The 288,358-nt window shown below is 36.9% G+C and overlaps 1 protein-coding gene across 1 annotated transcript; it reads left to right on the forward strand.

Moving 5' to 3' along the window:
* Positions 1–17,892: 17,892 nt before the first annotated feature.
* Positions 17,893–170,820, forward strand: LOC131065428 (ultraviolet-B receptor UVR8). The gene is made up of 5 exons (XM_059218406.1): positions 17,893–18,201; positions 18,272–18,472; positions 73,551–73,586; positions 73,730–73,857; positions 169,157–170,820. Exons 1-5 carry the CDS (start codon positions 18,138–18,140, stop codon positions 170,567–170,569), a joined length of 1,842 nt encoding a protein of 613 aa, XP_059074389.1. The 5' UTR covers positions 17,893–18,137; the 3' UTR covers positions 170,570–170,820.
* The last annotated feature ends 117,538 nt before the right edge of the window (positions 170,821–288,358 follow it).

Genomic DNA, 288,358 nt, shown 5'->3' on the forward strand with positions numbered 1-288,358 from the left:
GGACTCTTTTGACTAATCCATTGGGTTGGTCAATGCTTGTCTTGAATCTGGAAGTATGAAATGTGCTTGTATTAAGCTTATGATCTAGCTTAGTGTTGTTAACTTGAAGGACTTGTATGGTAGATGTTTAATGCTTATTATGTAGAGGATTGAATGAGTATCACCCTTCATCCTCTTTCTCTCTATAAATTAAAATGCTTGTTATAAGTGTATTTATCTCTTATGTAAGTTTTCTAATTGCGAGAGAAAGGTTGTGACTTCTTGAACCCTTGTGTGAGCCTAATGATTCTTCTGTGCATTTAGATAATAAGAGGGTTATGGGTTTAAAAGATCATGATGGTTATTGGGATAAAATTGTATGTTTTCATAAAGAATTCTCCATGTGTGTTGTAAGAGTAACATAATGGAATTTCTATCTTAGGTGATGTGTGATTTTGTATGAATAGTTGTTATGTGAGACTGCCTTGTTTTGTAACAAGATGTATGAAAGGGAACATGTTATAGTGGTTAAGAGTGTGTTGATGTGTTCCATGAAAGATTTCCTTATGTGTTTCATAATACCGATTCAATTGAGGACCTATTGGAACAATGCTACATTGAACTTGCTTTTGGATATATATAATTGACTTAGTATGAATACAAAGTGCAAATGAAAAGCTTGTTTGATGTGCATGCATTGATATGTATTATTTAGTTGATAGTTCCCCATTTACCTTCTTATCGTAATTTGATTTTTCGATGATAGGTTGCAGATTATGATATGTTTTGTATTAATTAAGAGTAGTGAGTGTTCGCAAGAGGTTTTGCATGAACGAAAAGATTGTCTGTCTTGATTTCTCTTTTTGGAAAATTAGGACATTTTGTTGCAACCATAATATTTGGAGATGTCATGTTAGGCTCAATTGGCATTCTCCTAAAACGGTAGTGATATGAAAACCGTACTATTAAGATGATAGGCTTATAGTGAGAAATTTTAGCATGATTGTGTGATCTTGTTAATGTTGTGCATACGTATGAAATAGTTTGACTATCAAACTCTCTTTCCCATTCTCTTTATCTAGATTATAAGATTTTTAGAAATGCTACTAGAGAATGCATTGATTTAAATAGAATGTTTATAAAGCATATGAAATTGTATTTTTGCATTTTGGCTTCATTTTGAAAGATGGAAGTCTTAAGCTTTAGAAAGGAAATTTGCATGGTTAGTAATGTGAATATGAATGCTTAGTGGAATTAGTGAAAGCTATAGGAATGACGTTACTTCCTTATGTAATTTTGAATTGTACTTATATCTTGAAATAAATTTTATTCAGTTATTCATGTGGGAAGCATAATGAAGACCTTCCTTTAGTAGATGATAGTGTTACTGAAAAGTACTCCTCGTAAATGTGAATAAACCACTACTGGTGCTTTCGTTGTGTATTGTAAGAACTAGTGCTTGCTATATGTGCCCATGGGATGGTGAAGTAATCAACCATGGAGGATATGCTTACTTATGAGTATGGAAAACCATATTGTTTATGTGATGTTGCTTATTTGTTACCCTACTTGAGTACCAAACCTCAGGTTGTTCGTAATTCAATATGTTAAGGGGTAGTATTAGAAGTCATTGTTCCTTGAATAGTATGGATCAACGTATGAGTAATGATGGCGTGAAGCGACTTTAGCTTCTCTATTTCGAGGAAAAATATAGTTATATAATGAAACTGTATTAAAGGTGTACTCAATACTTTCCCTTTTTGATGAACCAATTTATAAGGTTTATGTGTGCCAACCTATTCCTCTCTTTTATTTGAGCATATTGATGGCAGTTCTTGAGCATGTTGATGGTGTATCTTGGAGGATCTTTTATCCTTGTCTTCATGAAAGGTATGTTATTTCCACATGAGCTGCCAGTTAGCAGGTGTTGGTAGACATGTGGGTAGATCTTAGCCATGTGTACCGCTGGTTTACGACGAGTATCCTGAGAGGTACATCGCTATGCGGGATGTGACCCGCGTGTTCCTTTTCTGTGAGGTACACTACCATGCGGGATACGTCCATTGTGTGCCTTCTCCACTTGGAGTATTTCCATGCTACGTGATGACGTGATGCAGGGTGATGTCGAGGTGCACACTGCCATGCCGTGTGGATGTGTGACTAGGCCACACCACATGATGAGCTACTATAATAGCTAGACGATTGTTCTGTCCTTCCTTGTTGGTAGCTAGATGCTAGTCACATAGTGATATTATGTGCAATTATGATATTCTTATTTATTTCTTTGTGGACCAACAATTTATTCTATTTTGACTTTGAAGGTTTAGCCACGATCCTGCGATCTTTTACTTACTTGATATGGTGTTGCAAATTCTAGAATTTTCTTGCCTTACTATTGGAATTGATGAGTTATTATCTTTATTTGTTTGTATTTGGTGGCTAAATTGGTTTATCCTTATTGTTTTTGTATGTTGGTCTTGTGTTGAAATGTGAATTCCTCTCCAAGGACGTATGAGACGGTCTTGGTTGAGTGTATACAAGGAAGTAGACGTAGGGAACCTTGAGGATGGGGGTATGTGAGGCTGTGATACAGCTAGGATCCACTACCTACCTATGTGTGGTGACTATCTCTTGGAGGCTAACCACCTTACGCAACAAGGGATGTTCACTAGGGTCTTGTATGGAAGGTAGCACCGGTATGGTGTGCCCTAGCACCATCAAGCCCTTGAGTGAGATATTGGATATTTGTGATCATGTTAATTATTCTGAGATCGGGCATAGAGATTATGATCGTGCATGTTATCTATGACTGAGCATTAGACATGCTCACATGTGGCCTTTTGAGTTGTACATTCCAGTTATGTGGATGGTTATTATGTGTAATCATGGAGTAAAATGTGTTATCTTGTCACTATGTTATGGGACATAGTCATTGGAAAGGTTTTTATATGCCTGGCAAGTGTAAACAATTGTGTTATATAGGTTACTCTTATTTCATGAAAGTTAACTTGGTTGTAGAATTTGAAATTTGAAGCTAGTTCTATGTGATAAAATTTTATGAAGAGGATGGATTGGTAAAAGAAATTGATCATGGGCATATTTTCTTGTTGTATTTGGTAGATGAGTATGGTAATTGTAGGTTACCTCTTATTATGCTTTAGTTTGGTGTGATTAAAGGAAGAAAATTCTTGTTTCTCTGCTATGATTATAGATAGTTCCTAAAATATTATAAGAAATGTATGGATTTAGATGTATCTTACCGATGGATAATGGCATTCGTAGAGGATTTAGCAATACTATTTCAATTATTGTGAAAAGATTCATATGTGCAAATTGATATTTGTTAAATGAGTTTCAGGGCTAATGCGTGTTGCATGTTATTCCTTCTACCCTTGCGACTTCTAGGAGTAAGTCAAAACCTAGGGGGAGGATGTAGTACCCCTGCCCTAATCAGATTTTAAATTCTGGTTTGACCTTGGTTGATTTACCATGATGAAATGTTATAGTCAGATATTATGATTATTGTGCATACCTGTAAATGTAGTTTTCGCATCGATTCTTATGTAACTTTATTTGTTCTCCCGATTCATGTTATTAATATCGGGCTAAGACTTTCATTATATATATATATATATATATATATATATATATATATATATATATATATATATATATATATATATATATATATATATATATATATATATATATATATATATATATATATATATATATATATATTGCAGGTACAGTATCACATAGGTACGAGGTTCATCTCCACCTAGATTCACAGGTTTGAGTGTACCTCTTTGGCCTTTAGAGATTGGGTTAGGTGGTTGTAAGACCCTCATTTTATCCTAGTTGTTCTCAAGTGGGCGTCATCAATCGTTCGTCAGTTTCCCCTTTGGTTGGGTATGCAGGTTGTGTATCTGGTTGGCTTTCTTGGGTTGCATGTTTTGCGTGTGGTAAAGATTGAGTATTTAATCCTAAGTATTTAATTTGATTAAATGTGTTCTCTTACGCATTAGTAAATTAAGGGACTAAATTAAATAGGACCCCTTTTTGTGTGATTAATCATTAATTAGAATTGCTCAATTCTTGTTTGTAGCAAGTTCGATTAAATGGTTATTTTAAATGATGAATTAATTAAGTTTGTGCATTTTGAAAGGAAAGGTTAAATTGTATTCGAAAATAGAAATAATTTACCCTCTTTGGCATTTTGAAATAAAAATGTTAGTTTTAATTAAGTTAAGAAAAGCAAGTCTTTGCATATTTGAATTGTTGGGAAAAATGATTTTTCATTTTATTTGAGAAAAAGTATTTTAAATCCAAAAATATGAATTTTTTGTCAAAACATTTCCATTTAACCTAAGTTTGGAAAATATTTTTGGGAGAGAGTTATTTTTGGGAATGAAAATTTTGGGCATTTGGGGAAAAATGATTTTCTTGAGCTTGCAGGTTGGGCTCTTCATCAGATCTTTCTAGGATTGCTAAATAAGGTAGGATTCTTGTTTATCTCTTTGGTTTCTTTGCTAAATAAAGATTGTATTGATGAAGAGTTGTAGTTTAATCTCAAATTCAAACCCTCCTTGCCTTCTTTCCCAACCTCCAGATTAGATTTTGGTCGCTCAAATTGGTTTTTTAAAACCAAATATTGGGGTTGTTTGTTCATGATATAATTTTGTTAAAACTTCAATGAATGTCTTCAGAATCAAGTTTCAAATGGGGAAATTAGTTGTTTTGGGCAAGATTGGTTGAATTGATTGGATAAATTTGTGTAAATCAATCTTATTTTGCCAAATATGGTGTTTGGTTGGTAAAATCTACCTTTTCTGGGTCTAGTTATTCTGAAAATGTAAATATTTTGAATACCATGGGTATTTTGGAAATTATTTTTGGGCTCAGTATATGACTGTGTATTAATTGGGGTTTTTTTCTATTAAAGAAATTAATTAAAAAAATAAAATATTAAACTACCCCCCTCCCCCCCACGTGGCAGGAAAACCCCACCACGTTGGATGGCAGCAGGGCTACCAAAGGTACCGACTGCTACCATTTGGTAGTAGCGCTACCCAAGGTAGCGGTCTGCTACCCTATGGTAGCAGCGCTACCAATGACAGCGATCTACTACCATTTGGTAGCAGCATTACCAATGGTAGTGTCTACTACCATGCTTCCCTTGGGGAGAAAGGGGAGGGGGGTGCGGGAGGGTAGGCACGTGGGTGTCCACATGGGTCTACCCATTAATAATTGCTATTTTGTTTTTTAACCAAAAATAAATAAAAAATATATACTAATGTTTATATTTTAAAGTAAAGTTTTTAAATATTATTTAATTCATGTTTATTAAATAATATTTGGTTATTAGTTTATTATTAATTAATATTTATTAACAAATATACATTAATTGATATTCAATTTCTAATATATATATATATATATATACTAGTTGATATTTTAGTTTGTATATTTTAAATATATGCAAGGAAATATTTTGTTAATTTGGGAAATGATTATCTATTCTAGTTTCTTTAAAAGGGTATAATCCCATATTTTGAACAGTATATCTTGATTTTGGAAAAAAAAAAGTTTAGATAAATTGTTTCGTTCAAGTATGGAATAATGATTTTATTTTGGAAATTAAATATCAAATTTTGGTTAATTAATATATATTTAATTATATTTCTATATGTTTGTGCATATAATTACAATTATATTAATGTGATTTTGGTTGAAAACTCATGATGAAATATTTATATTATTTTATGATGCAAAATGAATTTTAGTGAGTTAGTAAACCATGAGCAACATGTACCTAGACAAGGTAGACAAATTGCAATCTAATTAGATCTATTAGAAAAATGACTCGATTATAGTGTTTAAACGATATGGAGGAAGATTGTCATTTCCGATTTATGCCTAATAATGTTTAATATTTTGTATTCGCATTTGATTAAGAAATGGAAAGTCCTTGATTGTGATTGTTGGATATTGTCGTATGTTTATTTTGGAATCTGCTTATGTCCTTGATCTCGAGTTTGGATTGTTTTCATGTGATGGTTTGGTATCTGGTCTGTCTTTTATGCGAGTATTGAAATGTTGGTATGCGGTTGACCATAGCTGGTCATGTCCCTAGTTAGAGTATCGTAAGTCACTGCACCTCGTATGAAGACTTGTTTGACCAAGTGGGTATTCCTACCATATTGAACTTTGTATGCTTGTCTTAGTGTATTCCTTGGTTTAGGAGTTCGTTTGATTATGGTCTAGTGTCATGTGGGAAAGTGGCTTTCAAATGGGGGTCATGCCCAAAGTGGTTGTAGGGTAACCCATCGAAAGTGTGTCTAAATAAGTGATTATATAATAGCACATTAGAGAGTTTAGTTAATGAAAACACTAAGTAAGATAATTGTGCCTCACGCATGGGATGAAGGCTAGTACAAACTCGACATGCAGTGAGAAGGCCTGAAATGGCAAACCAACAACCTTGTCTTCATGAAATGATGTGTTGGATCCACATGGGACTTGGATGGGCTAGAGGTTCGGGAAAGGTTGCCAAGGTAACCCAGTAGATGGGGCCGAAACCTATGGAGGCCTACCATGGTAACCATACCAATTTATGTGATGACACTTGTCCCTTATGTTCGCTAGTGTGTAGTTTGTGTTGTCTTTGATAGGAGCATTGTTGTGGACTCATATCTAGTTGTTTATGCCCTTGCAAGAACCTGATATTCATGTTAGACCATGGGTTGCTTATGATGGGTTGCGAGGATTTAGTTTCGTTGGTGCTCCAGCTGTTCTTTTATATTTGGTTCTTATCATGTTCAGTTGGATCATTTTCCTTTTCTGGGATCATTCATGTATCTATTGGACCGATGTGTTCGTATGTATTATTGGTTTATGTACGCCTTGATGGCAGGAAGTAAAAGATGTGAACCTTATGTATTCTTCACCCTATATTTTTATCAGAGGGGTCTTGCAGTTGAGCAGACCCGAAGATGTAGCCCACTAGGGGTGAACTCTGATATCATTTCGGTGTTATGTGGTGTTTGTGTTTTTCTATTTCCTTTTCATTTAGCATGTATGGATGGCAATATGGTTAAAATGTATAATGTGGTTTAGATGATGTTAATCTTAAATGCACGTATGTAGTTATATTATAAAATGCAATAATATGGATCATGAAGAATGTAGGTTAGTATAATAGAAAAGTATTCATTAGTTTATAATGCAATTTAAGTACGTAAGGAAATTAGATGCATGTCATATGTTTTAAATGTAAGATTGATCGAAATGTATGGTGAAATTTGTAATGGATGAACTTATCATGTTATCTACAATTTTAACTTACCGAATAAATTTATCCTTGTTTAAAGTATTATCATGTCATTAAGTTAATCAACTTAATTGGATTAATTAGCATGAGTTGATTTAAGTGTTGAATCAAGTAATCACGTTGAGAAACTCTTTAGGTGTTAGTTAAGTCTTTCGTTATGTAATCTGAGCTTAATGATAATTCAATGTATCATTATTCTATTTTAACTTTTTTTTAAAAATATTTGCACTATATTCTTATGTTTTAGCTTTATCCCTTCGGGGTTTCCTAGCAGGGCATTACATTCCATACGGGACAAGCCACACTATGTGTAGCTGATCCTATACTTTGTGGAAATGAATTGATGCATAGAACTATCCTATAACTTGCAAAATGACCTAGTTGATTAATGTTTGCTAGAGTAAAGTATTGAAAAATACATTAGGGAGATCATCAAATTAGTGTTCTCCTAGGTCAACTCCCTTGATTAGACCAACTTTATAGTTGTGGATGGATATCAAATACAACATTCTCAATAATTGAGGCGTCTTAGATGATTTTGATGTAGATTATGGTTATGTTTAGTACTCCAAGGATGAATGTATCTAGAGAAGTTCAAATTTATGCTATTGATTTCTTCTTGATAATTATCATAAATTTTTTCATTGAATTCCTTTAAATATCAAGAGACAATAATAATCATATAAATGTGTACCAAGAGGACTCGTAATGGCTAATGAAATATGAGAGTTGATAACATTTGAATTTTAAATTTTAAAAATGATCTTGAGTATTGTGGGACTAACTAAGAACATGAAGTAAATCTCTAGATAAAAGATGAGCTTATGAATATAAGTGCAATAATAAAAATAATAAATGATGAATATATAGAAATATATATAAACAAAGCAAGGCATTTTGTTTGATTCCTACCAATGATATTTTAATGCATTAGCTGGTCTAAATCAATGTTAGAATAAGTAATTTGCAAATATTACTAACAAAATGAAAATTTATAAAATCATTTGACAACTTAGAGATCAAATTATCGAACCCCTTTCAATTTTTTTGTTTTTAATTATGTTCAAAGTTAAGATGAAATAACCTAATTAACAAATGCTACAACTATGTTGTAGATAATCAAAGAGAAGCTTTGCCAAATGAGGAGGAAACTCTAAATGAGAATCGAAGCTTGAAGTATGATGTATTTAATCATTACATTTGAGTGTGAATGTGCTTAACTTTAAATTGATGAGAAGTGTTAGAATTTGCTCAAATATAACATTTCTTGAATAACCTATGAAACAAATCAATATACAATTTAATTATTCATTATCCTTTATTAAATATTACTTTTCTTATTGTTGTTTTTTAAATTTTTTTTTTGAATTTTCATGATTCCTCATTCTTATGTCTTTGAAACTAATTGATGTAAATTTTATTTAATTTATTATTAATATTTTAATACGAATATCTCATATTTCCTCTATTTCATCTTTTCAATAATTATGAATATCCATAGAAACTAAAATTGACTTAATATCAATGAATTTTTTTTGCATTCATAATGTTGGCCCACCACCCTTTAAATATAAAGTAATGTTTTTATAATGTGGAAAAATGAATAAAATAAAAATGTGACCCTACACTATTCATAATTTATAGTCAAAATGAATAGTGTTAAAACATTCCATCAATAGTATTGACGATTGTTTTTGACACACCCGCCAACAGTCAAGTAGCCAATGTGAACACTCACCACCTCTCTTAAAAAGCAATGAGTTTAGGAAAACTCACTACTCCAAGGTCTCTATAGTCGGGTCACGACGGTGATGGGCAGCTCAGTTATTTATGTGGTTGTACTTGTTAAGGGGCCTGTTGGTTGAAACTAAGTCACGCTGATCGTTAATGGCTCAACTTCTTCTTTTTGTATTTTTATGATTTAAGATTCTCTGGAAATAAAAAATTGCGAAGAGTAAGGGAACAAGAAAACAACAATAAAACTATTTCAATAACAACTTAACAAACTACTCAATTAGCTCCTTGCAATCCAAGAAATTATCAAATATTATTCAAATTAGCATTCAACAATGGACCTCCAGTAAACCTGCAAAATCATCAATTTCATAGACTTATGGAAATAAAATCATCAACAATATCTCCTACCACAATAATTCTCATATACCACTCACATGCGCAATATGATTCATAAAGCAATAAATAGAAGATCAGACCATATTGCTAATTCCAAATAACAGACATTACCAGATTACACAAAACATTTTCATAGAATATAGATGTAGATCAGGCAATCTACAAGCTGCTTCTTGTATTAATCTCAATGAATGTGTAACAAAAATAACTCTAATTCTTAATAATGTACAAAATACTCTAAAAATCTCTAAGTGGGCCACAAATCATCAATTTGGGGACCCTTACAAATGAATCCAAATTCTCAATTTATAGAAAATTTCTGCCCTATTATCTAATAAATAAATCTAACCTAAATTAAGAACTCAAACTAGGAGTCGCAGTTAACTTGGAAGTTTATGCCTTAATACTCCAATTAACTACTACGAAATGGAGGTTGCATGAGCTCTACGAAGACCATGCTGGGTGAGCCAAGATTTTGTAGTCGTGCATAATTTTGCTCAAAACTGAAACGTGAGTTGGAGCTGCAACTGAAAATATAAAATTGGGAGTCATGCAAAAGGCCTCCTATCTTTAGTAGCTATGTGTTCATCTTTCACTTTTTAATAAAAGATTATAATTATCAATAATGCATGCAACAACTTGAATAGGAGGATCAACTACATGTTTAATTCTAAATTTGTATTTCCTCAAAACCTTCTTTGCATGCTTCTTTCCTTTCTCTAACTCCACTACTGTCTCTGCCACCTCTTGACATTGGGTAATCAGGTACGTATATCTGTGCGTGAGAGCGACATCAAACTGAGCCGGAGGTCCCAAATGTTGGACCTCATATGCATCCCACTGATTCAAAACTTTCTCTTCCTCCATTATCCTAGTGCTAGTTAAGCCTAACCCAAAAGCTCCGAGCATATGCTTCACAAAATTCTCTTATTTCAAAATTTCTCTAGGAGAGGGACTCGGATCTCTGCCATATCCTTCACATACTGCTGAAGCATTTTGACCTTCAGTTCCAAAATGTATGCGTAAGATTGTAGGATCTTGCAGTTGTCTCCACCTAAGAGATCCTCCTCCATTATTACCTCTTCCCCTAGATGTAGAACTTTATTCAAAATTTAAAATTGCTTATTAAAAATGCTTAGCTTTTGTTCCCATTGCATAGAACAAGAAGCTAATGCTCCGCCTATCTATACTCCCTCTCAGTATATCCCCATGGTATCCTGTAAAAATAATCTAATTTTCATTGCATTTATTTGGGCCCATGATTTAGTTGCAGCGGCTACCCGTCTCACCTCCACTAATGCCTTCACTTCTCCCTCTGGCAGTGATGAGGTTGACGGTAGGTCATTAGCCCTGCAAGAGTCTAAAGGTTTTCTCATTTCTAATAAAAATTTCTTGTATTGCCCCAGCTGTTCTTTAAGCTCCATGTTGGAGGTATGCTCCTTCTCCACGCGCCCCCTAACAACACTAGTGGCTAGTTCTAGAGTGTCTAGCTCTCCCCACTTTGTTTGTTTACCCAAATTCACTTGGGATACTTTATATTTAGGAGAAGCTTGACCTTCAGCCTGGAATGGAACTGCCACATCTGCAACCATTTCACTAGAACCTGTTCTTGATAAGTGATGTACAATTTTCGGCTTCTTAACCTTTGGGGGCTCCTCCGTGATTACCTGTTGCAATGTCACCTTAGGGAGGTCTGCATTTCTCTTCTTCTTGAAAGTAAATTTGAGCCACTATGGTATGTCTTGATCTTTGTCACCTTGATGTGACACTATGTTAGCCGTTACAATATGCACCTCTGCTTGTTCCTCTGCTTCATCCCTCTCTTTTGAATCTGTTTGTTCAAGATCATGAGGTGAAGTGACTTGACGGGCCAGATTTGTTTGGAGAGCAAAATTAGTATTCAGTTGTTGTTTCTTTTGCAACTCTCCTAACTTATCGCTAATTGCTTCATTGAATGTTATCTCCTCATCTGCTTCTGCCTTTGTTCCACCTTGCTCGACAATTATGTCTTTAAAGAAGTCTTCTTCGTCTTGAGGAGTTAAGACTAATCTTTCGTTTAGCAAATCTTCTACTTCATCTTGTTCTTTCTCCTCTCCAAGTGGCCAATGTTACTCAGGTTGATCCTATTCTTGATCTGAATCTGATTCTACATTTCTAATAATCACCTCTTCAGTGTTGGACCTGAATCCTTGTATCCTCGGCTGCCCTATGGTTACATTAACTGATGGTGGTGCAGGGGCGTTAGTAACTGGAACATTCATCGTAGCTGTTGGAGGAGGTTGAGCGGGCACATCTTCATTTATTTCTATTCCTTCCTATTGCTCCTGAGTGCCCTCTCCTGCAACCTGCCCTATAGCTATCCTTGGTGGAAGGACTTTGGCTAGTGGTACTGCTCCTAATCCATCTATCACTCTGAGGTCTGCCACCTTCTTTAACAACTCAGACTCCCTCATCTTCTCACTAAGATTTCTCATTAGATCATCATTGCTATCTTGGGGTCCCACTTCTTCATCAGTGTCAGTAGATGTATTCTTTCTTGAGTTTGATCTCATCTTCCGAGCATAATCCTTATAACCCCTTGACTAAGGTACCCTTGAGGTAGACTCCTTTTGTTTTCCCTTTGAGGCACTCTGCCTGTCCCTTTGACTTAGCCATTCTTTGGTCCTATTGATGACCACTTGGAAAATCTTTTCTATATTCATGTCCTCATTTGTGAACCAACTTATTGGGGAGAGGGTCTTCTTATCAATTTCTAACCCTTTGTAAGCAGCATCAAGCAGGTCTCCATCGTCCCTGAGGTCTTTAGGGAGATTGGTCTCGATTTCAAAATCTCTTATCTGTGGTACTGATAACCTGTTATAATTTTTCTCTTACTTCAAAACTGTCCTGGAGGTTAGCCCAAAAATCCTCCAGTCTAGGCTTGTGTCTCTCATATGCCTTAGGCATAGCTTGCTTGAGCTTCCCGTAGGGATCATAGAATTCCTTAGCATAATCAAACTCTTTTAGGTTCAAATCCTATAGCTCTAGCTCTACCAACTTCGCCACCTGTATCTTAGAGCATGAGAAGTATCCAATAGATACTGAAAAATCAATGCCTATTTTCTGTTTAGACGACAAGAGAAATTGGAGGCCTAATAATTGCCTGACATATTCTAACAAAATTATCCTATCATTACAATACCTAGGAAGCAGCATTGGGTTCCCTGTGAATACATTGACCCTGATGTAAGTGGAGCATGGGTTTTGGATAAACCAACACACCCACTCTCAGATAATAGCCATAACCTCTAGGCTAATCTGGTATCTTGTATCTCCTGTTAGTTTAATTATCACTGGAAAAATGAAGGCATCATTGATTCTTTTGAAATGAGCGTTTGCATTCACTAGGGGAAGTTGGGAATAATATTCCCATACCTTCTTTTGTCCTTCTTTATCCCCTAATTGACCCTCCACCTATAAGCCTGGGAATTTTCCAGCTCTCATGGCCACCCTGATGACATAAGATGTGAAGAATAATTTCTTAGTCTGGTGGACCTCCTTCATTTGTTTGCAGATGTTGTCTGAGAGGATTTGAGGCCAATCAAAATATTTCTTTCCCACTAGTCATGAACTGAAACATCCACGAATGAAAGTGTTTACAATCAGGCTTGCCAAAGGCCTTGCTTAGCATGATAATTAGGTCTCTTTGGGGCTCCTTGAAGTCTTCTCTCAAGATCTTTCTTGCCGTAAGACCTGTTTTCCTCTCTTCCTCCAACCAGTTCTCATTCATGTGCCTTTTGTGCACTGTAACTTTGTCATTCCATACCTTTAAGGCCTCCTCTTCAGTTGGGAGGAATATCTCATCTCTGGTTGGGATACCAAACACAAATCCCAACATGTCAAGGGACAAATCTATGATTGTTTTTCCCTCTGCGTCAGTGCACTTTCTAGTGTTAGGCATCGATTGTGGAAAGATGGTTGCCTCTACTAGGCATGATCTTTTAATACTCCTGTGTGGGGCCTCCAATCTTGGCTTATCCAGCTGTGTTTTGATATCCTCAATTTTGATATGGCCAATTTCAGTGTTAGTGACCCATTTGACTTGATCGTCCAACTTTGAGGCGTAGACCTGTCCTTGATAGTGGTATTTCATGGTCGCTGGAAGTCGATCAATATCCTTGCCTCTTTTGCTAGAAGATGAGTCCATCTAACTGCTTGAATCTGCAAGAAGAGAGCAAGTTTCAGTTCCTTATCTAAAATATTAAAAATTCATTCACTTTGGGACTTCGGGGTTCCAGAGTCCCGGGGTAGGAAGTTTTCCTTTTAAAACAGGGTTCAGAACTCCGGGGTTTCGAGCTAGGTACACATGGATGAAGTCTGGAACTCCGAGGTTTTGGGGCTTCGAGGTAGGTAGATAACAAATTGTTCTGGAACTCTGGGGTTTCAAGGTAGGAAACCTAGGCTCATTTCGGGACTCCGGGGTCTTGAGCTAAATAAAAGATACTCAATAGGACTTTTTAGAAAGAGTAATAAAAAATGGGGAACCTCAGAACTTTGGGATTCCGGGGTTCCGAGCTAAGTGGTAGCACGTCCTCTTAACAAAGGATAATCCAGAACTCCAAGGTTTTGAGTAGGGTTAAGCAATCAACCTGGAACTCTGGGGGTCTGGGGTAGGAAGAAGCAAATAACCCACAACTCCGAGGGTCCAGGGTAGGAAACTTAGGGCACACAGGAACAAGCAAGAAAACAAAAAGAAGAAGACAAACAAAACCTGCGAAAGAAGAAAAAAGAAGATCTAACCTAAAAATGACAAAGAGGGCAAGAAAAATCATCGACCTAGTGAAATGAAATGCCCAACAACGCAAGGAAGCTCGGAGGTTCAGAAGCTCGCAGTTGGGAGGAAAGGAAGCAAGAGCTCTGAAGGTGGAATGCACAAATGAGCTTCAAAAAGCTCACTATTCATATTTATACCCCCCTTCTCCCCAAACTCGTCTGTACAAATGCTTTAAACAGGACCTCAGGACTCTGGGGTCTCGAGGTTCTAAGCTCGACGATAAAAACACAAAACAATACACTTCACCTCGAGACTTCGGGGTTTCGGGGTGAAGAAAAGAAAAGAAAGAACACAAGGATGAACCTCGAGACTTCGGGGTTCCGGGGTTGAGAAAACACAACACACCTCAGGACTCCGGGACCCCGGAGTTCCGAGGTAAAGAACTCAAAAACACACCTCGGGACTCCGGAGTTCCGAGGTAAAGAACACAAAGACATAAGACAAAGAGACCAACCTTGGGACTCTGAAGGTCCAGGGTTAATCAAGAAAAGAAACAAAAGGAAAGAGGCCTCGGGACTCCGGGACTTCGGGGTTCCGAGGTAAAAGAAACAAAAACCAAAAGAACAAAGCAACACAAAGAAAAAACATGGGACCCATATTTCAACACAAGGAAACTAATGGGGGATATATATGTAGGGCATAACAAATAGTATAACTTATTATGAACCCAATAGATTACATCATACTAAAAAAATATTCACGATTATTATCCAATAGATTGACAAATAAAGTAACTTTGATATTTTGAAATGAATTTGAAAAAAAATCATTAGAATATCTAATCAAACTATTTCAACTCTACTCTCATTGGATTATTTGTTATCGATTAATAAAATAAAATAGATGTATTTTTTAATTGACAATTGAGTACTAAAAAATAGTAGGTTATAATTGAGTACAAATAGCCTAGTTATGAGCAGCCAAAACAAAAAGATAAACAACCCATTGCAAATGGTTTATAGGTTATAATTGAACATACATAACCTTAAAAAGTGTCATGTCAATTTGAAAGGCTCTCACAAGAGGTGAGATATTAAAAATATTGTCATTCTCCCTAACCACCTCTAGGTCAATATCATCAAGACATATATCTTTCTTTTTGAGACCCATATCTTCTAGGAGATCTTCAAATTGGTAACTTTTGTTTTATATTTCTCTTAAAACTGGATATGCTATTTAAAAAATTGTCATGTAGTTGTTTCCATCATTTGGTCAGTATTTAGCAAATTATCTCTAATATTTTGATGTTTGCTTGTCTTTCCTCCATAATTTCTAAGAACTTATCTTTATAAATTTCAATCATCATATTACCTACATCACAACATGGCAAATAATGAGTCTTCTAGAAGACTTTCTAAGGTGTCTCCTCTCGCGTAAAAATCTATCCTCATTTTCTCAAGTGCTACATGAGCCAAAGAATCTTAGTGGTTAAGAAAAACCCAAAAGAGTTATACTTACTACTAAGCACTTCTATATAGACAAATAGATTTGCACACAAAAATACTCTCTTTTATCCCAACCCTTAAGACCAATTAAAAATAAGGTTCAAACACTTATATCAAACTCATAATTAAAATATAATAATCAACTATATTATATACAAAAAATAAAATTCCTCCCAATAGGGCTTGACTTCAAACAATTCATGTCCATAATCAACCTTTTAAGAACCTAGAGCCATTTAAAACAAGTTTTGATAGGTTCACGAAGTTTAGACCAACAACAACTAAAGATTTTGCCCCATTGATTAGGACGAAGCTCAAGATTTCAATTCCAATTCACATGATCAATAACCTCATATGAATTGGTTAATACTTTGTAGAATATTTTGGTATTAATATTCAAGAAAGAAGATCAATCCCTCTTCAATAAATTATCATAAAATGTAGGGAAACTAGACATTGATTGGGAAGTTTATATTACCAACAAGATTTTTTAAGCACAAAATAAGTTTTTTCTTCTTTTCACAGTGGGATAGTCAAACTTCTTGCCAGGCTCTTGCCACCATCTCAAGTGTGCCCCATCAAGAATGTCCTAGAAATTATTCACTCCTTTACTACTCTTCAATTTAGCAAAGCATCCTTGCAACATAATAATATTTTTATTTTTCCATTGGAGATTCCATCATATAGACCTAAAAATATAGATCTTATTATTCTCTTTACTATAAGCACTCCAACTTTTACTTCAACTTCTTACAAGTTCTCAATCTTTCCTAATATTTCTAAACACATTAGAGGTAAAGGAAGTAACATAAAACCTACCAAAGAGATATCATGAGGATGCCACCCTTTCCAATGCCATTGAATATTACTTTTAATAAGGATATTTTGAGGCTCATCCACAATTAAGGTTTTAGCTATCTACTTTGGTGCAAGAGAAACTCCATGGGTCTTCAAATCCTTTAAACCAAGCCCCCCTTGTTTTTCATCCATACAACACCATTGCCATTAACTGCATTTCTCTTATTATTACCTTTCCCACTTGACTAGAGGAAGTTTCTAATGATCTTCATAATATCATTTATCTGATAAATGCTAAAGAAATAAACATTAACACATTAGATACTATAAGAGGATAATTTTTTTTTTAAACTTGAAATTTGCTTGACATTGACAAATAGTGTCTTTTGCATTTGGAGATATTTTTCCCTATTTCCTCATAATTCCAATTCCACACATCTTTAAGGGAAGGACTAATAGAGAAGGGTATACCGATGTATCTAGTCTATTTATTAGGATCCCCTTGCACATAAGGTTGTGCTTATGAAACCACTTAAGAGGATTAGCTACCAATTGAGCAAAGTAGATTTACACTAAGATATCTTAGCACCAAATGCCATACAAAAAACTTTAAGCCTATTCATCACTTTATCAAAATTGTTCTCTTCCAACTCCACAAAAAGAGTTGTACCATTTGAAAATTGAATGTTCAAAAAGTTATCATTATTTGGAAGAATAAACCCTTTGACCTTTTCTCCAACATTACTTGTTCTAAAAAATAGTACATGTCATAACAAACAATCATAACTAGTGTATGAATAAATGGACAACCTTATTAAATTGATCTTTCCACCCTTCACTAGGACAACCTTGCCTAATTGATCTTTCCAAGAAGAAGGATTGTGTATGAGACCCATTAATATCAATTTGTGTAGAGGCAACTTTAAATAAGACTTTTATCATACTACTCAAATTAGGGAAGAATCGAAAGACCTCTAAAATCATATTAATGAATGACCATTCAAACCTATAATAAGCTTTAAAATATAAATAAATACAATAAAGTTAAATGTATAAAAATATAAATAAATATGTATAACAAAAAAATATATTTTGTATATTCCTATGTTCTCAATTATTTCTTCATAATGATGAAAAATCTTTACACAATCTATTCAAAGAAACAATTACAAATTACTTACTATTTACAAATTTTTCATTATAGATTAAAAAATAATAAAGATTAATAGTATTCTCAAATTTGTTAGTTTATTTTTTATTAATAATTAGTCATAGAATAGCCCTGGCCAATAGTTCTAGGTCTATGGCGAGAACTAAATATGATATCATTGAAAAGATATACCATCAAGGCATTTATCAAAAGCAAACACAAAACTAAATGGGGAACTAAATGGGGAACTAAATGGGGAAATTAACATGGGTGCGCGAATGCCACATTACAAAAGGATTCAGTCATATCAAAGATGTATTCTGGAAGCCGAGCAAAGATGTCCAAATAATGAGAAGGGATGAAACAAAAAGTATTCGGCGAGGGAGTTCGAGCGTAACGCGTGGTTGCCTGGTGGGAGTATTTACAGATGGAATTGTAGAAGCCGTTATTTAAGTTCCACGAGCGAGGAGTGAGGCGGTGTTGAAGATGGAGCTCGCTATGAAAGTTGTGCATATTGCAGCTGGAGAATGCCACAACTTGCTTTTAACAGGTAACTATAAAAATCCATTGATTACAGTATTTAAAATACGGTTTATATTGATATTAATATTTGGTGGCAGACGATGGACGCATTTATGCATGGGGGAAAGGTATGTTTGGGCGCTTAGGGACTGGGGAAGATAGAGATGAGCTTCTACCTGCCAACATTCCAATAAAGATGTATCGATATGGAGATCAATCGGGCAACGCTAGCGTTGTTTCTGATGATGTCAAGATTGTGGGGATTGCAGCAGGGGCATACCACAACCTTGCTTTGTCCGGTACTACTACTTTCATTCATTGCTTCATCAATTTATCCTGGAAATTCTTTAGCCTTGAATTTCATATGCTAGCAATGTGAATGCCGGTTTATTCGCATATATATTCTTCACGGACATATCAGAATATCAATTTAATAAGGTTGCCGGTTTATGAGCATCGACGGCTGGAAACACTTCCAGAATAACGACATGGTCTTCACGGACATATCAGAATATTTCTGCTTGTGCTGTTGACTGTAAAATTTATGCATAAATGTTGCCAGGGCTAATATTTTGTCCTACTCCTAAGTGATACGATTCCTTGAAAGCTGAACTGTGTATGAATACTCACAGCTGGAAACAACTCTCAGAATAACAACAGGGTATTCATGGCATATCAGACTATCCATGCTGTGCTATTGATTGTAAAATCTATGTTTTCATGTTCCCTTGAAAGCTACCCACGTCTGTAAGCAACACTTGGAACAGTACCATGCTATTCATGGACAGATATACCAGAACATCCATGCTTGTGCTATTGATCGTAAAATCTATGTATATACATGTTTGTCAGGGCTTATACTTTGTGCTGAATGATCTGATTTCCTGAAAGCTGAACTCTGCATGAGCCCCACGGCTGCAAATAATGTTCGGAATAATAATGTGGCATTCATGGACAGATACATCAAAATGCAGACAAAAAGAGGTTTATTCATGTGAAAAGTGTTCTTTGGATCTCTATTAGGAATTCCTGGGATGACAGCGAACAATGAATCCTATCTGTATGACCATGGCACAAGCATTTCTAAATTTCTATAGCTGAATTCTCCTACATTGTTGGAACTTTTTACCACCCCAAGGTCTGTACTTGAACTATAATGCATAAAATAGTGAATATTCAAGAACCCAGACGCATATGTACATCAGCCAGTAATGGAGGAAACCCCATCAGTGACAACTCAGCTGAAGTGCATATAGAGCCAGATCCTTGCCAGATTGCACGGCTAGATCCATTTATTTGTAGTCTGTACTTCTTAAGTGTGCAAGCTCCATTAATGGAGTCATCTATGAGATAACAACAAAACGAAATGCATGCACAAAAGTAACACACATAAAATGGGAAGTTTCTCTATTCATGTAGGTCTACCCATTTCATCAAGCGTTCCTTGCCCAGATGGGTTCGAACCCCCCATTTTTATCAGAAGACAGCCATTTACAACTAGCTTGTTCAAGACTCCATCTTTTACAATCCCATGCTAAGCCCATCCTACACATACAAGTAAGATCCCTCAACAAAGAGCCCCAAACCTCTCCATATAGGCGTATTCCCAAGTGAGGATGCATTCTCTAAGTGACATGTATACTCATATCATCACATGCGATTTGTCTTTTAGGGACACTCATCCTTGTTTGCATCTATTAATATGTTACATCAACTTACTTTTTATATTACAAAATGAAGTTACCAACCCATCCTAATACGTTAACATGTTAACCCATGAGAACCCCATATATTACACATACTGGTATAATTTTAATTATAATATCAACATTTACCCCACACTTGGTGAACGTTCCATCCACAGAATATCTGTCATTTTCCTCAACACTGCCATCGTCCCCAGCACTTGCGGGTTATCTGACATTGGATTTTTGTGCATGTTCCATGTACTTTGCATGCGAACTACTCATGTGATCCTGCCTACTAACATTTGGAACAATGCTGATCTCAATGGTTGCCATCCATCTATGGTCTATGTTCAAATCATGAAAGATCAAATGAACCATCCAAACGACTTTATGGTGTAAATTCCATCTTTCCAGTGTATATGGGTAATCAGCGACTGTCCCTGCCAAGCCTATAAGGATAAACATTGAAAAGGAAGCTCACTTGGTATGGCACTCAATGCAAAATTTGTCCATCTGTTTATCTTAGGTGTACCATAGATATATTCTTCATGCAACTCTACAATGTCCACACAAGCATCCATTACGTACAAATTCAGCCCAAGTCAAATGCCTATACATACACAACCAGCTAATCAATGGCACCAGCATTCTTTCAACCTCCCCTTGACCATTTTCGTGTTCTTTCTTCATTTGTTGACCTCCCCTTCTCCATCTCTTGCCAAAATTGACCAAGTTGAACTACCACAAACATAAACAACTCCCTTGCCATAGCAATTATGGCATCTTGTTGTTCCCACTTGTGTTGTCTCCACAAAAATTTTCTGTGATGAACCCTTGCTGGTTCAATTCTTCAATCTGCTGTAATTTATTAATTTTTTTGTGTTTTTGATTATTAGAGATGGTCTTTCAGAGATAGACAGAAGTTGCAGAAGGGGTTTCTTTAATTTTCAATACAATACATATTGAAAGAATACATTAAATTAATCAGCTGAATTAATAAATTGGAGAATTTAGAAGCATACCCATAGGTCCTTAGCCAATTTATTGAAATTAAAAGATTCAAACCAGCAACTTACAAAGTTCTGATTTTTATTCTGAAAACAATTCAGATCTGCTCTTATTTAATAACAAGACACCCAAATAGTGAGAAGATGGCGCCAATAAATGAGCAAGCTGTGTGTTTGGGAAAAGAGGCTTCCAAACCATAGGAAATTATCAGCAATAACAACATATAGAAAACCTACAACAAATCTGCCTTGTAAGAAGCCAAATCTGCCCCAATTTGATTCAATTTGACTTCTGAATGAAGCCAACCAAGCTGCAACAATTTGATTGATTTTTCACAATCTCAAAGCTATTGGATTCTAAAGAATGCACACTCTCCAAAACAGGTCCATACCCTAGCCGCCATAGCCAACTGCTCAGAAGAAATGTCAAATGCTCAATATCAATTAATGAGGTCTAATTTCATCTTGACTGCCTAAATACCCAAAAGGTACGATTTTTGGCAATTAGGTTTTTAAAAATCATAACTTGCTTTGAGGGTTCCCAACTTAACCCTAAAAGGGACGCCCAAGTTTAGGAGATATTAAATTTTCAGTTAAATAAATTTAAGTGATGCACTTTATGATTTTATTTTAATATTTCATTAAAACATTAATTGCCTGCGAGAACCACTTAAAAATTCATATTTCCCTTGTTATTGCTCAGAAACTGAATCTGTCAGAAGCTGGGGCCATAGTTCACCATGCCAGTGAAAATAGGACCATGTCTATTTTTAGCATTTTTTCCCTAAAAAAAAGGAAATCCTCATAAGATGTCAGAAACTGATGAAACGAAGACCAAAACTGAACTCAACACTGAACTAGAACAAATAGACTGACTACCCCTCAAGATACTGCATCATTGACCCCCTTATCCATACCCTGTTAGCCTACAAGGGTCCAAAAATAGGCTAACTCCTCAAACCACTGTCCCTGACTAGGATGGGGACATTACAGTCCGCCCTCCCAGAATTTGCTTGTCCTCAAGCAAACTCAATGCTGGATGCTGTAAAATAGTATCACTCTCCCAAGTAGCATCCTCTATCGGCAGATCCTTTCATTTAATAAAAAATTCCCTGATGACACTTCTCCGCAAATGATGCTCTCTGAACTTCAGAATGGCCTCAGGTACTAGCACTAACTTCCCCTCGTCATCCAGGGGTGGTAAAACTGCAAAAGGAACTATATGTTGTCCCAATGCTTTCTTAAGGCATGACACATGGAACACATTATGAACCTTACTATCTGCTGGTAAATCTAACTCATAAGCCACCTGACCAACTCGCCTAGTAATTCTGAAAGGACCATAATAACGTGGCTTGAGTTTCTCTGAGTCCTTCCTAAGAGAGGACTGTCTATAGGGCTATAGCATCAGGTACACCATATCCCCAATCTCAAAAGATCGCTCAACCCTCCTCTGATCACCATATTGCTTTTGCTGATTCTTAGCCTTCTGAATATTATCACGAAGTGCTCTCATAATATCTTGGTTGTCCTCTAACAGATTCCCAACACTCGGTACTCTGCAATCGCTCATCAATAAATCTAGAAAACTAGGAGCATCATATCCATACAAAGCTCTGAAAGGTGTCATCTGAATAGTCATGTGGTGAATGGAATTATAACAATACTCGCACAATTGTAACCACTTCATCCAAGCCTTCTGCTGCCCTGAAATGTAGTTCCGTAGGTATCCTTCCACCCATTTGTTGACAATCTCTGTCTGTCCATCAATCTGGGGGTGGTAACTGGTACTCGCAATGAGTTGTGTCCCGCAAAGTCTGAATAACTCCTGCCAGAAGTGACCCATGAACCTGTTGTCCTTATCACTGACAATACCCGAGGTAAACCATGCAATCTGAATACCTCACGAAAGAAAAGATCAGCCACCTGTGCAGCTGAATAAGTAGTCGTGATCGGGAAGAAATGTGTATACTTAGTGAACCGATCAACTACCACATAAATGCCGTCTCTCCCTTTCGGCAAGCCCCTAATAAAGTCCATAGAAACAAATTCCCACTTCCTGTCAGGAATAGGAAGTGGCTGAAGTAACCCTGCAGGAAAGTTGTGCTCCTGCTTGTTCTGTTGGTAGACAAAACACTCTTTGACGTACTGAAGAACATCAGACTTGAGACCCTTCTAAGAGAATCTCTCCCATACCTGCCTATAGGTCTTAAAGTAACTGGGATGTCCAGCCATAGGTGAATCATGGAAAGTCCTCAATACTATGTGCTTCACCTCAGAATCTAGGACTAGAAATATCCTCTCTTTGTAAATGATGAGGTCATTCACAAGAGAGTACTTGCTGTCCTGTACTGTCCCATCAATAATACTAGAGGCCCATGGATTCTTGGCATACTCTGCTATAATCAAGTGTTTCCAATCTTCGGAAACAACTATCATGGAGCTCAAATGGGAACAACGCGATAAAGCACGGATATGTCAAAATCATAAGACTGTAACTTGCTGACTCACTTCTGTTGACGCTCATTTAGATCCCGTTGGCCAAGGAAATGCTTTAAGCTATTATGATCAGTTTTGACACAAAACTTGCTGCCAACTAAATACTGCCTGAACTTAGCCATTGCATGCATGATAGCCAACATTTCCTTATCATAAATACTATAGCTCCTCTCAGAACCCCTAAGCTTCCTGCTCTCGAAAGCTATAGGATGACGATCCTACATAATTACTGCACCAATACCCTCTCCACATGCATCACAATGAAGCTCAAAAGGTTTGGTAAAATCTGGTAACGCAAGAACTGGACATGCAGTCATCAATTGCTTGAATTTCTCAAAACACTCCTGTGCTAGAGGTGTCCAAACAAATGCACCCTTGTTTGTCAAATCAGTAAGTGGTGCGGCATGCCATGAGAAATCACTAACAAACCGACGGTAGAAGGCACATAAACCAACAAATCCCCTAAGCCGAGTCAAGGTCTCAGGCGTAGGCCAATTACAATGGCACGAACCTTATCCAGCTCCATGTGAACTCCCTCTTTGTTGATTATGTTACCCAAATACAAAAGTTCTGCCATTCCCAATGCACACTTGGACTCCTTGGCGTAAAATGACTCCCTGTCAAGTATGCCTAAAACAGTATCCAAGTGAACCAGGTGCTCCTCCCAAGTCCTACTGTTAACCAAAATGTCATCAAAGAAAACCAGAACAAATCTCCTCAACTGAGATTGGAAGACCCTATCCATAGTGGACTAAAAAGTAGCTGGTGCGTTGGTTAACCCAAAAGGCATAACCAAAAACTCATAGTGTCCACAATGACATCTGAATGCAGTCTTCTCAATATCTTGCACCGTGACACTAATCTGATGATAACCTGTCCTCAAGTCAATCTTAGAGAAAGACCAAGCTCCGTGAAGCTCATCTAACAACTCATCGATGTGAGTGATGGGATACCTGTTCTTTATTGTCTTCTATTCAGCATACGATAGTCAATGCACATTCTAAGTGTGCCATCTTTCTTCTTCACCAAAACAACTGATGAAGCGAAAGGAGACTTACTCGGCCTTATGTGTCCCATTACTAGAAGTTCTTTGATGGTTTTCTCAATTTCATCTTTCAACCGCTTGGGGTGCCGGTAAGGTGTAATCATGATAGGTTTGGTGCCCTCTTCAAGCTCAATAATGTGCTCTATGCCTCAATCAGGAGGCCTACCAGGAGGTATGTCACTAAACACCTTTGTATGCTTGACTCTAAGCTCCTGAATATCTGAATGGTAAGGTGTTTTATGCTGCTCCTCATAAGTAGGCATTAGTTTACACTCTACTGCCCAATCCACCATGTCATGTCTGATAAGTCTCTCCATTCTTTAAAGAGTGATTAATTTTAAGATGCTGGCCTTGATAGTTTTAAGAACATGATTAATCCCACCAACCTTGAATTTCATCTCCATATCTCTAAGGTTGAGTGTAAATTCACCTATTGCATGAAGCCATGTTATGCCAAGGACCACATCCATGTTTCCCATGTTAACCACACAAAAATCAGCTTTGAATTCATAATGATTGAGTTTCATGGGTAAGTCTGAAATCATTCTATCACAAGTCAGCACATTACCATCAACAACTTTACCCTTATGCCTTCAAACTCTTGAGTTTGAATCCCACACTTCTCCACCAACCGTGCATCTATGAAATTATGAGTTGCACCTGTATCAAGTAGAGAAATGACTCTTTGACCAGCCAAGAGTCCACGCAACCTAAAAGAACCTTCTCCTTGCATGCTAGACATGTGAGCTTCCCATAGATCAAATTCTCCTTCATTTTCAACTCCCTTCTCTGAATTTCCAGTCTCTGAGTCATCTTGATCAGCTTGCTGGTCTGTGTTATCAGTGTTGTCCTCATTTTTGTTTTAAAAAATGAAGGACCATTACATGAAATTTTTGTGAAAAAATGAAAATTTTACTCTATGGCATGCTTCTCGAGGCAGAATTTCGACTAATCCTTGCATTGGCTTAATTCTCAATCCATCCTCGAACCACGTTTCAAATTTCGTCGCATTCTGGATTTGTTTGCTATGTCTTTCCTTCAATTTCGGATTTTTTCTCCTTGAATGCAGGTGGGAAATTTCTCTTGAATTGCAAGTTTTAATGATTTCCATTGTTTTGGTCTTTGTAGGGAAATTTTTGGCTAATTACAAGTGCACTTTATTGAAAAATAAGAACTTGTAATTTGCTTTTTATTTCCCCCTTGATGCACAACTTTTTGATGCTTTTTGCTACCTCTAAACTCCGCCCTATGACTTGTGGAGTGAGGAAAGAAGATATGGGGGTCTTACCTAAACTCCGCCCTATCCATGAGACCCTCTAAAGTCCGCCATGAGGAGATGCCATAGAAGTCCGCTCTAGGAGAAGGTAGTTCAAACTCCGCCTTGGTGGAAGTAACACCAAAGTCTGCCCTATCCAAGGAGATGATAGAGAGCTTCTAAAAGTCCGCCATGCTGGTTGAAGACCAGCAAAAGTCCGCCATGTCGAGGCAGATAGAACTCTGTCCTAGGCCTTCAAAGGTTGTAAAAGATGTCTTAAAACTCCGCCATGCAAAGGAAGAGCATTAAAGAAGATCTTCAAAACTCTGCTCTAGGCCATGTGAAGGCCTTCTCAAACTCCGCCATGCCTTGGAGAGGTAAGGAAAGTCGCCCAAGTTTGAGGAAGATGAAGGTAAGCCTCCAAAAGTCCGCCTACACATGAAAGTCAAACAAAATCAATAAGAATGCAAGTGATGTCATGAAAATCCTCCAAGATTTCGAACTTAGAGACCAAAATAGAAAGTTCTTTGGAAGAGAATATTTGAAGATTGATAAGGATTTCGAACTTAAATCGAAAATGGAAAGTTTTTAAAAGAGAATATTGGAAGATTAATAAATATTTCGAACTTATAGCCAAATTGAAAACTTTTGGAAGATATTTTCTTCAAACTTGGAAACATGACAACACTTTCCTAAAGAGTGAAGTTAGAATTGGAAGATTTTAAGTGTTTCTAATTGAGGATTTAACTTTATTGACAAATACTTCGTTGTAAACCTCATTTCTACACCAAGAAGTTCGAAGTTACTAAGGAGAGCATAGTAAAGTATTTTGAGTTTGAAGATCATCTGGAGAAAGTTTTGGATAGTGCTGGAAGTTGGATAAACTTTTTGACAAAAGTTTCACAGATTTTTGAGAAAGACAACCAGCATAAGGAAGAATTATTGAATCTCTCCTGAGTTTTGAGTATTTTTTTGAGAAATTTCCAGCCTTACTTCCATTTATTCAAAGGTGAAATTAAATTCATGATGCAGATCTATGAATTTTTTGAGTATTTTCCAGAATTTGAGAAATAATTTTTAGTTAATTTATTCGAATTTCTAGGGAAAGAAAATCATTTTTTGGCTAAGTATAAAAAGTTTTTCGAAGTTATAACACTTGGTGTCGATTTTGATCACAACCATCCTTGAGATGGAGAATTTACATGTGAAAATCCCATTCTCATGGCTAAGTATGAAAATGAAATAAAATAAAATCTCCAAACACTTAGCCATTCACAGCCTCGATTTTCTTTAATCCAAGATAGATTTTTTTTAACTTATTTTCCTTTGGTTTTATAGGTTGCAAGAGGAAATAGAAGCGAGATCATCATAGAGATCGCAGTTGGAATTTCAAGCCAAACAGAGGATTGAGGACAAGTTCACGGGCAGGGTTCATCCGGGCGTGAAGATAGCCAAAATTTGGCTAAGTATGGGAAATGTTTCATAGAGAAAATTCCAATTTCCTCAATTATGATGAAGGCAGGGAGAAATCCTTCTCCAAATTTCAGAGTATTGAGAGGGAGGACATGATCACAGGGAATGTCTGAACAACTTGATCCCATCATTTCATATTTGCAAGAGGTTATCTAGAGCATTTACCATCCTCCCGTTCAACATGAATTGGCAGCTGAAGGCAGGATCATCACAGAAAACACAAATGGAGTTTCAAGCCAAATTCAGAATTGAAGACAGGACCACGAGCAAGGTTCGTCCGAGCATAGAGAGGGCCAAAATTTGGCTAAGTATGAGAAATACTTCACGAATGGATTTCTTCTCCAAATTCGAGGCACTTGAAAGAATCTCAAGGCATCAAGAAAGAAAAGTTCTTAGACTTGGTAAAAATATGGAAAAGTTAAATAAATTTCCAACTTCTTGAAGGATTTCATTTCCTGAAGAAATTAAAAAAGACAAGCTCCCAAGCAGAATCAAATGGTGACAAGAAGGAAGCAAATTTCCATACTTAGACAATTTTTTGAGAGAAATTGGAGAATTCAAGGAAGACATCCAGCACGTTGAGGTGGTGCCTCGTCATCTTCCAACCAATCAGATTGTTCTAAGTCAGCATGTCCAGGTTTGATGAACCTGACTTATCCAGAAGCTTCTTGAAGGGCACACTTCACAATGCAACAACCTTCTATTTTCATTGATGGTTCATATTTAGCAAGAAGGACAAGTGTCCCAAATGTAATTTTCTCATTGGTCAGGGGTAGTTAGTTTTGAGAAACCCTAATTAGGGTTTGTAGCTTTCAATCTGGGCCCTTGATCATTGTTTGATGTCGGCTGTTCATTTATTTTTGAAAAACTATATAAGGTTGCCTCCTCTCATTTGGAGAGTGTGAGGTTTTTGATGTATTGTTGCTTAAGGTCATTTCCAGATAATATATTGCATGTGCGCTGCTTTTTAACCTCTATTATTTGAATGATTTGCATGGTTTCAATTGCCTCAACACTTAGTTAGAATTAATTTAGATTTTCTTTCATTGTTGTTAATTTGAATGAAGGATTTGATAAGTGTCAATTGATGGCGTATCTGTGCTCATACTTTTGGTAAATGGATGATTTCCATTTTACCGTGCAAAGTTAGTCTGAGCCCATCCCCTGTGCATCCCAACATCTCGATCATAAGCACAACCCATTGAAGATTGCACCGGCCTTGTGTAGTTGTCCCTAGTGTGGCGAAGCAAGGTTTGGTTTCTCGAGAGCACCCAGTTGATACCGTCTCCAGAATTCGTAGGATTAGATTAGCCTTCCTAAACCCTATCCCTTTTCTCTTTCTTTTGAAAGTCTAAATCCTAGAAAATCCAAAAAAAAAAATGAAGAGCCTAAAATTGCTAAATCTATCTAAGTCCAGTAGTTCAAGATATTTGTTAAACGTAAGTCCCCCTTGAAATTTCAGCATACACTACCCAAGAAGCTATTCCACTAAAGTCGCTTGTTCGCACATATAGACCTTGGAATCAGTAGTGATTTTTTAGGAGAGGATAGAATACCTTCGGGTATCCTATCCTAATGTTTGGTAGATGATAAAATAGACACCAACAAGACCCTCAAAGATGATATTCACTCTCAAGACTTCACTGACTTCCTCAAACTCAGACCAGTCATCATCTAGCAACAAGAGCAAAATTTGATCTAAGGAAGACCTTCAAAGAGACCCTGACCTGGAGCATCCACTGACTCATCCTAGCTCAAGCAGAGCCTGCTATCTTAATGATCCCTCTGACAACTCCTCAAATGCAAAGGTTAATAGACAAGAACCTAAAAGACCAAGAAAACAAACCCCAGAAAGCGAAAAAGTAGGGGTCCCCATTTGCAATAGGGCGATGTGTGAATACGTCACAATGGATACCTAGGAAGCTTGTATGGTTCAGATCTGAATCCCTGGATCCTTAGGTATGTGAAGGTGGGAAACTCTACGTACCACGATCCATATTGTTCAACTAATTCCGTTGCCACCTTGGACAACCTCTTGTGGATTTCGCTTTGCAACTTCCTTGTAATATACATGGTGAAAACGTCATTCACCCTCTTGTAGTCTTCAATTCTATGCATATCAAGTTGTGGATAACATTCATAACTTCTATACGTCCTGGTCCATTTCCGACTTCGCCTTTGCATATCAATCCCTTGTATGTGACAAATCTTGCAAGTATGTAGACAAGGTAGGAAGTCATGTTGAATGTAGTCTTATCCACATTCCTCAATTGAAAATCCATATTGTCACTGATTGTTGTTCCTTTCTTACAATCTTGGATAAAGTAGAACATCCATCCTCTGAACAAGGCACCCTATGACATCCCCATCACTTGGTTGAGTAGGAATATCAAGTCCCTATATTCATCTTTGAAATTTGTACTCATGAGTGTCTTTGGTGCCTTGGAATGACGAGGCCTTGGCTCAATCATCCACTCCTTGTTCACAATAGTCTTGCATGCATCCGTCTTCAATTTATATTTTGCTTCATATTCATCTTTTGTTCTTTCTTTCATATTTGCATTGCAAGGAATTCCAAACACTTTTGTAATTGCATCTTTAATGAGGTAGGCAATGGTTATCCCTTTGGGAGTCTGGATCATCTTGGAAATTGGATCATAATGCCTTGCGTATTCCAGAACAAGCTCGTTGCACTGTATGGATTGAAGAAACCTAGTGGCGTGATATATGCCACTCCTTATGATGTTGGCTGAAAGGGGATTGGTTCTTCGTTCCGAACATCGTTTGCCGCATCTGCTCCATATTCAGGAACTCCATTCTTGTATCTGTGATTCCTTTCCATCGGGAGGACAATTGGGAATCCAGATAGAACTCCTCTTGAAATATCTTTAGCTGCTCCTTCCGAGCTCCAATCCCGGTTTTAGACATGGTACCTGTACGAAACTCAATGTCAATAACTTGGAAAATTATCCGATTTTCAGAATTGAATAAGTTCTTGATTTTTATGATCTAGACAAATTTAGGGATTAGAATCAAGAATTTTATCCACATCCATCACAAATTCTGAAAATAGAATGGAAATTGGAAAACCCTTAGAAAACCTTCATTTTAAGACTCATATGAGGTTTGATATAAAAATTAAGTCTGACACTTTGTAGACTCAAAATATTATCAAAATTAGGGTTGAAGGAGTATACCAAAGATCAAATTTCACTTGGCAAAGGTGAACAAAGCTCTGATTTTCAGTTTTCAAAGTCTGAAGACACCTCAACAATGGCTGCCCAAAGTCTGAAGACAAGCTGCAACATTCATAAATCAGTCACTGAGCGAGGTTGCAGACATGTAAAATGTTCATATTTGATGAGTTTTACCCTCCCAAAGTGAAAATGGTCAAATCTGGGCAAGGACAAGTGGTTGGTAAAAATAAATAAGTCTGAAGATAGGTCTGAAAATGGAGTTTCAGACTTGCACCAGCAATGGCACACTCAAAAAATGGCCCCAAATCTCTCCAAAAATGATCTCCTATCAAGATCGCCCAAGTATGGAGGGATGGAAATGAAGATCCAAGTCTGAAGACAACCTTGTAAAGTTATTTCAATTTTAATTAAAGAACAAGTTATGAACAATGAATGCTATATATGGATATGAGGAATTATGTCAATGTCTAATAATTCTGATTTTTATCTGCAGGTCTGAAGGAGAGAGATCATTTAATATTTTCTATGTCTTCTCCAAATGAATTCAATTGGCATATATATCATTTAGGCAACCGATCAATGGGTGCATTGATCGGTCATGCCTTCTGCAGGTCTGAAGGAGAGAGATCATTTAATATTTTCTATGTCTTCTCCAAATGAATTCAATTGGCATATATATCATTTAGGCAACCGGTCAATTGGTGTATTGACCGGTCATGCCTTTTAGGCATGACCGATCAATGCACCCATTGATCGGTGCCTTTACAATTATACCATTAACACAATGCTGATTATCGGTTCAAAAACCCCCGATAGCATATTGTAATATCATAATATAATGACTGATCAATTTAATGAATCGGTTCATATAAACACCGATGATTCAAAGTGCACGATGAATATAATCCAACCGGTGCATTTGTTAACCAATGTTAATGCCAAATGGAGCGGTGTATTCATTAAACCCGATAACAAATATGCTCGATATAATTAAGCCCGATAACTTATAGCATTTAATATGCTATTGGGTTAATACCCCGATAGCATATTAATGCCAATTAACAATTGACATTAATATGCTATCGGGTTGTTAGCCCGATAGCATAATGATAAGCAATGTTTGTACAATCCGATAATCATATGCAATATAAATCAGACATGAAGCATGTAGATAAATAACAGAACAAGGAAGGTTAGGAAGATCTTATCTTGCATAAGCTACCATGCATTAACACTCCCTCTTAGCTTTGGAAGATAGATAAGGCAACCTGCATCACATTTCCTTTTCATAACTAAGATAATGTCAGTTAGCAAAAATCATTTATACATGAGAAGTACCATCAAGACATATGATACAAAATAGAAGAACATCACTTGAGCATGTGACATAAAGTATTATTTTAACATGTGATAAAAGTAAGAGAATCATCACCTGATCATGTGAGAAATCACCAAAACATGTGATCTGTAAGATTCATCAAGATATCACCTAACACATGATATCAGTATTGCCTAACACGCAATACTTAAGGATAAGTCTATGAGAAAGGTTAGTTTCTCATCATATCCAAGTTGTGATAAGTGCAATAACATTTATAAATGTTTATCACAACATAGTCATGGCACATCCATGACTTACCAGAGATCCAACATGATCAATGGTTGAGATATCACCTACACGTAATATCAGTATTGCCTAACACGCAATACAAGGATAACCATATGAGAAGTGCTTAAGTTCTCATCATATCCGAGTTGTGATAATGCAATAACATTTGTACAAATGTTGTATCACAACATAGTCATGGCACATCCATGACTTACCAGTGATCCAACATGATTACTGGTTTGACTATCATAAGATCGTCACCTTATGATGTCTACATACAAGTGTTCAGTATCTGAGAGATCGTCACCTCTTAGATATGAACACAGGTGGCAAGAAGCCAAGAGATAGTCCAAACATGACAAAGAAGTTTACACCTTAAACATCTTAAATATATGTAAGTATAGATTACAAAGCAGATTAACTTTCTATCATACCTAAACCCTTTCTGAAGTGATCAACCTTCACTCTGGAAAGAGGTTTGGTCAGAATATCTGCAGTCTGATCTCCTGTACACACATATTCTAACTTTATCATATTCCTGTCAACCATATCTCGTACATAGTGATATGGAATCTCAATATGTTTGGACCTGTCATGAAATACTGGATTTACAGAGAGTTTTATACAGCTTTGATTATCACACTGAATGACTGTAGGTTTCATAGGTTCTCCAAATAATCCCACGAGCAATTTCCTTAGCCATACTGCTTCTCGGGCAGCCATTGAAGCTGCAATATATTCAGCCTCTGTGGAACTCTGAGCTACTGAAGATTGTTTTCTGCTGATCCAGGATATCATGGCTGACCCTAAACTGAAGCAGCACCCTGAAGTGCTCTTTCTGTCAGTCACACTGCTAGCCCAATCTGAATCTGTAAATCCATGTAGATCTATGTCAACCTTTTCATATTTAAGACCAAGCTTTAGGGTACCTTGTAGATATCTCATTATATGCTTTACTGCAACCAGGTGTATCTCCTTAGGTTCACACATGAACTGACTTAAGGCATTAAACAGCATAGGAGATATCTGGCCTTGTATTTACTAGATACATCAGGGACCCAATCATCTGCCTGTATTGAGTGGGTTCAGTAGGTCTTGATTCTGCTGCTGCTTCTTTAAGTTTATGGAAGTTGGTTTCCATAGGAGAGGTCATGGGTCTGCAGTTTAGCATTCCAAATCTTGTCAATATGTCCAAGGTGTACTTCCCTTGGTTCAGTACAATATTATCAGAATTCTGCCATACTTCCAATCCTAGGAAGTAATGAAGAAGCCCCAAGTCTTTCATATCAAATTCTGTGGATAGATCTTTCTTGCATTGATCTATTAGGTGATCATCTCCTGTAATTAATAAGTCATCAACATATAAAATTAATATTAACATATCACCTTTATTTCTTTTGAGGTAGAGATTAGGATCTGCATCATTCTTAGAGAAACCCAGCTTTGAGAGATAGGTGTCAATTCTTTCATACCAAACTCTGGGAGCCTATTTGAGCCCATAAAGAGCTTTCTTGAGTCTACACACATGAGACTTTGCATCATGAATTTCAAACCCTTCAGGTTGCTCTAAGTAGACTTCTTCCACGATCTCGCCATTTAGGAATGCTGTCTTAACATCCATCTGATGTACCTTCCACCCCTTTGCTGCTGCAATGGCTAGGACAGCTCTTACTGATGTGTACCTGGCAACAGGTGCAAATGTTTCTTCGTAATCTATTCCTTCCTTCTGTGAGAACCCTCTAGCTACAAATCTGGCTTTGTGTTTTTCAATACTGCCATCTGCAGCATGCTTGATTTTAAACAACCATTTAGAAGACACGACAGACTTCTTGGTTGGCCTAGGAACAATCTCCCAAACATCATTCTTCATAATGGACTGATATTCTTCAGTCATGGCATCTATCCATACTTGATGTTTGAGTGCATCTGAAACATTGTCAGGTTCAGCTTTAGAGAGATCATTCATAAGTGTAACATAGTTGATGAATTTATTAGGCCTCTTGCTTTCCCTGAAGGTTCCTGAAGGAGCAACGAACTTCTGAGCTTCTGCTATAGTTTTGGTGGCCCATAGTGGTCTTTTCTTGCGATTATCTATAGGTGGGTCTTGTGTTTCACTTATAGTTTCCACAAGATACTCCCTCTGAAGCTTACGAGTAGGTTCTTCTTCTAGGTTATGAGTAGGATTATGAATTTCAGGTTCTATTGTATTTTGGGCCCTTTTGAAGGCTAAATCTTCTTCGAAGATTACATCCCTACTGAGTTCAATATTTCTCTGCCCTTGTACATAGATTCTATAGGCTTTAGAAGTTTCACTGTATCCTACAAGTATTCCCCTTTTTCCAGAGGGTTCTAGTTTTAGTCTTTTCTCTTTAGGTACATGAATATAGATTGGACACCCAAATATCCTAAGATATCTGATATCTGGTTTTGTCTTGGTAAAGACTTCCTCAGGAGTTTTATCTTCAAGGTGTGAATGAGGACATCTATTTTGTATGTACACAGCAGTGTTAGTTGCTTCTGCCCAAAGGTTCAAGTTTAGATTTTGATCTAGTATCATGGCTTTGGCAGCTTCTACTATGGTCCTATTTTTCCTTTCAGCTACTCCATTTTGTTGTGGATTATAAGGTATTGTCAACTCCCTCTTAATCCCAGAATTTTTACAAAAGTCTTTAAATAGTCCTGATGTGTATTCCCCCCCATTGTCAGTTCTTAAGGTTTTAATTTTGTTTTCAGAGAGATTTTCTGTTAATGTTTTAAACTCTTTAAACCTACTTAGGATCTCTTCTGATTCTTTACATTTCAGAAAGTAGATCCACGTCTTCCTAGAGTAGTCATCAACAAAAATTACATAGTACAAAAATCCCCCTAGCAAGGGTACGGACATAGGTCCACATATATCAGAATGAATTAACTCCAAAACTTTGCTAGTTTTCCTAGTACTATTCTGAAATGCATTTTTGGTATTTTTACCTAAGGCACACCCTTTGCATGCCTCTGAATGATATTGCTTCAACTTAGGTAGACTTGTGACAAGGTTTCCCATGGTTGACAAAGCTCTATAATTCAGATGGCCTAATCTCCTGTGCCATACTTCATTTGCATTAGTTGCTTCATGGATCAATGCTAGATTGGGCTCTGTACATAGCTCATACAAATAGCCTTGTTTTCGACCAATGACCTTAGCGTCTTTGATGGAGGATCTCTTTGGCCAAGCCAACACCTTGTTTTCCATGAAGGTCACTCTGTATCCTTGATCTTCTAGTGCTGATATGGAGATTAGATTTCTTTTGATGCCTGGAACATATAGTACTTCTTCAAGTCGTAGTGACATGCCTGTCTTCAGTTTGATGGTGCAGGTTCCAATTCCTCTGACTGGATGTGAAGAATCGTCTCCGATGGTTACTTCCTCATCATCTTTCTCTATCATGGAGTCTAGTATTTCTCTAAAGCCGGTGATGTGTCTGGATGAACCACTGTTGATCACCCATGAGTTAGATTTGTTTGAAGCATGGCTTGTAAGTGCTGAGTAGAGGACATAGTTCTCGGAGTCATTTTCTCTTCTAGATTTCCTCACTTTTGCAAATGTGGCTTGCTTCCCTTTCTCCGGACAGTTTGCAACATAGTGTCCGAATTTGTCACACCTATAACATTGAACATGTGATAGGTCTTTCTTAGAAGTGTTCTTGCCTTGTTTAGCTTTTCTTTTCCTGAATTGCTTCTTTTTGTGCTTCTTATTGATGTTTGTATTTAGGACTTGCAAGTCTTCATCTATATTCTTCTGTTTTATTCCTACCTTGTTCAATTGGGATTCTTCTTGTAGACAGTCATCTCTTAGTCTTTCAAACTTAGGATATTTGGACCTAGCACTGATGCCTTGGATGAATGTGTTCCATCCACTAGGCAATCCATCTAGAGCAATGAGTGTTAACTCTTTGCTTTGGATGTCGTATCCAAGGGAAGCTAGGTCATCTCTCAGGCTTGATATCCTCATGAAGTAGGAGTTAATTGTCTCCCCTTTGTTCATACTGATATGGTTGATCTCTCGTTTTAATGCCAGAGTACGACTTGCATTTGATATCTCAAATGTCCTTTCAAGTGCCTTGAACATTTTATAAGCCGTCTCTTGCTTTCTAATGATGGGCATTATATTATTTCTTACCCCATCCACTATTATTTTAATAGCCTTATCATTTCCCTCTATCCATGTGGATTTCTCGGTTTCATCTTCTGGTTGTGCACTTTCAGTTTGGACATATGAATCAACTTTGTTTTCTTTTAAAATCATTTTGATTCTAAACTTCCAAGCTGAAAAATCTTCTCTACCTCCGAGTCTATCTTCGAATCTGATAGCGTTGGCCATTATGGGAATGTGATGTAGTTTGTAACTTAGTCCTTGAATTTTATCAAAATTGAATAGCCTTAGGTTCGATTACCTTGGCTCTAATACCATGTAAAGTTATTTCAATTTTAATTAAAGAACAAGTTATGAACTATGAATGCTATATATGGATATGAGGAATTATGTCAATGTCTAATAATTCTGATTTTTATCTGCAAGTCTGAAGGAGAGAGATCATTTAATATTTTCTCTGTCTTATCCAAATGAATTCAATTGGCATATATATCATTTAGGCAACCGGTCAATTGGTGTATTGACCGGTCATGCCTTTTAGGCATGACCGATCAATGCACCCATTGATCGGTGCCTTTACAATTATACCATTAACACAATGTTGATTATCGGTTCAAAAACCCCCGATAGCATATTGTAATATCATAATATAATGACTGATCAATTTAATGAATCGGTTCATATAAACACCGATGATTCAAAGTGCATGATGAATATAATCCAACCGGTGCATTTGTTAACCAATGTTAATGCCAAATGGAGCGGTGTATTCATTAAACCCGATAACAAATATGCTCGATATAATTAAGCCTGATAACTTATAGCATTTAATATGCTATTGGGTTAATACCCTGATAGCATATTAATGCCAACTAACAATTGACATTAATATGCTATCGGGCTGTTAGCCCGATAGCATAATGATAAGCAATGTTTGTACAATCCGATAATCATATGCAATATAAATCAGACATGAAGCATGTAGATAAATAACAGAACAAGGAAGGTTAGGAAGATTTTATCTTGCATAAGCTACCATGCATTAACAAACCTGAAAATGAAGCTCCAGACCTGCAACAACAATGGTGAACTATGAAAAGTGTCTCCAAACTACTCCAAAATGGTCTCCCAATGAAATCGCCTAAGTGGGAGTTGGCTGGGAGTGAAAAGTTAAATCTAGAAGTGCACACTTTAGCCAACAATGGTGCCCACGTAAGCTCCAATAATGATGAAAAACTCAGGTCTGAGTGTAATGGCAGCCCCTTAGCATTGATGAAACTCAGAAATGTCACCAAATATCGCCTCCAAAGTGAAGCAATCAACCTCAGAACAAAATCGCAGCCTCCCCAAGGTTGGTACCACTTCACCAAAATCGCCCAATGTGGCTAGATCAGTCACTTAGCTTGCTGTAATCTCCTCTTTAATGGCAGCGCTTGGGTGTAGTTGGGCAAAATCGCCCTCTAACTTGCAACTCCAACTCACAAATGGTGCCCAATGGACACTTAACCAAAATTGCCTAGCTGGGAAAACTCTCCAATGAGCCACTAAAATGCCTTCAATCAATCACATCAACAAATATAATAATATTATATTGTTGGCTGGGATCCTTTTAAACATGTTTTTACCTTGATATTTCACCACACAAGCAATGTGGGATAAAAAACATTGCCTTTATAGCTTGCCCAGGAAAATCGATTTGCCTCTAGAAAAATATTAATTATTAAATGATCATTGCAAATCATTAAATAATTGTTTTTTGATAATTAAATTTGGGCGCACTTGCATCAAATTTATTTCATTTTCACCAAATTTGGCCACTTGGGGAAAATCGCCCCATATCTGGATAAAATTCCAGATGAAAAATCATCAAAAAACGCCTTTAAAGCTCTCTGGGGGAAACAATGACCTCCTTTGGGATAAAATTCTGGATCAAAAATCATCATAACTCGTCAAAAACATCACTGGGGGAAAATTGATTCCCATCTGGACTCCAAGAATCACTTCATTTTTCTCATTAAGTCCGAAAATTCTCTCTTGGGGAAAATCGATCCTCATCTGGATGATTATCCAGATCAAAAATTCATCAAAAATCACACTCGGGGGAATTTGCCACACATTAGGACAATTATCCACACAAAAATCCATCAAATTTGATCATAAATTGACCTGGGGAAAATCGCCTTTCATCTAGATAAGAAATTTCATCTGGATCAAATTCATCTGCTTTCCAGGGGAAAAACGTGGATCATCAAGAATATTTCCAACACAGTCAAAATTTTAGCTTCCTGGTGGAAAATCGCCCTCCATCAGGATTTTGAGTGGGGGAGAATCATGGGTCATCGGAAATTTGGGGGAAAAGCACTCCTGATCAGGATTTTTTACCCTTAGACAACTAAAACATGGATTTCTGTCAGGAATTTAATGATTTTCTCACTCAAACATCTGACCATGTTAAATTTCACCATTATGCATCAGGACGTAGCCAAATTTATGAAAATTTGAGCAAGAAAATAGGGATTCCATTGGGATAAAGTGCAATTTTGACATGAATTACCTTCTAGGAGCAAGAAAATAAGCCCTAAAGGACCTCTTAACACTTAGGCACAAAAATATCTCTAACTTGGACACATTAAACTCAAATCATGCTCAAAAGTCTACACTTGGACAAAATTAGGATCACCTAGACATTTGACATTTTATATGCACTTGATCCTATTCAAAACTAAAAAAAATACCCTAGTAGCACTTAGGCACGATCACACTTTAAAACCTGAGACTCGGACACCTGGAAGCTCAAAAATTGCCATCTACTGCCAAAATCCTAAACTAACAAGACGCGAAAAGCAAGAAAGATGGGGTCCCCGTTTGTAATGGGGCAATGTGTGAAAAGGTCACAACATGGTATAACTCTACCAAGCCTTTACAATGTACCACTTGGGGTTCAATGCATAGGCAACCATTTGCAAGAGAGTGTTGAGTTACTCCCATCTTCGATGAATGATTGCTTGAATGTGCTCATTGTAGAATGCTAATGTTGAGTCTTTCTCTTGCACGACAACCCTCGTTTGGTCAAGCATAGTATCAATGCACTCATACACCTCTCCAAGGCTAGGTGCATTGGCATTTCCATATCTAATAACATGGAAAACTGGAGTAATGATGGGGACTATATATTTTGCGTCATCCCCAAAACATCACTCTTTAGTACATCCTTTACCCTCTTCCCCTCCTCTGTCTTAGACACGTGCCACCGATTCCATTATGTTGTCATAACCATTAGTTGCAATGCCTCTTGCAACTCAAGCATTCTCTCCAAGAGAATGAAATAGGATGCATATATAGTCTAAACAAGTTTCAAGAATTCCTTCTTAGAGAAGCTCCTAAAGAGTGCATGCAAAGTGTGGTAGTTGTAGATAAACATTTGCACATCTCTAACATCACTGACCACTTCTTTGATCCAATCAATCTTTTCCATGGCCTTGAGTGCATTATTCATGGCATGCACACAATAAGGAGTCCACCAAATATGTCTATAAGCTACCTCAATTAATTTCCTTGCAACTTTGCATACATGGGCCACATTTGCCACTATTAGACCACATTTTGTGGCGTAACCTCCTCAATAACATTCTTGAGGATTTGAAACTTAAAATTGACATCTTTGCAATGTCCTAAACCAAGCTTGAAAAACTCGGATTTTGCAATAACTCGGCAAGGCCAAAAAATTTTAAAAACTCGGGACTCGCCAAAACTCGGCGAAAAACTCGGCAAAACTCGGCAACTTTATCGAACATTTGAAAATACATTTTTTTTTAATGTATAATTCAAAAACACACATTTACACCAAATTTGTATAACATATATGATTTCCATGATATATAAATCAAATTTTTTTGGTAATACATAGCAACAAATGCAAGTATCATAGCATAAACCAAAAACCAAGTGCAACATATGAATAAGAGTTCAATACATATCAACGTATCATAGTGACAGACTCATAGAGTTATAGAGTCATAGACCACAAAACAAGAACCTCTGAAATTCTGATTACATATCAAGTTCAAAGTTTGGTATCAATGAAAATAAGAAATCATAAATTGCGTCTACGACTAAAGCTCAAAACAGATTGTGGCCGTTGGGTGGGTGGTGCTGAAGTAGTGGCAACATCCTCAACACTAACAGGTGCCTCTGTTGCATGATCAACCTCCTGCTCCTCCTCACGTGCTGCCACTTCCGCATCCCATTCCTCTCCTGCCCTCTCCAACTCACTCAGCTGCTCATTAGTAAGGAATGGATCCAAATCATTATCAACATCATCAGGAGAAGCAACCCATTCTGCTGCATATGGATCAATGTCATCCAAGTCAAGTGCTTCATGTGAATCTTGCCCTAGCACCTTCTTCTCATGTAATCGAATGTTGTACCGCACATAGACAAGATCATTCAAGCATTGTTGAGTCAACCTATTGCGCTTTTTTGTGTGGATGTTCTCAAAAACACTCCAGTTGCGCTCACAACCAAAAGCACTACAAGGCTGTGATAATATGCGGATGGCAAGCTTTTGAAGATTAGGCGTTGTGGCAACATAATCTTCCCACCACAAATCTGCAAGGATACAAAATGTGATTTATAACTTGTAAAGATTTCAATAATTTTAAAGAGAGAAATAAATGGTAAAAATTAAACATATGTTTTTTTTACCTGGTCGTAAGGTGGCTCTCCTACGTTTGCAATCAGGTGAAGAAAACAATTCCCCTAAGGCCTTCTTATAACTCTGCAACTCATCAAGTATCAGGTCTCGAAGGATCTCATCATCAACTAATCTTCGAATGCATGTGTCAAGGCCAATTCTAATCTCTGCATCTGCTCTGAAACTCGGAGAGTAAAAAAACTTGGGATTCAAGAAGTAGGCAGCAGCATGAATATGTTGGTGGAGTTGATGGTTCCATCTCCGATCAATTATGCGCCATATGGGTTCATACTTGGTCTTGTTTGACCCATACAAGTGTTGAATCGCCTCTTTGGCCTTATCCATGGCCTCATATAGATACCCCATGGAGTTATGATCCCCATCCACTATTCGTAGCACCCTCACCAACGGTTCCGACACCTAGATATAAAAAATCTAACAAAATCAGCAGATTGAAATATTAGAAAATTAAATAATAAATCATCAATTAAAGTTTCAAAACTTACATTGATGATCTCCTCCACTATCTTGGCAAAATTAGTATCAAAAATGGCAATCACAACCTTCTTTGCTTCAGGCTTTGTAGCATAAGGACTCCCCAACCATCTTTCACTCACGAACATCCGCTTCAGGTTGGGCAATGTAGCAAGTATGCTCTGCAAGGTGAGGAAATTGGTAGCAAAGCGTGTGACCCCCGATCGCACAAGATCCTTACCTTCAGTGTGCTCTCTCATAAGATTCAGGACCCATGTGTGATTGTAGATGTATTTGGTGATATTCCTTCCATCTTCAACCACTTTCTTTACCCAACTTAGTTTCCCTATGTCCTCAAGGAGCAAGTCAAGACAATGGGCAGCACAAGGGCTCCAAAATAATGTCGGATGTCTAGCCATTAGAAGTCTGCTGGCTGCCACATATGCAGCTGCATTATCAGTCACAACTTGGATGACATTCTGCACTCCCACATCCATCACCACCTCATCCAACATGTTGCACAAGGTCTCCGCATTCATCACTTCATTGGAGGCATCAATTGATTTTAAAAATACTAACTGTCCTCCTGAAGCAACTAGAAGGTTGATGAGTGTCCTATTCCTACCATCTGTCCATCCATCAGAAAGAATGGTGCAGCCATTCTTTTCCCAAATAGTCCTTTGCTCTTCCACTAATGCATGAGTGTTTTGGACCTCATCCTGCAATAACGGTCCACTTACCTCGTAACGGCTTGGGGACTTGAACCCCTTACCTGCCATAGTCAACGCGGTGACCAATTGGTCCCAAGATGGACTAGAAATAGCATTGAATGGAACATCGTTGTAGATAAAAAATCTAGCTCACGCCACCTTGGCTTGTTGGTGAGCCTCTTTATTCCATGCAGTGCCAAGCAATCCAGGTTGTGCACTAGGAGTGTTACGTGGAATAAAGAAGTTTTCCATGTTGCTTTCCAAAGTTCCCTTTGCTCGTATCCGTGGCCCAAGGGAAGAACCAGATGTCCCCACATCTGTATGTGACCCTATGGAACTCAAATCTGCCCTTGGGGCTGCCATTGCCTTTGCTGTTCTCTTTTTTGTTGCCTTCCTTTGATCATATGCTTCAAGCGCTGCTATTGCATCTCTCGTAGCCTCTTCAGTACATTCCGTACAGCTTGTGGTATCTCGGCATTGAATTTTTGCAAGGTGATATTTGAACCTATTAATGCCACCTTTTACAATTTTTTTGCAATGGTTGCAAAAAACATCTCCTCGTTTTGGACCTGGTCTCCCATGTTTCCAACAAGGGTCTCTCTTTTTGCCACCAACTTTAACTGTAGAAGCTGAATCCATTTTCTTTCAAAAAGATGTGGAAAAGAACCTAGCAAAAGAGAGACAACATTTAGAGATAAATAACATTGTTGCCAAAAAAAATCACGAACATCCAAAAATTACAATGACTGTATAACTGTATTTTATTTACTTAATAGATGACTATCTAAAATTAAAATTTTTAATTGGTTGTGTATTTTTTTAAGTTTTTAACTTCAAATTTAAATTTAAATGAAATACTTTAATACACATTGACATTACACAGTTGACAGTCATTTCAAATGACTATGAGTATGTATTACACAGTCATTTCACAATTGACTGTGTAATACACAGTCATTAATTACAATGTACATTAATGATTAATGTATTACACAGTCATTAGTCATTTGAAAATGACTATGTATTACACAGTCATTTCAAATGACCGTGTATTACATAGTCATCAGTCATTTGAAAATGACTGTGTATTACACAGTCATCAGTCATTTGAAATGACTGTAATGACTGTACACAGTCATTTGAAAATGACTGTGTAATACACAGTCATTTCTCATTTGAAATGACTGTAATGACTGTGTAATACACAGTCATTTGAAAATGACTGTGTAATACACAGTCATTTGGAAATGACTGTGTATTACACAGTCATTTCAAATGACTGATGACTGTGTAATACACAGTTGACTGTGTAATACACAGTCATTTGGAAATGACTGTGTATTACACAGTCATTTCAAATGACTGATGACTGTGTAATACACAGTCATTTGAAAATGACTGTGTATTACACAGTCATTTGAAATGATTGTGACTGTGTAATACACAGTCATTTGAAATGATTGTGACTGTGTAATGATGACTGTGTAATACACAGTCATTTGAAAATTTGAAATGACTGTGACTGTGTAATGATGACTGTGTAATACACAGTCATTTGAAATTTGAAATGACTGTGTATTACACAGTCATTTGAAAATTGAAATGACTGTGACTGTGTAATGATGACTGTGTAATACACAGTCATTTGAAAATTTGAAATGATTGTGTATTACACAGTCATTTGAAATGACTGTGACTGTGTAATACACAGTCATTTTCAAATGACTGTGACTGTGTATTACACAGTCATTTGAAATGACTGATGACTGTGTAATACACAGTCATTTGAAATGACTGTGACTGTGTAATACACAGTCATTTTCAAATGACTGTGACTGTGTAATGAATCTAATGATGACTGTGTAATACACAGTCATTTGAAATGACTAAGACTGTGTAATACATAGTCATTTTCAAATGACTGTGTAATACACAGTCATTTCAAATGACTGTGTATTACACAGTCATTCGATTAAAATTTAAAACGACTCTGAATTCGAAATAAAACAATACAAAAAGATCACGAATAAACAAGTAAAAACCTGGTCGCGCGTGCAAATGCAAACCCTACTGGAAATCGCGTGGCGTTTTTTGCCTTCCGGAGTCGCGCGAAATGGAATAAAGACTTAGGTTTTTTTTTTGCCTGCGACTTAAGTCACATTTTTCTCGCGTTTTGTGCTGCGTTTTCAGGCGGGTTTTGGCGATTAACGACGAGTATTTGTCAAAAAAATCGCGGCGACTATATGGAAAAATCGCGCCGAGTATTTCCGCGATTAACTCGCGCGCCATTAGGGATTGCGATTACTCGCGAGTTTTCTAATGGCTCGCCGAGTTTTGCAAGCCTGTCCTAAACAATCAATTGCCTTAAGAAAATATGGGCCCTTTGTACATGTAATCATGATATTGATGAGTGGATGATGCCTAATGTCCATCCACCCATCCATGACTATACAACATCCAATTGCCACCCAACATTCCCTCATTTTCTCTACTAACGCATTTATCTTGGAATAGTTCTTATCCAAGATTGTGCTCCTCAATTTTGTTTGCTTGTGGCACATATGATGGTCCTGTCCTTGTTAGCATTGCCATCGTCTCCTTATAATAAGGAGATCAAGCTACATGGAATGTGCTTTGACGTTTTCAGACATCGTCCCATTGCAAATGGGGACCCCCACTTTTTTGCTTGTAGGTTAGTTCTTTTGCTTAGTTTGCTTTGCTTGGCAGTTTTTTCTTTAGTCTTTAGCCTCTTGTGAGGGGATGTAGTGCCTTTGTCATCAGGATGTGATCAAGTCATGCAGTCTAGCAGCAGTCAAGTCCCCTCTCGACTAGTTTGGAGTCTTCTCAGCTCTAAGTGCTCTAGTGATAAGCGAGAGTCAAGGTAGTCATTGGGTGAGGCTTTACAATGTAACCTCTAGGTCAAGTCAAGGTGAGTCTTAGGTGTGATGAGTAGTCGAGTGAGCAGGACACTCGTAGGTCAGGATGAAGAGATAAGAATCAATCAAGCCTAAGTGGATGGAGAAGGGGGAAGTACGAAAAAAATACAAGTTAGTTTTATTCTGTGTATGAAGTGCATGAAAAACACATCAACATAATGGAATGCCATTGGAAAAGAAGAATTTGGCAGTGACATCATCTGCATCATCCTTGACCTGCACATTGAATAATTTATAGCTATTGGGTTGGGAGCATCACTTCTCAACTTGCGTTTCCCCTAGCCTTTGCTACATGGACCCCTGAAAAACTTGGCATATGTGCAACTTGCCTCTGCAAAGCTATAGAAAAATGTGTTTGGTTCCGATGACCCCTCTATCTTTGAGACAAAGAAGAAGATCTAGGTGTAGCTAACATTGTCTTCACTACCATCACAATGTAGCATACATATCTCAGCCCTAAATTTCAGGTTTTTCGGTGTCCCCAAAAAATCACATACTTCTACACCTTTTCCTTAGATATGAAGGAGGTGGGCGTTAATTTTGGTAATTCTGCCCTGAAATTCAATGCTACAAAAGTCACACTTCCACAACTTTGTGCCTCCAGATGTCCTAGGCTTACTTTGTACTTTTGTTGCATATTGTTTCAAAGGATACTTAGGATCAAAGAAACCTTAGCTAAAGGTACCGATATTGTGGAGGGTCAGTTCATACTTGTAGCTACATTTGCCATGCAACTGGTGGTTTGGGTTTCACTATCATGGTCACTTGATGCAGAGGACCTAGGTGGATCAACAAACCACAAACCAAATATCAAGGCAAGTTTCAAAGGCTCAAGACAAAATACACCCATTCATCCATTCGCTAGGCAATACTCCCTCAACCCTGTTTGCACCAAACTTAGCATAACTTCACAAAACAACCAAGGAACCTTTGGGCAGGCCTATCAAACATTTTTGGACATCAAATACACTCTCCATGTGCAAGGGTTCAGTCCCAAAACACTTCCTTATGAGGGTTGCCTTGTAATGGCTCCTATACTCTACTAGCCCTACGCTGAGGGTATTTTGGCAATAACTTACAATCCCTTGATCACAGACACAAAACGTAAACCTTTTCAGATACCCTTTTCAGAGTTACACAAAATATGTCTAAACCCCTATAGGTTGTTTTGGAACATAGGGCTCAATTATTGACTGGTAATTCTGTCCCGAGGCCTAATTAGAGCAGCAACATGTGTATTTTGGCCATAACTTTCAAATAAGGATCGATCTCCCAAAAATGAAACTTGATTTAGATACCCATTTGGACTTTATGAAACATCTATCAAAAGAGGATAGGGTTTCTTTGGAAGGTATGTCTCAAAAATGGACTGGTCCTAGTCCCAAATAGGCCTAATTAGGTCACTTTTATAGAGGAGGTACCTCAAAAACTTATGCAAACAACAAACCAATGGATCCAACACTTGTATTATGTCTCCAAACCATCAATTCCACCAATTTTAAGTGCCCAAACATACAGATTTGTCTCAGACCTACTTCAACCTTCACTTCCATGCTTACTTGGCCTAACACATGAAGATGTTAGGCATTCATTGCTCCAAAGATTCATCCAACCTTAGTCCCTGCAAAAATGAAGGAAAACCTATTTGTACAATACCTATCCTTACCATTCCACCAAGTTTCATTAATATCCCTTAGTGGAATGGAGAGATTTTTACATTTCTTTGATCAAACCCTTGGAAGTATGGTTTCAGGACAGATTTTAGAAAAACGTTAACCAAATGTACAAAACTCAACCAAATCTCACAAAATTGGTCTTGAATGAAAGGTAGTTCACACAGCTTTTCAAAAAGTCCAGCCTTACATTCTGATATGTACAGACAGAGAAGTTATGACCAAAATAGCAGCAAATTTTTTGGAAAATTGCAAAGAAAACCTTCAAATTTTATTGATTTCTTCCTCCAATCACTACATACAATGCCAACAACCCAACCTCGACCAAAATGGGGTTATTTATACTTGTTTGGACCCAAACCAATTGCCCCCAACTGATTTTTGAAAGTGGGTAACCGTTGGAAACAACTTTTCATTAAAAAGATGTAAAAGTTGCTTACTTTAATCTTTTGACAATTTTTTTTTTTTGATCTACTCAACATATGGACTCAAAACTTCACAAATACCTTCAAGACAAATCAAAATAGACCCTAGAACATTGATTACACCATTTCCACTCATGTGGATACATTTGATTGAGTTTGACCAACTTTGACCCTATCAGGATCCAATACAACTATATGACTCCCATGGCAACAAGGCCTTACAATTTGATATGAGATGATTACAAATGATATGAGATGACATAAAATGGTTCTTAGGACCTTATTACAATTTGAAATAGCATGAAACTTGAAAATAACTCATGATGGCCAAAAAAAAGCATATAGCCAACTAGGTGCTCCTGCACCATCACCCCTCTTAGCCTTAGCCTCAGGTGCATAATCGGATTCAATTTTATGTTGAGACTGAACCTCAACCTCGTTATCACTCATGCCATGAGAATCCATTGTGACACTACAATAAACAATATAAAATTTTTATAAGTTTATAATTCTAAAATTAAAATCCAAACTATGCAAGCATCATAATGCAAAGGATTAAGACAGAAGCAACCATATCTATGAAATTATGAATAAAATTAAAATATGAATACAAAACTAGCAAAAAAAAAATTCATAAAACATTCATGGAATCCTACCTCACGCCTGGAAAATCCTTCCAATTTGGTATAGAATCCCTCGTCTTCCTCTTCTTCTTGCTGCTTCTCATCCCTCTTGCACTTGCAACACTTCACTCTCACTCTTACACTCCACTCACTCTTTTGCTTTTTTTCAACCTTGCTGTTGAAATGCATGTGTAAAAATGAAGATTATGAGGTGATTTATAGGGTTTAGGAAGCATTGATGGGGCCCATTGGGTGTTAGTGGGTGTTAGTGTTAGAGCTTAGGAAATGCTTGTGTAAAAATGAAGATTATGAGGTGATTTATAGGGTTTAGGAAGCATTGATGGGGCCCATTGGGTGTTAGTGTTAGAGCTTAGGAAGCGATTTCAAAAAACAAATTAAGCTTTTTTTTTTTTGACTTTTTTCTTTTGACTGTCGTTGGGAATGCTTGGGCGTTGCTGCCATTCTGGCGACATCACTTGATCTTCAATGACAGTGGAGGTGCAGCAAGGGGACGTCTACCCTGCATCCTTGCATCCCATAAACGTCCGCATCTCGGAGACGTGGGGATTTGGGAGAGGATGCATCTTCGTGGAACATTGCAATTCTTTTTCATATTTGTACAAACATTGAAATATATTTACACTAGCTTCTTTAGAAATTTTTATTCTTTTAATTGTAGCTAGAAATTGGAATGGCATATTTTTTTCCATTCTACCTTGATATGCTAGAGATGTTTTATGAACGAAAAGAAGATGAATTTATTGTAGTATTACTAATTCATGGCCAGTTTTAGTGCAAATTTGCGTTTTTCAAAAATGAGAACATACAATTTAAATTTACATAACCTACTTTGTAGATTCTATTTCAGTTCTAAACATATACAAGGAGGCTATATGCAATTCTTTAAAACATTTTTTTTTTGAAACTTTAAAACAATTGCATATTCATTAAAAAGGAAAAATACTCGAGGGCGTCCTTTCTTGAACTCAATACATACCAACCTTTGCAATCCTCTTCAAGATCCAACCCAAAGTTCCAAATCACAAGTAGAGTTTCAAGAAATCTTTTGAAAACGAGATCTCACACAATGGAGGAGAGGAAATGAATAAAAATAACAAGTGTTTGAAAATACCCTTTCTTGTCCTTTTGTTTGAAAAATCCCTAACCCTAAATGACTTTTCCAGTTTTCCCACTTTTCACATTGAAACTAGTTAATTTAAAAAAAAAGAAATTTTGCATATCAGATTTTCATTTCAAATTACTAATGCCTTTTATGCAAACTATATAATCTCTCTAATCTTCTTTTGAACATATAAAATTTAAATTCCATAGCACTTTATTTACTAAATCATTTTTTAATAAAATTCTCTTTTCAAACTCGTAAGGCATATTAGTTACTTTGAAAGGATTAACCATGCATATTGAGAACCAATTAGATGCAACATATGATAAGGAAAACTTACATGAAGCAATTTTACACATACTTTATGGATTTACATAGTAGAAGAATCTAGAATTGATATCAATTTGGATCAAGGTTCAGAGGGCTATAGAAGACATCTCACAACTTGCAATCGAGTGATACAAGGAATTCAAGCATAATACATTTACCTAAGTTGATTTACTCTACATTAACCACAGTTGGAAAACCTATGCTTACACATTCAATTAAAACATCATGCATATATGCATAATACAATGATAGCCCAAGCACAACATATAATTAACTAATATGATATAATCCATAAGATATCAAATAACTACATCTAACTGAAAATTATCTATGACTAGCATGATTCGGACATTAGAGGTGCATAATCAATAATCTACAATGCTGAGCCGGATATTATTCATAATTGACATATAAAGTGAAAATAGTGAAGTTGAAACACTGCTAAATTTAAAATATATTAAATCACAATGTATGCATCCAAAATGCATAGTCGAATAACTTGATGGCACATTATTGGTGAATACAGTATCAATAACAAAAACATGATCAAACGACATGCAAGGCACATACCCTAGCCCTTACTTCCCCCTTTTGTTAAACTAAACTAGGCTTACTCTTGAAAGCCTATAAAAAAGTGTGGATAGAGAATACTCAACTAAGTAGCATTCTTCCAAGTAGTGGCTATGACATCATGACAATCCCATTGAACTATTAGCTGACTTAGGTCTCAATCTCAAGGGCACAACCTTTGAGGCTGAAATATATGGATGGTCTCCAAAGAAAGCTGTGTCATGGTCCCTTTTCGGAATTAGGGTCATGGAGAAGGCCTCTAGCCTATTCTCATTTCCCATAAGCCAAAGGAAATGCAAGAGAAATGGTTAATAATATTATTATAAAGTTTTTTTTTTCAGAATGCTTGGTGATTGTGTCCTAATGCTAAATGACATCACATAAATCATACAATAATGAATATTTCAAAATATAGAAGCATACATAGATAATTACACCTTCAAATAAGTCTTTAATTCCTTAGAAAAACTTACAAGGCAACCTTCACAACTGATACAACTCACACTTGTAAATTCACCATAATCGGTATGTTGTAATTTTTCTATCTTCCTTCTATCTTTATACTAATTTAGCTAAATCTAATCTTCCAAAAATCAGCTTTACTTACAAAAGGCATCTTTATCACTTATAAGGATGAGATGGAGGACAAGTCTAAATGTTTATCTACACTTTATTTATATTTCTTTAGCTGAATAAAATACTTTCATTTTAATCCTCAAAGGTAAAATACAAAATAGAATAACTCAAACTACTTGAACTCTTTACACACATTCACATTGAACTTGTGTGGAAGTGCCTATTTGAGCTAAAAATTAACAATCCCTTGTAGTGAGGAGGGAATTCTGTACGAATCTATTTGCTACTTGGTAATCCATGCTTCTTGAAAATTGAAAGGCTTTATGATATTGCTAATCAATGCTACGTAGTTAGGAAACTTCGATGGAGGCATACTCTCTATAAATGTGCTCCTAGGGGCCTCAACATTTTGCTAAGCATCCCTTAATTACATGAACCATCAAGGTAGAACTATAAGGGGTTGAAGTCTCCCAATCATCTAAATGTTGTTGGCCTAAACTAGAAGCCATTGGTATCTTTGGAGACCTAGATTCAACATGCTCTATTTCTTGCTCCTCGTCCTTTACCACTAGAAAGATCTCATGAGTCTTCTTGGATGCAAAATCTTCCTCAAAACTCACATCTCTACCGACTGTAATTTGTTTTGCTTTGTAATTAAGACTTCGTAGGATTTTCAAGTCTCTTTGTAATTTGCAAATAAGCCATTCCTTTGGGAAGGTTTTAACTTGGTTCTCTTCTCTATAGGTATATGGATATAAGTTGGACAACCAAAGATGTGGAAATGACTCACCTTTGGCTTCACACCACATAATGCTTCTTTTGGTGTCTTATCCTCCAGGATCTTGTGAGTACACCTATTCTAGATTGTAATGTCCCCTTCCTAACCAATTGAGCTGGTGGACCTTTAGCCTTTTCAATTGGTTCCTGTAGGCTATTGAGTTTGGGTTAGGCAACCTTGGAGGTAGGTTATCCAGCATTTTGCAAGTATTTGATGGTTAGTTGAGCTCCCATCGGAATTATGAGAAGAATGCCCTTTTCTGGAGTGATGTTAGGTTAGTCTTCCAATACTTACTATTTTGAGTAAGTTGGTTTCAAACATGGACTGAGCTAGTTGTTAGAATTACAATGGTTTCAAACATGGACTGGGCTAGTTGTTAGAATTACTATTTTTAGTATTGTCTGTGGGTTCAACTTTGATGACTATCTCAACATTTTATATAGTCCATTGGTTTAAAATAAATTAATGATAAGTTATTAATTAATAAAGTTAAATTAAAGATTTAACTTTATTGTTATTTTAATTTATTTAATGAAGGGACTATAGAGGCCAGTTATTAAACTAAAGTTGTTTTATTTTAACGAATGGGCCTTTATTATTTAATGCTACATTGGGAGATTAAAAAGAAAGTGACTTTTATCAAATAAAAGAAAAATGCATATTTCCAAAAAAGTAGCAGAAAAACAAAAAAACACATTTTCAAAAAGCAAAAATTTGTGCTTTTTCAAAAAGCAACAAAAAGATTTTTTTTGGCTTTTTGAAAAAATAGCAAAAAACTAACAAAAGTGCTTTTCCAAAAAAATAGCAAAAAAGGCAAAAAGTGTTTTTCCAAAAGAGGAACCAAAAAGCTAAAAAAATATAAAAGGAGGATTGGGGCTCTCATTTGGGATATGTTGAGTTTGGATATTGAATATTGCTATTCTTTTGGAGGAGATTGTTTGTCTTTGGTCTGCGAGGACGGAAATTCTTGTAGGTGACATTCTCCATGTTATTGGAAGATATAATCTGGAGAATTTATTGGTTTTTTCATTCAGGAATTACACTAGAGCTTCATTATGAATTAGTTTATGCAACAAATCAATCCGTAGTTGCAGTTTATTTTGAAGAGACATTATTAGTTGCAGATTTGAGTTTGTGGAGGGGTTTTGGAGGCAAATATTTTCTGTTTCATGCCAACCATACACCCACAGGCTGGTCGTACACTTCTATATGTTGGCCATATACCATTTTGTTGAGCGTCTATGGTTTTGAGGAGGTTGCACTTGCTATTTTGGGGGGTTTTGGACCTGCACTTCTTTGCATACCTTTAGCATAGTCTAAGGAGTAGATTGTGAAGGTTGGCATTCACTTTGGACTTTGGAGTGATTTTTTGGTGATTTTTGTGAGCATCTCAAGAAAAACTATTGCTGCATTTTCTCGGCATGTTGGATTTAGATATGTAATATCATTTTATGATTTGGGTTGCTCTTACATTTGATAAATTTTGTAAAATTAGATCAGAAATTAATTCTGGAATTTTCAGCTAGTTGTATTTCTGAGTTTCTTTAATTTTCTGAGTTGTTAATGTTAATTTTAGCAATCAGATATAACAAAACTCAGATCTAAAAAAAAGCAAGAACACATAACACAGTTTACCCTAGGAAAACCTCTCTCTTGGAGGAAAAACCCAGCATTAATTTTCAGTTCTTATTAAGCAATTATCATGTATATCTTTACAATGAGAAGCAATCAGCAAACTACGCACAGTCTGCAATGATGAACTTATCTGCAATAGGATGTTGCTACCACAAGGAGAGTTGCAGTCACTGATATGAAGGTTGCTGATCCTAGGATGAGGTTCGCTGCCCAGAACAGTTTCGTATCACTTAAATGATGATCGCTGTCCCTCCAATGAAGATTGCTGTCACTGGAGATCAGTTTGCTGTCACTGGAGAACAGTTCGCTGAATGAAGGAGATATTTCGCTATTTGAGGACAATTCGCTATGTATGAAAATGAATATGTGAATAATGCCATACAATTTACTTGTTTATATACTTGACTTGAGGTGTCAAGTTAGCAAGTCGGCTTGCTTACATAAATCATATTTTACAATTAAACTGATTAATAGGTCCTGCCTCATTACACGTTACATTAAGTTTGCTTAATCACCCAATTTGGGTCTTGCCTTGGAACATGTTACATTATGCTTACACACCCAAATAGGGCCAGCCTTATAAGAGTGGTTATGTGTGTGAAGTCAAACTTTAATTGCTTTTAGCAATATTAAAGTTTGACAATTTGGGCTAGCATAATGCGAGCTAGCTACTAATTTCAACACTCCCTCTTAGCTAGGGAGGATTCTAGCAAATAGTGTAATCATGCATCATGGACTTCTTTATGAGATTCATCTTACATTGCCCGCAGAGGATGAATGTAACCTGCAAGAAAACAACAAAACTTTCCATCTTGCATTGCCCGTAGAGGATGGATCTACATTGCATTGCCCGCAGAGGGTGGAAGAGGTCTTTCACCTCAACCTTTTCCCAGAGAAGGATATACTGTCACCTTGTATTGCCCGCAAAGGGTGACTCCACCATGCATTGCCCGCAGAGGGTGGAAGATGCAACTTAATGCATCACTGAGATTGAGACTCCCTCTCAGTCATAGCTAGATTCTCCACAATTCCAAGCCTATCTCTGAAGTATTCAAACTTCACATGAGCAAGGGGCTTGGTGAGAATGTCTGCAACCTGCTCATCAGTGCTGACATATTTCAGCTGTAAGGCACCTTTGTACCATATCATGAACATAGTGATAGTGAGTTTCCACATGTTTTGATCTGTCATGAAACACAGGATTAGCAGACATTTTAATCAACTTTGATTATCACAATGAATAACTGTGGGTTCCCGAGGTTGTCCAAACAACCCAACAAGAAGCTTTCGAAGCCACACTGCTTCTCTCGATGCAACACTTGATGCAATATACTCAACTTTTGCAGTACTCAAGGCTACTGAGGACTGTTTCCTGCTGGCCCAAGAAATCACAATAGAACCCAAACTGAAATAGATGCATGGAGTGCTCTTCCTATCGGTAACACTTCCTGCCCAATCAGAATCTGAGTAGCCTTCCAAGGTAACGGTAGTGTTGATTGGATACTTTAGCCCATAGCCAACAGTTCCACGCAAGTATCTCAGAATATGTTTGGCTGCAACAAGGTGAACATGCTTTGGCTTGTTCATAAATTGGTTGAGTGCACTCACTGCATAACAAATGTTTGGTCTAGTGTTAACTAGATACATCAATGATCCAATCAACTACCTGTACTCAAAAGGATCTGCAAAATCAGAGTTAGTTGCAGATAAACTCAATGATGTTGCACATCATTGCAACATAGTTAGTTAACAGAGTTAGTTTCCACAGGGGTAGACATAGGTTTGCAATCCAACATTCCAAATCTCTTCAAAATATTAACAATATATTTTCTTTGACTTAGAATGATTTCATTACGTCTTTGCCACACTTATAACCCTAGAAAGTAATGCATTAGACCTAGATCCTTCATTTCAAATTCATTAGCTAATTCTTTTTTACACCTAATGATGAAACTATCTTCGCTAGTTAGAAATAAATCATCCACATATAAAACCAGAATTAGCATTTCACCATTAAATACTTTAAAGTAAAGGTCAGGATTGGCATCATTCTTACAAAACCCTAAACTAACCAAATACTTATCAATTCTTTCATACCAAGCTCGAGGAGCTTGCTTGAGGCTGTAAAGAGCTTTCTTTAATCTGCCTACATGAGATTCTCTATTATGAGTTTCATATCCTTCTGGTTGCTCAATATAGAGTTCTTCCTCAATGACACTATTAAGGAAGGCAATCTTTACATCCATCTGATGTAACTTCCAACCCTTAGCTGCAACAATGGCTATAATAGTTCTAATAGAAGTATATCTAGCAACAAGAGCAAATGTTTTTTCATAATCTATGCCTTCCTTTTGAGAAAAACCACAAGCTACAAATCCAGCTTTATATTTCTCTATACTACCATCAACAACATGTTTAATTTTAAACAACCATTTAGAAGAAACAACAAACTTACCTTTAGGTCTAGGTACAATATCCCATACATCATTTTTGATGATGGATTGATACTCTTCGTCCATAGCTAATTTCCATGCTTGGTGGTTCATAGCTTCTTCTATGCTGGATGGTTCAGTCTCAATGATGTTGCACATCATTGCAACATAGTTGGAGAACTTTTGAGGTCTCCTACTTTCTCTAAAAGTGCCACTAGAAGCTGCAAACTTTTCTGCTTCTTGAATTGTGCTCCTAACCCAAAGTGGCCTTTTCTTGCTAATTGCAATATCTCTAGGTCCATCAGTTGGATCCAATGGCTCAGGAGGATCACCATGCTCAATAGGTTTGGGAGGATCAATAGATTCATTCTGAATCTCAGGGTTAGTATGAATATCCATGTTTTGATTATCATTAACTTGTTTATCATCATTGACAAGGGAACCTTTAGATTTCTTAAAAGTAATATTTTCTTCAAACGTAACATCTCTACTTACCTCAATATACTTTTGTCCTAGAATGTAGATACGAAATGCTTTGGAGGATTCACTGTATCCAACAAGGATACCTTTTTTCTCGGATGGCTCTAGCTTAGTTCTCGTTTCCTTTGGCACATGAACATAGACAAGACTTCCAAAAATCCTTAGGTGATTGATATCCGGTTTGACTCCAGTGAAGGCCTCTTCAGGAGTTATGTTCTTCAGGACACGGTGAGGGCATCTTTTATGAATGTCTACTGCAGTGTTGGATGCTTCGACCCATAAGGAAGTTTGTAGATCCTGATAATGAATCATGGCTTTAGCTGCTTCAACAATGGCTCTATTCTTTCGTTCAGCCACACCATTTTGCTGAGGATTGTAGGGAACACAATCTACCTCTTAATTCCTGTCTCTACACAAAAGTCATTGAAACTACTTGAGGTTTATTCACCTCCATTGTCAGATCTTAACACTTTAATCCTTTTACCAGACATATTTTCAGCTAGGGCTTTAAATTCTTTAAACCTATTTAGCACTTCATTAGATTCTTTAGATTTTAGAAAGTAAATCCAAGTCTTTCTAGAAAAATCATCTATAAATGTAACATAGTATAGAAATCCGCTAGATGAAGGAACATACATGGGTCCACATAGATCAGAATGAACAAGTGCTAATTTTTCTTTGCTCTATTTTCACTTTATGAAATGGACTCTTAGTGTTCTTACCTAATGCACAACCTTTGCAAGTATCATCATGAAAATAACTAAGTTTGGGCATACCTTTAACCATCTTTTCAAGTGAGGGAAGTGCTTGAAAGTGAAGGTGGCCAAGCCTTCTATGCCATAGCTCGCTAGATCCGGGAGCTTCATGGATGAGTGCTCGAATAGGATTAGCTGAAAGCTTATACAATCTATCATATCTATTTCCAATAACACGAGCAAATTTAAAATTAGATTTATTTGGCCAAGCAACTACTTTACCCTCAGAAAATGCTATTTGATAACCTTTATCTTCTAGGGTAGAAATGGAGATTAAGTTTCTTTTAATTTCATGAACAAATAAGATATCACTAAGATGCAAGGAGATACCAGATTCCAAATTTAAAGAAGTATTTCCAAAACCTCTTCCTGAATACTGAGCATCATCACCAATTACCACATGAAGATTGGACTCTTTCTCCATTAAGTCTGAGAGGTGCTCCGGGTATCTCGTGATATGCCTGGGTGCACCATTGTCTATCAACCAAGTGTTGCTGTCAGTTGGCACATTGCTGGATAAGGCAAAAATGAAGAGGAAGTCTTCGTTATGCTTCAAATCTGCAACTTCATTCAGGTTCGCTTCTCCTTGCTTGGGCAAATTCTGACATTCTTTAGCATAGTGTCCAAACTTATTGCATCTGAAGCAACAGACACGTGCAAGATCCCTTGGCTTCTTCCTTAAATCGTAAGCAGCAGGAGGTCTGAAGTCTCTATCTCTTTTGAAGCTGTTCTTCTTCCAATGATCACCCTTTCTTTTGACATGTTGAGATGTGAGCACATGATGGTCACCTCCATGAGTGCCCTTGAGCATTCCTCTTGAATGCAATCAGAATGGAGGCGATCAAAAGAGGGAAATTTAGCTCTTCCGCTTATGCTTTGAATGAATGGATCCCAAGAACCAGGGAGACCATTTAATGCAATCATGACAATATCCTTGTCCACTACTTCACTTCCAATGGAGCTGAGCTGGTCCTTCAATTCTGAAATTTTCATGAAGAAGGACATGACTGAATCTCCCTTGCTCATCTTGATTTGAAGAAGTTGCTACCTCAGAGTAAGAGCCCGGTTGATTTTATTGATTTCGTACATTCCTTCTAGGTGTTTGAACCAAAGAAATGAGACTCGGACTCGGCTCTGACTCGGCAAGGCCGAATCGGACTCGGACTCAGACTCGAGACTCGGCTAGACTCGGGAAAGTGAAAAACTCAAGAAATTTAGAGATTTTTAAAGATTTAAAACTTGTTTCATGCACCCTTTATTGAATACATCTTAAAGACACAATAACATCATCAAACTCGGCTCATTTGATTACATACACAAGTATACATCAATCACATTAGCATAAACGCAAATTGTAGCTGAAGGAAATAACAAACATAAATATATAAATATTGTCAAATGTATACAATGTTACAAAACTCATGGAATATAAAATCTTTGTAATCATATGATCATCATCAAATGTTCCACACAAATACTAAGGTAAATACAACTACAAGCCTATGGCTCAGAGGAGCGTGCACCCTCTCACCCTGGCCCCTTGCAAAGGCGTTTAAGGTAGGTCCTCGATGATTCGGTAGCCATAGTAACTGTGACACCATGCCATGCTCACCAACATCAGGAACATCTGTGTCACTATCAGTATCTCCTGTCTTTGCTCGTGCTCTCTGCTCCTCCTCTGCCATGGCTATAGCCTCAACCTCTATATCTCCCTGGTCGATCCAATCAGTGTCAGACTTGGAGGTTAAATTTTCCCTACTTCTATCGACTCAGTTTCCCCCCATATTTTTCAACGGGGGTTTGGAGGCAGCGCCCCCAAGGTGGGGTCAAGGGGCAATGCCCCTTGCGTGCTCCCTGTTGCGATACAGGGTGGGGTCGAGATTTATTATTCAGTAAAGGCATCAGGTGTTATTTTTCCATTGGTTGACATGTTGTAACCCTAATTTTTCTCATTCTCAGGTGGAGGTTGTAGTGAACAAAGACGAGATTATTCATTTTTAAAAAACTTTAAAAAGTGCAATTTTTTTGGCTTTTTTTGGGCCTTGATGCCGACCGAGTCCCAGGCACAGGACTCGCCGAGTTTGGCGAGTTTATGCCAAACTCGCCAGACTCGGCCGAGTCTGAGTCCGAGCTCTAGAGACTCGGTGAGCATGTCTCGGACTCGGACTCGCCGAGTTTGGCGAGTTTCGGGCGATTTTCTAATCTCTGGTTTGAAGATCTCCTTGGTTGAAGATAACTTGGAGATGATAGGAACAAGATGATCCTTTATAGGATCAATTAGAAACTTCTTTGCCTTAAGAGCATTCTTCTTGAACTGCTTTAACTCATCTGGATCTGAGGGTTAATCCAGATCCTTGTCTTCCACAAACTGTAACAGCTCAACTTCTTCAAGGGCAAGAAGAACACGAACTTTCCAAGAAGTAAAGTTGAGAGCACCATCAAGTTTGTCCTCTACCTTCAGTCCTGTAACCATCTTGCAAAAACTAAAACAACAAACTGAAAGTGAAGGATAACTGATAATCTGATTACTTTATAATGAACCTAAAGCTCTGATACCACGTTAATTTTAGCAATCTGATATAACAGAACTCAGAAATAAAGAAATTCAAGAACACATAACACAGTTTACCATGGGAAAACCTCCCTCTTGGAGGAAAAACCCAACATTAATTCTCAGATCTTATTAAGCAATTATCATGTATATCTTTACAATGAGAAGCAATCAGCAAACTACGCATAGTCTGCAATGATGAACTTATCTGCAATAGGATGTTGCTACCACAAGGAGAGTTGCAGTCATTGATATGAAGGTTGCTGATCCTAGGATGAGGTGCGCTGCCCAGAACAGTTTGCTATCACTTAAATGATGATTGCTGTCCCTCCAATGAAGATCGCTGTCACTGGAGATCAGTTTGCTGTCACTGGAGAATAGTTCGTTGAATGAAGGAGATATTTCGCTGTTTGAGGACAATTCGCTGTGTATGAAAATGAATATGTGAATAATGCCATACAATTTACTTGTTTATATATTTGACTTGAGGTGTCAAGTTAGCAAGTCGGCTTGCTTACATAAATCATATTTTACAATTAAACTGTTTAATAGGTCTTGCCTCATTACACGTTACATTAAGTTTGCTTAATCACCCAATTTGGGTCTTGCCTTGGAACATGTTACATAATGCTTACATGCCCAAATAGGGCCAGCCTTATAAGAGTAGTAATGTGTGTGAAGTCAAAATAAAGGCAGATAATAAAGTACTTCATAATAAATTAACTGTTGAAATTAGTAGCTAGCTCGCATTATGCTAGCCCAGATTGTCAAACTTTAATTGCTACTATAATGCGAGCTAGCTACTAATTTCAACAGTTAATTTATTATAAAGTACTTTATTATCTGCCTTTATTTGGCAACTCAAATCCATTGCAAAAGCACTCAAAAACTCAAAAACAACAACAAAACAGAGTAAAACAAGGCTGCATATTACAATGGTATCAGAGTAGGTGTATCCCACCATCCTGTTGGGTCAGTAAGAAAGATGAAGACTTTTGGTGAGCAACTACTGGAAGGGCTTATAAAATTGAAGCAAAGTTGTCAATATTATTTAGAGAGTTGGCAAGATTATGGCATGAATTTAAAACAACTGCATAAGGAAGTGTGTGATCATCCTAAATGCGTAAGGTCTCTCTTTTTTATTAAAAAGAAAAATCAGAAACAAATGAAAAAGGTTCTTTTAGCTCAAGGAATCATGATGGCAGCAAGAATGAATTACAAAGGCAAAATCTCTGTTTTTCCAGAAAATTGGGAAAGATGTTAGAAGAAGAACAAAAAGGGGTAGAAAGAGAGATTGGAAAAGTGAAATAGACCAATAGTCCCATTACCAATCTGGACACTTTAGTTGAAGAGTGTGCTAATGTTGAGCCTATTGTAAACACGAGTTTCCACATGCCATCTTTTCAGGAGGTTCAGCTTGAGGAATTTGTTGCTGAAGTTAATTCTTCATATGCTTCCACTAGTGAAGATGAATCCTTTGATGAGATTGAAGAACTTGATTTCACTAAGTCAGCAAAAGAGGTTTGGGCAAGCAACAAGAAGGAGAAAACCACCACAGTTTAGCAACAATGTTATATTATGGAGGAAGAATCAATTGGTACATATGAGGGGTGTATGAAACTCTTTGTTGGTGAGCTAGAGATCATTATTGGTAAACCTTGTGAAGAGATAGACTTCCTTGATGAATCCATGTGTGATTATAATGCTGTCCCATTATTTCTACATGAAGAGTGCATGACATCATCTGGATAGACAATTGAGATTGATGGTGATAATGTTCCTATGATTGAGAATAAATAAAAAAAATAAATGTGTGATAGCCCATATTCCCTAGATGAGTTTGAACAAAAGCCTTTAGCATTGCAAGATTTGAAGGACAAATTATTGGTCACAGAGGAGAAGATTGTGCAATTATTAACAAGGGTAGATGATTCTCATAAACACATTGAAGGTCTTATTTGGAAAACTAAAATTGAAGAAAGGCTAAAAGGAGTTTCAAATGGAATTTTCAGCTACTTATATTTCTTTGTTTCTTTAATTTTGTGAGTTGTTCACTTATTATAAAGTACTTTATTATTTGCACTTTACTTGGCAACTCAAATCCATTGCAAAAGCACTCAAAAAATCAAAAACAAAAAAAACAAAATGCAAAACAGGGCTGCGTGTTACATAGATATAGATTGATGCAAGACGTGCTTCTGCCCAAAGAAATACGGGCAAGTGCAGGTCATGATCAATGGCTTTAGCAAACCCTATTATGGGTTGATTCTTCCACTTTGCAACCTGTTGACGTGTATTTTGTACACAATCATACACAGAATAAAATACCTAAAGGCATCTTATCCTCTCTTGAGAAAATAGTCTCTAACTGCTGAAGATTCGCGTAAAGGATCAGTTAGGTAGACTCCAAGGTTCTTTTAGTGGGGTCTCCACGTGTGGACAAGCTCCAGTGGTATGATGTGATTTGCTGGAATCACAAGGGGACTTACATATGATGATTGAACTTCCGATCTGCTTTGCTGGACACAGGCTCTTACTAACTTAGATTTGAAAAAATGAAAAAGGATAAGGGTGAAGATAGGATCTAATCCTAATACTAAGAATGTAGGAGCAATGACTTGATTTTTGATGAAACTCTAACTAGATCTTGTTTTGACATCAATGGAACATCTACACAAGGCTAGTGCGATCTTCTAGGGAAGCTTTATGATGTTCAAATCATCACCACAGGCATAGATACCATCCAAGTTGATGCATATCAATGAAGAGGCAACAAATTGAAATTGAGCTTAGGCTGAATGATCCAGTTGACTACGCAAGGCAAGTCTGCAATCAACAAACTGCTAGTAGTATGGATGTACGAATTCCACCATCAATCAATCACATTTCCTCCATTCATCTAATCATCTACCATCTAAGATTGAAGACTCCACAAGAAACCATGCAAATTGCAAGAAAACGACATATTTCACCATTACTTCAATGAAAATGGAATTTGTTTACAATCAATGGCAACAATTTCTTGCCTTGTCCTCCTATTCTACTCTAATTGCTATTCTATCAACTAGCTAATCACCTTCTAACTACTCTCTAATTGCTAATTATTTCTAATTCGCCTTTACAAATGAAATGCCTGGGCTTATATAGTGCCCATAATACAATTTGATGGCTTAGATCAATTCAAGATCAATGGCCAAGATTCAACAATGAAAACCCTAATTAGGGTTTGTTACAACCATTACATAACATTTAATGCTTGACCAATGATAAAATTGTATTGCTTGGACACATGTCCTCTCTAGAAAAATCGACCAATGGATAGCCGGGGTAGGTACATAGGAGTTTGTGCCACCTTCCATGAGTTAGGTACATTGAATCTGGACATGCTGAGGTGGACCACACTGACTGGAGGAGTGATGACTGGGATGCCACCTCATCTGACACTTGAAGCTTGCTAGATATTCAATTTGATGTCGTTGAGAGGCTATCTTTAATTAACTCTTGTTCTAACTCCTTTTGTCCTTGATGTGCAGGATGATGTACCTCGCCTTGGAATGCTGGATTGGAAGAGGTCGCCCTTGTCCTGGCTTGATCGTTCTGGCGAAGACCGTCCTGGCGAAGACCGTCCTTGATCCGGCTTGATTTTCCTTGATGAGATCTCCATTTGATGCCTACACAACATTTCAAAATTAGTAACATGATTTTGCAATACATAACATAAATTAGAGAGCAATTTTTTAGGAAACTTAATGATAAGTCCTTTATTAATCATTTCCTAAAAAATGATTGAGCTAATGGAAAACAAAATTCCAAAATTCAAAATTAAGGAAATGACGATCAAAATTCAAAATCAAAACAAGAGATCTTGCCATACCTCTTTGAGAGCTTAACTCTAAAATGCAAAATAAAGGAATTCGCCTAGGCAAAATTTGAAATTCGATAGTCTTGATGTGATCTTCAAAAGAACGTTCCTCTTATCAACTTCGCCACCCTTCAAGTCTTGGACGTGATTTCCTCTTCAAGTTAGCAATTTCGCCATCTTTGATATGTCTTTGACGTCCTAGGCAACTTCGCTCAAATGGAAACTTCAAGTTCGCACCACCTTGCTTTGAAATAAAATTCGCTCCTTCAAACACACTCGCACTTCTCCCTTTGATCGCATTTGAATGATAAAATGGTGATGTGAAAATGAAGATTCTCACCCTCCCTTTATAGCGCTCACCTCATACTTACCTTAAGGCCGACTTTGTGAAAATAAAGCAAATTAAACGATTTTTTAATAAATAACAAGGCCGACTTTTATAAACCAATAAAATACCAAGCGCTCCTTTTGATTTTCTATTAATTAATAAATAATTAATTAAATGCCTTTGTCATTTAAATTAACAAATTCGATTTTTTACAAGGCAAAATAATTTAATTAATATCAAGCGCAATATTTAAATGCCATTTAATTGAATTTTCAAAACTTATCGAATTTTAGCATTTAAATAAATTCAAAAATGTTTGTTTAGCGCCCAAAAATGAAAAAGTGGGAAGATACGTACCTCATCGCCCTGGTCCCTGACTGAGGGACAGGAGCGATCCATCAACTTTGTCATGACTCTTGCAATTTTTACGTCCAAGGTCCTCATCTCCACGTTGATTTTGCGATGTTTGTTGGGTCCTTCAAGCTTGAATTTCTTTCTTGTGCGAACAAGTGCATCTCATGACCATTATCGCCCTGGTCCCTTGGAGAGGGACAGGAGCGATCCTAAGGTTTTCGCTTGAAATTCTCCATTTTGATACGATCCTTTCCTTGTATCATCTTCCAAATGCCATTTAAAACCTTGTGCGTCTTTGTCTTAACGTGATTTTCAAAGAATATCATGTGTTTTGCCTAACATCGCCCTTGTCCCTTGGAGAGGGACAGGAGCGATCTCCATGTCTTCACGTTCATCTTGTATCTTTGACCTTCGAACTTCCATTGTAAGGCGAATAATATCATTGCTTGTCCATTCCACGCACGTCCCACTTGCTTTCATGAGGTGTTTGGATGTTATAAGGATCATCGCCCTTGTCCCTTGGAAAGGGACAGGAGCGATCCTTGTCTTTTCTCCGTTTTGAGCTCAAGTTGGTAACATTTGACCATGGTTCATCGTTTATCGTCTTCGAAATAATGTCTTTTTACCTTGTCCATCCTCGCCTTGACTTGCCTTTGAAGGAGTATGAGTGTTTTTGCAATAATCGCCTTGGTCCTTTGGAGAGGACAGGAGCGATATAGACTCCTTAGCTTGATTAATAACATTTGGACGTTAAAAACCCTTGAATATCACTTTAAAAAAATGTCTTGAACCTCGTGTGACCTTAAAAAAACTTTGACTCAACGTAATTTTGCATGAATTGATCAATACACTCAATATCGCTCTGGTCCCTTCCTGAGGGACAGGAGCGAAGTTCAACATTGTGAGCTTGTTCTTGTTTTTATCAACTTGCAATTATCTTCAATGCGTGTAATGACGTCCTTTCGATCCTCTTGGTAGCTTAACACTTGCTTGTCTTTTGAAACCGATGCCTTAATGGAAATATCGCTCTAGTCCCTTCCTGAGGGACAGGAGCGATTTTGCTCTTGTGGGCCTCATTTCACTTCATCACCTTCGAAAATTATATTCAACGGATTCGCAATGCCTCCTTTCATTCATTCATGCCTTGAGATCGGTTGAAATTTGGCGAGAAAATCATCTACAACAAAAATCGCTCTGGTCCCTTCCTGAGGGACAGGAGCGAACTTAAGCATTTTAGTCCTTTGTTGACGTTTGATAATCTTCAATTTGTCTTCAACGGGTTCGATTGACCTCCTTTCTTGCCTTCGAACATAAAATTTGCTTGATCTTTGCCCAGATCGTACCTTATGAAGAATTTCGCTCTGGTCCTTCAGTGAGGGACAGGAGCGAATTTGACCCTCTAGGCAAAAACTTCATTATTTCGTTGTTTTTGATCAAGTCTGGATGCTCTATCATGCTCATTTCGTCCTTCACCATGCCTTTGATGTCTCGATTCGTCCAAACAAGGTCAGGAATGGCTCAACTAAACATTTTCGCCCTGGTCCCTTGGTGAGGGACACGAGCGATTCGCCTTGGTCCCTTGGAGAGGGACAGGAGCGAAATTTGACTTTCGCACTCTCGATCAGGACAATTTTAATGGAATATAACATTTAAGTATAAGTGAGTTATATTCCATATATACTTTCAGGATGTTTGAGAGTGGTTTCAGACCTCCAGGAGTTATATTGCAAAATCTAGTTTTTGGAGGTTTTTTTAGTTTCAGACTTAGTCAAATTTCAGGGTCAGGACATTCCAGACTTAGCCAAATTTCAGGATCAGGACCTCACTCAAGCCGGACTTGCTTATCCATGTGATCCCCTGGGCGACGCTTCAAGTTATATTCATTTGATAAAATGCACCTCTTTGGACCTTTTCACATCGTCAAGACGTTAAAATCTTGCAAGGACAAAGCAAAATTGGATTTGTAGCTCCGGTCCTTCACTGAGGGACAGGAGCGATTTTTCCCTTGGAGGCATTTTTGTGCTCATGAAAATCTTCAATTTATATTCAATGGAAAGATCTCGCCTTTCTCCATCACTTCCAATTCGTAATTCATCTTGACCCTGCAGGAATAGTAAAATATTTGAAAACGAGCTCCCGTCCTTCACTGAGGGACAGGAGCGATTTTGCTCCTACAGGCCAAAATATCATGATTTTACACATTTTAACACTTCACAAGGCGAAAACAAATCATTTGAAATGCCTAGGATCAAAAATCAAAAAAGTCAAAATTTGGTCAAAATTGCTCAATTGGACAAAAATTCACATTTCATCTTCAACACTTAGACAAATTTAAGTTCTGCATCAACATTCCAATTGAAAATTAGACCATTCTGGCGAATTCATTTCATTCAAAATTTGCATTCTAGAAAAGGAAATTCAAAAGGCTCCCAAAACCGACTGGATTCAAACCAAAACCCTAAAAAGCAAAGCGAAAACGAGCAAAAAACATGGGTCCCCATTTGCAATGGGGCGATGTGTGAAAACGCACAACACAACCCCATTTTGTTGTGGGTTGTATGGAACGATAAACTCCCCTTTTATCCAGGCTTTTTTTTCTTTTTTGTTACCCACAGGTGTATCCCCACGACCCAGCCCAGCGCCCAACCTACCTTACCTTGGTCTTACTTTTTGCCAAGTTGGGGTCAAGGTGGGGTGAGTTGAGGAGAGACTAATTTTTATCCATGCTTTTTTGTGAAAACCCTCAAACTCCTTGAAGTTATACTATTCCTGATTGTCCTATCTCAAGATCTTGATCTTCTTTGCTATCTAATTTTCTACCAAATTTTGAACAGCAAAAACTTAGTAAAGACCTCTTCCTTGGCCTGTAAGAAGTAAATCCATGTCTTGGGAGAGAAGTCATCGATGAAAAAAAGATAATACATGCTGCTTCTATTGATCCTATTGACATTAGTCCACACATTTGAATGCACTATGTCGAGAATCTCCTTAGACTTGTTTTTGTTGCTTGGGAAAGCGACATTGACATGCTTGCCAAGTGTGTATTTTCTACATACTTCTTGTTGTTCAATATTGCACTTTGGAACTACTGTGACAATCCACCTTAGAATAGGAAACACTTTGTGATGCAATTGCCCCATCTTCTTATGTCATAACTTGCACAGGTTGTCACTCTTATGAACTAGAGTTTGAATTGGCTCACCTTGTAACCTGTATAGATAGCCTTCTCTAACCCCTATAACTTGTGCTATAAGTGGGCTTTATTCCTTTGACCTGATAAGAACTTGTTGATTCTTGAATTCTACAACAAAGCCCTTATCCTCCATAACTGAAACTGAAAGCAAATTCTTCCTAAGAATAGGAATTAACAACAAATAATCAAACTCCAAAGAGTTAGTTTACTGCATTCAAAAGAGGAATGCAACAATTTTTGCTACTAGATACTTTGCATCATTACTACGCCTAACCTGAACTCTAGAGTTATGTTCCTTCAAGTTGGAAGGATCGTCGTAGCTAGGAAAGGAGGACATGAGTCATATGAAGTGCTTTGATTATCATAAGTTTGGTTACACATTAAATTTTCTAGACAAGAAGAAAAACATGAAGAAATTTCAAAATACCGGGTGATTATGTCCTAATGCTAAATAACATTGCACAAGTCAACAATAATGAAAAACTCAAAATATAGAAGCATACATAGATAATTACACCTTCAAATCAATCTTTCATTCCTTCAAAAAACTTACAAGGCTCATACGACTTAAAATTGCATGAAAATTCACTATACTCATTATGTTGCAATTTTTCTGTCTTGCTCCTATTTTTATTCTAATTTAGCTAAAAATCTAATCTTCCAAAAATCAGCTTTACTTACAAAAGACGAGACATCGTTATCACTTATAAGGATTAGATGGAAGAGAAGTCTAAATGTTTTATCTACTCCTTATTTAGACTTATTTAGCTATAAAAGATTTTCACTTAAGTCATCAAAAGTGAAATTCAAACTAGAATAATTCAAAATACTTGAGCTCTTTCCACACATCCACACTAAACCTATGTGGAAGTTGAGCTAAAAACCCAACATCAGGTTTGGCTTGATAATTTTAAATTTTAAATTTTAAGAGGCAACTTAATAATATATTTATAATTAAATTAAAAAGTGTTTCTAAATGCTCTTGGAGAGAAAATTTATTCATGTGCCTAATTTGGAAAGCTACTTAAGGATCATCTTGTCTTAATTTTGCAATTCAACTTTTTTGGAATTTGATCTTTGTGTTCAATTTTCACAACTGAGGATGAAAACCCTTGGTATTTTGGAGGATGAAAACCCTCTTGAATTTCTATCAATGGACTAGGGTTTTGTTGTGCCTTGCATAATGGAAAATTTAAAGTTTGAAACGAGGTTCAAAATTGTGATTTATTGGTGCACATGAGCTAGAGAGAAGGCACTTGATCAAAAAAAGGATTCAAATTTTGAAAGGTTGTCTTGTAGTGTTGAAATGCGCATTCATGTAAGGAGTGTGGACTAAGTTTTCAAAGGTTCTAAGGTATATTGAAGTGAATGTTTGATGTGCCCAGTTTTATGATTGAGGGTGAGCTCGAACAAGGATTTTTCACAATCTAAGGTCATTCTATGTGCTCACTTGCCTTGTAAGGTTGCACTTAAAAAAAGGGAATTCAAATTTCAAAAGAAACAAACTATAGTAAATAGGGGTGAGCCTAGCCTATCGGTGCTCTCCTCATCAAAGAAGATCAATTTCAAAATTCACACTTGATCTGTAAGGGTATGCCTTGATAAAAATAGTCATTTTAAACAAATCATAAGATCATTGATATGTGTGCATTTGAGGAGAAGATATAGACTCAAAAAGGAAATATGAAATTGTTTGTATTGTCATAGTGTGCACGAAGTCATGGTGTGCACCTAATCAAAGGAGTGAAGTCATTTTAAATTTGGTTTCTAAAAAATAAATCCAGGTGTGCATAAGGAAGCAAAGTGCGTGCCTAAATGTGGAGATTTTTCTTTCAAAAATCAAAATTCACCTTGCTTGAATTAGGGTGCACCTATCAAAGGCAAAAGAATAGCGCCTTCAAAAGGTTTGAATTCAATACAAAGGCTTGCACTTGGGGAGCAAGGGTGCACCTCTTCAAGGACAAATTTAATGCAAAGTTTGAATTCAATATATAGGTGCACACTTGAGATTAGAGACACACCTTATTAAAGGAAAAATCAGACATTAAAAAATTATAGTGTACAGCTGTGCACCTCTTTAAAGAGAAATTTAATGCAATTTTTGAATTCAATACATAGGTGCGCACTTGGGGGGCAGGGGCATACCTTAGTATATAAAAAATCAAATGCTCAAATATCATGGTTTATAGGTGTATGTGAGAGCATCAAGTGCACGCTTGATAATGGAAATTAAAAATCTTCAAGTTTTATATTCATATGGGCACACCCAGAGGATACATGTGCACTCAACAAAGGAGTGAATTCAAAATGAAAACATCAAAAGCTTTTTGTTAGGTGCATGTTTGGGGTGCTAGTGCACACCTAACCAAATGAATACTAAAATTCAAATCAAGCTCAAAATATCTTTACAAAGGCACATCTAGCATTTAAAAATGCATATCTCTATGAATTAACTTTCATTTTCAGAACATGTTGTCAACTGCTTGGTTGATTGTGGGAGAAATAGAGGCATGTATCAAAGTTCAAGTGCAAATTTTCTGCAAAGTGCCATTTTTAGTAGAATGCCAAAAAAGTATGGATTTCAAAAGAAGAGAACAATTCAAGGCGTTAAACAAGGTCGAGGTTTTAAAATGTTTTCAGGATTCCGTCATGATCAGTAAAAGAGAGCTTCATAGGAATTATTTAGAGCCATCCATCCAGAAGTCAATTTTCAGTTTGCACCAGTCATCATTTTCAAGGATAACATATTCTAAGATTTTCTACTTCTATCTGGAGCTATTTATAGCCCATAGTATATTTAGTGTTATTTATTTTTAGCTCATGCTATTTATAGCATGTGCTATTTTTGAAGTTAGCTATTTTTAGATCATCCATCTTTAGATCTTTTGTTGTGCGAGTGATGTGAGTTCTAAGTGGGTGTTTATAATAATTTGTATTGGTAGTCTAATTAGTAGTTGTATGTTTTTGGTTTTGGTTTTAGTTTAGAGGATAGGATTTTGTAATAAAGATTCCATTGCATGCAATTAATTTACTCCTACGGTAGAAGTAGTGTATAGCTTTTTATTTGTTTTCATGCAGTAGCTTTGTTCATCATAATTGTCATTTACACGATGGCACTCATATTTCTAATGCTGGTTCTCATGCTTGCATATTGTTCAAATTTCTCTTTAGTATTAATGCTAATCCAAAATTTAGTGTTCATTCAATAGAATTTATATTGCTTCTTGTAATGACCCACCCTATTCTAGTACTAATTTTATGCCTCGTCCAATATGTGTAATTTTGTCAAACAGTTTGCTTGCATTGGATAATATGTTGTTTCAGAATATATGTTTTCAGATTTCATTCAACACTCATTGCAATGATGTTTAGAATATATTCAACTTAACATATTGAAAGAACAAGAGCATAGAATCATCAAGATCACTGTTAACCTTTCAAATTAGATTGCACATCCTCAAAAGGTTGACTGATTACAAAATTGCAGACCTGCAATTGCAGATTTGATTGTAATTTGCAAGCATCAACACCCTTGGTAGTCTAAAGTCTGATCACATGCATCCAAACTAGTCTTTGGAAAATATTGTTAGCCAAATCCAACAACAATACAGTTCCAATGACTTTAGGGCTCATACAAATTTGCTACCAACAAGTAAGGATCTGTAACATTGAACAGTAGTATCTCCAGCACACAGCAAATCTGAAACTCACAAGGTCCAGGTTGAAAACTGTAATCTGAAATGGATTGAACAGTGCCCAGAAGAAAACATATCAGTCTGAAGAATGAAACAGTAACATTCAGATACATAGCAGCAGTTGTACTCTGCGCATTGACTCTCAGCATGGGGCTGGACGCTATTCTTGGACGGGGACTTTTCTAAGTGCAGCAATAGCAGATACAGAGCTAAACCAAACTCACTATCCCTTGAAAATCTGCCCAGAACTCCTTTTTCTACACTGTAATTAACCTAGCACTATAGCATGGCACTGCAGTGGTAAATAACTGTAGCAATGGCATGGATCACTGTAGCATGCTATCAAAATTCATAAAATCTTCAAATCTTACCAAATTTCATCAAATCTTAACTAACTCATCAAATAAGCACAACTCTTTCACCATAACCCCTAGCAGCTGCAAACCTGCGAATAAATACCATTTCCAACTCCTTCTCAATGCCAAATACCTGCAATAAGGTCAATGTGAATTCTGGAATGGATCCACCCAATAGGTTGAATGGGTTTTCGTCCACACAACCGAGAAACGCCAAGGGTTTCCATCCTCAAATTTCTGTAAATGAAAGTCAAAGCTCTCAAGTGTCTCAAGAGAAATTAAATATACCAAGTATATGTCAAATAAGCTTCCAAGTGCCCTTTTATAATGCTTTCATCCCATTTCCCTAATTAGGGTTTGCACATTTTAAATTAAAAGTGTCATTTAATATTTTATAATATCCATGTCTCCCAAAGCACCATTAAAAGTCACTTAATAAAATAAACTTTTATAAAGTCACTTTATTACATTACTTTACAAAATAACTTTATAAAGTCAATTTATCATATTAAATAACGTATAGTTAAATATTTAATTTAACTTTATCATGCAAACGTTATTTGATATAATATCCATAAAATTTTAGCCGCCATGATGCTATCAACTTTTGCAATAACCAACCATCCGGAAATAGCCATGATACCCACTGATCATCCTGTGACTACTATGAATAGTAAGTATGAAAAAAGTGACCAAAAGGAGCTCTCGAAGGTACACAAAACCTGCTGATTGAAGATGTTGCATTGTGAATCTGGGAGGAGACTGAATTATGACCGTCAGAAATAGCAGTTACTATAAATAGCAATTGATAAAAAATAGTAAATGATTCCAGACTCCCAACTGACCAAATGGTGTTGAAATTGACACTTACCAAAAATAGTAAGTTTCGAACCAGTTGCCCAAAATCGCCCTAGAAAGTGTCAGACAACTCCAAAACATTCTTTGAGAAAATGGAAACTCCAGGTACAGGCCAACCCTATGAGAATTGGAAGGCGTAAAAATGATGACATTACACTTGTTTTGCTTTTAAATTGCCATTTAAATGTTTTTATAATTCATGTTGAGGGAGATTGCATTGCTTTTAGTGAGCTTACAAGCTTTGTATTGCAAATTTACTCAAAGTTGAAGATTGTGGCTTTGTCTTGATTCCTTAATTTACGAAAGCATTTTGTTTTTATGTGTTTTAGTTTATTTGATCTTTATGTGTACCTGCATTGTTTAGTCTTTGCTTATAGCTGAAAAGTGCAAACGTGTAGTTGTAGGAATTATTTTTAGTCAAAAAATATAATTTTTTTGGCCCTAGCTGAATCCAAAGGTCTCACATTTAGTTTTATTGAGCAGAAGCATGAACCACCGAAAAAAACACATATTGTTAATAGTAAGTTACTTTTATATTATAGAGGATTTCCTTATATTTTGAAAAGCTGTTCTATTGTACATATGTTCCATTTTGTGTCACATTCATAGGCAAATAGTTATTTATTTAATGCAAAAGCCCCTGAATAAATCTCTTATAACATGCATATTCATATATCTTGTCTATAGTTTTAGTCTAGGATTAGTTTAACTTAGCTTTAGGTTTAGTTTAGATCTTAGGGAGCTTCCCCTTTTTATTTATTTTCATGCAATAGCTTTGTAAACATTATAAATAATTGCCATTATAAAACACACATTGTTCTATTTTTGTTGTTTTGCAAAAGACATATATAAACATTATTAGGTTCTATAGCCATTGTATTACTATATAGGGCTAGCAAGGGTAGACTTGGAGCCACTAATTAGTAAGCATGTGTTTGATAGGGATGGAAAAGATGGATTCTAAATGATTCGTATTGAGATTTATGCACCATGAGTTTGGTGATAGCCTCAGTTCTTTCTTCACCTTAAGAGTCAAGGAGGATGATTAACCATCACGATATATTCATTCTTTAGGAAAATTAAATTACACTCTACCAAGATGGACAAGTTACAAGTAATGTATGAAATTTCTTATAGTGTGAGAACTTTTATCATAATCATCATTGTAAAGTTTTGAACTATTTGTTTAGTGAGTTTACCTTGTGGAAGACCTTTCAAGTGAACTTTCTAGGCGTGCTGCTAACCTTGTCTGCATGTAGAGTGCAAATGGGAAGGCAAGAAATTAGTTGCCATCACTTTAAGGATCAGATAGTTTCCTTTATAAATAGTATATAATTAGACACCATCATGGCCACATGCAATTATTAATTGCTTTCACATGACAGGAAGACAGCACTAATTTTAAAACTGTTTAGTTAACCTTGCCCTCTTCTTTGATCATTTGTTTTAGGGGAGTGCTACTAAGGGTGTTTTACCTCACAAGTTCAAATATGCAATGGTTATTCTGAGATTCTGTATCTTCTTTACAGATAAAAAACTATGAAATCAGATTTTCATTCATTAAGGCAGTTGTTTCGTTTCTTTTGATGTTGAGAGCTTTTAAATTTGTTATTATTTATCTCCACTGCACTAGTTTGGTTGCTATTTTATTTAAGTTGGATAAATGGAACTGATTGCTTCTATATTCTTGGCTGCTCAATCAGTGATTCTGTGTTATCTGGATTGTTTCAGACTATTATCTAGTAGATTTTATTGATTCAAGATGGGTTTTGTAATAAGAGTTAAAGGTTACTACATAAACCTCAGTTTGAGACTTCCATTTCCTTTGACAGGGAAGTAGGCAATCAACTTATGTAAATTTCCTACATGTGACCTGCAAAAATCTTTCCATTGTTGATGGTACTGGATTTTGACTGAGCCTAATTGCATGTTACAATAACTATTCTGGCTGATCTATAATTTGAATTTGAAAGAGAGTTAAAGAATTCTTACTAGTGAACAAAATATTCTGTGGTATATATTGATTTCTGTAGACTAATCTGATGTTCTTTCTTCTCTACAGATGATGGTTTGATTTGGTCATGGGGATACAATGTCTGTATCCTTTCCTACCAAATTTGTATTTCTCAAACTTATCATGTAGAAGAAATTATCAATTGCAGTTGAGAACGCCCAACCCAAAATTATGAAACTTTACAAATGTAAATAGCTTTTGTGGTTTTAACCTTGATATTTGAATAGATGGCCAGCTTGGTCACAAAGATGAAATGAATTCAGTCCCATGCCTTGTTGAGGAGATTATTGAAGAAGGTTCAACAGAATTTATATCTGAGAATACAGAGAGAGATAAGGCTAAAAGGGAATTGAAGGTAAGGCATGAGTGTGAGTGTATTTTTTGCTGAAATTTTTCACACTGTAATTCACAGTTCAGATGACCAAGGTAGGCATTGCTGCATTTATGTTTTCCTGTATCACAATGCAGTCTGAATCATAATTAGAAATGAAGTGGAACTCTTTTAACCTCTAAAAGTATAACACCTTGTTGTAAGTTTTTGTGCTCATTACTTGTTATATAAATTTTTTTTGTCTTATGCCTTGATCACATTAAAGCTCATTTGTTCATATGCTAGTTCCATTTTTTATTTTACAGTAACAATGGATATTAAAAATGAATCATCTCTTGTTGCTGGCTGATAGAAAGTAGCTTTAATGCACAGAAAAAGGACCATTGGTTTGAATAAATCTATTCCATTTTCCAAGAAAGCTTGATAATATGGATTTGTTTTGTATATCTCTAGTGTATTTTAACTTATTTCTTTGTTAGATGTACAAAAAGAAAACACAACTACAACAGAGCTGTTATAGGCTGTCACCTTTGTGGTACATGCATGCAATCCTAAAATTTGAAGATTACAAATTAATAACCTTTAAAGAAAGAAACGAAAGTACGCACAAAGGACTTTTTTTTTTTGGCATTTTCTGTCACAACCCTTAATTATCCATATTGTTTTAATATTTTATAATTTAATTGATTTTGTATTATTTAATAACTGAAAATACAAATTTTTCTTTTCTTTGATATTTTAAATGGATATATTAAAAAGTCAAATTGTCAATGCATGTATAAATTACCTATTTAATTACTCCTAGGTTAGAAGTAAAGTGAGAGTTGAGGAAGAGTGAAGCCGCCGAATCCCTCTTTAGTGCAATGCATCATTCTCCTTATAAGGAGGCTAATAAAAGCCATAGAGGGGAAATTTTGCATGAAGGTGAAAACCAGTCAACTTGTGATAAGGCTTAAAGTAGGCCCTTTAGCAGCTTCGAGAAAGAAATATTCCGTAAAGCAAGGAGGATTGCATGATGGGGAGGGAGTCTTATTAAAAGGGATGCGATTATTCTTTCAGAATGGCTGGGAGATAACTCAGGAAGAAGATGCAGTGAGGAGTCTTTTTTGTTCTGCATGAAGAGGGCATGATTTGGGACAGATCGATGGCCTAGTTTTTGGGCTTCCACACTTTGCATGCATTCAAACTCAGCCATATACACTCATGTGGCTCCGTATTTTGACATTAATTTTTAGTGTGGACATTGCACTTAGAACACATGTTCTCCATGATTCTTGAGAGGGCTTTTTAGTTCTTTAAGTTTACGAGCCTTACCAGAGATTAAATTAGGATGTAGTGGGGGAAAAGAGGGAGGAGGCGTGTGGAAGGGGAATGGAAAGAAAGCAGGAGATTTCGTTTAGAGAGGAAAAAGGAAGATATAGAATAGTGAGGGCACATTGACACAAGGTAAGTCGTATTTCTTGGACTCGCAATAATGGCATGCATGTTCTTTGAATAATTAATTGCTAAGGGAACATAATAAGAAACAAGTTTTTCTTTTAACTGCTTATCCCTCTGCTATTTTAGATTCCATACGAATTGGAACCATCACGTGCTCAACCTAAATCTGTCCCAAAATCTTCTCTATGAAATTGGGGTTGCCTTAGATTGCAAAAAATGTATTTTTCTTTCTCCACCATGCAAACCCACTATTGTTTTCCTAAACCTAAGTAATCCTTGATGTCGCCATTCATACAAACACAAATCTTCTCCCTTTAGGCACAAGCTATAATCTATGGCAGCTTGCAGCTTGCATGTTGCTCTTTTCTCTTTTAGTCCATTTAATTTCTCTTCATGGACAACCTAGGTATTCTTGTTATATCCTTGAAATAGTTGCTTGTCAATTTGTAAATTGTGTTTCCTGGAATCATAGTATTGTTGAATATTTTCCTTCAACAACAAGTTTTGTTTGCAAGCATGAATATGCCTAAGGTATATCCTTGTTGCGTTTGCTCAACCTCAATCTCAGTTGTATTCTTGTTAAGAACTATCATTTCAATCGGAATGTAGTATAGTCTCAAACTCATTTGACTTTGATTAATTACCGAATGGTTCCATTATAGCATAGAAAGGGATTGAATATTTACTTAAGTCATTAATGTATTATTGCATACATTCCTGAATCGTAATGAACCTAAGCTTGATAGTCTTTAGATAAATCTATTATATTGAAGACTGATGTAGAACTTGAAATGTGTTTTGTAACCTTGTAATAATTACTAGCGATCCATGGATATTAGGTATAGACGAAGTAATACAGCATTTAGCCTTCTCTTGTATTGGATAATGCAAATAGTTATCATAATGTTCTTTTTAACGTTAGATATTTGTAAATATCTTAAGGTTAAATGATAATAAATGTCTTGTTTCAAAAGGTTATTGTTTGATTATAGTTACTTTCGATTAGGGTATATAGATAAAGTTATTATAATAACCTTATTTGAGAAAATAGATACATGAATACTCTATTAATGCCTAGGAAAATAAAGCTTTCGAATTGTTAAGATTTCAAATAGAAAGAAATAGTTAAATTCTTTATATAATGTTAGGTTATATTTTCTTATTAGAAGATGAAAATAATATATCTTTTTCAAATGTTTAAGGAGTATACTTAGAGCGACATATTGAATTTCGATTAAAAGGATTATCTTAAATGGAAAGAAATAAGAGGGTTAGATTCAATAGAGCTCTATATTATACATTTCACTAGCATGCAATTAAAATAGTATAATGATATATAATTTTGGCTATAGTTGTAAGAGTGTATTTTTCTACATTACAAGATCAACTTTAACTCATGCATTCTTAATTGGTATTCTATTCCAGGGATGCATTAAGTCATGAAAGAATAAAGTATAGGTATGTTGAACACACCTTAGGACTGAGAGGTGGGGGGAGGGTGATTTAGTCCAGACCTTAACACATTTTACCTTAAAACTTTATCTTTCCAAAATCAACTTATTTTTCACTTTATCAACAACAATGAAGAATAGAGCAAAGGAACACAATGCACAAGAGAACTCCAAATTTACGTGGAAAACCTGTTATCACAAAAGCTTGCACCCTTGCTAAGATATCAACTCAGTAACCTTGTGAAACATGCAAACAACCCCGAAGTGTGGGACCTTGCGCAAGGGGGGTTGAATCTCCGGAGAAGGCCGACTTCCTTATCAGCCCAGGTGCAGGTGTTGAACCAACTCAACACTTCAAAACTTACTCCTAAGCCTATCCTAACAACTTGCAGAGGTAAAGGGAAGAGAGAAATTCTTAAAATCAAAGGAGGTGATGCAACAAGATAAGAGATTGTTCCTCTCCCCACCTGAGATGGCACAAGGAATCAACTGAAATACCCAAGAGATGCACAAACTTCAGTTGCATGAGTGACCCAAACACATGTATGGAGGTTGGAATTTGCTAAGTGTTAAGAGGGGAGAAGGATTCCCACAAGTCACACTCAAAAAACAAGTTAACACAACATATATGGAGAGAAGAGCCACAACATACACTTATGATGAAGGTAAGGAAACATACACAATGTGCATAAGTTGAAAGAAGGCAAGAATGTAATTTCAATTCATTCAAAGGCCAAAAGCCAATCTTACAGTTGCAGAAATGCAAAAATAATTACAAATCTTCAAGAGAAGAGAAAGAGCATAGGAAAGCTCAAGGCAGTAGGGAGAGAACCCTTTACAATGAGGCTTAACAACCTTATATAGAAAAATGGGTTACAATGGTGATCATGACCCCTGCATGTCAGTCTAGAAGTGCAGGGAAGTGCATGCACTTGACTTGTACATGCAAGCAACCTAGCCATACCACCAAAGGCAACTCTGAAGAAGGTGGACTTACTAACCTACCAAAGTTAGACATGACACAAGTCACCAAGCATGGCCCCATACCTCCCTGATGGAAATCTTGCCAAAAACACTTAATGCACCCTTGTGGCTCCACAAAAGAAAGTGCTCAAGTCACCAAAACTGTCGGAGCATTAAAAGCCTTGAGTGTCGATCACGCCATCCGGAAGTGTTGCTAGTCGGAAAGAAGTCTGGAGACTTCAGAAGCTTAGACTTTCAGGGTTTCGGAGTTCCGGGATAGGAGAAAGGAGGGCAGCAAGGAACCTCGGAACCTCGGGGTTCCGGAGTTCCGGAGAACTAGAGAGAGAAGGCAAAAGGGGAAGGAACTTTGGAACCTCGGGGTTCCGGAGTTTCGGAGAAACTGGAGAAAAGCTAAGGGAAGGAAGGGAACTTCGGAACCTCGGGGTTCTGGAGAAGGAAAGAAAGCGGCTAAGGCAAAGAACTTCGGAACCTCGGGGTTCTGGAGAAGGAAAAGGAAGAAGGAAAGAGACAAGGGCAAAGAGAAAAGAACTTCGGAACCTTGGGTTCCGAAGTTCCGGGGAAGAAGAAAAGGCCAAGGGAGGAACTTCCTCCTGACAAGGCAACACTTCACACTTCATGATTCTTCTCTCCTTGATCAACTGGGGCCGCGCTGGTCCATGGAACATATCTCTGATCGGTTCTCACTGATGGACCAAGGGTGTCATAAAATAACAACATTTTTGGCGATTTCTGCGGGATGCTTTCCTGCTAAGCATTAAGTCCAAAAGCCTTGAGCATCCATTGGGCACTAAGTCGTCGAAAGACCAAAACATGTGTTTTCCATCACTTGGAGGAAAAATGAATACTAGAGCGCACACCCTCTTAAGGAGAATGCGATATGTGCATAAGCACTTATGAAAGCAAAACAACTTCTAGTCTAATATTTACATGGTCATCAACACCCTCTTCAGAAGCAGGGCTTGAGATGAATCCCATTCACTGGGATTGGAAGAAGTTCGCCATCAAGCCTGGAGAGATGAAATGCATTGGCCTCCTTGCAACTAGTGATGACATATGGGCCACTCCAGATAGCATCAAATTTGGAGTGTCGCCCAGCTTTGGCTCTGTCCGCATCCCACTTGAGAACTAGGTCTCCTTCTCTGAAGACCCTATTAGTCGCCTTTTTGTCAAAAACCCTTTTGACCTGCTCTTGATGAGTCTCAAGTGTATGCATAGCCTTGCTTCTGACTTCCTCCAGCTCCATGAGTTCTGCTAGCCTTATTGTCATGGCATCATTCTCTGTTAATTCGAGCTGATGTGCTAGTTCAAGAGAGGGTAACTCTAGGGAAGCTAGGATTCTTGCTTCCTTCCCATATACTAGCATGAAAGGGGAGTTACCAATCGCCCTCTTAGGTGTGATCCTGTCAGCCCATAAGGCTGTCTTCAACTTAATATGCCATGCCCTCTGACTGTCTTCGATTGTCCTTTTAAGTATCCTGATGAGGTTCTTGTTGGAAGATTCAGCTAAGTTGTTACCCTGAGGGTAATAGTTGGATGGTGTCTTCAAGTATACACCATGCTTAATTGCCCAAGAACTGATTTGGGTTCCAACAAATGCCTTGGTATTGTCTGATATTATGGTGGAGGGGATACCGAATCTTTTCACAATTCCCTCAAAGAATTCCAGCACTGAGGCCTCAGTTGCATCCCTCAATGCAACTGCCTCTGTCCACCTAGTGAAGTAATCCGTTGCGGCCAAGATCCACTTATGGCCAACACTAGAAGGTGTATTTATCATGCCAATGAAGTCTAAACCCCATTGGGCGAACGATTGATCTGCTTGGATGGGATGAAGAGGTAGGGCAGCTAGTCTTTGCTTCCCAGAGAAGAGAGCACATTTCTTGCAATTCTTCACCCATCTATGTGAGTCACTGAATAAGGATGGCCAGTAATAACCAGCCATCATTATTTTGATAGCCGTAGTCCTTGCAGAGAAGTGGCCCCCTGAAGAGCCATCATGAAATTCCTCTAGCAGTTTGCTGACTTGGTTTTGCTCGATGCATCTTAGTAAGACTCCATTGGAGTCTTTTCGGAAAAGAGTGCCATTCACTAAGACATAGGGAATGGACTGCAACCTGAAATGTCTTCTTTTTGTCCTGCCAGACCTTGGGGGTATCTACCTTCCATTAAGAAGGTGGTCATGTCACCCACCCAACTGAATTGAGTGTTGTTGCCAGTAGGTTGATCCTCTTGTAATACAAGGGCGACCTCTGAAGTAGTCTCAGAAGATGAGACAAGCTGTTCACATAGGCCCTTGCCTCTTATAAGCTTGGTGATCTTGATGTTGATGTCATACTCCATGACCTTGGTTATCCACCCAGCCCTCTTCTCACTGATCTCCTTGTTTAGAAGGAAATCTTTGACACTTGCATGTGGAACTAAGAGCTGGATCCTGTTGTTGGACAACATGTGTCTAAACTTTTTTAATGCCCTTACAACAGTGAGGACCTGCTTCTCTACATAGCTATACATAAGCTCATAGTCCTTTAGCCCTTCACTAAAGAAAGCAATAGGTTGGTCCAACTTGTCGTCGTTTAGCTGTGTTAGGACAACTAAAATGTTGGATTCTCCTCCAAAGGTATAGAGGATAAAATCCCTTTCATAATTAGGATTGACAAGGGTAGGGGCTTGAGCAATTGCTTGTTTGATCTCTTTGAAACCCGCCCTTCCCTCCTTGGTCCAACTGAAAGCCAAGCTTCTCTTCAACATGGAAGTGAGGGATTTCACCATGGTGGAAAGGTTGGGAATGAACCTCCTCACAAAGTTGATCCTACCAAGGAAACTTTGCAATCCTTTCTTGTGACTGGGGAGTGGAAGAGAAAGAATAGCCTCCACTTGCTCTGGATCAATGGTCAAACCCTCATTGGATACGATGTGTCCTAGCAATCTTCCTTGATCAGTAGCAAATACACACTTGCTAGGGTTCAAGGACACACCATACTCCCCGCATTTCATGAACACCTGCTCAAGATGACCAAGATGGTCAGCTGCATGCTTCAAATAAACAGTTATGTCATCAAGGTATACAAGCACAAACTTTGCTAATACACCCTTGAAAGCCATGTCCATTGCACTTTGGAACGTGGCACCTGCATTGGTTAGCCCAAAGGGCATTTTACAATAAGCATAGGTACCCCACTTAGTAGTAAATGCAGTCTTGTATTGGTCTGATTCTTGGACCAAGATCTGATTGTAGCTTGAATACCCATCCAAGAATGAAAATCTTTCTGAGCCATTGACCCTTTGGAGAATCTGCTCCATAGAGGGAAGGGATAGTGATCTTTGAGGGAGGCTTTATTGAGATCCCTAAAGTTTACACATAGTCTGATTTCCCCATTCTTCTTTCTTACAGGGACAAGGTTGGCCACCCAGGAGGAGTGCTTGATGGGGAAGATGATATTGGCTTCTATGAGCTTGGTCAACTCCTTCCTCATTAGTGGCTCAATCGTGGGGTTTATTGGCCTTTGTTTCTGTCTTACTCGGCTTTGTATCTGGGTTTAGCTCAATGGTATGCTGGGCTAAGCTAGGGTCAAAACCCTTCAAGTCTTCATAGGTCCAAGCAACTATGTCATCATACTTTTGACAAAGCTCAACAAAGGCCTCTTGCTTGGTTGAGGAACACACCTTGCCCAAGTTCAAGGACCTACCCTCAGCAACAACAACTAGCTTGTAATCACCCCTCTTTGCAGCCAAGTTCATTTTCTTCTTCAATTGATCATCCGAGTTGAAAATGGCCTCCAAGGTAACTAGACCTTTAGGCAGCTTGTTGGAGTTGAGCTGCATGATTTGATCTCCATACTGGTCTTGCAACTTAGACTGATTTTTAGCAGAAAATTCTGCTTCATTTTGCAAGAAGTTGACGATCTGCCGATCGCTTTCGAACACTTGCCAATTCACTTGATTGTTTGGGACAACAGGCCTCACAACAAGCCTGATGTGTTGCTCCTTCTCACTTGAAACATGCGGGGTTATGTCAAACTGAGCACCAACCGTTGCAAGCCTATCAACATGCTTGTTGTGACCCCTAGGAATGCTCCGGATATTGAAGGCCTCAAATCCTTCAATCAAATCCCAAACCCTGTGTTTGTATGATTTGAGTAGGTTGTTCTTTGCTATACTTTGGGCTCGGATTTTGTTAACAACCAACTCACTATCTCCAAATACGTGCAAAGATCTGATCTTTCTTCTTTGTGCAAGCTGGAGACCTTGGATCAAAGCTTCATACTTAGCGACATTGTTAGTGCAACCAAATTGAAGCCTAAAAGAGAAGAAATATTTCTCCCGCTCAGGAGAAACAAGCATCACCCCAGCGCCTGCACCATTCTTGTTTCTTGAACCATCAAAAAACATGTTCCATAACCCCTCTGAATCTCTTTGTGTCTTGATGAGGTTAGGGATAGGAGTATCCTCTTCATGGATACAATAGGTGCCAAGCCCGGTCTCTTCAGTCTCAGCTAATGGATCGAACTGAAAGGCATTGGCCCATTCATCTAGCAAGCAATCAGGAACCTCTTGCAAGAGAGTGGCAAGCTCACGGACAATACACTCCTCCCCTTCTTCATGCAAAGTGCAATTCATGTTTATAGGGCTAGGGGTGTAGGGCTCAATGTGGTTTTGGGCAATGGGTTCTGCCCTTATGGCGACCTTGGTACCATACCTTGTTCGAAATAGCATATGGGACCAGTCAGAAGACAGGTACCCACCTATCTTGGCTGTGAAGTCTCTAGACAGGTAGATGGCAAAGAAGGCAGGGAGGTCGATGATGGATACGTCTTGCAAGATAGTGCAACTGGGGCATGCATGCAAGGTTAACTTCAAAATTTTCACCACCCCTACTGTCCTAATAGAAGTGCCATCTAATTGGACCACCCCTTTGGTCACAGGTTTGTATTCTATGCCAAGAAGGTCAGCTACCTTCTTAGGCATGACTGAGCTACTAGCTCCTAAATCTATCATGTAGTTGTGAACCAAGTTATCTCCTATGATCAAGGAGAGATAGAAAGGGGGAGGCTTGCTGATCGTGCTTGAATCTTCCTCCTCCTTGGGTTGTGTTGTGACGTTTTCACACATCGACCCATTGCAAATGGGGACCCCTTCTTTTTGCTTTCTAGGGTTTGTTTGGGTTTTGTCCGTTGGCCTTTGCATTTTGAGTGCTGTCGGGGAGATCAATAGGATAGCAGGTCTTGCTGGAGTAAAGTCCCGATCCTGAAATTTGGCTAAGTCTGAAAGTCCTGATCTTGAAATTTGGCTAAGTCTGAAAGTCTTGATCCTGAAATTTGACTAAGTTTGGAAACTGAAAAACCTTAAAAAACTTAGATTTTGCAATATAACTCCTAGAGGTCTGAAACCACACTCAAACATCCTGAAAGTATATATGGAATATAACTTAAAGTATTTCTTATACTTAAATGTTATATTCCATAAAAATTATCCTGTCGGAGAGTTCAAAAAGTGAAATTTCACTCCTGTCCTTTACTGAGGATCCAAACTGCATTTCGCTCCTGTCCCTCTCCAAGGGACCAAGGCGAAGCGCTCCTCTACCTCACCCAGGGTCCAGGGCGAAAATGTCCTAAAGTCACGTTCCTCCTAAAGATCAAGAGAATTAAACTCAAGACTCCAATCAAAAATGCCATTTTAAAATGCCTAGATGAAGTTTGACCGTGAAAATGAGGAATGCAAGGCCTAGATTGAGAAAAGCGCTCTTGTCCCTCTCCAAGGGACCAAGGCGAAGCCCTCCTGTCCCTCTCAGGAGGACCAAGGCAAAAGCGCTCCTGTCCCTCTCCAAGGGACCAGGGTGAAAGGCTTATTTAAGTTATTCCTGGCCTTGTTTGGTTAAATTGAGACATCAAAGGCATGGTGAAGGACGAAATGAACATGATAAAGCATCCAGACTTGATTGAAAACAATGAAATGATGAAGTTTTTGCCTAGAAGGTAAAAAGTGCTCCCGTCCCTCACTGAAGGACCAGAGCACTTTTCTTTATATGCACAATTTTAGACCTTTATTGGACATTAACTTCTATTTATAGCATGAAGTAAGATAAAATCTTCCCTAGCAAAGGAATTTCGAGACGAAAAGTGAGACAATTTGGCTAAGAGGGCAAAAAGTGCTCCCGTCCCTCACTGAAGGACGAGAGCACTGAATTTCAAATTCGCACTATCTTTGCAAGGTTAAGGTGATTTTATGATTTGAAGAGGTCAAGGGAAGCATGTTTTGTCCATTGAATATAATTTAAGTGGTCTACAAAGGAGTAAATCAATCCAAATGACAAAAAGTGCTCCAGTCCCTCACTGAAGGACCATGCCACTTTTTCAAGTTTCTCTTCTTTGTTTGATATTTTATGGCAAAACTTGACTTGGATGGGAAGGACGAATGATGTTTTATGCCTTGGACGCAATTGAGAGGTTTAAAGAACAAAAAAAGTATGCCAAGATGTAAAAAGTGCTCCCGTCCCTCTCCAAGGGACCAAAGCGATTTTTCTAAAAAGTGCTCCCGTCCCTCTCCAAGGGACCAGAGCGATTTTTCAAAAAAGTGCTCCCGTCCCTCTCCAAGGGACCAGAGCGATTTTCCAAAAAGTGTGAATTTCCTGCAAGGCCAAGGCAAGTTTGTGATTGAAATGAATGGAAGAGGACATGATTAGCCTATTGAAGATAATTTGGGAAGCTAGCAAAGGACGGATAAGCTTGAAGTTGGAAAAGTGCTCCTATCCCTCACCAAAGGACCAGAGCACTTAACATGTTATCTCGCCTTTCTCACCAATTTTGGACAAATTGAGGCCAAGGCGCAAGTTTGAAAAAGTGTTTAAAATGCCTTGAAGTGGAATTGAGATGCGAGAGTTGCAAATTTTGACGACAATTGGCAAAAGTGCTCCCATCCCTCACCAAGGGACCAGGGTGCAATTTCCAAATATGACCATTTACCTTGCATTTTGAAATGATATTTATATTACCAAGGCTCAAGATGGAGTGAAATGTGGTATTCTACGCCTGGAGGATAATTTGAAGTTGATATGATCAAGAATTCATGCAATGGACTCAAAAGTGCTCCCGTCCCTCACTGAAGGACCAGAGCACTTTTTATGAAAACAACAAATTCCCTCCGAGATTATGCTAAGGCAAAGTTGTGTGAGATGGTAAGGATCTTCTAAAGCATGGTGAACAAAGGTTTGACTTCAAAAAATTGAGAATCCTAGCCTAAAAATGAAAAAGTGCTCCTGTCCCTCTCCAAGGGACCAGAGCGAAGTTAATGGCATTCATTATTTTTTACCATATTTGGGCGTTAATATCCTCCAAATCGCATTAGATGCCAAATTGCTAACTTTGGAATATTTGAAAAAATTAATTAAATTGGCATTTAATAAATTAATTTTGGGCCTCAAAAAATTGAATTTTTATTATTAAGGCATTTAAAATTGATTTTTGTGAAATTAAAAATTAAAAGTTGAGCGCACAAGGCATTATTTTGCCTTTATTTGACAAGTCGGCCTACTCCTTTTGAGGTTTTATTTATTATTTCACCTTTTATTTGCTAGGTCGGCCTCATGGGTAAGTGGAAGGTGAGCGCTCTATATATTGGAGGTATTTTTTTTCACAATTCAAATCATTCACTCATTACTTCAAGTGCGAATTTGGAGAGCAAGAAGAAGGTGCGAAATCTAGCTGGAGTGGAGCGAATTTCTACAAGTGTGAAGACTAAGGAGGGCGAAATTCATATTGAAGGCCACTGGAGAGGCGAATTTCTTGCTAAATTGGAGGATAATTTCCAGATGTTTTGAAGGTATTTGAAGGCGAATTTCCAGATTTTTTGAAGAGGCTAGTGGAGTTTATTCTTTTTCAAGCTAGAGGAGGCGTAATTCATCCAAGGGAGGACTATGATCTAAGCTTGTCCATCAAAATCCGGTCTTCTCTCATCATTTTTTTTCAAAATTTTGTACTTAAGTACTGAAGGGAAGGTATGAAGAATTACTTTTTTGAAGATCTCATTCAAGACTTATTGTGATCCCATTGCAATTCTGTAAAATCTAAGTCTTGAAAATCCAATTTCCATTCATGATTAATTTGAAAATGTATAGTTCTTGATTTATCATGACTTTTTTCAAATTAATATCTTAAGTTTTACCTTTGAAAGGTCTTAAATTTCATGCTTTGAGGTTTGATGCTCAAAAGACTAACTTTAATATTTTGTGTAGGCATCAAATGGAGATCCCGAAGTTGGAAAATCAAGCCAGATCAAGGACGGTCTCCTCCAAGAAGATCAAGCAAGGACAAGGGCGACTTCCTCCAGTGTAGCATCGACAAGGACGACCTTCTTCGATCCAGCAACATCAACAAGGGCGACCTTTTCCAATCCAGCATTCCAAGGCGAGGTACATCATCATCCTGCACATCAAGGACACAAGAAGTCAGAGCAAGGGTTCGTTGAAGAAGCAGATAGTTCCAGATGAGTTAATTAAAGCTAGCTTCTCAACAACATCAAATTGAATATCTACCAAGCTACAAGTGTCAGACGAGTTGGCATCCTAGTCATCACTCCTCCAGTCGGATTGGTCCACCTCAACAATGTCTAGATTCAATGTACCTAACTCATAGAAGGTAGCACAAACTTCAATGTACCTACCCCAGCTATCCATTGGTCGAATTTTCCAGAGAGGACATGTGTCCAAGCAATACAATTATTTCATTGGTCAAGCATTAAATGTTATGTAATGGTTGTAACAAACCCTAATTAGGGTTTTCATTATTGAATCTTGGCCATTGATCTCAAATTGATCTTAGCCATCGAATTGTATTGTGGGCACTATATAAGCCCTGGCATTTCATTTGTAAAGGCATTAGGCAGGAAGCAGTTGGAAGTAATAGAATAGAGTTAGTGAATAGAGAGTAGTTAGAAGGTGATTAGAATAGCAATTAGAGTAGAGTAGAGAGAGAAGGCAAAGATTGTTGCCAAGAGGTTGTTGTAAAAGACTTGTAACTTCATTGAAGAAATGGTGAAATTTATGGGTCGATTCGACAATTTGCATGGTCTCTATACTTCTCATGTTTGATTTTATGATTACATGAATGGAAGAAATGTGCTTGATTGATGGTGAAATTCGTGTATCCATACTACTAGCAGTTTGTTGATTGCAGACTTGCCTTGTGTAGTCAACTGGAATTGTTCAGCTTAAGCTCAACTTCAATTGTCGCTTCTTCATTGATATGCATCAACCTGATGGTGTCTATGCCTGAAGTGATGATTTGAACATCATAAAGCTTTCCTTTGAAGATCGCACTAACCTTGTGGAGATGGTCCAGCGATGTCAAAACAAGACTTTAGTTAGAATTTCATCAAAGATCATTCATTGCTCTTACATTCTTAGTGTTAGGATTAGATCCTTTCCTCGCCCTCATCTTTTTTCCTTTTTTCAAGTCAAAGCTAGTAAAATCTTGTGTTCCAGCAAATATTCAAAGCAAATCAGAAGTTTAGTCATCAAGTGTAAGTCCCCTTGTGATTCCAGCAAATCACATCATACCACAGAGAGCTTATCCACACGTAGAGACCCTACATACAAGAACCTTGAAGTCATCCCGATTGAACCTTTTCGCGACATCTTCAGCATTCGGAGGCTTTATTCAAGAGAGGATAAGGTACCCTTAGGTATTTTATTCTGTGTTTGATAGCGTACAAAATACACGTCAACAGGTTGCACCAAACTGGTGGAGACTGCCTTTCTGCTGACTGCTGCCTCATCACCTGACTGATTGACATCCTTTAGTGCGTCTTTAAGCAAATCCCTTTGAGATGAGATTGAAAGGGCCTCCCACATAGTGACGTTGAGGTTGGCCTTCTTCATCTGATCAACTATGTTTAAAGGAACACCAACTGACTTTAGAGGCCCCTTTGAAACTACAAAGTTTGCCTTTGCTCCTTGGACGACTTGGGTCTCCTCTTGCCTCTTGTTCCCTTGCATGGCACTTTGGCTTGTATCATGGACGACTACCTTGGGTGTTGGAGTTTGGGCTGATGTTGAAGGTGAGGCAGCCTCTATGGCTCTCTTCTTTGACCTCGTATACTGCAGCATAGACTCACCACCTGTTTGGTTCAAACCACATAATTCTGCCTCTTGCTAATTGACGAAGGTAGAGTCGCCTTGTAAGTGAGCCTGAGTGCCAACACTAGGCTGATTTGGGTCATATTGCTGGCCAGAAGTGGTCGTCTCATCTTGCGCTACTAAAGTTTGGACAAACCCTCCATTTTGGCATACACCTTGGTTGTGTCGCTGATTACATGGTTGACACCAATCTTTCTCTTGGGCGAGGTTATTTTGCATTGGAACTATCGCCTTTGAGTTGCTTGCGGTTGTGGGGTTCACACTATTCAAAGGCCTGGCATTGCTCCATTGGTTTTGCCCTTGAAAGGGTGGCCTATTCTGTTGATAATTCTGACCTTGCGCTTGGTAAGGTCTGCTATATTGAGTTTGCTGCCTTTTTAGTGCCACCAATTCATTGGCAAAGTTTTGCAGTAGAGCCTTGACCTCGTGGAGCTCATTGGAGTGGGTTGTTGAGTAGAAGCTTCTGGGAAGAGAGGCATTGGAGGATGTAGAGGGTGTGGATGATTGTCTTGTAGGAGCCATAGGAATAGGAGCCAAGGTGGGTTGTTGAGTAGAAGCTTCTAGGAAGAGAGGCATTGGAGGCCTTCCTGAATCAAACAATTTTCTGCTCTTATGGCTATGTCATATGCACCCGGTAGAGAGGCTCCACTCATTGATTGTACCATGACAGCTATATCGCTGTTGAGAGCTCTAAGATAATACAAGAAGGCATGATTTGGAGATGGCTTCACCAGAGCAGGAGTCCTATTCCATGTCTTTTGGAATCTGAAGTTGAAGTCTCCCATGAACTCGTGGGGTGCCCTCTTGATTGTAGTCAACTGCTCCACAAGTGATAGTTACTTTTGTCTTCGAAATGGTTGCACAACCTCTCCCCCAATTCGTCCCAATTGTGAATGGAGCTAGACGACAACCCTCTATACCACTGCAAAGCTTTGCCTTTCAAAGACGTGGCTAAGAGTCTAACAACAACATCATCCTAAGTGATATTATGGACGGAGCAGATGTTTGCAATGTCTTGAATGTGCTCAATGGGCATAGTAGCTGTTTCACCAGTGAAGTATGGTATACTCTTCAACGCACCCACCGGTATGTCACTCCATTGAGTCAAAATAAGGGGACTCCCTCCATTGAAGGTAACAAAAACTTGATTTCTTGCCATGTGGAACAATGGTCTATTGATATGAGTGGTGGGATAATGGTCTTGCAATTGGAGGGGTAGAATGAGACCTGGGAGATGGAGTGTTTACAAACTTGACACTCCTGGCTGGCGACAATGAAGGTCTACCTCTCCGCCTTCTAGAGCCTGTAGATGGAAGCTCTACGAATTGGAAATTGCCTCTAGAAGATGCCCTTGTGAATTCTGGGCATGAAATCCACAACCGATCTCGAAAGTTCGGAGGTTCGGGGTTGCGGAGTATGACCACTTTGGCACCTTTGGAGCTCGGATGTCCGAGGTGAGGAAGTTCGGGAGTTCGAAACCTAGGGGTTCCGAGTTTCCGGGCCTAAGCACCTCTGAACCTGGGGGTTCCATGGTTTCGGGATAATATGGCTTCACTGACTTTGGAACCTGGGGGTCCCGGGGTTCCGGAGTGAGGAACAAATTGTGTGCAAGAGGCCGGTCTTATGAGTAGAGTCGCCAAGTGCTTGAAGATGACTGCCTCTAAAGGCTGAGATGCCAAGAACAACACTGAATCCTTAGCATGTGAATTGAATGAGGTCCCATCGGGCGTGCCAAAAACTATTATCACAAAAGCTTGCATCCTTGCTAAGCTATCAACTCAGCAACCTTGTGAAACATGGAAACAACCTCGAAGTGTGGGATCTTGCGCAAGGGGGGTTGAATCTCTGGAGAAGGCCGACTTCCTTCTCAGTCCAGGTGCAGTGTTGAACCAACTCAACACTTCAAAACTTACTCCTAAGCCTATCCTAACAACTTGTAGAGGTAAAGGGGAGAGAGAAATTATTAAAATCAAAGGAGGTGATGCACCAAGATAAGAGATTGTTCCTCTCCCCACCCAAAATGGCACAAGGAATCAACTGAAATACCCAAGAGATGCACAAACTTCAGTTGCATGAGTGACCTAAACACATGTATGGAGGTTGGAATTTGCTAAGTGTCAAGAGGGGAGAAGGATTCCCACAAGTCACACTCAGAAAACAAGTTTACATAGCATATATGGAGAGAAGAGCCACAACATACACTTATGATGAAGGTAAGGAAACATACACAACATGCATAAGTTGAAAGAAGGCAAGAATGTAATTTCAATTCATTCAAAGGCCAAAAGCCATTCTTACAGTTGCAGAAATGCAAAAATAATTACAAGTCTTCAAGAGAAGAGAAAGAGCATAGGAAAGATCAAGGCAATAGGGAGAGAACCCTTTACAATGAGGCTTAACAACCTTATATAGAAAAATGGGTTACAATGGTGATCATGACCCCTGCATGTCAGTTTGGAAGTGCAGGGAAGTGCATGCACTTGACTTGTACATGCAAGCAACCTAGCCATACCACCAAAGGCAACTTTGAGGAAGGTTGACTAACTAACCTTCCAAAGTCAGACATGACACAAGTCACCAAGCATGGCCCCGTACCTCCCTGATGGAAATCCTGCCAAAATCACTTAATGCACCCTTGTGGCTCCACAAAAGAAAGTGCTCAAGTCACCAAAACTGTCGGAGCATTAAAAGCCTTGAGTGTCGATCACGTCATCTGGAAGTGTCGCCAGTCGGAAGGAAGTCTGGAAACTTTGGAAGCACGAACTCTTGGGGTTCGGGAGTTCCGGGATAGCAGAAAGGAGGGCAGCAAGGAACCTCGGAACCTCAGGTTTCCGGAGTTCCGAAGAACTAGAGAGAGAAGGCAAAAGGGGAAGGAACTTCGGAACCTCGGGGTTCCGGAGTTCCGGGCAAGGATAGAAGAAAGGCTATGGAGAGGAAGGGAACTTGGGAACCTCGGGGTTCCAGAGTTTCGGGCAAGGAGAAGCTTAAGAGAAGAGGCGAAGGAAAGGAAGGCTAGGAACTTTGGAACCTCGGGGTTCCGTAGTTCCGAGGAGGGAAGGAGAAAAGGGACAAGGAACTTTGGAACCTCGGGGTTCCAGAGTTCCGGGGGAAAAGAGAGAAAGGCTAAGGAGAGGAGGGGCTAAGCTAGGGAAAAAACTTTGGAACCTCGGGGTTCCGGAGTTCTCGAGAAATTGGAGAAAAGCTAAGGGAAGGAAGGGAACTTCGGAACCTTGGTTTTCCTGGAGTTCCGGAGAAGGAAAGAAAGTGGCTAAGGCAAAGAACTTTGGAACCTCGAGGTTCCAGAGTTCCGGAAAAGGAAGAAGGAAAGAGATAAGGGCAAAGAGAAAAGAACTTCGGAACCTCGGGGTTCCAGAGTTCCAGGGAAGAAGAAAAGGCCAAGGGAGGAACTTCCCCCGGACAAGGCAACACTTCACACTTCATGATTCTTCTCTCCTTGATCAAGTGGGGCCACGCTGGTCGATGGATTATATCTCTGATCGGTTCTCATTGATGGACCAAGGGTGTCATAAAATGACAACAAAACCCGAGGGAAAAACCATGGTGAGAGTCGGCTCACAATATATGAAATGATTACAAATCTGTTTTAGGCTCACTGCCAATGAAGCACACTAGCACCTAAAAGACTTCCAGGCTGAGATGCACTATCCTAGGGGAAGATACACAAGGACTTGCTAGTTAAAGCTCATTGCTTTAGGACAAGATACAAAAGGACTTGCAGGTTGAAGCGCACTGCTCCAAGGTAAGATACAATACCACACCATCTGAGTCAATAGGATAAAGTCTTCTCCAAAATGAAGCTCCACTTGAACCATTGTCATAAGTAACACACTCCAACAACAATCACCATTACACTGTCACTGTCTTCGCATCACACTACTTTGCTAGTGATATGATTATCAAAGCATATTTGCACATATTCTGTTTTACTCGCTCACATCGCAACACCCACACCTTCACAATTCCAAAATGATTTTCGACATATACCATCTACTTCATTAAAAACATCAATTAGGTCGGCCAAAATAAAGAATAAGGATAAGACCTATTAAGCCGGCCACCAAACATAATTGTGGTGAATGTGGTCCGATCTAAGAGATAGAGAGGACCTAAAACATCATATTATACTTTTGTAAGTAGCTCCAAAAAATATACACGCTGGCACACATAATCCAAGCATGGCAACTAGGCAACATGTAGATAATGTAGCACATAACCAATTGGCCCAAAAACATAGCATCCAAATGAATAAACTCAATGTGAATCCCCACACACCAATGGTAGGACCCAAATACAACTTAAAACACTCTCCAAAGTTGGCAAATATCATTAAGATCATAGCACAAGCTGATAAACAAAACTGTCGTCCAAACTACAACAATTACCCAAAAGATAACATCAAACACAATGTAGCACCAACTAGAACATTCAACACCATGCAAAGCACATATGGACACCATTGCCAAATACTTCTTTCTCATTGTCGCACCTATACATGCTAATGCAACACAAACATACAGAACAATTCATTGCCAGAATGTGAGCAACATAATCTTGAACAAAACATCCATAAATCTTCTTGCAAAACATTTCAACACTTGAAACCGGAATTGAGACAACTCACAAGCATAAAAAGAATGTCCTCCAAGTCACAAAATTTGAAACACCAATGCAGAGCATTTTTTGGACCAATCAAATCCACTTCTGACAAACACCTAGATTGTCAGCAAACAACAATAACTAGTCACATCAGCTACAACAACAGGAACTTGAAAAGATAGCAATGCAATGTCTACAGAGCATAAACATTATGTCTAAATCCGCAAGACGAAATTCTCAAATGCGGAGTGTTGTGACCTTTTTCACTCATCACCCCATTGCAAATGGGGATCCTCCTTGTTTTGCTTTTTAAGGTTTTGTCAAAGCGTCACAGTTTAATGGCACTGGAACCATTGAGAGGTCGTCAGCTTGAATAGGTGGTCATGATTGAATCAGTGTTTAGATACCATCAAAGTGCTTAGAGAGCCCAAAGGACGAAGAACACAATTGATTTGAGCCAAATTGGACAACTTTCTGTTTTTGGAAAGTTTGCTTTTCCTTTTTTTTCCTATTTTTTAGGAAGTTTTTTTTGGCACTTTGGGACCGATCCCTAGAATGGCTATTTTTAGAAAGTTTTTCCTATTTTTTAGGGGATTCTTGCTTTTTTCTATTTTTGGAAAGTGAGGTCTAGGGGTTGGTTGGTTTTCTCAAGATCATGAAGTTTTGTGTCTCTAGGATGAAAATAATGAGAAATTCTCATCCAAAATGCAAATTTGATTCGAAGGGCATCAATCTCCTGAATTTGTGGAGAGTTGAAAGGATTTGCAAGCATGATGAAGAAAATAATTTTCAGATTCCTAATCATGGTGAGGAAAAAGTTTTGTAAATCCGCCTTGCAGAGGAATGTTTTTATCAAAGTCCGCCCTACATGAGGAAAAGATTGCATCAACTCCGACTTGCACTAGGAAAATATTTTGTGAATTCCAATTTGCCTTGGGAAAGAAATTTCCAAACTCTGCCTAAGCAAGGAAAGTTTTGCTGAAGTTCGATTTTGGACAAGGAGAGGGATTTGCCAAGTCTGCCCATGGTGAGGAAAGAAATCTCTAAACTCCGCCTAAACAAGGAAGAATTTTAGTAAAGTCCGATTTGATGAGGAAGAGAATCTTCAAAGTCTGCCTTGATTGGGAAAATTATTGACCAATTCAGAATTCAGCAAAGAAACAATCTCATTTGGTGAAGGAAAGATATGTTCACAGTCCGATGTGAAAGGGGAAAGATTTTCTTAAACTTTGCCATGAAGACGAAAGTTTTTGACCAAGTCCGCCATGTTGAGGAAAAGAAATGCTAAAGTCCGATTTTGAAAGGAAAGTTTATGCTAGAGTCCGATTTGGAAAGGAAAGTTTATGCCAAAGACCGATTTTGGAGAGGAAAGATTTTCATGAACCTTGCCCGGCATTAGGAAAGATTTTTATGAAGTCCGATTTGAGAGAGCAAAAGATTCCACCAACTCCAATTTTAGAAAGAAATGCTGAGTTCGATTTTGGAAAGAAAAAGGATATAGTTCGATTCATAATCTCAAGTGGAAAAGAAATTAGAAACTTCCCAAGGGAGTGAACTCAACAAGGAAACATGATCAACCCAATTTGTGACTAAGTTCGATGAATGTAAGAAAAATAGAAACATATCAAGTTCAAATTTGGAAGGGCTGATTGGGGTTTAAATGTAAAATTCGAACTCCTTGAAGGTTTTTCTTTATAATGAATCAATCATTCATTCTCTCATTCAAACAGTTTGCATTTGGCAGAGCAAAGTATTTGGAGAGTAAAATATTTCAAATTTTCTAAGGCATTTTTCAGAGTTTCAAGAGCAGTTCAAAGGTTTCTAAGGCATTGACAAGGAGGCAAATTGAAGATTTTTGGACCCAAGCAACATTCTTTCCATCTTTTCTTATCTAATTCTCAAGGTGACAGGGGTATTACAGTTTGTTTCTTTGCCTTTTGAAGATGATTCAAAGTATATTTGTGAAGTTTTCAATCTACTTTTCAAGTTTTTGGATGGAGTTTTCAAGTAAAATGAGTCTTATTTTCACAACTTGGTCAAATTTTCCCATCATTTCCCAATATTCAAGTCTGACTGTAACATTTATTTTACAAATTGTGTGAGTCATTTTTGGATTACTCAAGGACAAATTTCAGTCCCAAATCTTCAAATCAGATTGGGTGTTTCAAATTTTCCTAAAAGTTTTCCCAAATTCCTAAGTGCTTGCAGCCTGTTGAAAACTTAATTGTGGTGAAAACAACAAAGTCAGAACTCATTTTATCGTCAAAACCTTCAAAATTCATGCTTAAAGTTAGAATCCTAACTTAATCTCCTTTTGGTTTTGCAGATCATAAATGACAGCAGAGGCGGGAACGTCAAGAAAAACACAAATGAAATTCCAAGTGAACAAATAGTCTCAGCCTGAATCAAAACTGAATTTAAAATGGAAGAAGGTTGGTGATGCCAACCTTGGGCACATCGACCTCAGGGAATTTAAAAATAGGATGCATGGGCAAAATGGACAATTGCCTACACCCATTGGAAGAAGAATGATGAGAAACGAAATAGTGCAGGCAGCTGGATTTCTTCCAGCAAATAGTGTAGCGAATTGATTGTTGAATGTGCCAAGCATTACAATACTTTAGAGAGAAATTGTGGCTCCGGATGGGAGAGTGCTCACAAACCTAGGAGAAATTTCCATAAGAGAGGCCTTTGGCATTTCGGAATACCACGGGACTGTCTACAAAACTAAGGAGGAGGCCACCAAAATGTATGAGGACCATGTTGAAGAATATGAAGCCAACATCAACAAGTTATGGTTGGAAAAAACAATGCAACATTCCGACAAGATGCCTAAGAAACTTCTCCAGCCATATTTCAAAGAAGATTTTGGAAATCTCATTTTGTTGCTGAGCAGAGTCATGGGCAGCCAGCAAGGAGCACCTTTTGAGCCTTGGATGTATTATTTCATCCATGAAGTTACTGCTGGGGTGAAGATGATAAATTGGGCCAGAATTATTAGTGATTGTCTTGATGAACAACTAAGGAATTTGGAGAAATCAAGGTCATTTTACATGAGTTCGTACATCATTTATTCATTGGCAAGAACCTATAGGTACAAGGGCCTAGTTTGCAAAGGAATGGTAGGGAATAAAGAAAATCAATTTAGCGTGTATGATTGCTACCCACAATTACACTTGGAGGAAAAGTACCATTTCAAAAGGTTCAATGATGCCTTCCTTATGTACATTACAAGGAATCTACAAGGGGGCACCCACCAAAGATTGTCCTAGGAATCCAAGGAGTTGATCGATTAGTTTGGGTATTGGTACATCCAATATTCAAGTCACATATTTACGAATCCAAGGATTCACTGGTTGCCCCTACAAGCTCCTGATGTATCCTACTAATAAGATAGTATTGCTGGAAGTCCTGAGGCAACTTGAGACTTTTATGACTGTTTAGAGGGCCAAACAAAAGAAAGGAGTTCCTTTTCCTCTCAGTGTTATGAAAATGTTGGAATCTTGCCCATCCTCTTAGGTCACAACAAATGCAGACAAGGAAATTCAGTGGTACCCATTTTCTCTTTTCTAGTCAAGGGCTTACTTCGATCCTTTCCACCGTATGGGATCTGTGAATGGAATAAGATATGAACATAGGCCTGACCTTGAAGATTATTGACCCGATGTTGTAGATAATTTTGAAATAAGAAAGAGGATACAGTCAAGGATACCATTGAATTTGATTCGAGCCTTTGAAGTTTTACGAGTGGCTGATCAAATTGAAGATGAAGATGAACGTGTGAAACCACGCTATGAAGATATAAAGAATGAGCCTCTTCCCCCGTTTGATTGGTCAGATTCTGAGAGAGTAAAAAGGCGATTTGATGAGGCTAGTGGTTGAGTACTCCAAATGGTAGGTTGCTCAAAGTGTTGAAAATATTAGCTAAGTTCGGATATCTGATTATCGAACTTTTGATGTTGTCAAATGACAATCAAAATATATATATATTATCTCAATTTATTTGTTATTGGGCTGGACCCAAATGTGTTGTGGGAAACAACTTTAAGCTAGGCTTAAATGTAACGTGAGAAGAATGTATTATTATTAAATAATGTTGCAAGCCGACCTAAGGATGTCTACCGCCAAAAGGAGGATATATATAATCAACTTCAAGATGAAGTCAAACACACATTCATTTTGATATAGCAATGCGATCTGCTCTTCCACACTTAGCGATCTGCTCTTCCACACTTAGCGAATCTGCTGTTCTACACTTTGGCGAACTTCAAAGACATTGTTGAGCGAAGTTGTCAAGATCGTCAATGATTCTGCTCCAGTCTATTGGAGTCATTGTCTGCTGATCTGCTCCTTTGGTCATCTATTGCTGGTTAGGGCTGCATCCTCTATCATCTTGCCAACTTGCTGTTTGGACAACAATCAGAGATAAGTCTGTTATGTTGTAATTACCTATCATTGAGATAATACATTTCATAGTTTAAGGTTGGGTTTTTCACCTCCAAGAGGGAGGTTTTCCCAGGGTATTGGTGTCTTGTGTTTCATTACTATTACTGCTTATTCACAGTTTGATTATAGTTAATTGGTTTGTTTAACATCTGAGCACTTAAAATTAACATGGTATCAGAGCTTTAGGTTCATTCAAATAATCAGATTATTAGTTGCCCTTCACTTTTAGTTTGCTGTTTTAGTTTTGCAAGATGGTTACGGGTCTGAAAGTAGAGGATAGACTTGAAGGTGCCCTCAATTTTACATCATGGAAGGTTCGTGTCCTCCTTGCACTTGAAGAATTAGAGCTGTTACAGTTTGTGGAAGATATGGATTTGACTGAACCTTCGGATCGAGAAGAGGTAAAGCAATTCAAGAAGAATGCTCTCAAAGCAAAGAAGTTTCTTATTGATTCCGTGAAGGATCATCTTGTTCCAGTCATCTCCAAATTGAAGACAGCCCGAAAGATGTTCAAACATCTAGAAGGGATATATGAGATCAACAACATCAGCCGGACACTCACATTGAGGCAGCAACTTCTTCAAGTCAAAATGTGCAAAGGAGATTCAGTCATGTCCTTCTTCATGAAGATTTCAGAATTGAAGGACCAACTGAGCGCCATTGGAAGCGGGGTTGTGGACAAGGATATTGTCATGATTGCGTTGAATGGTCTTCTTGACTCTTGGGATCCCTTCATTCAAAGCATAAGTGGAAGAGTTGAATTCCCTTCCTTTGATCGTCTCCGGTCAGATTGCATTCAAGAGGAGTCTCGCCTAGCTGCCAGAGAAATGCATAAAGGCTCTCATGGAGGAGATCAACATGTGCTTGCATCTCAACATGTTAGAAGGAAGGGAGGCCATTGGAAGAAGAACAACTTCAAAAGAGATAGAGACTTCAGACCTCCAACTTTCGATTCAAGGAAGAAGCCAAGGGATCTTTCACGTGTTCGTTGCTTTAGATGCGACAAGTTTGGACATTATGCCAAAGAATGTCAGAATTCGCCCATGCAAGGGGAGGCCAACCTGAATGAAGTTGCAAACTCAGAGGATAATGAAGAATATCTCTTCATTTCTGCTTTGTCCAACAATGTGCCAACCGATAGCAACACTTGGTTGATCGACAGTGGTGCATCTAGACACATCATGGGATATCGAGAGCATCTCTCAAACTTGATGGAGAAAGAGTCCAATCTTCATGTGGTAATTGGTGACGATGCACAATATTCGGTAAGAGGCTTTGGTAGTACTTTAAATTTAGAATTTGTTATGTCCTTGTATCTTAGTGATATTTTATTTGTCCCTGGAATTAAGAGGAATTTAATTTCCATTTCTGCCCTAGAAGATAAAGGTTATCAAATAGCATTTTCTAAGGGTAAAGTACTTGCATGGCCTAAGAAATCTAGTATTAAATCTGCTCGTGTTATTGGAAATAGATATGATAGTTTGTATAAGCTTTCAGCTAACCCCATTCGAGCACTCATTCATGAAGCTCCTGAATCTAGCGAGCTATGGCATAGAAGGCTCGGTCATCTTCACTATCCGGCACTTCCTTCACTTGAAAGGATGGTTAAAGGTATGCCTAAACTTAATCAATCTCATGATGATGCTTGCAAAGGTTGTGCATTAGGTAAGAACACTAAAAGTCCATTTCATAAAAATGAAAGTAGAGCTAAAGAAAACCTAGCACTTGTTCATTCTGATCTATGTGGACCTATGTCTGTTCCTTCACCTAGCGGATTTCTATACTATGTTACATTTATAGATGATTTTTCTAGAAAAACCTGGATTTGCTTTCTAAAATCTAAAGAATCTGATGAAGTGTGAAGTAGGTTTAAAGAATTTAAAGCTCTAGCTGAAAATATGTCTGGTAAAAGGATTAAAATGTTGAGATTTGACAATGGAGGTGAATACACCTCAAGTAGCTTCAATGACTTTTGTGCAGAAACAGGAATTAAGAGGGAGTTCTGCGTTCCCTACAATCCTCAGCAAAATGGTGTAGTTGAACGAAAGAATAGAACCATTATTGAAGCTGCCAAAGCTATGATTCACGATCAGGACCTGCAGATCTTCTTATGAGCGGAAGCATCCAAGACTGCTGTGTACATTCAGAATAGATGTCCTCATCATGTCCTGAAGAACATAACTCCCGAAGAAGCTTTCACAGGAGTCAAACCAGATATCAGCCACCTAAGGATCTTTGGAAGTCCTGTCTATGTCCATGTGCTAAAGGAAAAGAAGACTAAGTTAGAGCCTTCCGGGAAGAAGGGTATCCTTGTTGGATATAGTGAATCTTCCAAGGCATTTCGCATCTACATTCTAGGTCAAAGGTACATTGAGGTAAGTAGGGATGTCACCTTTGAAGAAAATATTGCTTTCAAGAAATCAAAAGGTTCTCTTATTGATAATGATAAAGAAGTTAATGATAATAAGATATGGATATTGATACTAACCTTGAGATTCAGAGGGAGCCTATTGAGCCTCCTGAACCTATTGAGCATGATGATCCTCTTGAGCCTCTAGTTCCAACTGATGGACCTAGAGATATTGCAGTAAGCAAGAAAAGACCCCTTTGGGTTAGAAGCACAATTCAAGATGCAGAATAGTTTGCAGCTCCTAGTGGCACTTTCAAAGAAAGTAAGAGACCTCATAAGCTCCATAACTATGTTGCAATGATGTGCAACATCATTGAGGCTGAACCATCCAGCATAGAAGAAGCTTTGAACCAACAAGCATGGAAGTTATTTATGGATGAAGGGTATCAGTCCATCATCAAGAATGATGTTTGGGATGTTGTGCCTAGACCTAAAGGTAAGTTTGTTGTTTCTTCCAAATGGTTGTCTAAAATTAAACATGCTGCTGATGGTAGTATAGAGAAATATAAAGCTAGATTTGTAGCTCGTGGTTTTTCTCAAAAAGAAGGCATAGATTATGAAGAAACATTTGCTCATGTTGCTAGATATACTTCTATTAGAACTATTATAGCTATTGCTGTAGCCAAAGGTTGGAAATTACATCAAATGCATGTAAAGACTGCCTTCCTTAATGGTGTTATTGAGGAAGAAGTCTATATTGAACAACTTGAAGGTTACGAGATCCATAATAGAGAAACTCATGTGCTGTCATAACCCCATGTTTTTGTAATAAGACATTTCCACCCTCCATTATTAGTGTAACCTAATCGGAGATGACTCCTTGTTTTATTTTAATATAACGTTCATATTTCAATTATTAATATTAATTATCAAAGAAGCTTTACCATAAAATATTATTAATTGAATAAACATAAATAGATATATTGATATATAATATAATATTATATTTACCATATAATGTGTTATTCAATAAATATAAAATATAACATAAATGATCAAAATACATTATAATTATTATTTTTGAATAATATCATATTAATACGATATCATTAATAGAACCGATATACAATATAACACACAATATAAATTATTTATAATATCACACACTATAATTAACGCTCCCCTTAACCACACTAGGGAAGAGCGTATTACTTATAATGAAAGCATTGAATGATATGCGGTGAAGGTTAGACTAAGGCGCCGAGAGGTAGTGCGGGTCAATCAGGGAGCGGTGACTCCAACAGTCACCACCGCTCACCTTCTCCTTCAGCGGTCACGTCCCTTGGATGGGTCTGCTCCAACATGTCCCCCCCGCCGGTATTAAAGTGCACACTGTGAGGAGGAAAGAGGGGGGAAAGGACAGTGACAAGGAGAAAAGGTGGCAAAGGACGCAGGTAAGACACTTACCCACCATTGTTTATTCTGCAGTAGGGTTTTACGTAAATTAGTAGGGTTTACATACATATAGATAGATATTCACTAAATTCATTGGTACATAAATATATGAAGTTATTAATTCAATACGTTTGCATATACATAATACATTTGTATATAAATTGAGATTAATATAATGGGTATTAATGTAATACATTAATATATATATATATATATATATATATATATATATATATGGGTATACAATATGTATGAATGAACCTCCATATGCTCAATTAACTAAGGAATGAATTACAACTACAAATTGAAAATAAATGGCATTGTTTAATTAAGGACTTGTAGGAATAGGTTAAGGTATTATCATGATGATGAATGAGGCAATTGCATATCCAAACCCAGTGAGATTTATGAAGAATAGAACAACAAGGATAGCAGGAACTAGGCCTCTGTCAGGTAGGCCACCCACTGCGGATGACTAAAAGTCTGCCATCAGTTGGGCCAAGGGGGAGTGTACCGCTCTTGGGCCTGACAAGCGCTACGGGCATCCTATTGCATCTAGCCTTCTTGATCTCATTAGGAACTGAATATGAAATTGACTGATTAATAACAAAATAACCTTGATAGAATTGGCTAAACTATACTCTGGATCAATCATTCATATCATAAACAAATGTTAAATCGCATTGTTTTTATGTTTTATAGATTGCGAATTTTTTGGGACATTACAATTGGTATCAGAGCCTGATTCTGCCATCCTGTTAAGAGTTGTTAATGCAAACTTATCAAAGGAGAACTAGGGGAAATAGTAACCACATGGGTGAGCCATTGGAAAATGAAATTAGAACATTTATGGAAAACAATGATAGAAAAACTCAAGCTTTGATAGAGTAGAATGAAAAAACAAGCCAGGCCTTGCTTCAAGCCTTACAAGATATGAATACCACCATGAATACTCTTAGGAATCATTCCAATGGCAGAGAAGAAAACTCTAATCATTCTGAAAACACTCATAATACCTCTTCTAGCTCAAGGATCCAAAAACCCAATTTCCTACCTAGAGAGGGAAACGATAGGGAAGAAACAAACACTAGCTCCTCTATGAATAACACAGAAGAAATGGTCGTGGCCTACGCTAGTTTAGAGCCAGGAGTAAGAGAGGTTGTATCTTTTAGGGAATTTTGTGAAGCAAAGAAAAATGAGACCTCTAAGAGGAAACCCATCAGCAGGGATCTAAAACATAATGTTAATAAACTATCACTACCTAACTTTGATGGCTTAGGGAAAATATCAGCACAAGCATGGATCCAAAAACTTAATACATATTTAAATCTCAGCCCCATGACAGAAGACGATGCAGTCCAATTTGCTATTTTACACCTAGAAGGTTTAGCTCATGAATGGTGGTATCATAGCACCCTCACACAAGGTCATGATGGTATAACAACATATGATGAGTTCACTCAGAAGCTCATTAAGAGATTTGAGAGGAAACATCCACAGAAAGATTTCAAAGAATTGACTCTTTTAAGACAAAAGGGAACAGTGGAAGAATACATTACTGAATTTCAAAAAATTTCCGTAAGGGTCTCAGGAGTGGATGAGGACAGGCTCACCTATCTTTTTGTGGAGGGACTCAAAGACTCCATTAAAGGGTTGATGAGAGCATCGAGAGCTTTGGGTTTAGAAGACACTTCAACTTGGGAGAAACCATCCAAAACATTCACTAAAAATACACATACAAAAGAATGGCCTAGAAAGGGAAACACCTCAAAAGAAAAAGAACTTAAGAGAAAGAACTTATGTTACCATTGTCATGAGAAGTGGGAACATGGCCACATTTGCGAAGAGGGTAATGAAAGAGATATGCTTAGGAAAAAAAATCTGTGTTTTAAATGTAAAGAAAAGTGGCAACCAGGTCACATATGTGGGAGGAAGAGCCAAGCACACAACTTGGAAGCCTTATCTAGCGATGAAGAAGAAGAACCCAATGAACCCCCAAGCAAAAAGAAAAAAACTTGCCAAAGACGTGCAAGTATCATTAGCAGCAATTTCCGTAGCCTCAAAACACCATCCCTTTAGAATCAAAAGTGCGATCAAAGGGCAGAGAGTAATTGCACTACTAGATAGCGAAGCTACCCACAACTTTATTGATAAAAGTTTGGTTAAGAGATTGAAACTGGCAACACAAGAGTTTAAGGGGGCCCTTGCTGATGGATCCACTTCCTCATGTAACAAAAAAAAATACTTCAATTAAACGTAACATTAGGGAAACATCCCACCAAAGAAGATTTCTATGTGGTTGATTTAGGGGATTCAGATGTAATCCTAGGAATCCCTTGGATACATTCCTTGGGAAGATTCTACCTCAATCACCCCAAATTGGAATTATGTTTCACTCAAAATGGGCAGGAAGTACTAATCAAAGGGTTGCATGATGGCACAACCAGAATGGTAACATCCAAAAGAATGGAAAGGATTTTCAGACGTAGTCAGGGAGAGTGGGCTGCCCAATGCATGGTACTAGACAAGAATTCAACCCAAAGGAAAGCCATTCATATTGATATTAAGCCCATTATTAGAAAGCATAAAAAGGTGTTTGAAGACATTCCAAAGGGACTGCCACCCAAAGGAGGTTTTAAACACACTATTGAACTCGAAGAAGGTGCAAAACTAGTAATCTCCACCCCTTACCGCCATCCAAGGGGCTATAAGGAAGAAATTGAGAAAGCCATCAAAGAGCTTCTAGAAATGGGGCACATTCAACCTAGCTCCAGCCCTTTCGCCTCCTCTGTTGTATTGGTAAAAAAGAAGGATGGAACCATGCAGATGTGCATTGATTATAGAGCACTCAATAAGAAGACTATAAAAAACCGATACCCCATCCCTAGGGTGGATGAACTTATAGATGAATTACATGGAGCAGTATACTTCTCAAAAATAGATTTGAGGTCAGGGTACCATCAAATAAGATTGAGGAAGGAAGATGTTCCCAAAATAGCTTTCCGATGCCATTATGGCCACTTTGAGTTCTTGGTCCTTCCATTTGGCCTTACAAATGCCCCCGCCACTTTCTAGTCATGCATGAACCACATTTTCAGGGGACAGTTAAGGACGTTCCTGTTGGTATTTTTTGATAATATATTGATTTATAGCAAGACTTGGGAAGCACACTTGAATCATATAGATGAAATATTGGGCCGACTTGAACAACACTCTTTTTTTGCCAAAATGTCAAAATGTGAATTTGGGACGGAAGAAATTTTGTACCTCGGTCATAAGATCAGTACCCATGGAGTTAAGGTAGATGAAGAAAAGATTGAAGCCATCAAAAACTGGCCCAAGCCCCGAACCTTCACTCAGCTCAGAGGTTTCTTGGGTCTATGCAGTTATTATAGAAGATTTGTTAAAGGATTTTCGAAGTTAACTTCGCCCTTAACCAGTTTAACTAAGAAAGGAGCATTTTTATGGTCAGATGAAGCCCAATCATCATTTGAAAAGCTTAAAGAGGTGATGAGGTCTTGCCCCATCTTAGCAATACCAGACTTTTTGGCACCTTTTGAGCTTTATTGTGATGCCTCAGGAGAAGGCATCGGGGCTGTCTTAATGCAAAGGAAGCATCCCATAGCTTTTGAAAGTAGGAAACTTAGAGAAACAGAAAGGACCTATTCAGTTTATGACAAGGAAATGCTAGCGATTATGCATGCATTAGAGAAATTCAGACAATACCTGATTTGTGGGAAGTTTATAGTTAAAACTGATCATAACAGCTTGAAGTTCTTTCTCAATCAAAAAGATTTGAATGATAGACAACAGAAATGGGTGAGTAAACTTCAGGCATACAACTTCGACATAGAATATATGAAAGGAAAGTATAATGTTGTAGCAGATGCCCTCTCAAGAAGGCCCTACTTGGGGTCTTTATCAGCCCTATCTACAGATTGGAAGGCAGTTCTAAGTACCGAATATGCCAAAGACAAATTCTCTAGCAACATTCTAGATGGGAAAGAAACAGATGAAAATTACCGAGTAATTGATGACCTCATCCTCTACAAAAACATAATCTATATCCCATCCGAATCAAATATGAAAGTAGACATTATGAAGACTTATCATGACCTTCCTTTAGCAGGTCATCAAGGATATTATAAGACCTACAAGTAGATCAGAGAAAGATTCTCATGGAAGGGGCTGAAGGAAGATGTATTGAGACACACTGAAGAGAGCATGGTGTGTCAGAGAAATAAAGAAGAACACACTTTTCCTTCAGGATTACTCCAACCACTACCCATCCCAAATAAAAAATGGGAGAGTATATCGATGGACTTCATAACAGGACTTCCAAAGGTACAAAATAAAGATTGCATTTTTGTAGTAGTGGACAGATTAACAAAATATGCTCATTTCATGGCCATTCCTTCAAGTTTCGGAGCCTCGCAAGTGGCCGACGTCTTCTTTAAGGAAGTCTTCAAGCTACATGGCTTACCCAAGAATATTGTGAGTGACAGAGACATATGATTTCTTAGCATATTTTGGCAAGAACTATTCAAATTAGCCGGGACAGAGTTAACACCAAGTACCAGTTATCATCCACAGACCGACTGACAAACTGAAATTGTCAATAAATGGATAGAAGGTTATCTAAGAAATTATGTTTCCGGACAGCAGAATGCTTGGATAAAATGGCTTCATCTTGGAGAGTATTGTTACAACACAACCCATCATATGTCAATTAGGATGAGTCCCTTCAAAGCTCTCTACGGGTATGAAGCAACATCCTTTGGGGATCTCATCCGCTCAGAAAGTCATGTACCTGGTGCAAAAGATTTCCTCCAGCAAAACACGGATATCATGAATGCCCTTAAAGATAATCTCCACCAAGCACAGAATCAGCAGAAACTGTACGCGGACAAAAAGAGAATTGAAAGATCTTTTGAAGTAGGAGACTTGGTATTTTTAAGACTTCAACCTTATAAGCAGTCATCCATTAAAATCAGCGGGGCCGAGAAATTGAAACCGCGATTTTATGGTCCTTATAAAATTTTGAGAAGGATAGGTGAAGTGGCCTATGAATTGAATCTGCCTGATCACAGTAAAATACACAATGTATTTCATGTATCCCGGCTAAAAAAAGTTTTGGGCCTGCACACTTCCCCTTGTACCGAGCTACCTCCAATTGATAATGAAGGAAAGTTGATTTTGGAACCTGAACTTATCCTTGACAAGCGAGAAAGAGAATTAAGGAGGACTATAACGGAGTACTTAGTCAAGTGGAAGAACCTTCCTAGGGAAGATGCCACATGGCAGGGGGATGAGACCATTAATCATCTTAATCCCAGATTGCTTGAGGACAAGCAATTTTGAGTGGGGAGGACTGCCATAACCCCACGTTTTTGTAATAAGACATTTCCACCCTCCATTATTAGTGTAACCTAATCGGAGATGACTCCTTGTTTTATTTTAATATAACGTTCATATTTCAATTATTAATATTAATTATCAAAGAAGCTTTACCACAAAATATTATTAATTGAATAAACATAAAATACATATATTGATATATAATATAATATTATATTTACCATATAATGTGTTATTCAATAAATATAAAATATAACATAAATTATCAAAATAAATTATAATTATTATTTTTGAATAATATCATATTAATACGATATCATTAATAGAACCGATATACAATAGAACACACACAATATAAATTATTCATAATATCAAACACTATAATTAATGCTCTCCTTAACCACACTAGGGAAGAGCGTATTACTTCTAATGAAAGCATTGAATGATATGTTGTGAAGGTTAGACTAAGGCGCTGAGAGGTAGTGCGGGTCAATCAAGGAGCGGTGACTCCAACAGTCACCACCACTCACCTTCTCCTTCAGCGGTCACGTCCCTTGGATGGGTTCGCTCCAACATGCCCCCCCTGCCGATATTAAAGTGCACACCATGAGGAGGAAAGAGGGAGGAAAGGACAGCGACAAGGAGAAAAGGTGGCAAAGGACGTAGGTAAGACACTTACCCACCATTGTTTATTCTGCAGTAGGGTTTTACGTAAATCAGTAGGGTTTACATACATATAGATAGATATTCACTAAATTCATTGGTACATAAATATATGAAGTTTTTAATTCAATACGTTTGCATATACATAATACATTTGTATATAAATTGAGATTAATATAATGGGTATTAATGTAATACATTAATTCATATATATATATATATATATATATATATATATATGGGTATACAATATGTATGAATGAACCTCCATATGCTCAATTAACTAAGGAATGAATTACAACTACAAATTGAAAATAAATGGCATTGTTTAATTAAGGACTTGTAGGAATAGGTTAAGGTATTATCATGATGATGAATGAGGCAATTGCATATCCAAACCCAGTGAGATTTATGAAGAATAGAACAACAAGGATAGCAGGAACTAGGCCTCTGTCAGGTAGGCCACCCACTGCGGATGACTAAAAGTCTGCCGTCAGTTGGGCCAAGGGGGAGTGTCCCGCTTGCCGTCAGTTGGGCCAAGGGGGAGTGTATTGCTCTTGCGCCTGACAAGCACTATGGGCATCCTATTGCATCTAGCCTTCTTGATCTCATTAGGAACTGAATATGAAATTGACTGATTAATAACAAAATAACCTTGATAGAATTGGCTAAACTATACTCTGGATCAATCATTGATATCACAAACAAATGTTAAATCGCATTGTTTTTATGTTTTATAGATTGCAAATTTTTTGGGACATTACGTGTGTGCAGATTGAAGAAAGCTCTCTATGGCCTCAAGCAAGCTCCTAGAGCTTGGTATGAAAGAATTGATAAGTACTTAGTTAGTTTAGGATTTTATAAGAATGATGCTGACCCTAACATTTACTTTAGTGTATTTAATGGTGAAATGCTAATTTTGGTTTTATATGTTGATGATTTATTTCTAACTAGTGAAGATAGTCTCATCATTAGGTGTAAGAAAGAATTAGCTACTGAATTTGAAATGAAGGATCTAGGTCTATTGCATTACTTTCTAGGGTTAGAAGTGTGGGAAAGACCTAATGAAATTTTTCTAAGTCAAGGTAAATATACTATTGATATATTGAAAAGATTTGGTATGATGGATTGTAAACCTATGTACTCCTATGGAAACTAACTTGAAGAAGTTGAGTATTTTTGCAGCTAACTCTGATTTTGCAGATCCCTCAGAGTACAGGCAGTTGATTGGATCCTTGATGTATCTAGTCAACACTAGACCAGATATCTACTATGCAGTGAGTGGACTTATCCAATTCATGAACCAGCCAAAGCATGTTCACTTGGTGGCAGCCAAGCACATCCTGAGATATTTGCGTGGAACAATTGGCTATGGGCTAAAGTATTCGATCAACACAACAATCAACTTGGAAGGCTACTCTGATTCTGAGTGGGCTAGAAGTGTTACTGATAGGAAAAGCACTTTAGGAATCTGTTTTAGTTTGGGTTCTGCTATGATCTCTTGGGCCAGTAGGAGACAGTCCTCAGTTGCATTAAGTACTGCAGAAGCTGAATACATTGCCTAGAGAAGCAGTTTGGCTTTGCAAGCTTCTTGTATGGTTGTTTGGACAAACATGGGAATCCACTGTTATTTATTGTGATAACCAGAGTTGTATTAAAATGTCTAACAATCCCGTGTTTCATGACAGGTCAAAACATGTGGAAATTCATTTCGTGATATGGCACAAAGAGGTGCTATCCAGTTGAAATATATCAGTACCGATGAACAGGTTTCTGTTGTTCTCACCAAGCCTCTAGCTCGGGTGAAGTTTGAGTACTTCAGAGAGAAGCTTGGAATGGTGGAGAACACAACATTGATTGAGAGGGAGTCTCAATCTTAGTGATGCAATTTAGTTTGCATCTTCCACCCTTTGCGGGCAATGCAAGGTGACAGTGTATCCTTCTCTGAGAGAAGGCTGAGGTGTAAAACCTCTTCCACCCTCTGCGGGAAATGCAAGGTGGGTCCATCCTCTGCGGGCAATATAAGATGGACATCATGAAATGAGTTCATGATATTTATGTGTTTTTTACTGCAGGTACACTCTATGAAGTTTATACATTCACTCTTGCGGGCAATGCAAGATGAAAGTCATGAATGGATCATGACATGTGGCAGTTATCCTCCCTAGCTAAGAGGGTGTGTTGTAAATATTAGCTAAGTTCGAATATCTGATTATCAAACTTTTGATGTTGTCAAATGACAATCAAAATATATATGTATTATCTCAATTTATTTGTTATTGGGCTGGACCCAAATGTAACGTGGGAAACAACTTTAAGCTAGGCTTAAATATAACGTGAAAGGCTATTGGGCTGGACCCAAACACTTAATGTGAGAAGAATGTATTATTATTAAATAATGTTGCAAGCCGACCTAAGGATGTCTACTGCCAAAAGGAGGATATATATAATCAACTTCAAGATGAAGTCAAACACACATTCATTTTGATATCGCAATGCGATCTGCTCTTCCACACTCAGCGATCTGCTCTTCTACACTTAGCGAATCTGCTGTTCTACACTTTCGCGAACTTCAAAGACATTGTTGAGCGAAGTTGTCAAGATCGTCTATGATTCTGCTCCAGTCTATTGGAGTCATCTTTTGCTGATCTGCTCCTTTGGTCATCTACTGCTGGTTAGGGCTGCATGCTCTATTATCTTGCCAACTTGCTGTTTGGACAACAATCGGAGATAACTCTGTTATGTTGTAATTGCCTATCATTGAGATAATACATTTCATAGTTTAAGGTTGGGTTTTTCACCTCCAAGAGGGAGGTTTTCCCAGGGTATTGGTGTCTTGTGTTTCATTACTATTATTGTTTAATCATAGTCTGATTATAGTTAATTGGTTTGTTTAACATCTGAGCACTTAAAATTAACACAAACGACTAATGAACTCAAGGCAAGAAATGTGCGTCTCACTTATGATTTAGTGGGAGCTGATGAGTCTTTTTCCTCAAACTATGATGCAATGTCTCATAATCCTAAAGGTTTTGAAAGTGTGGGTTCTAGAAAAAGGAAGGAACAACTGGAAGTTCATCCAAAGCGAGAGGAAAGAAGGTTGTAGATGAGGAGATTGTCAACAAATGACAAAAGCCAAATCAGGCTCAGTCTACCATCAACGCCTCATCCATGGCTCCAAATAGGCCTTCGATGGGTTAAAATGAACCTAAGAATGAGATAGGAATTCCTTCTTCTATTTTTGAAGAGCACAATATGGAGCCCATTCGGCCAAAGGTTGTGGAACTGGATAATATTGAACTTGAGGGGGAATTTTCGGATGGTATGATTTCAGCTTTCAGAGGAATTGAGGATGATTCAAACGACGATGGCATGGAGCAATCAACAATTCTTGATTGGCTGAGGGAAAGAATGAAAGCGAAGGCACCTATAGAAATACACCAAGAAGAAGACACAATAAGCCTCTTAGCTAGATTGAAAAAAACAGTGGAAAAGAAGGGAGCCAAGAGATTTTCCTTGATGCAAAGAGATAATACAGGATTTAGGTTCATTTAGGTAGCGGTGCCAAAGGTCAATAAGGCACATGAGGATATTATTCCTAAAGAATACGAGGTAACGACCATTGACTTGAGCCCAACAACTAAGGTTCAAGAGGTCCAAGAATTTTGATGATTTTGTGAAAACTATCAAGGAAAGGTTGAGGAAAGAAATTGAGAAAAAGGAAAAACTGAAGACTGAGAATGAACAGTTGAGGAGGTATGTCCAACACCTGATCAATACCATTGATCAAGAGGAGGTGCTAGTTCCCCCACGTTTAGCGCTTCCGTAGGAATCTGTCAAAGATTTTGAAGATATGAAAACTACATTTGGGGAGGCTAAAGGGTGGATTTCAGACACAATGGAGCAGGCTGCCATACTAGAAGAAAACCTGGTATCAGCATACGATTCTACATCTTTTCTATACAAAATCCAGGACATGTCCGAGATGTGGGAAGATCTTCAGAATATTTAGAACAAAGTAATTCCATGCCTGAAGGCAATGAGGGGGCTTCTCAAACAGGATTTGGTCGATGGAGGTGTGATTCAAGGGGGAGATGTTTATGATTTCAACATCTGGTATTTCGCGCTAACAACTAGAGTTGAGTCCCTAAAGAAGATAGAGGTTGATTGTGTTGAAGTGGAAAAGGTGGTCAGAGGAATTCAAGACAAAGTTTTCCTTGTGGCAGCTATGGTTCTTAAATAGGTTATAGTGAGAGAAAATGATATGCAGGCAGGGAAATTGAATATCAAAATTTAGGAAAATTTCTTTGATTTCAAAGGGCCAATTCTCAAGCAAAATTTGGCCAAGGTATCAAGTTTCTTGTTCATTAATGGAAATTTTCTAGCATAGGTTGTTGATTGGGAAAATGCTTTGGCCACGTGTGCTGATGAGTTGGACATGGTTGAGTACAAAATTGACAACTTGCCACATGTCACCATGGAAGAGGTCCATCCTCTTGTGTCAAAGTTCATTGAATATGCCACTTCTGAAGAGGAAAGTGGGTGCATCCTCGTCGAAAGTAGCATCGAGTGACACTTGTCTTGTTCTTATTTGTTAAGTTTGATGGATTTTGGAAACCCTAATTAGGGTTTTGGTATTTCAATCTGGGGCCTTGATCTTTGTTTGATCTTAGCTGTTCATTCCTTTTCTAGTGCCTACATAAAACTTCCTCTTCTCATTTTGAGAGTTTGAGGTTTTGTGAAATTGTTGCAATTGACTGCTTTGATAATAAAGTTTTTTATGTGCTTATGGGCTTTGAAATATTTACTGTCTTAGTGGTTCGCATGGTTTCTATCTTCTTCGACAAATAGAGTAGAATTTGATTAAGTTATTAGATGAATACAAGATTTGATAATTGTTGATTAATGGTGAAATCTGTTTACTCATACTTTTGATAAATAGATGATTTCTATGTATTGTGCAAAGTTAGTCTGAGCCTATTTTGTGGATGCTTAAGTTCAACTTGGATAACTATTGTTTGAATTGATGGTAATTATTCTAAGTATGAAAATCACAAGCACAAACCCTTGAAGATTACACTTGCTTTGTTGAGTTGTTTAAATTGGCAAGCCAAAGTATGGTTTATTTTGCCTTGGTCTACACCGTCTCTTGAATTCTTAGGAATAGATTAAAAATTCAAAATCCCTTCTCTTTTCAATTTCATTGAAGTCCAAAATTGAAAATCCGGAAAAGATGAAATCCATTGTCAAATCTGTCTAAGTCCTCATTTGTGAATCATTTAAGTTGAGCGTAAGTCCACCTTGTATTTCAACAAACATCACCAAGTAAGCTATATCCAACGTAAAGCCGCTTGTTCGCATATATAAACCTTGGAGTCGCCGTATGATCTTCACGCAATCTTAGCATACGTAGTGATTTTGTTCAAGAGATGGTAGAGTGTCCTTGGGCATTTTATTCAGTGTTCGGTGGGTGATAAAACGCACACCAACTCGGAGGAATTCAGAGCATTCTTCTAGCCAAACTTTAAATACTCTTTCCTGTATATCAAATCTCCTCATACAAAAAACATTCTAGAAACAATATTGACCTGAACAAGAGTGCTGGGGCCAAGGAAAGCACATCCTAGTCATCATCAACATCATGCTACAACATTATACTTTCATGATTAACATATCAACACCTCATAATGAATGTAGATATCAAACACCAAGAAGGTGGATGTCCACACACCAAAGCAACTACAACCATCAACCATCTATATAGTATAACATCTTCTTTAATCATGACAACTTCAACCTTAACAAATGATAACAACACAATCTCCACAACATCAATAACCACAACACAATCTCCACATGTTGCCAACAATCTCCACAACATCAATGACCACATAAACATCAACAGATTCAACACTCATCAAGGGCAACGCATATTATCTGATATTAGGTTGGCATTAATGACAAAACATGTTGTCAATAATCTCCCCTTTTGTCATTGATGGCGACAACATTGTATGAACTCCCCCTATCAGCAGTAACTCTTCTCTTCATCTAGTTTCTATCCCCCTTTGACATCAAGGACAAAGGGTGCATGGATACACCTCATCATTAATCTAAAACTGATATCTCTCCCCCTTTCAATTTTGTATCAAAACTTATTCTTCCTCTATAGCAGCAACAATCTAACCACCTGCACCCTCTGAGAGTAGCACTCAAGATCAATCCAGGACTAAGGATATATCTTGAAATTCTCCCACTGGACAAATCCACCAATATATGCATCTGAAATTGGAAGGAGGGGCAATAACCCCCAGCTTCTGTTGGAGATACTCAAAGGTATCCTTGGTTTTTGAATGCATCATAGGATTATTTGAAATATTTATTGCACTAGTATTGTCACAAATAATAGGAATGGGTTCATTATAAATCACCTTGACATCTTTCAGAGTGTGCTTCATCCACAACACTTGAGTGCAATGAGATGCTGCAACAATATATTCTACTTTTGCAGTGGATAGGGAAACTAAATCTTGCTTCTTGCTGAACCAAGAGACCAATTTGCCTTCTGAGAAAAATACACTGCCACTGGTACTTCTTCTGTAATCAATACAACTAGCCCAATCAGCATTTGTGTAAGCCATGAGAGAGAAATCATTGTCCGTTTTGTACCATAGGCTGTTCCAAATATCTGAATATCCTTTTGACCGCCACATCATGAGACTTCTTAGGATTAGCTTGTTATCTAGCAACCATACATGCTGCATGCATAATATCCAGCCTAGAAGCAGTCAAGTACAACAAACCACCTATCATAGATATATTGAGTTTGATTAACCTCCAAAGATCCGTCATCCTTACTCAAACGACAACTAGTCGCCATGGGGGTATTCATTGGTTTAGCATTCTCCATTCCAAACTTCTTTAACATCTCCTTAACATACTTTTCTTGAGAAATAAAGATTCCATCATCTAATTGAACCAATCATTGACGTCTCAAATTCCTTTTGCATTTTTTATGCAAATCTCTTATATGCCTTATCTTTTTGTCTGAAAAATGATATCATCAACATATACAACTACTATCAACTAAATTCCATCTATAATTGTGAAATAAAGATTACTATTGGTTGTACCTTTCTTGAAGCCTTCTGCAGTAGATACTTGTCTAGCCTAACATACCAAGCCCTAGGGGCTTGCTTGAGACAATATAGTGTCTTTTTCAATTTGCATACCATGTCTAGATCTTTTGCCAACTAAAATCTATCAGGTTGCTTTATGTAGACTTCTTCTAGTTCTCCATTCCAAAAAGATGACTTGACATCCATCTGATATACCTTGAAGCTTTTGTGAGTAAAAAAAGATAAGAACATTTTGGTTGCCTCCATTCTAGCTACTAGAGCAAAAATCTCCTCAAAATCAATGCCTTCAACTTGAGAATATCCCTTACATACCAATTTGGCTTTGTTTCTTGTCACTTTCCCTTCTTCATTCAATTTGTTCGAGAACACCCACTTGGTTCCAATAACATCTTATCACCAAGTTTGGGAACAAGTTTCCATGTTTGATTCTTCTCAATTTGATCAAGTTCTTCTTTCATTGCTTTCATCCATCCTTCCTCTTTGCATGCGTTTGAAAAAGTTTTAGGCTTAACTTTTGATAGAAGACAAATATTTACTTGTTCACTTGTCTTGGCAAGTTTTCTCTGGGTCTGCATTCCTTCATTCTTGTCACCAATGATCTTATCTTTAGAGCAATTCTTTTGAACATATCTTGCCGAAGTCTTGGGGGCTTTTTTGATTCCTTTTTTTTGTTTGTTTTTCTTCTTCTTCCTCTTTTGTGCACGAAACATCATTAGGTCCACAATCCTCAAGTACTGGTGTAATTTGATCCCATTCTTCATCTACTCTGACATTTGCACTTTCTACTTTCACCATTAAGTGCCTTTGTCCTAGTAGGTCCACATAGATTAGTGTGTATCAGCTCCAAAGGTTTTGAAGTAGTAAACTCCTTGCTCTTGAATCTTGTTTTTGTCTGTTTTCCCATTTGACATTCCTTGCGTACAGTGTTTGCAGGCTTGGTGATTTTCAACAAATTTCTTACAACATGTGTGGAATTAATCGTCACCAAGTTGCTAAAGCTAGCATTCACTGCTATGAGCAATTAAACAACTACCATTTATAGCTTTCTTCAAGTTATTTCCATCAGTTCTTGTTCCTTCTACAATCAATCTTCTAGAGTCACCTTTCCTAATCTCACACCCCTTATCATTAAATGTTAGTCTATATCCTTTAATGCACATTTGATTAACATCGAATAGATTGTGCCTCAAACCCTTAAACATACAAAACATCCTCTGTCTTGATCTTCCCAACAATGGATATTGTCCCTTTGCCACAGACCTGAGCATATTGTAACCACCAAATTTAACTGATCCACCATTTGTCTTTTCAAAACTAATAAATTTTCTTCTATCACCTGTCATGTGGTTTGAGGAACTACTGTCAATCACCCATGCATTTGACTCCTCTTTTGCATGCAGAGTAGACCACACAATTAATGATCTTTCATTGTTCTCATCAGACTACTGGATATTGGTTTCCTCATCATCATCAATTTTCACAGCCATAAACAGGGTTTGTTCACCAGAATCATCATAGTCCTCGTCTTCAAATGAATGGCTACTCTCTTTGGAGTAAAAACTTTTCCTAGGCTTATCTCCATTGTCTTTGTTATCTATCCTCTTATTTCTATCATCTCTTCTTCTATTACTTTCTTCTCTATAAGGACATCTAGCAGTAAAATGAACAATCCTACCACAATTGAAACACATCAGATGTAAATTACCTTTGTGTTTACCAGTGCCCTTTGGTAGTCTTTTCACAAAGTTTGCTTTTGCATCATCTAGGTCAGCATCATCTTCATTCTTGTTACTTGCTTAAAATGCAACTTCCTTCTTTGGTTTATCCAATTCAACTTCATCTTAAATGCAGTAAAGGCTCCATATTATAAGTATCCAAATCTCTACTTTCTTCAAAGGCAAACACCTTAGGAACAAAAGACATAGGAAGAGTCCTAATTACCTTCCTCACAACTTCATCTTCTTTCATTTCTCCACCAATGCCTCTGATTCCAAAAACTACTTCAGTGACTTGGTGTATGTAGCTATCAATACTTTCATCTTCTGACATTTAAGCTTTCAAATTTGCTTTTGAGATTCTGCAACTTGACTTGCTTTATCTTCTTGTCTCCTTCATAAATACTGCTAAGTTTCTTCCAAACATCCTTGGCGGATTTTGTTGTATTATTTTTGTGTCATTGATATTCAATCTCGATTGAGATATTAGTACGTGTTGCTCACTTCGATATTAGTATGTGTTGCTCACTTCGATATTAGTATGTGTTGCTCACTTTTCCACTCAGTGGTTGATCTATTAGGTTCAAGTGAGTGAGTTTATTGGTGTACACATGGCTAGTTGAGAAGTGTTTGTTGCAGTTGAGTTTTAGATTCGAATCTGTAGTGTTGGAATCAGAGAAACGAGACTCGCCCGAAATCGCCCAAACTCGGCGAGTCCGAGTTCGAGTCAGGCCAAACGAGTCCCAGGGGCTCGGACTCGGACTCGGCCGAGTCTGGAGAGTAAACTCGCCAGACTCGCCGAGTTGGCGATTTTGGCTCAAAATCGCCAGACTCGGCGAGTTCTGAGCCCCAGACTTGGCTACTGGCTGAGTTAATAAAATGACCAAAAAAAAAACATTTTAAAAAGTAATAAGTTTTTTTGGAAGGGCGAAATTTGACATTTTGGTCTCTCCGTCAGGATTATTTTATGGAATATAACATTTAAGTATAAGTGATACTTTAAGTTATATTCCATATATACTGTCAGGATGTTTGAGAGTGGTTTTGGGCCTCCAGGAGTTATATTGCAAAATCTAGTTTTTGGAGGATTCTTCAGTTTTCCAGACTTAGTCAAATTTCAGGATCAGGACATTCCAGACTTAGCCAAATTTTAGGGCATTTGAAGATCAGGATGACATTCCAGACTTTATCACTCACCAACTTGACCTAGCTTGGACCTTCAAGAATGATACTCACTCACCAAGCAAGACCCAATTAGCAACAAGAGCAAAACCAGGCCCTAAGGAAGACTCTCAAAGAAACCCTAATTCAGACTTGTATTGCGACAGGGAGCACGCAAGGGGCATTGCCCCTTGACCCCACCTTGGGGGCGCTGCCCCCAAACCCCTGTCGAAAAATATGGGGGAAACTGCGTCGATAGAAGTAGAGAAAATTTAACCTTCGAGTCTGACATTGATTGGATCGACCAGGTAGATATAGAGGTTGAGATTGTAGCCATGGTAGAGGAGGAGCGGAGAGCACGAGCACAGACAGGAGATTCAGAGGCAGATAGTGACACGGATGTTCCTGATGTTGGTGAGCATGGCATGGTGTCACGGGGAGCGGCTATGGCAGTCGAATCATCTAGGACCTACCTTAGACGCCTTCGCAGGGGGCTGGGGCCGGAGGGTGCAAGCTCCTCTGAGCCATAGACTTGTAGTTGTATTTACCTTTGGTATTTGTATGAAACATTTGATGATGATCATATGATGACATGGATTTTTTATTCCATGAGTTTTGTAATATTGTATACATTTGACAATATTTATATATCTATGTTTGTTATTTTCTTCAACTACAATTTGCGTTTATGCTTATGTGATTGATGTATACTTGTGTATGTAATCAAATGAGCCGAGTTTGATGATGTTATTGTGTCTTTAAGGTGTATTCAATAAAGGGTGTCTGAAACAAGTTTTAAATATTTAAAAATCTCTAAATTTCTTGAGTTTTTCACTATCCCGAGTCCAGCCGAGTCTGGAGCCGAGTTTGACGCCGAGTCCCGAGTCCGAGTCCGAGTTGGCCTTACCGAGTTCGAGCCGAGTCCGAGTCCCGTTTCTTTGGTTGGAATTATATTTGTCTCAGTTGGTTGAGTTTTCTTTACACTTGTTTGAGCTGGTTTCTTTGTAACTCTTCCACTTGGCTGGGCGTTACTTCCTTTCAGTATAGTGGAATCTCATTTTATTGATTGGGCCGTTTTTTGGTGACACAACTCTGTTAGATGCTCTTGGATGCCTAGTGACTCACATTCCTTGTCACGTAGCTCAACTGGATGCATCTGAAGCTTGGTGACACTTGTGTTTAGTTATCTTAACAAAAAAAACAAACGTATTTTCTGTGTAAGATGGTAGGTGACATTCGGTATTGCAGATTGAATGATTAAAAATGCAGGTGCTTTATCACACGATTGGTGAGTTGGATGTTATTTTGTTTTTCTAGAGTTCGGTTAAAGTCTGATAAAAATAGGGGATGCAACTTCTTGTCAAAACCAAGTAAACCTAGGATGTGTTAGAGAATCAACTTGGACGTTTTTGTGAGAAGTTTTTTTTAAGACAGAGTTTACGTTTTTTAAATTATGGATTCTCTGTTGCCGTCAGTAGAACCTACTTGTGTGGTGGAGTAACTTTCAGACGTTTTTTTTTGGAATGGATCGAGCTATGTGAAAAATGTATTTTCTGAATAATGCTTTGAAGACGTCTTCCTAAGTGATTAATGTGGGTATCGCTGTATTCTTCAAAGTTGTTTTTCTTTTGAAGTAATTCGATTTAAAAAAAACTTGCTACTTGTCATATAACGGTGGTGTTTGTGCTGTGTGTTGGTTTTCATATTGCTATGGGGATGAATTGAAGATAAAACGACTGTGTGTGCATATATGATGATGGGCTGGGCTATTTAATGAAGGGAAGAATTGTGATTAGAAATATTATATAGTTTGATTGGGTGTATACAAGAGTGTTTCCTTTGTAAATTGATTTAGCGTGAATCTAGAAGAATTCTTTGAGAATGCAGATTTAATGTCATTATGGGTACGCTGTATGAAAGTATGTAGAAATTTTAGTTATTTGCAGCTTGAGGTTTCTGTTTAAGACTTATATCACTATTTGATGTTTATGAAAGCCTGAAGTTGTGTGGAGTTCACTTGATAAATTCTTGTAATTAAGGGGTTGGTGCCTTTGTAATTAAAGAGTTGAAGCTCTTACTTGTGTATGGGTTGGTGCCTCTGTATTTGAAGTGTTGAAGCTCTTACTTGTGTATGGGTTGGTGCCTTTGATTTTTAATGAATTTTTTAATGTCGTGGTTTTTTACTTGAGAGGGTTTTCCACGAGAAAATCTTGTGTTAAGTCTTATACTTGTCTTTCTGATCTTTTATCTGAATCTGTATTAAGTTTGTGAAATATTGATTCACCCCCCCTCTTAGTATTTCTGATTTGATTTTCAGATTTGCAGTCCATCACCTTCCAGAGTTCATTATTAGATAGTGCACTAATAATTGCATTCCTTGAATTTCCATTGTCTAAAGTGTCTTGATCTCATCTGGAGTAGTAAGCAGAGTAGAGGGAGGAGTATAACTTTCTACAACAGAGTTCCAAATCCCAAAATCCATTGAGTTCAGATGTGATTCCATCCTCATCTTCTAGAAAGAGTGGTTTGAACCACCAAATGTGGGAATCTTGTAAGTTCCATCTTGTGCCATCCCGAATTTCCCTCAAGTGTTTAAGCTTCTTCTAGAGGAACTTGGCTTTGATACTAATTGTTGAACACACCTTAGGACTAAGAGAGGAGAGGGGGGGGGGGGCTTAAAACATTTAACCTTAAAATTTTTCTTTTTTCAAAAGCACTATCAATTTATCTTTCACTTTATCAGCATCATTGAAGAATAAACAAAGGAACACAATGCACAAGCAAACACCAGATTTACATGGAAAACCCAAAAGGGGAAAGCCATGGTGGGAGTCAGCTCACAATATATGAAATGATTACTGTTGTGACGTTTTCACACATTGCACCATTGCAAATGGGGACCCCCTACTTTTTAGGTTCTTTGGGTCTTTTCGCGACAGTCTTCGGTCTCCTTGGTTTGAAAGTGTTTTGGGTGAATTTGATCAAGTTTGCAAGGCGTTTGAGTAAATTTGGCTAAGTCTGGAATTCGTTTGGTCCATTTTAGGGGTTTGCCTTTCAGACTTAGATTTGAGGTCTTTTCCTTAGGGTTTTGGAAAAGATGAACATTGCATTGGAATCGGGACCCTTCAAGGAACCTACTAGTGAAATTTGAGCGAATTTAGAAAGTTCTTATATTTTAGGGAATTTCATTGCCTCCCGGATTGTCTTTATTTTGCCAAAAATCAAAGTTACTATTTTTAGTAAGTTTCTATTTTTAGTGTCATCTCATCTTGATTTGCCCTAATTTTGACATTTTAAAGTACTTACTATTTTTGGCAGGTCTACCACAGGCAGGGGTCCCGACATTGAAGACTGAACATTCCTGAATATTTGCCTAAATCCAAAAAGTTTGAAAAAGAAGACAATTGATCAAGAATGGCTAAGTGTGGAATTCATTCTAGAAGTGGAAAGGCATTGAAAAATCTCCTAAGGCATGAAAATCCACTTCAATCCAAGATTGCATCCCAATCTGGAAAGTGCAAAAATGGCTAAGTCTAGAAAAAGCTAAGCAAGAATCCTTCGCTAAGAAAATATGTCCCTAAGGAGATTGGGCGCCAAAGTGAGGTCATGGAGGGATTTTCCTCCATGACCAAAATTCCTATAGATGGTCAAACTAGTGCTCAAGCATGGGAGATGGGCGCTAAAACGGGGTTGTGGAGGAATTTTCCTCCACACCCAAATTCCTCCACACTATCAAATCAGCGCCCAAGTCAGGTAAGAGTGCGCCAAAATTGGGGTCAGGAGGAATTTCTCCTCAACATCGAATTCCTCCTCATGAGCAAAACAACACCCAAGTCCTGGTGGGAGCGCTAGAACAAGGTGATGAAGGATTTCTCCTTCCCAAGACGAATTCCTCCATGAGGTAGATTCCATGCTTGAGGCAAGAAATACACGTTAAAGCAAGGTAAGGAAGGAATTTCCCTTCCAAGGTGAAATTCCTCCTTCACATGTTTCCAGCGTCTAGTCCAGGAGAGGAGCGCTAGAGGGGAGTAATGGAGGAATTCTAAAAAAAATCATCAATTCCTCCTCTAAGATGAAGTTTTCTCCAGGATAAACTAAAGCAAGAATTCCTCCACAAGGAAGAAATAGCGCCCAAGACATGAAGCATAGCGCCAAAACAAGACAAGAAAGGAATTTCCTTCCAGGTGATGAATTCCTCCACAAGGAAGAAATGATGCCCAAGATTGGAAGACGTTGGAATTCCAAGCAGGGAAGAAATTTAAGATTCCTCTCTCAAGGATAGAAATTCGTCAAAGATGGAGAAATTGGCTAAGAGAGAATTTTCTGTCCTGAATCCTGGAGTGCAAAATGGAAAAAATTCTGAAAAATAGGAATGGTGATGAATTGATCGAAAATTCCTTCCCAAGGAGAAAATTACACCCAAGATGAAGAAATTCCAGAATTCTTGGAAAAAGTGAAAAAAATGACTGTGTTGAAAATTCCTTCTTCAGGACAAAACTCTTGAAAAATGTGAAAAATTGACTGTGTTAGAAATTTCTTCCTCAAGGTGGAATTGCATGCAAGACAAGATGAACTAAAAAGCATGAAGAAATTCCTTCTAGATAAAAAATTCTCTTCAGGAATTTTCTCTCTCCTGAAATTCCAGATGAATAAGATTCCTGCAGGAGCAGATAAATTTGTTAAAATTATTCTAAGGTAGGAGAATCTTCCAAAATGCCTTTTGTGAGCCCAAAATAGAAAGATTCTTGCAAAAGATGAGTTGGCAACATGCAAAGAGAATATTCTGTATTAATGAAGCACAACTCGGAAAATTATAAGTTCCTATAATGACGGGGTCCACTTGCATGTCGAGAATCTATTGAATGCATGGAGGCATGATGGCACATTTATTGTCGGTAGGCGTTTGACCAAGTGGCGGCTGATTCAATGCATGGTAGCTGTCATACGTAATGAAATAGAAGCATCTTTTGCATGTTGGGCGAAGTTTGCATAATGGAGCATTTATTGCATGTAGCTGATTTTGGAGATGGTGGAGCATTCAAGGCATAATGGGCAATTTCTGGCTTGATGGGGCATTTATTACACATTGGGTGAATTTGAAAGAAGTGCATTTAATGCACAATAGATGCCATTTTTGGTAGGAATGTAATTAATTGTAAGTAGGCATGATGGGCATTTAATGTGTATTCCCACCTTGTTGCATCATGTGTGTGGAATCTTTTGGGTCAAACCCTAAGTAGGGTTTACATGTAATCAAGGTTGGAGGCCTATATAAGGGGGTGACCCCTTCGTTTGTAAAGAAGGGGAGATTTGTATGAAATTGTTGCGATAAGGTTTTTGAGATAATAACAGTGAAACATTGTTCTTTGATGGTGTTAACTTAAGTTATTTTTTAGAACTTGCATGGTTTCACCTTCCTCACTTAGAGTAGAAGTAGAGTAGTACTTTGATTTCGATGGAGAATGTAATGGTGTTTGATGAATTTCCATGGTTCATATTTTTTGCATCTTGTTGATTATAAGTTGCAGTGTAAAGTTAGCCTGAGCAACTAAATTTGTGCTACGTTCGATTGTGGATAGTCGTTTGGATTGCGCCATTTTGGGTATTCCAATGCACTTTCTTGATGTGAAAATCCTTCAACATCCTTGGAAGATTGCACCAGTTCTTGTGGAGTTGTAGTGAATCTTGGCGAAGCAAAACCATTAGAGCATTATCTATTGGTATCACTGCCCTTAGGAATAGATTTAGATCCTTCTAACCCTTTCCTCTTTAATTTCAGTCCATTCCAGTTCAGTTTATTTGAAGCAGAAGCATCGCATAATTTCTATATCCGATGTTGAAATTCCAGGCATAACAAAGAAGTGAAAGAACGATCCAAACGTATGTCCCCTTGGATTACTGACATATCACATCAAGCCAACTGAGTCACGTCCATTGCATAATCGGAACCTTGGAGTCAATTGTTTGAAGTCATCGCAATCTTAGCATACAATTTAACTTTGATCAAGAGAGAGTAAAGTGAGTGTTGGAAATCTTTATTCTGTGTTGGAGTGTGTGGTCACAAAATGCACGTCAACAATTACAAACCTGTTTTAGGTTCACTACCAAGGAAGCACATTGCCACCTGAAAGACTTGCAAGTTGAGATGCACTATCCTAGGGCAAGATACACAAGGACTTGCTAGCTGAAGTTCACTGCTCCAGGGCAAGATACAAAAGGACTTGCAGGTTGAAGCTCATTGCTTCAGGGAAAGATACAAAAGGACTTGTAGGTTGAAGCACATTCACACATATTCAGATTTACAAGTAGCCAACAACAAAAACAATCACCACCACACTATCATTGTCTTCGCATCACACAACTCTGCTAGTGATATGATCATCAAAGCACATTCACACAATTTCAGATTTACTTGCTCACATCAAAACACCCACATCTTCGCAATTCCAAAATGATCTTCTATATATACCATCTATTTCATTGCAAACATTAATTAGGTTGGCCAAAACAAAGGATAAGCATAGGACCTATTAAGTCGGCCACCAAACATAATTGTGGTGAATGTGGTCCAATCTAGGAGATAGAGAGTACCTAAAACATCATATTACACTTCTCTAAGTAGCTTTAAAAAATATACATGCTGGCGCACATCATCCGAGGTTGACAACTAGGTAATATGTAGATAATGTAGCACATAACCAGTCAGCCCAAAAAAATAGCATCCAAATGAATAATCTCAATGTGGATCCCCTCACGTCAAAGGTAGGACCCAAATACATCTTAACACACTCTCCAAAGATGGCAAATATCATTAAGATAATAGCAGAAGTTGAGAGCAAAACTTTGTTGTCCAAATTAGAGCAATTACTCAGATGACGACATCAGACACAATGTAGCACTAACTAGAACATTCAACACCGTGTGGATGACGTAAGGACAATCCCAGAACATCCAACATCATTCCCAAATACTTCTTTCTCACTGTCACATCTATACATGCTGGCACGACACAAACGGACACAAAACAATTCATTGCTAGAATGCTAGGAACACAGTCTTGAATAGAAAGTCCATAAATCTTCTTGTAAAATACTTAACCTGAAATTAGCACCGAGACAATGCAAAAACATAAAAAGCATGTCCTCCAAGTCATAGCACCCGGAACATCAATGTGGATAAATGCGAAGCATTTTCTGGACCAATCAAATCCACTTTTGATAGACAACCAGACTGTTAGCAAACAACAATCACTAGTCACATCAGTTGCAACAACAAAAACTTGAAAAGATAGTAGTGCAATGTCCATAGAGCCTAAACATTATGTCCAAATTTGCAAGATCAAATTCTCAAATGAGGAGGAATGCAGAGCATTCTTCTAGCCAGACTTTAAATACTCTTTCCTGCATATCACATCTCCTCATACAAAAAACATTCTGTAAACAATATTGACCTAAACAAGAGTGCCAGTGCCAAGGAAAGCACATCCTAGTCATCATCATCATGCTACAACATTATACTTCCATCATTAACATATCAACACCTCATAATGAATGTAGACATCAAACACCAAGAAGGTGGACATCCACACACCAAAGCAACTGCAATCATCAACCATCTGTATTGTATAACATCTTCCTTAATTATGACAACATCAGCCTCAACAAACCATAGAAACAGAATCTTCACAACATTGATGACCACAATACAATCTCCACATGTTGCCAACAATCTCCACAACATCAATGACCACATCAACATCAACACTGATCAAGGACAACACATATTGTCGGACATTAGGTTGACATCAATGACAACACATATTGCTAACATAAAACTTATTTTGTGCATTTTCATGTGTAATATAGGCCATGAGCTACCCATATCAAAATAATGTTTGTTCATGAAGCGTTTAGGTCAAAATCATAATAGAAATGGAAAAGCATCAAGTATCACGTAGTTACCATTTTTGCATAAAAGGTACTATGCAATCATGAAAAAGGAATGCATTTAAATTCATAATGTTTATCATTTGCATGAAAAGAAAGTTTAAGACCTACATAGGAAGATTTAAAGGGCCATTTGTAGACTTATTTCAAATATTTGAAATGTGTGATTTCATTAAAAGCTTTTGTTTCGTGTCAAATTAACAAGGTCTTGCAAAGACACACACACACACACACACACACTTTCTAAGATCTTGGTGGATATTAAGTTGGATCAAACTATTAAGCCAAGATTTGTAGCTTTGATAGTTTATATTGAAAAACTCTTAATTTGGTGATTTCTTTAGGATAAAACAAAGTTAGAAAAGTGGAAACTTGAATTTGTAGGAGTTAATGGGATAAACATATATAAAGTGTTAGCTTGTTATGATTTGAATTATTGGTCTTATACTCAATTTGACAATGTTGATATGTGCATGTTTATGTGGGGGGTGAGTTGTAGTCAAGTTTATCTTGTAGAGTATTTGTAATCAAATTAGGTCATGACAAGTTATCAAGTATTTATTGTAGGAGTTAATGCTTGAATGCTCTATTGCTTTGTATTTTTATGTGCTTTGTACACCCTATGGATTCACATGTAGTCTTGTATTATTGATGAGTTTGACTTCCATTAAATGTGTAAAATTTATGCTTGGGCGCACAATTGGTTGATACTTGCAAGTCATTGATAAATGGATAATACATCGATCGATGCTTTGTCTGCTTATATATGCTTAGTGCATTGTGTGTATTTCTTGTGTATTGATCGTTGTTTCTTCTCTCTTTGCTGGATATCACTGTATTGTTACAGTTGTATTAGATGTAGATATGTCATACTGCACAAATTCCATTACTCTTGCAAGTATCACATTGCTAGCCTTCCTCGTGTTGGATCTAGTATCTTTTGTGTCATGAAAGATTCCAAGGAAGTGGAAATATTTTGTGGTAGGGTGGATATGCGCTTCGACAATGTTCTTGCCCATGGTGTGCTCGAGGGAAATAGATATCGAGAACTCCTATCCTGGTGGTCTTCATGATTTGTTCATTATGTATTCATTGTATTTGACCATGTGGTTTATTGTAAAGGAATATGTTTTTCTTATGTTTAGCCTTGATGTTGGCTTGTGTGCTCTATCTTTATGTCGAAACGTAATCTCATGTCTCTAATCTTGTATTTTTGAACATGTACCATTAATTGATGCTTGGATAGATGTATTTTGTGGATTATGTTAATTCGATATTATGGCATTCCTTAAATTTTCCTATAGACATTATTAGTGACCAAACAATTTTGATCGGTTCTTGAAATATTGTATTGTGTTTCAAGGCCTTTTGAGTGCACCTGAAGGTTTTTATTCTGCTTGGTAGATTTAATTGGTTCCTAGAGGATTTTCTATTTTGCTCACAAGCTTTTGCAAGCTCATCAAGAAAAGTAGATGCACAAGACTTGAAGAGGAAGAACGAGAAAGAACAAGAATGTTGATAACTAGGTAGATCATAAATAAAATTGAGCATAGAAGGAATATTAATTTTTTATATGAAGATCTTTGCACTCAACTTCTTATTGTAAATTTTTGGTGGGAAGGCATATTTGTAGAGAATTGTAGGAAGGATGATGGTTGCACAGACTAAAATTTGGTTACATTTATAGAATGAGAAGCACCGATATTGGTTTCCAAATTATGTGAACAAAAATGTATTGGCATTCATGTTGACTATTGTCATTTTGTAAATGGTTCCCTTGTATTTGGTTGGGATGTGTTCTATATAAGATTTGAAGGTTGCCTAGAAGGAAAATGTAGAAAATTGGGTCAGTGGCAACAAAAAGGAATTAAAAATAGGCAAATAAGCACTATTATTGGTACGGAATGGCAAAGGGATCATGGTCTGAAATGAATTTGGGTTATCCATGAAAATAAAAATTCAACTAATTGCTGGTAAAGTTAGGATTTCATTTCACTTCAGGTTGCCTGTTTTTAACTTTGGATGCGATATTCTCCTTTTGATAATCAGAGATTACCTAGGGAATCCTTTATTGGTCTACTGAAATATGACTCTGTTGTAATCTTTACAATATTGTGCAAAAAATTTACAGATTCCATGGTCATAATAAAATCCGTGGATGTGTTACCTAGAGTGTGAAATACATTTTTACACCTTTAGTAGTCAAGTGGAAAAGGGAAGATTTTGAATGCAGCAAATGTTTGCTAGTTGTCTCTGTAACCAAGAGTTTCATGAAGACAACTAGTGATTGTGTCTATGGGGATGTCCCCATCCTTGAGGCTCCCATTCAAGCTTAAGGTGTAAATCAGGGACATTTTGATCTCTCTGGAACCCTTTTGATAAGCATTAAGAAATACATAGAAAAGAAGCAGCAAAAAATTATATTAAACATTAGAATGAATTCCAATACTCCTAAAATCAAGCCTAAACAAATTTGTACACAAGATAATCCCACTTTATTTTTCATGATCCCAAAAACGAGAAAAAAATAGAGGGTGGCAGAATGAGGAAAATCGTTAGGAAAATAGGCATAAGTAGAGGATAATGAGGAAGGTGGCATTGGAAAAGGAGGGTCACAAAATCCATGCTTGATTTTGTGGCTATTTCTATACTTGTGTCTTTCTTGAATTCCAAGTTCTTTTCCCTTAATTTCCTTGCATAAATAAGATGATGAAACACATCACAAGTAGCCCACATGTGCACTGACATTAGCATGGGTATTGAATCCTGTATTTTGGGAGTTAGGGTTTGGGAAAACTTTAATGGATTATCTCCTATATGAACTAGAAAACTTGATACAAGGTTAACACTAGTCATTAAGCATAACAGATTGGGTTTGAGATGAGTTGAGATCATCGCCAAATCATGTCCATTAGGTTGCTATCCATAGAGATTCATTACCCTAAGGACAACTAATTAAGAATTTTAACCAACTTTTTGTTCATCACACCTATCAAATCAAATTAGCAAATAAAATAGTACAATAGTCTTAAGAAGTACTTTACTCATTTAATCATTTTTATCACCATATTTCATTTGATTTGGTTATGGCAAGTGTAGGGTGGGTGGCTACCTAACCACTATCATAAGCATCATGTGCTTTCAAAGACTTTGGTTTAGTTGGTTATCTTAGAAGTTCATTAGATCTTTACTTGAACGTCCAACAATCATGGGAATTTAAAGATTTTACCCAATCATTCAACAATCATTGGTATTGATAGATTCTATCAAATCACTCAACCATGATAGGAATTTGATATTATAGGTCGTGAATTTTTCTTGTTAGTTCCATTTTGAGGAGATAAGTAATAATTCTATAGTCAAAACCTAAGTCACAAGGTTCGAATTCGAACAACCATAAAATTTGGATGAAATTCGACAAGGGAAAAATTCGAAAAAAAAAAATTCGGGTTAAATTTGCCTTATATAATTTTGTTTGTTTTTAAATATATGTAATACTTCTGATAATTATCAAAATAGTTTAACATTGCTAAATAGATTTGTAATCATTATAAAAAGATGACACATTTATAAAATATAAACCATAAGAAACATTTGAAATCATGATTGCGAAGATGTTTTCTTTTCAAAAAGGTCCAATAAAAAGTCAAGACTTTAGAACTTCAAAAAAGCTCTAAGTCATCAAGAGCACTTGGCTCTGATGGTGTAGCAACATCATCTGTATCACTATCCAATTCCTCATCAAGAAAGTTAGGCTCATCTGCAATTGGCATTTCTATCTATGTCTTCTGGAATGCGTTGTTGTGAAGAAGATGTGGAGTTGCTTGTTGATTTTTTCATAAGCAATTTCAAATTGCTACGAATGTAGACAAGATCTCCCAACTTTCTAGACAACAATTTGTTCCTCTTCTTGGAATGGATGTGGTCAAAGCAACTCCAATTCCTCTCACAAGCTGATGAACTTGCTCCCTAACTCAGTATTCTAATGGCAAAGTGCTGAAGTTCAGGAGTTTGTGCTCCATAGCTCATCCACCATCTATAACCAGGTACCGCATCTCGTGTTATATCATATTTGGCTGCTGTTATTCTAAACAACCCTTCTGCTCTCTTGTATACTCAACCTTGGTCTCTGATTAGAGCTGCAACTGTTTGATCTGGTTCAAATTTGCTAATGGCTTCATGAAACCCTGCCATAATTTCAAAATCAGCTTGTCTATCGATATGAAATAGCTTAGGCTCCAAATAGCAAGTCGCTGCATGTAAAGGTTGTTGGAATCCAAGAACACTGAGAGGGGGGGTGAATCAGTGTTCTACCGGTATAATCAATTTTAACCTTATTAACAATGCAGTTCAGTAATCGGTAAACATGAAAGAATATAACAGCAAATAGAAATGAAACAACCACAAGAGCATACACCATAACACAGAGATTTATACCTGGAAAACCTCAGAGGAAAAACCATGGTGGGATTGGAGACCCACAATGTCTATCTATTGGCCAAATGAATAAATATTACAATAGGGGCCTGCACATGTAGGAAGGCCAACAACCTAAAGCACACTGAGCATCACAAAAGGAGCCTCACTGACTACAAGCACCACATATGAAGTTACAAACAAAATTTTGAACTCTGAGAGTGCATCTGCTATGCTGGATGAGTTCCGGTTAAAGAACAGTTTTTACCGGTATCTTGCTTCGCTTCCCAAACCTCTAAACCATAATCCAAGATCGACTACAGAATATTACATTCGCATTCTGTCGATCAAGATTGCTTGCACAATATCACATCACTATATTCCATTGCCTTCCTTTTCATTACCAAAATAACCTAACCAGACTGACTTAAATACCCTTCCCAAACACAAACATGAATGCCTTATGTCAACTTACAATGATATTACAATTTATTTACGTGTCGGCCTAAGCAAAAATAAATTCATTAAACTTCAAGACCGATGGCTTTGATCGTTGCCATGTAGACCTGCCAGATCAATCTCCCATGTTGGCCTCATATATCGGTTCCTAGTTTGCCGGTTTTCCTTGTCTGTCGGTGCTGGTTCCATGTGTGCCGGATGACTTGAATGCTGGTTGCCAAACAATGAATACCGGTGAGTACTGGTTAAGTGACCAACCCAAAATGATGTGTGTTGCCTTCAATGACAACACAACTAAGCCGGATGAGTGTCAATTGTCAACAATCTCCCCCTTTGGCATTGATGGCAACACCCATGTAAAAAATGGATCGCTTAAGTGTTGTTCCGGTTCCTTGCCAAAAACTCCAAAACTGATCTCAAAAACGGTTGGAAGATTGCTCCCCTTGAGCTATACATTACTTCTTATGTCCCAATCATTTTTTACATCAACCTCTCCCCCTTTGACATCAATGACAAAGCTGAGGCAAATGAATAAAAGAATGAGAGCAAAATTGTGATTACTGGACCTAGATGAACTTGAAAATATCCGGGTAAGCATTCTTCAAAAATCCTAAGTATGCATCCCAACCTGTCTTCAATGTGCTCAAGATGGATACAAAACCATTAAGAATATATGCATGAAGCTCTTCTTCTGATAGGTCTGCCGGAGTAGGTTTTCCATTAACTCTATGCTTTCCCTCTTGTGAAGTAACAGAGTGTTCAACTGGGGACTCACCAAACCTCTTAATTCCCTTGCATGCCGGATTAGCCTATCCATGTCCTTCTCTAATCCAGAAATATCAGACTCTGTTATCAAAATCTAGCCATCAATGATACTGGTCAGTGTCTGAGTACCATCAAAACCGTTAGCCAAATGTTCTAACCGGGCCTTTGCCACCTTCAAGTTCACCTCAAGGTCCGCTGTTAGTTTGCTGGTGTTAGTACAAGACCTATATATATTGCACACTCATTTAGAGCCACATCAATCTTTGTTATTTCATCTGTCAGCTTAGCCTTGTCAGATGAAATCATCTTGTCACAAGTGACCTTTCGGGCTGCATTATACCGCTTAATCAACTGCCGGTTTGATACCTGTTGAAGAGTTTTAAACTCTTTGGAAATATGCTCTGTCAAACCTTTCAGTTTGCCGGATGGGCTTCCAATCTGATCTACCTTATATTCCGGTGCAAGCTGCTGCAAAACCAGAATGGCCTGCTCAATAACCTGCTTGTCTTCAGTCCCTTCCTTCCTTAACTTCTAAGCTGCAACATACATCAATTCAGAACTGCTCAACTGTTTAATATTCTTCTATGCAAAATCAACTTGATCGGATGAGTCAAGTGCCAACAATGAATGACTATCCAAAATCTTCCGGGAGGATTCAACCTCTTGACTTGCATTGGTGGCTTTGCCACTTGGTGCAATAACCTTTTCAACCTTAACCTCTTCAGTATGTACATTTGGTGCCGGAGGTTCAATATCCTTAACCCGCTTATTTTCTGTATCCACATCAATAACCTCTATATCCGGAATGTCCTGTTCCGGTGTATCCTTCTTATCCTGTATGGTTTCAATGTTATCTACCAGTGTCTCTATATTAGGTACAAGTGGTTCTACCGGAGGAATATCCTCTGATATTTTCTGATCCAAAACCGGTGTATTCATTCCCAATATACCTTTCCCCTTATCATCTATCGGGATGTCTGGAGTGTTAGACTTTTGAGGGACTTCCGGTGATGTAAAGAATCCAGGTTTATCTACAAAGAATTTTACCCAAGCCTCATGAGTCTCCTTAGCTATCTCATTCACTCTACCTACCATGAGACTCACATGTCGGTGTTTGCTCCGGAAAATTGATTATTTGCAAACTCTAAACACCGCTGCATCTCTTCATCAGTTATAGCACCACAATCAGTTAACAATTCCTGTACCTTTATGTGTCTATCTTCTTCAACCACAGATAACCTTCTAGTATCTAGTTTTTTATACAAATCTCCCGGTCTCTGTTTTTCAATCTCTAAAAGTGCTTTCTTATATATATCTAAGTACAACAAAACTGATTCCTCTATCTCCATTTGCTCCTTGCCATCCATATGTACATAATGATGCTGTATATTACTCAAAATTCCATCTTTAGTGATTTGTTCAATCAACTCAACAACTGAAAGAGGAGGAATGATTTCAATACTCTTACTAGATTCGAGAGCTATATCTGCATCTGATTTCTTCTTCTTGTCGGGAGTAGAAGTAGACTCCTTAACCGGTTTCCTCTTCTCTGTGGGCTTCCTCTCCTTCAAAATTTTCTTACGTGCTATAGGAGGGGTAGCCTTCTCATTCTGCTTCTTTACTTCCTCAGTCTTCTTCCTTGGTATCCTGATGAAAGTCTTGGGAATTTGTGAGGGCACACCATCAATATCAGAACCGGATGTAACAGGGGCAATATAAGTCTCCGGTTTCTTCCTCTCTACTACACCCTTGCCGGTTGCTGCTATCGGTGGAGCCTGCACTGCTGCCGGAGATGACCCTTCAGCTAGTCCAATAATCTGCTTGATTCAGAAGACATCCTCTGTACAACTTCCCCAACCTTCTTGATCTTTCCTTCCCTTATCTTTTTACTGAATCCAATTTCAACTTCAGTTTCTTTTTGCTTTGCAGTCCCAAAAGCTTTCTCTGCTTCATCAATCGGGGCATCAATAAGAGTCTTCACATACAAGTCCAAGATCTCAACATCTACCTCATAGCCCATCTCTGTTATCCAGATCTTCCTTGGTTGCACTGCCTCCATCAGTGTTTCATCCTTCTTTACCATAAAACAGATTTCAATTGAGTATTTGTCAACTATATGCTTCGGAACTCTTTCTCTCTTCTTCATTGCCTTCTGGAATGATTTGAAATAACCCCAAAGAATGGAGTCCCTATCCTGTCCTATATTCCTTATAGCATCTTTGATTTGTTTTGCTACCGGTATATCAAATGCCCATTGGGTCTTACTGGTTCCGGGTAACTCATTCAGAAAGAAAAGCATTAAACAAACAACAAGGTTGCCATACCGGAAAATACCCTTTTTCTCATCCTTAATCTTCCCTAGGTTTATTATCAATTCATCACACATCCATTGACATAGATCTAGATTTTCATTCTCCTTAATCATTTTGTGAGCATAGTAAATGCATGAACTGGAAACAGAGTTCAACCGATTTGATTGGGTTACCTTGTAACTGATGATCATGCTTGCAAATCGAACTGCTTTGTCTCTGATAGTGCTAATCCTCATTGACCGGTTGTCAGATGTTGCACCAATTAACTTCTCCACCTCATTGTTAGATATCTTCTTCTTTTTAGGGGTTGGACCAGTCTGGGGTAAACCGATGATCGTACGAATAACCTCCTTGGTGATTTTGTGGGGCTGGTCTAGCCATATGAATTCGCCATGGACTTGGCTCAGTGCATACCGGATCAATTCATCTTCAAATTATGACATCTCCAAAATGTTGGTAAAACCTTGATCCTTCAGAATTTGAAATTCTGGTTTCATCGACCCATCCTGGTTCAGCAAGGTGCCAATATACATGTTCTTGATCTCAACAGAACCCAAATCCTCCAAAGTGCAGTGAATATATGCACGAACATCGTTGACATACAAAACTCCTTTAGGAACCCTAGAAAATGCGCCAACTGAATAATTGACCTTTGCAATCTGAGGGCATTGCTTGAAAACAGGGCATGGACGGTCCTTGATGTCAACAACAATAGGGGTAGCCACACCTACAGGACCGGAAGATGATCCAGAAGCCATTGCAAACAAAAGATAGTGTTGTCTTCGTTTTTGTTTCCAAAAATGAAGGACCACTACATGAAATTTTTGTGAAAAAATGAAATTTTTTACTCTATGGCACACTTCCCGAGGCAAAATTTCGATAATCCTTGGACTGGCTTAATCTTGAGTCCATCCTTGAACTACGTTCCGAATTTCGTCGAATTCTGGGTTCGTTTGCTATGTCTTTCCTTCAATTTCGGGTTTTAAAATCCCAACTGCAGGTGGAGAATTTTCTTCAAAGTGCAAGTTTTAATGATATTCATTGTTTTGGTCTTTGTAGGGGAATTTTTGGCTTATTACATGTGCACTTTTATTTAAAAGATGTTACTTGTAATTTGTTTTAAATTTCTCCTTTGTTGTTTTTCTTTTTTTATTGCTTTTTGGTCTTTTTTAGTTAAAATAGGGATTTTTTGGCTAGATTACAAGTAAACTTGCAGTTTGGTCTAAAAACTCCTACTTTAATGGTTTTTACATGTAATAGGGATTTTAAATCCCCATTACATATGTGCAAGCAAGTATAACTTGTTGTAGGGATTTTATTTCCCTTGTACAAGTAAATAAAACTTGCATTTCTCTCCAAAAAACCCGATTTTGCCTTGCAAGTGCATTTTTGACAATTTTAAACTTGCAGTTTGTTCTAAAAAACCCGAATTTGCTTTGTAAGTGAAAAAGTGAAAAATAAAACTTGCTATTTGTCTAAAAAATCCCGATTTTGACTAAATATGAGGAAAAAGTGAAATTAGAACTTGTCATTTGTTCCCAAAAACCCGATTTTCACATGTTTATGCAAAATCGAACTTGCCCTTGTCTTCCAAAAATCCGAATTGCAAGAAAAAAAACGGTTTTTGAAGAATTCAAAGCAAATTTTTCTGGGATCTTCTAGGAAGGAGAGGCGTTTTGGTTTCTACCCTATTTTCATGCATTCTTGGACACCTTTCATGCCATTTGGAGGTTGCATTTACTGGTTTTTGCTTCAAATCAGCAACCACGTTTTTCCAAAATGCCACATTTTGGGGGATTAAAACTTTATCAAACTGCATTTCCTAAATTGATTTGAACTCTCCTACCTAGGCGTGGAGATTGGAGTTTTATTTGCTTTTGCTGCCACGTTTTTTCATATAAGACGTTTTTCTAAAAGCGTGGCAAGGGTTTGGCATCTCGGTTTGTCTCTATTTATTGGTGTGTCTTCTCCATTCCAAAGATTGTTGCATTTTAGGAGAAGCATTTTCAGTTTGAAGAAAGGTATGTTCTCTTTCCTTTCTTTCCTTCCTTTTATTATTTTCTTGTTTTCTTAGTTTTCTTTCTTAGTTGCATTTTTGGAAATGTGTTGTTCTTCCCCCAAAAAATCGGTTTTTTGTGAGAGAAATCTTCCCCTTGGTATGCAATTTTCGAATTGCATTGTTCTTCCCAAATTTCCCTCTTTACTTGTATTCGGGATTTTTAATCTCGATTACAAGTTCGCTGGAAATTCTTGTTCTTCCCTTACGGTTAAGGAATTCAACCATTTTTGGTTAAAATCCCAAGTTGAAAAGTGTAAAATACCCCTCCCTTTCAAATTTGGGTTTTAAAAACCGGATTACATGTTGAAGAAGTTCTTCCCATTTTCATTAAAATGACATTCCCAGATTTTCCCATTTCTATCCATTCATTTTTCCCATATCCGTACTTACCATCTTCGTCATTTTCCGCAAGTCAAATTCTCATTTTCCATCCATTTCTCCATTTGTAATTTTACAAGTGTACTTGCATTCGGGTTTTAAAACCCCGATTGCATGTATGTTCTTTCCAACTTGTATACTTGCGAAAATTTCCCCAAGATCCGAAATTGGTCAAAGTCAAGATTTTCCCGTATATTTCCCCTCTTCCTCTCACAAAATCGTGAAGTTCAAGAATCGAAGTTTTTCCCATTTGGAAAAGGAAGAATGATATTTGCAGATGACTATGGTGTTGCCTTAACTCTTTTAAGTCTTCATCACAATATTCGAGGTTCACAATCAATGTCAGATTCGTCGGCATCCCCAACTCCAAAGAAGATCAAATATAAATATGACAAGTATCAGAATGAGGTAGCACCTTCCCAAGTTTCTTCTCCTTCGGATCGCATCAGAGACACGGAGATAGGGCACATTGATATGTCGGACAGGATAATGACTTGCAGCGGTTGTTGGACAGCCATATCCACCATGCATCATCTTTCCCGGTGGCTGCCCTAGAACCTGAGTTCGTTCTTGCTTGCGCCCATCATTTTGACAGAGTCAAGAGTCATCAAAAATGATGATGGCGAAGATATAAACCGTCTTGATGCAGATACGATCAAGAAGGTCTTCAAAATACCTCCTGCACCTGTTTATATGGAAATCTCCAAAGAAAGTGCCGCGGAGTATTATGTGAAGAGGGAAAAAGATTGCAAGCGACACATCAATAGGTGGATCCAAGAGCCACGAGCATCCTTCTTGAGGTGGGCAAAGTTGTACCGCTACGATTTCAAATGGGAAATAGGAGACACCATAACTCTTCTTAGCAGGATGATGGGCCTTGAGCATTCCAATGTCTTTGAGCCATGGATGTACCAATTCATCATGTTCATAAGGCAGTTTCATCACATTTCATTGGGAGAAGTCATCAGCGATGCCTTGTGCGAACAACTTGCAGCAGTTCCTACCACCATGACCTTCTTCATGAATTCATATTTGGTATACTTGGCAGCATCACTTAGACAGTTCCCAAGTCTTTCTACTAAGGGTGATTGCTCGCTTATACTAGTTTGGGAATACTATGACCAGTTGCCGTTGAGACCCAACAGACTGCATTTCAGAAGAGTCCAAGATGCATTCTTCGGATATTTCATGTGTCAGTTTGACAGAAATCTCAGGAACAAGAGAGTATCAGATGAGGCATGGGACAAGGTGTGCGAGTATGGATGCTTGTTTCTGCAGTTTCCCACCTTCATCTATATGAGGATCGGACGCTATGGTGGTCAACCATATATGCTTCCCAGATACCCAACTGATAAGATCATTCTTATGTAGTTGGGAAGACAGATCATGGCTGTTCACACTTTTCAGTTTGCTATACACAAGGTTGGAATGGGGATCTCTACCACAAACCCATTGAAAATTGGCCGGTATTCCCTTGTCACATCTGTAAAGGCTAAGGCCATGGAGACTGAACTGCAGGAAATGAAGCTCAAAAGGTTTAAACCTAGAGCTGATTTTGATTATAGGGGTATGAAGGAGAAGATCAAGAAATCCTTTGTGCATGTGCATCGCATTGAGGACATCTGGGTAGATCTCCGCACAGAAGCTGAAGTTCTGAAGATGGATTACTGCAGGCTCACTGTTGAGAAAATTGTTGATTTGAACTTGGTGGATATCTCACAAGGGATGATTGATGATGGACACATACTTGATCCTGAATATATTTCACAGAGGGTTGAGGAAGCTCCACTTCCTTTGATCCAATGGCCGCACAAAAAGTGCATATCCATCCTTGAGAGATTTCAGCCTATCTTGGCTAACACCAACGCATGGCTAAAAAGTAATGTTGTTAGACTTATAAAAATCAAGGCTGGTAAAGAAGGTGATTCTACGGGGCCTCTTGGACGTAAGTCTGAGATTCAGGTTGACAACAAGGAGGGTGCATCATCTTCGGGTACAAGGATTAAGTTGCGAGTCAGTCGTGCAGTAGTGCTTCCTCCTGAGGAGACGAGAGTTCGGGGGAAGGAAAAATCACGATTCCATGTTTAGGTGATCGATCTGGATAATCTAGAAGAGGGGCAGCAATCTGATGATGCTCCTAAGTGTCCAATTTCAGACTCGCCTCATGAGATCATTCCTCTAGTTTCCATTGAGATGCCTCTTTCTCCTCTTGATTTGCATGTGGATGAGTCTCCTCAGAATGCTATTCCCATTTCAGCATACGAGCCGTCTCCTGATCCTCAACAAGAGAGTGTGTTGGAAGTTCCTGAGGATATTCCTACTCGTATCCAGTTATCAGAAATTGATACTTCCACTTCTGGTTTTGAAGAATTCATGAGGCAATCTTCATGCCCATTGGTAACTGAGCAAACCGTGGTCGCTGTCTGAACAGATATTCCTCCCAGGATGACCACGGTGATTCAAACAGAAACTGCTTCTCCTTTGCCTACGACTGCTACTGGAGGAGAGTTGATGACTTTGCCTCCATGGCTTAATTCTTTTACCCCGAAAAGGAAGAAGCAAGAAATCTCACCTGATGCCTTTGATTACCAGCAACTTAAACAGTCCAGATCTAAAGCTGCTAAGAAGGCCAAGACTATCTCCAAAGTAATTGTTGACAACAACAAGATGAAGGTAGCTGAAATTGTGGAACCTATTGCAGATAAGCCACTTGAAGAAATGTCAGCTACCGATTATAAGGTTGCAAGGATAGAGTTGGGAAAACAGACGCATGAGGTCATTAAACATGATGCTCAGTTTTTTGTTGCTTCGTTGGTGCAAAGGTGTGATGAGCTTCTAGCAAAGAAAGACAAGCTAGAAGAGGAAAACCGACAACTTATGGCAGTCGTTCATAAAATTACAAAACCTGCTGCTGAAGGGAGTAACTCCATAGGTTCTTCTGGTTCCCAAAAATCAATTCGTGGAGTGGAAAGGGCTGCTCAAAAGGTACAAGCACTGGATTCCTTGGTTGATCAGCTTCATAATCTATGTGCATAGGTAATTAAAGACATTTTTATTTTTCAGATGATGTTTAAGTTAGAGGTCATTGAGGAGAAACTGAATCAGACTTCTGATACTTTCAAAAAGAATCTGGAAAGTGTTGAAGAAAGTTTGACAATCTGGCGTACCATGCCCCAACAACAGCTGAGTGTTCTACAGGAGCACGCCATCATCTCTTCCAGGGTCATGTACTCGGAATTTAAAGAACTCCTGGAAAACAAGGCTCTTGTTCATAAATCCCTCATTGAGGAGATTGGTGATGCAAAGAGATTCCGGGGTGAAGTTTTCCGAGATATTGTCTCACATTGTGAAAGGGCCTCTTGCAACATAGTAAGTCAGGATGGAGAGCTGATTCCAGAAGAAGAAGTTCTTGCTGATTTACAGATGAGGATTCTTAATGAATGGAGTGCGAACAATTCACAACCGCTTCAATTCAGACATTGATGAAACACCAAGCCTTTTTGCATGAAATCCAGTCTATCCTGGATAAAACAATTCTGCGCACCTCCGGTGTCACGACACTATTGTGAAGACCATGGTTGTTGCCAAGAACACCCATGGACCGAATCCCGAGGAACTATAAACGAGCATCCAAAAATTTCAAGTATTTGTGTCTTCACAAAATTCAACTTAAATGTTTTTCAACACTTAGTTGAATTTTCCCTCTTTTGTAATCCTTAGTTGTAATTTTGTTTTGACAAGTTACATGTAAAAGTATTTTTTTGTAAAATGCAAGTTACACATTACTTGCACTTTTGTAATTACATGTAAAGCAACTACAAGTTGTGTTCAATTAGGACTATAGCTGGATGAAGTCTTAGTTAGTTATTGAATAAGTCTTGGTGGTTGAGAGAATCTCTCAAGGTTAGTTAGGATCCTCCCACCTTTTTCTCAAGGCTCCTCTTCTATAAATACTTGAGGGGTCTATTGTAATTTATATATCTTTTTGGAAAGCAAGCATAAACTCTGCCAAATTTACAGCAAAAAGTCTTTGAGCTTATGTATGTGAATTGAAAGTTTTTGGAGAATAATAAAGAAGGATTACTCAAGTTTTGAGTCTTTGAGCTACATGTTTGAGTTTGAATCTTTTTATTTCTTCTATGCAAAGTGTTTCTAATGGAGCTTAGACTAATCTGATTTGAAGTCTTTGAGCTGCAAATAGAGAAGATTAATTAAAATAGGAAAATCTCTAGAAGGAGCAGCAAGTCTTTGAGCTTGCGTCTATTCTTGAGATAAAATTACTGTTTGATAAGAAATAACAGCAAGTCTTTGAGCTTGCATTAGTTCTTGTCTTTGTGTTGAAAGAATAGATTATTCCAGTCTTTGAGTTATTGCCTTTTATTCGTTGTAAAATTTAGTATAGCAAAGGGTAGATAGGACTTCACATAATCAAGTCTTTGAGCTTGATATTGCTGTCCTGTCCCGAAGGAAGTGACGGAAGTCTTTGCGCTTTCAGGAAACTTCATTTCCTTTCTCTCATTTCACTTGAAACTGGTTACTGCTGTTCATATTCAATCGCTATCCTTTTCTGTGAAGAGAAAAGGATATTGTCTTTCTTGAAAAAATAAGAAAGATTGCTGTCCCATCCTATTTTATTTTCAAAGTTGTAGTTAGATAGGGGGAGCCTTCCCTTTGTTAGGAGAGTTTTTACTCGTGTGCTGTGGTTGAAACCACAATTTTGTATATTTCCCCAAGTGTACAAAATTTTCAACCAACAGTTTTTTGGCGACTCTGCTGGGGACTTGGACGCATTCAGAAGCCTCACGCTTTTGTTTGAGGTCTAGTGTCTTGTTGTTTTCAGAATAACCTTTCTTTGGTTTTTTGCTAGGGATTGAGAGAGTTGAGGTGCTTTGGTAATTCTATCTTATAATCTCTGATATAAATTCTGACCGCGAACAACATTATTATTCTGATTTGCTCTATTACTGCATTGACTTGCTCTATGACCGAACTTATTACAAACAAAGCATCTACCATTAAATTTATGTGCATTGGGTTGCCTTACCGGTGATTTTTTATTTCAGTTGTTAGGTGGATTCTCCTGATTTGCGGTACCGGAGCTTTCTCCATACTCAAATCCAAGAACTCTAGTGTCTCTAGTGTCTCTTTGATCCTTCAATAATTCATCAAGCCTTGCATAACTGACCTTGAACTTTTCTTTGTATTCATTTGCAGCATCCAGATCACTTCTTACGATTGACATCATTCTTTCCAACTCTTGCTCATTGTTTTGTGATTGCACCAACTTAGTTCTCAACACATCATTCTCATGTGCCAACCTAATGCATTCCTCAGATCTGTCTTTTAAAGATCTGCCAAGATTTTCTTCATTCTTCTTCCGGTCTTCAATTTCCTTGGACTTCCTCATAGTCATGGCTTGCATTTCATTCTTCATGACACCATTCTCCTGATTCAACTTCTGACATTGTTGTTTAAGGGAATCCTTCTCTTCATCATCCGGATTTTGTAAAAGTTCCTTCCTTTTAGCTTGAACAGATGACCTCTCCTGCAGGGTAAGAATGAATTCCTTTGCAGAGTTCAATTCATCTTGGAACTTCAAGTTCTTCATCCTTTCAGCATCATAGTCCTCAAGTGCTACTTCAAGTTGTTTCTGTAGACTCATCTCCATGGATTCTGGATTCAGGATCTTCCTTAAGCTGTTAGACTTACTCCAAGGCACCAGGCTCTGATACCAATTGTTGGAATCCAAGAACACTGAGAGGAGGGGGGTGAATCAGTGTTCTGCTGGTATAATCAATTTTAACCTTATTAACAATGCAGTTCAGTAACCGGTAAACATGAAAGAATATAACAACAAATAGAAATCAAGCAACCACAAGAGCATACACCATAACACAGAGATTTATACCTGGAAAACCTCAAAGAGGAAAAACCACGGTGGGATTGGAGACCCACAATATCTATCCACTGGCCAAATGAATAAATATTACAATAGGGGCCTCCACATGCAGGAAGGCCAACAATCTAGAGCACATTGTGTTGTGCATTTTTCACCCCAGCACCGTCCTTGACAAGGGACCCCTGGTTTGTGTCTATCTGTCCCAACAGAAGAGAGAAGATGTTTAAATTCAAGTTATAATGCAAAGGTTAAAAGCCAAACTCGACCCTCAAAGCCAACATAATACTTCAAACTGGAAAATCGGCCTTATAGGCCGAGTTGGGAGATGAAGGTTACAAATCAGTCTTTAAGGTCGAAATGAGAGAAAAGCTCACAAAACTTGCCTTTGAGCCGAAATTCTCAAAAGAATCTCTAAACCCGAAAACCACTTAAGAGCTCCAAATTCGGGCATAAATAGAAAATTTCAAATCATGCTCTCAAACTTGCGAAACAAGCTTTCTGAGCCGAAATTCCCAAACTCACAAATCAGCTAAGTTTCCCGAAATGCAAGCAAAGGAATCGAGTTAAGAAAATGTCTAAAATACAAATCGTGCAACCAGTCTTCTTCGCTCGAAAACTTCCAAGTATGAGTCACGCTAAACTCTTAGATTTCCCGAAAACTCCAAAGGAAATTAAGCTCGTTGAATCTCCATGAAGCCCAAATATGGGAAGGCAGCCAAAGGGCAAATATAAATCGCACATTTATGCTTATATGCTCGAATTTGCAAGTTGAACGAAATGGGAGGTAAAACCTAAAATCCCACCAAACCCTTCAGTAGGCCGAAAACAATGATGAAAGGAGGTAAAACCCGAAATCGCGCATTTTAGGCATTCAACCCGAAATATGGAGAAGGGCTCTCAAATCGGCTAAAGTAGGCCGAAAAACATAAGCTCACAAAATCTTCCTTTAGGCCAAAAACCTATAGCTAGGCTGAAATTTGCCCAAAGACATTCCAACATGCCGAAAATAAAAGTAAGAGCCAAAATCGCACAAAGCGACCATTCAGGGCGAAAATGAAGTCGCGGATTTAAGTGAAAGTTTGGTCATTCTCCCCGAAAATCGCAGAAGCAAAGGGAGAAATCGCGCATTCTGGCCTGTTAGCCCAAAACTCTCAAAATAGTTCCACAGGGTGAAAGGGTCCAAGTTCGCAAAATGGCTCTATGAGCCGAAAATCTCTCAAAACTCCAAAAGACGTGAGAAAATCGTGAAAGAGAAGTCCACATTTAACCTAAAGCCCGTAGTCTTCTTAGGCTGAAAATCACAAACAATGATGATCGCACAACTCATTTACAAATCCCGAATTTGATGATGGGGAGGGCAAAATATAAATCGCATAAATCAGTCAAAATGCTTGAGTTTGGGCATAAAAGAAAACTCGTTTGAAAGTTTTAAAATGTTAAGTTCGCCCATTTTAAGGAAGATGGCCAAAAATGTCTAAAATACAAGTCGTGCATTTACCTTAGAAGACCCTAATTTCTAGGAAAAATGCGTTTAAGCATAACGAAAATCACACTTTTTGGCTAAAACCTCCAAGTTTAATACCAAGTGAAAGGGGCGTTTTCAGAATAAAGTCGCCCATTCTAGGCATCATGGCTGATTTTTGTTTAAAGGAGTCAAGTAAAGGTGCAAACTTTGTAATTAAGTGAAAATGTGTCTAAACAAAGTTCGCACGATTTGATTAAATCGGCCGAAATTCGTTTTTTGCGAGTTAAGCCTTCAAAGTTACTAAAAGAAAGTCTCGCATTCGCTCCTAGTAGGCCAATATATAAACTTAAGTCTTAACATCTCATAGTTCACCTCGCAGGATTGAATTTCATCTGAAGTTAGAGAGTGAATCAAGACGAGGATCGGATTTCACGTTTGGAGAGGGCATTTAAAGATACATCTCACAAAGAGCTTCTCAAGCCCGAACTCCATCGAGACGAAGCCAGACGTTAAAATTTAATGTTTGTTAAATTAATTTAGTTAATTTTTCAAATTGATTTATTAAAAGTGAAATTGATTGTTTGCAGGTTGAAGGCATCATCGGGAAGAACCAGGAGAAGGCCTGAAACGCAAATCGAAGAAGAATTGCGATCAAAGCCAGGTACGGGAAGTTGGAGAAGATGCAGGAGCGCGAGATCGAAACCAAACATTGGGAAGCATGCCACTGAACCACCAAACCACGGAGTTGAAGTCCACCACCGAGACCAAAGACCAAAGAACATTCAGAATGCAACAAGTCTATACATTCTCAGAAATGCACAGCTAGATTTAATTCCAGAAATCTAGTTTTAAAAACTGATATTGTTTAATGTAAAACTGCCTGTGGGCCCCACTCAAGATATTTTGAAACAGAGGGGAAACAGGTAAGTTGTGGACAATTATGTTCAACTACCAGATAGACCCAAATTGAAGCCAAATAGTGGCAGGTAGTTGAGAAGGTGGTTGGGTAGATAACTAAGAATTAAGTGGGTATGGGCAGCCTTATTTTGTGGAATAAATCAGATCCCTTGGATGCAGTCCATCCTGGCCACCGGTTCAAATTGTAAATCTATAAAAGGCAAAGGCCTTTGTTTTGTAAAGGGTTAGAATTTTGTAGTTAGATTTTAGAGTTAGAATAGGTTAGACTTTAGGCACAGCATAGAGATGCTGCAGAAATTGTTGTAATGGCAGCTGAGCCAAATATATGAACATTGAAATATGGTGTTTGTTGTCTTTGTTTTAGTTTGTTAGCATGGTTTCTTTCAGCTGGTTAATTTTAGAGTGCAAGGATTTTAATGGTGAAGTGTGGAGGGGTATTTGATGCATTTCTGGTTCATACCATTGGGGGTTTGCTGATTGTAGGTCACCGTGCATGGTTAGTTTGAACCCAAACTGTGCTTAGTTCAACTACAGGTGTTCTTCTTAGGTTGCGCCAGAATTGGGTGCCTAAAACGAGTGTCTTCGGTCTAAAAATGCTTCATCCCTTGGAGCTTGCACCATTTTTGTCTAGTTGTGAGGGTGTCTCTGGCAAAACAAGAACTGGTTTATCAAAAATTGTCTACCCGCTGCATCAACTGTTATCATCCTTGTCGTTAGGTCTCCTAAAACCTTCCTCTTTGCTTTTTTTATTTATTTCGCAATCTAAAAATCACAGCAGACCATCTTGTTACAAAATATAAGTCCCCTTGTGCTCCCAGCAAAACACATCAACTGTTGAGCTATCTCGCAGTCAAGAATTGACATTTGGAACCTTGAGGTTGTCCCCACATGATCAAACCAAACAACATTAGGGATTCCTTATACAAGAGAGGATAGGATGCTCGGCGAGATCATTCTATTTTGCGTTGGCTAGATGGAGTCGTAGTTCTGTGACTTTAGCCACGTCAACACACTGCTCATCACAAAAGGAGCCTCACTGACTACAAACACCACATATGAAGTTACAAACAAAATATTGTACTCTGAGAGTGCATTTGCTATGCTGGATGAGTTCCGGTTAAAGAACAGTCTGTATTGGTTTACACTGTGTCCTTCCTTACCAGTATCTTGCTGCGCTTCCCAAACCTCTAAACCAATATCCAAGACCGACTACAAAATATTACGTTCGCATTTTGTCGATTAAGATTGCTCGCACAATATCACATCACCATATTCCATTACCCTCCTTTTCATTACCGAAACAACCTAACCGGACTGACTTAAATACCCTTCCCAAACACAAACATGAATGCCTTATGTCGGCTTACAATGATATTACAATAAATTTACGTGTCGGCCTAAGCAAAAATCAATTCATTAAACTTCAAGACCAATGCCTTTGATCGTTGTCGTGTAGACCTGCCGGATCGATCTCCCATGTCGACCTCATATACCAGTTCCTGGTTTGCCGATTTCCCTTGTTTGCCGGTGCCGGTTCCATGTGTGCAGGATGACTTGAATGCTGATTGTTAAACAATGAATACCGGTGAGTATTGGTTAAGTGACCAACCCAAAATGGTGTGTGTTGCCTTCAATGACAACACAACTAAGCCTGTTGAGTGTCAATTGCCAACAAAGGTGTGTGCATCATTTTCTATCTGGAATCAACTGTATCCCATATCTCCATGTACTATGCATCTACATCATTTAGTGCTCTCTGAATAACTTCCTTATAACGATCCATGCTTTCATAAAGCATGTCAACACAAGGAGTGTCACCATCAACCATACGAAGCACATCAACAATTGGCTCACATATACTCAGAACCTTTGTTCCACTTTCCCAAAAGCTGCCATTTAAAACAATTTTCTCTATGTTCTTGCCCTTAGCACTTTTAGAAAGCGCTTAATTTTCCCATTCATTGGAACAAACAACAGATCTCAAAGCTGCTTTTTCTTCAACAACTCTTTTCAAAGTGATATAAAATGAAACAAACCTTATGTCACAAGGCCTCAACAACTCCCTAGATGCATATTGCCTGTAAAGACTCAATGTGAGACAATGATTTCTTATGAAGTTTGCAATTTCTCTCCCTCTATGAATTGTTTCATGTATCCATGGAAATTTAACCAAATCATGAAGCAACAAATCCACACAATGTGCTGCACATGGACTCCAATATATTTGTGGGTATTTCTCAACAATCAGTTTTCTAGCTCCCACACAATTTGCTGCACTATCAGTTAGCAGTTGAATCACATTTTCCACCCCTACTTCAAGAACGGCTTCCTCTAATATTTGAAATATGTATTCAAAAGTTTTCTTTTGTGATGCAGGAGCATCCCCGGTCGATGAGCAATCTTGCATCAACCAAAAATATTTCCTTTCAGTTTTGTTCTTGTTTAGTTCATTGTGCAGTTTTTTGTGTTCTTACCGATAGTTGCTTGCTTTTCGTTGCAGATCTTATTTTCGGTTTCCAAGTTGGCTCATGTGCTTAATTCCAGATTTTTAGTTCATTTGGATTCTTTTCCGATCAGTTATTGCTCCTGGTTGACTGTTTTTGGGTTTCGAGACAGTTCTTGTGCTTACCGGTTAACTTTCCTTCTTTTCAGAGCGATTCTTGGCGTGTGGATCTATTTTGGGTCTTGTCTGATGTTCTTTGGCATGTGGCCAATCTTCCTGCTAAACTGCACTTCGTGGTTGTTATTTTCCGGAAAGATTTCTATAATTCTTAGGGCCGACCTAGTTACACGTTTCATTTTCCTACATTGGTAAATGTAATATTATGAGGTCGACCCAGATATGTTCTGGTGGGTATAAATATGTTATTATTTAATTATTTGTAGGGGCAGAGGAAGTAGAATTGAGGAGGATTGAGATTCGCATTTTGTTATCCGGTTGATTCTTAGAGTCCTGGTTGGATTGTATCTGTCTTGAAGCCTGCATGTAACCGGTTAACTACCGAATGTTCTCAGATAACCGGTTGGTTGCCAGAAGTTCTAAGGCAATAATATGATTTGTTTTTGTAATCTTGTTGCTTTCGTTGTGTTACTCTTGTTGCATAAGCTGGTTGATTCTCTTTGAGGGTTTTACCGGTTATGGTTGCATCAAGTTGTATCAGAGTTGGTTATGAACTGGTTAGTGGAAGAGTTGTTTGTGAACCTTGAGGCATTCCTTTGGGTGGATAGATCGTCGATTGGAGGTAGGTTGTGCGTGTGTTCAATAGATTGTTGAGGGGAGGCAATTGAAACCGGTAGTCAGATCACCGAGTTGAGGCAACTCACCGAAGTGGAATAGGAGATGCCGCCTAGAAGGACAAACACTCGGAGGGTAGAGCAGATGATGGAAGACTTGAAGAGTGAAGTGAGGAACGAAATCCAAAATGCTTTGGTTGGTTTGCAGAGAAACCCTGAATCTGAGGATGAATATGAAGAAGCTGGTGAAGAGCTTGAAGAAGCTGAAGGACCGGAAGATGAAAGAGAGGAAAGATTCCCGAGAGCAGTGGCGCAAGCGAGTAAAGTTCATAAAGTTGAAGTTTCCAACTTTTCCAAAACACTGAACCCGAAGGATCTGATTGATTGGATTAGAGAGTTGGAGGACTACTTTGAGTTTGAGGATGTTATGGACCCACCGAGAGTCCGGTTGGCATAGACTAAGTTGAAAGGGCATGCTGCCTTATGGTGGAAAGAATTGCAGAAAGACAGAGTGGGGAATGGTGAATTGAAGATCACTTGGTGGAGACAGATGGTTGCAAGATTGAAGGCCAAGTTCATACCGGGAGACTATGAGTTGGAATTGTTTAAGAAGTTGCAGAACTTGAAACAGAGAAACATGACTGTGAAAGAATACACTGAGGATTTCTACAAGGTGATGATTAGATCTGGACATAGAAGGTGGCGAGGTACATGAATGGGCTTGCATTTAACATTCAGGATGAGATGAGTATGTTGAGGGTTTCCACAATTGAAGAAGCTTACCAGTATGCTTTGAAGGCTGAGGAGAAGATGAGAAGAAGACAACTGAATAGAGGGAAGGAGAGATTCAAGGGACAAATGAGTACAGAGAAGCAAAGTGTTGAGGAAGAATCAAAATTTAAGTGTAGTAAAATACCGGAACAAAAAACACAAAGGAAAGGCAGTAGTAGTACCAATAGAGAATTCCTTGACAAATGTTTCAAGTGTGGAGAAACCGGACATAGATTCTATGAATGTAACTAGGGAATGGCAAGAAGTTGTGTGGCAAATGAGGAACCGGAAGGTGAAGGTACTGGATCTGACTGTGCACCGGAGCAAGGAGAATCCCTTATGTTCAGAAGAAAGGATACCAGATCTACTTAGAGGAAGTCTTTTCCAGACAGTGTGTAAATCAGGTGGTAAGTGTTGCAAGATTATTGTGGATATCGGGAGAACTCTGAGGAGATGGTTATGAAGCTTGGATTGAAGAGACTTGAGCATCCTTGTCCTTATGAGGTAAGTTGGTTACAAGATGATCAAAAGATAGAATTAAAGGAACAATGTTTGGTGAATTTTAATATTGGGCCTTTCAGGGATGAGGTTTTGTGGATATTGTATCTATGAGTGCTTGTCATGTCTTTTTGGGAAGACCTTGGTAGTTTGATAGAGGAGCTATTTGACTTTAGAAGAAACCTAGTCACTATTGAGAAAGATGGGTAGAAGTTCACATTGATTTCTTTGAAGGAGAAAGAGAAGGAGGTGAAGAATCTAAGTCTTGAAGAAGGTTGCAGAACTGAGGAACCGGTTGCAGAGGTTAGATTGGAAGGTTTGCAAAAAGATCTGATAGAACCGTTGCAGAGGTTATACCAGAGGGTGACATGAGTTTGCAAAAGGACTTGATAGATAAGCCCGATGGACAGATAGAACCAGATGACAGAGAGCTTATGGTGACAAATTGGATGAAGTCTTGTGGCAGAAACAAATCAGAGTTGTAGAAGAAAGAGAGCAGTAATCAGAGACAATGTGCAGATCTGAAGCAAAGGAAGAGAAACAAAGAGAGTTAGGGGTTAGAGAAGCCGGTTGAGGCAGCGAAGGAGCTAAAGCAGAGGTTGGCAGATAAGGAAGATGTTTGGATAAAAAATGGGCATGGGGTCTTTATTCCGAATCCTTTTAGATGTTCATGAGTTGACTCTCATGGAACATCTTTTCCTACCTGGGGTGTCTGATGCAGGAGCGTCCCCGGTTGATGAGCAATCTTGCATCAACCAAAAATATTTCCTTTCAGTTTTGTTCTTGTTTAGTTCACTATGTAGTTTTATGTGTTCTTACCTGTTGGTACCGGTAGTTGCTTGCTTTTCGTTGCAGATCTTATTTTCGGTTTCCAGGCTGGTTCATGTGCTTAATTCCAGATTTTCAGTTCATTTGGATTCTTTTCCGGTCAATTATCGCTCCTGGTTGACTGTTTCTGGGTTTTGGGACAGTTCTTGTGCTTACCGGCTAACTTTCCTTCTTTTCTTGAGCGATTCTTGGCATGTGGATCTATTTTGGGTCTTGTCCGATGTTCTTTGGCGTGTGGCCGACCTTCTTGCTGAACCGCACTTCGTGGTTGTTATTTTCTGGAAAGATTTCTTTAATTCTTAGGGTCAACCTAGTTACACGTTTCATTTTCCTGCATTGGTAAATGTAATCTTATGAGGCCGACCCGGATATGTTCCGGTGGGTATAAATATGTTGTTATGTAATCATTTGTAGGGGCAAAGGAAGGAGAATTGAGGAGGAGGATTGAGATTCGCATTTTGTGATCCAATTGATTCTTAGAGTCCCAGTTGGATTGTATCTGGTTCGAAGCCTGCATGTAACCGGTTAACTACCAGATGTTCTTAGATGATTATATAATGATAACCAGTTGGTTGCTGGAAGTTCTAAGGCAATAATATGATTTGTTTCTGTAATCTTGTTATGTTTTCTTGCTGCTTTCGTTGTGTTACTCTTGCTACATAAGCCGGTTGATTCTCTTTGAGGGTTTTATCGGTTATGGTTGCATCATTTTGGTTTATGGTGTCAATCACTTTCAAGAACACAACAACTTCAAGACAAGTCACCAAAACATTGATCAATGGCCTTTGACATATATCTGACCATCCACCACTCAATATGGTGCAACCTGTTGCGTTCCAAGAGGCTTTGACCCTAGCTAGTTTCTTAGTCACTCTATCTTTTGACCTTTGCAAAAGAGTTGTCTTGAAACCCTCAGAAGTGGGAGGTGTGTACCCTTTGCCAAACTCTGCAACTTTTTGAATTACATTGCGAAAATGCGGATTTCTAGCTACATTGAATGGAATAGCACTTGTGTAAAACAAATTTGCTAGTGCATCATCCACTTCTTTCTCTACTGGTTTCCAAAAACTGTTCAAAGTTCCACTCTCTTTGGATGCCCCTATGGCTTTGGGTAGACTCAAAGAGGAAGACATAACAAATGTGAATCTAGACACATCCTCTTCAATTCTCTATTTCTTTTGTCCCGCCTTCATCTTTCCTGCAATTGAAGAGGCTTGCTCTTCTTTAAAATAGCTCTAATTTCTTGGGTCATTTTTGGACATGCAACAACACCTCCACCTTTACCCCCTATAATACCAAGCAAGTTGTCCATTACCCTTGTTAAAGTTCTGGTAAAAACTTTTAGGCACAATTTACAATGAAGATTAGCACCATTGCGGGTCACATGTTTCCATGCCTCTGAAGTTGATTTGTTGGGAGCCATTACAATCTGTACAATTTAGAAGAAAAATAATATTTAATATTTAAAACATGGATTAAATTTTATTTAAAAAACATTAAAACAAAAAATATATAATATGTTGATTTTTAATTCTAAAAAGCAAAATAATTCAATAAGTTTAAAACTTATTTTAAATATAATATTTGTTATATTTAAATTGTTAATTTTTATATTTTTAACATTTGCTGAGTTCTAGCTTATAATGAAAAATAAAATAAAATAATATTTAAATTAATTATAATAAATGCTTCATTTTCTAGTAACTAAATAAAATAAAAAATTGTAAATAGTAATTTTACTAAGTTGCCGGTTTGGGTTCGAAGAACCGGTACGCCAGTACAGCAAAATTTTGAAAAGGGGTTTGGGTTTGACAAAATTGATTATGAGGTTTAGTGAGATATTGATTTTTAAAATGGTTTTCAAATTTTGAATTTAATAAATATATCTATATATATATATATATATTCATCTATGTGTATATATATAATATGTATTCATCGAAGAACTAGTATGCCAAAATTTTGAAAAGGGGTTTGGGTTTTTTAGTACAATTTTTTTTTTTTTTATATATATATATATAAGTATGAATTGAGATTAGCATGTCACATAGGATCATATAAACAACAAAACCAACATAAACTTGTAATCATAGCATCATGTTCATACCATAACATCATTTACGTCAAGTTTAATATCAAAATGACAAAATATTCAAGTATCATTGTTTCAACTTTCAACAATTTAAAGTTTAATCATCAAATGGATTCTCTAATTCATCATCCTCATTCTCCTCCTCATCATTGACATTGACATTAGATGAACGAATGCCAATGCCACTTACACTTGCAATATAAGTTTGCTTGCTATCTGAGTCATCAAATGCAACAAGCTGAGAAGTGAAAGCATCCAAATCAGTATGCTTTGGCTCTATATCCTACATCTTCGTTTCCCCTTGCTTGTAGTCATGTTGCTTGTGTGAAATGAGCCAAGTTAATGTTTTAAAACTCACTTCTAGGGTTATATTTTATTTATTTTTATGTGGTGGATTTAAAAAAAAATTAAATTTTGCAAAAAAAACACCATTCTTGGGCCATCAGACCCTCGCGTTCGACGTGAGTTCGACCTGGTCTGAACCAGGCCTGTGAATCATGGACCCTGTTCGGACCATAGGCGGACTGGACTAGGACCCCAACCCAGGACTGGATCGGACCAGTACCAGGGGTCTAGGGGGCTGAACCCAGTAACCTAGTAACTTTATAAACATCTACTATTAAAATAAAAAATGCATCAAATAACAAATATAAAATTATATTTCTAAACTCTAAACATAGCATATCATAAAATTTAATTTAAAAAATAAAAAAATAATTCAAATGTTTGACATAGCACATATTGAAATTTTTTTTTTATAGTAAAAAATAAAACTATATCGCATATTGGAATTTTTTTTAATTATAGTAAAAAATAAAACTATATTAATATGGCATGTTTTTTAATGGTAAAAAATAAAATTATATGATATCGATTATCAAATGCAAACAAAAAAAATAAAATGGCGAATAAGTTTTTATTAACCCTAAATAATAAAACTTTATCAATATCAAATGCACACAAAAAAATAAAGAGCAAACGAAAAAATTGAAATGGGGAATAACGAACAAGCACCTACCTCAACACGACAGTGATGACAACGATGGCAGCTATGGCAGCGATGGCAGGCATGGGAGTAATCTGGTAGTGAATAGAAAAAATTGCGGTAGTCGGTAATCCACCCACGGCCCAATAGACATAGAGAACACCCAACCGCGGTCTACGGTGTTTCAGCCAGATATGCCTCTTTTACCATGCAATCCCACTTCAAAAAAAGGAGTAATATATTCAGTGAAGAGTGAAGACTGAGTTATGTGTTTATAGAGGCAGAGAGCAGCGTTTTATAAAGAAAATCCGCTGAAAATATACCCTAAACGCCATTCGAAAACACTAAAAAAACGCTTTAAATTTTTTTGCTTTAATAAAAAAAGTGACATGGTGGCCGTACAAATTTATGGCCGTATTGGAACACATTTTTTAAAAGTTTGAAATTTGAAAAAATTCGAACTTCATCCATGAGGTTTGCCAAATGTTGTGACTTAGATATAAACAACAAAACCACCATAAACTTGTAATCATAGCATCATATACTTCAAGTTCAATATCAAAATAATAATATCAAGTTCAAGTTTCAACAATTGGCTTTTAACTTTTAAAGTTTTAATCATCAAATGGATTCTCTAAATCATCAACATCATCATCATTGAGATTAGATGATGTAGAAACATTAGATGAACTGCAAGCAATGCTAGTGCCACTTGCGCTTGCACTTACACTAGTAGTGTGCTCGCTACCTGAGTCCTCAAAGGCAATATGCTGAGAAGTGGAAGCATATAAGTCAATATGCTTTGGCTCTATATTCCCAATCTTTGTCTCCCCTTTCTTGTAGTCATGTTGTTTGTGTGAAAGGAGACACAAGTTGGAATGCACATATACTAAGTTCTCTGCTTTTTTTGGTGCAATTTACTCCATTTTGTTGAGTGGATGAAAGAATATGTGCTCCAATTTCTTTCTGATGCAAATGAACTAGCATCCTTTGAAGACAAAGTAAACAATCAAAGTTCTACATTTATTAATTTTTTAATAGAATTTTCAATTCAAAAAAAAAAAAACTATAAATAAAAATTTAAATACTAAAAAGTAAATATTCATTAATTGTTAAACTTGTGATAAATTTTTTATTGCAAGGGGCTACAACTGTTAGAAGAATTGGCCATGGAAGTAGCATCAATTATGAGCATCCTTCTTAAACCTATCACGAAGAGCCTCAACACTTTGACCATTTGAGTGCACAAAATCTATGAACTCATTCGTAATTGCATCTCGCAATTCATCTTCGGGGAAGATTCTAAGGAATGCTGCCTTGTACCCTTCAGACACTTAAAAATCTCTATATGGGGCAAGCCTTCGTAGCATAGAAAGAAACTGATTGCTACAGTATTTTGGAGTCAATGCATAGCCAAGATGTAATGGAGTGGTCACCTTGTTCCATTTTTCCTCAACAATGGCATGCACTTGTATGAAGAAAGTCTCCTTAGGGTCTTGGTCTTTCACACTTATGATGCACTTCATCTTCTCAAGCATAGATGCACTACTCACCGAAAACTTAGCGAGTAATTTCACCATTGACTCGCCACAAAAACTTTCCTAATTTTTGGCAATTTTTTCACAAAAACTCGGCTGTCAGTTTCATTCTCTTCATCAGAATATATGCATGAAATATAACATTTAAGTATAAGACTTAATCCTTTTTTATACTTAAGCTATATTTCGTGTATATATTGGCAAGATCTTCGAGAGTGGTTTCAAATCTCTAGGAGTTTTACTGCAAATTCTAGGTTTTAGAAGAACTTCTATATTTTCAGACTTAGTCAAATTTAAGTGATCAGTAGGCTCCTATCAGCATTCTCTAGCTCTCTCTATCTCACTCACTTTATCTGCCCCGAATTCTAGACCTATCTATCTCCCTATCACTCTTCCTCTATCCCCTCTCTCTACCACTCTCTCCTCTCTCCCCCAAGATCTAGACCTATCTCTCTACCCTTCTCTCTCTCACACTCAGACCCCCGCGAGGGATGCTACCCTCAACCTCATTTTGTTGAGGTGGAGGAGCCACATCAGACTACTAGGGCTAGACCCTCTAGTTCTATCTCTCACCTAGTTTTCACTAGAGCTGGGAAGAGGAAGATGTAAAATGTTTTGATGTAGTATTTACTTTTAGTTTTACAAAAAAAAATTGCTATTTCATTTTGTTTCAGTCTATTAGCCATCAACATTCCACAAGAGGATGCCATTTTGTACCCAATTTGCATTTAAATCAATCAAATATATCTAGACTCAGCTTGTTTCTTTTGTGTACTCATTTATTGACTCATTGGATGCATCTCCTCACCGAATTTTGCAAAAAAATTGCCTTACTAATTAAATTTAACCAAATTTTTAAGTTGCTGAGTTTTTTGCTGAGGTTTCGCTGAGTTTTTGCCAATTTTATTTTCGGGCCTTGGCGAGTAGTTCAACTAAGTTCTCAAGCATTTAGTTGATGCCATCATATACCTCTCCAATGCAAGGCCTATCCATGTCAGCATAGCGAATCATGCCCATTAGGGGCTTGGTGAAACTAAGGAGATACTCCACACGATCCCACTATGAGCTATCTAATATCCTTTGCCTAATTTTTGTTGCCCTCTTAGTGCTACTTTGCTTCTATATAGACCAATTTTGGCTGATCACCATGGTAGAAAGTGCCTCTCTAACTTCTACAAGTCATCTCAAGATGGTTGTGTTAGAGGTGAAATGGGTCTCTACAAGCTATAATAGAAATTAAAGCCAAAATGATTAAAATTTAAAAACAAAGTTTAAAGAAGAATTAGAATACACAATCAAATTATGAAAGTCAGAAAATGTAAAATTTTATACTAACCTTTGAAATAGCCCCAATATTGAAAATGATATGAAAATTCCTTGAGACATGTGGTGGTTGGTTATGAACATCTAGATGTCTTCAACCTCTGCATACACCTCTTCGATCCAGTCAATTTTATTTCCAATCTTTTGTAGCATAAGATTTAGTGAGTGGACCACACAAGGTGTCCAAAAGATATGTTGATATCGTTCCTCAACCAACAACCCAACAACTCTACAATTCTTTGCATTGTCCTTTATGACTTGAACAATGTTATGGGGTCCCACTAGCTCAATGGCTACGATGAGAATATTAACAATAAATTGTCCATCTTTTACTTGCCCCTCACAATCCACAACTCTCAAAAACATATTGATCGAGGGATGATTTTTAAAATTTTCCACCCATATAAAAACAATGGACACACCTGTCTCAATCCATGAATCCCTTATGGGCTTCAATGCATCTTCAACCCCCTTGACCTCTCTTTCCAACAAGGTGCCAGACACCATAGTTTAAAAACTCGGATTTGGCAGGCCCAAATTTTTTAAAAACTCGGGACTCACCAAAAAACTTGGGAAAAAATCGGCAATAACTCGGCAAATTTATCGAACATTTAAAAATATATAATTTCTTAAAATATTCTTAAAAAATCACACATATCTTACATTAAGAATTTGGAACTCACTAAAAAACTTGGTAAAAAATTGGCAATAACTTGGCAAATTTATCGAACATTTGAAAATATATAATTTCTTAAAATATTCTTAAAAAATCACACATATATAACTATATTACATTAAGAATAGTCATCTCAAAATAGATTTTAATTTTTAAATGAAAAAAAGTATAAAATATATTTTTAACAATTTTATTAAAATAAATAAAATTGTTATTAATATAATAAATATTTATATTGACATTTCCTTTCCTAATTATTATATTATTATTATTATTATATTATAATGACTATTCATAAAAAACATACATAAAATTCAAAAGAAACAAATATTAAGAAGTATATTTTTCCTATTAAAACATGATTTAAAAAAATTTGCTAAGCCTAAAACTTGCTATTTGCAAAAGAAAATGACCAAAAATGAGGTTCTTTTGGTGTTTGAAGGGTTTTAATTGTCACTTTTAGGGTTACTAAGGTGTTGAAGTCAAATCGAATGTCAAAAACAATTAAAGTTGCAAATTTTTGTGTCTTTTGGGTGGTTGGGCATCTAGGTTAGCCTTGGGTTCGCCTAGAATGAACTAGATAGACAAAAAGTGAACCCTGTTCGCAATCGCAGAAGTAGCAAACCCAAATACAAACCGGAACCGGATCTGGCTAGCTTGGGGACGAACTCGACTACTGAGCTTATTTTGTTTATTTAATTTGTTATAGTTCTTATTGGCAAAATACGATAGACGCCATTATTGTTTGTGGTGTGGGGTTCAAAGCCCCTAATGATGAAGAGATAAAAAACGCCATTTTGACTCAAAAGGTGGCTGATGTCAAAGCCACAAATTATGAGTAGTGTGAGATATGGAGGAAGAAGGGTTGCACCATCATGATTGATGGTGGATCGATAGAAGTAGAAAACTGTTGAATTTTCTTCTTTCTTCCTCAGGTAATTGTACTTTGTAAAGTCCATTGATTTAGTGATTAAAAATTCTAATTTTAATTTTACTGAATCACTGATTTTTTTCGTTCTCAAGTAGCATGGTGTTTTTGAAGTCAATTGATGCTTCAGGAAACACAAAAAATGTTGAGTTTCTTTGTTAGGCATTGGAGGGAGTGTTGGCCAAGGTGGGTGAGGAGAAAGTGGTACAAATAGTTACAAATTATGTTGTTGTGGGTAAACCTATTATGGATAGGCACTTCTCCGTTTTTTGGACTCTGTTGATGTGTTTTTTATGTGCTTCATACACAGGATCCTCTCTTGAACAAAATCCTCTTGAATGCGAAGCTATGTGATCATACGTGGTGACTCCAAGGTTTCTACTTTCAGGTCTTGATGTGTGGATAACTCAATGGTTTGATGTGATATTGCTGGTATCACAAGGGGGACTTACGTTGTACATGCATGCTTGAATGTAGCTGGAATGTGGAAATTTACTTGATTAAAAAAAAAAGAAAAAGGGATTGAGAGTTTAGAGAAATTTAATCTACTCCTAAGATCAATGATAGCACTAGATCATGCTTGGATGGACACACCCCTTAAACTGAGTTTTGCTTCGACATGTCACCAACAACTACACAGAACCAATGCAATCTTCCAAGGGAAATGAAAGAAATTCATATCATGAACATTCATCCAAATACCTAATATACTTGCACAACTTGAATAAACATATCCAAAATTGAACTTAGCACATTTTAATATTTAGGCTAACTATGCATTGTAATTGAAAATCATCCAACTACAAATATTATGAACCAAGGAATTATCTAAGATCCACACATTACTCCATCACAATCAATGAACTTCATCTAACATGAGGATATAACAAGAAATCTTACAATATGCAAAAGAAACATCACCATTCACCATAAATTCAATGAAAAGTATGTTTATTTACATGCTTGGCAACAATATATGCCTTCTCCTACTCTACTCTACTTCTAAATGTTTTTGCTATCTAATATCTATTGCTATTAACTATTACCTATTAACCCTTACAAATGATGAGAGCAAGCCTTTTATAGTCTTCCCTTTACAAATGAATCGCCAGGATCAAATCCAAATCAATGGCCAAGATTACAAGATAAAACTCTAATTAGGGTTAGTTACAACTAACTTTGCATTGCATGTAATGCTTGATCAATCAATGATAAAATTACATCTTAGAACACATGTCCTTCCTTGAATGCTGACCAATGAGAGATGAGGTTAGGTAAGATAAACAATATTTGATGAAGTGAAAGTGTCACTTCCTCCACCTTTGAATGGGCCAGGTTCATTGAACTTGGACATGTTGACCTTGATTGATGAATGAAGGTGAGTTGTTGCCACCTCAACTTACACCTTGTAGAACATCGCAAAGAAGAGTTTGTGATTCGGGCAATATCTCTTGATACTCAACATTTCCAAGCCTGTGACGATGATCATATTGCTCAGTCAACCTTCTAACCTTACTTGATTCTTTTAACTTACCTTGATCACTTTCATAATTTCTTTTTCTTGTATGTTGAACTTTCATCTTGCACTTAACATATGGGTATCTTCATGATGTGCTAGTCTTTGATCTTGGATTTCTGGAGGAAATTCAAGATAATTACGAAATTTTCTCATCTTTATTGCAATATCTTGGTGCTGATTTGCCTTTTCTATGCCAGTGAATCTCGACCCCTTCACCATCTTGCCGAGTCTTGCATCTAGATGAGCTGCACCTCTTCAAGCTGTTGAGATAGCCTTCTTCATCATTACTCAATCATTCCGTGCACTACCCTTGCACTCCTAGATGTGCTGATGAAGCTCTCTTGAATGTTGATCTTCTGTCTTGATGTTGCTCTCTGCCCCTTCACTCCCTTTATCAGTCACCTTCAAAACAAACAAGAATGCTATCAAACACACTTAATATATCTGATATTCCACTCTAGGTATTCTGATTTCTGATTTTCATGTCTAATTTTAATCACTTAAGTTTGATTTTCCATTGTCTAAGATCTGATTGGGGTTTTAAGTCTGAGATTTTTAACATTTTGAAGTCTGATTGTGGATTTTGACAAGTTGTGGACAAATCGTTGCTTTTCACCAAGAGGTTGTGGATTTCTTCAAGTCATGGATGATCTCTTGTTTCCTCAAGATGGTGGTCTTTAGCACTTCATCGCTTCAAGCACTCATTGCCATGTTGCTGATCTAGCTAAGGCAGAGATAAATTTGATTTCCAGCCTCAAAGTCAGTGACCCAATAAGGTTGTGGATTCCTCTAGTTTGTGGATTTTGGAGGGTCGTGGATTTTTGCCCACCCAAGGATTAATTCGCTTACCTCTCCAAGTCATTGATCGCCTTGATCACCTTCACTCTTCTTCACACTTAGTTTTTCATGCTGTTGCACTTACCTCTATCATGTTGTGGATTTTAAAAACCTACATCATGTTGTTGCACTTACCTCTATCTTGTTGTGAATTTTGGCAACCTAAGGATATTCTCACTCACATCCACCTTCAAGTTGTGGATTTTGCCAACTCAAGGATGATCTTGTTTGTGGATTTTTGCAAGTGGAGGATAGCTACCATCACCATTCAATCTTGCCAACTCCAACACTTAGTCTATCAATTCACCTTCAATATGATATTGATATTCATTCTCCAAGCGAGGATTGAGTTAGTTCATCATTTCTTCTTCACTTCCTAGATCAACCTTGCTATCCTTGTGCTTGAGGCATGGATTCTAGCAAGTCATGGATTGATAGTTGTCACTAACCTTCACCATCAAGATCTCTTCATCCTCACTTCAAGGCATCTTCATTATCATTCATCAAGGCATTGGGATAGCATCACTTCGTCATTCATTATTGCTTTCAAAGTTTTTCAAGCCTTGGACTTCCACAAGTCATGGATTCGAGTTACCCAAGGATACAAGTCATCTAGGTTGTGGATTTGAGCAACCCAAGGTTAAAAGTCTCCTAGGTGGTGGATTTGGTGAGTCATGGATAACTCACTTCGACCTCCTCACTTATTGATTTCACTAGGTGTTAAATGACTTGTTCATATGGTTGACTTGGTGCTTTCTTTCCTTTCATCATCACCTAGACCTTGATTGATCGTCATCAAGCATTTCACCTCAGTTGATCATCACTTCTTGATCATTCCTCACTTCCATGCTCTAACCTAAGGATGTCCACTTGCTCACTTAACTGTTCATCACACCTGAGACTCGCTCTGACTTGACCTAGAGTTTGCATTGTGAAGCATCATTCGGTGATCATCTTGACTCCTATCTATCACTTAAGCTTTGAGAGCTGATAAGACTCCATACTAGCTAAGAAGGGGACCTAACTGCTGCTAGACTGCTTGACTTGATCACTTCCTGGCGACAAGGCATTGCATCCTCTCACAAGCAAGAGGTTAAAGACTCGAACTATTGCCAAGCTAGACGACTAAGCTAAGACAACTACACTACCAAGAAAAAAAGTGTGGGTCCCCATTTGCAATGGGGCGATGTGTGAAAACGTCACAACAAACTCCTTGTGTTGCTTAAAGCCTTGACCTCATATTGGAGGATCTTGGCAAACTTCCCTAGATCAAAACATGTGTAGAGCACGCAAGAAGTATTTGTAAATACATATATAATCAGACTTGGGTCCTCAACCTTATGAGGAATTTCACAAGAAAGAGTTGGCTCATCTATGAATTACCTGCTTTGCAACTGATTTTATCACATTGCAATCTTTGCTTCAGACCATGGCCGCTTTGAGATGCATGTTTGTAAGTGAGGAGTGGATCATCATATGCAAAGACCATTGTAGGGATTGATGTGGTTGATCGAGTTTTTGATGAGCATATTTTTTGGCAACCAGCCAAGGAGATTGTACATGTAACTTTTGATTATATTTTTGTTCTTATTTCCATTTCATTTGCTTATTTGTTCACAATAATTTATGTTCATTTTTAATGTTTCACAATGATTGCAGTTCATAGAACCTTTAGTTGTTCTCCTACAAGTTGATGAAGAGAAGCCCGCAATGGGTTACATATATGAGGGCTTGGATAGGGCAAAGGAGGCCATTAGATCTATTTATTGAAGGGTTGAGGATAAGTACCGTCCCATATGGGAGATCATTGATCGACAATGGCACTTTCAGCTTCACAAGCCTTACTACCTTAATCGACATTCTAGTTTCACTCAAATTTCAAGGCCGATGAGGTGTTGAGTGGGCTCTAGACAGTTGTAGAGTGAATGTCACTTGATTCATCAGTTCGAGCATAGATTGTTTGTGTTTTTCTTGTAGCATATGGATTTCAGCCAATTGCATTGTCTTATTATTATTATGCTTGAGCCCTAGCTGGTGGACAATTTCTAATGTCAGAAGCCCAAATTGAAGAGAAAATTTGGTTTCTTTTTCCTGTGGGTAGTAACTAGAGGACATAGTGAATCTGATTGCATTTGGAGTAGCTCATACCTAATCACTTCCTGCAAGAAGGCAAATGCATTCAAGTTAGCTCAATTGGACAATGAGGGGCTTCCAATCCCTCAGCCAATTGCATTGTCTTATTATTATTATGCTTGAGCCCTAGCTGGTGGACAATTTCTAATGTCAGAAGCCCAAATTGAAGAGAAAATTTGGTTTCCTTTTCCTGTGGGTAGTAACTAGAGGACATAGTGAATCTGATTGCATTTGGAGTAGCTCATACTGAATCACTTCTTGCAAGAAGGCAAATGCATTCAAGTTAGCTCAATTGGATAATGAGGGGCTTCCAATCCCTATCAATGGAATCCATCTCAAAAAATATCCTCGATCTATTTCATCTCTTCCATAGAGATTTACAATTGTAAACATTCTCTTCCCCTCTCCCCATTTTTTCTTCTCTCTCTCATTGCTTCAAGCTTATTTTTGAATTTCATATAAAATTGCTTGCGTGCTTTACTTTCAGAACTAATATTATTAGTAGCTGCCTACTTAGTGCCACTTGGCATCATTTTATAATTTCTAAAACAAGAAGGCAATTTTAAATAGAAACACCTTTGTATCATTGACCTTATTCATCATAGTTTGATTCAAACATCCTTTTTAGGATGAATACCATATAAACTTGTTGCCACATGATAGTCTTTTGGAGTCTGCTCTTGATTTTGGAAGCATTGATTTCTACATAGAGGAATTAATATGATCATTCCCAAGATAAGAGCCATCAATGCCTTTTAATAAATTCATTACTTAATAACATTTTCCCATAAACAAATTATAACTACATAGTCTGAAGAAATAAAATTTTAATAAATTCATTACTTACTAGCATTTTCCCATAAGAGCCATCCATGTCTTACCATTTAATGGGTCTTTGGGTGCATGCATCCTTACATTGCTTTTGTACAATCACCCACCTATTCTTGCTTTACAATTCAGTGCCATGTATTGCTTATGCAAGAATTTCAATGACCTATTATTTAAAAGGAAGCTTTATTGAGAAGTGTGATTAATCATGTTGTACTTAATCACGTAGGCCAATCCATGGTAAACACAAATGGTGTAATAGAGAACGGAGTTTGATCATGAAAGTTGTAAGTGTGATTATTTGCATTGATTTTTTTTAATGTAAGACAGCAATATGTTTTACATCTTTTTGTAGTTTCTTGGCTTGCTTATGTTGTAATGTGCCTCAGCTGTACCTGCCTCGCCTTCCTGATAATTAGGGCCTGATCTGTCCACCAAAGGTTTGATTAGGGCAAATAAACAGATCTATGGTTTCCTGCAACATTATAGAAATTTCATTTTATATGTCAGCAGTAATATTAAATCAGTGGCATAATTATTGCAGTGAAAAATACACACACGACCCATTCTAGACTTTGAGGACTCTCCAGGTTGGTTGGGCTACCCATCTAGACCCATTCCGTCTCTTAGGGCTAATAGGGCCACCTGAGGATGGGCCCAACATACCCCTGGCTTGCACTCATTATCTTGAATGTACTAACAAACAGAGGACAACAAGAAGATAATAAATGTCTACAGAAAACATAGATTCATAATTATAGAATTTGTATTACTTGGTTAACATTTATCCATTCTGTTAATTTGTAGGGTTGATTCATTACGTTTGTGCCAAGTTGCAGAAATATGACTATCATTAATTAGTATTCTTTTTCTTTACTTATTTTGTTGCGTCTGTAAATAAATGAATTATGTTTATTCTTTTATGTTTGTTACTAGAGTTCATTTTAATGAATCATACCAAACCTGATATTGCAGGTTTTCTATTTGACGTGGAAGATAAGTTCATTTTAACCTTTTGCACATTATAGACGTGTTTAATTCATTGGCAAGAATTTTTATGCATTGATCCGATTTAGCAATTAATATGTGCAACTAATTAGATTATATTCATTACCAGTGATATGAAGGATGAATTAAAGAAAAACAGATTGGATACAACTTGCATATGGAAATACTTCAATGCACGATAAACACATGAGCACATTGCGACACCTAGACGGACTGGCCTAGGAACGTACCAGACTGCCAGCGATGGGGAGGGATGCTTTACTAGGCGCTGGTTCTTCATCGCTAGGAAGAACCAGTGACTCGCCCTCCACATCGTTGCTGCCTGATGGGCTCACTGGCTAACCCTCATGGCTGTTTAGGCATCGTAAAAAAATGAAACTGAAATTAATATTATTGCTGAGTAACGAGGTTACCTGTTTGCAGATTCCCTTGCACTTTGCCCTTGTCACCTCCTTCTCCCGTGCTTCCCTTGGTGTGCGGGGTTTATACTTCCCGAAACCACGCGACCCTTCCTTGGAAGCATGGCATCTTTTTCGGAGATGACTTTGGGAATGGACGGATCCTTTCATTACTAATATTAGTTAAGGTCTAAATGCATTTAAACGGTCAATATAATTTATTAATTTGAACATTTGGAAAAATATATATTTATGTACATATTGTATATAGTTATGTTTCTATTGATTTTTGCTGTCCATATGGGGATATGACAGTCATCTCCCCTTAAATTGCTTGTCCTCAAGCGATGTGGAGAATTGGGTGGTTGAAGATCTCTTCACCCTCCTAGGTTGCATCCTCCTTCGGCAACCATTTCCATAAGATCAATTATTCTACAATGTTTTTATTCTTTATTCTCCTCTCTTACGTATATTGATGTATATGATCTTTTAGAGTCCTTAGGATGTCCATGCTTTCCTGAATAAAATCCCTTGCTCGTGGCACTTGACTTTCTGGAGTAATTAGTGATCCAAAAGAGGTGGGTTCATAACCATAAAGTGCCTTGAATGGGCTCATTTGGATTGACATGTGATGTGTAGTATTATAACAGTATTCCACTAAATGTAACCATTTGGGCCAAGCTTTCTGCCGCCCATTGACATAATTTCTTAGATATCATTCAATCCATTTGTTGACGATTTCAGTTTGTCCATCGGTTTGGAGATGATAGCTAGTGCTCGGGGTGAGATGAGTCCCTGTCATCTTGAAGATTTCTTGCCAAAATTGCCCCATAAACCGGCTGTCTCGGTCGCTTATGATATTCTGGGGGAGCCCATGAAGTCTGAAGACTCCCCTAAAAAACACTTCTGCTACTTGAGATGCTTGGAATTTATTTGATATAGCAAAGAAGTGTGCATATTTAGTGAGACGGTCTACTACCACATATATACAATCTTTTCCTTTGGCCTTGGGTAGGCCGGTGATGAAATCCATTGAAATGCTTTCCCACTTCTACTTGGGGATGGGCAATGGCTTTAGCAACTTGACTAGGTGGTGGAGTTTCGCTTTGTTCTTCTAGCACTGTGTACATTTTTGTACGTATTTTTGGACTTCCTTCTTAAGTCCTTTCCAAGAATATCGTTCTCTGATTTGTTTATATGTCTTGTAGAACCCTGGGTGTTCTGCCAATGGATTATTGTGGTATTCTTCAACTATTACTTTCTTGAGTTTAGAGTTGGGCACCAAGTACACCCTGTCCTTATATAGGATAAGGTCCTCCACAACTTTGTATTCTGCATGGTTTGATGGGTCCCTCAAGATCTCACTAGCAAAAGGGTCTTTGGCATATTTTGCCAACAGATCATATTTCCAATCAGCATTTATAGAAGTTATGGTGTTTATTTGTGGCTTTCTTGATAAGGCGTCTGCTACCACATTGGTTGTTCCCTTAACGTATTCAATATCAAAGTCATAAGCTTGTATCCTACTGACCCATTTTTGTTGCCTATTATTTAGATCCCTTTGATTTAGAAAGAATCTCAGGCTGTTATGATCTGTTTTTACATGGAATTTAGTGCAAACTAGGTATTGGCGGAATTTGGCTAGTGCATGCATGATGGCTAACATCTCTTTATCATAGATGGGGTAATGCTTTTCTGTTTCTGTTAGCTTACGGCTTTCGAAGGCTATGGGGTGTTTGTTTTGCATGAGGACAACTCCAATCCCTTCTCTGGAGGCATCACATTGTAGTTCAAATGGAAGGGAAAAATCAGGGATAGCTAGGATGGGGCATGAGCTCATAGCTTCCTTCAGACTTTCGAAAGCTCTTTGGGCTGCTTCGCCCCAAGCAAAGGCCCCTTTCATAGTTAGATCGGGGAGAGGGGCTGCCACTTTGGAGAACCGCCGTACAAACCTTCTGTAGTAGCTGCAGAACCCCAAGAACCCCTTTAATTGTGTGAGGGACTTAGGCCTAGGCCATTCTCTGATAGTGGCTATCTTCTCCTCATCCACGCTAACTCCCTCCACATTAATCTTATGCTCTACATATAGGATTTCCTCTATTCCAAACTCACATTTGGACGCTTTTGCATAAAGTGACTCTTGCTCTAGGATCCTCAATGTTTCCTCAATATGTTTGAGGTGCTCCTCCCAAGTCTTGTTGTAGATCAAAATGTTGTCAAAAAAAACTAGTAGAAATTGCCTTAGTTGCTTGCAGAAATTATGATTCATACATGACTGAAATGTTGTTGGTGCATTGGTTAGACCGAAAGGTAGAACCAAGAATTCAAAATGTCCATAGTGACACCAAAAAGCTGTTTTGTGGATGTCCTCCCTCATCCTGATTTGATGATATCCTGATCGAAGGTCGATCTTGGAAAAATATTTGGCTCCGTGTAGTTCATCTATCAACTCATCTATTCTTGGGATTGGATACCTATTTTTGATGGTTTTCATATTCAGTGCTCTGTAGTCAATGCACATGCTTAGAGTGCCATCTTTCTTTTTAACAAGTACCACCGATGATGCGAAAGGGCTGGAACTAGGTTGGATGTGTCCCATAGCAAGTAGTTCCTTAATGGTTTTCTCAATTTCTTCCTTATATTTGTGAGGGTGGCGATAAGGGGTAGTGATGACTGGTTTTGCCCCCTCTTCCAATTCTATAGTGTGTTCAAACCCCCGCTTGGGAGGCAAACCTTGGGGTATTTCCCCAAACACCCTTTTATATTTCTCCATGATGCGCTGGATGTCCACATGTGTGGATTTCTCATGAGTATTTCTCTTATCTAGTATCATGCATTGGGCCACCCATTCTCCTCGCCCTTTTCTAAAAATTTGCTCCATTTTTTTAGATGAAACCACCTTAGGACTACCATCAGGTAAGCCCTTGAGAGTAACTTCCTTCCCTTCATACTGGAATCGAATTATTTGGTTTGGGAGATCAAACATGAAACATCCTAGTGAATAAATCCATGGAGTCTCCAATATGATATATGTGTCCAATGGTACCACACAGAGATCTTCCTTTACCGGATGGCTACCTATTATGAACTCCAACTTAGGTACCAACTTAGTGCATTGGACCCTTGCCCCCATGGCTGTTGCTGCTTTGAACCCTTTGAAATTCTGTGTGGGCAATTTATGCTACTTGACTACCCTTTCATCGGTGAAGTTATGGGAGGCTTCGTTGTCCACAAGTGTGACTTCTTTCTTCCCTTTAAGTGAACTCTTGATTCTAAACAGGTTGTGTTTAGCAGCATGGGTGATAGTGTCAACTATGGCTTGGTCTTCTTCCCCTAATCTCATTCTTTTGCTAGGTGGCTCTTCCTCATCCTCATATGGTGAGGCTTCTATCCTGTGAGCCTGGCCTTGACATTTATGGCTCCTTCCTTCATATGATTTTAGGCATGTGAAACAAAGTCCCTTCTTTTTAAGGTCCTCCAAGGCTGAACACATATGTCCCTTCTCTCTCTTTCCCTTGCAATAGGTACAAGACTTTACAATCCCTTCTTGACTGTGTCTACTATCCTTGGGTGGAGGTTTGGAGGAGTTGCCAAAGGGTCTGGTCTTGTCTTTGAGTGAGCTTTCTTCAAATTTCATACCTTTTTGTATAGCCTCATCTAATGTTTGGGGTTCATGGGCACTTACTGTGCTTTTGATTGATCCCCTCAGCCCTTCTATGAATAGGTAAGTAAGCCTTTCTTGTGTTAGACCTGGTACCATCACTGTTAATTTTTGGAATTCTGTGGCATAGTTTTCAATAGTCCCCTGCTGCCTTAGTTGGGTGAGCTCTCGAAAGTACCACTCGGGATGCTTTTGGTCAAATCTTTTTATGAGCTTTTGGGTGAACTCATCATATGTCTTTATAAGTTGATGTCCTTGAGTGATGAGGCTGTGGTGCCACCACTCATGGGCAACTCTGGATAGATGAAGTATAGCAAATTTAATGGCATTGGATTGAGTCATGAGGCTGAGGGATAAATAGGTATCCAATTTTTGGATCCATGACCTAGCCGATACCTTTCCTTCCCCATCATAGTTGGGGATGGTCACCTTATTGAGTTTGTTTTGAAGCTCTTTGTGGGTTGGAGGATATCTTTCATTACGGCCAAGTGTCTTTAGTTTGGCATCACAATAGTCTCTGAAGGTTACAAGATCTCGTAGTTCGGGATCCAACCCGTGGTAGTCTGCAAGGATTTGGTCTACATTTCCCATGGGTCTGTCATGGTTATCATCACTTATTGGCACTTCCTCAAGTAGGAATGAAGGGCGGGTGGGCCTTGAGCTGGTGTCCTTTGATGGGGTGGGGTGGTGGTTTTCAGAATGATTGGATTGGGCTTCTTTGGTATTATGGTTACTTATGTTTTGGAGGGCTTGAAGGACAAGTTGGTTGTTCCTCTCATTCTGTTCAATGAAGGCCTGCATGGTTCTTTTAGTTTGTTCCCTTAGTGCTTGAGCGGTTTGCTCCATGAAGGCCCTAAGTTCATTACTAGCCTATTCACTCATGTTTTTGGCTCCTTTTTTCCTCTCTTTCTAAGGTCCTACAGGTTCTTTGGCTTTGTTGCATCACCTATTTCCACAGGGTGGCAGGAACTTGGCTCTGATACCACTGTAATGTGCCTCAGCTGTATCTGCCTCACCTTCTTGATAATTAGGGCCTGATCTGTCCACCGAAGGTTTGATTAGGGCAAATAAATGGATCTATGGTTTCCTGCAACATTATAGATATTTCATTTTATATGTCAGCAGTAATATTAAATCAGTGGCATAATTATTGCAGTGAAAAATACACACACGACCCATTCTAGACTTTGAGGACTCTCCAGGTTGGTTGGGCTACCCATCCAGACCCATCCCATCTCTTAGGGCTAATAGGGCCACCTGAGGATGGGCCCAGCATACCCTTGGCTTGCACTCATTATCTTGAATGTACTAAGAAACAGAAGACAACAGGAAGATAATAAATGTCTACAGAAAACATAGATTCATAATTATAGAATTTGTATTACTTGGTTAACATTTATCCATTCTGTTAATTTGTAGGGTTGATTCATTACGTTTGTGCCTAGTTGCAGAAATATGACTATCATTAATTAGTATTCTTTTTCTTTACTTATTTTGTTGCGTCTGTGAATAAATGAATTATGTTTATTCTTTTATGTTTGTTACTAGAGTTCATTTTAATGAATCATACCAAACCTGATATTGCAGGTTTTCTATTTGACATGGAAGATAAGTTCATTTTAACCTTTTGCACGTTATAGACGTGTTTAATTCATTGGCAAGAATTTTTATGCATTGATCCGATTTAGCAATTGATATGTGCAACTAATTAGATTATATTCATTACCACTGATAATGAAGGATGAATTAAAGAAAAGCAGATTGGATACAACTTGCATATGGAAATACTTCATTGCACGATAAACACATGGGCACATTGCGACACCCAGACGGACTGGCCTGGGAACGTACCAGACTGCCGGTGATGGGGAGGGATGCTTTGCTAGGCGCCCAGCGACTCACCCTCCACATCGTTGCTGCCTAATGCGCTCACTGGCTAACCCTCATGGCTGTTTAGGCATTGTAAAAAAATGAAACTGAAATTAATATTATTGCTGAGTAACGAGGTTACCTGTTTGCAGATTCTCTTGCGCTTTGCCCTTGTCACCTCCTCCTCCCGTGCTTCCCTTGTTGTGCAGGGTTTATACTTCCTGAAACCACGCGACCCTTCCTTGGAAGCATGGCGTCTTTTCCGGAGATGACTTTGGGAATGGACGCATCCTTTCATTACTAATATTAGTTAAGGTCTAAATGCATTTAAGCGATCAATATAATTTATTAATTTGAACATTTGGAAAAATATATATTTATGTACATATTGCGTATAGTTATGTTTCTATTGATTTCTGCTGTCTATATGGGGATATGCCATATGTTCAGATATACTGGATCATCTACTTTCAGTCATTTTCTTATGTTGTTCTGATTCAGGCATGTCTGAAAATTTGCTTAAAGAATATTTTTATTTTGTTTTGATGTCGGTTGAAAACTAACAAGTATAATGTCTCGAAAGATCATGGAAAATAAAGTAACTAATAAATTGCATGATTCTAATAATTTATAGTATATACCATTAAATGATGATCAACTATAAATTTGCAGGCTGTTGCCATCAAGGCAGGAGGAATGATGTCACTTGCAATTGATCAACATGGGATCCTTTGGATATGGGGACGCTGTCCTATGCCATCAAATGAAAACAATAATGAGATATTTCATCTTTCTTTTATTTCTAATCCACAACCTGTTCAAGGTTTCCAAGGCTATTCTGTTTCTAAAGTAGCTTGTGGTAATGAACATGTCTTGGCCTTAGTTAATCATGGATCGACTGTCACGGAAGAGCATCTAATATGCTATGCTTGGGGCAGTAATACACATGGTCAATTAGGTTTAGGTAATAAAGATGGTAGATTAATTCCCCAACCCCTAACAACTTTCAATCAGCCATTTACTGGAATGCCATTTGCCATTGCCTGTGGGGCATTCCATAGTGCTGTGCTCACATCACTAAATCAGTATGCAGTGCTTTGCTCTGAATCAGTTGAAGCTTCTCAGTATGGTAATGTATGCTCACATGGAGAAGGTAGCTTATGTTGGACGTTTGGACTTGGTGAGAATGGCCAACTTGGACATGGAACTTCTGAGAACAAGCTGTTGCCTGAATCTGTTGATCAATTGCCAAAACCTATCTCACTCAAGCTGGTTGAGTGTGGATTATTCCATACCTGTGTCTTCTCAGAATCAGGTTATGGTTGGGTCTGGGGAATGGAGAGGGGTCTTGGTCTTTGCCCTAACATTGGGCCACCAGGTGTAGGTGGCGGAGATGCACTGTATCCTTTGAAAATAGTAGATGAGAGGTCAGATAATTTGTTAATTTCTGCTCCTGTTGAAGTGGGTTGTGGTGCTGCTCATACTGTTCTAGTTTCAGATAATGGTTTCAAGCTTTGGGCTTGGGGTCGTGGACAGAATGGTGTTTTAGGAAGAGGAAACACACTAGATAGTTTGGTTCCTTGCCTGGTTAGCTGGCCACCACCAACTGTGGTGCACAAAATTGATGCCAATAAGGGGCTTATAGAGGGGAGTGAAAAAGAGATATGGGACAAGTTAACAAAAACAGAAGATGACACTGGCCCAGATGAACATGCATATTTGGCTAAACTTAGGCTGATGGAGTTGGGGAATAGATTGTCTCAAGCAGAGGAAGAAGTGCAGTTTCTAAGGGATAAGCTGGGAACAGTCGATCACTATGCCAATATTCTACATTGTACTATTTTTGGTAACCATCACCCTGGTCATACTATGATGCAGATGGTCAATAAGCATAATGCAGTTGATATTCAGGAAGAATGGGATAAAATCATGGAGTTGGCTAGCAACAGTGATCTTATTCGCATGGAAGCTTTCTACAGGACTATGCGCTCTAAGGTGAAAGACATCATAATGAAAAGGAAGATAAATGAGTGGACTAATCAATGTTTGAATTCATTTAGCTCAGGGTCAGCCAGTAATAACTAAAGCAAGCTGTTCTGATTCTATTCTGAATTGTAAGGTGCTTATTGAGAAATGAATGGTGCTTGTATTGAAAAGTGGATGATGCTTGTTAGCAATGTATTAACATAAATTAGAGCTAAAGGGTCTTCCAATGACAATGAGACATTTACTTTCCTTTCTTTTATATCTTGGACAGCATGCTGCTTACCTATAAACTGTCCATAACATACTGTTCTACCATTTTATCTACTTTATTCATTCATGTTTTGTGTTTCTTCCCACTTGTACATTACCTGTAATCTGGAAGTAACCTTTGAGTAATCTTTCCTTTTAAACAGTGAATTTCTCATAATTCGGTCCTGGCTCCTACATAACATCACTGCAATTTATAAATGTGCTTTACATCTATTCTTGATGGTTCTGAGCCCTGACAATGCTTTTATTGCAAGTTTGTAATTATTCACTTATAAAGTTTCTGAGTGCCTTTGTTCTCGTCATGAAATGTTCTCCAACTTAATTGCATGGCTTACGTGAGAATTCCATATTAATTAGGGCATTTAATGAATACAGTGGTTTCAAACCATTAAATTATATATTCAGAATGCACTTGTTTTGATGTCCTAATCAGTAATTACACCTAAGCTCCCTTAACTTACTATGCTTATTCTTTAAAACTAACTAATCCTATGTGCTGTCCATTCTTCTCCAGTGATTCCTTAGAATTTTCCTTCTAAGTTAAAAAAATTATTTGCAACTGAAAGCTCAAAAATAGAAATTGAGATTTAACAGCTCAAATTTATATACTAAAGATGCTAAATACTGACCTTGATGTTGCATTTGTATCTCCTTGCCCCTGCATGCCAACACAATGTTTAATAGTATCTGTTTTTAGTGTTTATTTCTAAACTCCGGAATGACCTCCTTAACAGGCCATTTTTAAGTTTCTTTATTTCCTTGTATTCTTTATTGCACCAATCTTGAGTCAGTTTTTGGGTTTTTCATATTCTCTTGGCTTAATGTACTTCATTAAGATAAGAAAAGTAACCATTAATTGCAACAAATATACATATATGTATTTTGATTATATATGAAATGAAGATTTTACTTACTCTCCTATTCTGTTCATTTAAGGCTTTCCATCCTGGTCGATAATGATTTTGCAACAAAAGACAGCCAAGGAGATTTCTCCATCCGTATGATGACTTTGTCATTAGAACAGTCATGAGGAAATCACTCAAAACCTACGTATTTAAAAAAAAAGAAAAATTCAACTCACTATGATTGTTTATCTGCAGTTGTCCTGGGAGATTAGGATTGGCCAGGAAAGCATAAAATGTGGAGGTATAGGCATATGAACAGTGTTACCTCTAGAGAAGGAATCATATTGACATTCATAACAATCATTATACCTAGATTGATTATGTCATTCTATTTGAACTTTTTTTTGGATGAAAACGAGTAACACTATTTACAGTCACCCATATGCTGTCTAAAACTGATCTGATTTTTCTTAAAGTGGTACAGAACATCTATTTATAATGCAACTGTTCCATTATTACAGTGATTCATAATTTGCCCCTTTCTGATAATTAACAGAAAATTAATGAAAACGATAAGATCATTATTGCTGATTTAAACACCTTGGCATAAACATACAGTCAAGTTCATACAATATGTTACAAAAACCGAGAATTAGCTAGGCAAACTGTTCTCATACAATATCCTTAATTCATATCATATAAAAGATCATATCACTGCAGGATATCACAATGGCAAGTAATCTTGCATTACCAAATAGTCAGGGCACTCATATTGATCGTGTTCATATTTTAAACTAAAGTTATAAATTTTTATCGCAAATATGTGTTAAAATGCAGACTATGGAAAGCAGTTCTACGCTAGAAAAATAATTTATATCGCAATTATGTGTTAAAATGCAGACTATGGAAAGCAGTTCTACGCTAGAAAAATAATCTTTTGTGTTCAATTAAAAATAGCAAACCTGAGTAAGAAATTTCAAACACATACTGCTGAAAATACAAAATGAAAAGAACAAAACAAAACAAATAATTTACTAAATGGAAACAACATTACACCAATCATTCTTTTTCCATATTCTATATTTTTTCTGTTGCTAAGTTTTGCACCCGAGATCTCTTTTATAGGCTAATGTTTTAGGGTTACAGAAACTGAAGCAGAAAAAAATATACAAAATAAAAGATGAAGTGTTTTATTCTGAAAATAAAAGCAACTTATTTCATGAATTTGAAATCTCTCTGAATATATAAAAAGCTAGATAAGTTATAACTTAAAATAGAAAACAAAAGGAAAACAAAAATTAAAGTTGTTTTCAGCACCTAGTTGTGGGAGAAGAACAGCCAACCAACACAATTGAAAAACTAAGACTTTCTTTTTGCAAGGATGTGTTCTACGTCAAACTAAGTTTCTCTCTTGCAGTGCATTAATCTTTCCTTGTGTCAGGGATTTTGTGGGAATGTCTACAACTTAACCACTGAGGGAAACGATACCAAACTATTGCTCCCTTATGAACTTTGTCTTTGAGGAAACGATACGAAATGTCTATATGCTTGGAGCAATCATGAAACAATGAGTTTTTAAAGAGTTTGATGAAACTCTGTTTGTCACAGTACACTATTGTTTGCTCCAACATCTGATCAATAAGCAATCATGAAACAGTGGATTTTTAAAGAGTTTGATGCAACTCTGTTTGTCATAGTACAGTATTGTTTGCTCCAACATCTGATCAATAAGTGTTGTTATCGACTTGTAAAGTCAAGCAGCCTACTTCTTTATTACTGCTATGTACTTCTATTTTATTTTATGCTTATTGCTGCTAATGCCTACTTCTTACTGAACCGGTATATCATACTTGACCCTGAGCTAAAACAAAAAATTGTTGTTCCTAGCAGTACCATCACCTACCTACTTTGAATCCACAAAGCCAACTCTGATCTTTCAGAGACCTCAATCCTTATTGTGTTTTTCAAGCATCAAAGCATATGTTTTGTAGTAGTCCATTTGAATTTGTCTTGATGACTAAACCATGAATTGACTGAATGTAATCACCACAAAGCAAACATTAGATTTAGTAGTTTCCAAATACATGAGGGAACTTATCAATTGCTTGAACACAAAAATATCCACCAAATCTAATTTTGAACCTATTGTAGACACTAGTATCACATATGCACTAATTTCAATAAATCTCATTTCATGTTAATATTTAATGCACTTACCACCTCTTAATCCACAAAATAATTTAGTCCATTATTTATCACAATTAAATTTTATTAAACAATATATATTTGTTAATCAATTTAAAATGAATAATTTTCTACCAAATGTCTAAATATTCAAATTTAAATTTAAATTATACAAAGTTAAAGTAATTTAAATCTTAAATTATACTTCATGGTTTTAACTGTCTAATTACCGTAGTTAATTAAATAATCAATTTAGTTAACTCACTAGTCAAATCCTGTCAATCAAGTTGGCTAACTCAAAATCACAAATTAATTAATAAATCAAATAATTATCAACTCATTAATCAAATTAATCAAATGGTTGACTACTTAATCACCTACCTCCATCTAAATGACAGATTGATTGATACCTGTCACCATTACTTCCCCATTTGTAAATCCAACTCATGATCCAAGATTAAATTTCTAACATTCAATTTCCTCTCAAAAATTATATAAATTAGAACTTACTCCATATTCATCATATGGGATCAATCAAGTAGATGCTGCATTAATGTGCAACAAACATCCCAAATTATTCAAATGCATTCAGCCCATCCACAATGATGGTTTGCATTGGTTTAGAATTTATGATTTCATTCATTTTGTTTCGATATAAATTGTTATTTAAGTCCCATCGAAAGGTGAGAGTTCGCGATTTCATTTGGAGTTTGATTTCTATTGTTTTGTTATCTTTTCATTTAGATTTGATTTCACTTCTCACATTTTTAACGTGCCCAATGGGACATACACTTTTTACTTGAACTTTATAATTTTTTTAATCAAATTTAACATTTGTTGTCAAAAGTTCTTTATCAAGATCATAAAGCATCAGGATCAATAGATCTGGCATTTGTGTGAAAAAAAGACGCTCAATGAGATCGTTTACCTTAATAAAGGATTGCCTCCAGCCGTTTGGATAGGTGTTGTGGATGCATTTTGGATGGAATTGTGAAAATTTTCTTCTATTGAATAGTGAAACTGTTGAATCTTCAAAAAATCTATGCAGTTTTAGGAACTTTTGGAAATATTCGTGGGAATTTGGTTAATATCAAATTTTCCAATCAAATGATAGTAAGATTGCATAAAAATATAAAAATATGTTTGTAGAGGAAAGGATTATTAGGGGTGGAACTAGGACACCTTTTTTTTTTTGTTGCAGACAGTCCCTTGTATTTTATTCAATGGTAAATTTGTATCTTAAAAAACATTGTGCAACTATTTTGTTAATTTGAGTGGATATCAATCAAAGTTTTTTCTTGGAATGATTGGCCATGAAAAAATTGGTATCAGAGCACCTCAATTGCAGCCAGGGCCTCGGTCAGTTCAATAACAAAGTCTCTGTAATAACTCTTAGTCCACCACTCCAATCTTCATCAGATATATCAGTCACTTGTGGGGGGCCCATTTAATAGTTCGCCCTATTGAATTGCTATTATCTTTCCATCATTAGGCAATTTATTTCTCCGAGCTCCCTCATCGGCTGAGGCTCACGAGGGTACGCTCACATTTTACAGTATGCAGGCTTCAGATCTTCCTTTCCTTTTGTTGACTAACTTTGAAAAATGTCATGTCCTATTCTATAGGGGAAGAGCACCAGTAGCTGTCATAGCTAACTTCGCGCACCCACAGATCCTAAACAGTACATCAGATTTGGATTTTTTTTTTTTAGCTATTGATCTGCCTTTTGGGTAGTAACGATGCATGCTGTGGAATCAGTTATGCGCACAGAGGTCGAAAAGTACACATTTCAAAGTGTCGTCTTATACCTAGCTAAAGATGTTTCAGTAACCATCAACTCAAAATTGCCAGTACTTGTTGACAAATGTCCCAATAATTATGCACAAATGTTCCAATTGTGGTGCACAAATGGGCCAATTATGAACAAAAATTTACAAAAAATGATCGGCTATTGGTACAAAACAAATTTATTAATGGTGTTTTCACTACGGCAGCTATTGGAGGGTCAACATGGCAATAAGATGACGGTTATTGGAACTATGTTATCTATTGGTGCTCTTCCCCTATTGCAATACCTTGTGCACGGTTTGAACTCATAAAATACCATGTTTAATAGAAACCAATGATCTCATGTTGTGCAAGCCACCAAGTCATGGAGGCACACATACAATAGGTGTTGAATGTAAGATTTTGGATGAAACCCAACTAAAAAATTAGAAGGCGGGATGTGGAGGGTGCGTAGGATTTTTGTCTTGCACAATTCACATGTCGACGAGGAGGAAAAAAATATGAGTAAATATTATATGAAAAACAAAAATGTTGATAGTTCAATGAAGAATTAGCTCTCATTATGTTAGAGGTGAAATAAGGAGATGAATGATTTTTAAAGATGAGTGGGAAAAAAGAATATGTTGATTTTCCAACAAAGGAGTGGTAGAATCAGAATGACACTTTGTTATAGAGTGTTTAGTATACAGTGACATTTGTATCAACTATAAAGACACTTTGGAAATTGATAATTTAAACACCTTATTTGAGGAGGCAAAGTTAGACAAAATTGTAAACTTCATACTCAAAATTTACTCTACACACTTTGGAAATTGATAATTTAAACACCTTATTTGAGGAGGTAGAGTTAGACAAAATTATAAACTTCATCATCAAAATTCACTCTAAAGACACTTTGGAAATTGATAATTTAAACACCTTATTTGAGGAGGCAGAGCTAGACAAAATTGTGAACTTCATCATTAAAATTCACTCTAATATCGAGAGGAGATTACAAACTTTATAAGGCTTTCGTGTTGGGTGGTTGTGTGTTGCTCTCACGTTCCATAGGCTGCTTTGACTTTGTGCGCAATATTAAAAAGCTTTCATTCGTGTGTTGCTTGATTTGTAGCATAATGCCCCTTTTTATATAAATTGTATTTGATGTGAACTTTGCCTACATGTTGAGTGCATAAATACTCTATTATACTAAGAAATAATTGTTGAAATTTGAGATTGAAATGCAACTAGTGTAGTGATTATATTTAGAAAATCTCTACCACTATAAGTAATTCTTTTATACATTTATTTTTAATATTATGGTGATTTCAAATATTTCTAAGGTTCACAACCCTTAAACTATATCATGAAAATAAATAAATGCTCAAATTTGCATTAATATGGAAGTAAATGAATAGCTTCAATACATATCTATAAATGTCATATTACATCTCATACCTTAAAGGCATTAAAACTTTTAAATAACCATCCACATAATATAAATAACTGTAGCAAAGAGAGGAAAGTATGAAAGTAACACATGACACTTGACACCAATATTTTTTGCGTGGAAACTCGTAAGGGAAAAACCACAAAGAGGGTTAACTCTCAATATCTTATAACTAGTTACAAAACAATAGTGCTCATTGCATGACTCACTGCCCAAACAAGGCTCACTTCCAGAGGGCTTACCGCCCATAAATAGATACAAAAGAAGAACTGTTATAGTTGCATCTCAAACATGCATGGAGTACAATCCAATTAGGTCCAGTAAACATATTCTGCACACTTCATCAGCTCTTCTGTTATTTGCTTCTTGATTTAATCACATATCACCACTTACCATTGTCTTTATCTCATCATCATTACTGTTGCTATCATCATTATTACTACTACTACACACCAAAGAGAGAACATCATACATATATATCAATCCATATTTGATTCATGTCGGCTGCATATCCTTCATTCCAATAATTGAGTTGGTCCAAAACACACTTTACACAGTACACATTTCATCAACATAAGTTGGCCAAAACATGATGGAAAAAGATGTCCACTATAAATTACACGCTATGATCTATCCTTAGTCTTGTCCCAAAACCGCAAAGAAAAATGTAATCATCTAACTGTGGACTCCATGAGCTAATTGTCCTGTATCGGAGAAACAAAGTATCTGTCAAACAGGGCTTTCATACCTTGTATATTTCAAACCTTTTTGTGCCAACATGTTAAATCATGAATATAGGTACTTTTGGCATCTTCAAACTCACTGTCAAAACAGTAGACCGATACAATCAACCGCAAAGGAGTGCAGACCAAAATAGGACTCATATATATATATATATATATATATATATATATATATATATATATATATATATATATATATATATATATATATATATATATATATATAGTCCAGCTTGTTGGACTATCTCAAAACAATCCCAAAACTATCCAAGAACATTAAGCTCATGTTGTCAGGACCATCAATGACAACATTCCAACACTCTATACAAATAATGGTGTACAAATACATATAATATACAAGTGATGATATATGAAATATAATCAATGAATTCTCTGGCAGCCATCGACCCACACATGTTCATTCACAAATCCGAGAGATGAGAACATGGTTTAGATGCTTCTCTTCTCAACCATGAAGCTTATCCTTCTCCAAAATTCCTCGTAACATTAAGAATTTTCAACCTTGCACGAAATGCTTAGCAATTTCGAAACAACAGGCAGAAGGGAACCCCAGTGCAACCTAACATATCTACATGCATTTTTAACATGAACATGCAATGTCCTACTATTAGAATATGGCAGAGAAAAATATCAATGTAGTTTTGCTAGGCCACATTCATCTATTTCAATTAAAACATGGCTTTGATGAAAGAACTTGAAAACATTTGATTTCTCTTGAAAAGAGGATCAACCTTCTTTGTTAGACCATATTCAACACCCATTTCAAAAGGTAAACCCAACACATGCATAGAAAAGTAAACTACTTTCTAAACAAGAACAGCTCAAAGCCACACCATGCATATGCCTAAATAAAATAACTCTTTCCTTTTCATGCAAATAAATAAAATGATGCTGAATGCACTTAAATCCATGCTATTATGTCATGCAAGTTTAAATATAAATGTAAGTTTCTTAACATGCAATATGAAATCTACGTGACTCATTATGCATACTAATCTTCTAATATGATTTCCATGCGATATTCATTTCAAATGCATATGCTATCTAATTTATGTCTTTCTAACCATTTTCATGATGTTTTTCTACCGACGAGTAAAGAGATTTGAATCACACAATAAATGGTATTATAAAACTAAAGAAATATATATACACCATGTTGTCTATTGAAAAGAACTAACAATGTTATACATCTATAACAATTAAAACAATTTCCTTAAAATTCCTTTCATACTACCAATATGAATTGGGTAGTTGTTAATACAATAATGCAATCTTTACCAACATCCTACTTATTCTAGAAGATATATTAGGGTCAATACTAATTAGATAGCCTACTCCCTAATAAATGTTCCAAGCAATTATTTACTAATTTTAGCATTGAATTTTCATCCTAGCCTCTTGTTCAAGGTAAATAAAAATCCATATACTTCCCTAATGCAATCAAAATCTATGTAAGATGCGTTCTTGGTGAACTTAGTAATGATGTCTTATTAAATAACAATATTACCTTGAAGTTTATGAACATCAAATGCTTGTGATAGCTATTTATGAATATAAAGGATATCAATAGAAGCATTACTAAACATTCATAATTAATTATTGGAAATCCTAATAATAATGCTCATGCAATTGTTATTATCTAAATGCCTTCTTTCATAGATCTATATTACAAGGATGCATAAGAACTTTAACCATGTTTGAAATATTCATTCCGCATTCATCGATTCCCTAAATCTCTAGATGATAAACACATTATCATAAAAGCTTAGACAAGGACAAAGACTTGTAGTAACAATGGAGCGGGAGATATTTTTTTCTTTTTGAAAAAGAGCTAAATAGAGGAGACTCGGTCTCTATCTTGAAAATCACTAGGATATCCAAATTGTTTATGATCATGGCCTTAGGCTAGAGTAGCGTGGAGAATATGTTCAAGCTTAGCAAGACTAGGGAATTTTGGCAATCTAAAAAGATCAAATCAGATCGATTTATGTTTCAACAGTACAATCTAAGCGATGGACCTTCTAAATCACAACGAGTGCTCAAGTCTCATACAAAGAAAGAATTGAAATTTCAATCAAGTTCATAATAATTGTGAAAAGATTAACATGCAAGGCGAGCAAGGAAGCCTGCAACATACTAACTTGATAGAAGAAATTCAAAGTAAAATTTCTATATCTCTTGCATTGATAAAGTGCAACTATTGCATGTACAATTTTTTTTTCAAAGCTACATTTAGCTTTCTATTGCATGAACTTCCATAAAACATAAAAACCATCTGAAAAGAAAGCATGAAGCTGAAAGATTAAAATTATTCATATTTCTTATTTGATAAGCATTTTGCATCATAAAGAAAAATAGAGAATGAGTTTAGAGTCTATAGTGACTTGTTTTATAGTTTGGCATCTTTATACAAGTCCCGACCTGATCTTCTTGAGGGAGAGCATCATCAAGGTGCTTTTCCTCCAACCACAAACCTGGCGGTCCCTTGCACACCTTCCTTTTGGAAGTGGCCCTATCCTTCACAAGAATACAGATGCAGGACTAGGTCTAATTGCTATTTGAGCTTGGTGTTTAGAATCTATAGGACTCTAGTCGGTCACACTTTGTAGGCACCTCCTAACTAGTATGACCTTTTGACTAGATGGTGTATCTGATTCAAGTGAACTGACAAACATGTACAAAACATTGTGCCACCTTGACCAAAGGTTTTGAATAATTACAAAACATGCAAATTGTGTTGTCATGGTTCACTACCCCACTCGACTTGTTCCTATTACACTCAAGTTCCTAGTGGACATGATATGATGGACTTGACCACTACAACATGCTACTACTGCTTGATTTCTTGGTACATGGTTAAGCTTTATTAGCTGGATGAGTTATGACTTTTGATTTGTCATGATCTTAATTCTTTCCACTGATTAGGATTACTTCTGAAACCCCTGAAACGAGACTATATCCTAGTAAGCATAGGCTGCTCAAGAATACCATTTTATTATGTATCATATCAAGCAAATTCAGTATTTAATATACTTGATAGAAGGTGCTTCCTGACACATTACATATGTGCGTGTAAGTGCATCCCTTGCACCTACAAGCATACATGCATGTGTGTCCTCTACACCCCTGTTAAAACGTTCTCTGACTTAATTTTAAGTTCCCATAACCCTCTACATTCTGGTTTGATAATATCTGCTAGCTGGAAAATTAAGTTCTGAAAGTAACGAATAATTTATCTCTGGTAATGAGAATAATAACAGAAAGTCAGCATTGTTGCAGATAATAAGGGTTAGAATACACGGTATAGTGCACAAAAGAGAGTGCATCATTGACAATAATATACAGAGGCTCCGTCTTTCCATGTCTTTTCAATAAAGATAACACAGTTCATTCTAAATTTTCCCTTCTTTAAGTTTTGCAAAGAAATTCCTATAGTGGAATTAGTCAACTAGAAGCTTTGTAGCTTCACATTTCTACTTCACTGCAAGCCTCTACATGCATGGTTTTGACAAGAGCTCAAAGTTTAATCGTCACGATTTCATAATTGCATTATATAGCATCTAATTCAATTTGATGACCGACTCATTTCGTTTTCCAATATCTTCTTAACACGTATGCTTCTTTCTAAATGTAGAAATCACTATGAAAGTCGAGGTTCTTCCTCGTGCAAATAAGCAATCATTTGTAACTTGTTTGAAGATAATTTCTATCGAAACGCTTATTTCAAAGTTTTGAATGCGCCTCTTCGGTTTATTAGGTTCAGGGAAGGCAGCTTCAGATATATAATTTCTATTGAAGAAAATTAAGGAGTACCAACCTAGACTCACATGCACGACCACCGTCAAGGTTCTTGAGACTCGGTATTATTACAAAAGTAGATACGTAATCGTGACAAAAGTAAGAATGTCATTCCTCAATTCATTCTACTTCTACTAGTTAACAGTCTAAATTCTTCATCATATTGAAATAGAGTTTCTCTATAAGTCGAGGTGTTTTTCCTTATTCAAGCTAAGCTTCAGAGCTTCCTATTTTTAAAACAAAAGATTCTTTCATGAGAAATTTTATTTCTGTTTTCGAATGCACAAGAAATCAGTAAAGTGAATACGAGATCAGTATTAGCTCATGCCTGGTATTCGCTTAAGAATAGCGAACTGAAGTGATCATTACTTCCTTAGTTGAACCTTTGAGCTCTCTGACTATCGAGCTACAAACTTCTTCTTCCTACTTGAATTGTATTAAGCTTCCTTGTATATATTTTTCAAGAAAAATACAAGGCTTGACACCATAACTCTTCAAGAATCTACCTTCCTCTCCATATATTGCCGGACTTCAATGATTATCACAAAATGCGAATTCAAGAAACGGTTATTCCCAACTCCATTTCATTACATTTTCACTTGATAAGTCCATGGAGCCAACCATGGAGCCAACCATGGAGAACCTCCCCTTAAGACGGAGACATTTCTTAATAATGTCGAAGGTGGTAAAATGAATGATTTGTTATATTTGCTTTCATGGAGACTTGGTCGAACTTGTTCCGAAGAACATGAATATATATATATATATATATATATATATATATATATATATATATATATCACAAAGCAAAAGACTCAAAGACTAAACCATTTTGTTTTTAGGAAATTATCTTATGTAAGATCTTTTTGAGACATTTGGGTCTTTTGTTCTATATGTGTGTGTGTGCGTGCGCAAAAAGTTCAAAAAGATCCTATCTAAGATAATTTCTCAAGAACAAAGTGGTTTTTTCCTTGAAAGAAGTATCACTAACAGTATAATAATCATCCATGAGACTCTCCACTCCATCAGAAAATATAGCATAAGGACCATGTTGTTAAAACTGTGGAGATATCAAGATCTCTCAAGCTGGGTGGACCCAAACACAAACAGTGCACACAGAGACTGTTGTCTCAATTCTCAAACAACTGTGAACACATCCACATGAAATAAATTCAAAACACAGAAGGAGACATGCAAGCTTTCTTGCTTTCAATTAACCTGGAAATGATTTACAAAATACAAAACAAAACATTAACTACATATTTCTCATCCTATAGGCGGCGATTAGGAGCTGCTCTGTTCTACACAAAACGGAGCTTCTTTGAGCTCAATACAAACACAAATGCTCACTTGGAGCTGCACACAGTCAGGAGTGATCACTACTCTATTGACAAACAACACAGTCAAGAGCTATCTTGCTCAACAGACAAAACACATGTTGTTGTTTCTATTCTCTGCACTCACTCTGGAGTTGCACTTCTTCTCCATTGATCTGCACTTCTCTCTTACTTCTGACTTGATTGGAGAATGTTCCCTCCTTTTGTCTCTTTGCTGTCCATTAAAAATCCCCCCCAAAATTCCAATTCAAACTTACCTACCAAATTAATTTCTACTGCCAATTTGCAGTTCACATCAAGGGCTGTTGGGATGGATATCCCAACCAAATCTCCTCTAGGTTGTTTTGCTTTAGTTTAACTCTGATAGGTAGGTGGGGAGAAATATCCGTTGGGGGTTGTTTAGTGGCCAGGACAATAAATAATTCAACACTCCCCCTTTATCCTGAACCAACAAACTCAATCAAAATCTAAAACAACTACACCCATATTTCTCCTTAGGCGCTCGAAGCTGTCTCTGCTGAATGGCTTGGTGAAAATGTTTGCTAGTTGCTGCTAAGACTTGCAAAACTCTAAATTGTTTTCACCATTATCAACCAAACTTCTAATGAAGTAATACCTAATTTCAATGTACTTGCTTCTTCCATGAAACACATGGTTTTTGTTCAATGTGATTGATGAAACATTGTCACAAAAGATCGTTGTTCCATCCTCTTGTTCTTCCTTCAAATCTACTAAGATTCTTCTTAGCCAAATAGCTTGAAATGCTGCTACATTCGCTACAATATACTCAACCTCAACTGTTGATAGGGCAATAATGGGTTGCTTCTTGGAAGCCCATGAGATTACACCCGAACCAAGATGAAACACATACCCGGATGTGTTGTTCCTATCATCTAAACTTCCTGCCCAATCACTATCTGTGTAACCAACCAACTTACAATCATCTACAACATTATAAAAAATGCCATATCCCTTGGTGCCCTTCACATACCTTAGGATTCTCTTACCCGCTTGCCAATGAGTGTCCTTTGGATTCTCCATAAATCTGGAAATCAGACTCACTGCATGCATTATATCAGGCCTAGTTGTGGTCAAATACATCAAGCTTCCAACCAAACTCTTATACCTGGTCAGATCAACACTGTTGTTGCAATTTTCCTTGCTCAACTTAAGACCTACGATTGGATTGCTACCATACATTCTAAATGTCTTCAAGATCTCATTAGCATATATTTCTTGAGAGATAAAAATACCATCATGCATTTGTTTTACTTCTATGCCTATAAAATACCTCAAGAGACCTAAATCTGTCATTTCAAATTCTCTTATTGTTGGCATTTGGAGGAATTGATTATGTGTTGCATTGATGTTTTGTCATTGATGGCAACACCAACTATTTTGGTTGTTTATTGGTCTCCGGTTGGTTCCGGTAGAGTGGTTGGTTTATGATATTGATCCGGTATGCTTTGGTTTGTGGAATTGGTTTGGATTTGTCATTCATGCTATTCAAATATGTATCACGATCAGTTGGTTCAGGATTTGATGACTTAGGAGCTATCATTTGTTCTAGTAAGCCTTTTGGTCACCGGTAAGGGTTTTACTGATAGAGATTTGTTGAAAATATTTTGATGCACGTGATAAGTGGTACTGGTGCGGCTTCTAGATGGATTTCAAGATGTTGTTGGTTATCTTGTTCCCGTTCTAGTTCATCGGTAGTGTTGAATTTGGTTTATGGCGACCTATTTTGGGTCCAGTGTTATCTAGGTTATGGACCGGTTTATGTAACGTGTTGGAGGATGTTCTTGATGTGTTACTGACATGACTTAATGATTGGTTTACATTGTTTTCGGCCTAAGTCGACTTGGTTGATCATTGGATTGCAGGTTTATGTTATGAATTTATTGTATTATCTTTTAGGTGGCCGACTTAATTGTTTAGGTCCCGGGTTGGTATAAATATGATGTAAGATCTCTTTGTAGATCATGTATGGTAATGGGCATGTGGGATTATGATTATCTGGTTGTGAATAATGTTGTAATCATATGCAGAAGCTTTGGTTGATCATAGGTGATTGAATTGGGTTTGTAAGAGAGGTTTAAGACCTCTGGTATTGAGCTTAACTGGAACTGTACTTAGGCATAGGAGATGCTATCTTTGCAGTTCACTCTTCATTCTAGATTGTAGTCTTGATTTATTTTGTAGTCGGTGAGGCTCCTTTTTGTGATGAGCAGTGCACTCTAGGCTGTTGGCCTTCTTGTTGTGCAAACCCCTCATATTGTAATCACATACTTACTACATAAGTATTATCTGACTGTGGGCAGGCTTCCCACCGTGGTTTTCCCTTTATAGGTTTTTCCACGTACAATAGTTCTTTTGGTTCTTAAACTTCCGGTTAGACTTGTAAGGCTTATCGTACTTCTCATATCTATCATTCCTATCATGCTTATCAAACTTATCATCTCTATCATACTTAGCCATCCTCTTCGGGCATCTAGAAGCAAAATGTCCTATCTTATTACAAGAAAAATATTTCAAGGGAAACTTTCCATCATACTTACCGACACCTTTAGGCAATCTTTGGGCAATCAATGCTTCAAGCTCATCAAGTTCTCTTTCTTGCTCTGTAATTTCTCTTCTTTCTCTTTCATATCTAGATATCCTACACTCATCAGGATCATATTTCTGCTTATCGTATACCGATGCTAATGCTCTAAATGTTGTCTTAGACTTTCCATGTGATTTTCCAAATTCACTCAACTCAAATGCAACAAGTTTTCCAACCAACATATCTATTGTTACTATAGTCACACTTTGGATCACATCAATAGCGGCAACCTTATGTTTATAAGCAGAAGGCAAAGATCTTAGCACCTAAGCAGCAATCTCATCTCCCTCAATCTTTCCACCAACACACCTAATACCAGGGACAAGTTCATTCACCTTAGCCATGTATGAATGTATGTTCTCATCATCTCCCATCTTCAATGTCTCATACTTTCCTTTCAAACTCTGCAACTTAGCAACTTTCACTTGACTATCACCTTCATACAGGATCTCAAGCTTCTCCTAGATCTCATGTGCGGTTTGAAGTCCCATAGCATTTGTCATTTCATAACCAGTCAGCACTAAGCAATGCTTCCTTCACTCTAATGTTATATTTTGGTTCCTTAACTTCATCAGGAGTAGATGGTCTATTCTGAGGAACAACATAGGCATTCTTAGTAATCTTCTCCAAGACATTTCAAGTACACCTCCATCTGACTCTTCCATACAGTATAGTTACTTCCATCAAACCTCAGACCGTCCTTGAAAAGAATACCTTGAGCTGCCATCCCGGATCTCTGAAAGTGATTAAGCTTCTACTAGAGGATCTAGCTTTGATACTAATTGTTAGCAACAATCAAGAAGGAAGACTGAGAGGGGGGGAGGTGAATCAGTCTTCACTAGATACCACAAGATTAAACTTCAAAACAAAAATTGATAAACTGCAGCAATAAATAGATAAGAAAATTAACTGCACAACACACAACACCAATATTTTTGACATGGAAAACCCGATTAAGGGAAAAACCACAGTGGGAACCTACCCACAGTAAGATGATACTATGCAGTAGTATGTGAAAATTATTACAATGAGGAATGCACATGCATCCAGGCGCACTGCCTAGAGCTCACTGCTCAAAAGATATTTGCCCGAAAGGCTACAACCCTCAGGGAAGTCTCACTGACTTATAATATTAATCAGACTACAATCCAAAAGAAATGAACTACAATGATATCATCTACAAATGCCTAATGACAGTTCTAGTTAAGAACAATTGACTGTCCTGCAACACCAATCACACCTCAACACTTCATTGAATGATAAACTTCTTGTTCGCACATTTACCTCTCTCTAATAATGCAGACACAATACCAACACCAAGATTAAGTGAATAAATCACCTATATATACAATTCATCAACCTTGATAACAAGGTCGGCTAAACCCTCAACCCTCAACCCTCAAATCTCAACTCACAAAATTATATTACATGATACAAAGATAAATCACTAGACCAATATAATGATTTACATTAGATAACATGGACCTAATTCAAATTTCCAAATAATCGCATCCACTAGAAATCACACCAAGATCAATTGCAACATCCTACACCACCAGAAATACTGGATAACATTAAAATCATCACCGATTGATGAAAACTGTGTGTGAGAAAAGTGGATCTGTATCTGTATCTGGAATACACAACACTTCAATTAAGTCATTACATGTATGGTTAGTAAATCAATAATCAATGAATAATAAACCATTACAAAGCAACCCATTGCCTTCTAGTAGATGCGAGTTTAGATTGCTCTTAGATTGCTAAGCTATCCAGTGACTAGACAACACCTAAACGAAGGATTTTTAATCTATATGAACATGGATTTAAGCTAGATGGATGCAAGATTAATCTAGATATGCATGATTTAAGCAATAAATGAGATATTTAAGCTAAATGATTTAAGCAATATGAAATAACTAATATGCAATATCTCCATGCAAATTCTCAATGAACCTAGAGCAAAAACAACATAATAACAATAAATTCTCTACGATCTTTGAATGAGAGATGAGAGCCTGAATTTATAGAAAATTCAGAAAGAAACCAAAGGCTGAGATCAAATGATGATGAGCGGTCAAGATTTTTCAAGAGGAAGCACAATCCAGGTGAATTGATGTGATTAGATGCTTTTCTCAGTTTTAAAGGAAATTGAACTAAAATTAAGATAAAATCAGAAAAAAACTGATTTATTCTCTATTTCATTCAATTTTAATATTTAATTGTTTTAATTGCTTTCTCTAAGATTATTTATCAAATTTTAATTTGTTTTTCAAGATTATCTCCAATTGATTTCTTTTTATCAAATTTTAATTCTTTCTTGGTCAATTAATTCCTTTTTTGATTTATTTCCTTTTTTGAAGATTTGTGCTCATAATTTCCAATTCCTCTTTCTTGATTTGTTTCCTTTTTTGAAGATTTATGGCAAATTGATTTATTTAATTAAATATGTAAGATATTTAATAAAATAAATAAGATAATTGTTTAAAAATGATTTACTTGGAATGATCAATTAATTAAATAAATATTAAATTTATATTGAGTGATTAATTTGCTATGTGACATTTGATGATTAAATAATTAATTGTGTGCTCAAGATTTATTTAATTGCCTTTGGTTAGGACCTTGGTAACGTTGTCGAGATTAGGGGCTCATGGTTTAGATGACCATTTTTAGGGTATTACATTTGCCCCTCTTTGAATTAATGTGCGAGCATCACATTGATTCAAAGAATGTGTGATGTCTAGGAGATGCCAGTTCTGAACTTGATTGATCACGAACTAGATGAAAGAGAGGTGTTTAGCTTGATTCAAAGCGACGAAGCTGAATGAAGTCTGATTAAAGAGATATTGATCCTGAACTTGATTGAACTTAGGAATGATAGAAAACAAAAGATACCGAACTTGAACTTGATTGATCAAGAAGCAGATCTTACTGATCTAAAACTTGATTGATCTAGACACACTGAGTGAAGATAAAAATCGATCTTGAACTTGATTGATCAAGATATGACGAGAAAAGAATAAACTATCCAGCTTGATTTGATGCAATGAAACTGAACACCTACGTAGATTGAGTGTGATCAAAGAAACTCTTTAAACCCTTGATTGAGTTTAAACGAATAATAAGCTTGATGAAAAGCGATGAAACTGATAAACGTTAAGAGATTGATTTAGACGAAGACAAATATCAACTTGATTTGAAGCGATGAAACTGATATGCCCCTAGAGATTGATTTGATTCAGATGATCGAGAAATCTCAACTTGATATAAAGCGATGAAGTTGAGATGCCCCTAGCGATTGATTTGATTGATTTTTTTTAGTCGAAAAAGATTTTTGCTCGACTTTCGATGTAGATTTGAAAATTTTCTCGACATTTGAAGATGTGAGGTCATAAGGTCACGAGTATGCCCCCTCAGGAGCAAAATCAAAAGATAGCGAGGATACATAATGATTATAGGCAATTTTTAGCGATGATAAGTTGTTTGAGCACAAATTGTTTCAGAGGAAATTTTGAAAATTTTGTGTTGATTGATAAGAAATTGAGCGCAAAGTTGATTTGTAGAAGTTAAATTGAGATTCAACATTGATTCATGAGAAATTGAGCGCAAGTAGAAGAGAGAATGAGCTTTTGATGAAAAGTGCTAAGTGGTCTTAAACTTTCTAAAATTGACTAGCAAGATGATCTTGAAATTCGATTTTGATCCCGAACATGGAGTCTGAACGGACAAATTAGCTAAGGGTACAATTTTCATGTCCATTGGAGCAAGTTAAAAAATTAGGGTTTTGGCTATATAAGGGGTAAAAGTGTCATTTTCAATTCATTTAAACCCTCCAAAGTTTGAAAATTCAAAAAGCCTTATGTGAGAAAAATGGTGGTCCCTACTCGTGAGCATCGATTCGAGCATCAAAGATGACATAACCGACCGCAACACTATGAGCCACCACTAAGTGATCTATCTTAAGCTTGTTATTCATTCCAAATTTGAATTTTTTTGTTGATTTTTTAAGTTTTTTGGTATGTTGAGTCAAGTTTTATCGTTTTGTCGTGCGAGACAAGATCCTGTCTCATACGACAAACTGTTGAATTTTCTTTTGTCGTTTGAGACCATTATATTTGTCATTCGGACCCTACCCGTGTATCGTACGCCATGATTGTTAAAAGACCATTTTGTCATGCGATGTCTAATATTTTGTCGTTTGGGAGTCTTTTGTCGTACGAGGCTCAATCCTGACTCGTACGAGTTTCTGATCTTCTATGTTTTGTCGTTTGGAAAACAGTGAGCATTTTTGGAGGTCTAAAGTTGAAATTTTTGTTGTTGCAATTGACTTAGTTGGATTTGCGTGATGTTTTATTTCTCTTGTAGGCTCATTTGGAATGTTTTTTGATGTTTCGTTGTTGGGTTTTTTGCAGGTTCGATTACGTCCTGTGCTTTTCAGATGTGTTTATCCTCCCACCATGACATTAGTACGACAGTTATCAGAGGTTGATCAGGCTCATATTGATTTGTGCGGTTTGTCTCATCTTCTTGGTTTACCAGATATCCTTGTGAATCACGGTATGCTCACAACATTGGTTGAGCATTTCCATCAGAGCATAACACATTTCATTTGCCAGTGGGGGAGATGACCATCACTCTCGAGGATGTATATAGGATAAGGTGAATTACGATGCAGAGCAACTACTTGGATTACAAGCGGTCAGGCATGTCTTCAGGGATCCTGATATTTTGACACATTCCATCAATTGGGCCAACATGATGAGCAGATACAGTGAGGAGTTTCCTCTGGCGTGCATTCTAGCAAGATTTATCGGTTGTTTTCTGATGCCAGATAGAGGGCAACAAGGTTTCCAATGTGGATGGGGCAGGATGTTGATGAGATTGATGGAGACTCCTCAAAGGAGAGGTTGGGGTTCTTGTATATTGGCCCACATGTATCGCGAGATGCATGAGGTTGTATATAGGGATGGCAGGAGCATGGCTGCAGGTGTATTTATTTTACAGGTTTGGGCTTGGGAGCACCTCCCAATTTGTTGACCTATAGTAGATGATAGTAGAGATCTTGGGCAGCTGATTATATATAGGTATGCCGGTTATATTACACAGCCCCATCTGGGCAAGACCAATTTTTGGCAGCGACAACTTGATGACTTGATAGCTGTAGTATGGAGGCCTTACAGGGGCTTAGAGCCATGAGATGACTGGAGGTTGGTATGTAGGGACCTTTTTGTTACTCGCCCTCTTATTGGCAGATTGCAGACGATAGTGGAGCGGTTTGTAGTATCACGGGTGATGAGGCAGTATGGCTAGCCTAAGGGGGTATCACAGGAGTTTACAACATATGCCTGATATGCTGATGAGGAGAGGCATGGGTGGTCGTCGAGGTTGTCCTATGCCTTGGCCATGTAGGAGTTGATTGGCCTACAACGACTGAGATGGGACTATAGATGATGTTGCAGATGCGGGGGTATTGCCCCAGTTCAGAGACTGGTTCCAGCAGCATCCATTTCCTAGATTCACAGATCCAGCTGAGTAGGTACCTCGTATAGAGGATGTTGAGGATGACACCCCCGCACCGGGATAGGGCCAAGGACAGAGATAGGGACAAAGAATTGAGGCTTCGAGGTGGACAGGTGGTGATCCTGGTGCTAGTAGTAGCAGGGTTCTAGCTGATGTAGGACAATAGAGGGGTGAGGGTGGATCTCTTGGGGGCATAGGCATGAGATTGGGTGGAGCTGAGGAGGAGCGAGAAGCTCTGAGACAGGTCTGTCAGTGGCGAGAGGAGAAGGGTGGAGCTAGAGATGGGGATGGAGAGCCTGTGAGAGAGAAGGGGACGAACGCTGAACGGTCAATGAGGGCATGTTTAGTGGAGCTGCAGTCACAGTTGACAGTGGCTCAGACTCAGCTGACGGAGCGAGACCAACAACTTGCAGAGGTGAGGGCTAAGCGAGATCGTCAGTTGGCAGAGCTAAGAGTAGAGCGCGATCGTCAGGTCGCAGTGATGAGAGTAGAGCGAGACACCCTTCAGCAAGAGGTTTTGCATCAGGATAGCAGGGCAGCCTACTATGTTGCAACATATAGTGTGGCAGTTCCATTTGCACAACAGGTTGTCCCTTATTCGTAGTATATGGCACAATCTGAGGGAGCGCAAGCACCTCGTTAGGATCCTGGTCATCAGGCTCATCCTCCTCCACCTGGCTATGAGGGAGAGGGCGCCAACTAGATATTTCTTTTTGTAGTAGTGATATTTTTTTGTAGACACACCCATTTTTTTGTAGCCTATACGATTCTTTCTCTGATGAGAGTTTGTACATGTTATGTGACATTATTTTGTACTCTTAGACTTGATACAATATATATATATATATATATATATATATATATATATATATATATATATATATATATACAAGATCTGATTTGACTTCATTATACTTGTGTTGATTTGATTTTTGAGATGCTTTCTATATGCTTTATTCTACATGTATGCATTTCTGATTTAGTATGAATGTATGTAATACAAATGATTATGGATATCTATTTTTCTTTCTTTTATATGCAAATAAATGAATGTGAAGGAGTAATGAGTAATGCAAATTTTTCATTTTTCTATGTAATAAGTTGAATGCAAATGAGTGAATAATGAAATGTATGAATCTATATAAGATGCTCATGCATGCAACTAACATCTCAATATCAAGAAAATCTGGGGCTGGGTTTTGAATGCCATAATGGAATATATAACTGTTGAGGGTCGTTTTTCCAGGGCCCACACTTATCACTTTGTTCTATTAAACCATTTCAGACATGACAAAAGGGTATCCTTGCCCTACTATCTATTTAGGTCCCTCAACAAACACAGTAAGAATCCCTCAAATCCGATTCTCCATTGCGGACTTTTGTTGCTCATTTATGAGCACTGTAAAACCCTCGCCATGCTGGAAAACAAGAGGTTATCCACTTCTCCAGGGAAAGCCAAGAGAAAACTAGAAGGAGGTGAATCCAGCAAGGAGAAGGCGACCTCTAGCAAAAAAAGTAAGAGTGCCTCTGGGACGAAAACCCATGAAGAAAAGAATGATACAAAGGAAACTAGAAAAGACGACAGTGAAATGGATATGGATGATTCTGATGGTGAAGACAGCTGGAAAGATGAGGAGGTGGGTGTAGAGGATTAAGGTGATGAGAATGAGTCCGATAGTGACAGCCCAATCCACAGTGCTAGCCCTGGCAATTACAACAGCAAACCTATGGTGGATGTGGAAGACGAGGATAATGAGGATAAAGATGCGAATTCTGAGAGGGAGGAGAACAAGGAACCTGAGTAGGATTTGACTAAGGATAGTTTAAGTGAGGATAAGGAAAGTGCTGGTAAAGGGCTTTTCCTGGATAACCTTAAAAAACTCACTGAGGCTAGATTGGATTATGATAGATGGACATATGAACCTTTGAATAACTTGGAAAAAAATGGGAAGCAGACGGACGAGAAAAGGAAGGATTATGATAGGGATCAGATAAAATGGAAGCAGGATATGGAGGAGAAGGTTAAATCGCTGGAAGAAGGGTATGTGGCGATAAAAATTTTGCTGGGCATTATCCCGAATATCCTGTCAGCTGTCACTAAAAACCTTGAGGATATTGCTAAGGTCTCGATAATTCCAGATCTCCTAAACCGGTGGTGGACCTTGACATGGATGAAGATACTATCGAGATTGGCAGTGGGGAAGCTACTCTAGGTGTTGCTACAAAGAGGACCAGGGTAAGTGTCAAGAAAGTTGCGATTGCTTCTGCTAAGGATATCCCTATTCTTCGGGAAAATATCAAAGACCTGTATGGGACTAGCAATACCCTAGTTTTTGTTGGCTTTTTGGGGCTTTATCTAGTTTTCTATGGTTTTTTGCTATCTTTTCATTGGTTTGTTCCTTTTGGTTTCTTAACTCTTTATCTTTTAAGTTCCTTTTGTAAAGGGTTTCGGGGTCCTTTCAAAACTTGTTTTTACCTTAATAAAAAACATCTCAATACACAAGTACTTGATCAAAGAAATGACGAAAAGATAGACCACTTAGCTAAGAAATGATGAAGCTTCCAGCTCTCATGCAGAAAATAAGGAGATCATTGTTACCATACCGAAATCACTCTAAATTCACAAGATGCATAATGAAATGCAAGATGAGATGCAAAATGAGATGCAACCAAAACCTAGTCACTGGATTTGAAAAGCTTAATTTTCATCATTGAGCGTTTTACAACCACAACAAGCACATTAGGGTTCCTTGCTTTTCATGTACAATATTAATTATCTTGTCCGTAATGACCCATTTTTTGTTCATATCCTTGGACAGATTTCGCAGGGACTCAAATTGCACAATAAAGAAATTCCCTCAAAATAAACAAAGAAATGATGGGAACCTCCCTGTAGCATTCAAATAAGTGGAGTCGAGGTATGTGTGGCGATTTCACCTTAATGTGAAGGCACTTATCACAGACACCCAGCTGATTAGATGTTTTCAGATCATCAAAATCATTCCTACAAGCAGAAAACAAAGAAAATATTATGCCCCAATCCTTGCTCCTCTTAGTCAAGATAGACTTCCTCGAGTTACTCAGAGGGATAATAATCGAAAACCAATATAAAAGACAACACACAAAGAAAATTTTCATGCATAGCTCAAATTGTTCAGTGATTGTTTTCAGTAATGTTGTTTTGCTTGTTTACTCAGTGATAAAACTCTTTAGCAGTCAGGAGACAGGTGACTGACTCAGAGTGGACGATCGGGTATCATTGACATAAAGATGACTTGGTTGATACTGCTTAGGACATGTAAAGTGCTCTGTCGATTAACCTAAGACTAGGACAATGATCAATTTCAAGCCATGAGGGTTCCAATGAACCAGAATGTCACAAAACTGACTAAAATATGTACAGGCGAAAGCAAAGATGCATGAAAGTGGGAATGCCAATGTTGTGTTGATAGATAGAGCACTTGAGGACAAGAGGCGTTTGTTTGCCAAGTTTTCACCTACTTGGCAGAGATATTTTTTTTTACCAAGGTGCCTATTTTTCAGGTTTTCACCAAGCATTTTCTCTCTTTTCCCCCTTTTTTTTTTGGATTTCTTCAGGACCTTTTTTGATTTTTTATGATTTCTTCAGGACTTTTTAGCTATATAGGCTGCTGGAGCAGAGAATATTTAGGTGAAGAATTTCTTCAGATGGATAGTGTTGATCAGTTCGCAGAGTTGTTCGCCTTCCAATGTTGAGAGTTGATAGGCACCAGAGCCAAAAGATGTAGTAACGATATAGGAACCCAGCCAGTTGGGTTCAAACTTCCCTTTGTTGTCTGGAAACTGTTGATTTTTAGGATTTTCTCTTAGAACTAGGTCACCAACCTGAAATTCTCTTTGTCCAACCTTCTTGTTATATCCTCTGGACATTCTCTTTTGATACACTCTGAGATGATCAAACACCACTTATCATAATCAAACCCCAACCTTGCCAATATTCTTAATCTAGACTCAATTCCCTGACCATAACCTAACCCTAAACTAACCAAGGTAATCCTAATAATGATGTAAAACCTAACTATTATCCTAATCCTAATCTTAAACCCTATCCTAAACCATTACCCTAACCCTAACCATGATTCAAACCCTAAACCTAACCATAGTCCAAGGCCCTAACTCTATCCATAATTTCAACAATAACACTAATAATGGTGTATGCCCCAATCCTTGCTCCTCTTAGTCAAGATAGACTTCCTCGAGTTACTCAGAGGGATAATAATCGAAAACCAATATAAAAGACAACACACAAAGAAAATTTTCATGCATAGCTCAAATTTTTTAGTGATTGTTTTCAGTAATGTTGTTTTGCTTGTTTACTTAGTGATAAAACTCTTTAGTAGTCAGGAGACAGGTGACTGACTCAGAGTGGACGATTGGGTATCATTGACGTAAAGATGACTTGGTTGATATTGCTTAGGACATGTAAAGTTCTCTGTCGATTAACCTAAGACTAGGACAATGATCAATTTCAAGCCATGAGGGTTCCAACGAACCAGGATGTCACAAAAGTGACTAAAATATGTACAGGCAAAAGCAAAGATGCATGAAAGCGAGAATGCCAATGTTGTGTTGATAGATAGAGCACTTGAGGACAAGAGGCGTTTGTTTGCCAGGTTTTCACCTACTTGGCAGAGATATTTTTTTTTACCAAGGTGCCTATTTTTCAGGTTTTCACCAAGCATTTTCTCTCTTTTCCCCCTTTTTTTTTTGGATTTCTTCAGGACTTTTTTTGATTTTTTATGATTTCTTCAGGACTTTTTAGCTATATAGGCTACTGGAGCAGAGAATATTTAGGTGAAGAATTTCTTCAGATGGATAGTGTTGATCAGTTCGCAGAGTTGTTCGCCTTCCAATGTTGAGAGTTGATAGGCACCAGAGCCAAAAGATGTAGTAACGATATAGGAACCCAGCCAGTTGGGTTCAAACTTCCCTTTGTTGTCTCGAAACTGTTGATTTTTAGGATTTTCTCTTAGAACTAGGTCACCAACCTGAAATTCTCTTTGTCCAACCTTCTTGTTATATCCTCTGGACATTCTCTTTTGATACACTCTGAGATGATCAAACACCACTTATCATAATCAAACCCCGACCTTGCCAATATTCTTAATCTAGACTCAATTCCCTGACCATAACCTAACCCTAAACTAACCAAGGTAATCCTAATAATGATGTAAAACCTAACTATTATCCTAATCCTAATCTTAAACCCTATCCTAAACCATTACCCTAACCCTAACCATGATTCAAACCCTAAACCTAACCATAGTCCAAGGCCCTAACTCTATCCATAATCTCAACAATAACACTAATAATGGTGTATGCCCCAATCCTTGCTCCTCTTAGTCAAGATAGACTTCCTCGAGTTACTCAGAGGGATAATAATCGAAAACCAATATAAAAGACAACACAGAAAGAAAATTTTCATGCATAGCTCAAATTGTTCAGTGATTGTTTTCAATAATGTTGTTTTGCTTGTTTACTCAGTGATAAAACTCTTTAGTAGTCAGGAGACAGGTGACTGACTCAGAGTGGACGATTGGGTATCACTGACGTAAAGATGACTTGGTTGATACTGCTTAGGACATGTAAAGTTCTCAGTCGATTAACCTAAGACTAGGACAATGATCAATTTCAAGCCATGAGGGTTCCAACGAACCAGGATGTCACAAAAGTGACTAAAATATGTACAGGCGAAAGAAAAGATGCATGAAAGCGGGAATGCCAATGTTGTGTTGATAGATAGAGCACTTGAGGACAAGAGGCGTTTGTTTGCCAGGTTTTCACCTACTTGGCAGAGATATTTTTTTTTTACCAAGGTGCCTATTTTTCAGGTTTTCACCAAGCATTTTCTCTCTTTTCCCCCTTTTTTTTTTTGGATTTCTTCAGGACTTTTTTTGATTTTTTATGATTTCTTCAGGGCTTTTTAGCTATATAGGCTACTGGAGCAGAGAATATTTAGGTGAAGAATTTCTTCAGATGGATAGTGTTGATCAATTCGCAGAGTTGTTCGCCTTCCAATATTGAGAGTTGATAGGCACCAGAGTCAAAAGATGTAGTAACGATATAGGAACTCAGCCAGTTGGGTTCAAACTTCCCTTTGTTGTCTCGAAACTGTTGATTTTTAGGATTTTCTCTTAGAACTAGGTCACCAACCTGAAATTCTCTTTGTCCAACCTTCTTGTTATATCCTCTGGACATTCTCTTTTGATACACTCTGAGATGATCAAACACCACTTATCATAATCAAACCCCGACCTTGCCAATATTCTTAATCTAGACTCAATTCCCTGACCATAACCTAACCCTAAACTAACCAAGGTAATCCTAATAATGATGTAAAACCTAACTATTATCCTAATCCTAATCTTAAACCCTATCCTAAACCATTACCCTAACCCTAACCATGATTCAAACCCTAAACCTAACGATAGTCCAAGGCCCTAACTCTATCCATAATCTCAACAATAACACTAATAATGGTGTATGCTAACTATAATCCTAACTCTAACCATGATGTAAACATTACCATTAATCCTAACACTAACCCTTAACCCCAACCATGATGTAAAACATAACCCTAGAGCTATAATACCAATGTTAACCCTAACCCTAACCCAAGCCATGATGTAAACCATAACCTTTACCATAGTACTAACCACAACTCTAAACCATTACCTTAATCATAACATTAAACCTAACCCTTACCCTAACACTAACTCTAAAAATAGGGAATGACTCTACTGCCCTTAGGATGCACCAATCATATATTACAATGTATTAATAATATATGAAGGGTATTGATATCTTGATGCATCCTAAGGGTTGGATAGTTGTTTCCCTAAAAGTAACCCTAAACCTAACGATGATGTACACCCTAAGCCTATCCATAATTCTAAGCAAGATGTAAACCCTAATCAACCATGATGTAAATTCTAATCATAATCATAATAATAATTATAACCCTAAACCTAACAATAACCCAAACCCTAAACCCTAACTCAAGAAATAAACCTAACGCTAACCATGATGTAAATCCTAACCCTAACAATAACCATGAACATTAATCCTAACAATGACTCTTAACCCTAAACCTAACCATGAAGTAAACCTTAACCCTAACTATAATCCTAACCATAAATGTAAGCCTAAGCCTAACCATAAACCTAACCCTAACTCCAACCCCAACCATGATGTAAACCATAACCCTAGCCATAATCCTTACCATAACCCCTAACGCTAACCCTAACAATAATCCTTAGCCCTAACTCTAAACCTAATCCTAACCATAACCCTAACCCTAAGCCTAGCCATCATCCTAACTAGGACCCTAACCCCAACCATGATGTAAACAATAAACCTAATCATAACACAAACCATCACCCTAATCATAATCCTTACCCTAACCCGAATCATAACACTAACCTAATCATAATCCTAAACCCTAACCCTAACAATAATCCTACCCTAAACTTAACCCTAACCTGAATTGAACCTTAATCCTAATTTATTCCTAACCTTAATCTAGCCCAAACCCTAATCATAATTGAATTTTAATACTAATTTAACCCTAACTTTAATGTAATTTAACCGTAACCCTAATTCTAACCCTAAACTTTGATGTAACCCTAAACATAATTGTAACCCTGACATTATACCCTAGCCATAAACTTAACCTTACAACTAAACCCTAACCCTAACCATAATCCTAAACCAAAGCCAAACCCTAACCTTGATGGTAACCCTAACCATTATATACACCCTAACCATTATCATAAGCCTAACCTTAAACCCTAACCCTAATCATAACCCTAACCATGATGTAAACCTTAACCTTGACCATAATGCTAACCTTATATTTAATCCAAAACACAACCATAAACCAAATCCTAATCCTAACCATATCTCCAATTATAATTCTAATACTAACTGTAACTATGATTGTGCTTACCCTAACCCTACCTTTGATGTAAACCCTAAACATAATTATAACCATGACACTAAACCCTAACCATGACCATAAATTTAACTCTAATATTAAACTATAATTGTTACCCTAACCTTAACCATGATATAAACCCTAGCCTAACTAATAAACCTAACTATCGCCCAAACCCTAAACCCTAACCCAAGCAATAAACCTAACCCTAACCATGATGTAAATCCTAACCCTAACAATAACCATGATATAAACACTAACATTAATCCTAAAACTAACCCTTAACCTTTACCCTAGCCATGATGTAAACCTTAACCCTAGCCATAATCCTAACCATAAATGTAACCCTAAGGCTAACCATAAGCCTAACCTTTTAACTCCAACCCCAAACATGATGTAAACCATAACCCTAACCATAGTTATTATCATAACTCTAAACCTTAACCCTAACCTAACCATTACCATAAACCCTAACCCTAATAATAATCATTAGCCCTGACCCTAAACCTAATCCTAACCATAACCATAACTCGAAACCTATCTCTAATCCTAAGAGTAAATCCTATCCATGATCCTAATCCTAACCTTAAGCCCTAACCCTAACCTTAATTTTCAACCCTAACCCCAACCATAATCATCACCCTAACCCTAAACATCATGTAAATCATAACCTTAAACAAAGATGTTGATCATGACCCCAAACCTAAGCCTAACCCTAACTATGATGTAAACCCTCACCCTAGTCATAATCCTAACTATGACCCTAACCCCAACCATTATCTAAACAATAAACTTACCAGAACCCCAAACCATAACCCTAATCATAATCTTTACCCTAACCCTAATCATTATGCTAACCTAACCATAATCCTAAAACCTAACCTTAACAATAATCTTACCCTAAACTTAACCCTAACCCAAATTGATCCTTGATCCTAATATATTCCTAACCTTAATCTAGCCCAAACCCTAATCCTAATTGAACTTTAATAGTAATTTAACCCTAACTTTAATGTAATTGAACCATGATGTAAACCATAACCTTTACCTAGTCCTAACCACAACTCTAAACCATTACCCTTATCATAACCCTAACCCTAACCTAACCTAATCATAACCCTAAACCCTAACCCTAAAAATGGGGAATGGCTCTACAACCCTTAGGATGCCCCAATCACCTATTATAATATATTAATAATATTATAATGTACACCCTAACCCTATCAATAATTCTAACCACGATGTAAACCCTAATCCTAACCATGTTGTAAATCCTAACCCTAACCCTAACCCTAACCCTAACCGTAACCCTAACCCTAACCATAGCCATAACCATAGCCATAACCATAACCATAACCATAACCATAATCCTAAACCTAACTATAACCCAAACCGTAAACCCTAACCCAAGCAATAACCCTAATGCTAACCATGATGTAAATCTTAACCCTAGCCATAACCATGATATAAATATTAACATTAATCCTAACACTAACCCTTAATCCTAACCCTAACCATGATGTAAACCCTAACCCTAGCCATAATCCTAACCATAACTGTAACCCTAACTTCAACACCAACCATGATGTAAACCATAACCCTAACCATAATCCTAACCATAACTCTAGACCTTAACCCTAACCTAGCCATAAACATAAACCCTAACCCTAACAATAATCCTTAGCCCTAAACCTAACAATGATATATACCCCAACCATTATCATAACCCTAATCCAAACCATGATGTAAACCTTATCCTCGACCATAACACTAACCTTAACCCTAACGCTAACCATAACCATAATACATGCCATTAAATAAAATTTAATATATCTTAGATCTTTTAGTGTTTGCTTTGATCTTGCAACACATATATAGTAATAAAAATAGTCTAAATAGATATATAAAATTGTAACGATAAAATAATATAATAATATAGTAATACAATAATATAATTTGTTTTAATAAAAAGATACTATATCATTATATATTAATTTATTTTATGTTTTCCATGTTGCGCCGTGCAACTGCCACTAGCATATATGTCTTAAATTTTAATTTAATCTATATAACATAAGCTGAGAGATATCCTTCTCGAGGCGCCTATTTCAATTTAGGGTTCAAAATTGATTAAAAATAGGCGCCTCGAGAAGGATATCTCTCGGCGTATGTTATATATATTAAATTAAAATTTAAGACATATATGCTAGTTATTAATTAGGATAACAATCATACTATAATTGATTAAAATATCCATAGATATTTGATAATTATTTTAAATTTAGAAATAATAATTGATCTTAGAAAAATATTTTTAATATATTGAAACCCTAAATTAAATAATTATATAATAAAAAAAATCTATATAATATTAATTCTAATTCTAATTCTAACTAATTAATTTATTCTTATATTTATAAGCTAACAACCTTATATTTATGATAGCAATTAAATCTAAATGTATAAATTTCATATGATTTATTTTGTACGTATTGATGTGATTGTGAGTTTACAATTAGAGAGGTTGGTGATGGTTATTCAAATATTTTATAGCCCTAAAATTATTAATTATAATTGCCTAAGCTTAATGGAAAATTATTTAAGTAAAAAAAATGAAATAATTATATAATTTAAAATAATTATTAATTATGATCACAATATTATTAAATTGATTAAAATATATATTTATAGGTATTTTGTAATTATGTTTAAATTAGAAATAACAATAGATAACTAAGGAAAATATTTTATGTATATTGGAACCTAAAATTATATAATTATATAATATAAATAATCTATATGATATTAATATTAATTCTTATTCTAACTTAAAATATAATATTAAACTTAAATTTAAATCTAATTCATAAATATAAAATTAAATTTATTAATTTAATAAAAAATGATAATGAAAAAATTAATTATAATTTATTTTATTAATTTTTTATATATTTAATTTATTATAATTCTAATTCAATATAAAATTAATATAAAATAAAAACTTAAAAATTAAACTTGAATTCTCTAAAATTGAATAAAGACAGTCTAGTTGATGTTATAAGAGGCTCATATCACGTTCATTAAATACATGATTATAATTTTAAATTTAAATCTACTCAAACTATAAAAATAAAATAATAATAAGCATTAAGCTAATAAAAAACTTCTTACATGTTTTTTTTTTGGCTCAGGCAAAATACTTTTTACTCGCGTAGTTAATTTGTCTTCTCCAGAGTAAGGGGAAATCCAAAAAGGAAGAATGGAGGGTGCCACATTGGTAACGTTGCCAAATAATAGGCCATTCATGGTACGTAGAAAGAAAACGAACCTGACTTTAAAATTAAAACGCATTTGTTATGGAACACCATTGTCATTTATTTTCATTGTGAATCGTGAATAGTCCTGGTAAAAGGAAAAAACCGAAGTGGGAAAGTAAGAGACCTGTCAAAACATGCCCAAAAAGCACTGAAAGCGATGGATGGTTCAAATCTTCTCAATCGTCTTGCATTGGTAGAGGGGTTTTCTCAGCCGTCGATGTGTTTCCCAAGGTCATCCATTTCATAGAAGACACGCCTTTGGCATAATAAAGAAACACAATATACATATTGTTTTTTATTCTTAAAGTTTCTTTTGCATTATCTGATTGGGGTTATAAATATATTCAATAAAAAAATAGATATTTAATTAAGAGAAAAAAAAATTGGAAATAGACTTAAAATAATTATAAATTAATAAAGTAAAATATTTCTTTAATTATAAATAAATAAATATATTAATAAATAATAAAGTATATTTAAATTATATATCGAGTTTAGTTTCCAGCAGAGAAATAATATAAAATGGAATCTGGATGTAGACCGACATTGCTAATAATTTTTCCATCTGCTCCACCATCACATCTGTAATAGACAAATAAATTATATCCATATTATAGAGTTCAAAAAAAAAAAAAAAATTAAATATCATATACATAATATTATAATATTAAAAATCATTGCCCAAAAATTGGAAGAAGTTAACAAAAACACAATTTCCAAGGGCCTGGATCAGTTCCTACACTCTACATAGAAGGGTCTTCAAAGTGAGTGGGCAGAAGTCTGTAAGAGAGAAGAAGAATATTGGAGATAGAAATCAAGAGAGCTCTGGCTGAAGCAGGGAGATAAGAATACAAAATTCTTTCATGCTTCCACAAAACAAAGAAAAGATTCTAATTTTATATTCTCAATCAAGCATGAGGACTCAGGTGTATTGATTAAAAATTTAGCAGATATTCAAGAACATGGAGTTAAGTTTTTTAAGAATCTTCCAGCCCCCCCCCACCCTCTAATTTAGATCCTTTTTGGAAGGATAATGTTGAGCTTCTATTGCAATCTATCCCACCTCTGATCTCTGACCAGGATAACAACACCCTTCTGGCCCCCTTCACTATGGAGGAAGTCCACAAAGTGATATTTTCCCTTTCCTCAGATAAAGCCCCAGGTTCGAATGGGTTCACTGCCCTCTTTTTTCAAAAGTGTTGGGATGTGATTGGTTTTGACCTCTTAGAGGTAATGGAAGAATCCAGGAAAAGGGGATCAATGCTAAAAAGTTTTAATGCAACAAATATTGTTCTCATCCCAAAAACCCCTTCCCCCTTATCATTCACAGAGTTCAGACCTATTTCTCTTTGTAACACAATATATAAGATTGTAACTAAGGCTATTTACCTTAGAATGCACTACCATATACCTAAGATCATCTCACAAGAACAAGGGGGTTTTGTCCCTTGTAGGGAGACTATGGAAGGAGCCCTAGTAGCGCATGAGGTTTTACACTCTGTCCATGAAAGCCAACAAGAAAATTTTGTTATCAAACTTGATATGATGAAGGCATACGACCGAGTTAAGTGGGATTTTCTTTTTAAAGTATTATCAAAATTCAGCTTCTCAGACAAATGGTGCAAATGGATCAAAACTTGCATCTCAAGCACACATTTTTCTATTCTAATAAATGGTTATCCCTCTAGGTTTTTTCAAAGCACACATGGAATAAGACAAGGTGACCCTTTGTCACCTTTTCTCTTCATTCTCATGGAAGATGCCTTGAGCAGATACATCAATTTTCAATCTTCAAAAGGGCTTTGTCTTGGTGTCACTCTTCCAGGTACTTCAATAACAGTAACTCACTCTCTCTTAGTTGATGATACATTGTTATTTGGTAAGTCTTCTCTAAATGAAGCCAGGCTCATCAAGCAAACACTGGATATCTATTCTTCTGCTTTGGGTCAAAAAATAAATGCAGCCAAGTCTAAGATTTTCATTTTCAACACACCTTCAATCTTGTCAATAAGAATATGCAAGACCTTGGGGTTCTCAATGGACCAATTTCCATCCTCCTACCTTGGCATCCCCTTCTTCATGGGATCAAACAAACCGTCTTATTGGTCTACTGTCATTGGTAGAATTGAGGCATGAATCTCAGCTTGGAAAGTAAGGTGGCTTTCACTATTAGGAAGAATCCTTCTTATCAAGTCAATGCTAACAGCAATACCGAACTATTACATGTCTGTCCTCAAAGCTCCCTCATCCATCATCCAACAATTACAGAAACTAGTTAGAGATTTCCTATGGAATAGTAAAATGACAAATGAAAGGAAAATCCCCTTAACCTCTCTGGAAAATATGTCATGCCAAAAATCCCAAGGGGGAGTGGGACTTCACAATTTGAAGCATCGCAACAAGGCCTTTGGAGGGAAACTGATTTGGAAAATGTACACTAACCTTGTCTCCAAATGGTGCTAGATTATGCAAGATAAATATTTGGACAACACTCAACCATCAAGAGTGTTGACAATTTTAGACCCTCCAAAGGGGTCTGCTATTTGGAACTTCATGATGGATTCAAGGAATCTAATATCCAAGTATGTTTCATGGGAAATCAACAATGGTCTCAGTGCTAACTTCTGGACATACTCATGGTGTGGGCATCCTCCTATTGCTCATTTGGATAACATGGAAGACATTATGAACACAATTATAACTCATTGGGGTACAAAATTGAGTGACTATGTGTCTGCAGTAGAAATTTTTTCAGGGAAAATAATCTGGAAAGATCCCACTCTTCTCCCAATATCCACCCAACAATCTTCCTCATTGGCTAATATTTTATTGAATAGGATAGTTATCATGTCTAATAGAGATGATGTGTTATTTTGGGCAACTTCAAAATCAGGACAATATTCGATTAAAGAAGGTTACAATGCCCTCCAGCAGGGTTGCAGCAACAAGGTGAGTAGCCGGGCATACTCTTTCTGTTGGAATGACATTATTTTACCAAAAGCAGGGTGTTTTGCGTCACTAACTCTGAACAAAAGAATCCTAACTACAGATAGATTAGTAAAACTAGGCATTACATAAGCTTTCAATTGTGTATTTTGTGACTCAGAGGAAGAATTAGTTGACCATTTATTTCTACATTGCTCCTTTGCCTCCCAATGTTGGTTCTTCATCATGAATAAACTCCAAGTTATGTTGCCCTTTCCGAAATCACTGTGGGATATGTTTAACTCTTGGCCTCTTTTATTTTCTACATCAACCTTCTCAGGCATTTGGAAATGTGCTTCTGCTCACATTATTTGGGCCATTTGGTGGGAGAGGAATAAAAGAATTTTCAGAAAACACCCTCATCTCTGGATCAAGTTTTGATCAAATTGGAAAATTCGATTATAGAAATCATTAATTCTTCTCTCACTAATTCCAAGGACATCCAGTCATTTACCTGGTGGGATAAGGCAATTGTAAAACTTTGGCACGGTATTATTTTTCCAATAGGGATTCCCTTGAATTGGTCCTCAATTTATGTGAGCGACAGGTCGTCCATAAAATGGGTACCCCCAGCACCTAATTTCTTTAAGATCAACTTTGACGATTCTTCCCGTGGAAACCCAGGGAAGTTGGGAATCAAAGTTTGCATTCAAGATCAATTTGGCAAAATGTGTGCCTTCCAAGCTTCATCCATCCCTCTGGGTACGAATAACTTGGCGGAGGCAAATGCCTTACTAGTCGGTCTGGTGTTAGCAAGGAAGTGTGGCTTCTCTAATATACACATAGAAGGTGATTCATTAGTTATTATCAACTCCATCACCTCAAGAAGATCCAAGACTTGGTAGTTATCTTATGTTTTGAAGCACACCTTGGATCTTCTCAACACTTTCTCAGACTACATTGTCAGTCACACATTAAGAGAGGGCAATTTCATTGCTAACATGTTAGCAAATATGGGCTGCAATGGAATTTTAATGGAGTTGGTTGCAACTCCTACTAAACTATCTTCTTTTCCTAAAATGCTCAATTTAGTACAGAAGGAAAGTACAACACTCTTATCACAAGCTACTTCCTAGTAAATACTCGCATGTAAGCATTTAATTGGTGCCTGTAAACAAGAAGGCTGATAGGACACTTGCATTTACGCTTTTAAATGGATTTTGTAGATGGCATGAATGGAACTTTAAAGCGATGTACCTGGGGATTTCCATAACGTCACTTCACATGGGGCAAAATAGATTTAGGCCTCTCACACACCCCCTCGACTACACAGGCACAAAATTAATGCAAGAATCGCAAACACGATCCTAAAGTCCAATCATTTATTGCATTTTGAGATGGGAATTTTTGTTTATAAATGGATCCAGCCTACTCATATACACACAACTCTCAGTGGAAATTTTTGAAAATTTTAAAATTTTAAATTATCTCAGTGCTCTGCAATATGGAGAACGATTCTTGCGGAGGATGCAGGAAAATACACTTGGAGTATATGCCATGGAACGACCAGGTTTCAGTGCAAATTTCAGAACCTTCGGCAGCTTTTCATGGACACATCAATGATAGGGACCTCGACCAACTTTTTCTTCTACACAATCCGCAACTGAGAAGAGTTGTTAAAGACTTCATCGGTGAGGAGATGTTATCCCCTCAAGCCAAAAGGATTTTGTATCCCTACCAACTTCTCAGTTCCTTTCTGTCAAATGCTCTGGATCTCTTGCAATCTATCCCTCTGCTTGAATTAGTGTTCTTCAAGTTGGTAAGACAAGATGTGCTTTCTCCGGCCTCGCTCCATGAAGCCCTATCAAAATATAATCTATGGTAGGGGTTGGCTCTCCTTGGGGGCCTCTTCCCACACCACTTTATTCAATCTAGCCATGCTTACATGGTATTCTATGACCGAATTAAACTAGCCCTTGAATGGCAAAACTTTCATCATGTGAAGAACGACCTGCATCAATTCGACAGACAATTGGACGACCACATTGTGCATAGAGTCAAAATTAAAGTTGGGGCTCTAATGGAGATCCTGGAAATAGACAATGTTGACCCCTGCGTGCCAATTTCACAATTTATGGAAAGGGGTTGGGCTGCAGATAGGGTTCCAGACCTCAACTTATTGGTGCAGGATGAAGCCATGGGATGGATTAGCTTATCGGCTAGCACCGGTATTGAAGCCTTTTCTTTTTTATGAACCGGTCATGAAGTCAACATACCAGTATCAAAGTACAGGTACAACATAACTAGAAATTGGTCATGGAAGCTCTTCAGTGTTCTGACAACCAGTTCCCACTTCTCAGTTTGCACAACAACCGGTTGTTGGGGTCAGTTTGCATGGTTTCCTCTGGTCCCGTCCTGACCTGTTATTCCAATTTTGGCCCCTAAGCGGCTCATTCTACGGGCAGACATTATCTATCTCTTCGGATTCGGGGGGCTTCTTCTCATTGCCCCTTTATCTTTTTTATTGTATCTGAGCAAGGATATAGGTTTTTCTTCCTGATTCTTTCCCTATTGAGCTCTTGAATCAGTTTTCATATATATATATATATATATATATATATATATATATATATATATATATATATATATATATCAGTGACTTGCCACTTTTGTTTTAAAAAAAAATATTATAATATTATAAAAAGCAAGATGAAGATGATCTTAAGGAAAAAAAGAAAGAAAGAAACTTATTGTCCTTTTATAATAAAAATATCATGAGATAGTAAGGTCACCTGTAATGTTAAGGTTATTAAATGATAGTAATTAAAAGTCTTAGGCTTTCTAAATTTTAATCTCCACTTAAATAGGAATTTTCTAATTAGATTTCCTATATCATCAAAAAAAATAAGGGAAAGAGATCCAATATAAAGGTACGTGAAAGATTTATGGAAGCTTTTTATACATGGCTTTCCTTCTTGGAGTGGAAAAAGGTCAGTTTTCTTTTGCTTAAAACATACATACTTTATCTATATAAGATAGAGATCTTTTAACTATTATAAAATTATTATTTTAGTTATTCATGATCATTTTAACATTATTTATTATCTTTTAATTCATGTATTATTAAATTTATAATTGTAAGAAAAGAGTTAACTTTTTTGTAAGAGGTTTTGGACAAAATTGAATTGGAGGTTGACATGGCTTGTAACTATTAGTTCAATATTAATTATTATAATACAACTATGTTATATTAGTATACAAGTTCATATATGTCTAATATTTTAATAAATACCTTAGCAAACAAGAAGAAAATGTCACGCTAGAACTTGCATGGTATAAAAGTAAATATATTAATTTTGGGTGCAAAAAAATTAAAACCTCACATAATAATAATACTATAATTTTTCTTTTTATGTCTATCTTACTTATATAATTCTTTGTAAATTTTATGGCGTTTTCCACTTACATGCATGTGCAACATAATACCTACATGTGAAACTTGAGAAATAACCCAATGTCTCATCTTAGATATAAGTAAATAATTGTTCATTATTCTAATTACTACTATGGAAAGAAATATAAGAAATAGCTAGTTATCCCTTTATAATCTTGCAAAGGTTTTGACACTAGTTCAAAAGCATCTAGAAGTAGATTGATTAGAATTATTTAGGAACTTTATTGGTTAACTATCAATTATTTAGACTCTCTTCTAATCTTATTTTTTTCAAACAATTAGTAATTAAAAATAATGTGAGTTTTTTGTTAAATAGTTTTCCCCCTCCAAACAAGTAAATATTAAATTTATTTCCAAAATATTATTATTTGATAATTTAATACCTTTTAAGTATTAGGATTCTTAGAAAGTTATCATTGTAGAGAATAATTAAAGATAAAAATTTATGTTACTCCAAGTGGGATAATCAGTTGGTTCATCAATAACTTGGTTATTTTCAAGCTTACTTTAAAATAGATTTTCCTTCAAACAAATAAGTACTAAATTCATTTTCAAAGTCTTGCTACTTAATCATTTAATCTTCTTTAAGCAATTTAGTACCTTCCAAGCATTATGATTTATATTTCAAGAATAATGGTTGTTTCAAAACAATTATATAATATGAGTAGATCAAATCATTTTCATAAGTTATATTTTACAAGTATCATAGTTTCCAAACAAATAGTACTTTCATGTATTTAGCTCAAGTTTCAGAGTTTTAATTACTATCATAGTTTTCTTTCAAGATAATACCACTCCAAAGTAGTTGATTTGTTTATGTTCCTTTATTTACGTAAAATTTATACCTTATTTTTAATCTCAAGCGATAATTTGTTGTGAATAATAGTTTATTTTCATAGTTTATATTAATGTATTGCTTCATTTAAGATTCATGAATGCAAAGTTGAATTCCTAGTTATACAACTAAACAAGAGGAGTTGAAACCAAAAACTAGCAACGTTTGGTATCTATGGTGCCTCGGGGTCATGCTTACGGGTAGTGTTGTCACGTTGAACTACTCCACTTAACGCCTAATAAAGTTGCAACAATGACATCTGTGTCATCATCCCTATAAACCACCAGGGAGAAATAAGGGTCATTTGGAAGTTAAAATCCAAGGGGCAGGTAATCCCCCTTGGATCGATAATCTAAAAAGATTAATTTTAATATGAATTTATATTCGCTTAGTCAAACCTTAGAAAACCCCATTAGGGTTTGGTTTTGTGTTATGATCTTGGAATTTATTTTATCATGATGATTTCAATAGATGATAATGGATTAAGGGTGATGTATATAATAGGAAATAGGTCTTAGTTATTTTAGGCCACAAGCAAAAGACCACCTTGAGCCTTTTTTCTATAAAGCTACCATCGTGGGTAGCAACCACAGAGAAACTATCTAGGAAAATGACCCTAGAAAGGGTTGTGTACCCACCAAAGAGTTTATATTAAACCATAGTTAGAAACGAGAACTACATACTTTATGCCTCGATCTTGTGCCAAAATGGGCATGTAGGCAGTCTAGGGACGGAGTTGTCCCTTGTACTCAGGCGTTCGGGGATGGAGATTAGGTTTTGGTTATTGGTGAATAGTTGGTTCTCGAAGCTTCTTGGTATTTTAAATCAAAGGGTATAGATAATGCTAATTGGATGGCTAAAATTAATTCAATGCAGAAGGAATCTTATATGGATTCTCTTGACTTTCCAAGGCTTTAGGCTATATTTTGAGGCGAAAATCAAGCTTGTTTAAATAATTATTTTATATAATCGTAAAGATGGCTACCTCGGTGCATTCCTAGTAGGGGAGTGTAGTCTTTAGAGAGTGAAACAGGACTCAGATGGTCTCGATGAGTCTAAAGCCTCTAGCCAAAGAATATCCAATTCTTATGAATAGATGCCTACCCCGTTTGGGTAGATGCCTATCCTAGATTGAATAGATGAAACCTCGTATCCTGTATGGATAGATGCCTAACCCGTATGGTTAGATGCCTAGTCTTGTATGAATAGATGCCTAACCCGTATGGTTAGATTCCTATCCTATTTGGAGAGATGTATCTGAATATGTGATTGAATCAAACACAATAAAGAATAAGTAAGAATAAAAAATCAATATTTATATAAAAAAATAGAAAAAAAATTTAGTCAAGAATTTTGGATTAAGATAAGTGGGTTATTACATGTGGTATTAGAGAAAAGGTTCACATCTAGGCCTTGAGCTCACTTCAACTATATAATCTTTAAGAGTATCTTGGAAGCAGTTGGGAGTAGTAGAGATAAATTTGTATATCTTAAATCATAAATTGAATAGTAAATTCAAATTTCAAGGGCACCTATATGGTAAGGAAATGTGGAAGAGGAATTCATACCAACACTACAAGGAGTCAAAGGGAAGCTAACAATGATGGAAATCAACAAGAACAAGGAGTGAATCAACAACAAGAGTTGAAGCTATAATCAACATCTTAACTGATAAAAGGGGATAAGATCAACTCCATGGAAAAATCAATGCAAGACCTTAGAGAAAGACAAAATGGTATTGAAAATAGAAGCGAGATTTAAAATGTCAACCATAACAATAATCAAGGTAATGAGATGTATAATAGGAGAGAAAATGATATGTTAGAGCCATCTAAGGATTTGAAGGAAATTACCCAACCTAAGATCAAAGGAAAGAAAATTTGTGAAGGAGATGAAGATTGGTTGAATGAAATGGAAAAATACTTAGAACTAAAGGACATTAGTGAAACAACTAAGGCATTATGGGGTCCCTATCAACTTATCAAGAAAACAACTAGTTGATGGATTAACATGAAACAAGGATATAATCACACGAGATCAATTGTTCATTGAAGGGTGGTTATTATGATTATTTAAGAAGGTGACATGATCTTATAATCTTTGACAAGGGGTTTTGAATATTCAACAATATTGAATAAGTTCTCCAAATTGATAAAGCATGAACCTATGTATCAAAAGATGAGAAGGGTCCAACCTGAAAGTTATTTTTTTAGGGCTAAATACCAACATAAGGGAAGAAGTTGATGTGCATGGACTTGAAGGCATGAATGAAGAACTTGAGAAAAATTTAAAACAAGGAAGGAAAATTCAAGCCCTGGCAACAACAAGATAAAATTTTGACAAGGGAAGCATGAATTCAAGGGAAAACAACAATTCAACAACAATCAAAGGAATAAATCCTAATCAAAATTCTAAGGGATGGATACAAAATATTAGGGGTAACTATGATGGAAATGATAAACAAAAAGGGTAACTTATCCACTAAGGTATGATGAAGCAAAGAATGATCCTCCTAAGAATTGGGGGGAAGAACGATAGAGATATTCTTAGTCTTGGAGGGGCGCAAGTGCCAATTGTACAACAGAGAGGTTGGTCGATGCAAGGTACAAATGAATCAATATGATGAGAAGAATGATACATGGGAGGGCACTATTGAGATGCAACAATTGTTTCCTTTTTGTCTTAGACTTATCTTGGACTACAACTCCTTTTATGGTTATATTAAATAAGTGCATCGGGACAATGCACAATTTAAGGGGGGAAGGATGTCATAACCCTCTTTTTAGACCTTGTTTTGTTATTGTTGGCATTAGGTTGTCATTGATGTCAAATGGTATGGCATGGTCACCACTAAGTAAGTAGTGGTGACTGGTATGGGAGAAGTAAGACATGATGATGTCAATCCATATGTGTGTAACCATACAAAAAGGTATGTTACCGGTACACATGAAATGCATCATCTACTGGTAAAGCAGGACCACTAACAAGGCAAGGCAAGCAAGCAAAAGAAGAACTGAAGGATGTGAACCGGTATACATAGAGAAGTTTAATGCTACCAGTAAATGGACTGAGTAGTTGGACCAACATGTTTTATGGAAGGTCAAGTTGATCTATTGATAAAGAAGAGGTCAACGGGTATGAAGGTCCACCAGTGAAGTAAGGTTATACTGGTAAGGTGAGTTGAACTGGTAGTTAGCCTTGGTCGGTGAAGGATGTCTAATCAACATAGCAGACTGAAGATGATGCCAAACCGACATAGCAAACTGAGCATAGGTGGATGTCGACAAGGATGATAGGTGGAAACTAGGTGGTGAGCATGCAAAGGTCGGTGAAGTACTCATCGACACAATAGTTTACAAGTAGGTCGGCTTTTATGAAGAACCCACAAATCATGGGAGGATGGTAGAATGTTGTGGCTTGAGGAAGACAAAGTGGCAAGATTATTGAACAAGGATACGATATTTGTACCCATTTATCGAAGGAAACAGTCGAGCCATTATTGGCGTTTGACAGAGAAACACAAAAAAGCATGTTACAGACATCCAAATATATTAAACGCACATTTGGAAGGCAAGGTGTTAGTGGTGATGATTGATGACATGTAGATCATCATTCCAGAACAACATATCAGATCAAATCTAATACAGATTGAGTTGGTGAAGGAAAAACCTAACACGACACCGTTTGAATGTTGCTTGTGGTGGGTACCCTAAAAGATAAATATGTGAACTCGAGACTGAAATTAGTTGATGCTAGATGCAAGGTGTGAGAGGAAAGAGAGCCTAAGAAAGAAAGACCACCTACCTAAGAGTTATTTCTTAGAGTTTCAGAGTGTGTGTTAGTAGGTCACCGACGAAAAGGTCTAATTGGTAGAGATAGAGTAACTGGGAAACTGTTACAGGTTTAATAGTAAAGCATACCAATAAGAAGTGATTGGTTAGGAAGGCATCCAAGAGTGGCATTGTGAAGTGTGAGGCTTAGAGAGAGAGAAGAAAGGGTGGGAGTAATCGGTGAGTAAAAAAAGAGAGTGTAGATAGGAATTTGGAAACCATCAAAGCAAATATAAACATTAAACTAGCTCAATCATGAAAACTAAATTGCAATGATAAGAAAATCCTAATTACAATCAATAGAGATATGAAAACAAGACATTCAAATCAAATGCAAACCATTACAAACGCGAATGTCTCCTCCATAATTCTCCATTGTCCTTCTTTCTCCTTCAAATTGCTTTGTTTGTGGATCTCACCTACAAATGCAAAGGTATAGCATGAAAGCAAGATTGACAAGACGAGATGACAATGTAAGGATACTAGAAGCGTGATTGATTGATCCGATCTCTGATTGAAGAAATTCATCCAATTTATAGACAAATTGGAGAGATGACAAGATTAGCATGAAGAGATTTGAAAGGAAATTTCAAACCAAGAATGACAAATATGACAAATTATGACAAAATTGACACTTTCTATGCAAGATTGATTGATTGACAAATTATGACAAAATTGACAAGGTTGCTATGCAAAATTGATTGATTGACAAATTATGACAAATTTTGACAAGATTGAAATGTCATTCCCATGAAAGTAGGGGAAATATTAGAAAAATAGGAGAAAACAGAAAATTAGATGAATTGGAAATTAGGAAATTAGAAATTGATGGAATTTAGGAAATTAGGAATTAGGAGAAATTAGTAAATTGGAAATTAGGTAAATTAATTAATAATTTTTCATTCATTAATTAATTCACAAAAAGAGAGAGGAATTAATTAGCCAATTAAATAAATATTTAATTGTGACAAGAAGACTTAGGATAAATAAATAAATTATTTAACCTAAAAGGGAAAATGACAAACAAGATTAAATGAATAAATCATAAAACCTTAGAAGATGAATTAGAAATGCAAGGACGACAATTAGGTCTTGACAAAAGATAATTGATGTCAATTCGATCATGATTCTGATTAACAAAGGACCAATGCTGACAAACGATTGAGATTGGTTGACAAATTAACCAAGATTGATAAAGAGACCAAATTGATAAGCGCCAATTGATGAGGAACAATGACTAATTGATCCAAATTGACACGATTGAAAAGGACAATGATCGATGACAAATCAATCACAAAATTGACAAGATTGACAAGAGGACAAGGATCGATGACAAATCGATCGCAAAATGATAAGATTGAAAAAGGACAACAATCGATGACAAATCAATCGCAAAATGACAAGATTGAAAAGAACAATGATCGATGACAAATCGATTGCAAAATCGACAAGAGGACAAAAACCCTAATTCTATCATTGATTAGGATTGACGATGTCCAAAATACAACAAATGAGCACGCACATTGATGCGATAGGATAAGATCGACCAAAATCATGACTAAAGATTGTTATCGACAAGACCAAATTCGAAAGCGAGACAAATAAAGAATGCAGAAGAAGGACTCGATGCTCGCAAATGATAAAGACCAAGTGCACAACATAGAAGAAATGTTAATGCGATGCAAAAATCCTAAAATAAGGCAATGCGCAAATGTTAAGGTATGACTCCACAAGCGTTGACCATTTTTAGACGTCTACATTTTGCCCCTCTTTGAGACAATGCAATTCTAAGCGTTGTTTCAAAGAACAATAATGAAAATGCCCCAGACAATAACAATAACATATGCATGCCCCCTCAAGGAATTGGCCAAAAAAATCTAGAAAAGAGGCCAATTGATCGATAAGAATGACAGAAGATGATAGGTTCGAACAGACTGCCAAGATTGATGGAAGAAATGTTAGTAAGCAAAAATTAGACAGAGGACAGTTAGAGATGAAGGAAAACTTGCTTTTACAAATGCACATAAGTAGGTGAGAACCTTTATTTATTATAGAAAAGCAGATGCAGAGCATCATGGCATTGAAGGCCAGAGCTGGAACGCAACCCCTTTTGCAAAAGACAGACACATCGCACACATGGAATGAGTGAAGCATCCTAGGGTGCATACATCAAGGGTCGAGGTATGTGCGGCATTCACAAAGCGAACGTACTTATCACAGACACCCAATGATATAGTTGCCCCAATTTATGACAAACATTCCACAAACAACAAACACAACAAAAAACAAAAGGGATCATGAGCCATCCCGGTCACTCTAAATCACTTAGTGACATCCTCAAGCAACATAGGAACATGATAAATTAGTAAAAGATAAGACTCACAAATTCTACCAATTCAAACAAATAGTCTGATTGTCATTGTCAAAAGTGGAAAATAGGAATGATCATGCTGTCTAGTTTCAGGGAATGCGGTACCTTGTCTAAGACAGGACACAGTCTCGTTTTGAGTATACCACACCCTGTATAAGAGCCATGATAATAGTGACAAGGACAAATGATATGGATGTTGAGTGATTGACATGACAATTTTGATCAGTTTGAATGCCTGGTTTGATCGAACAGTTTATCTGTTAATACATGATTTCATTAAAGCACAATGTTTGATAGATTGTCGTTGGATGTATGCTCAATGATCTGTTTATGCACAAAGGGATCATTTATTGACAAAATTCAAAATGTTTGAAAGAATTATTTTTAGATTTTGATGTTTTGAAATTTTTTTTTGTTCGTTTTTTTCAGGACTTTATTTGACTTTTTAGAGATTTTTTTAGGACATTATTTGATTTTTAGGGATTTTTTCAGGACATTATATGATTTTTTTGGATTATTTTAGGACATTATGTGATTTTTTTTTTATTATTTCAGGACGTTATGTGATTTTTTTTTTTGATTATTTCAGGACGTTATATGATTTTTAGGGATTTTTTTCAGGACATTATTTGATTTTTAGGAATTTTGCCCCTAGTGTCTAGCAAGGCAAGGAATATGACAGGTGAATAAATAGGCTTTCTGAAATGTTGGTGGATAGAGGGAAGACAAAGGCCTTTTATCATGGAGACAATACAGATGCAATTTTCAAGGGCTATTGCGTGATGGGACAAGAGACTGGATATGACAATGTCATGGCATGAGGGACATGTCAAGAGGTTTTTGAAAAATATGTTTTGCATTTCACGTCCTTATGTTAGATCAAGATCAAGGGACATAAAGAGTGTATGGATAGTGATAAGATATGGATAGGATAAGAAAGACCAAGAATGGATAAGGGACATGGACTGAAGGTCGGGGTAGGCTAAGGGATAGTGGCAGAAAGTTGCAATAAGCTAGGGAATATGGATGAAAGGTTGTAATAAGCAAATGGATAAAGACCAAAAGATATGATGGACTAAAAGCTGCAAACAAGATGTATGATACTCATGAAGATCCTCAGCCTTGTCAAGATCAAATGTGGAAAAGGGGAACTAGACATGAGGGACAATAGGATATGAAGGGTAATGACATGGGTTCGATAGGATAATGGAACAATGAAGGACAAAAGGATATGAAGGAGGAAACCTGCCCCCAAGTACGGTGTGCAAGAAGTTCATAAATTATGCATGATGCCTGTTTGCCAGGTTTTCATCACGGTACTTGCCCAAGGTGCCTGTTTGCCAGGTTTTCACCAGTGGACTAATTATTTTTGCTTTACTTTTTTTTTCTTTGTCTTTTTTTTTTTTTTTTTTTTTGATTTTTGACTTTTTCAATAGAAGATGGACACATGATAGGGGATGGAAGAAGGACTCAAGCATCTTTTGTTTGGATAGTAGCCTTGAAAAAAAATGGACCATGACCTTTTAAAAGTATGCTCAAAGACGTTGGTAGGATAAGGACATGGAAAATGAGATGAAACTAAGGCAAGGATTTGTGCAAAGGATGGGATCAAAGGGATCGAATGATGGAAAATATGCATTGGATAATGGATAGGGTATTGGAAGAATTGGGCTTCAGTGGAGGCAAGATCAACATTGGCACACACCTTGACGGGTGGTGGATTGATGGAGGAAAAATGGATCTCAGATTGTGAGATTTGGATGGAGGAATAGCTTGGGATTTTGGGACATAAGGGCCCAAAATGGATGAAGAAGGTGGTGGAGGAACAAATTTGAGAGGTTTGGATGGAGGAATAGCAATTTTGGATGCCAAGTTGGATGTTTCTTTAGGCTTTTGTGCTTCAAGGAGTTGCTTAGGGATCCACATGGTTTTTGATTTTTCATGCTTTTGTGGTTCCTTGGAGTGCATTTCTTGCACAAGGGATTTAGGAACCCATATATATTTTGACTTTGCTTTATTTTGCTCTGTGGGCCTTTGTGGCCTGTTGGATATTTCTTTTTCTTTATAGATCATATTGCTCTTTGTTTTGACATGTTGATCCTTGAATACATGTGGATTTTTAGACTTATGACTTTTATGCTTGGCATCCAAATTTCTTGGAGGGGGAAATGAATGCATGGATGGATATGAATGAAATGGATTTCTTTTGGATTGGTGAAATTGACTCAAGGATGTGTGCCTTTGTTGACCTTGCATAAAGGATGAAGGGATATAAGGACCTAAGATGGATGGAAGGTATGATGGGGAAAGTGTATGTTTTTATTTTGATGGAGGGATACCAATGTCTTGAGAGTGAGTTGTGTAGACATGACCCTTAACATTTTCTTTGACATGAAGGGATTCTTGCTTATGGAGATCTACTCCTTTGCCTTTATGAATATCTTGACTTGTAGGATACTCTTTTCTTTGGGAAGAAGACGCGAGTCCATTATAAGGTGGATATGATATGAGAGAAATAATGAGATCTTGAAGTGGATCAGATTGGACCAAAGTGGAAGAACCCATTATGCATGTCAAGGGTTCATGAACATCTTGCACTGACACATTAGAATCATGAGGGGGATTAGGATCAGGAGGGGGACTAGGATTGTGTAGTGGACATGGTTCAATGATAGGCTCTTCAAGATATGGAATGGGAGAAATAATGGGATCATCAAAAGAAATGAGACCTTGGAGTGGATATGTGGGATTAAGGCAAGGAGATGGAGGAACAAAAGGATCTTGTGGAGGATTTAAAGGTATAATTTGATCTTGACAAGGAGGAAGATCATTGGAATCCTCTTTAAAGTTGCTTTGTTCTGGACTTTCAATGGGATCATCGAAAAGGATGGAAGGGATATCTTGATCTTTCTTAGGAAGTGGAATGTCAATGGGATTTGAAAGGACATTGTTTTCTTGGATAGAATTGACAGGAATAATGGAATCATTGTGAGTGTCTGGGGAAATGGGATCCTGGTCAACAATTGGATGGGATGATAAGGTTTCAGGATCTTGATCTTGATCTATTTCAAGACATGTTTCTTCATGCTCTAAATTATCCTCTTGACATGGGGTTGGACTTTGGATATGCATGGGGGATTTTGGCAAGGGATTAATGCTTTGGCATGAAGGGGATGGAATTTGAGTGGGACTCTCTAAAAGAGAAGCATTTGATGGCATTAAATCTTGCATTTCCAAATAGTACAAGGGATTTGTATAAAGTTCTTGATACAGCTCTTGTTGTTGTGGTTGTGCCATGCCTTGATATTGACCTTGTTGTTGTTCTTATTGTGGTGGAATCATCATTTGTAGCCTAGGTTGATATTGCAATTGAGGGTGTTGTTGATTTTGCACAGACATCAATTGTGGTTGTGAAGTATGATAACTTGTTTTGCCTGGCACATATGGAGGCACATGTTGTTGTTGATGCTGACGAATCGGAATTTGTTGACTTTGTGCCAATTGTTGTTGTCTTGATGTAAATCCCATCATTTGAAAAAAACTTTGTTTGAGAGGTTTTTGTTGTTTCTCCTTAAGATGTGGTATGGCACTTGCATTGACTTGCTGTGTTGTTTGTCCAATCCACTGTGGTGGTTGCAAGTTTGAATTAATTTGTAATGGTGCAGAAGACACTGCAACGTGTTGTTGAATGTGATATTGTTGTTGTTGTGCATTGCTTGTTTGCACATTTGATTGTGCCTTTTGTGTATTACTCAATTGTTGTAACACTTGTTGTTGGTGCAAACCACTATTTGTGGCTCTTTGTGTTGCCATTATCGAAGGATCTGTCACAATATTTTGCATAACAGGTACTTGAGTATTTGTCAAATATATTGAACTTAATGGGACATAGGAACTTTGTTGCATTGTGGAATTGTTTTGGATATTGGTGAGATCAGACATTCTAGTCATAAAGCTTTCTTGCATCTTAGATTTTGATCCAATTTTATGCATGCGAGGAACCACTTCTTGTTGAGGGACAACTGTCAATATTTGTGTGGCCCTCATTTGATCTTGTGTTATAGGTGTTGTATTAAATAACAGATTATTTATTGTTTAAAATGGTGACTTTTGAGGAATAGTCATTGTCAACGCTTTTGAAGCACGTTTACTCATCAAGGTATGTTGAGTTTCTTGTTGCACATTTTCTTCATTTGAATGTGGAGAGAAACTTAATAGCTCACCACCTTGTTGTTTTTGCATATTTATTTGCTCACTTGAGGAGGTCACATTACTCATCATGTCAAGATATTTTTGTGGGAACATCTTAAAGACCTTGTTCAAGAATTTATCCATCTTTTTCGTCAACTTTGGATCTTTAAGGAACATATCAACATCATCGGAAGCATCAAAATCTAATGAAGAATCTGGTAAAATACTTGGATTTGTTTCTTGTTGAATGCCTTGATCTGAACCAAATCCTTGTGAAAGAGTTTGTTCCTCATATAATGTTTGAGTTTGAATGTCATGTTGCAGGTTCGGTTGATTCCAATCAAAAGGTGCATTTCCTCTTGGTGTTGGTGGAACACTCCCATGTCTTGGTTTCATGGGTACAAACACTGGTTCATATAATGGAGGTGGTCCAAGTTGAACCATTCCATATGGTGGTAATGATGTGCTTGATGAACCTTCAATTTGTATTTTTTGACTAGTTTGAAACTGTGAGTTTGATATGTTGTCAATGGGTTGATACGTTGGTTCACCCATCTTCGTAGATTTTGACCTTGTTTCAACAGGTATGTCACTTATGCAAATGCAATATTTTTGGAATTTTTCAAGGATAATATATGATATGCAACTAAATGCAAACTAAATAGATGAAAATGCAATCTATGGCAAGAATGCAACCTATGTTTTTGTTCTTTTTTCAAGATTTTGACAAACTCATGAATGCAATTCTAAAAATGAGACCCTTAGGAAATTGAAATGATGTCTAGACCTGAAAGGACAAAAGGACCAAGTGACAAAAGGACAAAATGACAATGTCTCCCCTATATGCTTGGATACTAAGCTAGGTTTGACCAAATGACATTGATGACAAAAAGATAAAAGTTTGATAAGGTCTAGACTTCCTAACAATGACTTAGGGTTTATCAAAGATTTGGATTACTCAAGTATGACAAAACCTAGTTTTGACACTATATGCAAAGGGACAATTACTATGCAAATGACCCTAATATGATATGATAATGACCTAAGCTTAATGAAGAGACCTAGGGTATGCAGATGTGACCTAATGTTATGAGGACAAAGATGCAAATGCAAATATATGACAATGTCAACCTAAGACAAAACCTAAGGTTGAATTATGAAATGGTATTACTCTAATGCAAGAGGACACATGCAAATGGATGACCCTTATTGATATGCAAAGGAGTATGACCTAGGTGAAACCTAACCTTGGTAGTTGACAATGAATTTGCAAAATGCAAACCTAGGATGAACCTAATGTTGGAGATGCAATATGACACCTAAGTGAGGACCTAATAATGACATGCAAGGGAAACCTAAATGAGAACCTAATAAGGAAATGCAAATGGACACCTAAATGAAATGAACCAAGTGGAATGCAAGAATGATGCTCTAAGCCCTAAGTATGGACAATGGAGGACCTAAATCTAAGTGACATGAATGTTGAGACAAGATTTTGAAAAATGTTTGACAACCATGTTTGAAGGTGTTTTGAACTTTGTTGAATGAAATACTCTTGTGTTTAACCTTGTTTTGAATCAATTTGTCTTGTTTTTGAAATGAGACACAACTCAACTTTTGACAAGCAAAGAAGACAAGATATTTTAACTTATACTCAAGACAATCATGCTCATTCACACATTTCTTCTGGTAGGTAAGGATAGTAGGTACTTGAGAGGTAGACTCGTTATGAGATTTAAGGAGAATACATAGATGCTTGACCCCACGGGTTCCCCTCCACGACATTCACTTCTCAGGGCAGCCAAGCATCAGTCCCCATGGAAATCTCCCTAGGGCGAACTTAGTATCTCTTCCAAGTGTTTGAACTCCTCCTTCTCAAGCAACTAGAAGGATTTTGGCCTCTAAATACAAGGTATTTAATAAGGATTTCTATTAAGCGCTACTCCTTGGTGTCATGCAAGCATGATTGAGACATAGGCCCACCAAGATACCAAACAAATGTAGTCACGCAAGCACGATTTAGAGCGTGAGGCCCTACTTAGATGCTGATATGAGAAAGAGTCCAAGGGTCATCACTTCCCAAGTAACTACAATTCCCACGTAACCCTTCCTTCAAAGCTTTTGCCCATCAGGTATTTACTTATAGTGAGTTAGAATGCCAAGGTACTCTAGCTATGCTCACTTTGGGTCGTTCCCCTCTCACGATTGTCACTTTCTTGCAAAAGAAAGCAAATGGTCGGGAAGGTAGGCCCTCTAAAGGTAACAAACAATCCAAAACATGAGAATGGTATCGAAGGTCTGAATTTTTTATCACCCTAAGAAGGATGAGAGCATACTCTCCAACTCCAATGTCAAACTCGACAAGCAAAGTGAACACATGTTCATTCCATCCTACTGACCAAACATACTAGGTGCCTAATTAAAAATCACAAACACGAAGTTTGGTTGGAATATAAGGCAACCTACAAAATCACTAAGTTAGGAGTTTGGTTTGTTTGGTCTTTGACTAGCGAACCTGCATAAGATTTGTTAGTTGTTTCATTCTTTTTTTGTCTTCGTCACACGTAATGCCAAGGTGCTGCATAGAGAATTAGTACCAAAAAAAAAAGTAGAATATTGTGTAGGGGAAAAAGCGAGACTAGGTTAACATGTCCTAATCCTACCTTTTGACACACATTGCGGAATACGAAAGAGCCTAGAGGTATCACACAATTGGCTACTTCTTTTTGTGAAAGAGAGAGCCACGGGCTACCTATTAGGGTTTCTATTCCTTTGTTGTAATTGAAAGATAAAATGATGCAAGTTCAATTCCTAACCTCCAAGTGCAAGTATGAACTAATAACAAAATTGCAGAATTGAAGTTAAACAATGGAAAGCTGCAAACACAAGGACAAGAAAAAAATGCAGATGCGTACCCGGAGTTAAAATCTGAGTGAAAATGTTCAGGACAGAGGTGCCACTGTCCTGATTCTGTTCCTGAAACTGCACCTGAAACTGCTATTTTGCAACCTGGAAAACTGTCAAAAATGCTGTTTGACAGAGGGACCAGGGCGCCCAGTGCCCCTGTCCCAGGGACCAGGGTGCCTAGTGCCCCTGTCATGGCAGGAACAGGGCGCCCCATGCCCCTGTCCTGGGCTTTTGCTCTGAAACTTGGTGTATGGTTCGGTCTCCGTCTGCTTCTTTCGGATCTGCAACTTGCGGCGTCGTCTGAATCCCAAAATCTGCACTTATATCTGAAAAGGTGTTTTGGGCGGCTATATAGGGTTTTGCCTTAGTCAAACCCCCACTTTGGTGATTTCCACCACCATGAATAGCCAAGTTGTATTGTAAAAGTAGTGTGTGTGTGCAGACCTTGTGTGTGTGCAAGATCCTAAAATGCAAGTAAGCAAACTAGAGCAACCTAGAAAGTAAACCCTAATTGCTTGTAAATGATAATGTAAATGCTCCAAATCAAGATGTAAAGAGATCTAAAGCATGAATACAAGTGATATAATGAGACTTATGCAAAGGCATGAAAACAACATGAAATCATACCCAACCCCAAGGGAGGGGTACAAGCCAATCTTCAGTCGGTGATCCCTTATTGCTCTTCAATGCCTTCAAAGCCCTAAATGGATGAATGAAATTGATAGATGCTTGATAGATGGATGTTGAATGTTGTTGAAGTCTTCAAAGATCTGCTCTTTCACTGCATAGAAGGTCCTTGAAACCAAAATTCCCTGATCCTTTCCAATGAAGAAAGAGAGCTCTTATATATGAAACCCTAGGTCTTAATTTCAACTTTTGGCTGACCTAGAGATTGAATCTCCCGCCAATTTCTTGGGGTTAAGCTTTATTTTATGATTGGATCGCGCTCCTAAAATTTTGGGAAAAATGTCTGGGACCGTGTGCACTCCGGGCGCCATGGTCCCGACAACTTTTCACCAAATTTCCAGGGCCGTCGGATATGATGATTTTAGAGAGAATCCTGAAGTTACAGGTGATTTTGAGATGTTTTGACCCCCGAAATCAAGCTCCCAAGTTCAAAATAGGACTTAATTAGGGTTTTCGATTAAATGATGTATTGGAGGAATAAAATGAAAGGGGCACACTTTAATGAAAGGGCCCAACTTTATGATGTGGAAGATGATGAAATAGGACCTTAGACCTAATTAATTTGATTAATTAAGTGCTAAAGGAGAAATGCAATGCAAAATGCAAACTACGCCAAGGCGGGTGCTAAACTAGGTGTGAAATTGTACTGCTTTAGCAAGTGCATACAATTTATGACGCTACATTTAGCCCCCACTTTAGCGGTCATATGAGTACTACGTGCATATGCAAGCTAAGGTACAAAAAGGTAAACATTATTTGAAAAAGGATATATCCATAAGTCCGTCGAACGAAGCCCCCAGCGGTATCTGCAGTACACAGTTAGGAACCGCACCCTACAAAACACACGTTAGATCAAAAAATCACCTAATGCTTACTAAGGAAGGTGATGAAATTTGCAAGTAGCTATATGCCCCCCCCTATTTCGGCTTGCTTATTAGGGAGGTGAAACAGGGTAGCATGTTTACTTACGACAAATTGTGTGAGCGATTATTGATGAGAGATGTTCACTAAAAAGGCTTCATCAGAGCACATTTTGGAACATCAAGGGAGTAAGGGAACAAAAATACAATTCCTACGCAACAAACGGTTCGAAAATCACATCTCCCAAACTCAAGTTATGATGAAATGAGTGATAGAGGAAAATTAGGGTTTTGAAAGTAAAGGTAAAGGAATGAAAGTATATACCTTGAAAGTGACTATTGCATTTGTCACTTTGTTGATTTCTGAGTATTGTTCATTGCAGCGGAGCCCACATAGCCATCATCATGCCTTCACAATGATCAAAGAATCCCACAAGGATTGAGATCATGCGACAGGCCGTGATCGACGACGAGCCACTGGATGAGGTGAGTTGACTAAACTTTGACTTTGACTTTCTGCATTTCTATTGACTTTGATTTTCTGTGATCGAATGCGGGCCCTGGAATCTGACCCTGGGTCCCACCCAGGGTGCCATGGTCCCATCAGGGCGCCATGGTCCCATCAGGGCGCCATGGTCCCTGAAGGGCGCCATGGTCCCTGAAGGGCGCCATGGTCCCTGAAGGGCGCCATGGTCCCTGAAGGGCGCCATGGTCCCTGAAGGGCGCCATGGTCCTTTCAGGGCGCCATGGTCCTAATCAGGACTTGGCGAGGGTGAGCTTTCGATGTTCGATAGTTTTTGCTTTTGTCATAGATGATTGTGATGATTGATTACTGATTACACTGATGTTTTCTGCATTGCAGGGTCTCCCATACATGAGAGAGCATACGACAGGGTAGATTCTTCGCAGTTTGCGAGATCAGATTCCCTGACTGACTCAGGCAGAGAGAGACACATTATCTATAGTAGGTTTGTGGTATATGATTCTTATGCCAGCCATTCGATTTCATCCTGCGATGTTGATGGCACTCATGGAGCGATGGGATCCTGACACATGTACATTCTAGCTTCCAGTAGGGGAGATGACAGTGACACTTGAGGATGTGTACCGCATTCTTCGCCTACCGATCAGAGGAGCTACCGTGACATACGTGACCAATCGGTCAGCAGAGGACCATCAAAGGGAGAAGGTATACTGTATAGGGAGAGTCATGGTGAGCGAGACGAAAGGTCGTATCATGGCCAGCTGGCTCTTACATCCTATAGGAGAGGTCCCCTCATGAGACGTCTTATGATTGCCATCATTGCACTAGTTGTCTGCCCTAACGGGCGAGGTACACACATGTATGGGGGTCTCACATGGTGCATCAGGGCTATGGAGAGACATAGGAGAGTATATGCCTGGGGTCGGAGTATGCTTGTACATCTCTATCACGACCTCGAGGAGTATGTTTTTGGACAGGGTTGCAGCTTGATGACATGCACACTTCTGCAGGTGTGGATATTTGAGCACTTTACATGCACTAGGCCTGTCGGCTATCTGATGAGTGCAGCTAGCGAGCGACCTAGGGTATTTGCTTATCCACTTACCAGTGAGTGGAGATTTGGGGATCTACTTTATTGGAGAGTGACATTTGATAGATTGACAGCTAAGGTGACTGTATGGAGACCATATCTGCGGATGCACAGATGGGATGGGATGGAGAGATAGCTAGCATGCTTACAGAGGAACCGCCTACTGAGAGGATGATATCCACATATCATAGTCCCGTTCTACTTTGATCGAGTACAGAGGCAGTTTGGGCTAGAGCAGTGTGTTCCAGCCGATGTACCCATCTACACTTGACACTCACAAGTCCTTCCCAGACCCAGAGCAGTAGCGAGACCTATGATAGATGATATCGAGATCACAGATATAGAGGGATCCGATCAAGATGTGGTCATTGATTATGCCATAGATCTCAGAGCACAGCACAGGTATCTCTCATGGTTTTTGAGGACATACCTGGGGCCTATCTTTCCACCAGATCACCCGACAGGCCATCCAGGTCCATGGAGACATGGAGACCGAGATGAGGATCAGGGATCCAGATCGAAGGAGCCAGAGGAGGGAGAGGGTCATGAGGAGGTAGGAGGTCCTGATCTACCCATAGGAGATCAGCCTAGTGCCGAGGAGGAGGAGGAAGGAGAGGAGGATGACACAGATAGAGATGATGATGAGGAGAACGAGGATGCAGATGAGGACAAGGATGACGAGGAGGAGGAGATTAGAGATGATGAGGAGGAGTCAGATGCAGCTCCTCACCATTCAGGAGATGATACCATAGCCTTAGATCCTCCTCTCATTCCCCAGAAGGGGGAACACGAGGTGATACAGAGACCTGTACCCATCGTGCACAGATCATTCAAGCGTGGGGAGCCTAGTAGTTCCTAGTCACAGATGCTACCATATCACGATCCCTACTGACGTGAGGGAGATCCAGGTATAGTAGTTTTATATTGATTGATCAATGTTTTGATGACATAGAATGGTACTAACACAAAATCTGTTCTACTGCTACAGCTAATGTGCAGGAGTGGCGTTCCCTGATCCAGCAAGCAGTGACAGATATTTCCATGATAGCACAGATCCCTAGTTCCTCACAAGTTGCTTATAGACCTCAAGGGAACGCGGGTCGGCATGATGACTTGTTTTTCCCATTTCGAGTACAGGTGGAAATATGGAGGGAGAGAGAGCGAGCTCTATCAGAGGACTTTCAGTGGGTACAGCGTGATCTAGCAGCCACTCAGGCTGAGGCTACCTCGTATCATGTGATCCTTATGGATAGGGATCATAGGAGTTCCTCTCGGAGTCATTCACGATCTATATCCCGCTATACACCCATGGGTCCACCTTCACGGCCAGATCAGGAGGGAGCGTCTAGTCATCACTCTCCAGCCACTAGCCCTAGGGATAAGAGATGATCTTATGATGTAGGGTAGGTCACATTTTGGATGTATAGTGACCTACCTTTGTATATTGATCCACACACACACACACACACACACACACACACACACACACACACACATATATATATATACATGCTTCTTTGTCTCAAACGTGTTATCCTTAATGTCTAAAACAATGTGTATTTTGATTAAAGTTAATACATTTGGTAGATGTACATGTATGTTCTGAATTTAATTCCCATGTGATTGATTTCTCAATGCTCCATGATTAAATTGATACATGTGTGACTTAATAAAAATAAAGTATTTAATCAAGTACTACATTGATGATAAAGAAGAAATATGTGTTAAGCCTAAGAATCATATAAGTAACATGATACAACTCTACTTAACACATAAAGACATTGTATAATATGCCAACATAATGAAAATGTAAATCTTTTGCAATTTACATAGATGAATTCAAGACAAATCATAGAATAAAGAAACACGCTTTTCAGGAATGAAGCAATATAGAGTAAACAAAACATCATTTAATTCTATTTGCTCTAACAAAGATATGCTAACATATTATCCAATTCTGAAGAAGTGCAAAGAAGATACATGAAATAAAAGATAAGAAATGAGGAATTAAGCATAGTATCTACACAAGTGCATAGCATTTATAGGTTCTTTAAGAGGTGTACCGTCTACACCCGCTATTTTATAAGCACCTGATCCATAATCTTCAATAACAATATATGGTCCAAGCCAATTAGGACTAAATTTTCCCTTTTCTTTAGGTAAGGCATTCACATTGCACTGATTCTCATAGAGAACTAAGTCACCCACTGAGAAGGAATGTTGAATAACCTTATCATTATAGCTTCGTTGTAGAGTTTTGTGATACGCTTGAATATGCTCAAGAGCATTTATACGCTGTTCATCAAGCATCTCAAGCTGTTGAAGTTTTTGTTCACTATAAGAGTCATCATCTACTATACCTTTGAGAGAAACTCTAAGTGATGGAATCTCTAATTCCAAAGGCATAATAGCATCAGCACCATAAACAAGATTATAAGGGGTGGTTCCTGTAGCAATTTGTACACTCGTTTGGTAGGCCCAAAGAGCATAGATTAGTTGAGTACTCCAATCCTTACCATGCTTATTCACGGTTTTGCGAAGAATTTGTTCAATTATCTTATTAGATGATTCGGCTTGACCATTTGATTGAGGATAGTATGGTGTAGAAAATCGATGTTTGATATGATACTTCTCAAGGAATTTCTTCACGTCCTTGTTCTTAAATGATGTCCCATTATTGGAGATTATAGTGGAAGGTATCCCGAATCGGGAAATAATGTTTTCTAGAAGAAATCGACAAATCACTTCAGCAGTAGTAGAGCGAAGGGGAACAACTTCTACCCACTTTGTAAAGTAATCTGTTGTGGTTATAATGAAAGCATGTCCTTGAGATGAAGGAGGAGAGATTTTGCCGATAAGATCCAGCCCCCATGCAGAGAAAGGCCAAGAAGCTACATGAGAATGAAGTTCTTGGGCAGGAGCATGAATCAGATTATTGTGTTGTTGACATTGATGACATTTCTTAACAAATGAAAAAGAATCCCGCTGCATAGTTTGCCAATAATATCCCATATGAAGCAACCTTTGAACCAAGGATTTGCGTCCAAAATGCCCCCCACAGGCACCTGAATGTGCCTCTTCAAGAGCAATAGGGATTTCCGATTTGTTAAGACAGCGAAGGAGAAGACCGTTATAACCCCTTCGGTAATGAACATTAGAAAGAATGATATATCTAGCGGACAGCTTGCGAACTCTAGCCCTAGTGTTCCTATTGGCGGAATCAGGAAAGGTACCATCGGTCAAGTATCTTACGATATGCGAATACCATTCATCTGAGTCTATAAAGTCACAACATGTCACCAAGCTAGAATCATCTACAATAGCTGGAGAAATAAGGTTGTGAATAACAAATTTAAGATCAACCACAGGGTCCTCTAAAGATACCAGAGAAGCCACACATGCCATTGCGTCCGCATGTCGATTATCTTTTAGAGGAACAGGTTCCATGGTGTAAGAATCAAATTTTTGTAACAAAGAGATAGCAAGGTCTTTATATTGTGATAATTTGTCTTGTTTTGCTTGATACAGTCCTGTTACTTGTCTTATAATCAGTTGAGAATCTCCAAAAATATGTATGTGTTTTATATTCAAAGCCAAGGCTGCCTTTATTCCTTCTATAAGAGCCTCATACTCAGCAATGTTATTGGTACATAGGAATTTGAGACTATAAGATAAGGGAATGGACTTCTTTGTAGGAGAAATCAGAACAACACCTGCCCTCGATCCCATACGACACTTAGAGCCATCAAAGTATAACTCCCAAGTTTCATCTTTCTTTGTACAAAGAATGAAGTCATCAGGAAAAGACTCAAGATTAGGGAAGGAGAAAGGTGAAGGGGCCTCAACTAAGTGATCGGTCAATGCTTGCCCTTTAATTGCTCTTTGTGAAACAAATTTAAGGTCAAATTCAGTTAACATCATAACCCACTTAGCTAGGCGCCCTGATAAATCAGTTTTAGAGAAAAGATGCTTCAAAGGATCAAACTTTACCATGATGTGGACTTCTGAATTTAAAAGGTAATGTCTCAATTTCTGAGTCGCAAACACCAAGGCCAAGCATTGTCTTTCTATCATAGAATATCGGGTCTCATAATCGAGTAAGGTATGACTTATATAATGAGAGGAAGTAGCTATATAAAGAAGAAAGGGCTTAGAAGGTTCGGCGGGTTGAAGGATAGGAGGATTAGCCAAATATACCTTTAAATCTTCAAATGCTTGCTGACAATCTTCGTTCCATTGAAAGGTGATATTCTTTTTGAGAAGTTGAGTAAAAGGAAAAGTATGATCTGCAAGTTGAGATACGAACCTACGAATAGCTTGAATCTTTCCTTGTAAGCTTTTGAGTTGAGACACATTTCTAGGAGGTGGCATGTTGACAATAGCATCTATTTTCTTAGTATCCACCTCAATCCCATGATGTGAAACTATGAATCCTAATAGTTTTCCACTATCCACGCCAAAGACACATTTTCGGGCATTCAAGCACATGTGATATTTATGAATTCTTTCAAAGATTTGACGAAGGATCTTAATATGATCTATACGGAGAATGATTTTGGCTAAAATATCATCAACATAATCTTCTAAAATCTTATGCATGTAATCATGAAAGATAAGGGTCATCACTCATTGATAAGTTGCGCTGGCATTTTTAAGTCCGAAAGGCATCATTACCCAACAAAACATACCCCAAGGAGTGGTGAAAGTAGTTTTGAATTGATCTTGAGGATTAATGAAAATTTGATTGTATCCTGAAAAACCATCCACGAAGGATAACAAAGCATGTCCTGTTGTAGAATCAACTATCATGTCAATGTTTGGGAGGGGAAAATCATCTTTCAAAGAAGCTTTATTTAAATCTCGAAAGTCAGTACACATTCTTATTTTATTATCTGATTTAGCCACAGCGAAAATATTTGAAATCCACGGGGAATAATCAATAGGGCGGATAAATCCAGCCTCCAATAATTTTTCAATCTCAGCCTTAACAAGCAAAGCTACCTTAGGATTCATTTTTTGAATCTTTTGTTTCACAGGCTTAGCATTGGGAACTAAGACAATATTATGAGTAACAATCTTAGGATCTATACCAGGCATGTCAGAATATGTCCAAGCAAAGATCTTGAGGAATTCCTGCAATAAATCTGCATATTGTCTTTGTTCTTCTTCATCCAAACTTTTTCCAATTCTAATAGCTTTTTCTTCATTGCATGGATCCATCTTAACATCAATGGTGTCACTTATAAGAAGATTACTTTGTTGAGGAGTATCCTTTAACTGAGGGAATTCTTTCACAATCTCATCGTTATCAGTCTCTTTTCCAAAATAGGCTTAAGTGTTCAAACAATAAGGGAATCCCCTATTGTGATGATAACGAGGAAGAGTATCATATGCTCCTAAAAACTCAGCTAAAGCATCATCGGTAGGAAAGACATCCAAAGCACAGGCACACAAAGGATCCCCATCAATATACTCAGGGTGTCGCATTGGTAGAGATGTAGAAATGACATTAACACTAATACATGGTCTCTTAGAAGCTTTAGTGTGCTTGTAGGGATTATAACCAAGTCCAAAGATCATATCATAAAGATTATTCTCTAGAGGAACCTTTATTCCTTGTTCGTGAGCACCACAGCCATTTCCATGATACCCATGCTTAGCTAGAATATGAAAACCATGACCATAACGATTAGCCATTTCAGAAAGAGAAGGTGGTTTTTCATAAGACAAAGAATCAAACTCTTCAGAATTAGAAGTGTGAGGAGAAGAATTTTGAGAAGCGGCCACGAAATTATTGCTCATAGGTTCAGGTAAGATTGGTTGATTTTTAGCTTCTTCCTTCTTTTCAACTTTAAGCTCTTTAGAAGGAACCTTATATTCACCTACAAAGGTGGGATTAAAATCAAGAGATCCCCAATCGTCTTCTGCGAGAACCTTCTTAGGATCAAAATCCTTCTCATGTGTAGATTCAAATCGAGAAGAATCTTCTTCAGGAGCTCCAGACTCATCCAAAGAATTTTGATCATCAGAGAGTGAGGATTCATCGATAGGTATCTTGTTTAAAGAGTCATCACTAGACGAGGAAGGCTTAGAAGAACCCCCATTGGAAGTAGATGTTTGCAAACAAGCTTGGAAATTAGTATCACCTATCAAGGTATATGTCTTATTGTTATAAATAAATTTAACTTGTCTATGCAATGTAGAGGGGACAACTTGCATACTATGAATCCAAGGTCTCCCTAATAGCAAGTTGTATGTTAGATTTCCCGACATAACATGGATATGAGTAGGCAAAGTAATAGGCCCCACTGTGAGGGGTAAGGTGATAATACCTAATGAAGTCTTAGCCACATTGTCAAAGCCTCGAATGGGAGGAGAGTCAGGCTCAATGAGGGATGTATCCACATTCATCTTATGCAATAGATTAATGCTACACACATTAAGGCCAGAGCCATTATCTACTAGTGTTCGTCTTATAGCAGTATCATTTATGATAACCACAATCATCAAGGGATCATATTGATGTTGAATTTCACTAGTAGGCAAGTCATCTTGAGTAAACACAATTTGAGCTTTAGGATTCATCACAGAGTTAACCAAAGACACTATATTACTAGATGTATTCAGTGGAGGAACATTCAAATCTTTCAAGGCATCTTGTAACATTCCGTGATGAGCAGAAGAAGTTTGAATCAAATCCCAAAGGGATATCTTAGCAGGGGTAGCTTTAAGTTGTTCTATGAGATCATATTCCTTGCCAAGAACCTGTGAAATACGTGGAGCTTGCGGAAGAATTGGTAGAGGATTAGGAAGAGAAACTGGAGTAACAGGAGGAGGATTAGGCTGCCTATTATTTCTAGTATGATAAGTATGGGCAACTACATGATAACTCTCTCTAGTTAATTGCTTGGCATAACTATAAGGACTTATAGGTTTTCTTCCTTGCACAGTGATGATAGGTTTATTTGGAGTAAGAAAGGAATCATACCCCCCTTGGACAGTAAGGAGAGGTGATTTAGGAAATTGAAAGGTGGGAGAAGGACAAGCACCTTGGACTTCAAAGAGAGGCTTATTATGCTCATTTAGGTTTATCATGTTAACTAATTTAGAAGTTTTGTTCTTGTTTAGAGATTTCGATAAAGCCACAAAGTCATCAAGAGCATCATCCAACAAAGCATGATCATATCTATTAAAAGGTTTATCTTTTGATTCAAAAGGAGACATTTCCTCATAGAGGGGATTATTGAAAACAACCATGTTACTAGATTCAGTGGAAGAGTTGATAGGAATGTACCCTTGAGAGGAACCATTCAACTTATCTTTCTCATCACAACGAAATGGCATAGTAACAAGGTTTATGAGTCTTTGGTAAAATGAAGGTTTGGCATCTTTAGGATTCAAAAACTCATCTAAAGCTTCATCTAATTCATTTTGGCTATACTCATAATCAACATAATTGCATACATCATCATAAACATGAACATCTTGCAAATATAAATTTGACATTTTGAAATAAAAGTTGCATAGAATTTAAACACACAATACAAAGAAACAAAGAAACACACTCTTTTTTTATTTTTTTGAAAATGAAACACACTAAATCTAGATCTAGATCTAACAAATGCAATGCAAGAGAAATAAATAATAAGATTCACATCGGGTTCACCAAAATGTGTAGGGGAAAAAGCGAGACTAGGTTAACATGTCCTAATCCTACCTTTTGACACACATTGCGGAATACGAAAGAGCCTAGAGGTATCACACAATTGGCTACTTCTTTTTGTGAAAGAGAGAGCCACGGGCTACCTATTAGGGTTTCTATTCCTTAGTTGTAATTGAAAGATAAAATGATGCAAGTTCAATTCCTAACCTCCAAGTGCAAGTATGAACTAATAACAAAATTGCAGAATTGAAGTTAAACAATGGAAAGCTACAAACACAAGGACAAGACAAGAATGCAGATACGTACCTGGAGTTAAAATCTGAGTGAAAATGTTCAGGATGGAGGCGCGGGTGCCACTGTCCTGATTCTATTCCTGAAACTGCACCTGAAACTACTATTTTGCAACCTAGAAAACTGTTGGAAATGTTGTCTGACAGAGGGACTAGGGCGCCCAGTGCCCCTGTCCCAGGGACCAGGGCGCCCAGCGCCCCTGTCCCAGGGACCAGGACACCTAGCGCCCCTATCCTAGTAGGACCAGGGCACCCCATGCCCCTGTCCTGGTCTTTTGCTCTGAAACTTGGTGTATGGTTCGGTCTCCGTCTGTTTCTTTCGGATCTGCAACTTGCGGCGTCGTCTGATTCCCAAAATCTGCACTTATATCTGAAAAGGTGTTTTGGGCGGCTATATAGGGTTTTGCCTTAGTCAAACCCCCACTTTGGTGATTTCCACCTCCACGAATAGCCAAGTTGTATTGTAAAAGTAGTGTGTGTGCAGACCTTGTGTGTGTGCAAGATCCTAAAATGCAAGTAAGCAAACTAGAGCAACCTAGAAAGTAAACCCTAATTGCTTGTAAATGATAATGTAAATGCTCCAAATCAAGATGTAAAGAGATCTAAAGCATGAATACAAGTGATATAATGAGACTTATGCAAAGACATGAAAACAACATGAAATCATACCCAACCCCAAGGGAGGGGTACAAGCCAATCTTCAGTCATTGATCCCTTATTGCTCTTCAATGCCTTCAAAGCCCTAAATGGATGAATGAAATTGATAGATGCTTGATAGATGGATGTTGAATGTTGTTGAAGTCTTCAAAGATCTGCTCTTTCACTACATAGAAGGTCCTTGAAACCAAAATTCCCTGATCCTTTCCAATGAAGAAAGAGAGCTCTTATATATGAAACCCTAGGTCTTAATTTCAACTTTTGGCCGACCTAGAGATTGAACCTCCCGCCAATTTCTTGGGGTTAAGCTTTATTTTATGATTGGATCGCGCTCCTAAAATTTTGGGAAAAATGTCCGGGACCGTGTGCACTCCGGGCACCATGGTCCTGGCAACTTTTCACCAAATTTCCAGGGCCGTCGGATATGATGATTTTAGAGAGAATCCCGAAGTTATAGGTGATTTCGAGATGTTTTGACCCCCGAAATCAAGCTCCCAAGTTCAAAATAGGACTTAATTAGGGTTTTTGATTAAATGATGTATCAGAGGAATAAAATGAAAGGGGCACACTTTAATGAAAGGGCCCAACTTTATGGTGTGGAAGATGATGAAATAGGACCTTAGACCTAATTAATTTGATTAATTAAGTGCTAAATGAGAAATGCAATGCAAAATGCAAACTGCGCCAAGGCAGGTGCTAAACTAGGTGTGAAATTGTACTGCTTTAGCAAGTGCGTACAATTTATGACGCTACAAATATAAGAATAAAATGAAAACAAAGTAATTTGCAAGTAAAAACACTGATTTTCACCTCTGTTTCTAGCCTTACATAGGCACAGAATGCCTTGACACAGGTGCAAAATGGCTTGACATAGGCGCAGGTCTCCTTAACACAGGTGCAGATCCCTCCTACACAGGCGCAAAAGTGTCCAGAAAGCTCTGGGTCGCCCTGTTTCTTAAGTTTTCCACCTGCAAATCAGCTCAAAAGCACTCAAAAACACAGTTAAGGGGTTAAGTTCATGTTGGGTTCACCAATTAATGTAGATAGGAATTTGGAAACCATCAAAGCAAGTAGCAAATTAGACTAGCTCAATCACGAAAACTAAATTGCAATGATAAGAAAATCCTAATTACAATCAATAGAGATATGAAAACAAGACATTCAAATCAAATGCAAACCATTACAAATGTGAATGTCTCCTCCATAATTCTCCATTGTCCTTCTTTCTCCTTCAAATTGCTTTGTTTGTGGATCTCACCTACAAATGCAAAGGTATAGCATGAAAGCAAGATTGACAAGACGAGATGACAGTGTAAGGATACTAGAAGCGTGATTGATTGATCAGATCTCTAATTGAAGAAATTAATCCAATTTATAGACAAATTGGAGAGATGACAAGATTAGCATGAAGATATTTGAAAGGAAATTTCAAATCAAGAATGACAAATATGACAAATTATGACAAAATTGACACTTTCTATGCAAGATTGATTGATTGACAAATTATGACAAAATTGACAAGGTTGCTATGCAAAATTGATAGATTGACAAATTATGACAAATTATGACAAGATTGAAATGTCATTCCCATGAAATTAGGGGAAATATTAGAAAAATAGGAGAAAATAGAAAATTAGATGAATTGGAAATTAGGAAATTAGAAATTGATGGAATTTAGGAAATTAGGAATTAGGAGAAATTAGTAAATTGGAAAATTAGGTAAATTAATTAATAATTTTTCATTCATTAATTATTTCACAAAAAGAGAGAGGAATTAATTAGCCAATTAAATAAATATTTAATTGTGACAAGAAGACTTAGGATAAATAAATAAATTATTTAACCTAAAAGGGAAAATGACAAACAAGATTAAATGAATAAATCATAAAACCTTAGAAGATGAATTAGAAATGCAAGGACGACAGTTAGGTCTTGACAAAAGATAATTGATGTCGATTCGATCATGATTCTGATTAACAAAGGATCAATGCTGACAAACAATTGAGATTGGTTGACAAATTAACCAAGATTGATAAAGAGACCAAATTGATAAGTGCCAATTGACGATGAACAATGAATAATTGATCCAAATTGACATGATTGAAAAGGAAAATGATCGATGACAAATTGATCACAAAATTGATGAGATTGACAAGAGGACAAGGATCGATGACAAATCGATCGCAAAATGATAAGATTGAAAAAGGACAACGATCGATGACAAATCGATCACAAAATGACAAGATTGAAAACAACAATGATTGATGACAAATCAATCGCAAAATCGACAAGAGGACAAAAACCCTAATTCTGTCATCGATTAAGATTGACGATGTCCAAAATATGACAAATGAGCATGCACATTGATGCGATAGGATAAGATCGACCAAAATCATGACTGAAGATTGTTATTGACAAGACGAAATTTGAAAGCGAGACAAATGAAGAATGTAGAAGGACTCGACGCTCGCAAATGATAAAGACCAAGTGCACAACATAGAAGAAATGTTAATGCGATGCAAAACCCTAAAATAAGGCAATGCGCAAATGTTAAAGTATGACTCCACAAGCGTTGACCATTTTTAGACATCTACATAGAGTAATTTAATAACCGGTAGTGTGAGAACCAGTGAAGAAGAGGAGGTTGTTTACTGACATAAATCCATTAACTAGTTATTGCAGAACTCATTTGCAAATGGGTGCTATCACTGTATCAAAATTGTATTTCATTATATTACACTGAGTTGGTGCTTGGTGTAGGGGTTGGTGCCCTAATTTATTAGGGGTTGGTGTCATAAATTATTGTAATTTGATTGTTTCATTGTGAGACTGGATTGAAGCAGTAGACTCCAACAATATTTATCACTAAGGTTTTTCCCATATTGGGTTTTCCTCATACATATGGTGTTGTGGGTTATGAATTTGTGTGTTTGCCTCTTTTGATATCCACTCTTATCTTATTGGTTTGATTGTTTAGTGTTTAGGTTGATAACTGATATTCCAAGCTTGGTTTAAATAGAAAAATTTTCAAGGACCACTGATTCACCCCCCTCTCAGTGGTACATTGTGTTCAACAATTAGTATTAGAGCATAGGTTCCTAGTTGATTAAATATTTCTCTAGCTTGGGTAGATTCTGGTCAAAGAACACAATGGCAAGAAATGAGTCCACCTCCTCAAAAGCCCCCATGTTTGATGGATCTAACTATGCCTTCTGGAGAAGACTAATGGAGACCTATATTTCCTTTCTTGGTTTTGATGTGTGGATGTCTGTCAAGAATGGGTATACTATCCCTAGTGTTCCTCCCACTGATCCAGATGCTAAGAAGGAGTATGAAAATGATGAAAAGGCTAAACAAGCTATCTTAAGCGGGTTGTCTGATAATGAGTTTGTCAAGGTCATGCACTGTGCATCTGCCAAGGAGACTTGGGATAAATTGCATGGATTATTTGAAGGAGATGTCAAAGTCAAAGAGGCCAAGTTGCAATCACTAAGAGGTTAGCTTGAAGGCATCAAGATGAAAGATGAAGAAAAGATTGCAGACTACCTTCACAGAGTAGATGAAACTGTGAACACCATTAGAGGACTTGGAGAAGAAATTGCTAATGAAATCATTGTCAAAAAGGTACTTAGATCTCTCACATCTAAGTATGATACTAAGGTTTCTACCATAGAGGAAGCCAAGGATCTGAAGATCTTCACAATGGATGAGATATTTGGTTCTCTAACAGCTTATGAAATGAGAACAACTGGTGAAGCATCTTCAAGGAAAGAAGCAACATTCAACTCCACCAAAAAGGGCAAGGAAGAGGTTGCTCATAAAGGATCCAGTGAAGACTTGGATTTAGAGGTAGAAGAATTTGTCAGAAATCTCAAGAGAGGATCCAACAAGTATAAAGAGAAGCTACCACTCAAATGCTTCAACTATGGTAAGGTTGGACACTTTGCTGCAAAATGTCCTTATAATGAAACTGATGGAGATGAGCAAAGAATTTTTGGCAGATCTATTGGTAAAGAAAAAGAAAGGAATGTATGCTAGCAAGGAAGAAGAGGCTATCAGAAGTAGAATAAACTATATACTATTGAAGATAATTCCACAGACAAAGAAAGTACATCAGAAGATGACTATCATGAGAATGAAAGAGAAGTTAATCTCTTTATGGCTCTAGATGAACTGGTTGGTGAAGATGAGGAAAAAGAAGATATTGAAGCCGAAGTGGATCTAGAAGGTGAGATCATAAGTGCTCTTGTCGAGTTAAGATAAGAAGAGAATTCAAGAAGGTCAAGATTGTTATAGCAAAAGTACAAGATCACTTGAGGAAATCTCAGGATGAGTCCAGTCAAGTTATCTCTAACTTGAAAATATAGTTGGAAGAAGCCAAGAGGATATGTGAAGTTACATCCTATGATCTATTAAAGAAGGAAGAAGAGCATCAAGATCTGGAAGCATAAATAGTGAAGCTCAGAAAAGAGCTTGAAAAGAGTAAGGATAAACTGAAAGTGAGAAGCAAGTATGAGGGTAGCACAGAAGCCTTGGACAAGAAGTTGAGAAAATAGAAGCAATCTAAAGATATCGGTGGCTTAGGATTTGAAGAAGGACAAAGTTCAAAAAACAAAGACACATCCAATAAGGAGATATAGTTTACTTCTTCCAGTGAAGGTGAAGAGAAGAAGACATTCATAGTAAGCAAGGATACCGGTAAAAAGACTTATGCGGAAGCTGTTAGAAACTGTCATACAAACCGATATACACAATCAATGAATTGGAGGCCACACTCAATGTACCACAATGAAAATCTAAGGAGAAATGCAAGGATTGATCATGAAGAATTACCTAGAGTTAGCAGCATGAAAGGAAGAACCCCGATGAGATAGACATTTGCAGGACTAAGGCAACCTAACCAGTATGTTCCAAAATTTCATTGTTATTGTTACCGGTGTAAAAAAATTTGACATAGGTTAGTTGATTGTAGATTAACCAATAAGCCCACTATGAGTTATGAAAGTAGAAATACATTTAATGCCCTCTGGGATATGAATGTTGTCTGCTATTAGTGCAATGGATTTGGTCATAGGAGTTTTGAATGTAGGAAGAGTAAACCGGTGTCCTACAATAATTTCAAAGATTCATCTTTCAATGTAGATGTGAAATACTATAACTATCAAGTTTGGACATATAGAAAAGCTTTGTAAGAATAGGAAAATCAAGTAGAAGAGGATAGATCCTGATCAGGAACCAGTAGCCAAACTGGAGCACAAAATTGTAGTTGATAAGAAGAAGGAAACTCAACCAATTTGGGTTGAGAAAGAAAAGGACAAAGAAAAATCAAGTTTGATAGTACAGACTGCCCTACATGCCAAAAAAAGAAATCTATGGGTTGTAGATAGTGGTTGTTCCAACCACATGACCACTGATAAAAATAAATTTATCAAGCTTGAATATTGGAATGGTGGCTCAGTGAGATTTGGAGACAACTCATCCATCAAAATAAAGGGAAAAGGTACTTTAAATATTGATGGTAAACTAAAAGCACATGATGTGTATTATGTGGAAGGCCTAAAGCATAATTTATTGAGTGTGAGTCAAATGTGTGATAAAGATTATAAATTCACCTTTGATTCTACCGACTGCCATATAAAGAGGGAGAGTACCGATCATATTTTAGTTGAACGTAAGGGGATAGATGGTAATGTATACAATCTAAAAGAATGTTTTGAATCCTAATGCATGTTGGGACAAGTGGATGAAAGCTAGTTGTGGCATAGAAGATTAGGCCACATAAATTCTGATAATCTAGTTGTAGTAAGAAAAAAGGGGTATGTAAGAAATATACCACCAATTATCAAACCAGTGAGCACATTTTGTGATGAATGTGTGAAAGGGAAGCAGACTAAAGTGAGCTTCAAGAAAAAAGAACACAACACCTCAAGACCACTTGAAATTGTACAAATAGATTTGTGTGGTCTGACTAGGATAAGAGCTCTTGCCAGTGAAAGATATTTTATGCTCTTAATTGATGATTATTCAAGAATGACACGGGTCACTTTCCTACAAGATAAATCACAAGCATTTGATAGATTCAAGATCTTTTAGAAGATGGTAGAGAAGGAAAGTGGGTGCAAGCTGAAATGTCTAAGATTAGACCAGGGTGGAGAGTTCACATCAAATGAGTTTGAAGATTACTAAGAAAGACATGGAATTAGAAGGCAATACTCAGCCCCTAGGACACCACAACAAAATGGTGTGGTAGAAATGAAGAACATGATAGTTAAGGAGATGACCAGAACCATGTTAAATGAGGCAAGTTTGTCGGACATGTATTAGAAGGAAGTAGTTCATACTACTGCATTACCTTGAACTGGGTTCAACTAAGAACAAACAATAGAATGACACCATATGAGTTGTGGTATGACCGGAAACCATATGTCAAGTACTTCAAGGTATTTGGAAGTAAGTGTTTTATCAAGAGGGATATGGATGGTTTAGGTAGTTTTGATTCCAGGAGTGATGAAGGGATCTTCCTTGGTTATTCAACTAATAGTAAGGCCTATAAATGCTACAATAAAAGACTAAAAAGAGTAAATGAGAGTGTACATGTAAGAGTTGATGAGGATATGCATAAAGGAACACAAGCACAAGTGAACCAGTATGATGATTCTGGTGATGAAGGTGAAGAAACTCAGTCACACAATGAACCAAAAGAAGCATCCAAAAAGGCCCCTAACCGGTATGTGTAGATAAACCACCCAAAAGAGCAAATTTTAGGTAAAAAAAGTGATGGTGTGCAGACTAGGAGAAGACTTTCCTGGCATGATGAACAAGTCAATTTCTGCCTCTGTTAGGTCCCAAAGGCAACTAAGAGGGGGGATGAATCAGTTGTATAATAAATTCAAACCAAAACAACTTAACCAACTTATTGTTTAATACCGATAAACCAGTCTTTTATACCGGTAGATAGTTTTATTAGTTAATTGCAATACCAGTAAAGATTAATGCATGAAACAAAAAGACAAAGTCATCCACAACACATAACACCAATATTTGTATGTGGAAACCCTATAAGGGGAAAAACCATGGTGGGAAACCTTACCCACAATCAGATGATACTACTACAGATAGTAAGTGTATGCAAATGGGGTCTACACATGCAGAAAGGCCAAGCATGTAGAGCTCACTGCTCAAACACAAAATAGGAGTCACACTGACTATAATTGGATGGTTAAATCCAATAAGGATGTACTACTCAAAATAACATCTCCATATGCTAGATTCAGTACTGGTGTAGTTCTGATATGCTTTCACAAAAACCTTGCTTCACCATCAAATGATGTCTGCATGTATAGCTTTGCTTATTCTCGCATATACCTTCACACAATTCTTCTTCACATTTTGCATGTGATCTTACAAATAAGATCTTACATTTATATCATAACCTAGGACCAATTTTAGTAGGTCAGCTCTAAAGGATATTACAATAAAATCAATTTACAAATAAAACAATATCCGATGCAATACTGATTCAACATGTCGGCTCGATGCATTTAAAACAATAATAAAACATCTCCATAGTGTTCCATGCTGATTTGGAAAAGATAATCCTGCCAGTGTATAACCTGGGCCTATTTGCCGGTAACAACAAATATGCAAATACGAATATGCCAATAAACAAATCTTCAAGACAAAGTGTCCAAATGATGTCTTTGACATAACCAAGTATTTTCCATGCCATTCCAAGTGCCGGTAATCATTATATCCTGTTGGTGTACCAGAAACCGGTGACTGTACATAAGTCATTTGTTTGCCGGTGAATATTGTTGATTCTCCAAAGTGCCAGAGTTGATAAGTGTTAGTAGGTGTTGACATCGATGACAAAACCATACCAAAATACCAACAATCTCCCCCTTTGGCATTGATGGCAACACAAGATGGAAAAACCATCATAGTGCCAAAACAAAAATGCCAAATACCAAAAGCCAACAAAAGCCAAAAATCTCTCAAAAGAGATCATAGCCAGAAATAAAAAATTCAGATATAAATAATCTCTCCCAAAGTAACAATCTCTCCCCCTGAGAGTGACATATGTTTCCTTGTGTTTTTCCATACCAATCTCTCCCCCTTTGACATCAATTGCCAAAGTAAAAACATTTTTCAGATATAAAATACCAACCAATTCAGTATACCAACTACTCCCCCTAAGAAGTAGCTTCCTCATCAAAGCCAGAGTAAAATATTTCTCTATTAATTCTATCGGTTGATGACAAACATCAACTTCCTAAGTCTCTATCAGTGGGGATATAACCCCAAGATAATCTCTAAGATATTCAAAAGACTCCTTAGGCAGAGGTTTAGTGAAAATATCTGCAATCTACTCTTTGGTATTCACATAAACCATTTTTATTTATTTTGCTTCAATATTTTCCCTTAGAAAATTTAGTTTGATAGAAACATGTTTGGTTTTAGAGTGCAATTTTGGATTCTTACATATATCAGTTGCTGCAGTGTTATCACAATAGATAGTTATAAGTTCCTTGCATTTTACCTTTATGTCTTTCAACATTTGTTTAAGCCATAGTACCTATGTACAGTTAGTTGCTGCTGCAACATATTCTGATTTTGCTATTGATAAGGATGTACAACTTTGTTTCTCACTCAACCAAGAAATTAGTCTGTTTCCAAGAAAAAAAGCTCCTCCGGTGGTGCTTTTTCTATCATCCATATCTCCTGCCCAATTTGTATCTGTGTATGTGCATAATTCAAAGTTTTCATCTCTAGGATACCATAATCCAAGATTTGTTGTGCCTTGTAGGTACCGAAAAATCTTTTTTACTACTGATTCATTATTTTCTCTAGGATTACTCTGAAATCTTGAAACAATACATACTGCATTCATGATATCAGGTCTTGTTTGTGTCAAATACAGTAAACCTCCTATCATAGATTTGTATCTAGTCGGATTAACAGGTGTAGATTCATCCCTTTGTGATAATTTGTCATTTGTAGTCATAGGTGTGCTTACCGGTTTAGAGTTCTTCATCCCATATTTCTTTAATAACTCCTTCAAGTACTTGGATTGACTCAAGAATATACCTTTATCAGTCTGTGAAATCTACAATCCTAAAAAGAATTTTATTTCTCCAATCATAGACATTTCAAATTCTTGTTGCATTTCAATAGAATTTTTTTTACATAATCCATCTTTTCCTCCAAAGATTATATCATCAACAAAAACTTCTATAACCAAGATTTCATCATTTGTCACTTTATAATATAAGTTGTTGTCAGCATTACCTTTAGAAAAACCAATCTTCAAAAGATACTTATCCAATCTTGCATACCAAGCTCTTGGAGCTTACTTCAACCCATACAAAGCTTTCCTTAACTTGCAAACCATATCTTTGTTATCTATCAAAGAAAATCCATCAGGTTGTTCAATGTAAACTTCTTCTTCAAGATCTCCATTCATAAATGTACATTTAATATCCATTTGATATACTTTATAGTTCTTATGTGCCGCAAAAGCCAAAAATAATCTGACTGCCTCAATTCTAGCTACTGGTGCAAAGGTCTCATTATAATCAATTCCCTCTTTCTGAGAATATCCCTTACACACTAGTCTTGCTTTATTTTTGATAACCTTACCATCTTCATTAAGTTTGTTTTTGAATACCCATTTGGTTCCAATTACATTTTTATCTTTAGGCTGGGGAACTAATGTCCAAGTGTTATTTTTCTTAATTTGTTCTAATTCTTCTTCCATAGCTTTAATCCAGTGTTTATCTTCACATGCCTCATTAATTTATGATGGTTCAATTTGAGAAATAAGACATACCTCTTCATTTTCCAATCTTCCTCTTGTCATAACTCCTTTATACTTGTTTCCAATTATCTGATCTTTAGAGTGATTTAGTCTTACATACCGGGGTGTATTCATTTGTTGTTGTTCCTCAGTTACTGTGGAATTTTCAGATGATACCGGTGTAACTAGATCTTCATTTTGTACTGGTGGGTTCAGTGTAGGTTCATTTGTCAGAATTTCTATTGCTGGTTCAGAATCTATAGACCTTGAAGTTCCTCTGAATTGTTCATCAATCTTCACATTTGTACTCTCAACAATTTTCTGTAATCTTTTGTTAAAACATCTATATGCCTTACTCTTAGATGAATAACCAAGAAATATTCCTTCATCACTTCTAGGATCAAATTTCCCAATATACTCATCTCTTCTAATATAGCATTTACTTCCAAATATTCTGAAATATTTAAGAATAGGAGTAATACCAAACCATAGTTCATGAGGGGTCTTACCGGTTTCACCTTTGATGTGAACTTTGTTGAATGTGTAGACCGCTGTACTTACTGCCTCTCTCCAATACATGTGGCAGATTTGCTTCTGATAACATACTTCTTGCTGCATCCAAGATAGTTTTGTTTTTCCTTTCAACAACTCCATTCTTCTGTGGTGTTCGAGGTGCCGATAGTTGTCTTCTGATTCCATTCACTTCATAGAATGCATTAAATTTCTTAGATGTAAATTCTCCTCCTTGATTTGATCTTAGACATTTGATTTTCTTACCGATTTCATTTTCTACCATTGCTTTGAACAGTTTGAACTTTCCAAGTGCTTCTGATTTTTCTCTGAGAAAAGTAACCCAACACATTCTAGAGTAGTCATCAATGATTAGCATGATATATCTATCACCTTGCAAGATTTTAGTTCTAGCTAGACCACATAAATCAGTATGGATTAAGTCAAGAGCATTATTTGATTTTTCTAGAATACTTTTAAAAGTAGCTCTAACTTGTTTTCCAAATTGACATTCCTTACATACTGTATTGTGAAGTTTGACAATTTTAGGCAAATCTCTAACTGCCTTAGTAGTACTGATTTTTACCATGCAATCAAAGTTTACATGACAGAGTCTCTTATGCCATAGCCAACTTTCATCAATATGTGCAATTAAGCATGTCTTTTCACTGTTATTCAAATGAAAGATATTACCTCTAGTTTGATTACCGGTTGCAATTTCCAAACCAGTTCTATTTATGATTTTGCATTTTCCATTTTTGAATTGTAACTGAAATCCTTTTTCAACTAATTGACCAATACTTAAAAGATTATGCTTTAAACCTTCAACATAGTAAACATTGTCAGTATTGTGCTTACCATCAAGAGATATTGTACCTTTACCTTTGATCAGACAAGCTTTATCATCTCCAAATCTCACTAATCCTCCATTATATTCTTGAAAGTTCAAGAATTTACTTTTATCTCCAGTCATATGATGTGAGAATCCTGAATCAATGATCCATTCATCCTTTACTTCAACTTTAGCTGCCAGGGCCTGCTCTATTGGTTGAATGGTAGGTGCCGGTTGGTCTTCTGTTATAGAAACAAAAACCCATCCATAGTCTACCGGATCCTCATCAGAATCATCATTCACTCCTTCATTAGCAAGATAACAAGATTTGTCTTTATTCTTCTTAAATCTGTATCTCTCATATTTAGGGTTAGGCTTGTATGTTCTTCTAGTTTCTTCTCTTAGTCTAGCATGTCTATTAGGGCATTTAGAAGCCACATGACCGATCTTATTACAGTTAAAGCATTTAAAGGGCACTTTACCTTCATACTTACTACCAACTGGACCTTTGGGCATTTTCCTTGCAAATAGTTCTTCAAGTTCTTCATTTTCTCTCCTGCTTTCCTCAAGTTCTCTTGCATAAAAGGCTTTCCAATCAGATTTGTCAAATGATGGTGTAGATGATGTTGATGCCTTAAAAGCTAAATCTATCTTTATAGTAGCAACATGACCAAATTCCTCAATTTCAAAAGCTGAGAGTTTTCCAATCAATGTATCCCTAGTTACTGATGTATTAGGCATTGTTCTTAACTCATTTATAGCAGTAACCTTCATTTCATATGCTGGTGGCAATCCTCTTAAAACTTTTGAAACAATTTCATTTTCACTTAAGGTTCCTCCACAATGTTTGATACCCAAAACAATTTCATTAACTCTTTCCATAAAAGCAGAAATCCTTTCATCTTCTTCCATTTTCAGATTTTCATACCTGATCTGGAAGCTTTCAAGTTTTGCAATTTTGATCATGGAATCTCCTTCATTTAGTGTTTCCAAATGATCCCAAATAGCTTTAGTAGTGGATCTATCTGATAATCCCATGATTTGTTGATCTGTTAATGCGCTCAAAAGTGCTTCTCTTGCTTTGCAATCATTTTCTTCATCTTTTCTCAAGGTAGGTGGATTAGGCTAACCAGGAGTAGGAGCAGTATAGCCATTCTTTGTAACTTCCCAGATGTCCTTTCCAATACAATTCAGATGTGTTTCCATTTTGATCTTCCATATGCCATAGTTGTTTCCATCAAGTTTAGGACTGTGCTTCTTGAAATAGTTAGTAGGCATTTGATCTCCTCAAGTTGTTAAACTTCTGCAAAAGAGGACTAGGCTCTGATACCAATTGTTAGGTTCCAGAGGCAACTGAGAGGGGGCGGTGAATCAGTTGTCTAATAAATTCAAACCAAAACAACTTAACCAACTTATTTCTTAATACCAGTAAACCAGTCTTTTATACCGGTAGACAATTTTATCAGTTAATTAAAATATCGATAAAGATTAATGTATGAAACAAAAAGACAAAGTCATCCACAACACATAACACCAATATTTGTACATGGAAACCCTGTAAGGGAAAAAACCATTGTGGCAAACCTTACCCACAATCAGATGATACTACTATAGATAGTAAGTGTATACAAATGGGGTTTGCACATGCAGAAAGGCCAAGTGCCTAGAGCTCACTGCTCAAACACAAAATAGGAGTCACATTGACTATAATTGGATGGTTAAATCCAATAAGGATGTACTGCTCAAAATAGCATCTTCATATGCTGGATTCAATACCGGTGTAGTTCTGATATGCTTTCACAAAAACCTTGCTTCACCTTCAAATGATGCTTGCGTGTATAGCTTTGCTTATTCTCGCATATACCTTCACACAATTCTTCTTCGCATTCTGCATCCGATCTTACAAATAAGATCTTACATTTATATCATAACCTAGGACTAATTTTAGTCAGTCGGCTCTAAAGGATATTACGATAAAATCAATTTACAAATAAAACAATATCTGATGCAATACCAATTCAACATGTCAGTTTGATGCATTTACAACAATAATAAAACATCTCCATAGTGTGCCATGCTGATCTAGAAAAGATAATCCTGCCAATGTATAACCTGGACCTATTTGCCAGTAACAAAAAATATGCAGATACGAATATGCCAATAAACAAATCTCCAAGACAAAGTGTCCAAACGATGTCTTCGACATAACCAAGTGTTTTCCATGCCATTCCAAGTGTCGGTGATCATTATATCCTGTCGGTGTACTAGATACCGGTGACTGTACATAAGTCATTTGTTTGCCAGTGAATGTTGCTGATTCTCCAAAGTACTAGAGTTGATAAGTGTTAGTAGGTGTTGACATCAATGACAAAACCATACCAAAATACCAACAAATGACTAAAGTAGAACCTAAAACATTAAATGAGGCCAACTAAAGTAAAAAATGGGTGGATGCCATGGAAGAAGAGTTGCAACAGATTGAGAAGAATAAGGCTTGGGAATTAGTCCCTAGACTGGAAGACATGAACATCATTGGCACCAAATGGGTCTACCAGAACAAGATGAATGAAGAAGGTAGAACTATTAGGCATAAAGATAGACTTGTATGCAAGGGTTACTCTCAAGTAGAGGGCATTGATTGTGAAGAAACATTTGCACCAGTGGCTAGACTAGAAGCAATTAGGATGTTTCTAGCTATTTTAGCCTACAAGGGTTATAAGGTATATCAAATGGATGTAAAATCTGCCTTTTGTTGGAATTCTACACTCTAGTGAGAAATGATGGTGTTGTCATTGATGGCAACCTACCAGCAACCTTGTGGATACCTTCAGGCACCGGCACCGACAGGCATCGACACTGGTAGACACTTCACCGACAGCGACAACAATGTATACCGACACCCCAGGTGATAGGAATAAACTTTTGTTTATTGTATTTAATTGTAAATATCTTTTTGTAAAGCTGACATGGCATATTGTAATAGACTCATATATGTATGAGATCTTGTAAATCATTTTGAAACAATGAACACATGATGGATATGGTAGAAGTGATAAGCGAATATTAAGGCAGATTTTGTATAAGGTTTATTGTTATAGTATGAGCTTAAACGGGTACTGAACCTAGCATAGCAAATGCTGAATTGTAGTAGTACATTATATTGGATTCTCATAATCCATTTTGTAAGTCAGTGAGACTTCCATTTTGTAGATTGAGTAGTGAGCTCTAGGTAGTTGGCCTTCCTACATGTGCAGGCACCACATTGTAAGTAATATCCATTTATTGGGCAATGAGTGAATATTGTGGGCCATAAATCCCATTGAGGTTTTTACCACACTGGGTTTCCTCATTAAACATCTTGGTTTATGGTGTGTTTTATATGTTGTCTTTACTATTCCTGTTTACTGCATTAATTCTTGTTTACCGGTATACTATTTTGGAATGCAAAATACTTAATAAGGTTAAATATTCTGTCAACTAGTTAGATATTGATTCATCCCCCCCTCTCATATCTTTGGGACTATCATTAATCCTAACAATTGGTATCAGAGCTTGGTCCTCTATTTTCAAAAGCCTAACAACTTGAGGAAGATTCTGACACCGGTACAAATGGAGAACTTAAGAAAGCATTTAGAAGGAGCTCTTGTAGACTATGATTCAGAGAAGTTGAAGAATATCAAACTTGAAGATGATCTAAGGACTGCATAGGAATTCATTCAAGGACTTCAGGAGAATCTTACTATTGCTAGAAATAAGAGAAAATAACTTCATGAGAAGATGCAAAGTGACGATGATGAAAAGGAAACTCTTAATGATTTGTGAACAAGATGAGGCAAGAAAACATGACTGTGAGGAATGAAATGCAAGACATGACTATGAGATTTTGTAAAGACATTGAAGACAGAAAGAAGAATGAAGATGACTTGACTAGGAGACCAAATGATGTTTGAAATGAAAATCTAAGACTTAGTCATGAAAATGATATGTTGAAGACAGATTTGATTCACATGCAACATGATAAAACTAAACTTATGAGACAAAAGGGAATTCTGGAAAATGAGCTGGCTACTACAAATCAACATAAAGAGAAATTTAAGAAAAGTTCAGAAGAACTTGATGATGTGCTGAAAAGTCAGAAACCTAATGGAGATACTAATGGACTTGGATTTGAAGTTGGAGAAAGTTATGGTACTGCAAACAATCATGATCACAGTAAATCGGTAAGACAACCTAATTCTTACAAATTTAATGGGAAATGCTTTAATTGTAACAAGTATGGTCATAGAGAAAATCAGTGTAGATCTAGAAACAATCAGAACATTAATGCACCCACCGCTCAATGTTCCAAATGCAACAAAATTGGTCACAATTCAAAAAACTTCAGAATGAATGTGAGATGTTATGTTTGTGGACGATTTGGGCACTTATCTAATCAATGCAGAACACAAACTAGCATAGGATATGGAAAGGCTATTCAGAAGAATAATGTGACTTGTTATGATTGTAACAAGATTGGACATATTGCAAAATTTTGTAGAAGCAAGACTTCACCAAAAAATAATAAAGGACCTAGTTTGAAAGGTAAAGAGAAGGTAGATGAGGTAAAGCAAGAATTTTCAAGACAATGGATTAGAAAGATAGATCAGAATGTTGATGAGACTATTCCTTCACCGGTAGAACAAAGTATTACTCCACCGGAAGGAAATTCTTCATCTAACTGAGAAGTAACCATTTGGGGGTATTGCAGCAAGTTGAATATCATGCAAATTACTCTCGGTTAATGGTAAGAAGATAGGTTTCTTCTCTACTGATAGATGTGTTAAGTTTCACTTAACCGGTGAGCATTTAATGCAATTGTTGGAAGAAAAGACATTATAAATCTTTGGTTTTCCCTCTTTTTCAATTCACTGAGCATTCAAACTTTTAGAGAGTGTGGAATCCGAGTGAAGGCATCCAAGGTGAAGAAGTGAAGCTATTTATCTCAAGCACTCAAACATTATCAGGCAGCTTAAGGTATTTTCCAATGGCTTCCTCCTCTGCTCCGAAATTTATTGCAAACCCTACTGTTATGGAAGTTGTGAAACACCCTAGGTCTATTTTTAAGATTATCCCCGAAATAGCTAAGCAAGATGATTCTATAGGCACATTTTCAAAAATTCCTAAAGGTGTTGCTTATGCTGAAGACCCTAGAATTTATATTCACTGCAATGTTGAGGAATTAGGTTTTGAGGACGTGTTGAAGATGTTTAAAACTGTTATTTGTGATGAAAATGTAAATGTCAAACCCGAACACAAGGTAGTTGAAACTTTAGGTTTTGTGGAAATCTTGGACATCCTTGAATTTCCTAAGGAGGTAGTGAGAATTGTCCTTAGAAGAGTTCATGGAGAATTTCTTTAGTTAGATTCAATTTGCAAAATCACTAAGGAATCAATTAGGGCAGTGACAGGTTTACCCTCCACCAGTAGCAGGCCAGCTAAGACTAAGAAGGTACCTAATAACACAGTCATGACCTTAACAGGAGCAACATATGATAGCAGATCCCTGAGAATAAATGACATCAAGGATGTGAATGTCATATTCATAAGCATGATCTTAGGCTACAAGACCACACATGAAAACCAACTCAACTCAATTTCTAGTCTTTGCATTAAAAGTGCTTATGATATGGTGAATAATGATGCAAAAATAGATGTATGTGAGTAGCTAAAGGATGAATTAATAGAAAACCTAAAAAAGATAAAAGGAGATAAGAAAGGAACATTTCATTTTGGCAATCTTTTGGTATGTCTTATGTTATATTTCACAAAAGAAATTCCAGATATTGGAAAGAAAGATTTTGGATATGATATACCGGTAGGCAAACAATTGCTAGAAATCTTCACCGGTATGGGCACTGATAAAGAAAACAAAATAAATGAGTATTTTAAAAACTTCCAAGCAAAAATGAAAACCAGGGTGAGACTACCACAGAGTGTAGTAGACAAGTACAACAAAGAAATATGTTTTGTGATTAAAAAAGAATGAAATATGGATGGAAGCAATTCTTCCTAGAACTATATGGGTAACTGAAATGGGGTATGAGGCAGATGTAAACATTATTGAAACTTATGCTAAAGCCCTATTAGAAGCACCTAGAGAACCCACAGAAAAGGTTTTTGGTAATGCAGAATCAATTGAAAGTGGTGTACAACCATTGAAACAAAGAAAGAAAAGAGAAAAGTACATAAGGAGTGTTAGGTCCTGGAGACAATTGAGAGGGGGGGGGTGAATCAGTTGTCTAATAATTCAAACCAAAACCAACTTAACTAAACTTTATGCTTAATACTGGTAAACCAAACTTTATGCTGGTAGACAGTTTATCAGTTAATTGTAGTACCGGTAAAGATTAATGCATGAAATAGAAAGACAATAACATCCACAACACATATCACCAATGTTTGTACGTGGAAACCCTGTAAGGGGAAAAACCATGGTGGAAAACCTTACCCACAATCAGATGATACTACTACAGATAGTATGTGTATACAAATGGGGTCTGCACATGCAGAAAGGCCAAGCACCTAGAGCTCATTGCTCAATCACAAATAGGAGTCACACTGACTACAATTGGGTGGTTAAGTCCAATAATGATGTACTGCTCAAAATAGCATCTTCATATGTTGGATTCAGTACCGGTGTAGTTTTGATATGCCTTTAAAAAAACCTTGCTTCACCTTCAAATGATGTTTACGTGTATAGCTCTGCTTATTCTTGCATATATCTTCTTACAATTCCTTTTTCCAATTGCATATCGATCTTACAAATAAGATCTTACATATATACCATAACCTAAGACCAATTTTAGTAGGTCGGCTCTAAAAGATATTACAATAAAATCAATTACAAGTAAATCAATAACCGATGCAATATCCAATTCAACATGTCAGCTTAATGCATTTACAACATTGATAAATCATCTCCAAAGCATGTCGCGCTGATCTGGAATAGATAAGCCTGTCGGTGCTTATTTTAGACCTATTTGCCAGTAACAACAAATATACAAATATGAATATACCAATGAATAAATCTCCAAGACAAAGTGTCCAAATAATGTCTTTGACTTAACCAAGTGTTTTCCATGTCATTCCAAGTACCAGTGAACAATATATCTTGTCGGTGAACCAGATACCAATGACTGTGCATAAGTCACTTGCTTGTTGGTGAACATTGCCAATTCTCCAAAGTACCAGAGTTGATAAGTGTTAATAGATGTTGACATCAATGACAAAACCATATAAACATAACCAAAATACCAACAATCTCCCCCTTTGGCATTGATGGCAACACAAGATGGAAAAACCATCAAAGTGCCAAAACAAAAATGCCAAATACCGAAAACCAACAATCTCCCAAAAGAGATCATAACCAGAAATCAAAATTCAGATACAGAGAGTAATCAATCTCTCCCAAAGTAACAATCTCTCCACCTGAGAGTAACATGTGTTTTCCTTGTGTTTTTCCATATCAATCTCTCCCCCTTTGACATCAAATGCCAAAGCCAATACAAAAGCCAGGTTCAAATACAAAATACCAACCAATTCAGTATACCAACTACTCCCCCTTAGAAGTAGCTCTCATCATCAAAGCTGAAGTAAAATATTTCTCTGTTAATTATGTCGGTTGATGACAAAAATCAACTGTCTAAGTCTCTACCAGTGGGGGTATGACCCCAAGTTGATCTCTGAGATATTCAAAAGTCTCCTTAGGAAAAGGCTTGGTGAAAATATTTGCAATCTGCTCTTTAGTATTCATAGAAACCAGTTTTACTTCTTTTGCTTCAACATTCTCTTTCAAAAAATTAAATTTGATAGAAACATGTTTAGTTTTAGAATGTAGTACCAGATTCTTAGATATAGCAATTGCTGTAGTGTTATCACAATAGATAGTTATAGGTTCCTTGCATTTGATCTTTATGTCCTTCAACATTTGTTTAAGCCATAATACCTGTGTATAGTTAGTTGTTGTTGCAACATATTTTGATTCTACTGTTAATAAAGATGTGCAACTTTGTTTCTTACTCAACCAAGAAATTAATCTGCTTCCAAGAAAAAATGATATGCCGGTGGTGCTTTTTCTGTCATCCACATCTCCTGCCCAATTTGCATCTGTGTATGCACATAATTCAAATTTTTCATCTCTAGGATACCATAAACCAAGATTTGTAGTGCCTTGTAAGTACCAGAAAATCCTTTTTACTACTGATTCATGATTTTCTCTAAGATTACTCTGAAATCTTGAAACAATACATACTACATTCATAATATCAGGTCTTGTTTGTGTCAAATAAAGTAGACCTCCTATCATAGATTTGTACCTAGTCGGATTAATAGGTGTAGATTCATCCCTTAGTGATAATTTGTCATTTGTAGTCATAGGTGTGCTTACCAGTTTTGAGTTATCCATCCCAAACTTATTTAGTAACTCCTTCAAGTATTTGGATTGACTCAAGAATATACCTTTATCAGTCTGTGAAATCTGCAATCCTAAAAAGAATTTTATCTCTCCAATACTAGACATTTCAAATTCTTGCTGCATTTCAATAGAAAAGTCTTTACATAATCCGTCTTCTCCTCCAAAGATTATATCATCAACAATAACTTCTATAACCAAGATGTCATCATTAGTCACTTTATAGTATAAGTTGTTGTCTGCATTACCTTTAGAAAATCCAATCTTCAAAAGATATTTATCCAATCTAGCATATTCAACCCATACAAAGGTTTCCTTAACCTACAAACCATATCTTTGTTATCTGTCAAATAAAATCCATCAGGTTGCTCAATGTAAACTTCTTCTTCAAGATCTCCATTCAAAAATGCACATTTAATATCCATTTGATATACTTTGTAGTTCTTGTGTGCTGCAAAAGCCAAGAATAATCTGACTGCCTCAATTCTAGGTACTGGTGCAAAGGTTTCATTATAATCAATTCCTTCTTTCTAAGAATATCCCTTACACACCAGTCTTGCTTTATTTCTGATTACCTTACCATCTTCATTAATTTTTTTTTTCTGAATACCCATTTTGTTCCAATCACATTTTTGTCTTTAGGCCGAGGAACTAATATCCATGTGTTGTTCTTCTCAATTTTTTCTAGTTCCTCTTCCATAGCTTTAATGCAATGCTTATCTTCACATGCCTCATTAATTGATGATGGTTCAATTTGAGAAATAAGACATACCTCTTCATTTTCCAGTCTTCCTCTTGTCATAACTCGTTGATACTTGTTCCCAATTATCTGATTTTCAGAGTGATTCAGTCTTACATACCAGGGTGTCTTTGTTTGCTGTTGTTCCTCAGTTACAGTGCAATTTTCAGATGATACCGATGTAACTGGATCTTCATTCTTTACCGGTATGTTCAATGTAGGTTCATTTGTCAGTATCTCTGTTGCTGGTTCAGAGTCTATATTCCTTGAAGTTCCTCTAAACTGTTCATCAATCTTCACATTTGTACTCTCAACAATTTTATGCAGTCTCTTGTTAAAACATCTATATGCCTTGCTCTTAGATGAATAACCAAGAAATATTCCTTCATCACTTCTAGGATCAAATTTGTCAATATACTCATCTCTTCTAATATAGTATTTACATCCAAATATTCTGAAATATTTAAGAGTAGAAGTAATACCAAACCATAGTTCATGAGGGGTCTTACCGGTTTCACCTTTGATGTGAACTTTTTTGAATGCATAGACTGTTGTACTCACTGCTTCTCTCCAATATACATGTGGTAGATTTTCTTCTGATAACATACTTGTAGTTGCATCCAAGATAGTTAAGTTTTTCCTTTCTACAACTTCATTTTGTTGTGGTGTCTGGGGTGCTAATAATTATCTTGTAATTCCATTCACTTCACAGAATGCATTAACTTCCTTAGATGTAAATTCACCTCCTTGATCTGATCTCAGACATTTGATTTTCTTACCGGTTTCATTTTCTACCATTACCTTGAATAGTTTGAACTTCCCAAGTGCTTTTGATTTTTCTCTGAGAAAAGTAACCCACCACATTCTAGAATAGTCATCAATGATTAGCATGAAATATCTATCACCTTGTAAGCTTTTAGTTCTAACTGGACCACATAAATCAATGTGAATTAATTCAAGAGCATTATTGGATTTTTCTGGAATACTTTTAAAAGATGCTCTAACTTGTTTTCCAAATTGACATTCCTTACATACTAGATTGTGAGGTTTGACAATCTTTGGTAAGTCTCTAATGCCTTAGTAGTATTGATTTTCACAATGCAATCAAAATTTACATGACAAAGTCTCTTATGCCATATCCAACTTTCATTAATATGTGCAATCAAGCATGTCTTTTCACTATTATTCAAATGAAAGATATTACCTTTAGTTTGATTATCGGTTGCAATTTCCAAACCAGTTATGTTCATAATTTTACATTTTCCATTCTTGAATTGTAACTGAAATCCTTTCTCAACTAATTGACCAACACTCAAAAGATTATGCTTTAAAACTTCAACATAGTAAACATTGTCAGTATTATGCTTACCATCAAGAGATATAGTACCTTTTCCTTTGATCAAACAAGCTTTATCATCTCCAAACCTTACCAAACCTCCATTATACTCCTGAAAGTTCAAGAATTTACTTTTGTCACCAGTCATATGATGTGAACATCTTGAATCAATGATCCATTCATCCTTAACTTCAACTTTAGCTGCCAGGGCCTGCTATACCAGTTGAACAGTAGTTGTCGGTTGATCTTCTATTATAGCAACAAAAACCCATCCATTGTTTGTCAAATCCTCATTAGAATCATCAGTGACTCCTTCATCAACAAGATAACAAGATTTATCTTTATTCTTCTTAAATCTGTATCTTTGATATTCAAGGTTAGGCTTGTATGTTCTTCTAGCTTCTTCTCTTAGTCTAGCATGTCTATTAGGGCATCTTGAGGCCATATGACCAATCTTATTACAGTTAAAACATTTAAAGGGTGCTTTACCTTCATACTTACTTACAACTAGACCTTTAGGCATTTTTCTTGCAAATAGTGCTTCAAGTTCCTCATTTTCTCTCCTGCTTTCTTCAAGTTCTCTTGCATAAAAGGCTTTCCAATCAGATTTGTCAAATGATGGTATAGATGATGTTGATGCCTTAAAAGTTAAATCTATCTTTATAGTAGCAATAGGACCAAACTCCTCAATTTCAAAAGCTGAAAGTTTTCCAATCAATGTGTCCCTAGTTATTGATGTATTAGGCATTGTTCTTAACTCATTTATAGCAGTAACTTTCATTTTGTATGCCGGTGGCAATCCTCTTAAAACTTTTGAAATAATTTTATCTTCACTTAAGGTTCCTCCACAACATTTAATACCCAAAACAATTTCATTAACTCTTTCCATAAAAGCATAAATCCTTTCATCTTCTTCCATTTTCAGATTTTTATACCTGACCTGGAAGCTTTCAAGTTTTGCAATTTTGACTATGGAATGTCTTTCATTCAATGTTTCCAAATGATCCCAAATAGCATTAGCAGTAGACCTATCTAATAATCCCATGATTTGCTGATCTGATAATGCACTCAAAAGTGCTTCCCTTGCTTTGCAATCATTTTCTTCATTTTTTCCTAAGGTAGGTGGATTAGGCTGGCCCAGAGTAGGAGCAGTATAGCCATTATTTGTAACTTCCTAGATGTCCTTTCCAATGCAATTTAGATGTGTCTCCATCCTGATCTTCCATATGCCATAATTGGTTCCATCAAGTTTAGGATTGTCCTTCCTGAAATAGTTAGCAGACATTGGATCTCCTCAAGTTGTTAATGTTCTGCAAAAAGAGGACTAAGCTCTGATACCAATTGTTAGGTCTTGGAGATAACTAAAAGGGGGGGGTGAATCAGTTGTCTAATAATTTAAACCAAAAACAACTTAACTAAACTTAATGCTTAATACTGGTAAACCAAACTTTATGTCGGTAGATAGTTTATCAGTTAATTGTAGTACTGATAAAGATTAATGCATGAAAGAAAAAGACAATAACATCCACAACACATAACACCAATGTTTGTATGTGGAAACCCTGTAAGGGGAAAAACCATGATGGGAAACCTTACCCATAATCAGATGATACTACTACAGATAGTATGTGTATACAAATGGGGTTTTCACATGCCGAAAGGCCAAGCACCTAGAGCTCACTGCTCAATCACAAATAGGAGTCACACTGACTACAATTGGATGGTTAATTCCAATAATGATATACTTCTCAAAATAGCATCTTCATATGCTGGATTCAGTACCGGTGTAGTTTTGATATGCCTTTAAAAAAACCTTGCTTCACCTTCAAATGATGTCTGCGTGTATAGCTCTGCTTATTCTCGCATATACCTTCTTACAATTCCTTTTTCCAATAACATATTGATCTTACATATATACCATAACCTAAGACCAATTTTAGTAGGGTGGCTCTAAATGATATTATGATAAAATCAATTAAAAGTATATCAAGAACTGATGCAATATCCGATTCAACATGTCAGCTTAATGCATTTACAACATTGATAAATCATCTCCAAAGCATGTCGTACCGATCTGGAATAGATAAGTTTGTTAGTGCTTATTTTGGACCTATTTGCTGGTAACAACAAATATGCAAATACGAATATACCAATGAACAAATCTCCAAGACAAAGTGTCCAAACAATGTCTTTGACTTAACCAAGTGTTTTCCATGTCATTCCAAGTGCCAGTGAATCAGATACCGGTGACTATGCATAAGTCGCTTGTCGGTGAACATTGCCAATTCTCCAAAGTACCAGAGTTGATAAGTGTTAATAGGTGTTGACATCAATGACAAAACAATATCAACATAACCAAAATACCAACAAGGAGTACAAAAAATCAAGTAAAGGAAATAAAAGAAAACATCATGAACATAACTGGAATAAAGGAAAGTGACCTACAAGGATTACAACTGGAGGCACACATCTCACCGGTTGGTACATCATCTGACAGTGAGATACCTGTTGAGTTTAAGAGAGTTTATAGGAAGAGTAAACCTTCACCGGCACTCTCTCCTCCACCCAAGAAAACAAGAACAACAAGGAAGAAGTAACAGGTAGTAAGACCACCAACAAGGAAGTTGACACCTAAGAAGAAACAACAACAGATTATACCACCTCTGGATAACTTATTGAGTGAATTCACTGATGAAGGCAACTTGGCAAATGTGGACAAATTGTATAATACATTCACTGATGCAGAAAAGGAAAGTATTGAGAACAACATTATTCTACATCTTGACATTTACAAGAAAGTGTTAATAGAAGTTGTAGATGATTTGCCTAATGAATTGTACATAAGGTTAGATTCTAAGAGGATTGCAGTTATGGAGCTAGATAAGAAAATCAATATTGAAAAACTTCTAGCGGTACATCAGATTAACTCTATAGAAGAGATTGATGAACTTATTAGTGAAGCTAACAGATCAATTTTTGCAAGTGGTCACCGACATGTGAGCCTAATGGTTGGTAGAGTCAATGAAATTGCAGAGGAATCAATAAACAAGTGGGACATCTTTTTTGTAGAGAAGGAAAAATAGGAAGAGTTGAACAAACCTATGAAAACTTTCAAGGTTTATCAAAAGGACAGAGACAAAGGAAAAGGTAAAGTTGGTGGATTACCAAACATAAAAGTAACTGACAACCTACCACCACCTTTGGTTACTTCACCAATATAGACTAAGGACATAACAGCTATTGAAAATGTTGACACAACAAATGAGGATACTAACCCAGAGTCAGAAACTTTATTCACCATGAACATTGATACTCAGGAAGTGAACATTGTAGTGGACAAGGATAGCACTGAGATGAAAAATAATATTTCTAACATTGAAAACATTGCAGAGAAACCGGTAGAAAATATTGAGGTTGGAATACAAACAGAGCAAATAGTGCATATAGAGAAACCTTTGGATAGTGAAACAAATACTGGTAGTGTAGATGGTGGCATGGTAAAACTGACAGAGACAGAGATACTGGTGGTGGATAACATAGAGATACCGGTAGTAGATAATATAGAGAAAGCAATAGAGAAACCAATAGATACATAGGTACACATTGAGATAGTACAAACGGTAATCACTGAGAAGCCCAAACCATTTCTAGTTGAAATGCAAACTCAGACTAATCCACCGGAGGTTGATTCAAGCAAATTGGTTGCTAGTACTGCAAGCATTGAGATAGTAAAGGTAGTTGGTCAGACATCTGGTACTTCATTGAGCGAATTCAGACCTACAAATGTGACAGAGGTACTTCTGGACTCAATAAAGAAGATAATGAATTCTAATGTATTGGCCTATAAGGCAATTGATGACACTATTCCTATTCTTAAGATTATTGCACCAAAATGCAATTTAGATCAAGTAAAGGATTCTTTAGGAAGTTAGATACATTGTCTAAATTCATTTCTAGAAATATTTTAACAGTTGATCAAATAAATGAGGAAACATTCAAAGAGAAAGTGGAAAAGGAAAAAGAAAAATTCTTTGAGGAAACAATAAAGAAGTACACGGAACACATTAACACACTTACTGGAACTGAATAAAACAACTTTGGACTACAAGGAATTGTACAGGGACACATGCAAGACACATCTTTTAACACAGGATATTGAAAAGAAAATAAGCACAGTACAAAAGGAGATAAATGATATAGCTGATAATATCATTGGTTCATCTAAACCTATATCAGTTATTGAGCAAGAGATAGTAGGATTTGAGGAAAAGATGGAGAAGTTAGAGAAAGAGAAAGAAAGGATCAAGGCAAATGCCAGAGAGCTTAAGCACAAACTCAGTCCTAAATTAGACAACCGTATCTCTCTAAGGAAAGAGATCTCTGAGGCATTAATTCAAGGACAAAAGTCATAGGAAGAGCATATGCATCATCTCACTGGTACAATCCAAAGAATTGAGGTAACCATGAAGGACAACAACAAATTCATACAGAGTTTAAACTTGGTTTTGGCCGACATATTTCATATTGTAACCAACCGGTTACAAACTTCAAGGTGAATTTCTGCACTCATTTGACACTTTTTTGACAACCTTTGTCATTGATGTCAAAGGGCGAGTAGTGGACAGAGAAAAATGGCTAATTGGAGGAGATCATCTACTCAAGGGGAGCACATATTTTTTGGTAACTTTTTGGACTTCATTTTTGGAAATAGATTTTTGGATTTTTCTCATGAGTGTTGCCATCAATGCCAAAGGGGGAGATTGTTTGCATTCTACACTCTAGTGAGAAATGATGGTGTTGTCATTGATGACAACCTACCGGCAACCTTGTGGATACCTTCAGGAACCGTCACCGGTAGGCATCAACACCGACAAACACTTCACCGGTAGCGACAACAATGTATACCAACACCCCAGCCGACAGGAATAAAATTTTGTTTATTGTATTTAATTGTAAATATATTTTTGTAAAGCCAACATGGCATATTGTAATAGACTCATATATGTATGAGATCTTGTAAATAATTTTGAAACAATGAACATATGATGGATATGGTAGAAGTGATGAGCGAATATTAAGGCAGATTTTGTATAAGGTTTATGGTTATAGTATGAGCTTAATCTGGTGCTGAACCTAGCATAGCAGATGCTAAATTGTAGCAGTACATTATATTTGATTCTCATAATCCATTTTGTAAGTCAGTGAGACTTCCATTTTGTATATTGCGCAGTGAGCTCAAGGCAGTTGGCCTTCCTGCATGTGCAGACACCACATTGTAAGTAATATCCATTCATTGGCTAGTGAGTAAATATTGTGGGTCACAAATCCCACTAAGGTTTTTCCCACACCGGGTTTCCTCGTTAAACATCTCATGTTATGGTGTGTTTTCTATGTTGTCTTTACTATTCCTGTTTATTGCATTAATTCTTGTTTATCGGTACACTGTTTTGGAATGCAAAATACTTAATAAGGTTAAATATTCTGTCAACCGGTTAGATATTGATTCACCCCCCCCTCTTAGTATATTTGGGACTATAATTAATCCGAACACCTTCTTCAATGGAAATTTGGAAGAAGAAGTGTACATGGAGCAACCAGAAGGATTTTTGTTACATGATGATGAAACCTTTGTGTGTCGGTTGAAGAAAGCCCTATATGGTCTAAAGCAGGCTCCTAGAGCATGGTATTCAAGACTAGATGCCAATGCTTGGAGAACTGACATTCTTCCTTGGTTTGTAGATATCACAGCTAGATAAGGGAATCTTTATCTCATGAACCAAGTATGTAAAGGACATGCTAAAGAAGTTTCAAATGGAGGATTGCAAACCGATGAGTACCCCCATGGTGACCGAAAGAAAATTAAGAAAGAATGACGAATCACCAGTGGCGGATCACATATTGTATAGATCCATGATAGGCAGCTTATTGTATCTTACTGCTTCTAGACCGGATATAGTGCAGGCCATGTGTATGGTGGTTGGCTTTCAAGCAACACCTAAGCAGTCACATATGAATGCCATAAGCAAAATTTTTAGGTACTTTCAAGGGACACTCAATTATGGATTATGGTACCCTAAACAAGGGGAATTCATCTTGGAAGCATATACTGATGCTGATTGGGCATGTTGCATTGATGATCAGAAGAGCACAAGTGGTGGTGCATTATTCCTAGGTGACCGGTTGGTCTCATGGCATAGCAAGAAGAAGGATTCAGTCTCCCTATCAACTGCTGAAGCAGAATACATTGCTACTACTACATGTTGCTCTTAGGTACATTGGATGAAGAAAACTCTCAAGGACATATAGGTGTACATCTTTGATCCTATTCCCATTCGGTGTGATAGTTCAAGTGCCATCAACATATCAAAGAACCCAGTGATGCATTCAAGGACAAAACATATAGCCATCAAGTATCATTTTCTTAGAGAGAAGATTGAAGGACAAGAAGTAAAGATGGAATATATCCCTATAGGAGAACAAGTGGCAAACATATTCACCAAACCTTTACCGGTAAGCACTTTTGAGTACTTAAGACACAAGTTGGGAGTTATTTCACCTGCCTCATGCACTTAAGTTTGTAAGGAGCTATATGGTTCAGGGGGAGTTCATAGTAGTATCTCTATCGCTTGAACCACATGTTGATCATAGGGAAAGTTCAGGGTTGTGTGTCTCAGTACCGACTGTAATCACTAAGAGAAGATATGACTAAGGGGGAGATAAGTATGAATCAAAGGGGGAGAATGAAGTACCTTGACCTTTGTCATTATGTCAAAGGGGGAGAAATATATTGGTGTGAAGACTTACAGTAAGTTGACATCAATGGCAAAGGGGGAGATTGTTGGCATTGTTGGCATTAGGTTGTCATTGATGTCAACTGGTATGGTATGGTCACCAATGAGTAAGTAGTGGTGACTAGTATGGAAGAATTAAGACATGATTATGTCAACCATATGTGTGTAAGTAGACAAAAAAGTATGTTATCGATACACATGTAATGCATCATCTACTGGTAAAGCAAGACCACCAGCAAGGCAAAGCAAGCAAGCAAAAGAACTGAAGGATGTCAATCGGTATACATAGAGAAGTTTAATGCTACCAGTAAATGGACTGAGTAGTTGGACCAATATGTTTGATGGAAGGCCAAGTTGATTTACTGACAGAGAAGAGGTTAGCAGGTATGAAGTTCCACTGATGAAGTAAGGTTATAATGGTAAGGTGAGTTGAATCGGTAGTTATACTTGGTCGGTGAAGGATGTCTAATCGACATAGCAGACTGAAGATGATGCCAAACCAACATAGAAAACCAAGCATAGGTGGATGTTGACAAGGATGACAGGTGGAAACCAGGTGGTGAGCATGCAGAGGTCGGTGAAGTACTCATCGACGTGGTAGTTTACAAGTAGGTTGACTTTTATGAAGAACCCAAAAATCATGGGAGGATGGCAGAATGTTGCGGCTTGAGGAAGACAAGCTAGAAAGATGATTGAACAAGAATATGATCTTTGTACTTATTTGTCAAAGGAAACAACCGAGCCATTAATGGCATTTGACAGAGAAACACAGAAAAGCATGTTGTAGACATTCAAATATAGAAAATACACATTGGAAGGTGATGTGTTGGTAGTGTTGATTGATGACATGTAGATCATCATTCCAGAAAAGTAGATCAGATCAAATCTAATACGGATCAAGTTGGTGAAGGAAAAACCTAACATGACACCGTTTGAATGTTGCTTGTAGCGGGAACCCTAAAAGATAAATATATGAACTCGAGACTGAAATTAGTTGATGCTAGATTCAAGATGTGAGAAGAAAGAGAGCCTATGCAAGAAAGACCATCTACTTGGGAGTTATTTCCTAGAGAGTCAGAGTGTGTGTTAGCAGGTCACCAGTGAGAAGGACTAACTGGGAGAGATAGAGTAACCAGGAAATTGTTATAGGTTTAACAGTCAAGTGTATTGGTTTGATTGTTTAGTGTTTAGGTTGATAACCGGTATTCTAAGCTTGGTTTAAAAAGAAAAGTTTTCAAGAACCACTGATTCACCCCCGCTCAGTGGTACATTGTGTTGCTTATTATTATTACTATTTTCATTATTATTATTAATTTTGGGAGTAATGTTAGTTAGAAATTTTAAATTTAATAAGGTTAAAATATTTTAAAAGAAAAGAATTAATAAGTGGTGACTTGCATGAGGACATTTATTTAATTGGCAACTTATTTATTTACTCAAAATACCAATTGAGCACATGTCGTAGGAGAAAATGAGAAGTTTCTAGAAGTGGATTTCAAATTTCATCTTCTTGCATGTAACCCCCCCCCGCCCCCCCCCCAACTTTGTCAACAATCAATTTTGCATGAAGAAAATTTTGGAAAAGAATCTCTATTTTCAATTAATTCTTTTGATAGTGGGAATGGTGCACCTATTTTATATAATGTATGCTAAACTTTCAAAGAAGAGAGTTCATTTTGGTTTTGAATGAAAAAAAAAGTAATTTCTTGAGTTCTTGCAAATTCTTGTTAGTAGTAGTAGGATTTTGTAGTCACATTGTATGGTAGGATTTTCAAGCTTTTGAAGAGATCTTACTAGGCTACAAGGAAGGAGTGAAGAAGTGTAGGTGGGAGATTGGAGGCATTTCAATAACAAGTGATGTAGTACCCCTTCTTGATCAGACTTATTAGACTGATTTCATGTTGCAGTTTACTATTCAGTTGACACTTTATTGCTCGACATTTTGCAAACGTATTTGATATTATTTCCTGTTTATCTGGATATTAGATGCATGAGTTATTTTCAGTATTTTAGTATTGGTGATTTCTAGTATTTCATGGATTATTGCTTTGTACTGACATCTTACTTTATCTAGGCGATGTGTCATATATATGTTGCGTGTTTGCTATTGTATTGGATGCAAGGGGACGATTTTCCTTCACTCATTTCGATGAGACAGGGAACGTCGCGATTCTCCTTCATCGGTGTGCGTGCCATGTATTCTATATTTATATGCATGCATGTGTGATTTGATGATGCAGGATATTGCAGGTACAAGTATCGGGTAGGTACGGGGTATCGTCTCCACCTGGCTTCACAGGTCTGAGCGTGCCTTATATGTCCGATGGGAGTGGAGGAGATAGCCGTTGACCCTAGTCCTTACCTCAGTCTATTCTTGTGAGTGTCGTCAGTCGGTCGTCCATCCCTTTTGTTCGAATTTTGAGTCTTCTTGCTTTTCCTCGATTTGCGTGCCATAGTGGTTCGGTTATTTATTTAAAGTTTAAGTTGTCATTCTTTGTTGGTTTGAGCTATTTATTCTTTATTATGCCTTTATGTCTTGAACCAAGCTTAATTGATTAGTTTATTAGATTTTAACCTATAGTTGTTTATTTTGGAAAAGTAATCATGTTTAGATCCAACGGAAGAAGTAGAATAAATAGAGTTAATTGCTTTTAATATATACAAATAAAGCTAACTCATTGTTTTCCTTTTTAGTTGAAAAGTTGATTTAATTGCTATATATGAGAAATGTAATTTTCAAAAAAAGAGAATTCTCATTTATTTTAGAGGAATATGAAAAAGAAAAAAAGTCAATTGTTTTATTTTAATGGTTTTAAATAGAAAAATATTGCAACCTAGAAAATTAGGTTAAAACATTGTTTTACTATTTTACCTTGGAGAAGATTTTTGGGGAAGAAAGATATGCTTGTTTGGAGGAGAAAAACAAATTCTGGAAAAATTTCTTGAAAGGAAGATTTGGGTTTTGAATTAGCTTGGAATTCTGCTGAAGCATACAACTCCTTCTTGGGAACTCTAGAGGTTGGTTGAATCCTTGCTTTCTTCCAATTCTCTGTTTATTGTTTAAAGCTTGGTTTATGAGTTTTGGGTGTTGAGTCTTTGCTTGCCATGGGATTGTTGAAGAAGAATTCTATCAAATTTGTTATCAAAATTCAAACTCAAACTCTCTCCAAGTAGTTTCATAATTTAATTATGCTCTTCATTTTTGCTTGTGCAAGAAATTCATGGCTTTTGCTGTTTGTAATTGGAAATATTGTTTTTGGGTTTTAGTAGTGTCATGCTGGCAAAATTTTGCCAAGCATTTATAAAATAGTTCTTCCTGGTAATTTTCAGTTTAAAAATAATGATTATGAGTTAATTTCTCTTGTCCATGCTTGTTTGGAGCAAAGAAAAACCAATTGGGGATTAGAGATTAAGCTTATTCCCATGTAATTTAATTTTAAGAATGAACTGGGCTGATTTGGGTGAAGTTTTCTTGCCTCTGTTTTGTCTCAGATGTTTATTGCTGGCAAAATTGTTATTACTAGTGATTTTTATAATTTATCTATCTGTTTAAATGTTTAAAAAAAAAAGGGAGGTTATTGGCTGGGGAAATTAATTGTTATTTGTTTTTTTAACAGAGATTTTCATCTCTTATTTTTGTTTGTTTTATCCTTTTGTCTCAGACGTTTTTATAAAAAAAAACAGAATTTAAATTTATTTGAAACAACAACAAAAAAAAAAAAATGTTTTAGTTTGGGATTGGGGGCGGTGGCGGGGAGCTGGGCTCTACCCAGCCCATGCACCCCCTCTCCCTGCAGCTTGCGCTGCTTCCCTAGCTTGGGGTTAGCAGCAGCGCTGCTTCCCCAAGTCTGGGGATAGCAGCACTTGCTGCCGTGGGTGCTTAGGGCCCCACGTAATTCTTTGTAATTCTTTTTTTATATATATATTTTTTTTAGTTAAAAAAAAATAATGTTATAATAATAGTTAGTTGTAAAATAAAATCAATAAAGTTTTTTTTAATAATAAATAATAATATATTTTTATTTAAACAGTAATAATAATATTGTTATTATTTAATATTAAATAATAATATTAAGTTAATTGATAGTTATAAGACATTAAGGTTTATTAATAATTCTTTTAGTTAGTGACTAAATTTATTTTTGTTGCATTTTGGAAAATGTATAAATGATATGGAAGTGATTATTAATTTTTGGAATTATTTTATATTAGCCTATATATATATCTGTTTGATTTGATTTAAATGTTGACTTGGTTATAGTCGAATTGGGTAAATTGTAATTTTATCATCATCAACTGGTTGGGGGTTTAGAATCGTAAATGTGGTTCCAATTCAACCTTATTAGACATGTGACTTCATCATTGCTTTATGTTAAATAGATGCGAGTTCTTTAATTCCAGAAATCCTTATTGCGAGCATTTTATGTTGTTGACTACTTAAAAGAAAGATTGCTTGTGTACGATCTTGTGTTTTATTAATTGCAGTCTAGTTGTTTAAATGTCGTTGCATTATGGTTAAGATTGTCATTATGTCGTTGATGTTACCCTTAGTCAGGTGTCGATGTTTAAACCTTGAGGATGTGAGCCATTATGTGTTATGTCCGTAATGGTCAACCCTAGGTTTGTGACTGTGAGTCCGTCACCTGTGTTATGTCTGGATTATTTATGGTTGTCAGCCCCACCATAGAGTTCTCATAGAGAGTCTTATCCAGTTAGTGTCCTAGTAGAGAGAGTGGCTTTCGGGCGGGGGCTGCACCCGAAGTGGATGGCAGGATAACCCCTCGAAAGTCAGCTATTAAGTGATAACCTAATAATTTGATTAGGGGTTGGGTAGTTATTAATTTAATTAAGATAATGTACCCCGTACACGGTTGAGTGCTTGTATAGGCTCAAGGTGTTTGGGAAGGCCTGGAATGGCAAACCTACCACCTTGTCCTCACAAAAGGATGGTAGGGTCCGCATGATGCTTAGATGAAGCCGGGGGTTCGGGAGAGGTTACCAGGATAACCCAAGATGGGGGCCGGGACCTATGGAGACCTACCTAGGGTAACCATCTTAAGCCATGTGATGACACTCTCTCTTTAGGGTCGCTAGTGTTTTGTGAGTTGAGTCACTTGTATACTGCGGAGTCATGTGTACTATTGTACCTTTCTTGCTTGCTTGAGGGTCTTCTTCTATCTCCTAGCACGGTGGGGTGGTTCCATTATGGGATCACATGGTCGGGTGGTAGTGCCACTTCCCATCGGATATCTTGATTCCTACCTTCATGCGAGGATTGGCTTCATCGGTGTATCTTGGTTCTTGCTTCGTGTAGCTCATGTTTTGATATTGTACTTTTGAGGCCCGTGTGGTCATTGTATCAACAACTTGTAACCTTCGTACTTTATTGTTCTATGGAAGCCATGTAATTTATGGAATGTTGTAATTTAAGTTCATGGGATATATGTTGTTTCAATTATCTTTCTTATTATGTATAAATGAATCATTGGAAGTATATATGTTGTAATTCTTTAAACCTATCCTTTGGAGATCAATTTATGAATTTGAGTTATTTAATCGTTATTGACTTTCCCTATTTTAGATGGATAATTGGATTAATATTGTGATGTAGTTTTAATTAGAAGTAATCTTCGTTGGTAACCCTTTAGGATGTAAATGATAGTCTTCCGCTTATGTTTTATTGTGCTAAGTTATGATTAATTCATTTAATAAAAAAAAAATAAAAAATTATTGCTCCTTTTAGTTGCCTTGTTGTGTTGCTATCCTTTAGGGTTCCTGGCGGGGCGTTACAAGTGACTCGTTCGATCCAGGTTCCTTCTTGTCTACTCTCATGTTTTGAAAAATAATTCTATTCACTTGTATATGTTTCCTATTATAAATTTGTGTAGATTTTGATAGAGAAGTTTTATATGCAAATAGGAAATAAAATTTGAATAATTGCCATTAATTAGTAGACTCCTTTTCAGAATGCAAATGAGAATATCATTTAAGCTCTTTTTTACCATTCACATTGATTTTTATTTCTTTCCAAAATTTTAGATTTCAAGGAATAAGAGTGAAATATATTAGGAACAAATATCCTCTTTTGCCAAAGTAAATCAAGAAAAAATCAGATTTTTTTTTAGAATAGAATAACATAAATAAATACTTCTTTCGAGTATATTTTTAGGGATAAAAAAAAAACCAAAAAAAATCAACATATGCATTTCCAAATATCTCAGAAATCATTTATCTTTTTCTGTGATATTTTGTCTCTAAGAATGAATTTGTGAAAATGTGTCCCTCTGTGAAAATTGAATCTTAAAAAAAAAGATATATATGTTTAGTGTGCAAAATTCAATTCTCTGAGTGCATATCTATGATTCATTTATCTCAGAAGATATCCATATTGTGATTTTATGCACCACTGTGGTTATCTTTCTCTGTAAATACTACCCATATTTACTCCTCTTATATTTTATTCCTCACCATCTGCTCCACCACCACATCTATAATAGACAAATAAATTATATCCATACTCTTATATTTTATTCCTCACCATCTGCTCCACCACCACATCTATAATAGACAAATAAATTATATCCATACTATAGAGTTTTCAAAAAATAATAATAATAATAATTAATTATCATATACATAATATTATAATATTAAAAAAAGCAAGATAAAGATGACCTTAAGGGAAAAAAAAAAACTTATTGTCCTTTTATAATAAAAATATCATGAGATAGTAATGTCATCAGTAATGTTAAGGTTATTAAATGATAGTAATTAAAAGTCCTAGGCTTTCTAAATTTTAATCTCCACTTAAATAGAAATTCTCTAATTGGATTTCCTATATCATCACAAAAATAAGGGAAATAGATCTAATATAAAGGTATGTGAAAGTTTATGGAAGCTTTTTATACATGGCTTTCCTTGGAGTGGAAAAAAGTCAGTTTTCTTTTGCTTAAAACATACTTTATCTATATAAGATAGAGATCTTTTAACTATTATAAAATTATTATTTTAATTATTCATGATCATTTTAACATTATATATAATCTTTTAATTCATGTATTATTAAATTTATAATTGTAAGAAAAGAGTTAAATTTTTTTTAAAGGTTTTGGACAAAATTGAATTGGAGGTTGACATGGCTTGTAACTATTAGTTCAATATTAATTATTATAATAGAATTATGTTATATTAGTATACAAGTTCATATATGTCTAATATTTTAATAAGTGCCTTAGCAAACAAGAATAAAATGTCATGTTAGAACTTGCATGGTATAAAAGTAAATATATTAATTTTGGGTGCAAAAAATTTAAAAACTCACATTATAATAATATTACAAATTTTTTTTATGTCTATCTTACTTATATAATTCATTGTAAATTTTATGGCGTTTTCCACTTACATGCATGTACAACATAATACCTACATGTGAAACTTGAGAAATAACCCAATGTCTCATCTTAGATATAAGTAAATAATTGCTCGTTATCCTAATTACTACTATGGAAAGAAATATAAGGAATAGTTAGTTATCTCTTTATAATCTTGCAAAGGTTTTGGCATTAGTTCAAAAGCATCTAGAAGTAGATTGATTAGAATTATTTAGGAACTTTATTGGTTAACTATCAAGTATTTAGACTCTCTTCTACTTTTTTTTTTCAAACAACTAGTAATTAAAAATAATGTGAGCTTTTTGTTAAATAGTTTTTCCCCTTCAAACAACAAAATATTAATTTTTTTTTCAAAAATATTATTATTCGATAATTTAATACCTTTTAAGTATTAGGATTCTTATAAGTTATCATTATAAAGAATAATGAAAGATAAAAATTTATGTTACTCCGAGTGGGATAATCAGTTGGGTCATCAATAACTTGGTTATTTTCAGGCTTACTTTAAAATAGTTTTTCCTTCAAACAAATAAGTGCTAAATTCATTTCCAAAGTATTGTTACTTAAATCATTTAATTTTCTTTAAGAAATTTAGTACCTTCCAAGCATTATGATTCATATTTCAAGAATAATGGTTGTTTCAAAACAATTATATCATACAAGTAGATCAAATCATTTTCATAAGTTATATTTTACAAGTATCATAGTTTCCAAACAAATAGTACTTTCATGTATTTAGTTCAAGTTTCAGAGTTTTAATTACTATCATAGTTTTATTTCAAGATAATACCACTCCAAAGTAGTTGATTTGTTTATGTTCCTTTATTTAAGTAAAATTTATACCTTAGTTTTAATCTCAAGCGATAATTCCTTGTCAATAATATTTTCTTTTCATAGTTTGTATTAATGTATTGCTTCATTTAAGATTCATGAATTCAAAGTCAAATTCCTTGTTAGACAGCTAAACAAGAAGAGTTGAAACAAAAAACTAGCAGCGTTTGGTATCTATGGTTCCTTTGGGTCATGCTTGTGGGTAACATCGTCGTGTTGAACTACTTCATTTAATGCCTAATAAAGTGGCAACAACGATGTATGTGGCATCGTCCCTATAAACCACCGAGGAGAAATAAGGGTCACTTGGAAGTTAAAATCCACAGGGCGGGTAATCCCCCTTGGATCAATAATCTAAAAAAGACCAATTTTAAAATGAATTTAAATTCGCTCAGTTAAACTTTAGAAAACCCCATTAGTGTTTGGTTGTGTGTTATGATCTTGGAATTTATTTTATCTTGATGATTTCAAATGATGATAATGGATTAAGGGTGATGTATATAATAGGAAATAGGTCTTAGTTGTTTTAGGCCACAAGTAGAAGGCCACCTTGATCCTTTTTGCTATAAAGCTATCAGCGTGGGTAGCAACCGCAGAGAAATTGTCTGGGACAATGACCCTAAAAAGGGTTGTGTACCCACCAAACAATTTACATTAAACCATAGTTAGAAACCATAACTACATACTTTACGCCTCGATCTCATGCCAAAATGAGCAATCTAGAGATAAAGTTGTCCCTTGTACTCAAGCGTTCAAGAATGGGGATTAGGTTTTGGTTATGGGTGAATAGTTGGTTCTGGAAGCTTCTTGGTCTTTTAAATCAAAGGGTATAGGAAATGCTAATTGGAAGGTTAAACTTAATTCAATGTAGACTTAGCTGGAATCCCATATGGATTTGCTTGACTTCCCGAGGCTTTAGGTCAAATTTTGAGGCAAAACTCAAGCTTGTTTTTATAATTGTTTTGTATACTTGTAAAGACGATGACCTCAGTGCATTCCTAGTAGGAGAGTGTAGTCTTTAGAGAGTGACTCAGGACTTGGATGGTCCTGATGAGTCTAAATTCTCTGGCCAGAGCATATTCTATTATTATGAATAGATGCCTACCCCGTTTGGGTAGATTCCTATCTCGGATTGGATAGATGAAACCTCCTGTCCCGTATGGATAGATGGCTGACCCATATGGTTAGATGCCTAGTCCCGTATGGATAGATGCCTAACCTATATGGTTAGGTTCTTAACCCGTATGGATAGATGTACCTGAGTATGCGATTGAATCAAACACAAATAAGAATAAGTAAGAATAAAAAATCAATATTTATATAAAAAAAAATAGAAAAAAAATCAGTCAAGATTTTTGGATTAAGATAAGTGGGTTATTACATTTTGGACGTGTTCATGTTCTTGATGCCTCTTGTTTCATTCTTTATATTGATTTTTTCTTTGACATTAGTGGATTCATTATGATTACTAAGGCGATGCTGACTCTATGCTCTAGTTGATTATTGAAGTTAGGATTATGATTAACTTCATGATTATTTTACTATTTAGGACATGCGAGTCATGTTTACTTCTTATGATGATTTATCTCATGCTAGACATTCCATATTGACAAATGAGACATTATGGCATTATGTGTTGACAATATATTCAGGACTATTACAATGAGTGACTTAGGATTGGTGATTTATATGCACTCATTATGCATGTGAGGTTTATATTTTCTTATGATGATATGATGGTATATTTTTATGTGCTAACCTCGGTTCATGTTTATATCGGATAATGAGGATGAAGATGATGCTATGTTGTCATGTTTGTTTTACTACTGTGTTAGTGAAAGAGACAATGCCATACCACTCACTTATGAGTATGGTATGACGTTGTGACTCTCTTACATATGTATGATTATTTCATGTTAACCTACTTCCATAGGTCTAAGCATGTCTTTAATCCCAATGGCAAGTTGATTGGAGGTGACATGAGATCCTATTCTACACTCTAGGTTTAGTTGGTATCTTGTTAGTTTTTGGTGTCTTGGCTAGAGTTGATTTGCTTAGTGTCATGTGGTATTTTATGTTACCCTATGTTGGGTTGCCTTGAGGAGTTGTGATTATTAATTAATTAATTGGTTTATATAGTTTATTAATATTAAATTAAATTAATGGATGACATTGATATTTAAATATAATTGTGTATTTAGTTATTGAGGGTTATTATGTATTAATGTTATTTTGTGGGTCATAATATTTGGCATTTATAACTATGCATGAAAAATTATTTAATTATTTTTTGTTGGTTGTGGATTAGATTTCACTCATTCAATTTCTTTTGTCCATAACTTCAATTCTTCCAGGTTGGTGGAAATTCTACCTTCTTGCATTTGTTTATGAAAGATTGTCTACAAGGATGAATTTGGGTTTTGCTGTGTGAGGATTAATATATAAATTGTTGGGATTAATATAACATTATGATTTTGAAGGGAATTCTTAGTGCTTTTCCATGAATTGTTTTACTTATATCTTCTTGTATATTGTCATGAAGTGATTGTGACTATTTTGGGATTCACCAGTATCCTTGATTTTGTTGTGCCTTTGGATGCACTGTGCTGAGATTATTTATTTTGTTTTGGAAGGATTGTTGCCTTGCTACTTGTTCAATTGAGGATTTCTAGAAGAGCTTCCTATATTTTTTCAAGGGGAAATATGTGTTGCTTGGTTTTCTACTTCATAGTTTTGAGTTATTCCTTTGATTTCTAGTAGTATTGGGCCTTTTTGGGTTGGACTTGGTGCCATTTTTATGTACTTAATGCATTTTGGACTTAATCATGAATTTTTTTATCTTCATTTCAGAGTCTTTTATCGCCTTATTGTGAATGCGCTAAAGAATTTGGCATAAGTGCTATTTTATCTAGCAAACATGCTACCCTGTCGGGTATATGCACTAGCCTGTACTGCATAGTCACTGCAAGATGTTGGCAAATGCACACTCCAATGAGATATTGTAGGTGATTGAAGGTTTTGTCATTGATGGAAACCTTACAATCCTATGACACCAGCAAGGCAATTTACTGGCACTAGCAAGGTCAGACTCTACACCAGCACATAGACCACCGACATAGGCATAAAAGGAAGCATACCAGCACAGAAGCCGACAAGAATTTTGTTTGTAATATATTTTGTTAATTATTGTAAAATATTTGTAAGCTGACTTTGGAAGTTGTAAAATGACTCATATATATAAGAGATCACTGTAGAACATTTTGTAATAGATGGAAGGAAATATATAGGTGAAATAAGGCAGACCTATTATGCAAATTATAGGTCAAGGGTTTATGTATAAAGCAGAGCTATAAACTGGTACTAGATTTGGCATAGTAGATGCTATTTTGAAGTAGTACAAGACATTGGATTTATATAATCCATTATGTAAGTTAGTGAGACTTCCCATTTTATATTTGAGCAGTGAGCTCTAGGCACTTGGCCTTCCGGCCCCTATTGTAGCAGTAATATTCTCTTATTGGCCAGTAAGTGAATATTGTGGGTCACAAATCTCACCGAGGTTTTTTCCACACCAGGTTTCCTCGTTAAACTACTATGTTATGGTGTGTTTTTAATGTGGTTGTTGTTATCTTTGTTTATTGCATTATTTCTTATTTACCGATATATAGTATTGATATGCTCTACATGTTTTAAGTTAAGAAAATATTATAACCGGTTAGATACTGATTCACACCCCCCCCCCCTCTCAATATCTGTGGGAATCCTAACAATTGGTATCAGAGCTTGGTCCTCTATTTTCAGAAGCCTAACAACTTGAGGAAGATCTTGACACTGGTAGAGATGGAAAACTTGATGAAGCAATTAGAAGCAGCTCTCTCAGACTATGATGCAGAAAAGTTGAAAAATATCAAACTTGAAGATGACCTAAAGGCTGCATAGGATATTATTCAAGCACTTCAATAAAATATTACCATTGCAAGAAATAAGAGAAGAGAACTTTGTGAAAAGATGCAAAATGAGAATGATGAAAAGGAAACTCTTAGTGATCTGATGAATAAGCTGAAACAAGAAAACATGACAACAAAGAATGAGATGTAGGATATGACTATGAGATTTTGTAAAGAAATTGAAGATAGAAAGAAGAATTAAGAAGACTAAATGATGGTGCAAATGAAAAAACAAGACTTAGTTATAAAAATGATATGTTGAAGACAGATTTGATGCATGCACAAAATGACTCAAATGAACTCATGAGACAAAAAGGTATCTTGGAAGGAGAACTGGCTGCAACAAATCAACATAAAGAAAAATTCAAGAAAAGCTCAGAAGAACTTGGTGACTTGTTGAAGAACCAGAAACCTAATGGTGACACTAATGGTCTTGGCTTTGAAGCTGGTGAAAGCTCCGGTACTGCAAACACACAGGATCAAGGCAAATAGGTAAGACAACCTACTGTTTATAAATTTAATGGAAAATGCTTTAACTGTAACAAGTATGGTGATAGAGAAAATCAATGTAGATCTAGAAATTATCAAAATACCAATACACCCATCGGTCAATGTTCAAAATGAAACAAAATTGGTCACAATTCAGAGAATTGCAAAATGAATGTAAGATGTTATGTTTGTGGAAGATTTGGACACTTATCTAATCAATGCAAAACACAAACTGTCATAGGATATGGAAAAGCTATTCAGAAAAATAATGTGACTTGTTATGCCTGTAACAAGATTGGACATATTGCAAAATTTTGTAGAAGCAAGTCCTCACTGGTAAATAACAAAGGTCCTAGTTTGAAAGGTAAAGAAAAGGTTGAAGAAGTAAAGCAGGAATTCTCAAAATAATGGATTTGGAAATCAAATCTAAATGGTGATAGGAACACTCCTCCACTAGCAGAAGAGAGTAACACTCCACTGGCAGAAGACTCTTCATCTAACTGAAGAAAATTCATTTGAGGGTTTGGCAATCAAATATGAAAACATGCTATAATTCCCTTGGTTGATGATAAGAAGTTGAAATTAGTTCTATTCCGGTAGATAAGTTAAGTCATTACTTAACCGACAAGAATTAAATGTGGTGGTTGGCAAAATTAACATTATAAATTAGTGTTTTGGCTCCAATTTCATTTCACCAAGCATTCAAACCTTCGAGAGCGCGAAAATTCCAGAGCAAAGGCATTTCAAGCAAAGAAATGAAGCAATTCAGCAAGCAATCATTCCTAAGGCAGATAAAGGTATTTATATCCATGGCTTCTTCATCTATTCCTGAATTCATAGCAAACCCTACTGTAGTCGAAGTGATTAAACTCCCTAGACCCGTATTCCAATTAGTTCCCAAGATTGCCAAGAAAGATGATAATGTTGGTGCATTTTCTCAAATCCCCAAAGGAGTAGGTTTTGCAGAAGACCCTAGAATGTACATACATTGTCACATAGAAGAATTAAGTGATGAGGAAATCAAGAGCATGTATAAGACTATAATTTGTGATGATTCTGGTAATGTGAAACCTGAACACAAAATAGTTGAAACCCTAGGATTCACTGAAATTCTTAGTATTCCGGATTTCCCTTAGGATGTTATAAGGATAGTTCTAAGCAGGGTTCATGGTGAATTCTTTTGGTTGGATTCAATTCACAAAATTACAAAAGAGGCAGTAAAGGCTGTGATAGGGTTACCTTCCACTGGTAATAGACATGATAAAACAAAGAAGGTCTCAAATGACCTAGTGACTAACCTAACAGGTGCAACATCTGATAAGAGATCTTTAAGAGTAAATGACATAACCGACATCAATGTCAAATTCATTAGCATGATTTTAGGCTACAAAACCACACATGCAAATAGGTTAAACTTAGTCTCTAGCCTATGCATAAAGAGTGCCTATGATATGATTAAAGATAATGCAAAAATAGATGTGTGTGAATGGTTGAAAGATGAACTTATTGACAATCTTGGAAAGATAAAGAAAGACAAAAAGGGGACATTCAGATTTGGAAACTTGCCTGTTTGTTTAATGTTGTACATAACAAAATAGGTTCCCGGTATCAGTAATAAAAATCTTGGTTTTGATATACCGGTAGACAAACAATTGTCTGATTTACTAAATAACATGGGTGAAAATAGAGAAAAGAACATAAATGAATACTTTCAGGTATTGAAGGCTCGGATGAATACCGGAGTCAAACTATCACAAGCAATTGTAAATAAGTATAAGGATGAAATATGCTTTGTTATTAAGAAGGATGAGATTTGGATGGAGGTAGTTATTGTTAGGCCCAATATGGAAAGCTAATGTATTGAGAGGGGAGGGGTGAATTAGTACTTCAAATCCTTTTATCAACAATTTCTTTACTGTTATGCATAAACCAAAAATTGTTGTAACATAACATAAAGCTAAAACAAATAAGTAACAATCATACATGATTCACTCCATAACACATATATTTTGGTTACGTAGAAACTCTTGGTTAGAGAGAAAAACTGCGGTGGGGATGGCACCCACAACTTCACTACTGCAATAATAAAGAGTGCTTGGTTAGAGCTACATATTTAGCTATTTTTGATAGCTTACCGTGTTAGGAGTAACAAGATCTATTAGATCTACCTTGCTAAAGGATTTTACAACACTTTATATAAATGCTACACCTAGTTAGAGGATTTATAATTTATAGACTTGATTAGAGTCTTTTACCCTGTTAAAGGTTTCTCTTACAACTTCAAAATATTACAATAAGACTTTACAAATATCCGCAACTTTACATCTGAAATGCTGTAGTAGATTCTATGTGCTCAAAATAAGATTACCTTGCCTATAGCATACCTCAGTAACTCATAAAGTAACTCAGTAAACCCTTCTGTTTACTCTATTCTTTGACTGTTCTCTAAAAACCTTCTCGGTGACCTCTGTGTCTCTGTAACAGTCATAATACTCTGTGATTTCTCAAGTATCACGTAAGTCTTGCTTCATACACATATGCACACACATTTCTCTCATTCACATATATATCTAACCCTAAATTCATGTTGTATAAGTAGATTTCTTATGTCGGTGGTTTGATTCATTGCTTTGATCTTACAAACATGATTTCTTGAATGAATAACCATGCAAAATAATTCATTGGTTAGATGACCTCAAAATTATACAAAATCTATATGTGCAATTTCCAATGCAATAACGATTCTATGTGCCTTGATCTTGTAACATGTTTTCATGTGTGTGTCTAGGTTCAATGAATCTGGTAACATGTTTCACTTGGTGTATATCAACTCGGTGTATTATCTTTACTGCTCGGTAGACATGAAATAACACTCAGTAGACAACTTGATGTATACTGGGCTTTGTGACTATTTCCTTCTGTAACTGACTAGACTGTTCATACCGACTTCTCTATGTGTACCAACTAGAATATATAGAATGACTTTGGATATAAAACTAATGGCAATTTGATAAGTAGTAACAATCTCCCCTTTTGACATTAGTTGAGATGTTTGACAAAACTACTTTCAAAGTCATTACTCAAAAATCTGTATACTTTACAAAATTTGACTAAACATATAGTATATACATCAGTCAATGAAATAGTATAATCAAATATACTCCCCTTATCAATATGCTGTACAAAACTCTGATTATGTGTGCTCAGTGATCAATACTCTGTAATCACTATTCTTTCCTTTGTTCACTGCTTGGTTCACTGCTCTTGGATAATCTACTTACTCTGCTCATTCTACTCGGTATACTCCCCCTGTATACTATACTCTGGTTGTTTGATACTTTGAATACTATACACTCCCCCTGTGTACTTTGATGCTATTTATACTTTGATGATATACTCCCCCTTTTTGACAAACATCAAAATTTAGTTACCATTTGGAGGTGGCAACTGATCAAAAATGGATTTGTACTTTGTCTTGGCTTCAGTGAGAGCGACAGAGAATGCATCCTTTACACTGTCCATTAAAGAATTCTGTGCATTAATATCAGCTAATAATGAAATTAAGCCATCTAAAGTGCTTCTGTCTTATGTAGTAGAGAGGTAAGTGGCTCGGTTTAGCTGTTCTTGAATGGATGAAAGATGAGGAAGGAATAATGTTTGAAGTGTCATTATGTCCATCCTGATCTTGTGTTCTTCATTCCTCAGTTCCAATTGTTGAGCCATGAGCTATTGTAGCTTAGTATAAAAATTCTTAACTGAATTGGGCTCGGGGGTCAACTTATTTGAGAGATCGGTGATCTCTTTCTCAATTGCTTCTATTTTATTCTTAATGTCCTTAATGAATAAAGAAAATGTGCAGAGTTTCTGAAATAATGAAAGAATGTGCTTGAGTTGAGGGGACAACTCAACAATAAATTTGACAAGTTTTACCTTGCCAACAACAATGGATTTCTGTACTTCCTCTATCATTTTAGCAGTTAGCTCCTTGTCTTTTAGTTTTCTCAAGTATTCAGATGCATCTACTCGAGATGTCTCAATTTGATTTAGGAGTTCATCCAATTGAATATGGATGGCTGCATCGGTTGATACTGTAGCTGAAGTTAGCATATCTGATAGTAAGGTCTTTACCTTCTGAAGTACTTTATTCTTCTTTTGTATGGCCAGTTGCTTCTCCTGTTTGGCCTTTGCTTTGCACAGTTCACCGAATTCAGTGAGTGCTTGCCCTTTCAATTTGGAGATGTTTACATTGGGCAACACTATCAGTTTTGATAAATCAAATTTTTGAAACTATGCTTTTTCAACTTCTTTTCTTTACCTTTCACTGGGTGAACCACTACAATAGCTTGAGAGGCTTGAGGACCCTCGGTAGGTTACTTGGTAGAGACAACACTTTGGTCAGTTTCTTTAGCCTTGGTAGTGTCCTTCGGTGTCTCGGTGCTTGGTGTCTCAGCTGTAACATTTTCCGTGCTAGAAGGTGCTTGAGAGGTTTGTTCTTGTCAAGTACCTTTTGCTGTAGACTTTTGACCTTCGATGCCTTCACCTATATCCCGAGGAGCTTCGGTTGTAGCAGGTTGATTGATCGGTAGGTAAGGTTGAACTTGTTCCAAAATAGATTCACTGGAGATAGGTTTTGCATAAGCATTGCCTTCTATCATTTCTTGTTCAGGTGCCTCTACATCCATGATATCTTCATCTATTTGAATGGTGTCAGTAGGGTCTTGCTCAGTGACATTGACTATTTCCACTGTATATTGTTCACTAGCATTCTTTCTTTGAAAGATGTCCTTCCATTGTTCTTTTGTTTCCTTCTCCACTTCTATATACAAGCCATTCATCAATTTCAAGGCCTTTTGTTTTACTATAAATTGTGTTTGGCTGTTTGTCAGATGTTCTTTTATTTCATCAACCGACATATCAGGAAAGAGATGCACCAAAATTCTTTCTCTGATTTGTTTCTCCGAGTCTAGGGCATATTGCCATCTAGTTTCAATATGTGCATATAATTCCTTAGGAATAGAATTACATACTTCTATTGGGACCACTCAGAATTTTAGAAGTGTGCAAATGACAGCTTCTCCAATTTGCCTCTTTTCATCAGCAGATCTGGATTCATATTTGACAAATCTGAATCCACCAAATCCACCATATTCCTTTAGATTTTTATAAAAAATTTCTACACTATGTACATCTACCTTCTTGCTTTTCACAATCTGAAATTTATTTGCATCTTCAGATTCGGTATCACTCGACTCTTTTGGCAAAATGAGTCTCTGAGTATATTTCTTGTAAGTTCTAGTTACCTTAGGAACGACAATAGTCTTTTGTTTCTTACTCAATGATGCAACAGATGCCCTTGTGTTAGGTCTCTTTGTTGGAGGGGTCGGTAGGGCCATTGAAGTGTCTTGTTTCTTTCTCTTCAACACTTTTCCCTTAGGCAATTCAGTGCTAATTGTTATGGCTGCTTCTTGGGCTTCTGTCTCCTCTTCGGTGATGGCTAGAACTCCTTTGACAGGTGTGGAGGAAGACTCTTCTCCGAACTTCTTAGTTAATGCCTGAATCATCTTTCTAGCTTTTCTTGTAGCCTTAGGTACTACAGTGCTCATTTTGACTTTTTCTTTCACCTCTTCATAGGTTCCATACCTCAGCTCAGTAGCATGCCTTGGTAGTGTTAGAAATGCATTGATTTGCTATTGTGTGATATCAAAATCAATCTCATAACCCATAGGTGACAAAGAGTGAGTCCTCAGTTCCACAACATTCACATAACAGTAATTGGTGTCGACCTCAAAACATATTTCATCCTTATATTTTTCTACCAGCTGTGGTGGAATCCGGTACCTGTTATGCATTTTCTCTTGGAACTTGCTGAAGTAATCATCTATGATATCATTAAAGTTATCACCTAACTTCTTGATGAAGTCATTGATCTGATGGGTGATTGGTTGGTGTAGTTTCCAAACAACTTTACCGACTATTGGAAAAAACTTCTCAAAGTAGAAAAACATACATACAAGTAGTGATCCAAATTTTAGAGTATTTGCTGAGTTGTTCTTCTTTGGCTTCCTGATTGTGTTAAGATTTTCAAATAAGTTCTTCAACAATACTTCACACAAGTCAAATTTCATGCCTTAACAAAATTTTGTATGCTAAGTCCACTGCTACACAGGGTACACTATTTTCCCTTGTCGATTGGAAGAAATAGTAACCAATTACTCTAATGGCAAATTTGAGTTTAGGATCAGTGACATTGTTCAACTTCAGACCTCTACAATCAGATTCTACTCCAGTCAAACTGATCAATTCCTTCTATGATATCATTTTCTATGCTCGGGCATGATCATAGATAGGATAACTGGTGATTAGATGAATGATTTCTTTAGTGATCTTAAACGGTTGCTCTTGTAGCCACATGAAATCATCATGCACTCGGCTTAGTACAAACTTGACCCACTGGGGTTTGAACACATGGGGATAGGTTAGGGCTTCAGTCAATCCCTTGATTTTGATATGCTCATACATTCTATCCATTTTACCATCTGTGCACAATTCATCATTTGCATCATTGATCTCAACATGACCGAGTTCTTCAACATGACATTTTGTGAAGAATCTCACATCCTTGACTAACAAGACTTGATCTAGGATGAGTGAAAAGGCATTTTTGTGATCTAGTTCAGATGCAATTTTGGGAGTCAAAGAGTATTTTAGTGAGGGCTTCTCTACATTCTTGACAACAATAGGGTCTTGGATCTTAGGTGCCATTTTGATTTTAGATAAAAATTGACACAAGAACCTTAGGGTTTGAGAACTTAACAAACGACAGATGCTTCACACTCAGCAATTAATAACAACTTAACGAGTTCGGTAAACCAGCTTAGCAATGCGATGAGATTCGATGTAAATACCTTAGATTTTTCTTTGAAGATGGTTTGATTGCCTTGATTCGTTCTGCTCTGCTTCTCGAAAACTTGGTGAATGAAAATGACCGCGAAAATACCTTTAAGTACTCAAAAATACCTTATCGGGCTCCGTGCAAGTTAGGTCAAAGACATTAAATGCACTCGGTTCTACTTAACTTTCTTTCCTTTTTTTTTGTGCTTTAACTGAGTAACCAAATTTCCTTCATATACCGACTTGACAGGCTTCTTGAATTCACCGACTTGACAGATTTCCTATAAAGTGCTCCAAAAGACTTTGATAGAATTTCAAACTTACTACTACATCTTACTATGCAGATTTTGAATTTAGTACATACTAAAATAGGAACTGTTTAAGATTTAACCTTGTGAGAATGCAGTCCCTTCATACCTTTACCGATTAATTTGGAGTGGGAGCACCTAACTCGATAGGTAAGGTGCTTTCTTTATTTGACACAATTTCCTTCTTTCTCCAAATCATCTTTAATTTCTCTTTTATTTCCTCAGTGTCTTCTCTAGGTTGATCTCTGCAATCTCTAGCCAAGTGTCCAACTTTGTGACAATGAAAACATGCCATACCAGGATTTCTCCATGATCTTCGGTTGTTCATTCCAAACCTTATAAAGAAGTTGCTACTTATATGTCCATATCTTCCACAACATTCACACCATATCTTTGTATTGTAATCCCATGGTACTGCAAAATATTGTTGGTAAGGATCTCTGTGAGTTCGGTAACCTCTAGTATTTGCTCGGTGTGCAGACCACATGTGGTTCTTTTGCTTAAACCAACACTTCTTAGTACTATGTCCATATCTATTGCAGTTTTTACAAAACCCTTTGAATTTTGCCTTTTGATAAATGTTAACAGACTTTGTCCTACATTGATTAGATGTGTGACCATATTTATTACAATTGTAACAATAACCATTGGTCTTAGTGGCATTCGGTTGCTTACCTTTTCTGGTTTGACACATGTTGACACTATGACCTTGATTTCCATAGTAGTAGCAAATAGGCTTCTTCCTTTTGATGTTATTCCTTTTTCCAACTTGTTTTGATGATTCTCCTTTCTCGGTAGTGCAGATCCCCTTCTCGGTAGAGTCTTTTCCTTTGTAACCGAGTCCTCCTTCTTTGTAGGGTCATCTTGTGTTTAGTTTCTCATCCAACATCTTTGATGCTTCATAACTCTTCTTCAATTTTTCCTTGAATTTCTTCTCTGTTTCAAGTTCATTGCTCAACCTTGATACTTCAAGTTTCAATGCTTGATTCTCATCATCTTTCAGATTTGGTTCATGATGTGCATAACCTAGTTGATTTGTCATATTTTGTTGAATCCCAATCAACCTTATGATTTCATCATCCTTATCAGATACTAAAGCTTCAAGTTGTTGTTTCTCTCTTTCTATATCTCTTACTTTGTCCTCGGTTGTCCTCAATGCATCAAGATTTTTAGTCATCTATGTACTGAAATGTTCATGTTCTCTTTTCATTGCTTTTAGTTGATCAGCCAGTTCTTTGTTCTTTTCTTTCAATTGTCCAATCATTTCTTCAGTCTCTTCAGACATACTATTCTCAGACGATGTCTCAATTTGTTCCACTAACTCTTGAGAGTCCTACAAATCATCAGATAATCTTCTTCTCACTTTCAGAGATTTTTGCATTTGCCTTTGCATGTCTGCAATCACTTGATTAGCATGATCCAATTCTTCTTGTAGATACACAATCCTCCGAGATTGTTTGTAGCCTTCCATTGATAAGATCTTTCTCTTTAGGCAGTTAAACCCTTTTCCAAGATTCAAGCTCTAATACCAATTGTTAGGCCCAATATGGAAAGCTAATGTACTGAGAGGGGAGGGGTGAATTAGTACTTCAAATCCTCTTATCAACAATATCTTTATTGTTATGCATAAACTAAAACTTGTTGTAACATAACATAAAGATAAAACAAATAAGTAACAATCATACATGATTCACTCCATAACACATATATTTTGGTTACGTAGAAACTCTTGGTTAGAGAGAAAAACTGCGGTGGGGATGGCACCCACAACTTCACTACTGCAATAATAAAGAGTGCTTGGTTAGAGCTACATATTTAGCTATTTCTGATAGCCTACCCTGTTAGGAGTAACAAGATCTGTTAGATCTACCTTGCTAAAGGATTTTACAACACTTTATATAAATGTTGCACCTTAGAGGATTTACAATTTATAGACTTGATTAGAGTCTTTTACCCTGTTAAAGGTTTCTCTTACAACTTCAAAATATTACAATAAGACTTTACAAATATCTGCAACTTTACATTTGAAATGCTGTAGCAGATTCTATGTGCTCAAAATAAGATTACCTTGCCTATAGCATACCTCGGTAATTCATAAAGTAACTCGGTAAACCCTTTTGTTTACTTTGTTCTTTGACTATTCTCTAAAAACCTTCTCGGTGACCTCTGTGTCTCTATAATAGTCATAATACTCTGTGATTTCTTAAGTACTACGTAAGTCTTGCTTCATACACATATGCACACACATTTCTCTCATTCACATATATATCTAACCCTAAATTCATGCTGTATAAATAGATTTCTTATGTTGGTGGTCTGATTCATTGCTTCGATCTAACAAACATGATTTCTCAAATGAATAACCATGCAAAATATTTCATTGGTTAGATGACCTCAAAATTATACAAAATCTATATGTGCAATTTCTAATGCAATAACGGTTCTATGTGCCTCGATCTTGTAACATGTTTTCATGTGTGTGTCCAGGTTCAATGAATCTGGTAACATGTTTCACTCAATGTATTATCTTTACTGGTCAGTAGACATGAAATAACACTTGGTAGATAGCTCGGTGTATACTGGGCTTTGTGACTATTTTCCTTTTGTAACCGACTAGACTGTTCAAACCGACTTCTCTGTGTGTACCGACTGCACGATTCAGTAATGCTAACCGACCAGAATATATAGAATGACTTTGGATATAAAACTAATGGCAATTTGATAAGTAGTAACAGTTATCCCAAGAACCATTTGGGTTACTAAAATGGGTTATGAAACTGATGACCATATAATTCAAACATATGCAAAAGCCCTCCTGGAAGCACCCAAGGAACCTAAAGAAGAGGTATTTGGTAGTGCTGAGACTATTGAAAATAAAATCCAATCAAAGAAAAGGGTAAAGAAGGTGGAAGAAATAGTTAGAAGAAGATGTAGACAAGCTAAAGCTATCAAAGAAGATGCACTTAAACAAACTTGTATTATTGAAGATGAGTTAGAAGCACAATAGCCAGAAACTCACCTTTCACCGGTTGTAACCTCTTCAGAAAGTGATATGCTAGCTGAATTTAAAAGAGTTGTGAGAAAAAGGGAACCTTCACCGGTATCTACACCTTCTCCTAGAAGAACCAGACAGAAACAATAGGTAGTAAGGCCCCCGGTTAGAAAAGTAACTCCAAAGAAGAAGTTAACACCCAAGAAGAAGACTCAACAAACTATTTCTCCAATTGACAAACTTCTAGATGAAATAACAAAGGATGGAAAGCTGAAAAACATCAATAAATTATATGATTCATTATCAGTTGATGACAAGGAGAAAGTTTAAAACAATGTAATTCTATACTTGGACATTTACAAGAAATTTCTAATGCAAGTTGTAGATAAATTACCAGTAGAACTATTCAAAAGACTTGAAGCTAGAAAGCAAGCTGTTGTAGAGCTTGATAAGAAAATGAAAATTGAAAAACTACTTGTTGTTTATCCTGTCAACTCACCAAAAGAGATAGATGAACTGATCTCAGAGGCTAACCGATCAGTATTTTCAACTGCACACCGACATGTAGCACTTATGGTTGGTAGAGTGAATGAGGTAGCAGAGGAAACTGCTAATGCATGGGACATATTCCTTGTAGAGAAGGAAAAGTAGGAAGAATATAGAAACCCTAAACCCATCAAAGTATATTAGAAGGATAAGGATAAGGGAAAAGGAAAGGTTGGTGGACCACCTAGCATAAAAATAAAAGATAACTTATCCCCACCGCCTCTGGATACTCCACCAGTAGTTACCACTAACAATCAACCGGCTAGTGAGAGTATGGACATACCACAAGAGGACACCAATCCCAATTTTGAGGTGTTATATACAGTGGAAATTGACACACAAAAGGTCAATATCATGGTAGATAAGGATACAACTGGGAAATAGATATGGCTAATGAGCCACTGGTAACAAATGGTACAAAAGGTAAACCGGCGGATGACAACACAGAGCAATAGGCTCCTTCACAAGAACAGGTTCATACAGAGACAGTGCCACTGACATCAATTGAGCAATCCAAAGCTTTGCTTAAAGAAATAGAAACACAAACTGACCTACCAGAGGTCACCACAAGGAAATTGCTCCCACCAGCGGGATACAGAGTGTTGGCTCTGCAAATGCAGAATTCAAATCAACTAATGTAACATAAGTTCTTTTGGATTCCATTAAGATGATAACAGATTGTAGCTCATAAGCATATAAGGCAATAGATGATACCATTCCAATCTTGAAAATGATAGCACCTAAATTTAATGTAGATAATAAAGATTCCTTGAGTCAACTTGACACTTTGTCTAAGTATATTACTGACAACATTGTGACAGTTGAACAAATAAAAGAGGAAGCATTCAAGGAGAGACTAGAAAAAGAAAAACACAAATTCTTTGAGGAAGAAATAAAGAAGTGTACAAGGCAATTTGACACACTTTTATCAGAACTGTGTAGTACACTAAAGGAATTTAAAACTTTGTACAGGGATACATGTAAAAATAACTTTTTGACAGTTGATATAGACAAGAAGATCAACAAGATACAGGAGGAAATAAATCAACTAGCTGATAATTTCATTAATTCATCTGATTCATTATCAGGTTTTGAGCAGAAAATAACATGTTTTAAGGAAGAACTACTAAAGTTGGAAAGAGAGAAGGAAAGAATAAAAGGAAAGGCTAAAGATCTACAATGGAGACTTAGTCCAAAATTGGACTACCTCGCCTTCTTAAGAAAAGAAATATTTGATGATTTGATTCAAGGACAGAAAACACCAGCAGAGCAAATGCAACACCTCACCAGTATAGTTCAGAGGACTGAGGCTGCAATAAAAGACAACAAAAAGTTCATTGAGAGCTTGAATCTAGTTTTGGCAGATCTTTTTCAGATTATAACCAACCAGTTACAAGGGTGAAATAGGAAACCACACTCAATTGACACTTTGACAACCTTTGTCATTGATGCCAAAGGGGGAGTAGTGGTATGAGAAAAACAATCAGCAAATGAATCATCAACTCAGGGGGAGCACATATTCTTTTGGTACACAAATTTTTGGTAAGACAATTCTGGTGGACTCTTTTGGATAACAATTTTTGGATTTTTCTCATGAGTGTTGCCATCAATGCCAAAGGGGGAGATTGTTGGAAAATGCACACTCCAATGAGATATTGTAGGTGATTGAAGGTTTTGTCATTGATGGCAACCTTACAATCCTATGACACCGGCAAGTCAAATTACTAGCACTAGCAAGGTCATCGGCACATAGACCACTGGCATTGATAGTAAAAGGAAGCATACCGGCATAGAAGCTGACAAGAATTTTGTTTGTAATATATTTTGTTAATTATTGTAAAATCTTTGTAAGCCGACTTGGCAAGTTGTAAAATGACTCATATATATATAAGAGATCATTGTAGAACATTTTGTAATAGATGGAAGGAAATATATAGGCAAAATAAGGCAGACCTATTATG

The sequence above is a fragment of the Cryptomeria japonica genome, chromosome 1, assembly GCF_030272615.1.
Source record: "Cryptomeria japonica chromosome 1, Sugi_1.0, whole genome shotgun sequence".
NCBI lineage: Eukaryota > Viridiplantae > Streptophyta > Pinopsida > Cupressales > Cupressaceae > Cryptomeria > Cryptomeria japonica.

Excerpts from the sequence above, each read along its gene's own strand:
- LOC131065428 (XM_059218406.1), top strand. The coding sequence starts at position 18,138 with ATGGAGCTCGCTATGAAAGTTGTGCATATTGCAGCTGGAGAATGCCAC. Across the intron at positions 18,202-18,271 it reads CCACAACTTGCTTTTAACAG|ACGATGGACGCATTTATGCA; the intron begins GTAACTATAAAA and ends ATTTGGTGGCAG. Across the intron at positions 73,587-73,729 it reads GTCATGGGGATACAATGTCT|ATGGCCAGCTTGGTCACAAA; the intron begins GTATCCTTTCCT and ends ATATTTGAATAG.